The sequence below is a fragment of the Schistocerca gregaria genome, chromosome 2 (assembly GCF_023897955.1).
Source record: "Schistocerca gregaria isolate iqSchGreg1 chromosome 2, iqSchGreg1.2, whole genome shotgun sequence".
In the NCBI taxonomy this organism is placed as follows: domain Eukaryota; kingdom Metazoa; phylum Arthropoda; class Insecta; order Orthoptera; family Acrididae; genus Schistocerca; species Schistocerca gregaria.
Window position 1 is genome coordinate 307,969,959 of NC_064921.1, and position 288,358 is coordinate 308,258,316.

Consider the following 288,358-nt stretch of genomic DNA (forward strand, 5'->3'; position numbering starts at 1 on the left):
CGGTGCTCGATGTCAAAGAAATGAATAAACAGTGGAGCACTATGTCTTTAATTATTTACAACTTTCATGCAAAACTGTCGTAGCAGAATAGCATATCACACTGGAAGTAAACATATTGAGGATGCGCTGTTCTAAACAGGCTGGTTTTGTATTCGGGAGGGTTTTCCCATGCTCCATAATCTTCTTCAGCTAAACTCCGGGAAGGTTCCTACTATAACACCACCTGCCCCTATCTTACACGTCAATTCTTGTATAATTGAACAGCTTTTTTGTTATTAGACACGATTACACATGTCTGATATCCTTGCAAAGCGATTCAACGACAGAAAATGTCACTACTTCAAAAATGGTTCAAATTGCTCTAAGCACTATGGGACTTAACATCTGAGATCATCAGTCCCCTTGACTTAGAACTACCTACTACTACTACTACTACTACTACTACTATTACTACTGTTACTGCTATACTTGAGTCGTGGTAAAAATTGCTGTTTCGAAAAGCGCCCCGGAGCGTCGTGTGAAGCAATTGCCTTCCGTTTTTGGCGGTGGCGCCACTGTGGCAATCGCAGCTTTGGTGTCTCCCTCTGGTGGGAAAAGGGAAAGGTTGCCGGGTTCACGTGCATTTAAGGGGCGCTATGAGCTCGCCAGTCGGTCAGTCTGGGTCAGTCTCTCGTCCCCAGCTTGCTAGTTGTCTTTCGTCCGCATTTGTTAGGCAGTCTCTGTCTGTCGTTCGGAGTGCTAGTATGTTAACGTTTAAAACCGGAAAAATGAGAGCCTTTCCTCTCCGCCAGTAAAATAACTCAGCGAGTGGTCGCCCGGTCGGGGCTTAGTTCCTGCATCTGCCCGTTAGGGCGCCAATCTGCTCGAGTTTGCTCAGGCAATGTTCATTGCCCGTTGAATCGATCTGTTGGTCTGTTGCGCACTGAGACACAAGATGACTTGTCCGTTATGAGCGTCGGCGCATGTGAGGTCGCCACGTGAGTCCAGTGGCCCGCGGTGTATAGCGAGGGGTAGTGACTTCGCGGTCGACACGAGAGCAACAGGAGTCAACCCACGACATCAGTCTGGCCGGTACGAGCTGTGACGCCGTGAGACGGGAGATCGGCGCGCCTTCCTGCGTCCGTTGAAGCGGCTGGCAGCGGACTGTTCGGAAGAGCGATTTGGGGGTGCTGCACCAGGTCTTCATGAGAAATCGCAGTTTATTAGAAGTTAAGCGAATGGTGATATTTTGTTTGATTTATTCTTGTTAAATTCTACTTGTGTTCCTGGTGAGGTCACCAGCCATTTTGCTTTGGGGTCGTCCCACCATTCTTTTCCGTTTGCCCTCCCGCGGGAAGGTGGTTGTTTATAAATTGGGTGGTCCGTTTTAGAGCAACCTGCGGTCCGGGTTATTCGGTAATCTCCCTATCAAATTACCGTACGTTAGTAGCTGCCTCTGTCATGTTTGTTGGATTTGGTGTGTTAACGAATTTATTGCTTGGTGTGTAACGGCCTAATACCTGAAATATGTTTTGATCTTTGGAAGCTTTAATATTATTGCCTATGATCTTGAGAGGCGGTATGTGTGTGCTGCAGAGTATCTTAACTTTTGTTCGGCCAACCTTGTAGAATTTTATATAAAATTGAATTTCTTGGGCTTTTATTTAAATGATAATTTTAGTATATAAAGTTGCCACCCTTTCACCGTAAGACTTTTCTTAGAAATTAAAATCAAGTTGCACCTTCGGTGGCAAGGTTACTATTTTAACTGTTAGTGTTTTGTACCATTTCCATCCCTCCTACGGGGGGTGCATAGTTTGTGTGCTTGTGTAAATTGTTAAAACTCTTAGTTTAAAGTTGTCTGGTGTGTTGCAAATTTACACCAGTGTAGTCTTTCAGAGGCTGTTGTGAGCGGTCGTAACTATGGCCGTGTCAAAAGGGAGTGGCAAGGTTCTCTCCCCAAAAGCTCATACAATCAAAATTTGTTTCTTTCTGCCTCTGTATAAATTGTAACTTAAAAAATGCTTTTAGGCGCTATTTAAGTGAATAAAATTCCCATTTGTTAAAAGGTATTTGGTTATGATTTTATCAGTCACTCCCTGGCAACTACTTCCATGTTTATATAGTGTGATTAAATGTGTTAATGTTCTTGATGAATCGCTAGTAAATAAAATAAATTGGTTCAAATGATTGAGCACTATGGGACTCAACTACTGTGGTCATTAGTCCCCTAGAACTTAGAACTACTTAAACCTAACTAACCTAAGGACATCACACACATCCACGCCCGAAGCAGGATTCGAACCTGCGACCATAGCAGTCGCACGGTTCCGGACTGCGCGCCTAGAACCGCGAGACCACCGCGGCTGGCAATAAAATAAATTCTTAAGAATATTCTTTGAAAACAAATCACGGTTCAATGCTAATGCACTGGAACTACTTCATGAATTACATGGTACACTAACATTAATGCAACCACCGTCTATGTTCAGCGCCGACATGGAATACCAGTGCAGATGAAAGCACTAACAGAGAGGGCATATAAGCTCTCTATGGGGGGAGGGCAGCGAGATCACTGAAATTTCGGGCCAAGGTTGAAAGCATTTCCGAAACGGCTAAGTTTGTAAACTGTTAGAATGCCACCATAGTTAAAGTACACCATACATGAACCAGTTATCTATCAATAATGTCTCCTCAGCGACCGTTGCTGCGTGTGGCTGTCGGCAGAAGGCGCCTATTCATGCACCCACACTGACTGCTGTTCATCGGTGACAAAAGCTGGAATATGCACACCAATACCGCAATTGGACTCCACTGAGTGCGATTGGTGGCCATTCCAGACGACAGATGGGCGCGTTGGCATGTTCGGCGTGAGTCGTTTGAAAGGATACACACTGCAAAAGTATCGGAAGAGTCCTGGTCAGATGAGGGGGCAAGTGGTTTGGGGAATGTTTTCGTGGCATTCCTTGGGCGATCTCGTTATTGAGGAAGTCCCAATGGATCAACACAAGTATGCATCCATTCTTGGAGACCATGTCTGCCACCACATTGTTTCTCCTCGGCACAATGGCAATGGAACGGGTGACAAAGCTCCCAGCGTACATGCGTGGTTCGAAGAGCACCAGGATGAGTTTACCATACTCCCTTGGCCACTAGACGCCCCAAATTTAAACCGAATCGAGAATCAGAGGGACCATCTCGAACGGGCTGTTAGCGCCATGGACCTTCATCCGCGGAATGTAGCGCAGCTATGTGCACTGGAGTTGGCATGACTCCACATCCCTGTTGGTACCTTCCAGTATCTCATTGGATCTCTTTCCGCAACAGTTTGCGCTTCAAAATGTCGTTATTCAGGCTTTTGACAGGTAGTTACATTAATATGACTGGACAATGTACATTGAGGCGACAAAAGTCAACCTAGTATTCTGTCGGACCTGCTTTTCCCCGGTGTAGCGCAGCAACTCCAACATGGCATGGTCCCAACAAGTCGTTTGAAGTCCCCTGCAGACCTCTGCGTCCCGTCCAGCATATGTAGTAGAGATGGCGCATATATCAAAGAACGCTTGTTTTTCTTGGGTTTTGCCGCAAAACAGCAAAATTCAAGGATCAACTTTAATTGTTGATCAGCTGTTCTCGTACCACCAACTTTCGGAATCATAAAGATTTTGAAATCGGCAGAAATACGAGATTCGCCGTTGTAACGTGTATCTACAAGGAAACGATGATAGTAAACCATTCTGTGCGGTAAAGCAAGATACACCCCAATAGAAGTACATTTTATTTTCTTATCCTATTAAGTGTTGCCTGAGTACAAGAGTCCGATAACGAAGAAACTAAATTCATGAAGGATTAGACCTAAAGGGACGTGATGTATCATCACAGTTTATCGAATCGATGCAAAGTTTTCATTACAGTGCCAAAAACAGCATTACATATTTGCAATGATAAGCCTGTACAAACCTGTACCAAACCATTGGATTAGTTTGTTCCTTTTCGAGATAGTAACGAAAAAAATCTGTACTATAACACATTAGAAACGAATGTACAGTGTATGCAATCTAAAAATAACACCAGGACAAGTGATTTACATGATTCTTACAAACGAATGAAGATACCTAATGTATGGTTGAAGAGGACAACAAAATAAGGTAAAACATATCACCATAGGACAAAAATTTGGCTGTAGATGAAGCCTGTGTAAAGAAAAAAGGAGTAAACAGTCTCACGTGAAGTGAGTCGTCATAACAGAGTAAAGAAAACAATTACTGACAATGCTAGACTTGAAACTTCCTGGCAGAGTAAAACAGTGTGCCAGACCGAGACTCGAAATCCGGACCTTTGCCTTTTGCGGACAAGTGCTCTACCGTCTGAGCTATCCAAGCACGACTCACAACCCATCTTCATAGCTTCAATTCCGCCAGTACCTCGTGTCCTACCTTCTAAACTTCACAGAAGCTCTTGTGCGTACCTTACAGAACTAGCACTCCTGGAAGAAAGGATATTGCAGAGACATGGCTTAGCCACAGACTTGGGGATGTTTCCAGTATGAGATTTTCACTCTGCAGCCGAGTGTACGCTGGTGTCGGACTTGCAAACAAACAGTTGCACGCTCTTGTTGATGGCCACCAAAATTACAAGACATGGAATGACAGCAAATAACGATAGTTTAGTTATCGTGAGTATACAGTGTAATATGAAGATACGTGATTAAATTCGTAGATAATTTGAGGGTATAAAAATACAAAATTTAGTACAATGAGCTGCCATCTCTGGTGGCAACAATGGTTCTAATGCAGTTGGTCCTTGGGTCAAAACAGCACTTGGATGAAACATTCTGTAGTGGCGACTTCTACCACCGAATGTATCAGGATGACAAAATGTAACGGGAAGACACCAAATGTAGTGGGTGATGCCAGAATGTGCCGTGTTAAAACTCGCTGATAACTTTCCAAATGATTTATTTGTTTCCACTACAGTGCTCCATTTACCTCAGTCCGCGTCACAGGGTCCCGCAATGCTGAGGCCACTGCCCCAGCGACCCAGTGCAACGTGCTGTGTCAAGCCGGCCTTGTACGCCAGCTTCAGAGTTCCGATTACGTCAGGATGGCTGCACCAGCAGCCGACTCAGCGGCCACCATCCTCGTTGTCTCTGCGCTGCTCTGCTGGGAGCTGTAGGCCAGCCCCGCTGCTGCTTCTTCCTCACTGGTGCAGCTGAGAATGCGGCGGCAACGACCGCCCGCGATCTGGTGTCCGAATCTGCAGCCCTCGCCTCAGGAAGTCTCCGGCTCGTGTTGGTAGCAGAGACAACTGCCCACACCAGCGAGCCGAAGAGTGGCCCACCGCTGGCTGGGTGCGGACCCCGTGTCAGCCTCAGAGGGTCGAGCCAACGACCCGCTGTGGACTGGAACACTGGTGCCCCATCTGTTGCTGCGTGTAGCCCGGTGGTGTGATAGGCCCAACCATCCAGGTGAGTTCTCAAACTTGAACGAATCTCGTTAGAAAATATCACCTATTTATACTCGGCTGTGCGCCTCTGTTTTGCTAACTCGGCGCTCTGAGTCATGTACTCACCACACTCAGTGGGCCCCTTCGGCCTGTAGCTTGTGCCATGTGAACCGCTGCGTTTACTCTTTTCAGCTGTTCAATGGCCCTGTGGCTTCTACTCGCAACCGTCATTATGCATTACTAACTGCAGTCTGACCCACACCTGGCTGTAAATTGTGCTCAGAATAAGGCACAAAACTAACTTTCCCTATCCTAAACAGTAGTGCCTCTACAATTCTATTACGTCATTAGACACTGCCTCAACTGTGGTGAGAGCTGGCCTACTGGCCTCTCAACAAGCCATGAATGGATGTTTTAGAGACATGAGAGATCTAGGAAACGACGTAGCCAGGGCAACAGTAGAAACTATTCTCTGCAATGGTGTGTCTGGACATAACGGATGAAACGTCTCGCATTTTCTTGCTGAAATTTGACATCACAAGCCAAAACATTATGACCACTGCCCACCGCGACGTTGTATGCCGCCAGGTGGCGTTACGGGCACATGACGCGGTAACAAAAGTACGTAAGTGGGCGGTGACGGATGGGGGATCACTCTAGCGAAAATACGGGCTGCAAATTGGGGAATCCATTGAGATAAGCGACTTTGACAAAGGACAGATCATTATTATGCAGAGCCTGTGAATGAGTATCTCGAAAATGGTGAAGATGGCCGAATTTTCATGTGCTACTATCGTGAGCATTTACAGGAAGAGAGAGGAGTACAGTGAAACTACCACAAGGAGGTAAACATTTGGACGTCTACGACTCTTAACGGAACGTGAGGTACGGAGGCTTGTCTGCTTTGTGAAGTAGGATAGATGGCGATCTGTGGCATCTCCAACAAAAGGGCACAATGCCGGTGCGCGCCCAAGTGTTTCTGAGCACTCCGCCCGTCGTACATTGTTGAACATGGAGCTCTACAGCAGACCACTCCTACGTGTTCACATGTTGACCCAACGACATCGTCAATTACAACTGGAGTGAGCATGGAACCATCGGAATTCGACCATCTCTCGACTTAAACGTGTCGGCTCTTTGGGCTAAACGCATTTTTGCTAGACTAGCTCGATGGTCGTCATCGAGGTGAACTGCGTCTCGAAACCTGCAGCGCGCCATGGACTCAGGCTGATAGGAGCAATATTATGCTACGATAGATATTCTCTTGCGCTTTCTTGGGATTATGAAAGTAATCGAAGTTACGCTGACAGCTGCGGACCACCTTTATCCCTTCATACTTGATGTCATTGCCGCACGGGTTTAGCTGAGCGGTCAATGGCGCTGCAGTCATGAACTGTGCGGTTGGTCCCGACGGAGGCACGAGTCCTCCCTCGGGCATGGGTGTGAGTGTTTGTCCTTAGGATAATTTAGATTAAGCAGTGTGTAAGCTTAGGGACTGATCACCTTAGCAGTTAAATCCCATAAGATTTCATACACATTTGAACATTTTTTGAACTTTATGTCATCCCGACGGTGATGTCATCTTTCAGCAGTATGATTGTCCTTGTCGCGGACCCATAACAGTGCTACATTAGTTTGAGGGGCATCGTAGTGAACTCACGTTGATGTCTCGTCGACCGACTTCACCTAATCCTGTGGAACTCATTTGGTTCGCAATCGGGCGCCATCACCGCGTGTGCAAATCAGCTGCCCGCTATTTACATGACTTGTGCGTAGACATATATTGTCACATACCTTCATACACCTACGAAGAAACTGCCGGATTCCTGATGCGGAGAATCAGTGATGTATTTCGTTCTAAAGATAGACAAACAAGCCATTAAGCAGGTGGTCATAGTGTTTTGGCTCATCAGTGTGTTTGTCCTCTCGGGCACTAGTCGCATAGGTCCCCTCAGATCTTACACGTCATGAAACATAGATTCTATACTCGCTTGAAAGTCGCCAGATCCCGACTGTCTTCCCATACACATTGAAACGATTTCTGAATAAGAATTCCGGGCAATTTTTCCATATACAGGAATGGAAATGAGCGTATGGCCTCGTCGGCCGGGAGGCCCCATCCGGGGAAGTTCGGCCGCCAAGTACAACTCTTATCTGAGTCGACTCCACGTTAAGCGACTTGTGCGCCTGGGATGAGGATTAAATGATTACGAGGACAATACAACACCCTGTCCTCGAGCGGGCAAAATCTCCAACCCGGCCGGGAATCGAAACCGGGTCCGCTTGCATGAGAGGCGAGCATATTACCACCCAGCTAAGCAGGCGGAACCTATCACAACTACTTTGTCCGACTGAGCTGAAAAGTTGATGATTTGCACTTCCAAACGTGCTGCACATTTCATGCCAACTGTCATTTGTCATCTTCATGGTGTTGCAGTTTTAATATCCAGCGACGTTTTTACTAAGATTTATACTGACTTTCGCTGGTGCAACTCTCTTCAATCCCCCAGAATCAGTGTATTACTCTGTATCGCAATGTGCGCTGATATGAAACTCTCTGGCAGATTAAAACTCTATGCCGGGCCGAGACTCGAACTCGGGACCTTTGCCTTTCGCGGGCAAGTGCTCTACCATCTGAGCTACACAATCATGACTCACACCCCGTCCTCACAGCTTTACATCTGCCAAAATTTTCCTGCGAAAGGCAAAGGTCCCGAGTTCGAGCCTTGGTCCGGCACAAAGTTTTAATCTGCCAGGAAGTTTCTCTTCAAATCTGTTCTTCGACACACACACACACACACACACATACAAACAAACTAATTCTTTTCAGTGTATTCAACGAAAAAATACCTATCTTCCTGCTTACCTTAACACACCAACTACTTTAAACAACGAATCATGGCATGTGTATTCACATCGCAAATGTTATCATTTTGCTGTCCGTATACTTTTGTATATTTTTACTTACTCCGGATGTTCTGTTGATTAATTCATGTTGTTGTATTTAACAGAACTTCAGTGTGAAATCTTGAGTAAAGGAAGATAGTATGAATGAAGAACAGACTTATTTGGCATTTTTTCAACCTGTTCTACTTCTGTTAGTTTCTCATTTCCCTACTCATTTTTTTTTTTGTCATCAGTCTACTGACTGTTTGATGCTGCCCGCCAGGAATCACGAATTCCTTTCCTGTGCTAACCTCTTCATCTCAGAGTAGCACTTGCAACCTATGTCCTCAATTATTTACTTGACGTATTCCAATCTCTGTCTTCCTCTACAGTTTTTGTCCTCTACAGCTCCCTCTAGTACCATGGAAGTCATTCCCTCATGTCTTACCAGATGTCCTATCATCCTGTCCCTTCTCCTTACCAGTGTTTTCCACACATTCCTTTCCCCTCCGATTCTGCGTAGAACCTCCTCATTCCTTATCTTATCAGTCCACCTAATTTTCAACATTCGTTATAGCACCACATATCAAATGCTTCGATTCTCTTCTGTTCCGGTTTTCCCACAGTCCATGTTTCACTACCGTACAATGCTGTACTCCAGAGGTACATCCTCAGAAATTTCTTCCTCAAATTAAGGCCGGAATTTGATATTAGTAGACTTCTCTTGGCCAGAAATGCCTTTTTTGCCATAGCGAGTCTGCTTTTGATGTCCTCCTTGCTCCGTCCGTCATTGGTTATTTTACTGCCTAGGTAGCAGAATTCCTTAACTTCATCGACTTAGTGACCATCAATCCCGATGTTAAGTTTCTCGCTGTTCTCATTTCTACTACTTCTCATTACCTTCGTCTTTCTCCGATTTACTCTCAAACCATACTGTGTAGTCATTAGACTGTTCATTCCGTTCAGCAGATCATTTAATTCTTCTTCACTTTCACTCAGGATAGCAATGTCATCAGCGAATCGTATCATTGATATCCTTTCACCTTGTATTTTAATTCCACTCCTGAATCTTTTTTTTTATTTCGATCATTGCTTCCTCCATGTACAGATTGAAGAGTAGGGGCGAAAGGTTACAGCCTTGTCTTACTCCCTTCTTAATACGAGCACTTCGTACTTGATTGTCCACTCTTATTATTCCCTCTTGGTTGTTGTACATATTGTATATGACCCGTCTCTCCCTATAGCTTACCCTACTTTTTTCAGAATCTTGAACAGCTTGCACCATTTTAAATTGTCCAACGCTTTTTCCAGGTCGACAAACCCTATGAACGGGTCTTGATTTTTGTTTAGCCTTGCTTCCATTATTAGCCGTAACGTCAGAATTGCCTCTCTCGTGCCTTTACTTTTCCGAAAGCCAAACTGATCGTCACCTAGCGCATTATCAATTTTCTTCACCATTCTTCTGTATATTATTCTTGTAAGCAGCTTCGATGCATGAGCTGTCAAGCTGACTGTGCGATAATGCACGCACTTGTCAGTTCTTGCCGTCTTCGGAATTGTGTGGATGATGCTTTTCCGAAAGTCAGATGGTATGTCGCCAGACTCATAGATTCTACACACCAATGTGAATAGTCGTTTTGTTGCCACTTCCCCTAATGATTTTAGAAATTCTGATGGAATGTTATCTATCCCTTCTGCCTTATTTGACCGCAAGGCCTCCAGAACGCTTTTAAATTCTGATTCTAATACTGGATCCCCTAACTCTTCTAAATCTATTCCTGTTTCTTCTTCTATCACATCAGACAAATCTTCACCCTCATAGAGGCTTTCAATGTATTCTTTCCACCTGTCTGCTCTCTCCTCTGCATTTAACAGTGGAATTCCCGTTGCACTCTTACTGTTACCACAGTTGCTTTTAATGTCACCAAGGGTTGTTTTGACTTTGCTGTATGCTGAGTCTGTCCTTCCGACAATCATATCTTTTTCGATGTCTTCACATTTTTCCTGCAGCCATTTCGTCTTAGCTTCCCTGTACTTCCTATTTATTTCATTCCTCAGCGACTTGTATTTCTGTCTTCCTCATTTTCCCGGAACATGTTTGTACTTTCTCCATTCATCAATCACCTGAAGTATTTCCTCTGTTATCCATAGTTTCTTCGCAGCTACCTTCATTGTACCTATGTTTTCCTTCCCAACTTCTGTGGTGGCGCTTTTTAGAGACGTCCATTCCTCTTCAACTGTGTTGCCTTCTGCGCTATTCCTTATTGCTGTATCTATAGCGATAGAGAACTTGAAACGTATCTCGTCATTCCTTAGAACTTCCGTATCCCACTTCTTAGCGTATTGATTCTTCCTGACTAATGTCTTGAACTTCAGCCTACTCTTCATCACTACTATATTGTGATCTGAGTCTATATCTGGTCCTGGGTACGCCTTACAATCCAGCATCTGATTTCGGAATCTCTGTCTGACCAGGATGTAATCTAATTGAAATCTTCCCGTATCTCCCGGCCTATTCCAAGTATACCTCCTCCTCTTGTGATTCTTGAACAGGGTATTCGCTAGTACTAGCTGAAACTTGTTACAGAATTCAATTAGTCTTTCTCCTCTTTCATTCCTTGTCCCAAGCCCATATTTTCCTGTAACTTTTTCTTCTACTCCTTCCCCTACAACTGCATTCCAGTCGCCCATGACTATTAGAGTTCCGTCCCCCTTTACATACTGCATTACCCTTTCAATATCCTCATACGCTTTCTCTATCTGTTCATCTTCAGCTTGCGACGTCGGCATATATACCTGAACCATCGTTGTCGGTGTTGGTCTGCTGTCGATTCTGATTAGAACAACCCAGTCACTGAACTGTTCACAGTAACAGACCCTCTGCCCTACCTTCCTATTCATAACGAATCCTACACCTGTTATACCATTTTCTGTTGCTGTTGATACTATCCGATACTCATCTGACCAGAAATCCTTGTCTTCCTTCCACTTCACTTCACTGACTCCTACTATATCTAGATTGAGCCTTTGCATTTCCCTTTTCAGATTTTCTAGTTTCCCTACCACGTTCAAGCTTCTGACATTCCACGCCTCGACAGGTAGAACATTATCCTTTCGTTGATTATTCAATCTTTTTCTCATGGTAACCTCCCCCTGGCAGTCCCCTCCCGGAGATCCGAATGGGGGACTATTCCGGAGTATTTTGCCAATGGAGAGATCATCATGACACTTCTTCAACTACAGGCCACATGTCCTGTGGATACACGTTACGTGTCTTTAATGGAGTGGTTTCCATTGCCTCCTGCATCCTCATGTCGTTGATCATTGCTGATTCTTCCGCCTTTAGGGGCAATTTCCCACCCCTAGGACAAGAGAGTGCCCTGAACCTCTATCCGCTCCTCCGCCCTCTTTGACAAGGCCGTTGGCAGCATGAGGCTGACTTCTTATGCCGGAAGTTATTTATCAAAATTTAGGCAGTGGCGGGGATCGAACCCGGGACCGAAGACGTTTTGATTATGAATCAAAGACGCTACCCCCTTTTTTCTAATTTCATTTTGTTCGCTTTTGTTCATTGCATCTGCTCTGGGCGGACGTCATAAGACATCCATTTTATGTTCGTTTTTGATCGATTGAAACAGTTTTTTTTTATTACAGAGGGCGCGTAACGCTCTGACCGAACACGCTGAGCTACCGTGCCGGCAACCCTAGACCACGGGTACACTACTGTTCCCTACTCATCAGTGAATGGAAACAGGCAGAATAAACACTTAAATCAACTATAGCCGAAATCATGTTACCCCAAATTTAGTATAACTAAACTCTTAATTTTAGAGAATGGCTTTTTCAGTTGAGGTAGTGATGTATCTGTTGTCACAAAAACTATTACTTTTATAGACTGCGTGATGCTGTGGGCAATGCAAGATATATTTATTTAAAGAAGGGAAAGAAACAGAAAGAGCTAATGAGCAGAGCATATGACTGTTGGCGTCTTGTAGGCCGTTGTGGCCGAGCGGTTCTAGGCGCTGTAGTCTGGAACCGCGCGACCGCTACGGTCGCAGGTTCGAATCCTGCCTCGGGCATGGATGTGTGTGATGTCCTTAGGTTAGTTAGGTTTAAGTAGTTCTAAGTTCTAGGGGACTGATGACCTCAGAAGTTAAGTCCCATAGTGCTCAGAGCCATTTGAACCATTTGTTAGCGTGTTCCGAACAGCGAAAAGAATAATAATGTAGTACTGATGTGAAACATAACATATTCACACATTTTATTACGTAATTGCATTGCAGTGCGTTGTTGTCTTCTGTGTCAGAGGATAATTTATTTTTAAACTTTCGTGTATGGCACTGCAAATGTGGATAATATGTGGTTAAAGAAGAGGGTAGTATCAAATATCTGAGCACACGTGTGCTTTAGATAACAGCGAAGTTTGGGTAGAGGAGACTTGGTTACCGAGAAGCAGAGCCGTCTGACCTTTAGCGAAGAACGCCGTTTGGCCTTTCTATGAGGAGCCTTACGTGATCCTCACAAGGGTTTTAGGAATCCGTTGCAGCCCCTTGTGGCACTATCACGTGGCTTCTAGTCTGATCGTTGGTTGCGGGATTGCCCTCCCGACGTTCCGTACATGCCACATACTATAGTTTAAAAGTAAATTATACTCTGGCAGAGAAGAGTAGTATGCAGTGTACTTAAAAATTAGATATATATTTAAATACACCATTTATTCCTCTTACTGTATTGTAGGCGAGGTATCGGTAAATTACGATATATGATGTCCTTCCTGGTCTTGTTATATTCGGGGCCATCTACAAGCGCGTGTAATTCCTGTCTGTTGTAAGTCTGTCATTGTTAATATTGTTTTCTTTATGTTATGAAGAAGACTCAGTGTGCAAATATTTCTGATTACAATTTCACGTTAGCCTGTTTACTCTTTTTCCGTTACACAAACTTCATCTACAGTCAAATTTTTCTTCAAATATTTTCCTTTACTTTGTTCTTCTCATCAACAATGCGATGAATATCTTCATCTGTTATAAGTAAACATCTAAATTACATATTCTGCTATTTTTTCTTGAGTGCAATCTCTGTTCTTTCCTTTACCATTTTTCGTTGCTATTTAGTAAAGAAACAAACTAATCCAAAAAGTGACAACTTTTAAAACTACAAATTTGTGCAAGGACAGTCTTGTAAATATGAAATGCTGGAGCCCACCCACGGTCATCCTGCAGACATCTATTTAAGGATCTAGGGATCCTCACAGTAACCTCACAGTATATATATTCCCTTATGAAATTTGTTGATAATAATCCAACCCAATTCAAAAGTAATAGCAGTGTGCATACCTATAACACCAGGAGAAAGGATGATCTTCACTATGCAGGGTTAAATCTGACTTTGGCACAGAAAGGGGTAAATTATGCTGCCACAAAAGTCTTTGGGCACCTACCAAACAGCATCAAAAGCCTGACAGATAGCCAACTAACATTTAAAAATAAATTAAAAGAATTTCTAGATGACAACTCCTTCTACTCATTGGCTGAATTTTTAGATATAAAGTAAGTATATTAAAAAAAAAAACCCTTAATCATTAGTGTCATGCAATATTTTGTGTAATGTAATTTCTTGTACAGACATCATTTATTAACCTGACACGTTCCACATCATTACGAAGTGTCGTATTCATGATCTATGGAACAAGTATTAATCTAATCTAATCTAATCTAATCTAGTCATTGTGATACAAACTCTGTGCAGATGCGATATACTTTAGCAATGTAGCACATCTCTCTAGGTGTCATCATTCTTCATAAATTCAGTTTCTTTGTTACTGCACACTTGTACGCAGCTAACAGTCTACACGATAAGAAAATAAAATATACTTCTACAGAAATGTCCCTTGTGGCACCCTGCAGGAAAATGGTTTATTGTCATTGGTTGCTTGTGGCTACGCGCTCCATTGGAGAGTCTGGTATTTCTGATGAGTGCAAATTGTAAACGGTACAAAATATTAAGTCGTGCGACGACAAGTCGTGCACAAAACGAAGTAAAAAAAATGTTGTGAAACTTTAAATTATTGCAAATATACTCGGGGACTCTGAAAATGTGCGTGTAATTAACTGTCAGAACGGTAATATGTAAAGAAATGCAATAATAACGAAGCAAAAGACTCTATTAAACTGTATAGATTCTATGTAGCAATGTAATTGTCCTGTTACTCGAATGGTGCAAGAAGTCAAAATGACCAGCGTTATTAGACACACTTTCTGTCCTAGCCTTGAAGAAAACGCACGCTACGGCACCCATCTCGCATTGTAAATTGCGAATTTAAAGAATATATTGTAATTTATGCTAAATGCGCATTTTTCTTTCATGTATATAGTGACCTTCATGCCGAAGTAAAAGTAAGGTTTATTATTCAAGGTTTTCAGTACGCTGGATAAATAACAAGAACGGCCGAAGGATAGACCATTCTTGGCAGACAAATGGTTCAAATGGCTCTGAGCACTATGGGACTTAACTTCTGAGGTCATCAGTCCCCTACAACCGTTCGGCCACCCCGGCCGGCCTTGGCAGAAATCTTGCAGAAATAACTTCATTATAATTTAATTGCGTTCCATCATCGACGGACACTGTAAAAAACGCGTAATCATATTTAGCAAAGAAAACAAAGAGCAAAAATTAATTTATTTCAATTAAAGTAAAACCGAAAACTTTCAGTTCAGTATATACATTGGCCGCTTCTCAGCAAAACAAATATTATTTCGTTTAAAAAGGAAATACTTTCTTTAATTTAAAAGGTTTATTTCAATTAATTTCGCTACTGTAAAGTTATCCTGCAAGACTATTTTAATGCTATAACACGAAATATAATCCCTGAGATTACGTCAATGTTTATGTTTGTATGAACGCTTCAAGTAGACATCAATTTTGCAACAGATTATAAAAACGCCTCACACAATTCTATATTAAAAAGACGGTGAACCGCATGCTGTTAAATAATCAAAGTTCAGAGAACTATTTTACGAAAGTATAATTCCGGTCTCCCATATTATCATCATTTTTTCTTCTGTCCGCTCCGCCAAGTAAGTGCTCTATTCACGTTCTTACAGGGCCTAAATATCAATAAAGTTACGCGTTAAGATTTTCTTCACATGCGTTGAGGACACCGTAAGTATACTCGAGACAGTGTCCGGACCTCGGCGGTAGCGGTACGAAATATTTCTAGTTACGAATGTTCGTCGTTTGGGAACCGCTATTCACAAATCAAACTGAGATCTCACTTTTGGTTTTGTATCCCAAATACAGCAAGCTTACGTGGGGGAAAAGTGTGTTTAGAAGGTTAAAAAAAGTACGAGTAGGAATGAATGGGTTCGGCAGTGGAAAGGGGGAGTCACAAAGTAGATGTTTGTTGTGGGCATCAGTTAAGATGCACCATTACCCACAACCCTCCTATCCCTCCTTCCCCCTCCCTCCCACCGACCACTCTCTTAACTCTTAGTGCAATTCTCTGTCACAGACTGTAACTGTACAAACACAAACACACACACACAAACACACACACACACAAATGCGTGTGAAACTTAAATGCTAAAGTCATCAGTCCCTAAGCTTACACACTACTTCAGCTAAATTATCCTAAGGACAAACACACACACCCATGCCCGAGGGAGGACTCGAACCTCCGGCGGAATCAGCCGCACAGTCTACGACTGCAGCGCCATAGACCGCTCGGCTAATCCCGCGCGGCACACACACACACACACACACACACACACACACAATCATTACATACACTGCACCTACAGCACATGCGGTGCAACTTACTAATGTTAGAGTTCACGACCGGTTGCCGAAGATGAAACATTACTCGCCACAGGAATTTCCAAACGGGGATTTAATGTATTGTGCTTTATTACGAAGCGACCAGATAGCCTGACGAATGTGCAGAGAACAGTTTGAGTAAACAACGTAACTTTACTTTCTTCCTCAGCTATTCCAGTAATATCAGTGGTTTATTTGGCTGATCGTTGCCGATATCACTACTGAGATAACGTTGAGTTTGTATATATAGCATTACAACTGTCTACATTACTAAACAGTTTATTTTGTGTCGCCTCTTTACCACGACACCAATCACGCAAGATATGACTAACGCCCTTTACTGTGCAAAAGTAGCTCTAGAAGAGATCTGGAAACAGGCTGAAACGCAGTTCTTCAAGAAGCGCACGATTGGTGCCAATACGTAAAATTACCAGTAGCGACCCAAAAATCTACATATATTTTGTTAAACTACCACCAGCTAAGTGATCCACAAATGCGACTTGGTAACTTGCACATAGAAATAGAAACTGTAACTGGGAATTTAGGTGACTTTCAGGACAAGTGATTCGATTTACCTGCTCATTTAGAAGATGCGGATAAGGGATGCATAGAAGTAATATAATAAATAATAAAGTTGACCAAACGCGATTATAAACTGCCATTGAAAACTGTACAGTTGAATCACTAGGCTATTTTAAACGCTGCTGCCGGCGCAACTATGATCCAATGGTTCAAATGGCTCTGAGCACTATGGGACTCAACTTCTGAGGTCATTAGTCCCCTAGAACTTAGAACTACTGAAACCTAACTAACCTAAGGACATCACACATATCCATGCCCGAGGCAGGAGTCAAACCCGCGACAGTAGCGCTCTCGCGGTTCCAGACTGCAGCGCCTAGAACCGCACGACCACTTCGGCCGGTTAGCTATGGTCCAGCACAACTGGTCTTGTACTAACCGATGGAGTGTGTTCTATCCCGTTCAGATTTCGGTGTTGATCCTTGGTGACCCATCCGCGACGTGGTGTTGTCGGAGGTCATGTGGTCGGTCAGTCTCCTTCCTACCGGTGAGTTTCAGCACCTGGAGGCGCGTAAATGTTGAACAGGAACGTCGACTCCACGAGGCCCTGGTGCCGGTTACCGCGCTGAAGCTCGGTGCTGTCACCACTCCGTGATGTGGCGTTATTGGAAGACAGTAACCTTCTCTATGAGCAGTGGTAGGCAACAGTATGGAGTTCATCAGGCGAAGACCGTCATCTCAGGTACATCTTTGGCAAGTTAGTAGCCTGTTCTGGAGTACCTAAAACTTAAATTCGCTACAGTACTGTAATCATGGAATCGAGTGCTCTTATTGTGAACGCCATAGTTCCCAATTCTCAACTCCTTGAGAGGTAGAGAGCTCGGGCATTTAAAGGGAGCTGACGTGAGGGTATGACGCGATGCTCAGTAAGTAATGACAACATGAGTCCTTCTTACTCCGCTGTATTCGCTAAACAGGCTCTTAACTGATACTATTTGATACTATTTCTTATGGAACAGATACAGTTTCTTTCGACATCTCTTACCAGCTAACAAATATGCGAGTCATGTTTCCATTGGTTTTTCTGTTCTGTGCTGTTTTTCTGCTGTGCTCGTTCTCTCTTGGCTCTGTGTTGTAACGTGCTGAGGCCTGATCCACTTGCGACATACCACTTATTTCCTGGTTCTGTCTCTGCCTTTGGCGTGACTGCACTTTACTTATAGCAAAATGAATGAGTTTTAATAAAATTTTCTAATTTTCAACCTCTTACTATTCTGTGCCGTAACAATATGCAACAACACACTATACAGGGGGTCCCAGAAGTGTTGCGTTAAACTTCTAGGGGACGTCGGCCCATCATAAGGACTGAGCAATGCGTAGCAACCCATGACCACAAACATCAGGGGTAAGTGGTAGCAGAGGTCGATGACCGGAAAGGAAATAAGACTGATTCATTTGAAATAATTATTGGACATAATGAGTACACTTGGTGTGAATACAGCTCTAATGTTACAACAAATGCTAGAAGTTTTCACCATCAGACGTCACGCCTGACAGTCATTGACTCTTAACACACCAGGTTTTTCTTTGATTGTAGCAGCTATACCGGGCGAGGTGGCGCAGTGGTTAGACCCTGGACTCGCATTCGGGAGGACAACGGTTCAATCTCGCGTCCGGCCATCCTGATTTAGGTTTTCCGTGATTTCCCTAAATCGCTCCAGGCAAATGCAGGGATGGTTCCGTTAAAAGGGCACGGCCGACTTCCTTCCCCATCCTTCCCTAATCCGATGAGATCGATGACCTCGCTGTCTGGTCTCCTACCCGAAAACAACACCAACATGTAGCAGCTACGCAGACGAGTTTTACGACGAGACCCATTTCAAACTCTACAGGATTGCGATGCATTAGAGATTTTATGAGTGCTCACAGAAGGAAATCAGGGCTAGAGCGCGGGGGTCAGGGAATCGGTCCACCACGCCCAGCCCATCGATGCGGGAATGACGTCTTCAGACGCCTACGAACAGCCAGCCTATGCAATTCTCAGTCCTCATATTGTGCCCCACCTGCCCTAGAAGTTTGCGTCAACGACCTGGTACGCCCTTTTTGATTGCAGCTCGTACAGTGGCATTTAAACAACCATTCCTCCCGCTCTCCATATGTGAATGGAACGGGAAAAGTACTTATATCTGTTACAAAGGGACGTATCCTATGCCATTCACTCTACAATGGTTTGCAGAGTATGGATGTGGATGTAGACGTAGATACAAATGTAATCTATTTGGACCGCTAGCACCTATTACTGCTACATCCCATGGTTAAAATGTACTTCTTCCACAGGTTCAAAACGACAAAGTACTATGCTTTTTTTTCTTCAAGTGAATGTGAATGTGTCCTATAATATTAAAACATACTTGTTTCAGTAGTAAACAGCTTTTGTTTTATATCTTTACTAATCGCTGAAGTACGTAACTTTACTGTTGGAGGTTTCGAAACGGTCATTAACCAGCTACGAGGACAAATTTCCGCTAAAGGTACATCGAAATGTTCACTGAACGGACGCAGCTGCCAAATTTGTACAAGAAGCGCTTGCACTACAGGACTTGCAGTACAGGGGCGAAGGCGCAACGTCAGCTATCTCTGAAGTCCTAAATTTCTCGCATGAGCATAGTTTTCGAGACCTGTTTGATGTGTGAGAACGAAGCTGCACTAACTGCACCGGGTCAGTCAAACAAGCGGCCGAGTAACGATAGGTAAACGTCCGCCGTATGTACAACTTATCAAAGGAACCGTAAGGTACACAGAGGTGTCGCCCGAGACTGATGTGAAGCAAAAGCCGTAGGAGAGCGATTCATCTCTGTGAGCCTCCACGTGCGCCACAGCAACAAAACTCTGATACGACAACGTCACCCGGAAGAAACAGGTAAATTGTCGGACTTTGCTGGTGTTGAGCAAGCAAAGAGGGAACTACAGACTGCGATAGGCACTGTGCATAGAGATGGCGATTCTCTTACATAATGAACTTCGAAGCCATATCTAGCCAGTGCATTACCTATTACGATATTTCCGACAGAAGGTTCTTGTCACCTAAAATTATGTGCGGTAGGTTCTCAAAGTTATACTTATTACTTCGAAAAGTATAGATACCTGATTATTTTATTGTTTGCTTGCACGCACGTGGCTGCAGTCCAGCTATACACTGAAATCCAAGCGCCACATCACCGTATCACGACACTAGACGACCTGAAACAGTATGGTACATCTCGTCTCCAGTCTATCATTGGGCTGCGCCATATCCATACATATTATGAAAATGGATGTGTGTACGGGTGTATGTTCCACATCTCCTCCTAAACCACTGGACCGATTTCAACCAACCTTGACACACATATACCTGTCTGTGGGGGGTGGGGGGGGGGGGAGGGGGAGGGGGAGGGGGAGGATAAGAACTATCTGTCTACCATGGTTCATGAGATGCGACGTCGCCAACGGTAATATGTGTGAAAAACTGCTGCAACATGCATGATGTTTAAATTTATTTCTTCTTTGCTACTAATTCTACTCGCAACGCATTTCGTGAACAGTATCCACAACGCCGCTGGTTGTACCTACACAAATATATGATTTCGCGACATATAATTCAAGAGATATGATGTCATAAACACTGAGATGTGTGAAAAAACTCCGCATCATACATAAAGTTTTAATACATTTATCCTTTACTGCTACAGTCGAGTCAACTTCAGGAAACCCATGACACCTGGCAGCTCTTTTGACAGCTATGCACAAACGACTAGGCGAAAACAAAAGCCGTCTGTAGAGCTATGAAGAGACCTTACCCAAGATAGACATACAAAATCCTGTGGTAGACACGCGAAGCAGATGCGACAATCACACGGATTGCGTTTCATGAATTCGAAAGTGTTTTCACGAATACATGGAATTGCAATTTTTTTCGATGTTACAATACAAACACAGATTGTTTTTGTTTCTAACATAAAGTTGGCAACATGATATTAACTTTGACAATAAGGCTACAAGTAACAAACCCTTGCCATCATTGCAACTGAAGTGACCTATTTGCAGTCCTCAGGCAGACTCCAAAAGTGAAGAGTTGTTACATGGTCAAACCATGTTTTTCCAATATGCAAATAATGTATGGAGCTATATTGATTGTAGATCTAAGTCATCCAAGAGAATTGCATGCAAGGGAAGGTGTAAGCTAAAATAGGCCCTGATGCAGGTATGCTATAATTATAATAGTTTGATTACAACATTGGTGACAAATAATAAGAAACAATGATAGCCATAAAATACCTAGGAGAAATTGTAAGTAATTTCATTGAGTGACAACTACGCAAAATTAGACAGTGTAGACGTAAAACTGAGATTAAATGTTCTACAGAACACCACCAAAAACGCCATTTAAGCTCCATATACGCATATAAAATATTGTCAAACATTCAAGTATTGCAATTTGATACTAATTACCTCATGACTACATAGATTCAAATATACTTAATGTCTGGACCCAGGAGGAATTTTTTTGTTAACACTGAAGCCACTAATTACCTTAATTCTTTAATGACTGCCAGTTTTCACTAGACTTTATATTTACCTCATATTCACATTCTCTTGTTTGCATAATTTCACCAAAGTTTGCAACATAATAGGTCAGTAATGTAAAATACTTAAAACATAATTTGTAATTAAAAAGAAATTATGTGGTTCCTTATTACAAATGTAAATATATACTGACTTTTAGCCCTAGCAATCATATTGAACTATGTGGTTTCTGTTAAATGAAATAATATTTAATTTTTAATTCCAATTTATATTAGGAAAAGACAACTTATATTTCGTTTATAAATTCGTCGGGTTTGTCATCTAGTGTGTCTATAAACAAACAACACATTTATGACTTCAGTTTTTCGAGGAGGTAATTCAGACATTACGATTACTCCTCGTACTCTGTTCTCTGTTCAGAGAATTCATTCTCAATAACAACCAATAAGCTCTCTCCCTGGGACGCTGACTAAATCACACGACTTATTTCTGTGCTCCGTTGCCCCAGGCTAAACTAAAATGCCTGGATGCCTCGGCTGACGACAACGCCACCAAATTATCAGTGTTGGAAGAAGCGCCCTCTGTTTGATTTTATCCCATTTGATAACATTTTTAAATCGATTTTATAATATTCATCATAAAAATAATCGAAAGATCGAAAAAAATTCCATGTATTCGTGAAAATACAAGGTCGTACAAAGAAATTTATGTAAGAATGTGCAAGTTAACTAAACAACTAATTCTGTCCGAATAGCCTTGGAGGCCCAACGGAATCGACCGGCCGCCGTGTCATCCTCAGACTACAGGCGTCATTGGATGCGAGTATGGAGGGGCATGTGTTCAGCACACCGCTCTCCCGGCCGTTGTCAGTTTTCATGACCGGAGCCGCTACTTCTCAATGAAGTAGGCTCCTTTGTAAAAAAACTTAATGTATGATGCGGGATATTTTCACATACCTCAGTTTTTAAGACGTACCTGCTGAGCCATATGTCGTACCATCATACACTTTTGTAGGTGTATTTAGCGGCAAATGTGGACACTGCCTGTGAAATTTATAGCAAATACAGTTGGTAGCAAAGAAGAAATAACTTTAGAAATTATGTACGATGCAACAGTTTTTCATGTAATTCATTGTTTATGACGTATTTTTTGAGTTATGATGGTAGTTTTTTTCCCACCAGAGCGTTTGTTGCTTGACAGTAAGGGGTAAGTGGAAAAAGTTAGGTTGAAATCGGTCCAGTAGTTTAGGATAAGATGTAACACAGAGAGAGAGAGGGTGAGTCACCTAACGTTACCGCTGGATATATTTCGTAAACCACATCAAATACTAACAAACCGATTCCACAGACCGAACGTGAGGAGAGGGTCTAGTGTTATTCTTTGATACAAACCACAAACCATACAAAAATGCACGGAAGTATGTTTTTTAACACAAACCTACGTTTTTTAAATGGAACCACGTTAGTTTTGTTAGCACATCTGAACATATAAACAAATACGTAATCAGTGCCGTTTGTTGCATTGTAAAATGTTAATTACATCCGGAGATATTGTAACCTAAAGTTGACGTTTGAAACCCCCGACGTTCAGTTGCGTGTTGTAACAAACACGGGCCACGGTCGGCGAGCAGCATCTGCAGGGACATGTTTACGATGACGACCGTGTTTACGAGTGCACTGTTGTGGTTTGGTCTAGCTGTCGCAGTGTCCGCAAGTAGCGCTTGCTGCTATTGTTATTCTGCATTCGTCTCCGCACGCAGACCAAAACTGTGACATGGTGTATTCGAACTCTGAAAAGGCGGAGATGATACTCATCTATGGTGAGTGTTGACGAAATACAGCTGAAGCCTGCAGGGTGTATGCAGAACGGTACCCGGACAAAGAGAAACCAACGTGCCGCACATTGCAAAACATCTACCGCCAACTGTATGCAACAGGTATGGTCGTAGCACGCAAACGGGTCCGTAACAGGCTCGTCACAGGAGAAGCGGTTGCATTTGGTGTGTGAGCTGCTGTTGCCATGAACCCACACTTGAGTACACGGGACACTGTGAGAGCCCGTGGACTGAGTCAAAGTAGTGTCATACGCATACTGCATCGTCACCGCTTTCACCCGTTTCATGTGTCGATACATCAGCAATTACATGGTGATGACTTTAATCATCGAGTGCAGTTCTGGCAATGGACATTAACAGAGAATGCGTTGCAATTCTACCTGTTTACTGATGAAGCGGGTTTCACAAACCACGGGGCAGTGCATCTACGGAACATTCATTACTGGTCCGTGGACAATCCTCGCTGGCTCAGACAGTTAGAGCGACAGCGACCGTGGACTGTAAATGTATGGTGCAGAATCATTGGCGACCACCTCATTGGTCCTCACTTCATTGCAGGGGCCCAAACAGCTGCAACATACATCGCGTTTCTACAGAATGATCTGCCAACGTTGCTCGAAAATGTCCCACTGGAAACGCGTCGACGTGTGTGGTATCAGCATGATGGTGCACCTGCACATTCCGCAATTAACACTAGGCTGACCCTTGACAGGATGTTCGACGGGCGTTTCATAGGACGTGGAGGACGCATAAATTGGCCAGCCGTTTCTTCTGATCTTACACCTCTGGACTTCTTTCTGTGGAGTACGTTAAAGGAGAATGTGTACCGTGATGTGCATTCAACCCCAGAGGATATGGAACAACGTTTTGTGGCAGCCTGCGGCGACATTACACCAGATGTACTGCAGCGTGTACGACATTCATTACGCCAGAGATTGCAATTGTGTGCAGCAAATGATGGCCACCACATTGAACATCTATTGGCCTGACATGTCGGGACACACTATATCCCACTCCGTAATTGAAAACGGAAACCACGTGTGTACGTGTACCTCACCCCTCATGGTAATGTACATGTGCGTCAGTGAAAAAGACCAATAAAAAGGTGTTAGCATGTGGACGTAATGTGCTGCTCCAGTCTCTTCTGTACCTAAGGTCCATCACCGTTCCCTTTGGATCCCTACGTAATTCGGTGCTCTCCGACACACACGATCGAACAGCGGAGGAGTGGTACTCATGCGTCAACTTAAGGTTACAATATCTCCGGATGTAATTAACATTTTACAATGCAACAAACAGCACTGATTACGTATTTGTTTATATGTTCATATGTGCTAACAAAACTAATGGGGTTCCATTTAAAATAACGTAGGTTTGTGTTAAAAAACATACTTCCGTGCATTTTTTTATGGTTTGTATTAACCCATTACTCTAGCCCCTCTCCTCATGTTAGGTCTGTGGGATCGATTCGTCAGTATTTGATGTGGTTTATGAAATATATCCAGCGGTAATGTTAGGTGACTCACCCTGTTTACAAAAAGGTGCGGCCAAACTTTCAGGAAACGATCCTCACACACAAATAAAGAAAATATGTTATGTGGACATGTGTCCGGAACCATTACTTTCCATGTTAGAGCTCATTTTATTACTTCTCTTCAAATCACATTAATCATGGAATGGAAACACACAGCAACAGAACGTACCAGCGTGACTTCAAACACTTTGTTACAGGAAATGTTCAAAATGTCCTCCGTTGGCGAGGATACATGCATCCACCCTCCGTCGTATGGAATCCCTGATGCGCTGATGCAGCCATAGAGAATGGCGTATTGTATCACAGCCGTCCACAATACGAGCACGAAGAGTCTCGACATTTGGTACCGGGGTTGCGTAGACAAGAGCTTTCAAATGCCCCCATAAATGAAAGTCAAGAGGGTTGAGGTCAGGAGAGCGTGGAATTGGTCCGCCTCTACCAATCCATCGTTCACCGAATCTGTTGTTGAGAAGCGTACGAACACTTCGACTGAAATGTGCAGGAGCTCCATCGTGCATGAACCACATTTTGTGTCGTACTTGTAAAGGCACGTGTTCTAGCAGCACAGGTAGAGTATCCCGTATGAAATCATGATAACGTGCTCCACTGAGCGTAGGTGGACGAAACTAAAATGATCTCTAACATGGAAATTAAGCGTTTCCGGACACATGTCCACAAAACATCTTTTCTTTATTTGTGTGTGAGGAATGTTTCATGAAAATTTGGCCGTACCTTTTTGTAACACCATATATATATATATATATATATATATATATATATATATATATATATATATATATATATATATATATATATATATACGTTTTTATAATATGTATATCGCTTCTTTATTTAATCGTATGTCGCTGTAAAAAGTCCGGTAAAGGAAATAAATTTTTCGATTATGTTTCACGACATACATAATGGACATTTTAACATACATTACCTAAGTGCTCTTATTTGCTTCTTTACGTCTACTAAGAAAGGACTCTGGCATATGGTTTTTTCTGATTTCACACTGTCAGCTGTGCTATTTAAAATCAAGCAGAATACGTCAAGTTTTGACACACCACGTATCGATCACACTTTAAATTCAAACGTCTTTCCCTCTGCCCCCAGCCAATCGGTTAACTATGCTTCTAACAAGGAATGCTTGTTCCCCTGGATAAGAGCCCTTCACACAGCCCCTGTGTCAGTTACATTTAAAAGCGTCTTTTTTCGAAAGTAACACGGGAATCAAGAGCTACCCCTCTACTATACGGAAAGTATCAGCCGCAACAGCTGCTGAACTTTGACTTCTCTCAGATAAAACCTGTCACCCGTGACGGGAGGCTTAACAGCAGCAATAATCATAAATCGCCTGTTGCTGATATGCACGTAACAGTCGTGACAAGTCGGCAAGGAAGTTTTACGTTGAACAAGTTCTGCTAAGTCCTCGCTTTACTCCACCACAGTTTCTCAACGATTCACACCCCACTTTGCTCGAAGAAATACCTGGTGTCTTCCTGTTGGCTCACATAAAAAGTCTTGCGCACGTCACATGTATCGAGACTGAAGAGAACCATTAGCAAGAGTTATCGATATTATGTGATATTGTGAGAGAACCCAAGAGCTGTTGCTCCAACCAGCAGGACAGAAATTGATGCGATGATGCCATGCGTGTGTAGAAGACAGAGGGCACTGGGGAACTGCTGCTCATGTTGGCGTTCGTATGACTTGAGCAGATAAATAAACTGTTCCAAAAGCTGCTGTTTGGATTTTTATCGTTTGCATCAGAAAACTAGTAAATTAGTGTTTTAATTTCATTCACAAATTTTGGCCCAATTGCTTCCACACGACAAAGTCATATCTTCAGTTGTTACATATGTAAAACACAAACATGGTCTCTTTAAGTTTCCTTTATGAAATCATGAAGAAACATTTGCGTAAGATCAGGACGGGTACATGAAGAGAGACATATCGAATTTAAAGGACTTAACGATATTGCGTGAATTCATTTACAACAGAATGGTAAATAAGCAGTCAAATCAATGAACTGCTAAAAGTGAAAATGCAGCACAAATGAGCAGAAACAGTTTTTATGCGAAGGGACTGATAGTGAATGTTTTGTAGAACTCACAATCGTCTGCATCTACATACATATTCCGCATGCATATATACCAACGTGCTGCGCATGAGGCGAGTACCTTGTTCAGTGCTTGAACTCTCAACTTTTTCAGTACTTGTTTCGCGAAAAGAAACGTTTTCTTCCCTTCAGGGATTACCACTTGAGTTCACGGGATCGTTACCCTAACAGTCATGTTGATCGAAACCTACCTGTAACAAAGTCAACAGCTTTGCACTATTATTCCTAGATATTTGAGCAACGTGACTGCCTCAAGCTGCTCTCCACTAATATCGTATTCGAAATTTGTGGTATTGCTTTTCCTATTAATCTGCATTAACGTATAATTTTCCACATTTGATGCATCCTAAATGTTATTCAGTTTGGAAAAGAATAAAAGGCCAACAGACTGTTTATTACCAGTTGACTGAACAACAAAGATTGGCGCAAAACACACGTGGATTTTAAGCTTATCGATATATCACTTGTCTATAGCAGTTATTAATTACGGTATATAAAATTCTGTTTCGTAACTGCAAAAAAAGAGGCTGAAATTTTTGTCGACTGAAGATGTTTCCTGTGTTGTAGATGAGTATTACATGGAGATGGAATTAGACTTATCTTCTAAATGAATACGTACACCACGATCTTGATGGAACAAAGACACTGGTCATAACGGAGGCTACAAAAGTAAAATTTCCATTTTTTCCGAAAAAAGATATTAACTGCGATGTTCTTTTTAGTCAAGGTAACCAGTTCCCCTTACATTTGTCTCGAAATCAGACTTTTCGGACTACTAAATGTAAAGAATAGGGTATTTCATATTCATCCGACTTCACGAGAACGTGTCTCCCACAACAACGAAGATAAAAACTTGGAGTGAATTTTAAATTTCACCTCAAAGCTTATCGTGAAAGCAGTTATGAGTTACTAGTTCTTGGTGGCAGGCGTCTCCTAGGTGTGGTTAGCTTCCTTGCTCGCGCGTTCATTAACCAACAAGCGTCGGGTCAAGATTGTGATAACACAGCAACAAAAGATATTTAGCGGCCTACATTTCAGCACGTGCAATTTAGTGACAGCTGTGCGGCGTGATTGTCGTAGTGTGTATAGCAGTGCACTTTTGACGGTAAGGAGCGTACGGATCTTGAGAGGCCTCCAATATCGCCCGGTCTCATGGTATGGCGCTGACGGTAAAATGACTCCTTCTATGTGCCCGTCTTTCCAAAGGACTGGCATGAACGGCAACCCCGCCTACAAATAACAACGTATGCTGAAACTCCAGACATTACTGCAAAAGTATGGGACGAGTTTGACTATCGTCTGGGTGTTTGCCGTGCGTCCACTGGGTATCATATTGAACATTTGTGGAAAGTGAATGAAACGTTATCGTAAAAAAAAAGCACACGGTTGAATGCACGTGTTTGTAAAAGATATACCGTTGTAAGAACTTTACGGTCCAAAGCTTAAGTAAAATTCATCCCAAGTTTCTACAAGGGGCGATCAATAAGTTTTCGTTTGAGGACATTGCTGCAGCGTATATGCAATCCAGTGCGTCGTCGGAGTGAGTATAGAACTGACATTTAATCAAGTGGTTTAGTGACGCTTCCGAAACGAAACTTTTAGATCGCCCCTTATAAAAAATGGTTCAAATGGCTCTGAGCACTATCGGACTCAACTGCTGTGGTCATTAGTCCCCTAGAACTTAGAACTACTTAAACCTAACTAACCTAAGGACATCACAAACATCCATGCCCGAGGCAGGATTCGAACCTGCGACCGTAGCAGTCGCACGGTTCCGGACTGCGCGCCTAGTCGCCCCTTATATCTTCATTCATCTAGAAGATAGCCGACGTTGCTCCTCCCCTGCCCCCCTCCCACAGACTGGATGACAACGTTATCTCCTGTGGAGCCCACCAGCATAAATATGGTAGTTACGACCGTTCAGTGAACATTTGGATTCACCTTCCATTTCGAAATCTCCAAGACTATAGTGATTTACTTCATTGATTAGTGAAAATATAAAGCAAAAACTGTTTACTTAGGAAAGAATTATATCTTTAAGTGTCATAGGAAACAGATTCATATTCACCTGAAGAGAGGTAAAGCACAATACTTCTTCGTTTTGAAGGTATGGGAGAAGTTTACTTTACCCACGGGATATAGCAGTTATAGCTGAAAGCTGTCCAAGTACACTACTACGTGCAGAACATTGCCTATGGTTAGGAATGGCCGAGAGGGATTAGCCGAGTGGTCTGGGCGCTGCAGTCATGGGCTGTGCGGCTGGTTCGAGTCCTGCCTCGGTCACGGGTGTGTGTGTTTGTCCTTAGGATAATTTAGGTTAAGTAGCGTGTAAGCTTAGGGACTGATGACCTTAGCAGTAAAGTTCCATAAGATTTCACACACATTTGAACATTTTTTTTTTTTTTTTGGTTAGGAATGAAGACCAGATGAGACGGACATAACGGGCACTGATAAACGAAATTGGGAAACGCGTGTTAAGTAAACTGAGCAAAATTAAATAAAATTGGTGAAACAAGTAAGCTATAAGAAGCTCAGCACTGGAAATTTTTGATTTAAAAAAATATAAAAAGACTTCAACTTGGCTCAGAGTTAAGAGAACGTGTACTCTAACATGTAACTCGTTGGTGGAGGGTCTAGGTTTTTTTTAAAAAAAAAGATCTCGTAAGAGTAAAAATTCATCCCAAGTTTCTGTCTTGTTTCATGTAGAGGATATAGTCTCGTGAAATAGGATTAATCGCCCTTGTACCCCCTTTTTGTACGTAGAGATGAAGATGGAAGTAAATATATGACTTCGACTCAGTAGGTAAAAACGGCCGACTAAAACACTGCATTTCTAAAAGGTACAGACGACTAACTGCTGATGCTGCTTGCTGCCGCCGCTGGAGCTGCTGCCGATGCCCTGGGATAAAAGAGTCCGTTGCACAGCGTGTAGCAGGTATGAGACGGACTGCGAGCGGAAGTGGACGGTAATTAGATGGTAGAGGCGGACGCCTCGCCCTATTACCGCAGGCAGGATCTCGTCGCTTAAACGCTTCTGTCATTATGCGCCAGCGATAAACATCAAAGGAGATGCGGTGCTCTGTCTCAAGCAGCTGGAACTAGACAGCAGTGCAATTTATCTACGCTTTACCACTCAGAAGTGAAAAAGAACAATTCTGAGATGATACCTGGGCTATTGTGGGAGAGATATTAGATGCTAATGGTTTCGTTTGTGCAGTAGCTGCGACGCTAAGAAAGAGATATTCGGCTGAGAAAGTGCATCAAGTGTGTCATTATACAGATTGGAGTAAGCTCAAGTGTTAAAAGCAAACGTATTTCCTCAGTCATTGACGATATCAGTACAGTGTTATGGACAAGTGACGAAATCTAAAGAGGTGGATATTTTGCTGTGTGACTGATAATCAAATAGAAACAGCTACGTTTATTGATGAAATTATGTATCTTTTAGCAACATTCGAGATCCATTAATAGCAACAGCTTTTCTTTTTCAGTTCACTCATACACTGCCCTGAAAGCAGGCCTCTCACTACGAGCTCAATATTACCCGTTCTGCCCTCGTGTACCATACTTTTAATTTTACAATGTTAAGAAATTACTCAGAGTTCGTCTATTGGCAGGTGGTTTCACTATCTAGCGACTTGCTTCCATTTATAGTCCCTCCTAAAACGTCCTTTATAACACAGAACGTAGTTATCGAGAACCCTAATCAACTTCGTTACCCACATTTTGCTGCCGGTTTCGAGTCTTCTCTCATTCCCTATTTCGTCTTTCCATTTCACTCCACCTACAGAAACAGCGCTGTGTTTATGACACTAGACGCGTATTCAGGAGGAGCAGGCTTCAAATCCGCTTCACACTACAACACACCCCTTCCTCTCCGGATGGTAGACTAAGTATAGAATTACGGTGCTGCTAATCGGTTGATATTAATGTGGGATATGGCATCGAATCTGGAGTGAAAGTACGAGGGCTGTTCAATAAAGAAGACCACAATTTTATTTTGACAACATACCTTTACTCATCCTCATAATTTTGATGGTCCTTCTCAAAGAAGTCTCCCGTGAATGTGATGCACTTGTCCCAGCGTTTCTGCCAGTCTTCAAATACATACTGGAAACCATTTTTTGAGAGGACCTTCAAAATCGCCTCCGCAGCCTTCACCACTGTGTCTGATGATTGATAATGCCTCCTATGAAGGTGTTTCTTGATGTTAGGGAATGAAAAAATCACATGGGGCTAAATCCTGACTATGTGTAGAGTGAGGGATGCACTTCATGTTGATTTTTGCAAGATATTCAGCAATAACACTGGCAATATGCGGCCGTGCATTATCGTGGTGCAGCATCCAGCCTGCTTCACGGAAATGTGGCCTTTTGCGCCTGACATGGACTTGCAATGTTTTCAGGACAACCCTGTAGTATTTTCCAGTTACTGATGTGTGTGCAGGTACAACATGCTGATAAACAATTCCGTGAATATCAAAGAATGAGATGACCAGAAAAACCAATTTTGCTTTTTTGGGGTTGGTGATGAAGGAGATTTCCACGCAGAGCTTTGCTATTTGTTCTCAGGATGAAAATGATGTAGCCAAAATTCATCAGCAGTGATTACATTTGAAAGAAACTCCGGGTCTTCCTCTTACATCAACTTTAACTGCATGCAGACCTGCACGTGAATGTCCCTTCGTTTAAGAATCAACTGTCTTGGAACCCATCGCGCGCAAGAACGTGTCATGTGTAATTTTTCTGTCACCAACGTGTGGGTGGTACCCAATGAAATGTTGAGTATTTCAGAAAGTGTTCTTAAGGTAATTCGTCGATCCTCTCTTACAATGACAGCAGCAGTGTTGATATTTCCTTCCGTAAGGGCAGTAGCAGGAGCACCGGGTCCACCTTCCTTTGAAACTGATTGTCTCCCGTCTTTACACATTTTAAATTACCTTCGAGCTGTGCTATAGGGAATAACAGTCTCTCCATAGGCCTCCTGTAACATTGTATAGGCCTCAGCCGAAGATTTGTTGAAACGAAAGCAGAATTTCAAAGCCGCATATTGTTCCTCACGTGTTATCTCCATTGCAGTGGTAGGCTATACTGAACGTGTCGGACCTTGCCTGCCTCTCACAGGCGGGAACCAGGAGTCCCACCACTGAAACTACTACGGCGTGTTTGTTGCACATTAAACTAACAGAGTATCATAAGATTAAATTGTGGTGTCTCCGCCAGACACTACACTTGCTAGGTGGTAGCCTTTAAATCGGCCGCGGTCAGTTAGTATACGTCGGACCCGCGTGTCGCCACTATCAGTATTGCAGACCGAGCGCCGCCACACGGCAGGTCTAGAGAGACTTCCTAGCACTCGCCCCAGTTGTACAGCCGACTTTGCTAGCGATGGTTCACTGAATAAATGCGCTCTCATTTGCCGAGACGATAGTTAGTATAGCCTTCAGATACGTTATTTGCTACGACCTAGCAAGGCGCCATGATCAGTTTCTATTGATATTGTAAATAATGTACCGTCAAGAGCGACGTTCGTCATTAATGGAATAAAGTTAAGTATTCCACCAGCTACGTCCGTTTTTCTCAATTCTAATTCTCTTGTCATGTTCCAGACCTCACGCCAGCCTGCGTGAGCTAAAACGCGTGCATTTCGGCCTTTTTCAGTAACCCTGTGTTGGCCCTCCTGCCAACCACAACATTGGCGACGAGAGTAAAAGTGTTCGTACCTAAATTGCCCTGATTTACTTGTGTAATGTATTCGCCACAATCTCCAGATATACTGTCCGAATTTTATCGCTTACAAAATCAGCAGACGCAGGCCTTACTGGATGCCCTTGGACAGCTCGTCCAGGGTCAACGTTCGATGGAAAATGATGCTGCAGCAGCCGCTCCACTGCTAACGCAGCCACAACGCGCTGTTGCACCCACTTTTCGACCTTTTGATGCTGCACTGGAAAGCTGGACGGAGTGGTCACGCCAATTTGGATTCCATCTCACCGCCTACAGAATTCAAGGTAACGAGCGGCAGCCTTTTTTGTTATCGTCGGTCGGCGTGACTACGTACCGTGTGATAGTCAAATGATTTCCCCGACGCGACGTAGCAACTCTGTCCTACGAAGAAATTTCGTCTGCCTTAGATGCATATTGCAGAGAATCAGTCAATGTAGTTGCCAAACGGTATACCTTCTTTCGTACAAAACGTATGGCAGGTCAGACTAATCGGGAGTGGGTTGCAACCTTGCAAGGCCTCACTAGGGATTGTGCTTTTGAGTGTCAATGTGGACTCCCTTATTCAGATACTATGGTACGTGATGCAATTGCACAGAACGTTTCTGATGTTCGTATAAGGGAACAGATTTTGAAACTAGTAAATCCCTCCCTTCAACAAGTGATGGACATATTGGATCGGCAGGACACACTTGACTTTGCTCAGGAATCATTTGAAAATTCGCCAGCCGTGTGTCAGGTTAACCGGCCCGCCGGGCGAGCTGCACGGAGCAGTAAACAGCCCTCACGCCCGGCCGCGCCGCTGCTGCCAGGCTCTCAGCCACGTGTGCAGCGCCGGCATGCAAATGCAGTGATCAAATCAGGCCCGCGATGTGCTTCTAAATATTCGCGTGAGAATTGCCCCTCACGCCAAGCTATTTGCTTTTATTGTAATAAAGGACATGTTCAGAGCATTTGCCAGAAAAAGCTCAGATCGGAAGCTCAAAACCGTTCCAGGCCCTTTGCTTCACGCCGGAATCGGAACCGAACCAAGGATACTCAGGCTCGCGAAACTTCGCCCATGGAAATTCATGTAGTTCATTCCACTCCGCGCAGTGCCACTCTCTCTAACAGTGACTGTGTTCGTCCCAAAAATAGTGTGCGTCGACATCGCCGGAACACCCGTCAAGTCGCAAGTGATTATGTACCAGTTCACGTTGCACAAGACAGTCGCTCTTGTTGTCAGCAGGACAATAAACTTTTTGTAGACTTGGACATTAACGACAACGTGGTACCATTCCAGCTCGATACAGGAGCTGCAGTTCCACTGATCAATCAAGACACTTACAAACTGCTGGGCACACCACCTTTGCGTGCCGCAAATGTTAAGTTAACTAGTTATTCCAGTCAAGTTATCCCTGTGTTAGGACAGTGCAACCTTCTTGCAACATACAAAGGACAAACAAAACTTATGTCATTTTACGTCCTTCGTTCTTCTTCTTCAGTGAACTTGTTCGGTTTCGATTTATTTCAGTTGTTTAACTTGTCTATAGTAAATCAGGTCCTATCAGTGACCCAGACTATGCCTTCAGACAGTGTTTCTCGTCTATGTGAAGAATTTGCGGACATTTTTGCACCGGGTCTCGGTTGCGCTAAGAACTATAACGCACATTTGGAACAGAAAGTAAACGCGCAACCGAAATTTTTCAGAGCGCGCAATGTTCCCCACACATTGCGTGATGAGGTCGCAAAAACATTACACGATTTGGAATCACAAGGTGTAATTGAACGTGTGCAGGCTTCTCTCTGGGCATCACCCTTAGTAATTTTGCCAAAACCTTCCGGAAAGTTGAGACTTTGTGTGGACTTAAAGGCAACAGTGAATCCACAACTAGTGATTGCAACTTTTCCTTTACCCCGCCCGGAAGATCTTTTTGACAAACTGTGCCCGGGTAAATATTTTTCGAAGTTGGACCTAGCAGATGCGTACTTGCAAATACCGGTGGACAAAGAATCCCAGCACGTTTTGGTGGTTAACACGCATCTTGGTTTGTATCGATTCAAACGATTGCCATTCGGGTGTGCATCCGCCCCTGCATTGTTTCAGCAGTATCTACGAACTGTTTGTGCGTCGGTCCCTACTGCAGTAAATTATGTGGACGATATTGTGATCTCCGGTAAGACGGAAGAAGAACATTTGGCCAATCTCAGAACATTATTTCAGGTCTTGTGACAAAATGGTCTTCGCTTGCGGAAGGACAAATGTTTCTTGCTCGGGGCGTGCCATACCTGGGACATGTACTCAATGCCCAAGGCATACATCCCAGTCCCGAGCACCTCCGTGCCATACAAGACTTGCCTGCGCCGCAGAATTTGAAGCAGCTACAGAGTGTGCTGGGAAAAATAAATTATCACCGTTATATACCACACGCCTCTTCCATTTCAGCTCCGCTTCATCGCTTACGCCGTAAGGGTGTTCCGTTAGTCTGGACGGCGGAATGCGAACGCGCCTTTCGCCAGTTGAAATCGGCGTTGCTTTCCAAAACTTGCCTTACGCTATTCGATCCCCAGAAGCCTCTTTTGTTGATGGTGGATGCATCGGATTTCGGGATCGGTGCTGTGCTTGCGCACAAAGATCGATCGCACGATCGCCCTATTGCCTTTGCGTCCAAATTGCTCTCGTCTGCGCAAAGAAATTATTCACAGATGGAGAAAGAAGCATTGGCTCTCGTATTTGGTGTTACAAAGTTTCATGATTTCTTCTTTGGTCGTCACTCACTTTACCATAATCACAGACCACAAACCTTTGACATCGCTTTTTCATCCGAGCAAGCCTGTACCTCCACGTACAGCGCAGAAATTCATTCGCAGGTCTATTTTCCTCTCGCAGTACCGCTACGATATCTTGTATCGGTCCACTGCTAAGCACTGAAACGCCGATGCGTTGTCCCGCTTGCCTGTTGCTGAGGATAGGGCATTCGATTCCTCCGAAGTTGCTTGCATGTTCATTGATGGGGAAACCGTTGACGTGGTCGAATCGTTTCCGATTGATTTTCGTCGTGTAGCTACAGCCACAGCTGCCGACCCTGTCCTTGCTCCCGTTCTGCGTTTTGTTGCTACGCAATGGCCCTTGTCAGTCACGGATCGGGGACCCGTTGGTTCGCCGATTTTTCGCTCACAAGGAGAGACTTTTTGGACAACGTGGTGTTTTGCTGTTGCGTTCTGATAATGATCAGTCCAGGGTCGTGGTACCATGTCGTTACAGTCCTCTGTCTTGCAGCTTCTCTACCAAGGACATTGGGGTATAGTGAGAACGAAACAACTTGCTCGTCAGCACTGTACTTGGTTCGGAATCGATGCCGCGATTACGACTATGTGCTCTTCTTGCATGGTGTGTGCCGAACACCAGTCAGCACCACCGCGGAAATTCTTTGCATGGCCAAAAGCCACTTCCCCTTGGCAACGCTTACACATCGATTTTGCTGGTCCATTCTGGAATGCTCGATGGTTGGTTGTGGTAGATTCATTCAGTAATTTTCCTTTCGTTGTCCGGATGTCTTCCACGACGTCATCTGCCACCATCCAAGCGTTATCCGCCATCTTTTGCATTGAAGGTCTTTCACAGACTATTGTTTCCGACAATGGCCCACAATTCATGTCCGCAGAATTCCTGTCTTTCTGTAAGGCCAGTGGTATTCAACATCTGACGTCCGCGCAGGTTTCGCCACAGTCAAACGGTGCCGCTGAACGATTGGTCAGGACTTTGAAGTCACAGATGTTGAAGTTGAAAGAGCGCATTCTCGGGAGGACGCGTTATTGCTCTTTTTGTCCTCGTATCGCTCTCAGCCCCGAGATGGTCGCTCGCCGGCTGCGTTGCTCCACGGTCGTCATCATCGAACCTTGATGTCTTTGCTACATCCACCGCATCAGGTTCCTGTGCAGAGGCAGACACTTGCTTTTGCTCCAGGCGCCGTTGTCTACTATCGCCACTACCGAGGTTCACGGCGTTGGCTCGAAGGGCGCATTCTTCGCTGCCTCGGACGCGCTATGTATCTGGTTTTGGGGGCCTCTGGTGAGGTGCGCCGGCAACTCAACCAGCTGCGCCTTTGTCGTCGCACGGGATCTGCTGCTCGCCGTCTGCTTTCAGCGACGGTGCCGTCCGGTCAGCGCCCCGGGGACGCATCTACTGGCTCGCCTCAGCCCAAGGTGTTACCGACGCTGCCTTCCATTTTGCCCCGTGGCGACCCGCCGTCGCCGCCGCCGCCGCCTGTCCTCTCGCCGCCGACGCCCGCAGTGGACGTGTCGCTGCAACCGCCGGGGCGCCTCCCGGGGTCACGCGCCGCCGATCGCTTCCCGTGACCAGTTGTCGTCCGACATGGAACTCTTGCCCGCTCCGGACCATATGTCGTCTTCGCCCTTCGGGTGCCCCGGCCCGATGGAGGTCGACCCTTCAGAACCTCCTGTCTCTCTACGGGCGCATACACCGCATGTTGGCGTGCACCCTGGAGCAGGTTTTCAGGCGTTTCGTAGCTCCCCGAGGTCCGAATGGCAAGGTGCAGGTGGCACAGCCTCGCCTGTTGTTAGGCTCCCCACCTCGTCGCATACGTCAACATGGCGAAGTCTTATGCCACAACCGTACGCCGATTTGCGGGGGAGGAATGTGGTGTCACCGCTAGACACCACACTTGCTAGGTGGTAGCCTTTGAATCGGCCGCCGTCCGTTAGTATACGTCGGACCCGCGTGTCGCCACTATCAGTGATTGCAGACCGAGCGCCGCCACACGGCAGGTCTAGAGAGACTTCCTAGTACTCGCCCCCAGTTGTACAGCCGACTTTGCTAGCGATGGTTCACTGAATAAATACGCTCTCATTTGCCGAGACGATAGTTAGCATAGGCTTCAGATACGTTATTTGCTACGATCTAGCAAGGCGCCATGATCAGTTTCTATTGATATTGTAAATAATGTACCGTCAAGAGCGACGTTCGTCATTAATGGATTAAAGTTAAGTATTCCACCAGCTACGTCCGTTTTTCTCAATTCTAATTCTCTTGTCATGTTCCAGACTTCACGCCAGCCTGCGTGAGCTAAAACGCGTGCATTTCGGCCTCCTTCAGTAACCCTGTGTTGGCCCTCCTGCCAACCACAACATAAATTTTAGCGCGAGAAATTATGACCATAAAAAATTATGATAATTCTTTATTGAACAGCCCTCGTATAACCCGGAAGAAGTCTGGTGCTGTCGTAACTTGATGGTTATTGTGCCATTTACTTTGCGCAATAACGATTGGTTGAAATAAAAATGTACAAAGTAATACGGAAAGTTTCGCTCACACTTAGTGTGAGCGAAATCGCTTGAAACCCTTGACTTTGAAATTAAATTACGTTAGTATTGTAGCATTTTGGCAGACGTGGACAGTCGCAAAGGCACCGACTCGCGCTCGTTATAAAAACACAATGATCACCCAGAAAAATTTTCAGTCATGGTCAAAAGCAAACTACTTAATTACTAGTTCTTTACACTACCAGTTACCTAACAACTGAACTGCTGTTAAACTGTTTTGAAAAAGGTAAACTTTTCGAAAAGAATAATTTTTGTACCGCATTTAAATTGACTGATCTACAATAACTGGCTTTTAACATGATTACGGAATTCGCTGCGTTGGCTTATTGTTACATAAATTACTTCTCATAACAAAATTGTCTAAATATGAAAGTTTGTTAAATATAATGCTTTGTCAAATTACTTGGGTTGTTTGTGGAAGGGGACCAGACAGCGAGGTCATCGGTCTCATCGGAGTAGAGAAGGACGGGGAAGGAAGTCGGCCGTGCCATACCGGCATTTGCCTGGAGCGATTTAGGGAAATCACGTCAAATTACTTGTCATTAATGGGCACTTAACTAGCAAGCTCAAGAGTACTAATTTTTTTGGTCACTTTCATTTAAACTATGATTGAGTTCGATAAAATTCACACTCCTTATCATTTACTTGCAGTTCATTAATGACTCACTCGGTTAATTCTGGATCCGGAGATGAGTCTGTCAGTTGTTACTGAGGTGAGGATTATCCACCTTAACACAGATAAGTTGCTGAAGTATTTATTGGACGTTGCGCAGCTAACACTGGCAAGCCTTTTACAGGACTGGTTGATAAACTGGTCGGGTCTTACTTGAGAGCGGTGCGCTCGGCGCGGCTAGATCCGCTGTTCCACGACAATGTACGGCCACAGGCTCTTCACACAGTTAACTTTAGGCCCCCAGAGCTCTCCTTAAACACTGGTTAACCTTGATGCTTTGCACGGTGCCAAATTACTTCTCCACATTGTGACGGGCTGTACCGTATGTGGGATCTTGCAGTGAAACAAGCCTTGCGTCCTCTCGTAGCAGATTTCCTCCTTTGAGTCCGACCCACTCACTCGCTACAAACAGACTCTCCGTTATCACCTGAAAGACATTGTCCGACTGCGCCGCTCTCCTGCGCCCAGCAGCAGTACGGCGATGACAATAACCTATTGGAAATGAAATGTGTGTGAAATCCTATGGGACTTAACTGCTAAGTTCATCAGTCCCTAAGCTTACACACTACTTAACCTAAATTATCCTACGGACAAACACACACACCCATGCCCGAAGGAGGACTCGAACCTCCTTCGGGACCATAACCTCTTGGATTTACATAGCGATATTCCCTGACTTGGCTAGTGCGTCTACTAAAATTCTTTACATTCCCTTTTATTGGTTATTTTGCACACAGAAAATTATTAAAACATATATACATCACAATAATACACACAACAAATTTATACACTTCATTTAAATGTACATAGTCAATAAAGCAGGGAAAAACATTATATTCGGGCACTGTGTTGTTGTGTTACAAGACCATCCACATTTATGTTTTTCTGATGCCTCTAAATCGATTATATCGGATGGTTCCATAGTAGACAATATGATAGATTTCGAGACACATTTTCCCCCACTCCGATCATATTTTTAATTTGTAATGACCTTTTCGTCAATAGGACATTACACCCTAATCTTTCTTCCTTCACAATTGTTAAACGGCAATTGTACCAGAAATTCAACATTCTTTTATTTTCTCTAACCAGTTATTTTAAAAAATCGTCTTCCTTATTCTCACCAAACGCGGATACTTAGGTTTTCTTACTTTCTTACTCTATTTACATCTTTATCAGCGAAACTAATGTTTCGCACGTAGATTTGTGTACCTTCGTATCTCTCCAATTTATCTTTCATCCATGTACCACTCTCTCATTATGTAACCTTTCATTCTAGAACCTAAGACTGTTCTCACCAGAACAAAATACCTTATACTTGTCACTTACAAAATACTATTCTTCACCTTGTGCTTCTTGAGAGCCCAATCAGTGGCCAATCTGTGAACTGGCACTTCCTGGCAGATTAAAACTGTGCGCCAGATCGAGACTCGACCCCGAGGCAAGTGTTGCGCGCGAAAGGCAGAAGTCCCGAGGTCCAGTTTATGCCAGTCCAACTAATTTTCACTCTTTTGGTGTCTCGATTCTCAGCATGGAAGTGCATAACAATGGAGACGTAACCAGTCCATTGCCATCTTTTGCGAAGAAAATGTTAAAAATGCATGAGAAATGTGTTAATATGTAGTCCACAGTGCGATTTAACCTGTTTCTCATGTTAACATGAATTAGTGAAATAACAATTAAATGAACACCATTTCGGACATGACCGAAAGAACAGATACCGTCTTAGTATATATATAGTTAAAGCTCACCGGCCACTTGACCATCTTCTTCTTCTTCTGTGCGAATGCACAAACAGTGCCCGAACTCTTACGGGAATGGGCAACGCGCCGCGAGTAATAGTGGGCGGGGGCATTACGAATGTAGTGCGGGACAATAGGTTGAGTGTGTGGGTTTCGCGGTAGGCGTGCCAGAGATAAATCCATGCAGTCACGCTATCCTCTGTGTCATCGGTGGCTCAGACGTCGGCACGGCAGCTCGTCGTGCTCAGTCAGAGGGTTTAGCTACACTCTGTAATAAAAAAACTGAGTGAACGGATCAACGAACAACCTGAACGAGTGTCATCCGACGCCCGCCACGAACAAAGTCAACGAACAATACAGAACAAAATTAGATAAAAAAAAGATGGATGGAGCGTCTGCCATGTAAGCAGGAGATCCTGGGTTCGAGCCCCGGTCGGGGCACACATTTTCATTTGTCCCCGGTGACGTATGTCAACGACTGTAAACAGCTAAGGGTGTTGATTTCATTGTAATTTCATTCTAACGAGCTGCATGGTCACCGATAGTATCTGTTCTTTCGGACATGTCCGAAAGAACAGATACTGTCGTAATATATATAATGAATTAGTGAGATGGAAGCTGAGCTATGTCGATAAAATAGGCTTTCATATTCGCGTATTACACAAGTCGTTTCAGGAACGTTTCGTGCATATTATAAAATTTCGTTGCTATCCACATTTCTAAAGTGCCTTTTTTATTTTATTTTTTTTGAATATGCACGACCTCATGACTGTATCATCAGCCACTGCTACCAACCACTACATAAAGGTCCTTTCAGCTTCTCCATGCACTACCCATCAATGTTTCACATGGTTGTTTTGTGATGTCAACTGCTGAAGTCCATTTCATCTCTGTTGGAATTATAACTACCGCTTACACTCCAATATGGTTCCATTTCCATTTGCCTGTTTTTCTCACAGTAATTCTCAACACGCGTCTCCCCGTTGTGCTTTGAGCAACCTCAGTTTCTGAATCGTTTTCGCAATAAATTTGATCAGGAAAGTTTGCAGTAGCACTGCCCTGTGAAGTGGAAATGGGTCAGAGTTCCTACGTAACACAACCTTATAAATAAGTTCAAAAATGGTTTAAATGGCTCTGAGCACTATGGGACTTAACTTCTGAGGTCATCAGTCCCCTGGAACTTAGAACTACTTAAACCTAACTAACCTAAGGACATCACACACATCCATGCCCGAGGCAGGATTCGAAACTGCGACCGTAGCGGTCGCGTGATTCCAGACTGTAGCGCCTTGAACCGCTCGGCCACCCCGGCCTGCTGTTAATAAGTAAATAGTTAAAAGCCATTCAACAGTAAATATCGCATAAAATATTCCTTTGTTCAAGACACCCGGTTTCGACACGCCATGCTGTGATCATATCTTAAAATCTTTTATTGTAAAACATGTTCTTTTTATGCTGATCTCAAGCACAAGATGTCAAGTGGATAAAAATAGCATTTTATAAGAGGTCTGTCATCGTTAAAACATTTAAAAACATAAAGTACCTTGTGCAAAATGCCATGTGCATGTACGTACTGCTCACAGTTGTATAAATCAGCAGCCACAGGCTGCACGATGTTGGTCGGTCGAAGGCGGAAGTGAAGTGTGCCCGCAAGCTGAGTTTATTGTTTGTCTGAGGTCGCCGGACATTCGGCAGTGATTGAGGGTGTGCTAAACTGTGCAAACGTGAGCCGTTGGAACCTGTTACGGCGTGTCTGTGTTGTTTCTATGCTGTGTATGTGGCTAGCTGTGCTAGTGAGCATCACAGGTACTGTAATATGCTTCTTGTTAAACAGCATTAACCAACAGCGAACAGTCCGTCGTTAGAGTGCGTTTAGATCTGATGACACTAAGTTGGCTGGCTACAGTGTGTTACGTTAGCGGCATATGATGCAGATCGTGTACTGACTGTGAGTGATAAAGTGGATGGTCGGTTGGGTAAATACGTATGTACACTGTCGTTAATGGTGCTGTGAGACTGAGCATCGACACGAGCAGTAACGGTCGTTTGTAACAGAATAGGAAAAGGTTGTTTTCTGTTTCTACTGCTGAACTGTTTCAGGTTAGTCTGTGATAGTTTGTTGTATTTTTATGTGATGAGGTGTACTGATGTTAAATTCCACGATAAATGTGTATGGTAGGATGCAACGGCACACAAAAGAAGCTACGGTTGTCTTGATCTTCCTCCTCCTCCTCCTCCTCCTCTTTCTTCTTCTTTTCTGTTTTCTGTTTATGCAGGTCTTCACAGAGACTCTTCCAAGCTTCTATTTTCTCCCAGTCATTTAGCATCTACTGCCACTGCAGTATTCTTTGGTTCACTTCTTCCTTCACTTGATTTCTCTATCTTGTTCGTGGTCTACCAATTGGTCTTCGTCCAGATTCTGTCCATTGTAGGTCTCATTCTTTTAATGTCTATTACTCTCCATAGTTTCTTTTAGGGTCTTGATCCGCAGTTTCGTATTGTTTAATTCCTTATCCTGTTCCTTCTCGTCTTACCCAGTATCGTAGAAAGGGCATCTCTGTTTCATTTATTTTGCTCAGGTTTTTCTTTGTTCAAATCCAACATTCTGATCCACAGGTCACAATTGGCAGATAGTATGACATGAACATCATGATCTTTCCTTGGCTGTTGTTTCCCCAATTCTGATAATGTCCGATACACAACAACAAAAATTCGAATTTTTTTATTCTTTCCAAAATTTCGTCCTTGATTTTTTTCCTTTCTAGGTTAATTTACTTCCTAGCAACATGATACCATGTATTTTAAAAATTTTTCCATTGTAACTTCTTTTTCTTTGAGTTTTCCTTCTTGCTTTCATAACTTCACTTTTTTATTAAGCTTATTTCCATGTCTGCTCCTCAGCCATGTGTCTACTTGTACTTCCAATTTCTGCTCAAATTCTTTCCATATCATCACATCATCTGCATATGCTACGATTTTCATATCATCTGCTATTGACCCTTGGCGAACTTTGCTTATGATTTTGTGCGTGGCTGTATTAAAAAGTACTGGGGAGAGCACACTTTCTTGCTGAACTCTGTTATAAACCATTCTGATTTTTTGCTGTCTATTGTAACACACTTCAGGTACTTTTTGTACCTATTTCTGATTCTTAGTTGCACTCCTTTTGATAATTGCAGTGTATTCAGACCTTGCCATATCTCGTTCCTTTTAACAGTGTCATAAATCTTATTTATATCTATGAATGCATCTACGAAGTATTTCCCAAATTCTTTTTTTTTTTCCTACAGCCTGTCTGGCTGTAAATATGGCTGTGCTCGTGAGCTTTACGTGTGCTATTATATGCTTCTTGTTAAATCTGAATTATTCGACAACTGTGTGTGAACAGTTAATCTCCAGACTGTGCTTAGACATTAAGTTCGCCTGTAGGGGCGAAGTACAGTGTGGACTGTGTATGCCCCGAGGCTGCTGCAGTAGCTGTGAAGACGCTAATTCGACTGCAGTTACGGTTGTTTTACTTTTGCATATGATACTCTCACAACTGATTTTCTAAACAATATCCATTCCATTCAAACGATCTTCCAAGTCCTTCGGCGTCTAACAGAATTAAAATGCCATACGCAAACCTCAAAGTTATTATTTCTTCCCCATGCATTTTAATTCCCTTTCCAAATTTCTCCTGGTTTGGTTTACTGCTTGCTCAATGTTGCAGAGGGCTAATTAGACGAACTTTGCTCCAAATAACGAACTCGGTGTTGTGATGCACGATGGAAATGACCCGTCTGACATCTTAGAAAGCGAGCGTAAGGCGGCAGGTCGGTGTTCTTCAGATTGCGAAGTCCCCTGGATGTGTCTGCACTGCGTCTAAAAATACAGGCTGACCATCCGCCCAGAGAACGTGCGAGTGTTACCCAACTCCACACCACAGGCGAATAGGTCACGTCTATAGCAAAGCAACATCTGACTTCGCCTCTTCAAGCAGAGCTCGAACTACGAAACGGAGGCAGCTAGTGCAATGGTATTAAGCACACACTACACAACTGAGGCCGGCTATATAGCGCCATTTATATTAAAATGACGGGACTAGAAATTGTTATTGTATGTCAGAACACTTCCAAACTAATACTCCAATATTCCCATCTTTGGCGAAAGATATCATTCCAGCGGGCTGTATTTTAAAAATGTAAGAGGCCCTGTTGAAAAGGAATGCCTGCGATAGTCTTTTATTTCACAGAATGTCAAGTGAAAGCCGACCGCGGTGGTCTCGCGGTTCTAGGCGCGCAGTCCGGAACCGTGCGACTGCTAAGGTCGCAGGTTCGAAATCCTGCCTCGGGCATGGACGTGTGTGATGTCCTTAGGTTAGTTAGGTTTAAGTAGCTCTAAGTTCTAGGGGACTGATGACCACAGCAGTTGAGTCCCATAGTGCTCAGAGCCATTTGAACCATTTTTGTCAAGTGAAAACACCTTACCAAACTTATTTTGTTGAGAAGTTTTGCGATATATTTCGCCATATTCAGATCCCCTGACCGACGTGTAGGAACAATTCCAACTCTGGTCCAGTCACAGAAGTGGCCAGCATTCACCGACAAATATCCGTAAATTTTTAAGACAGCGATCACTTCAGTCATCATCTACCTGAAGATGGCCAAAACTGGTTGCTCAATAAAATAACAATTTGGAAATTTAGATGGCTGAAAGGTGTTTTGATTCGACATTCTGTACTGAACAGCGAGGTCCCGCAACCACCTGTATAAAGATGACATACAGAGACCTATTTTTGTTTTGGTCTCAATATCATTATTGTAGCCAAGATAGACACAAAGCCCACGCCTACTACAGTAGTATAAGTATATATGCCAACTAGCTCTGCAGATGACAAAAAAATGAAGAAATGTATGATGAAATAAAAGAAATTATTCAGATAGTGAAGGGAGACGAAAATTTAATAGTCATGGGTGACTGGAATTCGGTAGTAGGAAAAAGGAGAGAAGGAAACACAGTAGGTGAATATGGATTGGGGGGAAGAAATGAAAGAGGAAGTCGACTGGTAGAATTTTGCACAGAGCACAACTTAATCATAGCTAACACTTGGTTCAAGAATCATAAAAGAAGGTTGTATACATGGAAGAACCCTGGACATACTAAAAGGTATCAGATAGATTATGTAATGGTAAGACAGAGATTTAGGAATCAGGTTTTAAATTGTAAGACATTTCCAGGGGCAGATGTGGACTCTGACCACAATCTGTTGGTTATGAACTATAGATTGAAACTGAAGAAACTGCTAAAAGGTGGGAATTTAAGGAGATGGGACCTGGATAAACTGAAAGAACCAGAGGTTGCACAGAGTTTCAAGGAGAGCATAAGGGAACAATTGACAGGAATGGGGGAAAGAAATACAGTAGAAGAAGAATGGGTAGCTTTGAGGGATGAAGTAGTGAAGGCAGCAGAGGATAAAGTAGGTAAAAAGACGAGGGCTGCTAGAAATCCTTGGGTAACAAAAGAAATATTGAACTTAATTGATGAAAGGAGAAAATATAAAAAAGCAGTAAATGAAGCAGACAAAAAGGAATACAAACGTCTCAAAAATGAGATCGACAGGAAGTGCAAAATGGCTAAGCAGGGATGGCTAGAGGATAAATGTAAGGATGTAGAGGCTTATCTCACTAGGGGCAAGATAGATACTGCCTACAGGAAAATTAAAGAGACCTTTGGAGAAAAGAGAACCACTTGTATGAATATCAAGAGCTCAGATGGAAACCCAGTTCTAAGCAAAGAAGGGAAAGCAGAAAGGTGGAAGGAGTATATAGAGGGTCTATACAAGGGCGATGTACTTGAGGACAATATTATGGAAATGGAAGAGGATGTAGATGAAGATGAAATGGGAGATATGGTACTGCGTGAAGAGCTTGACAGAGCACTGAAAGACCTGAGTCGAAACAAGGCCCCGAGAGTAGACAACATTCCATTAGAACTACTGACAGCCTTGGGAGAGCCAGTCCTGACAAAACTCTACCATCTGGTGAGCAAGATGTACGAGAGAGGCGAAATACCCTCAGACTTCAAGAAGAATATAATAATTCCAATCCCAAAGAAAACAGGTGCTTACAGATGTGGAAAAATTACCGAACTATCAGTTTAATAAGTCACGGCTGCAAAATACTAACTCGAATTCTTTACAGACGAATGGAAAAACTAGTAGAAGCCGACCTTGGGGAAGATCAGTTTGGATTCCGTAGAAATGTTGGAACACGTGAGGCAATACTGACCCTACGACTTATCTTAGAAGCTAGATTAAGGAAAAGCAAACCTACGTTTCTAGCATTTGTAGACTTCAAGCTTTTGACAATGTTGACTGGAATACTCTCTTTCAAATTCTGAAGGTGGCAGGGGTAAAATACAGGGAGCGAAAGGCTATTTACAATTTGTACAGAAACCAGATGGCAGTTACAAGAGTCGAGGGACATGAAAGGGAAGCAGTGGTTGAGAAGGGAGTAAGACAGGGTTGCAGCCTCTCCAGGATTATTCAATCTGTATATTGAGCAAGCAGTGAAGGAAACAAAAGAAAAATTCGGGGTAGGTATTAAAATCCATGGAGAAGAAATAAAAACTTTTTGAGGTTTGCCGATGACGATGGATAGTGTCTTGAAAGGGGGGTATAAGATGAACATCAACAAAAGCAAAACGAGGATAATGGAATGTAGTCGAATTTTGTCGGATGATGCTGAGGGAATTAGATTAGGAAATGAGACACTTAAAGTAGTAAAGGAGTTTTGCTATTTGGGGAGCAAAATAACTGATGATGGTCGAAGTAGAGAGGATATAAAATGTAGACTGGCAATGGCAAGGAAAGCGTTTCTGAAGAAGAGAAATTTGTTAACATCGAATATAGATTTATGTATCAGGAAGTCGTTTCTGAAAGTATTTGTTTGGAGTGTAGCCATGTATGGAAGTGAATCATGGACGATAAATAGTTTGGACAAGAAGAGAATAGAAGCTTTATAAATGTGGTGCTACAGAAGAATGCTGAAGATTAGATGGGTAGATCACATAACTAATGAGGAGGTATTGAATCGGATTGGGGAGAAGAGAAGTTTGTGGCACAACTTGACCAGAAGAGGGGATCGTTTGGTAGGACTTGTTCTGAGGCATCAAGGGATCACCAATTTAGTATTGGAGGGCAGCGCGGAGGGTAAAAATCGTAGAGGGAGACCAAGAGATGAATACACTAAGCAGATTCAGAAGGATGTAGGTTGCAGTAGGTACTGGGAGATGATGAAGCCTGCACAGGATAGAGCAGCATGGAGAGCTGCATCAAACCTGTCTCAGGGCTGAAGACCACAACACACTAGTTTCGGGCATGGCCCATTTTCAACATATATGTGGAATATGTTACTTAAAACTTCACCCTTTTGTGAGCTTATTTTCAGTATTTTCAGTGCATAAAGGCGCCATTTTTGAGTCATAATTACGTGAATACGTTATGTACATTGAGTGTCTCTAATGTTACTAAAACTTTTCCTGTGAACATCGCAACAGAGAATGCCCTGGAAAGGGAGGGGGGGGGGGGGGGGCGGGTGTAGTGGTCGCGTCGGGTATCGCTCTCTCTCTGACAGGTCCATTCGTCCGCAGGGGGGGGGGGGAGGGGGGGAGTGAAGGGGTTGCTGGAAGAGGCTGCGTTTGCCCCTTTTGGTATCCGGATACAAATTCTTATTCATTTTAAAATGAGTTGGGTTTTCTGGCAGTCATTGTCTACGATTCCACTAAACTGCAGATTTAAGGGAAATAATACCGAGTCCTTCGTGCTGCTAACTCTGCATTCAGTTTCAGAGCTACTAGGAAGGACAAAGTGACGTTGTATTATAGGCGTGTACGTCGATACTTAGTCCCAAAAATATCAGTCGAAAAATGAAAACACTATTTTCTAAGCATTTATCTTTTATTCCTGCGAGACCTTCTGGCCGATTTGCTGTATGATATTGCCGTGTGTATACCTCGCCGCATTCGATTTCAGCACGACGGAGCCCCGGCGCGTATCAGCAGACAAGTGAGGGTACATCTGCAGGAAACTATTCCCGGCCTCTGGATTGGGGTCCGCGGTGGGGCAGTCGCATGACCACCCGATCTGTCCCCGATCGATTTTGTTCCTGTGGGGATATCTGAAGGGCATTGTGTGGGAAACACCTTTTATTTCGCCGGAGGACCTAGTGGGGAGGACTGCTCTGGCAGCGCCGGTGGTCTCGCGGTTCTAGGGGCGCAGTCCGGAACCGTGCGACTGCTACGGTCGCAGGTTCGAATCCTGCCTCGGGCATGGATGTGTGTGATGTCCTTAGGTTAGTTAGGTTTAAGTAGTTCTAAGTTCTAGGGGACTAATGACCGCAGCAGTTGAGTCCCATAGTGCTCAGAGCCATTTGAACCATTTTGCTCTGGCAGCAGGAAGTATTTGAGATACACCACGTATCTTTGAAGTGTGCACCGTTCAATGCAATGGCGATGTCAGGCGTGTCTTGATGCATCTGGGCAAAACTTTGAGCATCTCCTGTAGTGGGCATCAATTTGTAGCATGTGACTAAATAACTGCAACGACATTTGGTAGTCCCGGATGGCCTTTGTGACCCTCGGTTGCTACGTGATTACTGATCCTTTTGTATGTCCGAAGCGCCATGTCAGTTTGTAAACTTGTTTTGAATCATACTGTATAGCTCTCTTCTGTCCGTAAGCCGTGCACCAATATCGTTCACATCCTTTTCTTCATATAGTCCCACAACTACATCCAGTATGCTGAACTCAATATGACCATTAAAATCGACTAAAAGGATGATCTCCTTCCTGTTGTTAGTACTGTTCAATTTCTCATCACACATCCTTGCCATTAACTCTATCATCATTTGATGGTGCTCATACTCCAATTACAACCACTTAATACTCTTACTTTAACCTCTACTTTTATGGTATGCCTATCTATTCATACCAATATTTTAACTAATTTTTTCTGTGTAAGTATAGTAACTCCGATCTTTGGTCGCTTGTCCTTATCAACATAACTGTTTACACAGATATAACCGCCCAATAGTTCGCTTTCTTCCCCCTTCTCTTTTGGCTCGGTATGGGCTACTATGCCTTACTTCATCCGTAACCTCCTTTATTTTTGTTTGCTTTTCTTTTATATTTTAAGATCCAAAACCCATGATCCATTTCCTTTTGCAGCCTCGTATTGTATTAAACCCATCCGGCTTCTTTTTACTAGAGCTTTTGTGATTTGTTATTTTTCCGCAGCATGGGTGAATACCTCATTCTCGATGCTACCTACCGGGCGGACTAGCTTAGTTTTATTCAGAATTTTCTACCCCTAGTCTTTGACGAAGCTACATCATGCACCACAAGGAAGCAGCGTTTCTGGAAAAAGTTTCTTCTACCTCTTTGACTATTGGCCGAACAATTTCTCATCCGTTCTCGGAGCCTTTGGACTACTTCGTATGCACGGCCGCCCACACTGAAGAAGAGGCTCCTATTGCAGACTCTTCGTCACTTCCTCTAGTGTCCAATCAACTGGCAAGCTAGTTACCTAACTCTTCCTGTTGGCCTTTCAGCTCAACGGACATTAAACAGCTCCCTCAGGGAGGGAGGGAGGAGAAGACTGTTGTTGTGGACTTTTGCAGTAATCTAACTGAAACAAATGGATATAACAATCTGTTGGGACATTAAATGCAGCGATCATGTATTACCAATCATAGGTAAAGAAGGTGGCAGTCTGCAATGGAGAATTCTCAGAAAATATTTCTGCCTACCGTCCTAGAATATTACTCAAGTCTGTGAGGCCCATAGAGAATAGAATTAACGGAATACTGAATGAGCTATCACAGATTTGAAGCATTTCTGTTACGTGACCGTTAACAGCCATTAAATAATTGATGAAACGTATATTTGACCATAAGGTGTTTTTCGGAAAACCTTAGGCATAACCAGTTGATGCTTAAGGTTTTCATTAAAACTGCTGATCGTCAAATATGTATTTCATCAAGTACTTGGTGGCTGTTAAGTAATCTAACAAAAATGTTTAAAACGATGTCAGACCAGGAAATCAAGGTCAACATTTAATTCCAGTGTCGCATTTTTTTTTTCATTTATTGGAGAGAGCCACCGGAGTCATAATAAGCCTAAACTAGCAGACGCTTGCAGAAAGACCTCTCATTAAAATATCAGCAACCTGTATCAAGTGAAGAAACTAGGAATATAAGCGTACGGGACTGTCACCAAGAACGTTGCAGACAATGTAGGTTACCTGGTTACAGAGACTACAAAATGGACTCGGCGTCTCCTATTTAAACTCCACTTCAGATGTTACTAGTGTTTGTATCATTACATCATGCCATATGGCATAGATGTTTGTAGCCTACACCGAAACATGCATGTTCCTCGAAAATGTGTGTCGGACGTGGATATTTGACAGGTGTCGGTGGGCTGAGAGTGCTCATTATTATAGCTTGATAAATTAATGTTGTGGTTGATTAAAATTGGTTACCGGCTTATCTCAACTGCAGAAAGTCTTTGCCCATGTGACCGGGAACAGTTCCCCGGGGGTGGGCAGGTGTCTGTAGGCTGACGCAAGTGGGATATAATCTACCGATGGTGCGTTTCATGGCCTCTAAATTCCGATCATGTTGCCTGAAGTAGATCGCGGTGCTGAACACATGCGAGTTCCTTAGTCAAAGTACCACCCTAGTAACGCGTTGAGTCACTACTAATATAGAAAAACGCTGGAGAAAACTGGCAAGAGAGTGGCGTGGCCATTGGCAGTACTCCGGATAATTTTATTTCCGCCGAGATATAATAAACTTAAGGAAGTTGTTAAACCATGAAGGTTCTCCAAGCTGTTTGTCAAACTTCAAAAAGTTCAAATGTGTATGAATTCCTAAGGGACCGAACTGCTGAGGTCATCGGTCCCTAGACTTATACTGTACTTAAACTAACTTACGCTATGGACAACACACACACACACACCCATGCCAGAGGGAGGACGCGAACCTCAGGCGGGATGTCAAACTTCATTCAACTGTTGACCACATCACAAATATTAGTTGATTAAAACCGACGTCCATCAATAGAAATATGAGACTTTATCCACAACGAATGAAGTCTTGTATTTGTTTTGGCAGGGGAGGAAACAGTCTCCGAATGTCATCCAGAAGAAGCTGTGTCATTTCTGAAGGTGGCTGACACACCCATATATATATACTGGATGAGTCACCTAACATTACTGCTGGATATATTTCGTAAACCACATCAAATACTGACGAATCGATTCCATAGACCGAACGTGAGGAGAGGGGCTAGTGTAATTGGTTAATACAAAACATAAAAAAATGCACGAAAGTATGTTTTTTTAACACAAACCTACGTTTTTTTAAAAAATGAAACCCCGTTAGTTTTGTTAGCACATTTGAACATATAAACAAATACGTAAGCAGTACCGTTTATTGCATTGTAAAATGTTAATTACATCCAGAGATATTGTAACCTAAAGTTGACGCTTGAGTACCACTCCTCCGCTGTTCGATCGTGTGTATCGGAGAGCACCGAATTACCTAGGGATCCAAAGGGAACGGTGATGGACCTTAGGTACAGAAGAGACTGGAACAGCACATTACGTCCACATGCTAGCACCATTTTATTGGTCTTTTTCACTGACGCACATGTACATTACCATGAGGGGTGAGGTACACGTCCACACGTTGTTTCCAATTACGGAGTGGAATAGAGTGTGTCCCTACATGTCAGGCCAATAGATGTTCAGTGTGGTGGCCATCATTTGCTGCACACAATTGCAATCTCTGGCGTAATGAATGTCGCACACGCCGCAGTACATCTGGTGTGATGTCGCCGCAGGCTACCACAATACGTTGTTTCATATCCTCTGGGGTTGTAGGCACATCACGGTACACATTCTCCTTTAATGTACCCCACAGAAAGAAGTCCAGAGGTGTAAGATCTGGAGAACGGGCTGGCCATTTTATGCGTCCTCCACGTCCTATGAAACGCCCGTCGAACATCCTGTCAACTGTCAGCCTAGTAACAATTGCGGAATGTGCAGGTGCACCATCATGCTGATACCACATACGTCGACGCGATTCCAGTGAGACATTTTCGAGGAACGTTGGCAGATCATTCTGTAGAAACTCGATGTATGTTGCAGCTGTTTGGGCCCCTGCAATGAAGTGAGGACCAACGAGGTGGTCGCCAATGATTCCGCACCATACATTTACAGTCCACGGTCGCTATCGCTCTACCTATCTGAGCCAGCGAGAATTGTCCATGGACCAGTAATGCATGTTCCGTAGATTCACTGCCCGTGGTTAGTGAAACCCGCTTCATCGTTAAACAGGTAGAACTGCAACGCATTCTCTGTTAATGCCCATTGCCAGAACTGCACTCGATGATCAAAGTCATCATCATGTAACTGCTGATGTAGTGACACATGGAACGGGTGAAAGCGGTGACGATGCAGTATGCGCATGACACTATTTTGACTCAGACCACCGGCTCTCGCAATGTCCGGTGTACTCATGTGTGGGTTCATGGCAACAGCAGCTAACACACCAACTGCACCCGCTTCTCCTGTGACGTGCCTGTTACGGACCCGTTTACGTGCTACGACCAAACCAGTTGAATACAGTCGGCGGTAGATGTTTTGCAATGTGCGGCACGTTGGATGCTCTCTGTCCGGGTACCGTTATGCATACACCCTGCAGGCTTCAGCTGCATTACGTCGACTCTCGCCATCGATGAGTATCATCTCCGCCTTTTCAGAGTTCGAATACACCATAGTCACAGTTCCTACAACACTACACCATCACAGACGTCTGGTAACACGGTGTGCTACAGTTGGTCTGCGTGCGGAAACGAACGCAGATAAACAATAGCAGCAAGCGCTACATGCGGACAGTGCGACAGCTAGACCAAACCATAACAGTGTACTGCAGCCACACTCTTAAACACGGTCGTCATCGTAAATATATCCCTGCACATGCTGCTCGCCGACCGTGGTCCGTGTTTATTACAACACGCATCTGAACGTCGGATGTTTCAAGCGTCAAATATAGGTTATAATATCTCCGGATATAATTAATATTTTACAATGCAACAAAGGGCACTGATTGCGTATTTGTTTATATGTTCAGATGTGCTAACAAAACTAACGTGGTTCCATTTAAGAAAAGGTAGGTTTGTGTTAAAAAACACACTTCCGTGCATTTTTGTATGGTTTGTATTAAACAATTACCTAGCCTCTCTCCTCACGTCCGGTCTGTGGAATCAATTCGTCAGTATTTGATGTGGTTTACGAAATACACTCCTGGAAATGGAAAAAAGAACACATTTACACCGGTGTGTCAGACCCACTATACTTGCTCCGGACACTGCGAGAGGGCTGTACAAGCAATGATCACACGCACGGCACAGCGGACACACCAGGAACCGCGGTGTTGGCCGTCGAATGGCGCTAGCTGCGCAGCATTTGTGCACCGCCGCCGTCAGTGTCAGGCAGTTTGCCGTGGCGTACGGAGCTCCATCGCAGTCTTTAACACTGGTAGCATGCCGCGACAGCGTGGACGTGAACCGTATGTGCAGTTGACGGACTTTGAGCGAGGGCGTATAGTGGGCATGCGGGAGGCCGGGTGGACGTACCGCCGAATTGCTCAACACGTGGGGCGTGAGGTCTCCACAGTACATCGATGTTGTCGCCAGTGGTCGGCGGAAGGTGCACGTACCCGTCGACCTGGGACCGGACTGCTGCGACGCACGGATGCACGCCAAGACCGTAGGATCCTACGCAGTGCCGTAGGGGACCGCACCGCCACTTCCCAGCAAATTAGGGACACTGTTGCTCCTGGGGTATCGGCGAGGACCATTCGCAACCGTCTCCATGAAGCTGGGCTACGGTCCCGCATACCGTTAGGCCGTCTTTCGATCACGCCCCAACATCGTGCAGCCCGCCTCCAGTGGTGTCGCGACAGCCGTGAATGGAGGGACGAATGGAGACGTGTCGTCTTCAGCGATGAGAGTCGCTTCTGCCTTGGTGCCAATGATGGTCGTATGCGTGTTTGGCGCCATGCAGGTGAGCGCCACAATCAGGACTGCATACGACCGAGGCACACAGGGCCAACACCCGGCATCATGGTGTGGGGAGCGATCTCCTACACTGGCCGTACACCTCTGGTGATCGTCGAGGGGACACTGAATAGTGCACGGTACATCCAAACCGTCATCGAACCCATCGTTCTACCATTCCTAGACCGACAAGGGAACTTGCTGTTCTACCCGGACAATGCACGTTCGCATGTATCCCGTGCCACCCAACGTGCTCTAGAAGGTGTAAGTCAACTACCCTGGCCAGCAAGGTCTCCGGATCTGTCCCCCATTGAGCATGTTTGGGACTGGATGAAGCGTCGTCTCACGCGGTCTGCAGGTCCAGCACGAACGCTGGTCCAACTGAGGCGCCAGGTGGAAATGGCTTGGCAAGCCGTTCCACAGGACTACATCCAGCATCTCTACGATCGTCTCCATGGGAGAATAGCAGCCTGCATTGCTGCGAAAGGTGGATATACACTGTACTAGTGCCGACATTGTGCATGCTCTGTTGCCTGTGTCTATGTGCCTGTGGTTCTGTCAGTGTGATCATGTGATGTATCTGACCCCAGGAATGTGTCAATAAAGTTTCCCCTTCCTGGGACAATGAATTCACGATGTTCTTATTTCAATTTCCAGGAGTGTATATCGGACGTTAACGTTAGCGTGACTCACCCATATATATATATATATATATATATATATATATATATATATATATATATATATATTGGGAAAAATATATTAAAAACAAAGATTCCAAGACTTACAAAGCGGGAAAGCGCCGGTAGATAGGCACAATGAATAAAACACACACACACAATTTCGAGCTTTCGCAACCGGCGGCTGCTTCATCAGGAAAGAGGGAAGGAAAAGGAAAGATGAAAGGATGTGGGTTTTGGGGGAGAGGGAGCGGAAAGACTTACCTTAGGGGGAAAAAGATAGGTATATAATCGCGCGCGCCCGCGCGCGCGCGCACACACACACACACACACACACAGACACACACACACACACACACACACACACACACACATCCATCCATACATACACAGACACAAGCAGACATATTTAAAGGCAAAGAGTATGGGCACAGATGTAAGTCAAAGCGGAAGTGTGGAGGCAAAGATGATGTTGAATGACAGGTGAGGTATGAGTGGCGGCAACTTGAAATTAGCGGAGATTGAGGCCTGGTGGATAACGAGAAGAGAGGATATATTGAAGGGCAAGTTCCCATCTCCGGAGTTTGGATAGGTTGGTGTTGGTAGGAAGTATCATACCTTTGTAACCTCTTGGTTCCTTCCTATGAAATCCCCAAACCACCTTCCCTACCCTCTGGCTCCTACCCTTGCAACCGCCCCCGGCGTAAAACCTGTCCAATGCACCCTCCCACCACCACCTACTCCAGTCCTATAACCCGGATGGTGTACACGATCAAAGGCAAGCCACGTGTAAAAGCACCCACGTGATTTAACAACTGACCTGCCTACACAATGACGCTTTCTATGTGGGAATGACCAGCAACAAACTGTCCATTCGCATGAATGGACACAGGCAGACAGTGTTTGTTGGTAATGAGGATCACCCTGTTTCTAAACATGCCTTGGTGCACGGCCAGCACATCTTGGCACAGTGTTACACCGTCCGAGTTATCTGGATACTTCCCACCAACACCAACCTATCCGAACTCCGGAGATGGGAACTGGCCCTTCAATATATCCTCTCTTCTCGTTATCCACCAGGCCTCAATCTCCGCTAATTTCAAGTTGCCGCCACTCATACCTCACCTGTCATTCAACATTATCTTTGCCTCCACACTTCCGCTTTGACTTACATCTCTGCCCATACTCTTTGCCTTTAAATATGTCTGCTTGTGTCTGTGTATGTATGTATGTATGGATGTGTGTGTGTGTGTGTGTGTGTGTGTGTGTGTGTGTGTGTGTGTGTGTGTGTGTGTACGCGCGAGTATATACCTATCCTTTTTTCCCCCTAAGGTAAGTCTTTCCGCTCCCGGGATTTCAGAGAGTGGAACTGTTAAACCTGTCAGAGGTTTGTATAGTGGCACAACTAGGAGAATTAAAATATTTATAAAAATAGCTTGTTGTCACGTAACTTCCCACAATGTGCAACAGCTACTCCTCCCTGAGTACCATCGGCCCCTTTGCACTACTTCACACGCACATTGACATAGCCAGCACTACGCTCTGGGGATGTCACGGGGTGTGGGCATATGCATACATTCAAGTCCAATCGTATCCACTTATCCAGGTCAGTTTTATTTGCTCCGTTTTGTATATATAAGGCGAGGAAAGCCAATGATCTCTTCGGTGCAGATGCCCACCAGGTTCAACCTCTTACAAGAAGCGGCGAAAGGTCGCGAGTGGTGATGATAGCGGGCAAGGGGCACTACATTACTAGTGTGGCGGTAAGTTGAGAACCTGGGTCTGACAGGAGGTGTCGTAGGGTAGTCCGTGCAGTTGCGATGGCCACTGTGTCCAGATGGTGCAGTGATCAGCCCATATACCTATTAACCAAGTGACCTGGTTCCTAATCCCAATGCAGGGTGTCCCAAAATAATGTATACACTCTTTGAAACTGAATATCTCTTTAATTAAAGGAGATAGAAATACAGTACAATGTTATGGTGTACCTCAAGGTTCAACTACAGGTGGTAAATATACAAAATGGCGTCCTTCAGCCGCAATACACCATCGACAATGACTTAGAACAGCGCGACATGCCAGCTGTATTGTTCCTAATGGAATGCCTCCTCAATTTGCTCTCTAAGATAACCCAGTGTTTGTGGTCTTGCAGTGTAAACTCTGTTCTTGAGAGTACCCCATAGACAAAAGTCTAGAAGAGTAAAATCAGGGGATGAAGCTGGAAACTTCACACTCCCTCTTTGTCTTATCCATCTTGCTGGGAATGTACAACTGACAAATACCCTCAAACAAATGTGAAAGTGGTGCGCCACACTGCTGAAAGCAATAATCTTTATTTTCATAAAGGTCATTAAGACCAGGAGTTATCATATGCAACATTTCTAAGTGAGAGTCACCTGTGACAGTGTTTTCAAAGTAGTACAGTCCAATTAACCTTCCAGAAGACAGACCACAATAAATTCATACTCCTGGTAGATTAACATGTCTTTCCTCAGTTACGTATGGGTTCTTACTGGCCCAGTACATGCAATTATGACAGTTAATTGTTCCACTAAGTTTAAACGTCACTTCATCCGACCAAAGAACTGGATCATGGAAATGTTGCTCTTCTTAGCATCTGTTAACGAACCACTCACAAAATTCACTTCACCTATTGGGATCGTCCTCATTAAGAGCATGGAAAAGTTTTGAAATGTAAGGCTTCAATTTCTGAGCCCACTGATTTCTATTAACACTGCATTTGCAGGTCACAATCTCACGAGAGCATTGTCTTGCACATTTATTCGGGGTTGTGTGTATGCCTGGATCACTGCATCAACCCTTTCATTGTCTGGTGAACATCTCTTTCTTCTGCAATACCACTTCTTCAAATCTTGTACTGTTTCTTTGATGTCAAACTTCTCTCAGATTCCTGCAATTGTTACCGTTGGTTGTGATGGAGTTCCAAATCCAGCCCTCCAACATATCTAACTCACATTCTCTGTTTTCCCGTAACACTTTAGCACGCATCTCCGTTGAGCCAACAATAACACCATTTTTACAGTCCTGGAACAAAATAAAGTGTTGTTCTGTTTTTCATTGCCTTCAGAATAAATAATCACAAAAACTGAATTTCTACCTCCTTCAATTAAAGAGATATTCAATTTCATAAAGTGTGTGCATTACTTTGGGGCATCCTGTATGTCACAAATTTTCAACTTTCCCCATCGATTTAAATCAATGCCCGCTCGCAACCAATGTCTGTAATTCCTTTGTGTCTTAAACTTTAATATCATACTTTTTATACCTGATAATCGCAAAATACGTATTTCTTTTTTTTAAAAAAAGACAGTATTGGTTGCAAAAACCAAAAACCAAGATTGTATTATTTCAGCAAATTCGTAACAGGTTGCTCTACAGAGTGCCCAGCATGGACTGGAACCATTTACGCGAAATACGTTTTAATTCAGCATTCAATTGACACACTTTAGGGGTTTCAAGAGTAATTGGTCTGAGGTATTCATAACGCTACAAAAATGCTTTTAGGTACTAATTGATCCAATTTTTTTGTGGGAAACTTCCGTTTACCCCCACCCAACTCTGAGTTCCCATTTCCCCTGATGACGCCCATGTGGCGGACGTAACTAATTATAGCCTTGTTGTGTACCTTGGCCTTCAGGTAATAGGACCTTTCACTTTAGTGCTTTTTTCTAATAACGGAGCTGTGATAGCAGTAAATCGAAAACAGTCACATTGCGAATAACATAAAAACTTGCTATTAAGACGTATAAAAATTGTACGAGAGTACTGAAAATGTAATGTAATATGTAAAGGGAGATTAAAATCTAATAATCTTGGGAGAATTCAGTGCTGTAGTAGGGGGAGGACTAGCAGATACAATGAGAAGAAAGACTAATTGAGTTTTACAATAAACTTGAACTAGTAACTGTGAATACATATTCAGAAATACCAAAAGGAAGAGATTTACCTGGAACGGTCTGGAGACGGCGAAGATCCCACCTAGAGTACATCATGGCCGGAAAGAAATACCAAAGTCTGTTATTGGATTGCCGGCCGGTGTGGCTGAGCGGTTCTAGACGCTTCAGTCTGGAACCGCGCGGCCACTATGGTCGCAGGTTTGAATCCCGTCTCGGGCATGGATGTGTGTGATGTCCTTAGGTTAGTTAGGTTTAAGTAGTTCCAAGTCTAGGGGACTGATGATCTCAGATGTTAAGCCCCATAGTGCTCAGAGCCATTTGAACCAATTGTTACTGGACTGGATTGTAAGCAGATATAGAGTCAGATCGCAATTTAGTAACGTTTAAGAGGAGATCTAAATTTAAGAGAATTGCCACAGAGAATTAATGTAGAAATGCTCTGAGTATCAGTAATAGAAATTATTATTTTATTATCATTATTATTATAATTATTATTGTTAATGTTAATCAATTGTGAGCTATGGAAGCTATTTGTTGACGTTAACATAATTAACATTAATAATTTTCATGGTTATGAAACTGCAAACAGAACGACATGAAAAGTGAACTAAAAAGTGTAGCAAAGAATTCGGTACGTAATGTTTTGTAAGCGACGGAACTGAAAGAAACAAATTCTGCGGAATTGGACGCCAAAATTTATTCTGTTACCATGAAACTATAAACCGTTAGCTTCTTGAGATACGTATACCAGCGTAGTCCGACGAGACTTAAGGAAACAGAAGTTTAACTAAGTAAAATGTAAATTTCCGTACGTTTTGTACGGCTTCTCCAGATCTTCGTATCACCATGTTCAGTGAAAATCCGGCAGGCTTGAATACATGAATATTATTTTACTCGTGGCTCCGTTTGGAGCAAGTCTTTACTGATTCGGCCGCTTGATTTATTTTGACGTGCTTTGATTCCCTTTCTGTCGTTATCGATTTATTTTGTCAGATGTACGTTTCACGTCAATGAATATAATTATACGAAATGGTATCTCTGTTTTACATGCATAACGTGTGGCATGGCTAAATTTATGCTGGTTGCTCTTCCAGGCGGCATAATTCATCATCCCCGCTTTCAGACAACCTGTCACCGTTAAGCGGGTAACGTCACTGTCTACACTACTGGTATGATAAATTACACTGCAGACTGCATAAATTGGATCGTAACAGCAGTTTTTTCCACGGCGCCAGAGAGGTCAAAGCGGTGGAGGTATTTTTAATAGTGTCGATCAGTAATTATGAAAAGTAGTTATGCTATTGCTTTCCTGCAATCTGATGAAAACAGATTAAAACTAATCATAACCTGAATAAATTCATTTTCAAACATCTGTTGACTTTTTAGCCAGTAATTTCATGTAGCTAAGCTGAAGCTCAGGGAATCATTTCCAGGAGGAATCAAAACATCATTAGGCGGACATAAAATGAATTTCCCCCCCCCCCCCCCCTCTCTTTCTTTCCGTCCGAATAGGCCTCGGAAGACCCAACGGTATCGATTGACCATCGTGACATCCTTAGCCGATAGGTTTCACTGGATTAGGATATGTAAGGAAGGGCATGTGGTCAGCAAACCGTTCTCCCGGCCAGTGTCAGTTTTCGTGACAGGAGCCGCTACTTCTCAGGCAAGTAGCTCCTCAATTGGACCCACAAGGGCTGAATGCACCTGCTTGCCAACAGTGCTCTGCAGACCCGGACGGTCACAAATCCAAGTGCGAACCAAACCCGACATCGCTTAACCTCGGTTATGTGACAGGAACCGATCGTACCAATGCGGTAAGGCTTATGGCAGGTATTCTCGCCTATGCTGGCGTAATCTCGATTTGTACACGCAAGTCTTTCTCCCAAGCTCTTCCTGAAGGCATAATATCACCTCAAGATAAAGGACGTAATGTCATGTGAACTATCCTCTTGTTGAAGTTAGGTGGATTTGGATGTGCAGCATTAAATTGGTGTGGCAGACCATTTGATGAAAGAGTGAAGACTAACCAGTGTCCCAAACCACAGTACACTTTCGATCCGAGTTTTATTTTCCTTCCTCTAAGCAAAGCACTTCACGCGGATTGAAGTTACTTGTTAACTGACGTCTGTTACTTGCCGCTACGCCGGTCCGGGTGGCCGAGTGGTTCTAGGCGCTACAGTCAGGAACCGCACGACCGCTACGGTCGCAGGTTCGAATCCTGCCTCGGTCATGGACGTGTGTGATTTCCTTAGTTAGGTTTAATTGGTTCTAAGTTCTACGCGACTAATGACCTTAGAAGTTAAGTCCCATAGTGCTCAGAGCCTTGCCGCTACAGTGTTGCCAAATCGACTGCCTCTTGGTTAAAGGCGACACACACACACACACACACACACACACACACACACACAGACACACACTTATGGTGTGACACTTCATAAGTGCTGAAGTGCTTTTACATGAACGTGGAGGAATGTGGGAAGCGGTTGCCGTCAGGTATGCCCCGCGGGATAGCCGTCGGGTCTCAGGCGCCTTGTCACGGCCCGGTTGGAGGTTCGAGTCCTCCCTCGGGCATGGGTGTATGTGTTGTCCTTAGCGTAAGTTAAGTTAGATTAAGCGGTGTGTAAGCTTAGGGGCCGATGGCCTCAGCAGTTTGATCCCATAAGACCTTACCACAAATTTCCAAAGCTTGATGCACTGTACGCAGCCTATTGTAATCGATCAATGACCGAACTGCGACAGATGATGCTTTTGTAGCCTTGAATTTATCTTACAACCGCGTTATGCGTGATGTGTTTGAGAAAATGGTGGTCAGCTTCCTGTGGCAGAACTACTAATCACGCTCGCTCTGTTCACGGTGATTAAAGCTGGCCTCTGCGAGCATGTTCAAGGCACAATAATTTCAGTGTGAGCACTGTAAATTGTCACTTTCGTCGGTTACATGAAACTGTCCTCATACTGACTACACGAGCTTTTGCGATACCAATCGATGAGCAGCACTGCTTGGCACTTGGTTACACATTATAGGGAAAAGAATGATAGGAAGAAAAAAAGAGCAAATAAAAGGTCAGTACAACGAAGATATTGAGGCGACCTAATATTAAAAATAAAAGTAGACATTTAAACCAATTACGTGAATTAAAAAATAAAGTCATTTTGATAATTATTTGAATATAAGAAAGAGTTATATCACCTGATGAGATTCGAACCCACGACATTCTGCACACCAGAACTGTGGTTTAAATACTGTTCTACACCACCAGCGTTACTTTTATTCTTCTACAGAACCAGTTAATTTGCTCCGGTCTAAAAGTTAGGTCAAGTAAAATGCCGTATGAAGCTTTCGTTACCATCGTCGTGTGAGTGTGTTGTTTTTGGTGCTTTATAGTGTCTGATGAGCAAGACCGAGAATTCAGGATACAAACACTTGAAGGAAGAATGCCCGGCAAGGAAATGGAATTGTACTGATCGTTTGTTGTGGTTGTTTGGTAAAGGCGAAGATTCCGGGCGTGACATTGAACGCTCTGATTGGAGGAAACCAGTTCCAACACTTGATGCGTCGACTAACAAGAAATTTTAATTAGACTGGACAAAACAAGACACGTCCATCATTTCTTAAAGTACTTGAATAATGAAATAACAAAGATGATGAGACTAAACGTCTATGACGATCAGTTTTTTACTCATCCCCCATCCTAAATGATGAAATCTGTGCACCCCATCTGTCTGGGTCATGTGCAAGTGTGAAAACGGTTTATAAATGTTTTCGCAACGTGCGTTTGAGGTTAAACGTGGGTACCAGCCTGTTATTCACCTAGTGGGATTGCGGGAATCCACGTAAAAAGACACTTCAACGCTGGCCAATTCACCAGCGAGCATTGTTAATACTCGAGCCGGATTCTATTCTTTTCAGGACCTCGCCTCCCCGTATCCCGGAAGTGCCGCGTTAGCGCTCTTGGTTATCCGGGCGAGCAATAATGAGATCATTCGGTGAGTAGAATTCCAGCTAAAATTATTGGGCTTCCAAAGTTCACGTGACTTCTACAGGGACCTTGCCTAGAATAGTACTGACATACAGTAAGGTGAAAAGTTAGGAGTTAGCGATTTGCACAAATACATACGGCGGTAGTATCGCTTACACATGGTATAAAATGACAGTGAATCAACGGAGCTGTCATTTGTATTCAGGTAATTGAATTTAACTGTTTCTGACGTGATTATGGCAGAATGACGGGAATCAAGAGAGTTTGAATGCGAAATGGTAGCTGCAGCTAGACGCATGAGACATTCCATTCCGAATATCGTTAGGTAATTCAATATTCTGAGATCCACCTTGTCAAGTGAGTGCCGAGAATACCAAATACTAGGCATTATCTCTCACCACAATGCAGTGGCCGATGGCCTTCACTTAACGAAAGAGAGTAGAAGAGTTTGCGTAGAATTGTCAGTGCTAACAGACAAGCAGCACTGCTAGAAATAATCGTAGAAACCAATGTAGGAAGTACGGCGAACTTATCCGTTAAGACAGCGAAGCGAAATATGTGGTTAATGGAGTATGGCAGGAGACAATCAACGTGAGTGCCTCTGCTAACAGCATTACATCGCCTACAGCCACTTGTAGGCTAGTGATCATGTAGGTTGGATCACAGACGAATGGAAAACCGTGGTTTAGTCAGATTAGTCCTGATTGCAGCTGGTGTAGAGCTGATGGTAAGGTTCGAGGGTGGCGCAGATCCCGTGAAGCCATGGGCCCAAGTGGTTAACAAGACACTGTGCAAGCTGGTGTTGGCTCCATAATGGTGTGGGCTGTGTTTACGCGGAATGGACTGGTCCTCTGGTCCAACTAAACCGATCATTGATTCATGGACAACATGTTGCCCTACAACAATACCGATTCTCCGGGCCACAATTGTTCCCGACTGACTGGAAGAACATTCTGGACAATTTGAGTGAATGATTTAGTTACCCAGATCGCTCAACGTGAATCCCATCGAACATTGATGGAACATAATCGAGATGTCAGCTCATGCACAAAATCCTGCACCGTCAAAATTTTCACAGTTATGGGCGGCTGTAGAGGCAGCATGGCTCAATATTTCTGCAGAAGACGTGCAGCGACTTGTTGAGTCCATGCTAACTCGAGTTGGTCACTATGCTGAGGAAAAGGAAGTCCGATACAATGTTATGAGGTACCCCATGGCTTTTGTCACCTCAGTTACTATGCAAATCAACATTTGACTTCTTAACTGCCTTCTCCTTGTGAGATTGTAGTCGTTTCTCGCACCTAAGCTTCTAAAATGTCCTACCTTCCAATCTTCAGCTAGCAAATTCCTCTCTGCGTAGATCCTCTGGCTTCCTCTTTCCCTCTTGTCAGGTGTGTTCTCCTTCTAGCTGGGGTCCATTCCATCATCTTCTTGGGCCATCTGTCCTCACACAGACGACATTTATGCCCTTAGCATCTCACTCGTATTGCTACGATTGTATTCATGACAGTGGTTCCTAGGTAAGTCTTTGTTTTTAATTTTATCTCTTAGTGTCAGCCTGTTGGAAGCTCTCCAAAATCCCGCATCGATTGATAATAAGTTCATCTTTTTGTCATCTTTCTGCTCCACACGTTACTTTATTTCTTACAATAGTTTTAAATACCCTAACTTTCGTTTGTGATTTAATTTGTGCGCTCCATAAAACTCCATTTCATTGTCTTGTTGCTTGTCTGCCTTTGCCACTGTGATTCTTAATTTCCCATTTAAGGCATGCATCATTGTTAATAATGACTCCCAAATACTAATAATGGTTCACAGACGTTCAGTCCTTGACTCAGTCCTTGACCCTCTCCTCCAATAAACACATTCTCGGGTTTCTCTAAATTAATATTTGAACCACTACTGACATTCTCTGTGCAACCTTCTAACGGTTTACTGTAGTTCATATCATTCTTATCCTCTGCAAAAATGGCTTATTCATCATCAAAATGCGAAGTGAATAGCTTGTCATCGTTCATAGACACCTCTGTGCTTCGACAGGGACGTTTCCATACCTTAAGGCTCAATTTAAGTATATTTTAAATAATGTGATCGCGTATCCTTGTCACTACTCTTGGGCCAATAGATCAACCAGAGGGGACGATGGTACTCATAGTGGAGCAGTGCTTGTTCGTTGCGGAAAGTTACGCGACAACAATGTCGTGGAAAAGGTGTGGTCAGTTATTTCTGAGAAGTTTAATAGTGTCATCAGACAGGATCTGTTTTGAACAAGTCATAAAATGTTCAGAAACATGCCTGTACACAAGAAAATGTGGCTGCAGTTCACCAGAAACCAACCAGACGCATGTCACGAGAAACCAGAAGATCCATCAGTTATGCCGACGAATACTTCACATGGACCTACAAGTGCATCTCTACGGAGTGTCTGTTGTTCACACATTAAAACCTGCAGATGCCCCTCGGCGCCTCCAGTTTTGTGGGTGGCTGTTCACTGAGATAACATGGATCTGTACTTCAAGTCCAATGAAGTGTGGTTTCACCGAAATGGTTATGTCCGCTCACAGAATCACATAGTCAGAGCAGCGAAGAATCCGCATAACTTCCACGAAATACCATCACATTATCAGAGGGTTGACGTTTGGTGTGCAGTGTCTGCGCGCCGCATTATTGATCTCATCTTCTTTCATCAAACGCTGACTTTGTCGCGTTACATTGCCAGCATTTTGAAACAATTTATGGCAGCATTAACGGAGGAGGAAAAGACCTACAGTTACTTCCAATAGGATGGAGCAACAGCCCAAACATCCGACCGAAAGAGGAGCTCATTTACACAATCTAGACTGACAGAGCACTGGTCAGTATGGTGGCGACCCTAGCCGGCCACCCAAGTCACCTGTTTTTCCAGTGTGCGATTACTTTTTGTGGGGAGCCCTCAAGTCTCAAGTCTAAAGTGTAACACAACAGAAGATTTCGAATGAGATTGCAGCAATTCTAGCAGTCCAGCTTCGATCCGCCAGCAAGTTGCTGACCAGGGTCCAAAAGTGCAAGAGAGAAACGGTGGTCACTTTCAACATCTGCTGTACTTTATTTCCTTTCCTCTGCTGTGTTTCTTTGTACCCTTGAACACTGTTCCCCAAGCCACTTTTATTTGCCCCGCCCTGTATATTAAATTTATCGACAGTGTTTGTATGATTTTTAAACCACTTTTACGCATTTCATACTGATTTTAAGTAGTGATGTTCTTAGTAAAAATTATTATGTCCTAAACAATGGAAATTATTTCAAATAGAATAGTTTTTCAAACTAAATTCTATTTGATTTTTATTGGAAATTTAAATGAATAGCGTATTACATAAACGACTTCTTTGTTTCATTTTTTAAACGTAAAAAATATATTTAAAAACGAACAGAAAACTATAAAAACTAGGAATAAAATGTACATTGCTAATTAAATACGATGTCAACAGCATAGGGTGAAATAATCTTACAAAGTTTATCGTTCAGTGACTCAAATACATTTCTCCTTTAGGACAAACAGCAGTACTTAAAATCGGTATGAAATGCGCAAATGTGGTAGCAAAAGCCTTTAAATAAGACAAACTAAATGAAATTAATTAATTACATTTTAGTTAAATGCGTCATTGTTTTGTGTTAAATAAAAGGATTAGGAATATGGCTGCTCCATTTCCACAAATTTTATGTCCATTGTTTCCTTGGTTGACCTTTAACTCTCCTTCCCTACAGGTTGTAGTTCAAGATTTTCTTCGATGCTCTATTATCTCATTTTATTCATATGTTGTTTTTCGTCTCTCTCTCTCTGTCTCTCTCTCTCTCTCTCTCTCTCTCTCTCTCTCTCTCTCTCTCTCTCTCCGTGTGTGTGTGTGTGTGTGTGTGTGTGTGTGTGTGTGTGTGTGTGTTTGTGTGTGTAGTTCGTTGTCCTCTCATTAATAGTATGTACATTCCACTCATTTTGAACATCTCCCTACTTTATTAAATCTCTTCTGTCGTAGCCCTCTCAAAAATCTGAGCTCTGCAGCTTATATTTTGCTTTCATTTTTCTTTTTCTTTTTCCAACTCTTACTTCCACAAAAAGTAATGTTATTACACTAGTTTCATAAAATTTAAATTCTGAATCTTTTCGGATTTTGGACTTAAGTCTTCTATTTATAGTGCCACATACTTGTTCAGCTTTTCATCTATATCGTCATCATAATCATAATTTGTGTCGCAGCAGCCCGGTTATTGAAAACCTAACTTTGTTGTTGATAACTATTTTCAGTATTTACTGTGAAATGAAATTTTAGGATTATATTCTGTACATGTCCGATTAGCTGATGTACTGATAACTGGAGGTTTTATTCGCTTTCTTGTATTATGACTATCATCTGCAAATAGTAACGCACGTAGATTAATGTATTTATCTAATTTAATTCCTTGGCTAATATCTCCTTTCCAATTTTGTAATAAACTGCCAACAAGAATGTTAAAAAGTGGGTGAAAATGAACACCTATGTCATTCCTTGCTTTTAATCTCAATTGTTCTTTTTTCTCTTGTATTTAGTACTATTTTTGTCTATATAATTTCTTCAGTTTAATTTAATCCTTCGTTAAAATATGAGAAGTTTGAGGAGAAAGTGTTTTGTTTCCACTTGTAATATGCTCTTGGAATTTTAACAGCAAGTCTATATAAAATGTCTACTGGATTTATCACAATGAATAGTACATACTTGTCACTCTCTCTTGATGTATGCACAACGCTGTATTCTTATGGTGATTTCTCCTTATTAATAATGGTGTACTTAACTCAGCGCGGCTAGTTTTCCTTGTATACACATGCCTCGCCTGACGTTCCGTAATTTGTTTACTACGTGTTGATACGAATCAGTATGGCATATTAAACTACAACTAGGCTATATAGAAAAAACTGATTCCGTTCCTGTACTACTTCGTCTGACTGAATTCACTGTAACAGTGATCACCTACTAATGTTATGGTTGGCTGGTCGGTTTGGGGAAGGAGACCAGACAGCGAGGTCATCGGTCTCATCAGATTAGGGAAGGACGGGGAAGGAAGTCGGCCGTGCCCTTTGAAAGGAACCATCGCGGCATTTGCCTGGAGCGATTTAGGGAAATCACGGAAAACCTAAATCACGATGGCCGGACGCGGGATTGAACCGTCGTCCTCCCGAATGCGAGTCCAGTGTCTAACCACTGCGCCACCTCGCTCGGTACTAATGTTATGAATAGAGTAAGCTTAACGTTACTTGATTGTATCTTTGAATTGTATGTAACGCTGTGGAAGCTGGCATTTCATAATGACTCTTCCATATTTATAAGATCTATCGTTTTTTAACAACGAATCTGGCACAAAGAAATTCTCGAATTCCTTCGTCTCCGATTACCTTTTCTTATTTTCTGAAGAACCTAATATATTAGCTATTGAAATCTGTGCTAAAAAATACATCTGGCACTAACGAACTTCCAAAAGTATTGACGGTGAAACTGTATTGACGGTGAAACTGTCAGAACGGCATGACGTCATAACAAATACACGATTGTACATGAACGTAGAGAAGTGGAAAATGAAAGATAAAAAAAAAGTATTTCTAAATGACAGTTTTAAAAGACCACAAGTACTATACCGTCGAAAGGTATGCGAAAAGAAGAAATGAAAGAAATTTGAAAGAAACGAGTAAATCACAGCTCTAAGGTACGGCAAACGGTTGGTGAACTGAATTTAAAAATGGAACAAAGTAGCATATCGATATGACAAGAGAATTTCCAAGACTTTTAGCTCTTAATCCGGAACTGTCACAATCTGGTTTGTTCGTTTTTCATCGCTGGCACTGTAAATGAACTGAAATTTTCGAATTTTAACCAAGAAGTAGTATGGAACGTAAGATGACTCTGCCTTTCGAAGAGCTGGCGTCGAAGGAAGCAAGCTTCCAAGTGCGGCTTTTGTACGAGTGTTAATTTTTAACTTTAGCGTCCACACTCTAAAATGTGGAGGTATCCTGTCTGACAAAAGCGCAAATGGCTCCATGTTTGCACTGCACACAGTGGAATGTTACTGCCTTGAGAGGTTCCTTTCGTCTGAAACGGTCTTTTCTTAAACCCCCTACTTTCTCACATATTTCTCTGTATTTCTGTTCATTTGAGTTTTCATTTCGTTCTATTTGTATAAAGACCGGTTTGTTATCTCTCTGAACAAAGTGCAGTCCGAATTGATGATAAACCAATATTAAAACTGAGCTTTTCCATATTTATTTGCCATTTTGTGCTGTATGCACAGAAGTAGAATTAAAATTCAGGGTGGAATGATTTCAGTGGTAAGATTCGCTGTCATTACTGTCCTTTTTGAAAATGAGGAACAATTACAGGAACTATCGAATGAAATGAACAATCTTCTGAGACTGAATATAGATTGGAAATAAAGGAAGACGGAGGGATTGTGAAGCAGCATAAACGAAATTTACTATAACCTTAACTTCGAAATCGGAGACCATGTATTTGACGAAGTAGACTAATACTGATACCTTGGGGTGTAGGCGCGAGGTATAAGGCACCTTACCGTTGGAGGTTCGAGTCCTCCCTCGGGCATTGTGTGTGTGTGTGTGTGTGTGTGTGTGTGTGTGTGTGTGTTGTCCTTAGCGTAAGTTAGTTTAAGTTAGATTAAGCAGCGTGTAAGCCTAGGGACCGATGAACTCAGCAGTTTGGCCCCGTAGGAACTTACCACCAATTTCCAATTTGCTAGCATGGAAGCAAAATAACGCATGACGGACGACATTTAGGACGACATAAGAAATAGACTATCAGTAATATCGACAGCATTTCTCACCGAAATAAACTAGAAAAGGGTATGGTGTAGGACATTTCTCGAGATATTACGTAATATTTCCAGAGTGCTAGAATGGGCCGCAGAGGGCAAAAATTGTAGGATACAGACATTCAAATATATGCAGTAAGAACTATGTCGAGAGTAAGTGCTACTTCGAGATGAATTTGGGGCAGGAGAAGTCGCTGCAGGACACATTAAACGGTTAAGGTGACGTAATTAAAAAAGTCTATGACAAATAAATACGTTCGCAGTTTCCGAGTTAATAAGCACTGAAGTTAGCCAACCAGGTCGTTGCGCTAACATACTCAAGCGGTCCGCCAGAGACAGTGTCGTCAAACGTGTTCTCTGTTTGCTTTTCCTAAAACCAAACAATAGAGCGCTACAAAAACGGGATACGGCACGGTAGTAAACATCGAATCCGAACCAAAGGTTAAGCAGTCTCGTGCGCTATCATCTAAGATACAGGAACAACTGACACTAAATATATCGGACGTGCAGCTTGAATTTCCACGAGCAACGACCTGATTGGCGAACTTCAATGCTATTTAACCTGAAAACTGCGCAGCTTATCGAGTTTTTCTCTTAACAATTGTTTCTCAGCACTCTCCAACCTGAAATACTTTTACAAGCTTTTCAGATTGTTCCTCACCGGAATGTCTGGGCTATTTAGATAAATGGTTTGTGTCCTTTTCAGAACTCAGTTGTTTTAGGTGGTAAAATTTAAATGATAAAGTATGCATCGATGATGGTCAAAAGTGTGTACAGATCTTGAGCGATAAAGTCATTGTAATAGATGATGTCAAGTGTTGTGATGAGATATGTAATGTGAACCAGTTTTTGCAGCATCATAGCTCTGAACTTGAGAAATTGTCCTGTAATGATAAGTGGGTTAGATATTTTAGTGGTAGCAAGCATGAGGACTGCCATTCTGAACTGTTGAAATTAATTCAGTAATTTTTTGCTGTTCCTGCACTTAATGCTAATGTCGAAAGAGTGTTTTCACTAATGAGAGCACAGTGGACAGATGAAAGGAACAGATTACCTGTTTATTCGGTCAAAGGTATTGCTTTTGTAAAGTATAATTTTAAAAACTTCTGTTATTTGGAATTTTTTGATTATATTTCAAACAAGCTAAATATTTTGCACAGGATTAGTTCTTCAGAGAAATATAACTCACTGCTGTTGCTTATCATATTTAACATTGCATGTATCAGAATTGAAAATAAATATTAATGTATATGCCTGTGGGTATTATATATATCATTTAAATTTGAAATTGACATAGTTTTTTTCATTGAGTGATAATGTTCTACATTTTTGACAAACATCCTACATTTTTTACTAATGTGCCCTACATTTCCATTAGATAATCTAGTAATCGTATGCATACATTTAGGGAGGGAGCCAAGGAAAGTATATATTGGGGTCTCGGAGGCTATTAGGTGTTGGCATCGCACGGGAAATGCCTTAAGTTATTCTCTCGGAAGGGTCCAGTCACCCCATTAAGTCTAATCTGTTTGTTGTGCCGCTCCTCAGAGTTATGATAGTTTTTGTAGATTTTAGCTATCCTGATGTAAGATAAGTGGTCAGTTTGCGTATTTATTATGGAGAGAGGGTGTGACTGTCTTTTTAATGAAATTGTGTACGTAACCCACTTTACTTATTCAGAGTTCGGACATTCTGCTAGAGGGTATAGAGTTTTTGTGTAATTGCGTCGGTGCGGGCAAAGTGGTTGTTTTGGCGGTGACATGTGGCCACTTTGTGATGGGTTCAAATAGTTCAAATGGCTCTCAGCACTATGGAACTATCAGTCCCCTAGACTTATTACTACTTAAACCTAACTAACCTAAGGACATCACACACATCCATGCCCGATGTAGAACTGGAGCCTGCGACCGTAGCAGCAGCGCGGTTCCGGACTTAAGCTCCTCGAACCGGCCGTCTCTGTGTTGTGTGTTGGGGGGGGGGGGGGGGGGGGGGGAACCTAACAGAAGCGGTCGAAAGGAGGATTCCGCAGCGATACTAAAAGAAAATGCTTATAAGAGTGACCTAAAAGTGGCAAATGAAGAAAAATAAGAAAAAAATGTAAAATTATGGGACAACGGAGAGGAGCGGAGGAGATGACAGGCAGCAAAAAGAAAATTGCGAAGAGCAGGAAACACGTTCCTAGAAAGAGCTTTTACACGATAACGATGAAGACACAGAGTGCATGTACTGCGAAGAAAACTTTTGAAATTCAAGATTTACCAATTGCACTCCCTCTGTGCCCACGAACTCTGTGCAGGTGGAGAGGAGCAAAGCTTGACCTTTATTTAGGGAAATTGTAATTCTAATTCTGTTTCACAATAGAAATACTTAGTTCTTTGTTCAAACAAATTTTTATCCATTATTTTTTAGTCTAAAAGTAAGTAGCCACTTTGCCCGCTAATGTCGAGCAAAGTGAAAATTGAATTGTTTAAAGCACTGAGACGGAATTGGTGGTTCCGCCTCGTTACTGAGTCACGTTGACCTCGTGACAACGATTTTATATGACGCATTAGTCATTCTTGTAAGTGCAATATGGTAAGTCAGCCTCTGGAAAAGACATGGACACCACTGTGTTCATCTAATTATTTCATTATGTACATCCTTTCGTTTATCGTTATTATGTTGCTATAAACTGTAGAACTTGTTTGTTTTGATTTAAGGTTCGTCTCCAGAACAGATGTAGGAGAAAGATGCATGCTTTACTTAGATTTTGGTGCTGGTCTAACTCTTGCGGGGAACTGACAAAGATGCATCTGTAGCAGCAGAGTCTTCTTCTTGATAGGATGCCCCACCCACTCCTCCTCAGGGAAAAGCAGTGTGACCGTCAGGGGTGCTCCGCCATTTTTCAGCATTCGGTTCCAGGCCAGATTAGAGGGTGGACGGAATCTGTGAGTCTCCACCATGCAGTATGCAATAGTTGAAGAGGAAGAGGTATATTGTCGTTAAGATTACTAATTCGTTCTTTTCCAGTAAAATTATAGTTAAGGTGTGGCGACCATCGTTTGTAGGAATTTTGCAGATAAACTCAGTAGTTACAATTCTGGTTTTTTTTGTCGAGAGCATGGAGCGCAATAGAATCCAGTAATGTAAAGTTAATCTTGAGGTGCTTTCAGCACGTTTGATTTTCTTTGAACTCTCGTCAGATATCTTGCCTTTAATAACCAACGTATATTAGTTGCCAAATATTAGACGAATTTTTTTCTTTATAGCATGGGCCTCTTCCAGTGTGCTCGATACATTAGTGTGGTCGCCACTGTACAACAATAGATAGTAGAGATTATATTACGATTTCCTGTTAGGCATTTTCGTGTGGCTTGAGTGAGATACGTAAGTAAACTGGTGTGTGATATTCCTTCCTGTTTTTATTTATTTCTGGTCCACTGGTTACTGTCTCCACATTGACACATGAGCTGTTCTTCAAGGACTGATCATCTGCATCCTAAATTATGTTCAGGTAGGAAATGTTGTGAAGCTTAATTTTGAAATAAAAACGAGAATGATGCAAATAGGTGAGTAAATGTAAGAGACACTGATTTACCCACGTGGAGTTGGGTGCACAAATCAATGAGAGAAGGACGTTCCTGAGGTAATTCAGTCTAGAATTTGCGTGTGTCTCGTGTGAAGCTTTGAATGTGTTCCAAGAACGATCGACTAAGGTATGTTCCAGTGTACGACTTTGACTTCCAATACGGTATTGGCTGCACAATCATTGCAAAATGATAGTTCTTGTTGAAATATATATTTGGATAAATACGCACGTATAAAGAATTTAGAAGGATGTAATAAATTTAAGTATATTTTTTGTCTGCGTAGTCCCCAAGTCCCACATCATGGTATTTCATCCCATGTTCCCATCCAAATCAAATGGTACAAGTAACTAAGTTCAGTTGCTGTTTAACTCAAAGCATTTCCGGTAGAACGAGAATGAATGACAGGCGTGTTGATATGAGAGCAGTAGAGAGAACAGTAGCAACATAATATTCTTTCCCTGTTACCGTGAATATTTTAAATTACTTGACCGTTATGTTAGAGATATGCGCCATCAGCGCGAAAAAAGACAGTAAAAGATGTTCTGTTTTTAAACGAGACATGGCTTGTATGCCACAATAAACTCCATATTCAATTGAGAAACTGTGGTTTCGTAGTCCAATAATTTCAGCCCTAAAATCACTCCTAATAGAAATACTACTTAGTTGGTGAATTGCAATCAATCAATAAATAATTTTTGTAAAGTCTGTGAAAGATCGATCGTTTCTGACTGTAAGGCAAATATCCGCTGACTTCCCTGGCTGCTTGAGCACCTCCATGCGTTATCCGTCGTGAATACTTTAACAGTCCGTGTTTAACTTAACAGCCAAATAATTATTTTTGAGCCAACCCATTATTATTAAATCCCAAATATTAAATCAAGGAAGATAACAAAAGTAAATGTGTTCATTGGGAAGCAGGTGGATATAGGTCTGGCAATGATTTCCATATGAGTACGACCGCAAAGAAATAAAGTGCAGACGGACGTAACTAAATGCAAAGGATCAAATCGGAAGGTAATCGTTCGGCGCCTAATTTTATCCTAAGGTGATTAAACTATTCAGTATTATAATTCAATAGTTGCAGATTAAAATCTCTGATTTATTTGCATTTCTGTCATTTGACACTCAGCTTAAGAAATTGAAATACCTTAGCCTGGCCTGTTTGCCCGGCTCTCCCCTATATCCGCCAAGTTCCAATGACTCCTAGCCTTTTCCCACACTAGTTAGAACCCACATTCTTTTCCCGCTCCTATCCCGTCTAGCAAGAGGTCTATGTTTCTACGCTTTGGCCAGCTGTACTTAATTATTTTAACTGTATGGTCGTATGCCCTTCCATAGGCCACAGTCATCAACGTAACCTGAGACATGGACTTTGTGTGCACTATCCGCCTGTTCCTATTTTTGGGTATAGTACCTTATGACCATTGCCTAAATACCACACTCAGCCTGGCCTGTGTGCAAGCCTACGGAAGTTAACTTGTCGGGAGGATTCGATCCGGTTGTGATTCACCTTCCTGTCTTGCAAGACAGCGCGCGCTACACGTTAGTGTATGTAAGCCCCACACCAGAAAGACAGCGATCAAAAATCGTATCGGACACCACATTATAGATACAGTCTTCAAAATCTGTCTCAGAAAACATTGTTATACTAATAATTCCTATGTACGTGATCATAAAATCGTAGCTGCCCATCTGATGATATTGCACTGTCATTTTGATAAGCGCTATTACCTTCTTCATATATACTGTGTGGCTATGATTAAAGTGCTGCTACTCGCGTGTGTACTGAAATTATTGTAAGGCAGCGAAACATGGTAGACATTCTAACATGTTAATATGGAACCAAATATTAGTTCCAGTTTTGCCCACCAGGTGCAAATCTTGCGCTGTAAATCGAAATGTTTCCATACGCAATTGATTATGAATGGGACGTGTACAGAAAATGTCAAGCAAGAAGGAAAGGCATAATGTTGATTTTATTATTAACTACAGCTTACACAATTTGTTCACCGCAGACATCGATGAGGTGCTGCACAGTGCCAGATTTGCACCTGGTGACCTAAATTTGAACTAATGTTTTCCAGCGTAGCTCACTTCCATATTGACGCATGAGCATATCTACCAAGTTTTTCTGCCTTTTGGACCTGCAGGAGCAGCTGCTATAACCACCGGGTACTTCACAACTCACTTTACGGTGTGTGGTGCGGGGCTGCTTTGGTTCCGCTGTCATTTCAGTTTTTCCTTGTTCTGTTCGCGAATGGTGCATGGAACCAACAGCTGTCATTTAACCTGTGTACCAACTGTAATTTCTAATGATAGTCGTGACGAGGCCTAACAGCATAAAAAAATTTAAGTACTTGAAACTGGCATAATTTCGTCCCGAAACGCGCTATGGCAATAATCACACATTTGACAATTGGGTTGAATATGCTCAATATTGTGTAAGTCCTCCGTTTTTCTCGTCGTGGTCGTTTAATGAGATGTATACTGAAGACCCAAGTCAGTACAACCACTGCCTAGCGCGAGACTGAATGTCACCTGGTGGCGAACTGGTCACGTGACGCAGTAATGAAAGTGAGTAAGCGGAGCAGGGGCAAATGGGAGCCATACTAGTGATATTACGGACTGCAAATGGGGATACCCATTGACATAAACTGCTTCAGCAACAGGCATATTGCTGTAACCTGGCAACTGCGAAAATGGTCCGAAAAGAGTGAAATTTGTCAACTGTTTCTTCCGGGGGCGTCATGAGGGTTTATGAAAGGTGCTTCTAGAACTGTGTGCCGAAGGTGGCACAGTTTTTACTTTGGTACTGAGGCTGGCACTACACTGGTTCGATACGTCGCGACGGTGAACCCTCTCTGGCTTCGTCGAGTGGGGAAAGGGAGTGGGCGATGTGCCTAGTGGTGAGTTTGTTGACTGTGGAGGACGGCCGATGGTAGCGAAGATTGCTGCGAGCTCAGTGCTGGCTAATGCTGGGTAGCTCGTGGCGTAGTGGGCAGAGCACACACATGCAGTGGTGGATCGTATGGCTGGCCGATATTAGGCTGCAGATGAGGCTGCGTTTCGTACATTTTGGACGTGGCTCACTAGGGTGTGGCCAGTATATTTAGGTGTGCTAAGAAAGATAGTGCTTCAGCAGGTACTGGCAGCTGATATTCCGCTATGGTTATGAAAACATTGTGGTTAATTATAGGCACCAGCAGCTGACTGTGTTAATCTGATGAGGAGGGGATGATGATTTTGGTCTGTGGGACTCAACGGTGTGGTTATCAGCGCCCGTACAAATTTCCAATCTTTTCACTGTGCAGTACCACAGTTTTCCCGAATGATGATGAAGTGGTCCGAACAACACAAACACCCAGTCCCCGGATGGAGAAGGTCCCCGACCCGGCCACGAATAGAACCCAGGACCCCATTATCCAGAGACAACGCTAACCACTACACCATGAGCTGTGGAATGTTAATGTGACTGGCCAGAGCGAATGATTGGTACGGATTTTGAGTATAGAAGTTATATCTGGCTGTGTTAATGTGACTGTTCACAGAGAATGTTAAGTATATTCTGAAATGCTGACTGGTAACAGTGAACGTGTTAAAAGCGGCCAGGCATAATACATCATGGTTTATCTTTATGTTACTGTGCCAAACTCTGAACTGTTTCATTAAATCAGTGTGTCGCTGATTTCACGCACACTGTATGTGAGGAAATTAATGTATTGTCTAGTACCTAAGAGGATATTAATGGCTGATAGCTGAAATGGCAAACATCGATAATTTTCCTAGGTGGGAAGATACTATCCATAATTTTTATAAATGTTTACGTTAAATTAGATTTACTGAAGGATTTGTGGTCAGGACGCCTTTGCTCTACAAAACTGTGTGCGCTTGTTTGCTCCACTTGTACGTGGAGCCAGATTTAGTGGTATAATTCGTAGAAAATGACCTGAAAAGATTCTCATATGTTGAAGAGATTGTATTTTTGATCCCACTGAACCACAGATGTTGCCTGAATGGCAGAATCGATTGTAAGTAGGGGCACGCGGAACGCAGCAGCAGTTGCCGTTGCACCCTGTCGTGGGTAGGATGTAAGGCTTACAGCTAGTGGCTAGCTGGGAGAATTTAGTTGTTGGTCTGTGGACGAATGATGTTCTCTATAGTCACACAGAGCCAACAAATGTTAGGTCGTAGTTATTTCTATAATAGTGTAAAGTGCGTTATTAATTTGTAAGGCTGTAAGATTATCAGGAATTGAAGTGATACTGATCGTTAACTATATTGACCATTGTCCATGGGAATTAGAGAAGTGTAATGGATTTATAATGTAACTCAAGGTAAAGCAACTAGAACAGATTTGTAAGGTAATGAAATTTTTGTACATTTAGTTTTAAGCATGCAGCAGTGCAATGTGGATTTCGCTAATTTTTACTGTGCTGACCTTCGAATGTAGAAACCCATAATTTTGCAACAGATTTAATGTATGTTGATTAGGTATACCCAATTTGTAATATTTTGTAATCCTGATACCAAGATTTTAAATTTTGGAATCTATTTTGTCAAAAGATATCTGACTTTCTGTCATGTCCAAGAGTTTTTAATTACGACAGTAAGTGAGAATTGTAGAACAGTTGAGAAGTTCACCGAGTTTGAAATTAATGTAAAATGTTTCATATCAGATTTTGTGAAGGAGAAACTTTATTTAGAATACAATTTTCAAACTGTATCATTTGGTCTCAGGATATCCCCTTATCAGTAGCTTTCCTATTACATGTCGTGTTTATTTGAACCCAATGAACATTTTTTAAAGAAATCATTTTTCAGTCAGAAAAATATTAGCTGTTTGTAACAGCCTCAATGCGGGCAGCATTGCACAGCGCTGAGCCAATATCCAGAATTTTCACTGAGCTTTTGTGAGGTTATTCACTTATCAGGTACTGATATTGTTTGTATGAAGCTATTTTACTACCAGCTTTGCATTTCGCTGTGACAAGACTGAATATTTTTTAACCCTAATATGGAGAGAACAGATTTAAGATTACATCCATTGCGACTCTAGAACTAAGGAAAATTTAATTCATTGTTTACTTGCATGGGGAAACTTATCAGTTTATTCCACCGGGCCATAGAACTCTGTGCTCAAGAGACGTTAAATTTCAGAGGGATCGATTTCATTATGAAAATTGGGTATTGGTTTTGCAGATTGAATCATCCGCTCAACAACATATCACACAGTAAATATGCATAACACAAACATTACGCATTTAATATCCTTTGGCAAACAAAAAAAAAAAACACGAAAAAACTTTTTTAAAGAACGTTACAGCTCGTTTAAGATAAAGTTACAATCTCTGTCTCAAAACTGTTTGTTATCGTTTCTTACATTGCTTATGATAAAAGTAAAAGTTGTGATAACTGAGAATCAGTCAATAGAACCTGTGCTTTAACTCTATTGGCCAGTACCACCACAACAGGAAAGCTACGAGTGGAAGACACGCAACTGGAGAACATCACTCAATTATGGAAAGTTGACGGCTTGCTCACTCTGTAAAGCATGATAGACTGCGATCCGTGGTACATCAGTTAAGAGAGCTCAATTCTAGTGTAATCACAAGTATATCGGAGCACACTGTTCAGCCCGAATTGATGCATATGGGGGTGCGGACCAATCGACTCCTACGTGTTCCCACATAGTCCAACGACATCGTCAGCTGTGATTACAGTTCACATGGATTCATTGAGACTGGACATTGGATCACCGGAATCGAGTCGACAGCTGCTCGAAACATGCATCACCCGCTCGTCCACGTCAGTGGGAGTAGTATTACGCTATGAGTGACATTTACTTGGGTGCCATAGCTCCTGTGGTGGAAATCAAAACCATCATGAAACCTGTGGACGGTGCGAATTTTATTCCGGACCATCTGCATCGATTGATCCTTGATGTTTTCTCCAGCGACTATGGTATGTACCAGAAGGATAACTAAACTAAATGAATTCGCAATTGCGAATGACGTCAACCATCAACTGTAGAATGGAATGATGACAAAGGGTATTTGTTCCGGGTAGGGACACGAACCCGGATTTCCCGCTTATTGCGAGCGGTCGCCTTACCATTTCGCTATCCATGCACGACTCACAGTCAGACCCAAACTTCCATACGTCGTCAACCATCAAAAATAGTTCAAATGGCTCTGAGCACTATGGGACTCAACTTCTGAGGTCATCAGCACCCTAGACTTAGAACTACTTAAACCTAACTAACCTAAGGACGTCACACACATCCATGCCCGGGGCAGGATTCTAACCTGAGACCGTAGCGGTCGCGCGGTTCTAGACTGTAGGAGGTATGATAGTGACCTCACGTTGGCATTCTGGCAACCAAATTCACATGATCTGCAACAAATGTAACAGCTCCACATCCAAAATCCACCAGTCAGTAACTTTCCGGAATTGTATGACCTGTGCGCGTTGACACCCGGTGCCACACATCCCCGAAAATCTACCGCTTTCCATAAGTGAAGTATGACGCCAGTAAGATGTGGTCATAATTTTTTGTATCATCAGTACACGTTCACCAATATTAGTGTTACTCAACGATTCCTCTTTAAAGAGTATCCACATAAATATATTTTCTCTGTTTCAAAGTGCATTTATTTGAGTCTATTGGAACAGCAATAAACGACCTATAACTTTGGCTAATTCGTAACAAAAAATTTATGAACACAGAAAACTTGGTAAACACAGCATAAACACTTATTGACTTTCAGTGTAAAATCTATGATAAAAAGTATGATAAGCAATACCATGGGCGGGGGAGAAATCAGAGGAACAACTTTTACAGAGTTTTACAGCGTTTACCTACATTCCCTAACGTCAGTCGCTGCAACGACAGTGACCCCAGCGGCTCAGTGAATCGGCGACGGAAGTAGAGTCTCGTCCCTCACGGAGACGCCCTCTTATCTCTAAAATTATCCGTCTAGAAGTCAGCTCCTGTTCTATCACAAAAACTGTTGGCCTTTCTTAGGCGGTCGGCTGCAGAGAATCTCTTGTACTGGTTCCTCCCATGTTACTGACTCAGCTTGTCTTTTAGACGAGCTCCTCCGACACCAATGCCAGAACGATTTTCTCCCGCCAAACTTCCTGATCAGGTCGATTCGCCACGACGTCTGTGACTGATTTCGTCTTCTGCGCCGAGTTTGAACTAAATGGCCTCGCTCTTACTGTACATTATGCCTCAAGAGGCGGCCATTGTACAAAGTTCTCTCCATGGCGGCCGAGGACCATGAGTTGCCTAGTGTGTGCTTTCTGTTACTCTTCTGTGTCACTCTTTCACAATGGATGTTTAAAAAATAAAACCATAACAACGTAATAGCACTACAATGTCACACGTCCAGCTGTTTTGTGACGGATGTAAGAGTGCGCCGCTGTCCACACGCCACTGTGCAATTATTCCTAAAACGTTAATGTACGACCGGATATGATGACAGCGTGGTCTGAAAGCTTACTGCTGTTACGGCACTGTCCCCGCTAACGAGTGGAGACCTTGGTTGCTCCAAGGATGCTTCGCTATGAGATGAATTTATGCACGTAACTAGCCGCGGAGGTGACGGTATAATTATGTTAGACTATGTCGCTTTTGATGAATATTGAGTGATGTTGTTGAATTAAAATAAGTGTTTGAGTCCATTAATAACTAAGAGCATTGAAAACGTTAATGGAGAAAAAGATATTTTAATATAAATGATTACGATAAATGCATGATAAAATGACCGAATACGCATCACATTTAAAGTGTTTGAAGTATGTCTTATTTTCGCAAACACCTTAGCACAAACACTGCACTAGTTAAGGTAACTGATGACTCGAAATACGGTACATGCACTTTTATGTCAAGACCTGAAGCTCTGTTTAAATGCCGAGTCTGGAGATATCGATTTAACCATCGGACATAAGAATTACGACCATTTTCTTGCCCCTGGAGCTGGAAAACGCCCCTAAAAAGTGAAAGAATAAACAATGATTAACGGCATAAAGATGCAGAAGGCAGAGCAAACAACAAAAAAGACTCTTAAGGTCTATCCACGGGATATGTGGCCTGTAATTGAAAAAAAAAAAGTCATGATGATGTCTCCATTGTCAAACGAAAGGGTAGCACGCTGCGAGTCGGAGCGTGGAACGTCAGAATTTTGAACATGGTAGAGAAACTAGAAAATCTGGAAAAGGAAATTCAAATGCACCTCAGTCTAATCGTAGTGGCGGTCAGGAAACAGGAATCATAAGAAGATAAGGATTTATTACTAGAGCAATATCGGTAACATCAACAGCAGGAGAAAATGGTATAATGAAAGTAGGATTCATTATGAATAGGAAGACAGGACAGAGTTAGTTGCTGCGTGTAGTTCAGCGATAGGGTTGTTCTCATCAGATTTGACACGAAACCAATGCCGACAACTATATTTCAGGTCGCAAACAGAAGATGGACAAAGAGAATTTAACGGCAAATGATAGTCTAATAGTCATACAGGATTGGAGTGCGGTTGTACAGAAAGAGTAAAAGAAAAAGTGACGGGAGAACACGAGCTTGGTAGCAGGAATGAGAACGAAGAAAGAGTAAGTGAGTTCTCCAACAAACTTCTGCTAGTAGTGGCGAATAATCTGTTAAAGAACCGCAAGAGGAGGAGGTATACTTGAAGGATTCGAAACCAACACCCTACAACATAAATTAAAACAATCCCATAATAACAAGGGCAGGCAAAGGAGGAAACAGCAATAAAGACTGTGACTATGAAGGAAAAGGAATGACACAGGGCGACAGTTATTGAACTATATTGGAAAAAAACGTAAATTAGTTACAAACTACGGCGTGCACACACTTTATTCAACATATTAACGTCACTACAGGTATTCGGATTTAGGTTATGAAATGTTCGGTATGCCCGCCGTCATTGGTGATGATACGGTGCAGACGATTAGCGAAATTCTGCAGGTCCCACTTAAGTGTCGGGTCATCGACGCAGTCGAATTACCCTGAATGACTTTTTTCAGCTGTGCACCTTGTCTTGAACATAGCCCCACAAACAGGAGTCGCATGTGTTCAGATCCGGAGAATATGGCGGCCAATCGAGGCCCATGCCAGTGGCCTCTGGGCCGCACAGCGCTCCTCCAGTACATCACACTCACACTCGTACTTCGATGGCGTCCATCTCCGGCTGGTATGAACCACATCTTGTCGAAATCAGGGTCACTTTGGATAATGGAGATAAAATCATCTTCCAAAATCTTCATGTACCGTTCGGTAGTCACCGTGCCATCAAGGAATGTCGCAGCGATTATTCAGTGATTGGACATTTCACCCACACAGTCACCTGTTGAGGATGCAGAGATTTCTCGATAGGGAAGAGCGGATTCTCAGTCCCCCAATGCGATGTGCTGTGACATTTCCACCGGCAAATTTCCGACAACAACAAGGCTCGTGCGCATGCGCACACTAATTCCCGTCAGCCCCGCGGCCAACCGTGCGGTTTGAACGTCTTAGCCCGCATCTCGTGGTCGTGCGGTAGCGTTATCGCTTCCCTCGCCCGGGTTCCCGGGTTCGATTCCCGGCGGGGTCAGGGATTTTCTCTGCCTCGTGATGGCTGGGTGTTGTGTGCTGTCCTTAGGTTAGTTAGGTTTAAGTAGTTCTCAGTTCTAGGGGACTGATGACCATAGATGTTAAGTCCCATAGTGCTCAGAGCCATTTGAACCATTTTTTTTTTTTTTTTTTTTTGAGCGTCTTAACGCATACCGTTCAGCAGTTATGACGATTTTATCTCGTATAGTTCAGTGATTCTAACACTGTAAATAAAACAGTGTTTCAGAAGGACAACAGCATCACCAAACTCAACAGTGATCCAACAGCGAGATATCAGAGAATACAATAAACACTAAAAGACATCAGAAACACATTCTCAAAAAGCCAGATAAAACGATTGACCAAAAGCACCCACGCTAAAATTCCTACCAAAGGCACACAAAGAACATACCCCTTTAAGGTCGGTCATCGATTTCAGAAATTCTCCATCTTACCACCTAGTCCAGCATTACACGCAAATTACTAAAAAACATATACACTTTGGAAAAAACAAAAACTCAGAAAGCTCTTTGCAAGTGTTAGAGAGAATCAGGAACTTAGTCATAACAGACGCAGCAAGCCTCACATCATTTGATGTCTCATCAGTGTACACTTCTACCTCAATAAATGAAACGATCGAAATCACCATACAAAGACTAAAACGACAAGGAAACACACCAGTCTCACACATTAATCGATTAGTAGACTGTAAGAGCACAATATTACTTTATATTCAATAAAGAATTATATTCTCAACATGAAGGGTTGGCAATAGGATCACCAATCAGTGGCTTCCTACTCAACATATTCATGAAAAATCTAGAGAACAGGATCTTCATATGCATAATAAAACCCAAAAAGTAAAAAGACATATGCTGGTACCCTTACGTCGATGACGTAAGATGCCTGACTGACGAACCACACAACATATAGAGCAGCTACACAAGAAAATAACTTACACCCAAAAATTCACTTCACAATAGAAACACACACTAAATTTCTTGGACCTCACCATACGAAAAACGAACAACATCCGTGATTTCATAATATTAAGGAAAACGAGAACCACGATTATCACCATTCACAAACTGTCGAGCCACCCGATGACACACTAGCAAGCAAGCTTTAGCTTTATGCCCCACAGATTGAACGAAACACCCATAAACAAACAATTACACGCACGAGCTAAACGCAATAAAAATGGCTCTGAGCACTATGGGACTCAACTGCTGTGGTCATTAGTCCCCTAGAACTTAGAACTACTTAAACCTAACTAACCTAAGGACATTACACACATCCATGCCCGAGGCAGGATTCGAACCTGCGACCGTAGCAGTCGCACGGTTCCGGACTGCGCGCCTAGAACCGCGAGACCACCGCGGCCGGCCGCAATAAAAAGAAAGCAGAATAAAATGGTTGCAAGTCGCACATGATAGAGAAATTAAACCAACAAATTTGTAAACAGAAAAAGAACGAAAGCATAACACACACACACACACACACACACAAAACCTTTAAAACACAAAACTTACACAACATACAAACAATGACCTCATGCACAACACAACAGCACAACAACATACACACATAAAACTCACTTACAATAATAAAATTATCCACAGACTAGGCAACATGTCGAAGAAACATCAACCAGGATACAGGACAGACAACACAACACAGAAAAAACTCAGAACACGGGAAACACCCGCAGATAAATTTCGCAAATCAGGAATATATGAACTCACATGCAGCACTCGTCAATAGTCTACATAGGAATAACATGCAGCGACTTCAAAATAAAATACTCAGAACACCTCACAGCCGTCGAACGTAACAGCACCCATAGCACATTTGCTGACTACGTAATAGTCCGTAACAACCGCCCAACTACAACAGATTTAGAAAAAACTGAAATCAGCCTATACCACAAACTGACAATAGAAGAGAACTTCCACATACAGAAGGCAAACATGTTTTATATTAAAACACTCTGTTAAGGTGCATTATTTAACACATTAGAGAAACTTTGCAGAAAAGCAACACAAACAGCTAAAGAAGCTTACACACACACACACACGCACACACACACACACACACACACACACACACACATACATACACACAGCGCGAGAGAAAGAGAGAGAAAAAGTAAACAAAACTCAAGTTCGGCGCCAAATTCTCTCAGGAACAAATGAACGCCGACGACACTAGGAAACTCAGCAACATAGTGCTCACTTTTTTTCGAGAAGTACCAAAGCGTTTATAAAGAAATAAACTACACAAAATACATTAATATGTGTGTGCAGTGTCCTCGGAACGCAAAAAAAGGATTAGTCACAACAAAACATGCAAAAATCACGTTTTTAAAAATCAAGGGATGTGTTAACTCGCCGATGAAATTCACGTTTACATCATTTGGTTTGCAGCGCAGGACACCATATAGTTAGCCCTGCAAAATCATATAATGTAAGCTTACGGTAAGAAGCAAAACGAACAAAAACTTGGTTTAGGCCTCACTTTGTTAAATCACGCGAAAGTGTTACGGAGATGATAGATAAACTGCAGTGGAAGACTCTGCAGGAGAGATGCTCAGTAGCTCGGTACGGGCTTCTGTTCAAGCTTCGAGAACATACCTTCACCGAAGAGTCAAGCAGTATATTGCTCCCTCCTACGTATATCTCGCGAAGAGACCATGAGGATAAAATCAGAGAGATTAGAGTCCACACAGAAGAATGCCGTCAATCCTTTCCACGAACAATACGAGACTGGAATAGAAGGGAGAACCGATAGAGGTACTCAAGGTACCCTCCGCCACACACCGTCAAATGGCTTGTGGAGTATGTAGATATAGATGTAAAATACGTCCACTTTTTACGGTTTTCAATAAACAACAATCCCATTGCTGATGGCCTGTAGGTGCTCAAAACATGTTTCGGTAAAAATAAAGAACATTGTGTTTGCAAAAAGGCGGAACATTATTCAATAATTGGAAGATTCTAGCTAGATTACATCATAGACTGAGATTTTGAAATCAGATATTGGATTGTAAGGCATACCCAGGCGCAGATAAAGACTCAAAGCACAATTTAGTGATGATGAGTAAACTCGAGTAGATATCCATCTGTAAGAACCAGTTTGGAAGCAAGTGGAATTCTGATTTTCTGAGGAATGATGAGACTGGTCTGAAGTTCTCTAAAAATTCCGTGGCAGTCATTTCATTTGAAGAGAAGTGAACATCTCTAAAATGGGGAGTCCCAGTTGTTGGACAGTCAAACTTGGGTACAAGGGAGGTAAAACCTAAGAAACCTACAATAACGAAAGAAATATTTCAGTTGATCGACCGAAAAGGAAGCACATCAGTGTTCAGGGAAAGACAGAAATACAGAAAAATAAATCACTCAGGAATGAAATAAATAAGATGGAAAAGGAAGCCAAAGCAGGAAAAATGTGAAGAAATAGAAAAAAAAAGAAATGATTGTCGGAAGGACTGATTTAGGAAACGGAGAACTCAAAAAACCTTTAAATGAAAAGCAAGGGTGGGAACATTAAGATTGCAAAGGATATATTATTACTAAACGCATAGGAAATATCATATAGATAGAAAAATTACAATGAAGGCTTCTACAAGGAAAAGGAATTGTTTGATGGCGCGATACAAGAATCTGGAGTTGATAAAAAAAGAGATAAGGGGTGTTGTATTTAAACTAACTGTGGAAAAATTGACCAGAAGTAAGGCAGAGGTTATAGATAACATTCTGTGAGACAGATGACACACCATGCGACTTTCGGAAAAGTATCATCCACACAATTCAGAATATAGCAAGACCAGATAAAGGCAAGATCTATCGCACAATCAGCTTAACAGCACATTTAACCAAGTTGCTGGTAATAATAATATACATAAGTACATGAAATGTATTAGCAGTTGCGAATATGGCAAACCATCAGCTGCATAATAGAACGACAATAAAAATTTATGCAGAGCCGGGACTCAAACCCGGATTTCACATTTATCGCGAGCGGTCTTCTTACTGGGGTTGAATTCCGAGGCCTGGTCACACTGTCCCCCACCCCGCCACCGAGTCTCTGGGCATAGGATAGTGGGAGACAGGGGAATTAGCAGAAGTGGCAGGCTTCATTTATTTATTTTTGTTGTCATTGTTTTGTAATTTTTACTATTATGAAATTATGAGGGACAGCCGTCACCTACATAAGAAAAAAAAGCTGTCTTCGGCTCGCTCACTCATCCGCGAAGGCCCTAAATTTCAGACATCGCCGGAGGGATGTAGATGCCCTCAGTCCCCGGCACTCTCCAACGAAGTACAGGTCTAACGAAGACCCCTCGAAGATAACTGGCGAATAAAAGTCGTTAACGTGGCTTGTGTTGAGGGCTGGATGGGCTGTTTCAAATAGGTGCGGAAGTCGAGGCGGAATTTTGGTTCCTCACGGAATAAATAAGAGAGTGCCCACTCTTAGACGCACATAATGCCATGATATTTGGCGGCGGGAAGATACGTGTCCCGTATCAATAGAAACATTCGCGGTTCGATCGCATCTTGTGGCACTCGGATGTAGCAGGCAGTCATTTTTTACGCGAATCACCCGACGTCGAGCGAAGAGGTGCAGGTGAGACGATGGGCATCGGTTTCCAGTTACGAGACGAAGAGGGGAATCCGACCAACTGATGTTGTGCATTCGCCGTTTTATGGCAAATTTCCTATTGAATACACGATATCACATAGCCCAGAAGTCCATAGGAAGGTACACGTCGGTATAGTCGGTTGTAAGATAAATCTAGGACTTCTCGGATCTCGGAGCTGCAGCTGGCGAGGCGGAAGTGGTCATCAACATTTGCTCAGCAGCGAAAGATGAGGTGATAAAGTGTGAGTTCGGAGAACTTGGCTGTCAGGCCCTCAATGAGGGGCTCTAGGGCAATAGCATACATGATGATAGAGAGGGGGTACCATGCCGAATTGAGCAGCGGATGGGTGACGGCCCTGCCAAAAAACCATTGACTTGGATTCGTGAACTGGCAGCATCGTGAAGGCACCAGAGGAAGTCAATATAGGGAGGTGGGATGCCCATGCAGGCTGCCACTGAAAACAGGAAACAGTGGTGCACATTATCGAAGGCACTATTAATATCTACAGCAAAGTACACTTCACGGAGTCTACAGATCGCGGCAATGGCAGTTAAGTCATAGCATTCGCCTGTGGCAGTCTCGTGTCAATCTGCCCCCAGGCGACGTTTGTTCTAGGGAGAGGACAGGAAAAGTATTGTCCTCACACACATCGAGAGGATGCGGGCGTAAATCTTGTAATCTGTGCTGAATAGGGTGAGTGGTCCACAGTTCCTGACCATCAAACGGCGGGCTGTTTTATGGACCGGAATGATGATCCCCGCAACAAAGGGGTGTGGAACTGCTTGGCCAAATGTCATCAGTTCTTGGAACATAGTCCACCACATTGCCATGACCCCCGGGAAGTTCGGAAAAGTCAATCAGAAAGCGAGCAATCTGTAGACTGCACCTTTATCAACTGCGTCGTCGACTTTGTCTCATGTGACTAACAGTGTTAAAGAATCCGCCTCTGCATGGCTGAGGGTGTGCATGACGTAAAGCCGTCCACAGCTGCACCCTGTAAGTGTGTCGGTAGTGTTCGACAAAGGCGTTAATGATGTCACTAATGAGTCATCTGCATGTCATGAGGCGTGACCAGAGGATCGATGGGCTGTCTGTCAGACACGATGTGATCCATGGATGAAATTTCCAATCTCGCCCGATCGCAGCGATGCATCTGTGCCCGCCCTCTCCCGTTCCCTGCAATTTACTGCGTGCCGGCGCAATTATCACCTTAGTTTTGTGCCAATCCATCTGGTTGTCTGGGGTTGGCAGCTGAGTGTCCAGATCCCGGAGGATCACATAGTAGAAATTGATGTTGATGTTGTTGCAATGCAATTTGGCCAAGTCATTGCCACATCTCATCAGCGTCCTCCAGGTCGCCGCTTTGGCATAGTCAATCCACCACATCATGTTGGACGGTAGTTGGGAGATGTTTCTCGCAGGTTGGCCATGCATATGAGAAGTATTCACGTTCCCTGGCGCACGGCTGCCCATACGGATTGAGGCGAAAGGAGGACCATGCAGATGTTAGTTCAATGATCGCAAAAAGTCCAGTGCTCAGCGTTCAGCGTCCTGTATCTCAGTTGTGAGACATATATCCCGTGTAGGCGGCATGCAGAATGACTGGTAAAAAAGGTAAGGGCAGAACAATCGTCATGTTGGACTTCCAATGTGTCGTGGAGCAAGAGGTCCTGCACCACTACACATCGTGTCTGGCACTTGGTGTAATGGAGAACCTGGTCTTTCAAGTGCAGGACACAGATAAAAATCACCTCCTAGCGGGTAGTATTCGTACGCCCTGGAAACACAGATGTGACATCCTCAGAATGAAACTGGACTCATTCACGTCTTTGTTCAGTGCCTGATAGGGTATAAAGGCAAGTCCCCTTTCCAGTGAGTGGAGAGCGAATCTAGTACCAGAAGCAGGTGGATTGGCACCCTTGAACAGATGATGCTGGTGTCGATTGTTGCTATTTGATAGGCCTCGTGGCGGACTTCTGACGTCAGTGGAAGTAGGTGGGTGTCGAGGTGGAACGTCGTCCTGTTCGCCTCTAGGGAGTTGAAGGGAGATCAAGATTAGTGGAGTGGTGATGATGACACAGGGCTCCATAAGAGGTCCTGCTTCTCAACCTCCTCTTCATGCCGTGCCATGCCAGGGGGGCAGGCATTGGTATACGGTCCATTTTGTCTTCAGAAGATGGAATAGTAATTCGTGGCGTAGCTTCGGCTATGCTATGTCTAGTAAAAAGTTCAGCGTCCTCACGGTTCTTTGAGAGACAGGCGGTGGCACGCATCGCCTCCTTAGGCGGTGGCGATTTCATGGGCGCCGTTCTGGTCGACGGCGGCCTCGTCTTCGGCCTGCAACAGCTCCTTGTGGCCGAAGTCTGTTCTGCGCCTTATCTTGAGACGTTTCGGAGAACTTTGTTTCCTTAGCCGACCTTGAGAGTCCGACGACGGCAGGGAATCGCTTCGCTCTGAGAAGAAGGCCCTCTATGGACGACAAGCGAGTGGATCTCCATCTTGTTGATGAGGGTTGGGTCAGAGGCCGGTAGAGTCGGTATTTCTGGAACGGGATCGACGGCCGGCCGAGGCGGCGGGCCGTCCGAGATGCCTTCCGTTGGGATCAGGCTTAGTTGTGGCCTCCAGGCGTAGCTGCGAGGCGGAAGGTGAAGCGAGAGCAGCGGCGTAGTTTGCGACGCGGGTGATCCGTCGGAAGCGTGGAAGTTCCGTAATGCCCCGTTGTAGGTCGCACCCGGAACAAGTACGAGGCTGGCCGTCATACATAATTATTGCACGGCATTAGCAGATCTGTATATAGGACGTGGCTTCGGAGATCAATGGCGACTTGTAGGACGCCAGTTAGGACAGGATAAGCCCGAAATTCCTTCCATTTATCTGCCATATGGTCGTGCACTGTGGCGTATGGTCCGAGTGCCGTGACGACTTCCTTTGCTGTATGTTCGAATGGCAATAAGAAAATGAGTATCGTACGCATGCCTAAGCCCGAGTGGTCAACGCTCAGCACCCCGACATTACCGTCAGAGTGTGGAAAGCGGAGCCCCTGTTTGGTCTCGCGTAGGATGCGTTCGCACGTCGCTTCGTTAATGATTTTAACACGGAACGCCCTGTTCACGATCGACATGTGTATTCCTATGATATTGATCGCCGAGATCTTGACTTTTATCTCGCAGAAACCACCTCATGTGCTTAGCGTCGGGCATAGTCGTTGCAGAAAGTAAATCGGTGTGTAGATTTACGGTAACGGTTCGTCATGTATCACAGACGCTAAACTGGCACGTAAGCAACGCCCGTCAGAATGCAAACATGGCGAGCTCTCGTTGTGTACACGGAAACACTAGCGTGTCGGCAGTGTTTCCCTGCCAAAGGCAGACCTCCGTTTAGCTATCCAAGCACGCCTCACGGCCACACCCGAATTTCCTTAAGTCGTCAACGATGTGTCTACACCCGCACTCTTACATCCATTATGCCCGGTGTCGGCGGATAAATACGATATGGCAATGGATGCATGTACAAAGGAACATTGCTTCGTACTTCTGAACAACACAGACATATCGTAAATATACAGAAGAATGGAAAATAAACCTAAGTATTTGTTACAAGATAATCAGTTTGCCTTTAGGAAAGGTAAAGGCACGACAGAGGCAATCTGGACGTTGTGCTCGATAATGGAAGGAAAATCAAGACATGTTCGTAGCAATTGTCGACCTCGAAAAAGCGTTCGCAGTATAAAAAAGATGTTGGAAATATTAAGAAAAATAGGAGTTTAGGAAACGAAGGGTAGCACACGATATGTTCAAGAACGAAGAGGGGATAATAAGACTGAAAGCGCAAGAATGAAACACCCAGATTAAAAGTGATGTAAGACAGCTATGCAGTCTTTTGCTCCTTCAGTGAAGGTGAAGGAGAATTACGGAAATAGTTGAATGGTACAAACAGTCAAATGGGTACAGAATATGTATTTCGCTGGTTCTCTGTTTTGTTTTATTATTGCTCGCGTAACAACTAATATATGAGATAAAATATGTTGCTACGAACAGAGCCCTGAAATACTTTTTAGGAATGCTGTGCTGTGACTTTCTTTGGATCATTAAATTTCAACAAAACAAATCATATTATGTTCTTATTATTCTGGATCTGGTTTTCTATTAAAGGAACATTTTTTCGTTACTGTAACTCACCATAAAGTTCAACATATCTTGCTTACTTTACAGTTATTGAAAAGGTTACTGAAAATTATTTCGTTATCAATACTGATGTTACAGTACGCAATGTTTGTTCAACATCAAAATTTTGCAGTGTATTTTTGTTAACAGTAAAACACCAATAAGTACCACGACTAACACGAGAACATGAGACTATTATCTTAGAAAAAGATGTTTTTACTAAAATGTTTGCCAGACCCGAACTACGCACAGCAAGATTTCTTTTATGTTATGAAGGTAAATTATCTTTTTGCACTATTAATAATATATCATCCGCAGACCACGTCCACCTGTAAAACACATCCTAATATCTGCTGCTCTGCCCTGCAATTCCGAAGCTGAAAGAAATAATTTTAGTTCACTATTACCTGTCCGCTTCTTTGCGGTATGATTGGTTTCATTTAATGCACTTTGAATGCGCCGCGGCAGCGCCTCGTTCGTTCGTAGCGCAGCTCTGCACCACGAATAATATTTAAATAGCTGAAAATGTCTTAAAAGGATGGGATAAAATACCAGGCAAGCTTATTACAAATCATAATGCAAGTTTTCACTAAGTAACTCCATTGAAAACATTTAAACAGATTAAATTATTACACACCTTTATAAATCAGTACCTAATGGCGTACGTCTCTCAACTTTGACAAAAGAATGCTACATGAGCGTACAATATAGTGCCACAGGCTCTTCCTACTCACGTAACTCCAAGAAGACGACAGAGAAATTAATGTTCGGTCACTACTATTTATACTCGTTGTGACATATTCTCATCTTTGTTTGATATTTAATAATTATCGTCTGTGGCGGTTTCAGTACTCGCCGACACATATTATCTTTTAAAAAATCGGTACAAAATTCTATACAAGTATAAAACATAACACATAATGATTTCCCTTAATTACATAAAGTTCACACAATCGTTGTCCAGGCAATTACAATCATCCAGTTGAATTATTCTTTTCTCCTTTTTTACCGCATATAATGTGTGTTTTGCTAAGAGACGTTACAGTATTGAGAGTCAACTGTAGATAGATGAAAGTACAGAGAAGTAGCAGAAATGAGAATAGCGAGAAGCTTAAGATCAAAACTGGTAAGCACGAAGTAGACGAAGCTAAGTAATTCTTTTACCATCGAATGAAATAACCCATGATGGATCGAGCAAGGACTTAAATAGTACACTAGCACAGACAAAGAGGTCGTACATGGCCAAAAGAAGTCTATTACTGTCACACATAGGCCATAATTTGAGGAAGAAATTTCTGAGAATGTACGTTTGGAGGGGGAGATTAGTGTTTAACTTCCCACGACAACGAAGTCATTAAAGACGAAGGAGTTCACATTTGGGAAGGGTGGGGAAGGGAATAGGCCATGCTCTTTCAAAGAAACCATCCCAGCATTTGCCGGGAGCGATTTAGGGAAATCAGGAAAATATAAATCAGGATGGCTGGACGAGCGTTTGAACCTTCGTCCTCCCAAATGCGAGTCCACTGAGTTAATCACTGCACCACCTCGCTAGGTGTACGATTGGAGCAGAGAATCATGGCCAGTGGGAAGAGCGCGGCTAAAGAGAATCAGTACATTTAAGGTGTGATGTTAGGGAAGGACCTTAGAACTTAAAAGTAGGAACGAGGAAGCTCTTAGAAAAATCGTCAAGGAAATGAACATATAGAAAACACTAACAAGAAGGGAAAGGATAATAGGGCGTCACAGAGTAACTCCCATGGTACTAGAGGGAGCTGTAAAGGGAAAAACTGGAATACATCCAACAGGTAATTGAGGCCACAAGATGCAAGTGCTGGTCTGAGATGAAGAGATTGGTACAGTAGAGGTATCCGTGGTGGCCTGCAGCAAGCCAATCAGCAGACTGATGGCCAGCGCCCAGATTCAAAAGTTTTATGTTTATAGAACCGAAATGGGTTAAATTGTACTTAATATGCTAAAAGAAGCTAAATAGAGCTAAAGAGAACTTTTGCAGAAAAATACGGTTAATTAAATGAAGGATCGATCAAATTCTTTCCGTATGCGGGCGTTACTGCAACGTATATGCAACCAAGCGCGACTGGGATGCGAGTGTATGAGAACCGACATTTTTCCAAGGGGCTAGTGTGGCATTCGAATGGAAACATTTTAATCGCCCCTTTTACTAAAGAAAATCAGTAATGTGAATTTGCACATATTAATAAAAGACAGTGGGTTGGTTGATACGGGGAGGTGACCATAACAGCGAGGTCATCGGTCCCATCACATCAGGGAAGGAAGTCGGCCCTGCCCTTTCAAAGGAACCTTCCCCGCATTTCTCTGAAGCGATTTAGGGAAATCACGGAAAACTTAAATCAGAACGGCCGAATGCGGGTTTGAATCGTCTTCCTCCCGAATGCGAGTCCAGTGTGCTAACCACTGCGTCACCTCGCTAAATAGAAAAGACATAGTAAGTAGAATGAGATTTTCACTCTGCAGCGGAGTGTGCGCTGATATGAAACTTCCTGGCAGATTAAAACTGTGTGCCCGACCGAGACTCGAACTCGGGACCTTTGCCTTTCGCGGGCAAGTGCTCTATCAACTGAGCTTCCTTTCAGGAGTGCTAGTTCTGCAAGGCTCGCAGGAGAGCTTCTGTAAAGTTTGGAAGGTAGGAGACGAGGTACTGCTAGAAGTAAAGCTGTGAGTACGGGGCGTGAGTCGTGCCTCGGTAGCTCAGTTGGTAGAGCATTTGCCCACGAAAGGAGAACGTCCCGAGTTCGAGTCTCGGTCGGGCACACAGTTTTAATCTGCTAGGAAGTTACATAGTAAGTAGTTCGGAAGGTATATAGACTACACTGAAATCAACGCACTGTCGCCGCGTTGTCGATGTGAGGTATGTTCACACCCCGTTGCGTTGAGACAAACCCAGTCAGTCTTTACTAAAATGTCGTATGACACTAGAGAATTTTTGCAACTGCAGAGTAGCATGGCGAGTGCCGGCGCTTCAATCCAGAACCGTACGACTGCTACGGTCGCAGGTTCGAATCCTGCCTCCTGCACGGATTGGAGAAGATGAATCCCAGTACGGTAGCCCGAATTGTTAGAATGCCCTACGCTGCCTATGGTCAGCAGAAGGAGAAATTTTTGCTTATTGTGACAGCTAGATGTTAAAAGTGGGAGAAATGTTGGCAGAATTCAATCCGAGTATGATCACTTGCACCTCTCTCTCTTGTGCCCTACAAAGTCTAGCACAGGAATTCCGACAAATTTCTTTAACCTTACAGTATCATTTCCTCACGTACATAAAGTATTTCTGAAATCTCCTACCCACATTGAGCCCGATACGGAAATAGCTCTAAACATCTCCTTCCACCTGAACCCGTACCTATACGTTGGTTAACTTTGTTCTTAGCAGCTCAATAATATGTCAATGACTATCATAAAGAGTCAGAGATAATATGTACTTTCGGCTGTAGTAAAATCCGTTTTTTTTTTGGGGGGGGGGGGGGGGGGGAAACGAAGTAGGCTCTAGGAAACAACAAAAACGTTGCATCGTTGGCTTGTTCAGAGCTCAATTCCAACATCTACCTGCTGCAATTCAAACCTGGAGAAGGCATTTATAGCACTGAAAAAAATGCTTTAGACGAAATCTCCGAGTCGCAGACGCATCTGGATGAAGTATCTGTTTCAGTGAGTATAGCATACACGACTAAATTAAGGAATGTTCGTCTGAAGGATACCTGATGTAGAATTTTTTGAAAGTTCCCGCGAGTACTCAGGGGAAAAACTTCGAAAGTGGATTGTGTTGAGGGGCTGCGAGCAATAGTGTCGATGAATTTGCATCATTGAGCCCTTGTGCTTTAGCGAGGTATTTCCCAACCTACAAAAATGCACGGAGATACAATGGAACAAGTTTAATTCCACAAAAACTTAGTAACGTATTCTACTGTGTATTGCAATACCAAAAGGTAATATAAAATTTCTTCTGAGTTGTAGAGCTAAGTCACAGATTGTGGTCAGACGTATGTACACAAGTCAAGTTTGTGTTTTTTATGTGAGTGTCACACAACATGCCAAGCACATTTCCTTTGATAATCTTTTTAATCAGAGTCTGGTATCCATCTTTAATGACATACACGCAGACGAGGTGCTATCCGCTAATGTATCTTGTAACTTGCTTTGATCTCGAACACCGATTACTAATAGCCGACAAACCATTTGAGTTAGAAAAAGTTACGTAGGTCTCAGAACTGTCATCTGAAATGATACTCCAATGTATTACTGAAGGATTTATACAAAGCGTTCCGATATTAACTTCGAGGAACTATCCAATATTTCATGATAATTTAGACTCTCACACTCACATCATCAAAAATAATTATGCCCGTTTGTCGCATTGAATTTTCAAGTGACGATTTTGTTTGACAAATCACGTTACAGGAGCATGTGAAATATCACACACCTGATCAAATTACGGAATATCCACGATGGAGTAACGACAATGTTTTGAAAGGGACAAATTGCTAGTCACCATATAGAGACGTTGATTCGCAGACAGGCACAATAAAGACCCCCTATACGTTTGAGTTTTCAGCCAGAAAGCCTTCTTTTAAATCAGAAAACACACACACAAATTGACACACACACACACACACACACACACACACACACACACACACGACTACTCCCTATGGTCCCTGAGGTGACCGAGAGCGACTGCATGTGATTGGGGAAGCAATTTGTGGGTTTTAGTCGTAAGGAGGAGGCTGTAGTCGCCATTGTCATGTGTGTGTGAGTTGTGCTTGCACGTGTGTGTGTGTGTGTGTGTGTTTTTCCAGTGTAGAAGAAGGTCTTTTGGCCAGAAACTCAAACGTATAAACGTATAGCCGTCTGTTTGGTTTACCTGCCTGCGACTCAACATCTCCTTTGTATGGTGAGTAGCAGTCTATAGCACTCTGGCTGCAAGAAAAATGTGATGAAATCGTAATAGAAGTGGTTGTCGGAAGGACTGACTTAGCATATAGAATAGTCAAAACAGCCATCGGTGATACTAAAAGCAAGGTGGTAACGTTAAGAACACAATGGAAATTCCGCCGTTAACTGCTATGGAGAGAGAGAGAGTAGGTGGAACGAGTATATTGAAAGCCTCTATGAGGGGAACGACTTGTCTGAGGTGACAGAAAAAGAAGCAGGAGTCGATTAGGGAAATAGATCCAGTATTAAAATCAGAATTGAAAAGAGCTTTGGGAGACTTCAGATCGAATAGAAGGAATAGATAACTTCCCATCAGAATTTCTAATATCTTTTGAGGGAGTGGCAACAAAACTACGATTTAAGTTGGTGTGCAGAATGTGTGAGTCTGGTGACGTACCATTTGACGTTGGGAAAAACATCTTCCTTACAGTTTGGAAAATTTCAAGAGCCGAAAAGTATAAAATGGGTTAATAAATGAAGTAATGGTGGGTTCTAGTTTTCTCTACATTATAATTCCTTCATCTGTAACCAATTCACCATATTTCATACTACGTAAATTAGGTTGAGATGGTAGGAACTGGATTGGATCGCTGGGAAGACTCAGTTCAAGGTGTAGTACTCGTTTCTGCAATTTTGGATGATTGAGTCGGAGACCTAGATGTGAGAAGTCACCTTATCAGATGTCTTTTTAAGTTATCTGACGGCCGCTGTGGCCGAGCGGCTCAAGGCGCTTCAGTCCGGAACCGCGCTGCTACTCCGGTCGTAGGTTTGAATCCTGCCTCGGCCGTGGATGTGTGTGATGTCCTTAGGTTAGTTAGGTTTAAGTAGTTATAAGTCTACGGGATTGATAAACTCAGATGTTAAGTCCCATAGTGCTTAGAGCCATTTGAACTATTTTTTTTTAAAGTTATCTACAGAACTTCCAGCTACGCTGACGATGAGTTTGCTATATTTGCATTTCCCTCAACCCACTCACACACATTGTTCAATATGTGCCTCAGAGATGCTGAGAGCCTCAGATTTGCACCTAGTAGCAAAAATTGGAACTAATTCCTTTCCAGCGTAAATCGGTTGCGCCTTAACCCATCTACAAGTTTCGTTGCCGTACACTAGATCTCCGTAAGTAGCTGTGCTTTAATATTAACCACCCCGTACTTCCGTTCTCGCCGTTCTGCGCTTTTCCGGCACTCACCAACAACAGCAGTGTGTCTTTCCTTCTCCGTGGTGATTTTGCGTGCCACCGGGCGCACGCCGATGCCACGTTTCACTGTTCATACGAGTACCTTACTTCGCCCGGTTATCATTAAAATGGAAAACCACGATGGGCTAACTTCAGCATCTGGCTGTGCACTGAAATATGTATACGTGTTGAGAGTTATAACGGTTGCAGATTTTGCATTACACTATCGTTGGTCGTCTCCCTCGACTCAATCTACGTACCGGTACCTCATTATCCTTTCTAGTGAGCTATCTTTTTTTCTTGGTCTTTCGTTTATGGAGTTCCTGCATTCTAGTCTTTCCTAGGTCTACCTCTTTCCACTTCCCTGGCGTCTCCACACCCACACGTTTTGAGGTATGGTATCACCAATCCTATGTCTCATGTAGCCATATACTTCATTTCGTTCTATCGGCTGCACCAATGTTGAATCCATTTCCACAGTTTTATTTCACCGTCACTTACCTAATCCATTATTCTGGTTTTGCAACACTTTCTCCAAACATTTAAATTGAGCGAAGCCTTCCACTTGCTTTGTCAGTGTCCATACTTTTGCTCCAAATGAAGTAGCCATTTCCACTAAATTCTAATTTAGTCGAGTCTTTGTAACTTTGGAGATATTAAGTCCCATAGTGCTCAGAGTCATTTGAGCCATTTCCCTGATTATTGGAGGCTTGCTGCCACGGGATGGTAGATCCGCAACCGTTTACTGCTGAGGAAATTGCATGCTACTGAGACGGGCGACCGCAGCTGAGACGGACTAAATAAAAAATTATCCGATTTCCGTTGCTTTCCTTATTCCATCGTATACATCTTCAACTTCCCTTCCGTTCGTTTATTCTTAATGCCTTCCTTGCTCATATTCCGTGTTTTCCTTTTTCCTTCGTACACCACTCTACGCAACCTCCCGTTAGTTTTACAGACGTGGAACCTGTTTCTTCTTCATTCTCGGCTACAATAATTTGGTCGTCACAAACAGCAGACTACGTATTCCCTCATTGCTTAACTGTAGATCCATACTTTGACACAGCTGTAAAATCAAAACATTATGTTGAATTTAACTGTTTTTTCTGTGTTATTTCAAACACGGATCTGTGGAAACCAGAGTAGTTAACGGCGTACAGACACAAGTATCGAACGTCTCTGATTTTGTCTCTACGTGCACAGTGTATGAAATATGAGAAGCAACGACAGCAAGGCACTAGGAGAAATGCCAAGTTTCCACAATGCGACCAGTCCTCGAAAACCGAATACAGGAATAAAAAAAGGTGAGTTTTAATAGGAGACAATTAGTCTATGCAATACTAATTAATGACAATGCGTCCGGACATGCAAGGGAAACAATTCTTTTTCCTATATGAAGATAGTAACTGTTCTGAAGAAACAGATACCAATGACGATCATGCAGCTTCTCTAGAAACAGGTGTTGTTAATATATTTCAATGGGAACAGCTGAATGTGTTCCCCGACCGGGCTCGAACCCGGGATCTCCTGCTTACATGGCAGACGCTCTATCCACCTGAGCCACCAAGGGCACAGAGGATAGCGCAACTGAAGGGACTTACCCCTTGCACGCTTCCCGTGAAACCCACATTCCCAAGAGATTGGGGGGTTCGAATCCCGGTCGGGGCACACATTTTCAGCTGTCTCCGTTGAGATGTATCAGCAACACCTGATGTCAGCTGAGGGTTTCGATTAATTATCAATTCTGTTTCCGCCGTTATTAGGGAACAGCATTCAGTCATGCCAACGGATGATGTAAGAGGCGCAAACTTTATTCAGTGCACAGAGAATATTTCGATCTTTGAAGAAGTTCGGTTCGAGGTAACAAGTGGCCTTGACAGTCGACGCGTGCTGCAGAAGGCGTGAAACACCTTCCACTCGTTAGGGTAACGTAACAGATTAGCGAGCACGCGAGGATTGTTGTTGGAAAGGAACCACCTCATGCCCATCTTACCATATTCTCTGCAGAGCACTCATCTCGCGTTTTGTAAACATGCCCGTCCCTCCGTAGTGGATACTCCTGGTCGGAGCTTCGTTCAGAAATGGCGCAGTAACCGTAAGAATCGTAAACAATCATTAAACACTTTTCAATGAAGAGCACATAGTTATTGTTCGAAACGATACCTATTATTAAGTGCTCTGATGTTTAACGCAGCACGTTCAACATTACACGCAATGTATTGCACAAAATGGCATTTGTGCTAATCCGTACTGTATACTCGTAAGCAATGCTGATATCGAATTCTCTATATTGCAAACAATTGTCCATTTATTTAAGTCTGCAAGCTTTCGTGGCCATTGTCACTTAAGCTAAAGTCTTCTGGGCTGTTAAGCCACTTCATTTTTCTTCAAACTGGGATCTTCTACAGAATCTTGTGGTGTCTATAGTAGATTCATTTCAGTTGTCTATTTACGCAACCGCACTCACACATCCGGCCCACATTTCACTTCTTAATCAGACTATGCCTGCCTTCTCCCGACTCCTTAATAAATTTGCCAACTTTTGAACAATGTCATTATATGCGCGACCGTTCACTGTCACCGCCCCCACTAGACTCCTTCATAAAACAGTACTTCATGACAGTCGACTAGAGCCGTAACTGGCGCAGCCGCCCATCTTGGGTGTCGTCACCTAATTCCTGCTGCCGATGCTAAAGAGCTTCTATCTCGAGCGTTTTAGCCAGCTACTGCATAGAACATTTCGCGCTACCATGTAAGGTTGAGCTTTGCTTAGTGAATAGCAAGTGGAGACGCTGTTACCAGGGTGGAGACGATGCCTGACGCATCAGCAAAACTGTACGGTGGAAACGTAGTGTTGTCCTTCCACGCAGATAGTAGGTCTTGTGACATACGAGTACAGTGGCCGAGCGGTTCTAGGCGCTACAGTCTGGAACTGCGCCACCGCTACGGTCGCGGTTCGAATCCTGCCTCGGGCGTGGTTGTGTGTGATGTCCTTAGGTTAGTTAGGTTTAAGTAGTTTTAAGTCTAGGGAACTGATGGCATCAGATGTTGAGTCCCATAGTACTCAGAGCCATTTGAACCATTTTGTGACCCACAGAGCCGTATTATGATTATTCAGTGCCCATTTTAAGATAAGTGTTACAATGGGGGCTTCACTGGCGGAGAGACAAGAATGGCCTCATTGTGCAGGGAACGCAGCCCAGAGGGCACTGTAAATTACTTATGTCTGCGGCCCATTAGAATTCAGGCAGCTTTTTCAGAATTTTAGTCTGATTTGAACTTCAAGCAGGGAACTGAGTTGCTAGTAGGAGATTTTGCTTCTCTCCATACCAAACAGGAACGCCTACTCCATGCACTTTTGTTGCGTTGTTTCCGTTTATTAGTGTGTGTGTGTGTGTGTGTGTGTGTGTGTGTGTGTGTGTGTGGTGCCACTGCTGACCACTTTGTTACTGCACAGTGCAGCTTGTGAATGCTTAACATTATTATAACTTTATAAAGCGATGTTTCTTATTGTAGTGGCAGCATTCTGAATCCCGTACAGTCTTACTGAATTATCTCTGTCAAGCACTGAATTTTCATGAACGAGAATTTATGTTCGCTGCTATGATGGTTATATGTACCTAGGGTTCGGTAACGCTTCATAGAACGTGAAGGGAATGCGTGTTCTAACTACATTTCTCTGTGGTAGCTCTTTACGAAGCGATACCAAGCACAGACTACTTCTAAACTACAAAACACCTGTGAAGTAAGAGTAATGGAGGCCAACGCGTCTCGATAATAAATTGTCATTACATCATATTTGGTTCTGGACTTGCTTGTAGGCCAAACAAACCCATTTCCCAGCTTTTTTAAAGGGTTCTCGACATAGTACGTTTCAATCACGGAGATATCGGGAATGTTCCTGTTTTCAGGTACGAACGTAGTTTCACAGGAAGACTGACATTATATCGGCGGAAGATAGGTATTCCGCGAGTCACTGCCATTTCTGAGTTCTGTCTTAAGTTTCTTCTTTCACCAGCAGTAAAGATAGGCGAAAATAATTTGTGTTTACACTCTTTGTACAGTTCACTTGTTGTGAAATACCTGCAGTGTTGTAGCGAAAGCGCGTCCATCCCCTTCCAGAGACTAATGGTGCGGGTGCGATCAACCTTTCACTGTTGAAAGAAGTTCAGCCATAGGAAGTATGGACGGCAAAAGCAGCAAATAAAATATCACAGGAATAACTCAATATCCATTTTACATTCATTAAATTTAACGCATAATGATTACCGATGTAGAGGATATAAAACGTAGTGTCAATGGCAAGAAAAGCGCTTCTGAAGCAGAGAAATTTTTTCCACTACAGACTAAAGTATAATGAACTCTTTTATGATGGTATTTGTCTGTAGTGTAGCCATGAGTGAAAGTGAAACTTGGACGATAAACCGTTTAGACAAGATGAGTATAACAGCATTGGAAGATTACACGGGTCGATCACGTAACTAATGAGAAGGTGCTGAATAGAATTGTTGAGAAAAGAAATCTGTGGTACAACCTGAGTAGAAGGGATCGTTTGTTAGAACACATTCTGAGACATCAAGGGATCACGAATTTAGTGTTCTAGGGAAGTGTGGGGTGAAAATCGTAGTGGGAGACCAGAAGGTGAATGCATTAAGCAGATTCAGAAGGATGTAGATTGTAGCAGTTATTTGGAGACGAAGAGGTTTGCACAGAATAGAGTAACATGGAAAGCTGAAGCAATTCAATCTTCGGACTGAAGACCAGAACAACAAACAACAACGACTGCTTTTGTGATAAACGAGCAGGAATAGTTAACATACCAACGAGAAAAATCGTAAAGCTAGACACTGTATCGAGTTTAAACAGTAGAATATCAAGGCAGCAGTAACTGCTCAGATACTGCAGTTTCCGATGTAACTGCTGGAAGGATGCAGGCAAGGTTTAAAAAGAGAAGGAGAAGAAAATGAGAAAGGACCAGAGAGAGAGAGAGACGAGGAAAGCAGAAAGAGCTTCAAAATTTTAAGAAACAAGGCTTTTTTTCCACTTTCTGGTATATCAATACAGGAAAGAAAAACATCCCAACCTTTCGAAGTTTACACTCTCTTGCCCTTGGTGTGGGCAACTACCTCCTAAAGGCGCAAGAATCCGCAATTATCAAAGGCACGAGGATGCAGAAGACAATGGATACCACTTCGTAAAAGACATTATATGTATCCACAGAACATGGGCCAGTAATTGAAAAAGTTTAATGATGATCTCTCCATTGGCAAGAGATTTCCAACTAGTCCCCCATTCGGATCTTTGGGACGAGACTGCCAAGGGGGGGTGACTATGAAAAAAAAATAGTTTTTGGTATAATAAATGAAAAGTACCAGATTGCTTTTGTTCTACAATGTTACATTTATTGTTAACCGGTTTTCGGATTACAAGGCCATCTTTAGACAGTTACTGAGTATTATCGCGAAAGAAGTTATAATGTTTGCAAACAACATTGGGAGAGAAGTAACACGTCTAGACTGAAGTAGAAACACACAGTAAGAAAACATATTGGGCAGTGTGGTGGTAATGCTATGAAAAAGTAAAAACTGAACAGTACATAAATAACAATGGAGTTAATAGGAAAACCTTTAACATAAAATAGGAATAGCATGCCTACATAACAATTTCTATTAATAAACAAAACTAATAAAATTAAATTGAATTAATACTAGACAAAGCTACATCAGGAGGTATGAAACATAGACGGTGATACACAAACCAATTAAAAGAAGAGACAATTATCAATATAACTGTAGAATATATAAGGAACTTAAGCAATATCAATAAGATAAACAGAAATAAATAAATTCTGGAAAATGGAAAGATTTGAGGGAACCTACAGTAAATGCAATCTTTGAGAGTGTGGTGGTACTGCATTTTAACATTGGCATTATAATCAAGACAGTGGCTGTGTAACAGTTTGCACTGAATAAATGAAAAAAGTAAAATATGAACAATATTTTATGAGACAGCTACAAGGGGTATTAAACATGGACAGTAATACAAGTACCAGTTAAAAGAAAGCCTTAACTATTGAAACTACAGTCTGTATGGAATACAACGACAACTTCAACAAAACAAAAGAACTCAATGAATACAGGAAATGGGAATATTTCGTCTCAAAGAATGATGATACTATAGCTCCACATTTAGCAATCATATACAACCGATTATTCGTTAAAAAGATCCCTCCCTAAAAACTGGAAAGTTGAACAAGTCATACTAATACTCAAGAAAGGAAATAGGAGTAAACCGTTTAACTACAGACCCAAATTCACATATGATTTATAATCAGACTGCGTGCTTATGGACTAGAGTCTCTTGTGCCACTGGATTCGTGACTTCCTGTAAGAAAGGTCACAGCTCGTAACAATTGATGGAAAGTCGTCGAGTAAAACAGAAGTAATATCTGGCGTTCCCTAAGGAAGTGTTACAGGCTCTCTGCTGTTCCTGATCTACATAAGCGTTATAGGAGTTTTATTAGCACCCTATTATTTTTTGCAGATGATGCTGTCAATTACCGTCTTATAAAGTTATCAGATGATAACACAAACTGCCAAACGATTTATACAAGGTATTTGTGTGGTACGAAAACTGGCAATTGTTTGTAAAAAATAAAAAGTGTGGAATCATCCACATGAGTGCTAAAGAAATCCGCTAAATTTCGTTTACAAGATGAATCACACAAATCTAAAGACTGTAAACTCGAATACGTACTTAAGGATAACAATAATGAAAGATTTAAGGTGGAACGGTCAAGTATACAATGTTGTGAGTAAAGCAAACCGAAGCTAGGATTTATTGGCAGAACACTGAGAAAATGCAACAGATTTACGCCTGTACATTCTCTTCTGGAGTACTGTTTTGCGGTGTGGGATCCACATCAGATATCGCGAAACAGGGGTAGAGCGCCACGAATATGATACGTGAACTTGGATGGCAATCATTAATTCAAAGGCGTTTTTCATTGTGGCACGAGCTTCTCATTAAATTTCAGTCCTGAGAGTGTGAAAATACACTCCTGGAAATGGAAAAAAGAACACATTGACACCGGTGTGTCAGACCCACCATACTTGCTCCGGACACTGCGAGAGGGCTGTACAAGCAATGATCACACGCACGGCACAGCGGACACACCAGGAACCGCGGTGTTGGCCGTCGAATGGCGCTAGCTGCGCAGCATTTGTGCACCGCCGCCGTCAGTGTCAGCCGTTTGCCGTGGCATACGGAGCTCCATCGCAGTCTTTAACACTGGTAGCATGCCGCGACAGCGTGGACGTGAACCGTATGTGCAGTTGACGGACTTTGAGCGAGGGCGTATAGTGGGCATGCGGGAGGCCGGGTGGACGTACCGCCGAATGCTCAACACGTGGGGCGTGAGGTCTCCACAGTACATCGATGTTGTCGCCAGTGGTCGGCGGAAGGTACACGTGCCCGTCGACCTGGGACCGGACCGCAGCGACGCACGGATGCACGCCAAGACCGTAGGATCCTACGCAGTGCCGTAGAGGACCGCACCGCCACTTCCCAGCAAATTAGGGACACTGTTGCTCCTGGGGTATCGGCGAGGACCATTCGCAACCGTCTCCATGAAGCTGGGCTACGGTCCCGCACACCGTTAGCCCGTCTTCCGCTCACGCCCCAACATCGTGCAGCCCGCCTCCAGTTGTGTCGCGACAGGGACGAATGGAGACGTGTCGTCTTCAGCGATGAGAGTCGCTTCTGCCTTGGTGCCAATGATGGTCGTATGCGTGTTTGGCGCCGTGCAGGTGAGCGCCACAATCAGGACTGCATACGACCGAGGCACACAGGGCCAACACCCGGCATCATGGTGTGGGGAGCGATGTCCTACACTGGCCGTACACCTCTGGTGATCGTCGAGGGGACACTGAATAGTGCACGGTACATCCAAACCGTCATCGAACCCATCGTTCTACCATTCCTAGACCGGCAAGGGAACTTGCTGTTCCAAGAGGACAATGCACATCCGCATGTATCCCGTGCCACCCAGCGTGCTCTAGGAGGTGTAAGTCAACTACCCTGGCCAGCAAGATCTCCGGATCTGTCCCCCATTGAGCATGTTTGGGACTGGATGAAGCGTCGTGTCACGCGGTCTGCACGTCCAGCACGAACGCTGGTCCAACTGAGGCGCCAGGTGGAAATGGCATGGCAAGCCGTTCCACAGGACTACATCCAGCATCTCTACGATCGTCTCCATGGGAGAATAGCAGCCTGCATTGCTGCGAAAGGTGGATATACACTGTACTAGTGCCGACATTGTGCATGCTCTGTTGCCTGTGTCTATGTGCCTGTGGTTCTGTCAGTGTGATCATGTGATGTATCTGACCCCAGGAATGTGTCAGTAAAGTTTCCCCTTCCTGGGACAATGAATTCACGGTGTTCTTATTTCAATTTCCAGGAGTGTATTTTGTTGGCGTCGACCTACATAGATAGAAATGAACAACAGAATAAAATAACAGAAATGTGATCTGTTCGAGAGTGCAACGGCAGAGAAACAGTTTGAAGATAATTCGATGAACCATCTGCCAGGCACTTTGTTGTGAAACGCGGAGTTATCATGTAGATGTAGATGTCGATGTAGCCCCATAAGATGGGAGGAGGGGAATTCAATCTTCTCTAAATAAATTGTTACCGACAACAATCCTTACGGCACGAATCAAACTCTGCAGTTGAAAAAACTGAGATGTTGAAACTGCATATCATATCACAGATTATGTTTCTAACATGTATATTTAACTGGAGAATTTGATTCGTTGCGAGTAACAGAATTGTATCCGGGGAGGTCCCTCTCCTGCCCGTCTTACAGGCTTAATGTTTTTGCGACGTATGTAAACCAGAGGATATGTTCCTATAAATAAAGTTTAATATAAAGCTAGATGTGGTTAATTTGTCGAAATGAGTTACGTCGGCTGTGGTTGCCCAAAACATAAAATAATCAATAACCAGTATCAAGTGGAGCCCATTGGTTTACGAATTAGCACAGTAAGAACCACGAAGTCAGGACTGGAATAACTGCAGCGCACAGATATATTTAGGCTATCATTCATCCTGGACTCCACACGAGGATGAAAGGCAACAAAAACCTAATAAGTGAAGACATGGACGTACACATTGGTATGCACTTCGCCGTGGTTTGCGACTAACAGCCGGTACTCCACGGTGGTAGCAGCCAAGACAACGTGGACGTCTCAACGCCCAAAACAGACAAGCTGACGTGTGCACATTGGAACACTGGGCGGTACTGAAGTGATTTTGCATCCGGTATTAAAAATTGAGATTGAGTTCTTTACTCTTTACCCACAACGGTGGAAAAAATCCCAAAACCTAGAAATAATTAATGTAAAGTGGTGAAATTTCCGGAAAGCATTTGTCTAGGGAATAAGTGATTAACGTTGTAAGTTCGCGGGTTAATGGTTCAAAATAGTTCAAATGGCTCTGCGCACTATGGGACTTTACATCTGAGGTCACCAGTCCCCCCAGAACTTAGAACTACTTAAACCTAACTAAACTAAGGACATCACACACATCCATGCCGGAGGCAGGATTCGAACCTGCGACCGTAGTGGTCGCGCGGTTCCAAACTGAAGCGTCTAGAACCTCTCGGCCACACCGGTCGGCTCGCTGGTTATTGTAAGCGGGAAAAGAGTCACTGCAAATACAAAATGCGAGTATATTTATAACCGATGTAACCACGAGGATGTTGAATGCAAACATGCAAATGTGTGCTGGACTTGTCTTCCGATTGTGTCCCATGCATGCCCTATTGGGGACCGATCTGGTTATGGGTTAGCCAAGACAACAAGTCGACACTCTGCAGAGCATGTTGGATTACAACTGTGGCTTGTGGGCGAGTGATATCTTGTTGGAAAATGCACCCTGCAATACTTTTTATGAATGGAAGCACAGCAGATCGAATCTCCAGACTGACGTAAAATTCGCAGTCAGGTTGCGTGGGATAGGCACGACAGCCCTCCTGCTGTCATCTGAAATCGCACTGCAGACCGTAACTCCAGGTGAAGGTCCAATATGTCTAGCACGCAGACATACACACCACTGGCCATTAAAATTGCTACACCAAGCAGAAATGCAGATGACAAACGGGTATTCATTGGACAAATATATTGTACTAGAACTGACATGTGATTACATTTGCACGCAATCTGGGTGCACAGATCAGGAGAAATCAGTACCCAGAACAATCACCTCTGGCCATAATAACGGCCAAGATACACTTAGGCATTAAGTCGAACAGAGCTTGGATGGCGTGTAGAGGTACAGCTGCCCTTGCAGCTTCAACACCATACCACAGTTCATGAGGAGTAGTGACTGGCGTATTGTGACGAGCCAGTTGCTCGGCCACCATTGACCAGGCGTTTTCAATTGGTGAGAGATCTGGAGAATGTGCTGGCCAGGGTAGCAGTCGAACATTTTCTGGATCCAGAAAGGCCCGTACAGGACCTGCAACATGCGGTCGTGCATTATCCTGCTGAAATTTAGAGTTTTACAGGGATCGAATGAAGGGTAGAGCCACGGGTCGTAACACATCTGAAATGTAACGTCCACTGTTCAAAGTGCGGTCAATGCGAACAAGAGGTGACCGAGACGTGTAACCAACAGCACCCCTTACCATCACGCCGGGTGATACGCCAGTATGGCGATGACGAATACACGCTTCCAATGTGCGTTCACCGTGATGTCGCCAAACACGGATGTGTCCATAATGATGCTGTAATCAGAACCTGGATTCATCCGAAAAAATGACGTTTTGCCATTCGTGCACCCAAGTTTGTCGTTGAGTATACCATCGCAGGCGCTCCTGTCTGTGATGCAGCGTCAAGGGTAACCGCAGCCGTGGTCTCCGAGCTGATAGTACATGTTGCTGGCAACGTCATCGAACTGTTCGTGCAGATGGTTGTCGTCTTGCAAACGTCCCCATCTGTTGACTCAGGGATCGAGACGTCGCTGCACGATGCGTTACAGCCATAAGAAGCCTGTTATCTCGACTGCTAGTGATACGAGGCCGTTGGGATCCACCAGAGCGTTTCGTATTACCCTCCTGAACCCACCGATTCTATATTCTGCTAACAGTCATTGGATCTCGACCAACGCGAGCAGCAATGTCGCGATACGATAAACCGCAATCGCGTTAGGCTACAATCTGACCTTTATCACAGACGGAAACGTAATGGTACGCATTTCTCCCCCTACACGAGGAATCACAACAACGTTTCACCAGGCAACGCCGGTCAACTGCTGTTTGTGTATGAGAAATCGGTTGGAAACTTTCCTAATGTCATCACGTCGTAGGTGTCGCCACCGGCGCCTACATTGTGTGAATGCTCTGAAAAGCAAATCATTTGCATATCACACCATCTTCTTCCTATCGGTTAAATTTCGCTTCTGTAGCACGTCATCTTCGTGGCGTAGCAATTTTAATGGCCAGTAGTGTAGATTGCAGGTCCCTAACTGGAGTCCTTTTAACGAACACAGGGCTATCACTGGCCCCGAGGCAGGGCCGGCTTTCAGCAGAAAACGTTATAGACGTCCTCCGTCCAATGAGCTCTCACTTTACATCCCAAGTCACAAACTGCGGAGGTTTTGGCCAGTGGAATGCATACTACGGGTTGTCTGGCTCCGAGCTATCCTTTAAGCAATCAATCTGAAAGAGTTCGTTGTGCCATTGTGGCCCCAACTGCTGTTCGTATTGCTGCTGCACACGCAGTACGTTGCCCCAGGCCCGTACTCCGAACACGATGGTCTTCCCTCTTCGTAGTACCACGTGGCCGACCGGAACCCAGTCTTTTTGCGACCGTACTTCCCGTGACCGCCTCTGCCGGCAGTCAAGTACAGTGGCTACAGACTGCAGTAATGCCGAAGGAACATTCAGCTTCTCTTAGCCCTATTACACGACGTCGTTCAGACTTCGTGAGGTGTTGATAATGGCGTCTTTGTCGTCTTAAAGCCATTCTTGACTAACGTCAACTCACGCACGTTTAATCTCAAAGGTAACTAAAGCCCACGACCGTGCGGTTGAAAGCGAATATGATTTGTACGTTCATAGTGCTGCTGGCGAGAAATTTGAATAGACGTTCATCTTTCTGATGTAGGAACACGCCTACCAACTTCCGTTTATTTCGCGCAGCTCCTTGTTGCTGATTTTTTTTTTTTAGTTTTTTAATTTGGTGTATATGAAGTATATAAGAACAGTGTCGTTAAACAAAGTATTTACATGCTGAGACGAAATTCTGTTCTGCAGGAGAAGTCGTCGGCTTACTGTTTACAGAATAAAGAACGAAGTCATATTTGATGAGATACACATACCACGAAAATGTGAACATTTTTATCTCCCGTATATGTATGCCGTGAACCATGTTTTCTCTTTGTATCAACAAACGCTGGGACGGTAAGAAACGCGTCTTAGACAAGAGTATGACTAGTCGCATGAAAACTTGTGAGCCACACGTTGCCGCTTACTGACAGTGTATACAGTCAAGTCTGGTGATGTTGGAGACATAATAGGATGCGCGGCCGATATAAACCACAGCATTGCTTTAAACTTTCCGCTCTTCATTGCTGGCGTACGCTGGTAAACAGGAACAGTGGAATGTTGACTTCATGTTCCTCTATTTTATGAAATTCACTTGCATCGTCATTTATTGAATAGAACATGGGAAAACAAACTTGCGTTGGTAGTTCGTTACGTGATAGTAATGAAAGGTCTGTGCGTACTTTCCCAGTGTCTCTGGTACCACGTGATTGCTCTACAGCACAGAACAGCGATTATACTGCTATAAACTTGCACGGATGTTCCGAAAATACCCCAGTGTTATACCTAACTTGTTACATTAAATACGGAAAATTATCCTTCTGTTATAGTTAACACACAACACACTACACTCACAGTTTTCTTGCCTGTGAGCTTTCTAATAACTTTCCTTAAATCTTCAAGCACAATCCGTTAAACACAATTATTTTAGAATACTACGCGTAGAGTCTTAGAAACATAAGTACCTTACGTGACTGATCAGGTTAGTGTTGGGAGGTTAGCGTAGGGGTGTCGCTATCGTTGCTTTCATTTCGAAACAAATTACAAAACTATTTGGTAATAATATTATAACCTTAACCACGATGAACAGAATCTCGAGTTTATTCTTTATAATCACAACCGACTTTAACCTGCTGATATAAAGACGCTGATCAGTTTCTGCCACAACCGTTCAGTTTTTCTCTGACTGCTATGCGACTGTATGACACACATTTTGCCGTAGAACGTATCGAGGAGCTCTGAAAATTAATTTTATTGTCAGCAAATAAAATTACGACAGATGAATGTAACTTAAAATATGCTAACATACACAGGCCAATTTTTACGTTTCATATCCATTTGCATAGACTCTTTCGAAGTTAATGATGCGGTAAGCATGACCGAAATGAATACTGCTAAAATCCTGCATTTAATTTTTTCTCTCCCACTATCCTCCGTTAGCAAAGCAGCGTTCTCACCTTCCGGCCACTAACTACCATTTCTTATGCACCTAGCGAACCGCCTTGCATTTTAACAAGTTAGCTAAACGAGAAGTTAAAACGCTCCGGTGCCTCTCAATCGAGATAATTGGGAAAAAAGTTATTCCGAGTACGAAAACTTCCTTGCAAAACTAAATTACTTGACAAGTGATAGAGTTTTATTAATCTTTTATTGAAACCTGAAATGATTTTATTCATGTAAGGGTCGCGTTGGAAAATGGCATAAGGACAAAAGTAATAGGATTCACAAGTACATTTATCATAGTCTCTTCTTTTGCTTTTTCGGGGAAAAAGGGGGGGGGTGGAGGGGTGGGAGAGTGTTTGAAGACGTAAGGGTAGGGTGAGGGGGACTTTAAGCTTTGTTTGATGCGGCCCGCCACGACTTCACTTCAGAGAAGCACTTATACCCGACGTAACTAGTTATTTGCTGAATGTAATGCAGTCTCCTCTACAGCTTTTGTCTTCTACGGCTCCCTCTAATGCTATGGAAGCAAGTCCGGAGACAAAAGCAACTTAAAAAGTTGAACGATGTACTCGGGAATCGGTGTGCGCTGACCACCTTATTGTTCATCACAAGTCAACTCATTGGTGGCGAGCTACATAGGCCTACGTGAAAAATTCAAGTACTGTATTCTCGACCGTGAGAGGCGGTACAGTGGAGAATACATTGAACTCGCAAGATGGAATAGCGGCGTTCGAATCTCCTTCTAGATTTAAGTTTTCCATGATTATCCTAAATCACTTACAGTGATTGCCAGGACGGTTTCTATCAACGACACCAAAAAAAGAAAAAAGAATCCTTCTACAACTGGAGTTCTTTTCTGTCGTTAATAACGTCGACGGCGGCGGGGTGTCAAGCATAATCCTGGTCATTTTCTTCTTTAAGGGATTTATGGCTGTATGATAGGTTAAAAGTGATAGTCGTCTTGTTCATAGTTTCCATGTACAACCCTTATTATGAAGCAATTGTTCCTACATGATGGATTAAATTTGTCCAATTTTTGACAAATACGACGATGTAGACGATGGATAAACACAAATGTATCAATTTGAGACAATATATCCTCGTTCGGATATGACTGTGTCGATAGTGCTAAGTCATAACTGTCCTGTGCTAACTCAGCCACTGTAACACAAGAACTCAATTTTAGTTTGTACGCTGGAATAAATGGATTGGCTATGTACACGAATTACACGACAGGCAAATAAGATAAACGTCTAGGCCTACACCATGAGGGGTGAAGACTGACAGCTCCAGTAATATTTCAGACAATAATGATTTTTTTCTCTTCATCCTAATATCCACTTCACACAGCTGTGTTTTATATTGCTATTACTCGCTATCGACTTCGAAGCGTTGATGAAGACCAGAGACATTATATACAACCACAACGTTCTTCGTTTGCCTTTTGTTTGCTTTTTCAGCCCTAAATTAACGCCCGCATCTCGTGGTCGTGCGGTAGCGTTCTCGCTTCCCACGCCCGGGTTCCCGGGTTCGATTCCCGGCGGTGTCAGGGATTATCTCTGCCTCGTGATGGCTGGGTGTTGTGTGATGTCCTTAGGTTAGTTAGGTTTAGGTAGTTCTAACTTCCAGGGGACTGATGACCATAGGTGATAAGTCCCATAGTGGACAGAGCCATTTGAACCTAAATTAATAAGCTGCATATTTTACCCTCAGTAGCTGAAGCATTTACGTTGTTTATTTAAACTTTTATGCTATTTATTAGTTCTTTCAATGATATCGCTTTCTGAGGACTTACTAAGTAGATATTCGTATTCTTCTTCTAATCAACCACATTTCCAAGGCAGCTAGTCTGCTCAAGGTGCAAAATTTAGAGCCTACACCTCTGAACCATAAAGTAACCACAACCAGATGCGACATCAACACAGCGAAGCATATTTAAGAGAGAAAACGTACACTCCTGGAAATAGAAAAAAGAACACATTGACACCGGTGCGTCAGACCCACCATACTAGCTCCGGACACTGCGAGAGGGCTGTACAAGCAATGATCACACGCACGGCACAGCGGACACACCAGGAACGGCGGTGTTGGCCGTCGAATGGCGCTAGCTGCGCAGCATTTGTGCACCGCCGCCGTCAGTGTCAGCCAGTTTGCCGTGGCATACGGAGCTCCATCGCAGTCTTTAACACTGGTAGCATGCCGCGACAGCGTGGACGTGAACCGTATGTGCACTTGACGGACTTTGAGCGAGGGCGTATAGTGGGCATGCGGGAGGCCGGGTGGACGTACCGCCGAATTGCTCAACACGTGGGGCGTGAGGTCTCCACAGTACATCGATGTTGTCGCCAGTGGTCGGCGGAAGGTGCACGTGCCCGTCGACCTGGGACCGGACCGCAGCGACACACGGATGCACGCCAAGACCGTAGGATCCTACGCAGTGCCGTAGGGGATCGCACCGCCACTTCCCAGCAAATTAGGGACACTGTTGCTCCTGGGGTATCGGCGAGGACCATTCGCAACCGTCTCCATGAAGCTGGGCTACGGTCCCGCACACCGTTAGGCCGTCTTCCGCTCACGCCCCAACATCGTGCAGCCCGCCTCCAGTTGTGTCGCGACAGGGACGAATGGAGACGTGTCGTCTTCAGCGATGAGAGTCGCTTCTGCCTTGGTGCCAATGATGGTCGTATGCGTGTTTGGCGCCGTGCAGGTGAGCGCCACAATCAGGACTGCATACGACCGAGGCACACAGGGCCAACACCCGGCATCATGGTGTGGGGAGCGATCTCCTACACTGGCCGTACACCTCTGGTGATCGTCGAGGGGACACTGAATAGTGCACGGTACATCCAAACCGTCATCGAACCCATCGTTCTACCATTCCTAGACCGGCAAGGGAACTTGCTGTTCCAAGAGGACAATGCACATCCACATGTATCCCGTGCCACCCAACGTGCTCTAGGAGGTGTAAGTCAACTACCCTGGCCAGCAAGATCTCCGGATCTGTCCCCCATTGAGCATGTTTGGGACTGGATGAAGCGTCGTGTCACGCGGTCTGCACGTCCAGCACGAACGCTGGTCCAACTGAGGCGCCAGGTGGAAATGGCATGGCAAGCCGTTCCACAGGACTACATCCAGCATCTCTACGATCGTCTCCATGGGAGAATAGCAGCCTGCATTGCTGCGAAAGGTGGATATACACTGTACTAGTGCCGACATTGTGCATGCTCTGTTGCCTGTGTCTATATGTCTGTGGTTCTGTCAGTGTGATCATGTGATGTATCTGACCCCAGGAATGTGTCAATAAAGTTTCCCCTTCCTGGGACAATGAATTCACGGTGTTCTTATTTCTATTTCCACGAGTGTATTTGGGATTTTACATCGAAATACTGAGTTAATTGGGTACCGTAGATAAGCTAAAAAAATGAGCTTTTAAAGCACTGGACGTAATGAAGTGTTTCAATGGAAAGAACTGAGGTGCATGTAGTAGATCTTTCTTGCCACAGTTTTATAAAAGGTTCGTGCGCTTTCGTTTATGAGAGCTCGACTAGCATACTTCAAAATGCTGGGCTCCGTATACCATGAGGCCAACTGACTGGCCTCAGGGAGTTTCGGGACAAACCACATAACGAGCTTCTGCGCGGAGGCAGGTGAGCCGCCATTATCAAATCGATGTAGGTTACTTGTGGTTAAACAAGCACTCAAGCTCCACTCGATTGCGACATCACTGGCTTTCCCTACAAGAACATACATCCGTGCTACCTTGGAACGACTTCGCCGTCGTTATACTAACAAAACAGCACTTAAGAACGTAGGAACGAACTAAATGACGTCATATTCGATTTTAGCTGTTACTATTTTCATTCCACTAAGCCAGTTTTGGCATTTATGCCATTTTCAAGTATCTACAATGCGTAATATAGTTTTGAGAAGTATAATAGTACAGAGAAAACATAGTAAGCACAGCCAATTTTGCAGATTGTTAATATTCAAATACTTAAAAGATTTGATGTTACACTAAGGGCTTTCGATAACTAATACATTTTTTTAAAAAGCAGTTTGGTTTTATTCAGGATTCCAATACACCATGTAATTCCCCACTACTTTGCCTACAAAATGTTATATTTGAACATAATCTACACCAATGTAACGGCCTTTCGCCACCTGAGTGAGAGGATCTGTATGCCTGCTTGGTACCACGTCGGATCCAACGACTTGCTGCATCAATACCCCCCCCCCCCAAATCATTCACGTACCACGTACTGTTCCTCGCGGAGTGCGTCCTTGATTGGGCCAAAGAGATGGAAATAGGAAGATGGTAGATGCTTGCTGTAGAGGGAATGAGGAAGAACAGTCCAATGAAGTTTTTCGAGTTCCTCTGAAGCGCTCAAACTTACGTGCCGGCCTTGCGTTGCCATGGAGAAAGAGAAGTTTGTTTGAATTTTTTTGGCGACGAACACGCTGAAGTCGTTACTTCAGTTTCCTAAGGATAGCGCAATACGCTTCAGAGTTGATCGTTGCACCTTAGAAGAGGACGTCGAATGGAATAACAGCTACAGAGTCGCAAAAGACCGTCACCATGACTTTACCGGCTGAGGGTGCGGCGTCCACCATTTCCTTCGGAGGAGAAGTGGTGTGGTGCCACTCGATGGATTGCCGTTTTTTTTTTTTAATACTTGCGGCGATTACCGATAAAAATTGTCACGATCAGCCTCGTTACACGCAAGCAGTTCAGCACAGATGGTCCTACATTCCTCTTTATGGGCTTCTGTTAAGCGCTGATGAACCTAGCGGACTTCCATTGAACTGCCGAGCGAGGTGGCGAAGTGGCTAGCACACTGGACTCGTATTCGGGAGGACGGCTGTTCAATCCCGCGTCCGTCCATTCTGATTTAGGTGTTCCGTGATTTCCCCAAATCACCCCAGGCAAATGCCAGGATGGTTCCTTTGAAAGGGCACGGCCGACTTCCTTCCCAGTCCCAGTGCATTGTCGGTTAGAAAAAAAAATAACGGGCGTAAGGAGTATCGGACCGGATTTTCGATTGGATTAAAGACTTCCTTGCAGTTAGAACTCAACACATCGCTTTTGACGGAACAAAATCAACAGATGTAAATATTATTTCAAGAGTACACCTAGGGAGTGTGATAGGACCGTCACTGTTTACAGTATATATAAATGATCTAGAGGATAACGTTGGTATCTCCATCAGGCAGTTTGCATATGATGCGGTTCTCTATAAAGACCTCATCGTTCCTTACCTTATCAGTCCACCTAATTTTCAATGTTCTTCTTTAGCACCACACCTCATATGCTTCGATTCTCTTCCATTCCGGTTTTTCCACAGTCCATGTTTCACTACCATACAATGCTGTGCTCCAAACGTACATTCTCAGAAATTTCTTCCTCAAATTGAGGCCTATGTTTGATAGTAGTAGACCTCTCCTGGCCATGACTGCCCTTTTCCCAGTGCTAGTCTGCTTTTGATGTTCTCTTTGCTCCATCCGTAATTGGTTATTTTGTTGCCGAGGCAGCAGAATTCCATTCTGATTTAGGTGTTCCGTGATTTCCCCAAATCACCCCAGGCAAATGCCGGGATGGTTCCTTTGAAAGGGCACGGCCGACTTCCTTCCCAGTCCTTCCCTAATCCGGTGAGACCGATGACCTCGCTGTCTGGTCTCCTCCACCAAACAACCCCAATACATTCAACTAGTGTGTTAGCACTGCCAAAAGAGAAGCCTAGCTAAACAGCGAGGTGATTGATTGTGATCCTCCGATCACCTCGAACGAGAGTGTCCGCACGTTCTGATCCTTCGATCACCTCGGGAGTGTTCTAACACTATAGTTGTCATAACTGGGTGCGACCGCTCGGCACCCTAGGGTCATCGGAGAGCTTTGCGCGACCTTGCTGTGATGACAAATACATCGCGCAGCGACTCATTGTGCTTTTGTGACAGCTAGGTCTCCGTAGACATTCGGCAAGCGCCCATGAATATCCATATTGTTCCCGTTTTCCGCCAAAAGAAACTCAATGACAGCTCTCTGCTTGAAACGCACCTTCTTTACAGATGCCATTTTCAAGGGTACTAATACCACCGGCACCTATCAGAACGTCATTAAACTATAGGGAGTGCAGCGGGAATACTCCACGGTATCCCACAACAAATTCCGCATTTTTCAACCGAAACTATCCGAGAAAAAATGTGTTGCATTATTTATTCAGCCCCCACTCGTATTATGTGACAGACATAAGTTAAGAATAACGTTTTTGGAGGAAAGTCCGCTCAAGATTACAGTACCTAAAATGGAGTATCATGGTCGATAATGTACTGCTGCCTAGTTACGCTTCGATGTTCATAACTCTTGCATTGTTATCTCTGCCGCATGTCAATCTTCATGGCAATAACAAATCTACTAATGTCATTAATTATAACCAATGCGTTCCATCAAAAGTAATACAGCCGTACAGGAACGTTATTTTTATTTCCTTCTGTGAAATAACATAACATTAGAGTTTATAAGTACGTATGAATGTTAACAAAGTGCATAAACTGTTCGTACATATAGTTAATTTCATCCTTTGCAGGCCGCAGTGGCCGAGCGGTTCTAGGCGCTTCAGTCCGGAACCGCGCGACTCCTACGGTCGCAGGTTCGAATACTGCCTCGGGCATGGATGTGTGTGATGTCCTTAGGTTAGTTAGGTTTAAGTAGTTTTAAGTTCCAGGGGATTGATGACCTCAGATGTTAAGTCCCATAGTGCTCCGAGCCATTTGAACCAATTTCATACTTTGTTTCCTCAATACTTTGTACACATATTATGCGTTGTAGACGCTTGTAGATAGCACAAATCCCGGACCTGTAACACTGAATTAAAAACAGTAACAGCTAAAGTCAATGGGATGTAATTATAAAAAAAAAGAAAGTGCAGGAGCTGAGGACCCAGATTACAATAAATTAATGGATCCAGGTGTGTCTCAATGACAGGGTTGGTGCAAAGGTAGGAAGGAAGATTAGGGTCAATCGTCCCATCTGCTTCGAGGTAACACTTGCCTGGAGAGATTTAGGGAAATCACAGAAAACATACATCTGGAGGGCCAGAGCAGATTTGAACCGTCGTCCTTCTGAATGCGAATCCATTGCGTTAACCAATGTGCAACCTCACTCGGTTTGGTATAAAACGCCGCCTTGGTTGTTGATGAAGAGCAGGCTTCACAAAAGGCATGCATTTTGCGGACTCTACCGCCACTATTAACTGTGATCCCGATTTATACCGCTATCGCACTGCCATCGAGAGGGGTCACTTGGACTTCCGTTCTATAAATTCTGAACCCTATAACTGCCCCTTCACAGTGTGGGAACGGGATTCTGCGCTGTCTGTGGCTCATGATACTGCGCCTGGTCATGATAAACTCCGGTACAGCATGCTGCGGCACTTGTTGCTGCCATCCAAGGAAGTTCTCCTGAACTGTTTTAATATGATATGGTTATCCGGCACGTACCATGACTCGTGGAGGGAGGCGATTTTGATTCCCCTCCTCAAACCGGGGAAGGACCGAACGCATCCCAGTAGTTATCGGAGTATTGCTTTGACGAGCTGTGTTGGGAAGACGTTGGAACGCATGGTCAACCGCCGCCTGGTTTGGCTGCTCGAGACCAGGCAGCTCCTTAGCCCCTCTCAGTGTGGCTTTCGGAGATGTCGTTCCACTATAGACAACTTGACCCTGCTTGAGGCCGCCATCCAGTAGGCCTTCCTACGTAACCAGCATTGTCTAGGGCTCTTCTTTGACATTAATAAGGCGTATGACACTACTTGGCGCCACCTTATCCTCAATCAACTCCATGAGTGGGGCTTTCGTGGCCGTCTCCCCATCTTCATTCGGTCCTTTCTTTCTCACCGCCTCTTTCGGTATCGGGTTGGTAATGTGCTATCTGATTTGTACGTGGAGGAAAATAGTGTTCCTCAGGGCAGCGTTTTAAGTGTCACCCTCTTTTCCGTCGCTATTAACAGTATCACGTCCACTATCCGGAGTCCTGCCCAATGCTCCTTGTTTGTGGACGATTTTGCTGTTTTCTGTTCTTCCTCCAGTCTTGTCACTGCTAGTCGGCAGTTGCAGCTTACGATAAAGCGCTTAGAAGCATGGACTGCAAAGACGGGTTTTACCTTTTCTGCAGACAAATCTGTGTGTGTTCATTTTAATCGTTCTTGGCGTCCTTTTACCTCCCCTGAACTGCGTCTGAGGGACACCGTTCTTCCTTTTAGAGACACTGTGAGGTTCCTGGGCCTCACTTTTGATTCCAAGTTGTCGTGGTTGCCTCACCTTAAAGACCTCAATGTGCGGGCCCTGAAGGCACTGAATATTTTGAAGTGTCTGAGCCATCGGTCCTGGGGAGCAGATCGGGCGCGTCTGCTGCAGTTTTATAGGGCTTTCCTCCGATCGCGTCTTGACTATGCTTGCACCGTGTATGGGTCAGCAAGGCCTTCGTATCTGAAGATCCTTGACGCAGTACACCATGAGGGTATCAGGCTGGCCACTGGTGCCTTCCGTACCAGTCCCATCCCCAGCCTGTGTGCTGAGGCAGGGGAACCGCCGCTCGCCATCCGGCGGAAACTCCTCATGGTGCGACGGGTGTGTCATTTCCTTGCCTGTCCTACCTCCCCTGCGTACCCTACCGTTGCCCGACCGCCTATGGAACGTCTCTTTTCCAGTCGTCCCAGGGCAACAAGACCATTTGGGATTCGTGCCAAGCATTTGCTTGAGTCCCTTGGTGTGGAGCGTGTGGCCCCCCAACGACAAGGTTTTACTCGCCTGCCTCCCTGGTTGCTCCAGAGGCCCAGCATGCTTCTAGATTTGTCGGAGAACCGGAGGAACTGCACTCCGGCGTTTGTTTTTACCTCCTTATTTTACGATATTTTAAACCAGCATCCGGACCATGTACCTGTATTCACAGATGGCTCTAAACAGGGGGACTCTGTTGGTTGTGCTGTTGTTTTCCCTGATCGAGTCGTCAAGTTACGGCTTCCTGCGGCGTTTACCATCCTCGATGCCGAATTGTTTGCAATCTTGCGGGCATTGGAGCAGATGAGATGTGTTACCAGTCTTAAGTTCCTCATCTTTTCTGACTCCCTGAGTGCCCTTCAGACCATGCAACACTTGTACCCAGCGGATACGGTCGTCCAGAACATCCATGATGCCCTACTCCACCTGCAACGGCAGGGGAAGGAGGTTTCTTTCTGCTGGGTGCCGGGGCACGTGGGTATTAGGGGAAACGAACTGGCGGATGTGGCTGCCAAAGATGCATGTTCCCTCCCTCACGTTGTTGAATGTGCCGTCCCCCTCCATGCTGTAACCTCCCTTTTGCGTTTTCGTGTTATGCATCAATGGGAAGAGGAGTGGTTGGCAGTTTCTGACAATAAGCTGCGTCTGGTAAAGGCCACTACGCGACCATGGCGTACGTCCTACCAGTCATACAGGCGGGATGAGGTTCTCCTCACTCGCCTCCGCATTGGACACAGTCCCTTCACGCATGGTTTTTTACTCCGGCGGGAGGACCCCCCAATCTGCAGTGCTTGTGGCGTCCAGATTACTGTCCGCCACATTTTACTTGACTGTCTTTTATTCTCTGACCAGAGGGCGGTGGTTTCTTTGCTACCGGATTTGCCCTCTATTTTGCAAGACGACGCAGCGACTGTGGTTAAGGTCTTACGGTTTTGTGTCCTGTCCAATCTGTTGCCTCGGATTTTAGGGAGAAGGTTTTAATGTGCTGCTGGGTGACTGGCTCACCCAGGTTTTAGGTAAGAGGTCCGCCAGTCACGATTACCTCCTTGTTTCCCTTCGGTATCTGTTCTCTTTTCCTTGTGTTTCCTTTCCTTTTTTAGTGTGTTTCTTCTCCTCTTGTTTTGCCTCTGTATGTGCGCATTTGGAACTGCGTCAGGCCTGTGTCTTTTAGCCGTTCTCCTTTTTCGGCGTCCGTCTTCGTCCCTTCACCGCTTGTGTTCCTGTTTCTATGCGTTTGGGCGCTGATGACCACGCTGTTTGGCGCCCGTAAACCTCAAACACACACACACACACACACACACTCGATTTGACGCCACTTCGGCGACTTGCGCGTCGATGGGAATGAAATATTGCTAATCAACATGCATCTGAAATAAATAAAATGATACCGGTAAAGGGAGTTAGTCATAGCAAACATATATTAATGCTAATTGATCTTGATTTATTTAGTTTTCTTCCCGAAATCTTGCCACTTCATGGCTCATAAGTTCTTTTTAATTTAGTTTAGGTAACACGCAATCTTGCCTACACATATGCAAAGCTAAGCTTTGCCTTCGTACCGAAGATTTACTTGGAAACATTCAGGGATTAGTTGCTAGGATTCTCAGCTCATGTGATCATTCACTTATACTGATAACTGTGCCTCAACGGGTATTATTTACACTGTTTTGTATCTTTATCATGCCTACAAACCGCGTAAATCAGAATACTGATATTTTCACGTGACCTTGGCCACAGCATACCAACTATCCAAAGTTGGAAACTGCTTACGTTCATTATCTCCTAATGTTCCCTGTTTAGATTTTACAAACATGATTTTTTTTTCAGTGAAAACACAGATCTCTATGTGTACCCCGAGAAGATCGCGGTCTTCTGGTTTGGAGCAGAGTGGAAGGTCTAAACTAGTCGTTTAGGCAATTCTCCGAAAACATCGGATGCGAATTTGTCAAAATCGACTAGTGGATGCAGAATTTGAGGGGCCCCCTCGGCTGGTCAGGCGTGCACTAAACGCAGGAAGTGGCTGCTGGGGAAGCGGAGTATTTTAATAAATGGTGATTTAATAAATTACAGGAACCCTCAGCTGGTGTCAGTGACGAGTTGCTCTGCCAAAGACAAAGTTTCATTAGTATGAGGAACATAAACTTGGCAGAAGGGTAATCTTAAACACAGATTGCAATAAGTAACAAACGGTTCAAATGGGTCTGAGCACTATGGGACTTCACTACTGAGGTCATCAGTCCCCTAGAACTTAGAACTACTTAAACCTAACTAACTTAAGGACATCACACATATCCATAACCGAGGCAGGATTCGAACCTGCGACCGTAGCAGCAACGCGATTCCGGACTGAAGCGCCTAGAACCGCTCGGTCACAGCGGCCGGCTAAGATTACGAGGTCACACCCTTACAAAGAAATAAAAAAACACAGTCTAACTTGATAGTATAAACACCTAATATGACAAGAGATGAAACTGCGCGCTCCAGTAATAGTCCTTGCAGTACGTGACACATGAAATGAACCCACTTAACATACAAATGTGTGCTGCGACAAATCCTTAGCTGGGTTATTTAACACTCATATTTGAGCATTAAATTCAGTTGTTTTAAAGGAGTGCACACATAACTTTCCTGCCTAGAGACAGAAGCGGTAGTCTGATATGGAATCGGATGTGAACCTCGAACAAACAACCAGAAAACTAATGAACTGAACAGTCACAGTACTGTGACATGAAACGGCAATTATAGCTATGGTTACCGTGATGTTCGGCTCACTCGCATCCGATACACCAAATCAGAAACTCATAAGACATATCTATACAACGATCTGGTAATGGCAGCTTGGAGCCGTCACGCATCATTAACACAGCGGCGGTCCGCCGTCCGTTTCCACGTCCGGTCGGTCGCTGAAGCGCACAAGCTCCTTCCCTCGGCGCGGACCCCACACGTCCAAATGTTCACAGCTGGTCTGCAGTAACGGAAACCGTTGTCTCTTCCTTGTATCGCAGTTATGCTCAAAGCCTGTGACAGTAAATTGCCGTCAACTGCCGGCACACCACACGCCTCGCCGCCAGGTCCCAACTCGGCCCCGAGCGAATTGTTTCACCTTCCTCGTCTGTCTGCGCTAGCACCTCCGATCCCCGCGCGAACCACGCCCTCCTAAGGCAAAGATTTTCTACTAGAGGCCGTGGCGCGACCTATCGATCGCGCAGCGGTTAAGTTCAAAACTTCGTTCACTATGCTTCAGACAAGTTTGTGATGAGCAACATTTTAAGGGATAGAAAAGACCCATCGTCGTTTAATAGCCTTGTTAGAAAGTTTGTAGGATGCAAAGATAGCTTCATCACAGATTTAAGCGAAGTCGAAACCTAGCTGTCAAAAGCTGAACCAAGCGAAAATGGGCTTAAGGAAAGCAACGGCAGAAGCTTTCAGTGAATTTGAAAGTAAAATTTTACCAGCCGCCTATATAAAAAAAACTGTAAGATGTTTTGTCCTTACGTAAAATCAGTAAGCGGATCGATTCAAGCTGTTCAGTCACTCAATGACCATACTGACACCAAAATCGAAGATTACAGAGAGAAGCCCGAAATACTGCATTCGGTCGGCGCCAAATGTTTCACCGTGGAATATCGTAATACGCTGCCTCCTTTCAATCATCGTACGAAAGTTGAGATATTGAGATAAGTGATAGAGTAATACAGTCGCACATTGGTGGGAAAGTATCAGAATCAGATGTGTTACTTGTAAGCTTCTAAAGAGATTATGCGATAGCATTTTCTCCCCTTCTAGCAGAAGTTTATCGTAGGTCGCCGGAGCAGTTAAGGGTACCTAGCGACTGGAAATAAGCGCAGACCATTCCCGTTGTCAGAAAGGTTCGTACGAGAGATGCACATTACTATAGATCTATATCTTTGACGTCTATCTGTAGTATGATTATGGAACATGTTTTAAGCACTCGTATTATAACTTTCTTAACTAACGGAAATGTCCTCTATAAAAATCAGCGTGGATTCCTCTAACAGAGATCTTGCGAAACTCAGCTCGCTCTGTTCCTCCAAGAGATCTACAGTGCTGTAGATACAGGTGTTCAAGTTTTTGCCGTGTTCCTTGGCTTCAGAAAGGCATTTGACAATGTCCTTCATTGTCGGTTAGAAAAAAAATAACGAGCGTAAGGAGTATCGGACCGGATTTTCGATTGGGTTAAAGACTTCCTTGCAGATAGAACTCAACACATCGCTTTTGACGGAGCAAAATCAACAGATGTAAAGATTATTTCAAGAGTACACCTAGGGAGTGTGATAGGACCGTTACTGTTTACAGTATGTATAAATGATCCTGAGGATAACGTTGGTATCTCCATCAGGCAGTTTGCATATGATGCGGTTCTCTATAAAGACCTCATCGTTCCTTACCTTATCAGTCCACCTAATTTTCAACGTTCTTCTTTAGCACCACACCTCATATGCTTCAATTCTCTTCCATTCCGGTTTTTCCACAGTCCATGTTTCACTACCATACAATGCTGTGCTCCAAACGTACATTCTCAGAAATTTCTTCCTCAAATTGAGGCCTATGTTTGATAGTAGTAGACCTCTCCTGGCCATGACTGCCCTTTTCCCAGTGCTAGTCTGCTTTTGATGTTCTCTTTGCTCCATCCGTAATTGGTTATTTTGTTGCCGAGGTAGCAGAATTGTTTCAGTTCTTCTACTTAGTGACCACCAATCTTCATGTTACGTTTCTCGTTGCTCTCATTTCTCCGGCGCTATAGTTATCATGGAGGAACAGAGTGAGCCGAGTTTTGCAGAATCTCTGTTTGGGGAAGCAATATTGAATTTAATAGAGGAGATTTTCCTTCTCCAAGAACGTCATAACTCTTGAGCATGAAACACGTTGCATAATTCTAAAACGGATTGACATCAGCGTTATAGGTCTGTAAGTGTATGCATTTGTTCGACGGCCATGTTTGGAAACGGGAATTACCTGCGTTATCTTTCAGGCGCTAGGTACTCTTCGTTGTTCAAGAGATCTACGACAAATTACTGCTAGAAAGGAAGTAAGTTCTTTCGTATAATCTTTGTAGAATCTTGTAGATATCTCATCTGGACCTGACGCCTTTTATTTACTAAAAGACTGTAGTTGTTTCTTCTAGTCTACGGTCGGTTATCTCAATATCTGCCACTTCGCCTTCCTACGACGATTGAAAGAAAGGACCATGCTCTGTTTTGCATTTTGGAATTCCGGTTGCTATGCTTTTATTTATCGACTGTCATTTTTTATTTGTTGTTCACTGTTTGCTATTTGAACTTTTATAGTGTTTTTTTTTTTCATTTGAAGATAGTGGAGCTATGGACGCTAGAAAACGGAGTGCCTAGCGGAGAAATCGGAACATTTCTGACATTTTCTTCTGTTTGAGTTCAATAGAGGCGTGACAGCAGCGGAGGCAGCCAGAAACATTTGCACCTTGTAAGGGAAAATTCCATTGGACCGAGTACGGCAAGAAAATGATTTTCTCGTTTTAAAGAGGAACGTTTCGACAGTGGTGACTTTCCACGTTCAGGAAGACCTTCGGGGTTTGATGAAGATAGTTTAAACGGGTGGCTATATGTGCATCTGTGCTTCCTCATCATCAATTGGCTCGTGAACAACACCGATCACTCCTCTCCTGTGTCGTTACTGATGACGATAAATGGCTCTTTATGCTAAAGGATGAGTGGTTGAGCCAAAAGAAAAAGGCAGCTCCCTATACAAAGGCCTGCGCGCACCCATAAAAGGTAATGTTGAGCATCTGGTGGAACAGCGACATTGTGATGTATTACGGATTACTTCCCTGAGATACAAATATCACTTCTGACATTTATTTTCAACAACTGAAACGTCTTGCAGACGCAGTCCAAGAACACTGCGTGAAGTGATGCTACTTCACTATAACGCCCGCCCACATTCTGCTGCACTGAAAAAACAGAATACTGGAGTTGGATAGTGAAGTCACACGCATCCATCTTATTCACCTGATCTTGCACCCTCATGCTTTGACCTTTACCGCTCTCTATCGAACAGCCCTCAGGCAACTCTCCTTCCGAATGAAATTGCGCTCCGAACATGTCTCGACGAGTTCCTCGCCTCAAAACCATGTGATTTCTACAGTGCGAGGAATCGAAAAGTTTCTCCAGCGTTGGAAGACTGCTGTAAGTAGTGAAGGATAATATATCATTGATGACTAAATTGTCTGTTACGGTATCTGTTGTGTTTATTAAACTTACGGACAAAAGCTATGAATTTTTACACCAACTTAATTAATCTACGACAGAAGTAGTTTTCAAACATTTGTTCGACCAGTTCCGGGACCCTTCCAAGCTGAATTTATAAAAGAAATAGACAAGATCTAACGAAGAGTGGCGATTTACTAACGGGATCGTATAATCGTCACGAGAACGTTACGTAGATGCTCAACAACTCCACTGGGAGACGCTATAAGAGAGGTGAAGTGCGTCAAGAAGAGGCTTACTGCTGAAACTCTGACGGACTGCGTTCCGCGAAGAGTAGGTCAATGTACTGAATTTTATATAAACGCCTCGCGAAACGACCACAGCGGGGATGTCCGAGAAGTTGGAGATAATACGAAGGTTTACAGGCAGTCATTCTTCCCACGCGCCATTATTCAATGTAACTGAGAAATATGGATCAGATAGCGGTAAAAGAAGTAACCTCCGCGAAACATCGTAAGATAGTTTCCAGAGTATAGGTGTAGACATGTTTTCCAGCAAACAGTAAGTAAGTAGCTTTCAGCATGCAGAGGCTATCGTTGCAGAGTGAGGTGCAGTCTAAATGGATGCGCACAATTATGGGGTCTAAATTTATAAACCCAGTAGTTTTTTTGTCTCCGTTCATGTTAATATGGTCCTCAACCGCAGTCTTGATGATGTTCTTCTGGTAATGGAAAAGTTGGGCTCTGAAAGAGAGCAATATTTTAATTTGTGATTTATGGTCTGTAACACTACCCGCCCTTACCAATTTGGCAATTGCCTATAATATTACCCTTCTGTGAAGAGTTTAGCCTGACTGTGACTGTATCTAACGACAAGGAATCTAACTATAATTTCGTAATCACGAAGTAAGTAAAACGGCAACAGCAGCAAGGCAAAGAGGTTTTGACCTGACGTTCTACTAATACGAAAGTAATATATATATGCGGTCGCCAGCCTAATAAGGCAATGCGCTATCAATTTTCATGGCAAAGCGGAAATAAACTTCAGCTAAGAAAACTAATCTCACTTGATACCCTAACCAATCTCTTGTAACACAGTTACTCTCAATATTATATAGTAACTTGCCCTAGCAAGCACAACAGCCAAAATAATTAACATAATTATTACATAGTTCCATAATCAAAGATTTTGACTTACGTAAATACGCTTGTGTACAATGTCAGCAGAGACAGTATACGGAATACACATAACTCTATAGATTATTGGTGTTACAGGTCTACATGATCACTTACTTTCACCAAATCTATTTATAGCTTTCGACTGACAATTTCTACTAGGATCTCGTGCAATCCACGAGTAGTAAAAAAGTAATCTTTAACGTTTGTTCTGTAAATATGCAAGAAATTAGGATTGTATTAAAAATGAGATCAATAAGACGGAGATATAAGGAGAACAACATGACCATGTCGTTCAATTTATTGAAGAGTCAAGGAGATCGCCTCGCCAGCTTAAACGAAAAATACGTGCTCTGGAATGGGTACGCACGCAACAGTAATTTACGGCAGCTGGTGGTTGAGAGGGCGTGCCCCGGACACGGGCGGCGTATTTTTAGCTCTGTTTACTGTCGGCGATAACAAGCGCTAGAGGTTTCTTAGCTTAGCAGGTTGCGTCAAAAGCTCTGATCCACCGCCAGTGGGGAGCATGTCTGGTCATTAATTTCAGCGGGCCACTTAGTCTTGCAGCCTCCTGGAGCTCCTGCTCTACTGATGATATCTACTTCCGTTCTGAGCTTTGACGACTTTTGATGCCTATTGCTTTTATGTTTTACTCTTTCAACGAAAATCATAGACCAGCTGACAGCAAAGTACACAGAGATCGCAGAAAGAAGGGAGAAACCGTGGCCTCGTTTTAAGAACTCTGTGCTTAAAGAGATGAATACACTAATCAGATTCAGAAGGATGTACGTTGCAGTAAGTACTGGGAGATGAAGAAGCTTGCACAGAATAGAGTAGCATGGAGAGCTGCATCAAACCAGTCTCAGGACTGAAGACCACAACAACAACAACAACAACAGCAACATCTGTGCTTACAATAACATAATTTAATAGGGAGAGATCTAGATTCCTGTTTTGTAACTAGGAGCAGAATTTACGTCAGTGCATATCACTACACCGTGAAGCCAATCTAGTTCCAATAAACTACTTTTCTTTGTATCTCCATCCAGACCCGTAAACCTTCTCCGCAGAAATAGCAGTCTTCAAACCTATAATCTTCACACATGATTTCTTTGATGCGCATTTTCAGCTTTTCACGGCGTAGTCAATAATCCAATAAATTTTGGGCATGCAGCCGTGAAAATTACATTTCTTCCGCAGACAATTCGGCACCCTACCTTCAGTCCATCCACCAAGGATGGACAAAAAAGACGCGGTCGACATATCGATGGGAAAGATGCAGTTCACACAGCTGGCCCGAAATATGGTGGATGACTTCTTTGGTGAACTTTGCCATCTGTTAATCCAGCGAATAAGTTACGTTGTAGTGCGGTATTGTAATAATTATAGGCTCACATAAAAATAATGAAAACGTGACGACTTCAGGATTTAATATGAAACAAGCCGAAACGATTAGAAATAGAACCCTCGATCTGAAGGAAGTTTGATGGAGTCTTGTTGAAGAATATGGAAAAAGTCTGTTTCACTGTGTTTCATCATCAATATCCGCATAAAAATTTAAATAAGCTGTTCTCTCTGTATCTCTCTCTTTGAGCCGAATGTGTAAATTTCGATTATGTTTGTGCTAAGATTATTGAACGGATCGAAGTCACTCAGTTGAGGGGAAAATTTTGAGCCGGTCTTGGTTCGAATGGTTGGCTTAAATGAGTGACATTCATTCCTACCTGTTTCTTCGATCACGCTGCATCTGGCAATGATCGCATCATTCTGATGTCCTGATTTGGCAAGTGTAAGTAGGCTGTTTAGGTTTTTATGTTGGTAACGTCACGTAGCCCTCTGTATGAAAATCACTGACTGTGCTGTGTGCAGTTTGTGGCTTATTGGCATTGTTGGAATATTCGTTATTGTAGTGTTGAGCAGTTGGATGTGAACAGCGCGTAGCGTTGCGCAGTTGGAGGTGAGATGCCAGCAGTGGTGGATGTGGGGAGAGAGATGGCGGAGTATTGAGAGTAGATGATCTGGACGTGTGTCCATCAGAAAGAGTAAATTTGTAAGACTGAATGTCATGAACTTATATGTAATGCCTTTTGAACACTATTAAGGTAAATACATTGTTTGTTCTCTATCAAAATCTTTCATTTGCTATGCCTTTCAGTAGTTAGTGCCTTCAGTAGTTAGAATCTTTTATTTAGCCGGCAGTATTGGCGCTCGCTGTATTGCAGTAGTTCGAGTAACGAAGATTTTGTGAGGTGAGTGATTCATGAAAGGTATAGGTTATTGTTAGTCAGGGATTGCTGAAAGTCAGATTGCGTTGCGCTAAAAATATTGCGTGTCAGTTTAGTGTTGATCAGAATAAGTAAAGAGCGAAATGTCTGAGTACGTTCAGTTCTGCTCAACTGTTTGAAAATCAAATAACGTAAGTGGTTTATCAGCACAGTAATTCATTAATTCTTGTAAGGGGATGTTTCACAAGTATCCCGCAGTTTCTTAGTACAGGCTGTGTTATCTGTTTCTGACGCTTCATGTTTCTTCCAAATTTTTTCAATCGCTCGACCACTTATTTATGTTTACATCTACAACTACATGTACACTAATTTTCTGCAAACCACTTCGATGTCAATGGGTACGTCCCATTTACCAGTTATCAGGACTTCTTCCCGTTCCATTCACGTAGGAAGGATGAGTTTAAATGCCTTTGAGCACTCTGTAATTAATATAGTCCTCACGATCCCTACGGGAACGATACATGGAAGGATGTGGCACATTTCTGGTCATAACTTAAAACCAGTTATTAAAAATTTGAAAAGTTGGCTTTCTCTCTATAGATTGCGTTTATCGGTCTGCCGGTTAATTTCTTCAGCATCTCCATGACAATCTCCCGCGGGTCAAACAAACTTGTGATCACTCATGCTGCCCTCCCCTGTGTACTTTCAATATCCACTGTTATTATTATTTAGTAGGAGTAGCGCACACTTAAGCTGTATTCTAGGATAGTTCGCACGACTGATTTGTACGCTTTGTACACTTATCGCATTTTTCTAGTATTCTACAAGTATATCTGTTTCGCCTACGACCGAAACTATCGTTCCACCTTATAACACTACAAAGTGCTACACCCAGGTATTAGAATGAGTTGACAGTTTTCAACTGTGACACTGTAGTCATAGCACATCTTTTTTTCTTTTTGTGAAGGGCACAAATTTATATTACTGAATATTTAAAGCAAGTAGCGAAACTTTACACCACATTGAATTGTTATGAAGATCTGACAATATCTATGTCGTTTTTTTTTCAGACATTACTTCCTTATAGATGAGTGAATCATCTGCGAAATTTCGATATTACTATAAATATTGTCTACATAATCAGTGTGAACGACAAAGTTCGCATCACACCTCTCTGGGGCACACCCGAAGTTATTCCTACAGCAGTTCATTACAGCGTCCAACTATTCCACCTAGGCTGTTCTTCACAAGTACTCAGTTTATTATACCTTGCACGACTGGCCAATTTCGCCTTACAGGCCATTTCCTAGCACAGATAGGTGTTGGTGCTTTGTATGATGATTCTGTTTTCAAACGGTGGATATAGCCGATGGGGAAGCGAACACATGAACACATGAAGACGAACAACAACGAAAGCGAGCACGTATAGTATCCGATAACGTGGCAGCAGTCGTTAAGACGATTATTACTGCACCCAGTAAGCTTTCTATTTTAATTCTGACGCCTGCATTTCATGTGATCGCATTTAGATTGGCTACATCCACCGCTTAGCAACAGAATAATTGTACAACACATCGACACCTACTGCACTTGAAAATGGTCTGTAAGCCCGAAATTTGCCACTACTGCAAGACATAGTAAATTGAATACTTCTAAAAAACAGCCGAGATGGAATACTTCAAAATATCCTTTAACAAACACACGGCTGTGGTACCCCACATGAAGAAACGATCGAAATTGCTGCCAGTTTGTGCTTTCTTGCAATGGTTTTCCCTTTTCATTTACGGAAACGGCTTTGCTAACTCCGTTGGATAACCAGGTGGTTCACTTCGTGTATGTGTATAGGATTGGTTGGTTGGTTGATTAGGGGAAGGGGACCAAACAGCGAGGTTATAGGACCCATCGGAGTAAGGAAGGATGAGGAAGGAAGTCGGCCGTGCCCTTTCAAAGAAGCCACCCGGCATTTGCCTGAAGCGATTAACCTAAATCAGGATGTCCGGACACTAGTTTCAACTGTCGTCCTCCCGAATGCGAGTCCATTGCGCTAACCACTGTGCCACATCACTCGGTCAAAGGAAAGGGCTTAGCTCATTTCTTTTTCTAAGTGGGGACTTCAAAAAGTAAGTTACACGATATTATGGCAAGCCAAGTGACTTTTATTGAATGCTGCGTTACGTCTCGGTGTGACACTCACACATGACAGTATTTTTTAACGTAGCCACATAAACCGAAGCGATCATTCTCCTTCCCTACCACATTTCTCACCGGCTCGATCCATTTCAATCGCTAATGTTGCAAAGCGAAATGAAATGGAACGAACGTATGAGAACTGTGGCAGACAAGGCGAGTGACCGGCTTCGATTTATTGAGAGAATTTTAGGAAAGAGTTGTTCACCTGTAAGGGAGACCGCTTATGGAAATCTGGTGCGACCTATGCTTCAGTAGTGTTCGATTCTAGAATGAAATTTTCACTCTACAGCGGAGTGTGCGCTGATATGAAACTTCCTGGCAGATTAAAACTGTGTGCCGGACCGAGATTCGAACTCGGGATCTTTGCCTTTCGCGGGCAAGTGCTCTACCGACTGAGCTACCCAAGAACGGCTCACGCCCCGTCCTCACAGCTTTAATTCCGCCAGTACCTCGTCTCCTACCTTCCAGACTTCAGAGAAGCTCTCCTGCGAACCTTGTAGAACTAACACTCCTGGAAGAAACGATATTGCGGAGACATGGCTTAGCCACAGCCTTTCTTCCAGGAATGCTAGTTCTGCAAGGTTCGCAGGAGAGCTTCTGTGAAGTCTGGAAGGTAGGAGACGAGGTACTGGCGGAATTAAAGCTGTGAGGACGGGGCGTGAGCCGTTCTTGGGTAGCTCAGTCGGTAGAGCACTGGCCAGCGAAAGGCAGAGGTCCCGAGTTAGAGTCTCGGTCCGGCACACAGTTTTAATCTGCCAGAAAGTTTCAGTGTTCGATTGTTTGGGATCCGTACCAGACGAAGACACTGAAGCAGTTGAGAGGCTGGCTGCTAGATTTGTAACCGGTAGGTTCGAACAACAGGTAAGTGTTACGGAGATGCTCTGGGAACTCAAATGGGAGGGAAGACGACATTCTTTTCGAGAAACACTATTGAGAAAATTTGAAATACCGGCAATTGAAGCTAAGTGATGAGGATTCTACTGCCGCTAACATAAATTGTGAGTAAGGACCACGAAGATAAGATAAATCAGGGGTCATACGGATTCATACAGACAGTCGTTTTCCCCTCGCTCTGTTTGCGAGAGGAACAGGAAAGGAAATGACTAGACTATTAGTGGTACAGGGTACCCTTTGCCAAGCACCGTACGGTGGCTTACGGAGTATTTATGTAGATGTAGATGTCTTTCTAAATATTGTCGGACCGTCCTACCAGTCGTTCACTTCCTCGACGGTAGAAATCCGCTCCTTAGCCAGAGGGCCATTCGATAACCACTGTATGAACATCGTCATCGGAAAAGCTTCGATTACTGCGGATCATTTCCTCGATTGCATGGAAATTTTCGTCGGTGTTTGATGTCGATAGCCTCCTTTCCCAATCAGCTTCAGCCACGTCTGTGCTGCCTTGGTCGTACTGTTGACACTATTTCACTGCAGCCGAACGCAACACTGCTTTTGCTCCATGTACTGCGAGAAGTTCACGGTGAATCTACATGGCCTTTAGACATTTTGTCTCTCGCGTGTTTCAACTTTGAAGTAAGTTTCCAATTGCTGACCCATTTCACTACCAGACTGTGATGCACCTCTTACCCGTACATCAGCAGAACTTTGGATGCTGGAGACTCAAAATGGTTCAAATGGCTATGAGCACTATGGGCTTAACATCTGAGGTCATAAGTCCCTTAGAACTTAGAACTAATTAAACCTAACTAACGTAAGGACATCACACACATCCATGACCGAGACAGGATTCTAACTTGCGGCCGTAGCAGTTTCGCGGTTCCGCACTGAAGCGCCTAGAACCGTTCGGCCACCACGACCAGCCAATTTCCACTTCACTTACTGACCATATTGTAGGGGAGCCAAGTGGAACACCTCTACGTTGTCAGGATGGTGTTCTGGAATCTGCAGAGAGTCTTTCAGTGCTAACAAAGCATGAGCAGCCGTTTAATATTTATTCATTAATATTTACAGTACTGTGTCTTCTTGTCAGCCGAGGCTGGCATCTCTTGCCAGTGCGAGGGTGAAATTAGCCTGTGTAGCGGCACCACCGTCTTTTTGCAATATTGTGAGCACAAGTTACAGCCAGGTGTGGGCTGGATTGCAGCAAGTTACACATACTAGCAGTTGCGACGGTAAATAGAGGCCACAGGGACGTAAAATCGCCAGAGAAGGCGCACACAGCAGTTTGCGTGGATCAAGTCGCAGGCAGAAAGGGGCTACTGGCCAACCTAAGTGTTATGCATATGTGACGCGAAGCGGTGCGTTAGTGAAACAGAGGCACACAGCCGAGTATAAATAGGTGTCGTTTTCTAACGAGAGTCATTCAAATGTGGCAGCTCTCCTGGACGGCGGGGCATATCACACCACGCAGGCTACACGCAGCAACACATGGGGCGCCAGCATCCCAGTCCATGGTGGGTCGTTGGTTCGACCCTCTGAGGCCATGGCGGGGTCTGCAGCCAGCCAGCAGCTGACCACTCTTCGGCTCGCTACTGCGGGCAGACGCCTTGGCTCCCGACACACGCCGGAGACATCCCGAGGCGAGGGCCTCAGATCGGACGCCAGATCGCGGGCGCTTGCCGCCGCTATCACAGCTACGTCAGCAACGAAGAAGCAGCAGCGGGAATGGCCTACGGCTCCCGGCGGAGCAGTGCAGAGACATCGAGGACGGTGGCCGCTGAGTCGGCTGCTGGCGCAGGCTTCTTGACATCATCGGTACTTAGCCGGCTGGCCGAGGCCGGCACGACACAGCATTGCAGTGCACAGGCCGCTGGAGTATTTCCTCAGCATTGCCGGGCCCAGCGACGCAGACGAAGCGGAACGACGGCACTGTAGCTAAAAAGCAATGAAACACTTTTTTTTTTTTTTAATACGGCACCTCCTGGTAACCACCCACTATGTTTGGTGTCTACCAGCTACATTTGGTCATCCTGAAACATTCGGTGCCAGAAGTCGCCACTACACCTGTTTCCTGTTGTTGGCTCAGCTGGTAAGGCTGCTGCTCCAGCAATTCGGTTGAAGTTTTTTGGGCTGACATCTGGAGCCTCAGCGTGAGATTATGCTCCCAGTCTGTCTCAGAGCATCCTCGATCCCACTCCGGAAGATGACAGTGTACCACGGTGACCCATCGGGATGCACCACACTGTTCCAAGTAGTGTAGTCGGATGAATCTGGCCCCACCAGACAGTTAGGCTCTAGTACCCGGAACTGATGATCAGAGACGGAACCATCAGATGGCTGTCTCACACAGCAGTGACGTTAGTGAGACAAGGACCGCTAGATGTACTGGTGTTGGAAGACCCTCAGACTCCCCATCAGCAATGTGGTAGGTGCCCAAAGTGAAGTACCATGAGCAACAGGTCGTGGTTACTTGGATGTTATCTCTGGAATGGCAAGCAGTTTATTCACAAGAAGTGTTTGAACATCAAATACATGGTTGTCACCACACCAAAATAATCACTGAATTGAGTGCTTTGGTATGGATGCCATCGATACTAATGACCAACTACATTTAGGGCTGGAGAATTGCGATATTTAGGGAAACGTGCAGGAGGTAGTGACATGATGTTCTGTTCGTTATGACCGAATTGTGGCCTGTTTCTTTTCGAGTAGTCAGCAGTCTACGTGCTGCTGTGTTTGCTTAATAGTTTTTTACAATTTTTTAGGTTCCTAACTGCACTATCAAGTGTCTGATAGGTGTTGTTGCCTCCGTGGTATAGCTGTATAGCATGTCTGTTCACTTAACAAGAGGTAATGAATATCTCTCTCTTTCTCTCTCCCCCCCCCCCCCCCTCTCTCTCTCTCTCAGTGGATGTTTTGCTGAATTTTTTGTATGTCCATCCTTCTGATTTGAGGTTTGAGGAACTTGTACCGCTCACTTATGCAATAAAATGGAACACTTGTTGCCGTCCTTACGGTGTTATTTGTTATACAGCTATCACTTCCGATGCTTCAGTATACCATCTTCTGGCCGTAACTGACGCTGAGGGGGAGAATTGCAACTCGTAGTTGATGTTTGGAGACACAAAATCATTGTTACTGGTAGTCTTCAAAAACCAGTTCTTAGGAGTTGGCCACTGATGTATGTTGTAGACGATTGGGGTCAACACCCTCAGTGTCAGTTAAGGCCTGAGGATGGTATACTGAAGCACCGAAACTTTGCTGAATGTGTAACTTATGCCAGACGATACGTGCCGATGTATCAATTACGGTATCACTGTCTGGTTTCGCCTGTGGTTGTGCTAACGTGAACTTAAGAATATTTTTAATTTCATTCCCTTTTCTACTCGGTGGCCTACCAGTGTTACACAGGTCAGCGACATAAAAATTGTTTCAAATTTATTATTAAGTGAATTTCATAGTGTTTTCAACGCTGATTTTGGGAAAAATAGTGAAAAAAATTCCATCACGTACAGTTATTTCACAAACTGCTTCTCTAGTTTTAACCTTTTTCGCTATTTCAGCACTCTAGTGAGTTTGAATTTTGATTTTTAGGATCTCCATAAACTGTTATTTAGTCGCTTTTATACTAGATATACGTAAAATAAAGAGTAATTAGGAGAAAGCACCAGTATTTTCATGTCGGTGCCTGTCTATCGCGCTGCTCCTTCGCCCGCCATCACCAAGCAGTGAGCTTCTGGTATTGTCCTTCAGTTCACAGCACCTCTTCACTCTGTGCTGTTCACTCGTTGTTGTTACTAGTGCTTTAAAGTAGAGACTCTTTTCTTGTGTTGTGAAGTTGTTTTATGGACAATGGACAATGGCTACCAGAGGATGCATAAACTCGCCAGATAGCTTCCGCTAAATTTGTGATAACTATACCGTCAAAAAGGAACAAAAACATTTCCGATTTTGTTGAAAAGCATATTTCGCTTATTTCGGTATAAAGTTACGCGATCAAGATAAGCCTTGGGCACCACACCAGGTTTGTTCAGTATGTGTTGAAGAACTGAGGCAATTGTTTCAACGTAAAAAGCAGTCCTTACGTTTTGGAATACCAATGGGTTTGGAGGGAGCCCAAAAATCATAGTGCTGACTGCTATTTTTGTTCTTGCTTCTTACCCTAACGTTCAATGAGGCATTCGCCCCGTCCCTCATGGACCTGAAGTACCAATACCCTCTCCTCCAGATTCTTTGGATGAAATAGATGGCTCAAATGGCTCTGAGCACTATGGGACTTAACTTCTGAAGTCATCAGTCCCCTAGAACTTAGAACTACTTAAACCTAACTAACCTAAGAACATCAAACACATCCATGCCCGAGGCAGGATTCGAACCTGCGACCGTAGCGGTCGCGCGGTTCCAGACTGTAGCGCCTAGAACCGTTCGGTCACGAAGCCGGCGAAATGATACAGGTGACCACGAGCCATTGGCTTAGCAAGGTGATAGTGAAGAAGACAGAGATTGCTACGAACGTGGAACAACCGACCCCATTCTATTCTCACAATCTGAAATGAACGATTTAGCTAGAGACCAAGCCTTGCTAAGGAATCGGAAAAGGTTTAAGCATCTAGATTGAAAGATAAACACATGTTGGCTCCGGGTAAATCCTTTTCTTGGTATTGATCGAGGGAAAAGGAGTCTGTATCTTTCTTCTCTCAGGAAGGTGAACTCGTGTTTTGTAGTGATGTTTCTGGAATTGTGGCACGTTTCAAAATAGAATATGCTAGTAATGAGTGGAGACTTTTTATTGATTCTTCAATAAGAAGCCTTAAAGCAGTACTTCTACACAATGGCAATAAGTATGTTTCTATACCAGTTGTACACACGGTTCACTTAAAACTTGAACTGGTTCTAATCAAACCCTGCTAGTCAGACCACTAATGGACATTATGTGGTGATTTAAAAGTGATTACAATGCTGCTTGGTGAACAAAATGGGTATACATAGTTCCCTTGCTTTCCCTGTGAATGGGTCAGTACAGACACAAAGCAACACTACATAAAAAAAAGCTTGGTCCTTGAGAAAAACCATGCAGAGGGGTTAAAAATGTAGAGAGGAAAAGCCTTGTGGATCCCAGAACGGTGTTACATCCATCATTTCACATTAAGTTGGGGCTGATGAAACAATTTGTTAAGGCATTGCCAAAAGAAGGGGAGTGTTTCAGATATCTTTGTGGACAGTTTCCTGGTTTGTCCGAGGCAAAGCTAAAGGAAGGAATCTATGTCGGACCAGACGTTAGAAAACTAATGACGAATCCCAAGTTTGTGGAGAAAATGAAAACAAAAGAAAAGGCAACATGGACGTCTTTGAAATTAGTTGTTATCGGTTCCTTAGGAAACAAAAGATATCCAAACAACAAGACAATCGTCGTAGATATGCTCGACGAGTTTAAGAAGCTGAGCTGTAAAATGAGCATCAAAGTTCATTTTCTCCACTCACATATTGACTACTTCCCTGCATACCTTGGTGATGTAAGTGAAGAGCAGGGAGAAAGATTCCACCAAGACATCAAAGAAATGGAAAGAAGACATGAAGGAAGATGGAACGTCAACATAATAGTGGACTACTGCTGGATGATAGAAAGAGATGATCCTCGACGACTCCACAGCCGGAAAAGAAAAAAGAAGCTTCGACAGAAAGCGAAAGCGTTATTATAAGGACTCACGAGCTTAAAGAGAAATAAAAGTGTACTGGAAATGTACACTATTGGCCATTCAAATTGCTACACCATGAAGTTGCTACAGACACTAAATTTAACCGAAAGGGCCCGCGTCTCGTGGTCGTGCGGTAGCGATCTCGCTTCCCACGCCCGGGTTCCAGGGTTCGATTCCCGGCGGGATCAGTCATTTTCTCTGCCTCGTGATGACTGGGTGTTGTGTGATGTCGTTAGGTTAGTTAGGTTTAAGTATTTCTATGTTCTAGGGGACTGATGACCTAAGATGTTGGGTCCCATAGTTCTCAGAGCCACTTGAACCATTTTCTTTTAACCGAAAGGAAGAAGATGCTGTAATATGCAAATGATTAGCTTTTCAGAGCAGTCACACAAGGCTGGCGACTGTTGAGACACCTACAACGTGCTAACATGAAGAAAGTTTCCAACCCATTTCACATACAAAAATAGCAGTTGGCCGGCGTTGCCTGGTGAAACGTTGTTGTAATGCCTCGGTAAGGAGGAGAAATGTGTACCATCACGTTTCCGACTTTCATAAAGGTCGGATTGTAGCCTATCGCGATTGCGGCTTTTTGTATCGTGACATTGCTTGTCGCGTTGGTCGAGATCCCATGACTGTTAGCACAATATGGAATCGGTGGGTTCAGGAGGGTAATACGGAACGCCGTGCTGGATCCCAATGGCCTGTATCACTAGCAGTTGAGATGACAGCCATCTTATCCACATGGCTGTAACGGATCGTGCAGCCACGTCTCGATCCCTGAGTCAACAGATGAGGACGTTTGTAAGACGACAACCATCTGCACGAACAGTTGGACGACGTTTGCGGCAGCATGGACTATCAGCTCGGGGACCATGGCTGTGGTTACCCTTGACGCTGCATCACAGATAGGAGCGCCTGCGATGGTGTAGTCAACGACGAACCTGAGTGCACGAATGGCAAAACGTCAATTTTCGGATGAATCCAGGTTCTGTTTATAGCATTATGATGGTCACCTCGTGTTTGGCGACATCGCCGTGAACGCACATTGGAAGCATGTATTCGTCACCGCCATACTGGCGTATCACCCCCTGCGTGATGGTATGGGGTGCCATTGGTTACACGTTTCGGTCACCTCTTGTTCGCATTGACGGCACTTTGCACAGTGGACGTTACATTTCAGATGTGTTACGACCTGTGGCTCTACCCTTATTTCGATCCCTGCGAAACTCTACATTTCAGCAGGATAATGCACAACCGTATGTTGCAGGTCCTGTACGGGCCTTTCTGGATACAGAAAATGTTCGAATACTGCCCTGACCAGCACATTCTGATCTCTCAGCAATGGAAAACGACTGGTCAATGGTGGCCGAGCAACTTGCTCGTCACAATACGCCAGTCACTACTCTTGATGAACTGTAGTACCGTGTTGAAGCTGCATGTGCAGCTGTACCTGTACACGCAATCAAAGCTCGGTTTGACTCAATACCCAGGCGTATCAAGGCCGTTATTACGGCCAGAGGTGGTTGTTCTGGGTACTGATTTCTCGGGATCTATGAACCCAAATTGCGTGAAAATGTAATCACACGTCAGTTCTAGTATAATATATTTGTCCAATGAATACTCGTTTATCATCTGCATTTCTTCTTGGTGTAGCAATTTTAATGGCCAATAGTGTAGTTTAGAACATGATTTATAGGTATAATAAAATTTTATAATGTTGGAAAAAATGTGATAAATTGCTTAAATTTTGTTATTATACTCAAAAATACTTTCTTTTTTGTGAAAAAGCACGACGTGATAGAAAAAAATGGATTGCAGTTTTAAAATCAGAGCTGAAAAGTACATAAAAGTCAGTTATCAAATTTCAAACAACCTTCAAAACATATTTTTTGCAGTCCTTTATCAGGGAGAGGAGCAAAGGAAAGCAAGCAGTAGCCATGATACAAACAACAGAATTAATCCATTCGAAACAGGGTCTCACTACATGCGGACAATGTAGTGCAGTTTGAGAGATGATTAGATAATATGGCACATTGTCAAGGACATAAAACGATTTTGAAATAGCCATTTAACTGACCTAGACATAATTAGTGCTCCTTAAATCTGGTTTGCTTACCAGAAACAAGATCAGATGTATGAAAAACGCAAAACAAGTGCCAGCAAAACATTGTACTTTACGCTAAAAGGTGTAACATTTAAAGCACTAATCCTCAAACAGCCCTCTGAGTAGATTAAGGAAAGATTTGTTGAAATACAGGATGAATCTCAACTCTACAGACCATTTCGAAGAATGTTAGAAATATATATATATATATATATATATATATATATATATATATATACTCCTGGAAATTGAAATAAGAACACCGTGAATTCATTGTCCCAGGAAGGGGAAACTTTATTGACACATTCCTGGGGTCAGATACATCACATGATCACACCGACAGAACCACAGGCACATAGACACAGGCAACAGAGCATGCACAATGTCGGTACTAGTACAGTGTATATCCACCTTTCGCAGCAATGCAGGCTGCTATTCTCCCATGGAGACGATCGTAGAGATGCTGGATGTAGTCCTGTGGAACGGCTTGCCATGCCATTTCCACCTGGCGCCTCAGTTGGACCAGCGTTCGTGCTGGACGTGAAGACCGCGTGAGATGACGCTTCATCCAGTCCCAAACATGCTCAATGGGGGACAGATCCGGAGATCTTGCTGGCCAGGGTAGTTGACTTACACCTTCTAGAGCATGTTGGGTGGCACGGGATACATGCGGACGAGCATTGTCCTGTTGGAACAGCAAGTTCCCTTGCCGGTCTAGGAATGGTAGAACGATGGCTTCGATGACGGTTTGGATGTACCGTGCACTATTCAGTGTCCCCTCGACGATCACCAGAGGTGTACGGCCAGTGTAGGAGATCGCTCCCCACACCATGATGCCGGGTGTTGGCCCTGTGTGCAGTCCTGATTGTGGCGCTCACCTGAACGGCGCCAAACACGCATACGACCATCATTGGCACCAAGGCAGAAGCGACTCTCATCGCTGAAGACGACACGTCTCCATTCGTCCCTCCATTCACGCCTGTCGCGACACCACTGGAGGCGGGCTGCACGACGTTGGGGCGTGAGCGGAAGACGACCTAACGGTGTGCGGGACCGTAGCCCAGCTTCATGGAGACGGTTGCGAATGGTCCTCGCCGATACCCCAGGAGCAACAGTGTCCTTAATTTGCTGGGAAGTGGCGGTGCGGTCCCCTACGGCACTGCGTAGGATCCTACGGTCTTGGCGTGCATCCGTGCGTCGCTGCGGTCCGGTCCCAGGTCGACGGGCACGTGCACCTTCCGCCGACCACTGGCGACAACATCGATGTACTGTGGAGACCTCACGACCCACGTGTTGAGCAATTCGGCGGTACGTCCACCCGGCCTCCCGCATGCCCACTATACGCCCTCGCTCAAAGTCCGTCAACTGCACATACGGTTCACGTCCACGCTGTCGCGGCATGCTACCAGTGTTAAAGACTGCGATGGAGCTCCGTATGCCACGGCAAACTGGCTGACACTGACGACGGCGGTGCACAAATGCTGCGCAGCTAGCGCCATTCGACGGCCAACACCGCGGTTCCTGGTGTGTCCGCTGTGCCGTGCGTGGGTCCAGGAGTATATATATATATATATATATATATATATATATATATATATATATATATATATATATCCTTCTCAGAAGATCTTTTGCAGAACAGCTTCTGTGCAGTTTGGAAGGTAGGAGACGAGGTACGGCGGGAATTGAAGGTGCGAGGAGGGATCCTGAGTCAAGCTTGGATAGTTCAGACGGGCGCCGGCACGGTAGCTCACCGTCGTCGATCAGAGGGTTAGCTGCCCTCTGCAATAAAATACTAGTCAACGATTGAACACTGAACTTGAACGGATGTCACGGGACATCCGCACCGGACTAATGCAACGAACAAAATAAAAATAAAAAGGCGCCAGAGTACTTGACCGCGGAAGGCAAAGGCCCCTAGTTCGAGTAGTGTCCGGCGCACATTTTTAACCTGCCATGAAGTTTCACAGTTTATTCAGTTCGTTATTCCAGCTACCTTTGTTTCTGTGAAAATACTTTCACAATATTGCTATCAAAACTGACACCAAACACAGAGTGATGCAACAATGCACAAATGAAGCAAACCCAAAAAAGTACTGAATGCAAACTCCGAAATTTTGCCTCAGGAGTTCAGGCTGCCCTTTTTGAGATTGAGAGGTACAGTGGGCCACTGCTGTTTTTGTAGTTAGCATCCTGTTTCCTGAGAATTCTTGCTGTGGTGAAGGTCAATCTCACGCTGAGGGATTGCATTGTCTGCCCTCACATATTACGTTTATTAACGCAAAAACGACACGTTACTCAAAGAAAATTATGCAGAAAGAAATTTAGCTTCTTTTGATTGTATACTTACGACTGCGAATACCGATAACAGTCGGGTAGCAACCTGGCTCTTATCGAAGCTCTACATTCGTTATGAAATGACTGTATCACAGCGCCAGTGGCATGATACGAAGAAATGGAATGTGGGAGAGGAAACAGTGGCTTGATGGAAAACAACAGACAATCGAAAAAAACGTAAAACTTTGTGTGGCCAACTTGACGGAGGTGGTTTACAATGGTATAGCTCCTACCAGGACCAGAGATTTTTAAAACGGAAATATGTAGAAATTTGCCGCCCACTGCTCTTCCTTGCCATCAAGAAACTCGTGCTGAGGTGTATCCCTGCGCCTGCAGAAAGTGTAAACTTAATTTTAACAGCTGGCAGCCATCGTAACTAATATAATGAAGACATAAACCGAAATACCACTAAATCTAATACATGGAACTACAGCCTAGTAAGTGAGGCCTAATTTAATATATCTCTTGGCTCCTCGTCTTTCTTTTTGAGCGAAAAAAAGGAACTAAATCTTGTAGGATAATTATGTTAGTAAAGTGTAATATACGCACATAAATACTGCATTTTCCATTGGACTTGCCAGGATAGTAGCAGATAATGAGATTCCGTATCACCAAGATTATCTTCAGCGGTTCAGTAGAAAGTTATCTGATCTGTAAGTGAAAAAAAAAAAATGAGAAGGAATATTCGTTAATTGAATATCTTAGTTTAGTTGATGACAATGAATCATTCGCATCTAGTCTGCATAAACTTAAATGATGGAAGTAAACTATGACATGAACTCGCTAAAGGTCAAAGCCTTATGTCCGACAGCGCAGCAAGCTTCTGCCAAAAATTATAATGTCAGCTGTCATAGTCTGGGAAAACGGTACGCTGCGTATGTCCGGAACACGTATTGATGTTACCAAATACATCAGCTGTCATGGATTTCTTTTCATTTATTTTATCAGATATATTTTCAATGTTGACGCGGTTCCACGTACCGGCTGATTGCACTGGATCCGCTCTTACAAAATACATTTTTTTGACCAAGTAAATGCAGCAAGTAGCAATATTTTTTTGAAATCTACTAGCAGACCACTTTTAAAGCCTAGAGCTGAAGTATCAGTGCTGTGAACAATAAGCTATAGCTGTATGCAAAATATACACAAAATATACATAAAGCAACTTACATAATATCTCCAGAACGTGAAAGAAATTTGGTCCATGTTATACCGAATGTTCGAGTAAACGTACGATTATTTTGCAGAATTTCAGGAACCCAAATCATCAAGAAAAATCAGTCAAGCAAACCCATTGGTTCCAATACGTGCTAGAAGGCAATTAACTGACTTCTTCGAAAATTGGTCACAAGATGGAGCAAATTTCTTTCACGCATTTAGGATTTTAGGTCAAACATTTTCTATATACTGTGAAGGTTATTTTAATAACTTGTACTGAGCATTAATAATGGTATATAAGGTTTGGTCCGCTCCAGTGCTTGATTTGTGAAAAAACAGGGTCAGGTACTGTGATCTACTGGTTCTTTTTTCTAATATAAACGTCTCAAAACGTTATTTTAACGCTATTTTTGTCAGAGGTACCGGTATGGTGTCCCGTCACAAATCGGGCACTGTTCCATTCTATCAACAAATGGATGGATTTCCTTTTTCTACGTACACTATCTGATCAAAAGTATCCGGACACCTGTTAGTGGACATTAATAAGAGGTGTGTCTTCCTGCCAGCCGAGGTGGCCGAGCGGTTCTAGGCGCTACAGTCTGGAACCGCGCGACTGCTACGGTCGCAGGTTCGAATCCTGCCTCGGGCATGGATGTGTGTAATGTCCTTAGGTTAGTTAGGTTTAAGTAGTTCTAAGTTCTAGAGAATTGATGACCTCAGAAGTTAAGTCCCATAGCGCTCAGAGCCATTTGAACCATTTTTTTGTGTCTTCCTCTTCATGAGAAAATGTGACAGATCTACTAAGGAGACTGCCTGGACTACGCTTGACCGTCTTCTTTTAGAATACTGCTGCGCGGTGTGGGATCCTTACCAGATAGGACTGACGGAGTACATCGAAAATGTTCAAAGAAGGGCAGCACGTTTTGTATTATCGCGAAATACGGGAGAGAGTGTCACAGAAATAATACATCATTTGGGCTGGACATCATTAAAAGAAAGGCGTTTTTCGTTGCGACGGAATCTTCTCACGAAATTTCAATCACCAACATTCTCATACGAATGAGAAAATATTTTGTTGACACCGATAAAATAAGCGAAATCAGAGCTCGTACGGGAAGATGTAGGTGTCCGTTCTTTCCGCGCGCTTTATGAGATTGGAATAATAGAGAAATGTGAAGGTTCTGCCAGGCACTTAAAAGTGATTTTCAGAGTATCCATGTCGATGTAGATGTAGATGTAGATGATGGTTTGAACATTGCTGGGGCACATTCAGTGAGGTGTCTCAATGTCTGTCCAATGTTGGCAACCCAGTTTTCCTCCAAGACACGAAACACTAAAAGATACTGATGTTGGATACTGGACCCTGTAGCGTTCTGGATTTTGGTTAGGACCCTGAGTAGGCAAGTCCATTTTAGGATCGTTACTGTCTACAAACCAATGTCTGACAGGTGCTGTCTTATGACAGGGCGCATTGTTTTGCTCCTAACTGTTGAAATACATGCAATACACAACGCTGTAAAATGTATTCATATCCTTAAGCAGTACAAGGGCCTACACAGTAATACGAAAAACAGCCCCATACCGTAATACCACCTCCTCCATACTTCACTGTTGGCACTGGGCATGATGGCAGTTAGCAAACCCAAACACTTCCATCGGATTGTCACAGAGTGCAGCGTGGTTCATCGCTCCAAATCACTTTTTTCTGGTCATGAAGTGTGCAGTGTCGCCGGTCAACATTGATTGCAGGACTGTGTGGCTTATCATGAACTGCTCGACCACTGTACTGCTTCACAATTCCCTACGCGCAATCCTTGAGCTACCTGGACGTCCGACAGCACTTTGGAACACCCGTATGATTCCTTCTACTGATTTCATGCGATTTTTCCAACCATCCTGCGCAATGGTCGGCTGTTCGTGTCCACCAGTACATGAAGTTTGACTGGTTTTGGTTTAACTGTGCTTGTTACTTTTAGTTTCCACTTAATTGACACACCACAAAAGTCGACTTGGGTAGCCTTAGAAGGGATGAAATGTCCCTGATGGATTTGTTACTCATGTGACATCAACTGACTAGTTCACGTTCTAAGTATTTTTGAGATGTTGCAGCCCTGTCAGCAACTGTGATAAATTAATATGTCAAAAATCCGCCTCAGTTGCGTCCGCGGCTAACCGACCGCTTTCCATGAAGTGGGGCCGGGGCTGTTCCTCTGCTAAGTAACGCGGCTTGATATGGTAACACAGTACTTTAGCTTTTTATGTTTGAGCGTGCCTTATTCTGGCATGTATTCGTTTATTTTATGCTTCTGAAGATGGCTGGGTAGAGACCAGTAACGTTTCGCAACTGAGGCGGATTTTTGCCATATTATTTCACGTTCTGCTGTTTCTTCTTCTGTATTGACGACACAACACTCGTCGCCTTCTTTTATGCAGTGCTTGTGTAATAGTTTAGAACGTCATGGCCACACAGATACACAGTTAGTATTCAGTGCATTAAATGAAACGTGAAAGGAAAGAAGAAACAATATAATTTTACGTCCTTGTCATTTGATAATTAGAGATGAAGCAGAAGACAGAATGAGGCAGACAAAGAGCAAAATATCGATATATTTCTTCAACGGAATCATTATTTCTCATTAAATGATGATAAATAACATACATATGACTGACCAGACGCGGGTTTAAATCCCGTTTACGCCGAATGCGTGTATATTGACTTCACCAACGCGATATCTCTCTCAGCAAATGAGATACGGTCTCTCTTGCGCCTCGCTTGCATACAACGTGTTGATGAGTAAAATTCCATTTTTCGCCTGTCTGGTTTCGTTAAAATAACTCCGAAATACACATTGTTAAACACTTTTCAAATTACGTTGTGTGGGGAAAACTTGGACAGGTGTCACGTGTCTCTGATGTGACGGCCTGCAAAGCGTCATATTTTCAGTGCCGTCTCTTTGGCGAAACTACTCAAAAATTTCGTTGCGTGGAAATAGTTTTGTCTGCCACGATTGTAATAGAGAAAGCAGCTGCGGGCTGTCGCTTCTCCTTTCTGCTGTCACCAACAAGTAAGAAATGGAAGACCCAACTGAAATGTAGATCTTCTTTTCGAGGCGATGCACGTAAACAACGTCTCACAACCTTTTTTTTTTGGGGGGGGGGGGGGGGGGGCTCATCAGTCTGCTGATTGGTTTGATGGGGCCCTCCACGATTTCCTCTCCAGTGGCAACCTCTTCATCTGAGAGTAGCACTTGTAAGATACAGCCAAAAATTAAAACATCGAAGCAGTGCATAATATGATATTTACAAACGGCAAGTTGCAAGTGAATGCTGGAAAAATCTAAACAGAAAATGAATTTTTCAGAAATGGGCTAAGAAGAACTCAAATAACTTTGTGTACGCTCGATAAGACGTAGTTTTCAACATCTTACGTCAGAAACGAATGACAATCAAAGCAGTGGTAGCATCAGACACTTGTCCAGCAAAGAAAGAGAAATATTTCTTCTGCTTGAAGGATTATGCCCAAGCACAGTTTTACATGTTTCTTCTAATTGATTACCTGGTAAAGTGTCAGACAATAACTAGCGAATACTACCCAAATTTCCACGATCACGTTAAATACTAAAATACGTGGATAGAGCCCAAGGTCGCAAAACAAAAATAAATTATCAGAAAATACTTTGGTAAAAGCTACAATAAAGTGAATTTAGATACGAATAGTGGAAGCGTCCACCTTGTGTTCACATTTAATATCATACGAGTAAGACCTGCTTCATCAAATAGAGAAACACACAGCTAAAAAAGATTTTTATCTCAACGGAATGCTTATAGCAGATTTATATGTTACTAACATACAAAACGGCACTTTAGGACCGAAATAATTTCATCGTTAAAACTTTGGATAAATAGGATTTATAAGGGGTTGTCAAATGAAAACCAAACATCCGTCACAACGGAAACACTCACACGTAATCACACCACGCCTTAAGACCTCTATCCCACTGTTTCGTAGAAAGGGGTCGGCCGTTGATGGATACACAACCGTACCCACTCCTGCGCTTCCTCGTTCGACTCCAACCGACGTCAAACCATGTTTTTCTTCAGGTCGACAAAGATGTAAACATCACACGGTGAAAGATCCGGGCTATACGGAGGATAGTACAGCGTTTCTCAACCAAATCGCTACAGCGTATCCTTCATCCGATTGACAGTGCAACAGCATTCCTGGGCGATTTGACCTTATGGAACGTTGCATATTCTGCAAAGTGCTGTCATAGCGCTGCCCACCGTTTACGGTTCCATAGTCGAAGAAACTTGGTTCAAATGGCTCTGAGGACTAGGGGACTTAACTGCTGAGGTCATCAGTCTCCTAGAACGTAGAACTACTTAAACCTAACTAACCTAAGGACATGACACACATCCATGCCCGAGGCGGGATTCGAACTTGCGACCGTAGATAGTCGAAGAACTCGAAGAGAAGTAGGTTCCTGCAGTTGAAGAAGCAGCTCATCATAACCTTACCGGAACTTGTGTGTACAACTCTGGATTTCTTTGACAGGGGATGTATGGGATGTTTCCAAACCATAGACAGCTAATCGGACGAAGGCAACACTTCAGAGATTTGGTTGTGAAACACTGCAGCATCCTACGCAGAGCCCAGATCTTTCACGGGATGATTTTCACAACTTCGGCGACTCAAAGAAGGACGTGCACCGGTTTCATTCGGACGAGCAAGAGTGGAGTGCTGTTGTGGAGCCGTCGTGGCTGACCGCCTTCTACGAAATATCGTCTCGTCTCTCAACGGAATAAATGTCTTAACGTTCCATAATCCCGCTGTGGCTGATATTCGGGTTTCATTTGACTATTCCTCATATATAAGACATTGTCGAAATACTAACGCAGTTTTCACTTGAAAGAAAATGTTTCACTGCCAAGCCAACGTTTTTCAGCTTGCTCTCATACTAACCAAAAGATATAACTTTTCTGTTAAACTATCACTGTTAATTCCCCTTGACCTTGGACGTTGCCTCTGTTGGATGGATTACGTGCCCTATGATACAGAAAGCCGTGCCGTTGGTGCAACCATATCAGATGGGTATCTATGAAGAGACTAAACTAACGTATGATTTCTGGAGGTGGGTAGGAGGCTGACCAACGGTTACAGAGCAATAATCTAGGTGCGAGACTGAACTGGCCTTGTATCATTACGTATCATGAATATGGCAGATTGTTATGAAGCTAGGGAAAACAACGACCGTCATATTTCCCGAGGGCATGTAACTCTCCTGTATGCTTAATCGTAATGGTGTGCTTCTGGGCTAAATTTTCGTGAGGGAAATTGTCCCCCCATTCGGATCTCCAGGTTGTCAGCAGGATGCTGACATCAGGGAAAAAAACTGGCGTTCTAGTGGCCGTAGTATGGAATCCTAGATCCTTTAATCGGGTAGATAGGACACAGAATTTGAAAGGATAAATAGACGATTAAAGTTGGGTGTAATGGACACTTGAGAAGTACTGCCGCAAGATTAACAGAATTTTTAATCAGCTGAGTACTGGGTCATAAAACAGCTTTAAAAAATCAAATAGGACTGATGCAAGAATGTGTCTAACAATGTAGAAGAAAATAGGAATGCAGGTAAACTACTACTGACGGTATAAAAAACGGATCATCACAATTAAGGTCAACACAAACCCGAGTTCTGCATGATAGTACAACTATAATGCCCACTAGCTAGAAGTTGAAAGAAAATGTATCATGACGTAAAAAATTATTCATTAGGTCAAACTAAATGAAAATTTAGTCCTACCAGACGGTAATTCGGTAGCAGGAAAAGAAGAGAAAGGAAAATAGAAATAGGTACATACATTGGCAGAAGGAATGAAAGAGGAAGACGCTCTGAAGTATTTTGCACAGAGCAAAATTTAATCATTGCTAACACTTGGCTTAAGAATAATAAAAGAAACCGGCCGGAGTGGCCGTGCGGTTCTAGGCGCTACAACCTGGAGCAGAGCGACCTCTACGGTCTCAGGTTCGAATCCTGCCTCGGGCATGGATGTGTGTGATGTCCTTAGGTTAGTTAAGTTTAAGTAGATCTAAGTTCTTTGAACCATTTAATAAAAGAACTTTGACACATTGAAGGGACATGAGGACAGCGAAAGCATTCCGTTAGATAATTATATATCAGAGACGTAGAAACAAGATTTTAAACTTTCAAACAATTTCAGGAGGGTATTTGGCCTTTGACCATAATTTATTAATCATGAAACGAAGATTAAAGCTAAAAAAAAATAGGAAAACGGTAGGAGCTACGTTGTTGTTAATCTACTTTATACATAATTTGAAAGTAAATATCTACTACTGAATACGGTAGCAATCTTATGTTTGAAATAAATCACGTATAATTGTCAGCTCCTTCTGCATACAATACGGTTTTGGAATCAGTGGACCACCTAAATTGTGTCTAGGGTACAGGAGGCATTTTTTTTGGTGTCGTATGTGCGGCTTGCCTATTAAATTAATATGAGAGATCATCTTCTGTATTTATTAACTAGATAAAACATAACATTAAATTTTGTACTGGTGCTATTTAACCTACAACGACAGCTTCTTTCCACCATATCTCTGCAGGCTGCGACCCCTTAATTTTAGTTAAATGTTAGTTACATGTTCCGACTGTTTGTTGGACTACGAAGATAACGTGCGGTGGTACCCTTATATACGTATACATAGGTCGACACATCCATATTCAACATTTTTCGGACATTGATTTTCTTCTGTACCAACAAATTATGAGAGGAATTGAATGCAATGAAGATAAATACAGTCCACAGGAAGATATCCGCGTAGTAAGCGAGCATTTTGTGGGGCTGTCGTATGTCTTAAACGTGAACTTAATTTGTTCTCTGACTAGTTTTTTTAGATTTTTTTAATGTCAGTTTAACGTGTTGTTAATTCTCTGACTCTAACCTACCCATTAATATCATCGTGGTGAATCTATATTTTTTATGCAGTAGGCCGCTGGAACACAATGTTGTAATAGACCGTGACTTTGGTAATGGCAGTCACATCTCTGGCCTTTGTTACTGGGTGAATTGTGTTATCCACTATCAGTATAATGCTTTGATTATTCACATACTTGGTAATTACTTAGGTTGTCATCAGCAGCGTATGTTGCTGTCCACATGACACAGCAAAAGTCCCCCTTGTAATTTTAAGTCTGCAGATTTTCATAATTTTTTATAATTTTAATAATTTTACATTTATGTCTGCTGATTTTTATAATTAAAATATTGCAATATAGTAATTTATTGTATATCAATTTGTGGATATTGCAGCACGTTATACAGCAGCTTCTACATAGGCACAGTTGTGCAAGCAAATGTAATAAGAATAATTTTTGGCTTCTGTTTTAATAACTAGTTTACAAAGTTTTTAAAAAATTAATTAGGAATCCTTTATCCACACTTAACAGGAATCGCGTTGTAATTACAATACATAAATGATTTTAAGAAAGAAATGCATGAATTCACTAGCGGCGGCAATTGTCTATTTTCCGGTCAGTGCCGGCCACCACCTGCCAGTCCAGCGGTGCTCTGTCTGCATTAAAGTAGACAGTAGTGGGTGGCATGGGACATGAGCATCTGGTGAATTCCTCCCCATGTTGTGGTTTTATCTTTGATTTGCAGATGCCTCGTTCACCTCGTCCCTCACATACCTGGCAATGGTTTAGGCAGAGTGCTCGTTCACCTGACAGAGGAGACATGTGGAAACATTTTATCGAGGTACGTTGTAACACGGTTTTGCTATTACTATGCACCTGCTATTGTATACAAAATTTTATCTCTGCATTATTTCACATTGCATGAATGCATTCACAGATCTATGGATGGTAATCGTTCTTACCGACATCGGTAATCAACAATAAAGATTGTTTACAAGCGACCTTGGCTAAGTTTACCTTCATTGCAGGAAATTAAGGAGACGGGACATAAAATGAAACAGCCAGGTACTGATGAGAGTATCAAAGAGACTGAAATAAATGAAAGAAACCAAATAGCAGATGACATGGCCCAGTAGGAACTGAAATCTTGCAAGCGGTTAAATTTAAATGGTGAAAGGAGAAAATTGTAAATGCAGTAAGCAAAGCGGTCAAAAGGAAACACAGACGTCTAAAAAATTAGACAGACAAACTGAAAAATTGCAAATCAGAAATGGCTATAGCAGACATGCAAAGATGTACATGTATGCGGGAGATACAGAGACCGACTTAGCAGTGTTAAAGGAATCACTGGAGAAAATAGAAATAACTGTATGAACAGCAACAGCTCAGCTGGCAGTCTACTGCTCAGCAAAGAAGGGAAAGTTGAAAAGTGAAATACACGCATATAGGCCTGTACAAGGAAAAACGCTTCAAGACAATGTAATGGATGATAAAGTAAATGAAGATTTTGTGCAGAATTTGTGAGAGAGAAAAGATCTAATCAAAACAAGACCTATGGAGTAGGTAACATTCTCTTAGGTTTAGTAAGATCCTTGATAGAAACAACCATGATAAGAACTGTTCAGTGTGATACGTGGGATATGTAAGATAGGCGAAATACACTTAGACCACCAAAACAATGTAATAAAGACACTAACAAATACTGTAAGTACTGAAAGTAGTGACTATTGGCTAAGCATGATTTTAATACGTTTTGATTACCGAGTGTTAACGAATTATCTACGTCATGATGGAAAACTTGAGGTAAGATCTGTTTTGATTCCCGAGACGTGTAAGGACACGACCGATCCTACGTCATATCTTAGAACGTAGATTAAATAGATTACAGGAAGTCAAACCCACATCCATAGTAACTGTGAATTTAGAAATAAAAATTGACAATATGCGATCTGAAATTCAGCGATAAAATACTAGGAGCGAAATGAAAGCTACTAGTTGTACAGAAACCAGACTGCAGTTACAAGAGTCGAAAGACACGAAGAGAAGTTAATAACTGAGAAGGGAGTGAGTCATGGTTGCACCCCATTGCCCTAGTTATTCAGTCTGTGCTTAGTGCAAACAGTAAAGGAAATTAAGGATAATTTGGAAAATGAAATAAAGTTCAGGGAAAGGCATTAAACTTATAGAGTTTGCTGATGACATAGAAAATCTGTCACAGATGATCAAAGACTTGAAAAATCAGTGGAATTGAATTGAATTAACAGCGTATTGAGAAAAACTTACAAGACCAACATCAACAAGAGTAAAACGAGGGTAATTGACTGTAGTCGAATTAAGTCGGTCTTTGATGAAGGAATTGGTTAGGAAATGTCACACATCACGACTAAAAGAAGGGTTCGGTTGAATAAGGACTTTGAGTACAGTAAGTTATTTTAAACGGAGACTTGCCCAAAATACACTAGCGTCGGCAGCTGCATTACACCTGTCTTCAGATTGAAGATCACAAGAACAACAACAACAAAGTCGCTGTTATACTTGCTTGTTGAGAGAAAATGTCCCCAGACAGAATGTTTGTGTCGTTGTTTGCCGAATCTAATAATAACTTTCTGCGTTTCTAAGAGCTAAAGGAACCAACTGCTTGGTGAGTGGACCAAGGAGGAAGATTATTGCACTATCTGTAACAAGCAGATTGTGACGCGACGTTGTACAGTTGAAGTGAAAGAAGGAGAACGTGGAAAATTAGCTTCACGTGTGTCAAAGAGCATTTAGTGCAGGAAGATGGAGGTCTCAATTGTGAATCGCTGTTTACTCCTGACGACTCGATGTTAAAAGGTCCCTTCTCTGCCAATTAGAAAATTTGCCACGACCGAAGTAACGTTTCTTGTCTACTAGGTTCGACCCAGCTCTCGGGTTGAAACTGCAACGCTTGCACACATGGAGCAGCCATGAGCGATAGAGACTTGTTCACTCGAGGCCAGAAAATTGATAGGTAAATTCGGTGAACAGACATAATGGATCATAGAAAACCGTAAATGTGTTATCTGATCAGACCTATCACGTTTCTCCCTTTGTGAGATTGATCCAAATCGGTTTCATGTCCGTCACAGCTCACCTGATACCTCGTTCAAGGTCTGCACGTTACGGCAAGAAAAAAGGAATAAAAGTGAGAAAGTGTTAATACTTTCATCCTCCTCTGCATTACTGCACATGACGTGTCACTGAGCACATTTGTACTGTGCATGCAGTACACGTGAGGTGCCTAGTTGTTTCCACTGCCCTGTGTGGAATACGTAAGTTCTTGTACACTTCACTAACCTGCTGTCTTCATGACGATGATGTCCCCAGCGCAGAAAACAGCACGCAGGTCGTGGATTCTTTTTATTGAGGCTGAAATTAACTTCGCAAGGTAGTGCTGCTACGAATAAACTATAACTCATTTGGGATGCCACTCGCGTTTTTATTGATATAGACACGAGAAACTATTCTTGATCACAACGTATTGAACATATCTTTCCACAGTCATTATATCTGGCTAAAATAACATGAAATACATCCTGCCACAGACAACATGTCTGTCTACTGGAACCGTCAGAACTGGAGAATGAAATTATATGAATCAAATACTACTATTACAGTCAACATGTCTGTACCCAGCGACGGTCGGAAATGTAGTAAATAAAATTGCATGAAACAAATACTGCTATAACAGACAATATGTCTGTATACTGGAACGGCCAGAACTGGAGAGCCGGACTGCCCGAGACACTTCGCGCGCCACGCCAGCAAGGCGTGACCCGAACGCCACCGAAGTGCATTAGTAATACTTTGACTTTAATAATTGGGAATGGTACCGAATCTAACATGTGTCACCGGTATCTCATCCCGCATTGCATCATCTCTATGCTTCTTGCATCTCCACTGCCCTGGGAATAGCTACCTGGAGCCCAATATGATGGCTGAATAAACCAGAAATATTACAACGTAACAGGTGGTGCAAACTGGATACGGTCTGTGGTCTTGTGAGAATCTTTTACTTGCTTCGGTTGAAATGAAAAGTTGCTTAACTTGAAACACCTAAGTAATTACTGCGACAATAAGCCGTTTGCCCATTACCTTCTAGATAACCATAGCATCCAATGAAATTTTATGTAGTCAAACTGGATCACCCGATCTCTTTGAAAATTACTTCGTGCAGAAACTAGCGGAGTAACTGGCCTTGACTTGGTAAATATTTATTATGTTACTCCATCTCTTCCTGCTCTTCCTCCTCCTCCTCCTCCTTCTCCCCCCTTTCTCTGTCCATATCCACTCCCCTTTTCTTTCTCCGCCCTCTTCCTGCCTGCCTCTTCCATCCCTTACTCTCTGTCCATCTCCTACTGCCCCTCTGTCCATCTAATACTCCCCCATTTCTCTGTTTATCTGCTCCTCCACAATCTGTCTATGTGCATCTACCCCTCTGTCCATATGCTCCTTCCCCCTCTGCCCCCCCTTCTGCTCCCTCTATCTTCTCCTCACACCATCTCCTCCTCCCCCTGTCTCTCCTCCCCCTCTCTCTGTCTAGCTCCCCTCGCACTCTCCCAGTAAATTTTCTGTTCCTCTCTCTCTCGGTCCATCTCGTCTTCTCTTTCTCATGCCATTCCCTCTTCCCCATCTCTCTGTTCATCTCCTTCTCCTCCCTCTCTCTGTCGTTTTTCTCTTCTTCCCTTTCTCTGTGCATTTCTCCCTCCCCCCTTTTTCTGTTCATCTCCTGCTCTCCTACATCTGTGTTTTCCCCCTCCTTCCCTCTGTCTATCTGTTCATCTCGTCCTCTCGCTTTCTCTTTCCACGTTATCACCTCAGCCCCAAAAAAGGAGGTTGCTCGTTCTTGCCTCCACACTATTTCTTTCTAGATATTGACTAATATATGTACCATGTTTGATTGAAATCGATCCAGGCATTTAGGAGATCGTTATGCAGGAACGTCCCTGCTTGTGCACATATCACGTATGTTTCAGTATGTTTAACATATTTCACAAATATTTGTACACATATCTCACCTGAAACTCTAGCGAATTTCACCCAGCAGTTTCATTTTCACGCAGCTCAATATTTATGAGGTCATATCTCCTGAATTGTGTATCGTATAATGATATAATATTCTAGTTACATTCAGCGGCGTATGTGTGTAGTCTGAAAAATGTGTTGTGAATGGAGTTAGCACCAAAGAAGTAATAAATTAAAAAGTCATGCAATGATACGGCAGATTTCCACGCAACTCAGTGTTTACAACGTCATATCTCTTGCACTGTGTGTCGTACAACGATGAAACAGTGCAGGTACATTCAGAGTTATTTGTTAATTCTGTTTGCAAAGTGCCTCACAAATATAGTTAATAGCAAAGAAATATTATATTAAAACGTTACGCCTGATGTGGCTGTTTTACTTCATGAACAGAGAAAATATAGTAAACTTCTTGGCGTAGCAAAAGTTCGAAATTATGTGTAAAACAGGTTACAAGTTACTAAATTCTCACATTCAAATACTGGCTGAATAATGTTTGGGTATTTGCGCTTCGTGGGTTACACGACTTCCTCACCTCCACCCCTTTCATAGGTAGGTGGTTGTAACCCCCATATTTCCAGACAGTAGGTGATCCAGTGGTTTATGAGGAGAGGAGGAACATACATACATAGAACATACATAAATAAAGACACACAGGAATTAACGACAATATCTGCCAGGGTTCATTGATTTCAATCAATGGGGACAATTGAAAATTTGTGCGAGATCGCGATTCGAACCTGGATCTCCCGCTTAGAAGGCAAATGCACTGCCAATTGCACAAGACTTTTACAGTGTTCACTGCAACTGAACCGACTACCCTAGCATGCCGCACATCACACTCAAATTTTCAACTTATCCACACACTACTGATGTCGTGCCTCCTGCTCAATATCCTCATTACTCTTCATTTATATCGCTGATGCCCGTAAGAATTCGGGAGTGGTGTGCATCCTCACTGAAATGATCGTTGGCCATCCTTGTGGTATCACATACATATACCGCCCTACCGGCGTCTTTAAGTCGTCAAATGAGTTGCAAGTTTCCCTCAGACACCGATAGTGGTCCTGCAGAACCCGCGGAACCAATGGAGCACGCTTGCTGAGCCATCCCTCCAGCATCTCAGTACCACAGTATAGGACTACTGGTGGCAGATGGACGCCTACTTGTAGTTGGCGCCTCTTTGCTACGTGACGCTACACAACCACCGCTTAGCCCTGACTCTTGACATCATCATTTGTGCTTTATTTCCGAGAGCCTCATCCTTGTTGCTGTTGTATGGTCTGGACTTTGTTTCTTTCTGTATTATTTGTAATGACTGTGCGTACGCTCCGATAAATACAAGAATAGTAAATCTTTTGTTTACTATGGTAACTTCTTCGCTGATCATTTCTGCTCCTGCTTGCCTGCGATGGCAATTGCCACACCACTCTGTACCCTACCTCTCATTACTGCTGCGTACAAAGTCATACACAACAGTCCTCGCCTTATTTATATATCTGGTGTCTGTTCGTTTGGATATCACATACACCCCACAAATAAAAATTTGTATAATATGGATGTCCGTATCACTTAAGTGACGCCGATCAGTGCTGGATGAAGATTTGAGGTGCTGCTTTCGTATCAAGATACTGGTTCTGCTGGAGGCTTATTAGTATCGAAAACGCTGAAACTTCATAAAGCTACCAAAAGCATTCCAGACATTTGTGAATACAGAAGTATTTCTTTCAGAACGACAACTATATTAACTAACATATTGAAATAATTTCTTGTTTTATTTTTTCGAGAAGGGAGTGTCAGTTTTTTGCTTTGATACCGAATGCCATTACTTTGTCTCTTGTGCCAACTTCTTCATCTCAGAGTAAACCCATTGTTATCAATTATTCGTTGTATGTATTCCAACCTATGTCTTCCCCTACAGTTTTCAAAATTTTCACCCTCTACATCTCCTCCCAACTCCTTCATGTCTCAACACATGAGCGATTATTCTGTCACTTCTTTTGGCCGTTTTTTCCACATATCCGTTTCCACGCCGGTGTATGGAGAAACTCTTCATTTCTTATTAGTCCACAAGACTGTAAAAGTTCTTCTACAGCATCTCCTATTGCTACGTACTGGCACTTCCACGACCAGGGAAAGTGTAATGTCCTTTTTCTATGCCCAGTCAGTATTCTTCACCTTGTCCAGACACATATAAGCGAGGCGCAAAACACTATCATTGCAGTCAATATTTGTTGATCAGTAAGTTTACATACAAATTGTTACTAACGTCTGTGTTATTTAGCAGATGCTCATTAACAGTTACTAGGCGGCCGATTCGCGTTTGAAATTGAATAGCTATCTTTGATGTACTCCGAATTAATTCCTTCAAAAATCACAGGGTTCATTTAACACAGCACGATGTTTTGTCGGTTAGAAATTATTCCTTTAATATTAATATGGAATAAAATATTATAATTATAATTATTATTATTGTCCAGAGAAAATCCAATACACGCTTGGCTTCTCGTGATATCCTGTTCGAAATCGTAGGACACTATAGTTTTTCCTTAACTCGGCTTTTATTAACAAAGTTTCGTTGATACGATTCACTACTATGAATGGTCACACTTAAGCCCGATAATAAACAGGCTCTATAGTCGCAAGTCAAGTTGCGACGAAATGTTTGAGTAGTAACTTCGGCAACAACTGAAGTTCTGAAATTGCAATTTAAAAAAAGGCTCTGAGCACTATGGGACTCAACTTCTTAGGTCATCAGTTCCCTAGAACTTAGAACTACTTAATCCTAACTAACCTAAGAACATCACACATGTCCATGCCCGAGGCAGGATTCGAACCTGCTACCGTAGCGGTCACAAGGTTCCAGACAGTAGCGCCTAGAACCGCTCGGCCACTCCGGCCGGCTCTGAAATTGCACTTAATTATATTAATCTTTTATCGATTGAGATGTTAGCTGGATATTAGCGTGATCTCCGTTATGTCAGTTTTCGTATTTTTGACAGTATATCAAACGAAACAAAATTTACTTTTAATTAGCACGGCTCTCAGTGTAGTGTACTATTTCACGAAGTGGTGTATGAACTTAAGAGACGCGAATATTCAGGACACAAACGCTAAAAGCTCGGACATTAAAATCTCAAACGCTAAAGACTCTCAGCCCTAAAGACACACAGACGCTAAAGACCTTAACAGTATGTGCGTTGGGTTTGTATAGCAGTTGTGAAACAAAAGGGGCGTTCATTAGAAACTCTTTGAATAAAGCCCCTTGCTACTCTGCATTTAAAACTCTATTCCACTGGCTCGTATTCTTCTTTTATTTAATTTTTCTGCTTTGAAAGGGAAATTCGTAATTTTGTGTGAAATATGGGAATCGTCCATGGCCAGTTGGAATCAATTTTAGTTTCAAGAAAGACCTGAAATGTCACAAGAGGTTACACACCATCACTCAAACTCTTCGATTCTCATCCTTTTTATTTTCCCCATAGTCCATGTTTCATTTCCATGCAATTCTGTGCTCTAGACGTACACTCATAGAAATTTCCTCCTCAAATTTTTTGGATTGAGGAGGATTTAAGAGCTGTCACGCATCTGGACTGGTTCGCAAAGATTCCAGAATTCGTACACTTGGGACGGCCGATGGCATGGCCCCATGTGAGAGGCGGCTTAGAAAAATCTGGCCAACATTTTAAAGTAACTGTGACAGTTTCGGACGGACGATGAACTTTCCCAAAACCGTAACATTCATCATTCAATATCAAAGCAACGGAAAACCGTTTCCAAAACTCGTGGAGGTTATGCTCGCTATTGGGATGGTCGATTTATCTGTGAAGGAAATGATTAATCCTAACCCCTCCTTGCTTATATTTTGATTAGATATAGTACTGACGACGTAATTAAGCTTGTAAGACCACCAATAAATATTTCTTTCTGTATGTGTTTGAAGTGTGTGGACCAGGGAGGCCACAAATGTTATTATTAATAAGACTTTCTGTGATACTAAAGAAAGGCGCAGACTTCAGATTTTTCCTGCTGCCAGCAAGGAAATGCTTCACTATTTCAAGTAGCCTTTCATCCTTTAGCTTTCCTAAAAAATGTGTTTAATTATATCGTAACTAATCTCTCTTAGATTTACTTATTTAAGCATTAGTTTGTCGTAATTATCAGCATCGTTTACGGCTATTCGTGAAAGAAACGCAAAAGTGCTGACATGGAGCCCGTCCGCAATGAGTGTGATCCAAATACTGATTAGCAAATTATCAGTTCTTTTATTGGTCACCAGTGGACTAGCATTGTCTCAGAAACGAAGTCCGGTACTCAATTATCCATACAGCATAACGTGACTGACCGTTGGCGTTATGCACTCAACTTTTCAAAACTACTTTGGGCAACGTCTGTAACTTTGCGTTTCTCTCCCACATCAGGCTGGATTAATAGAAATTAACATTACTGAGTTGATTTCCTCCTGGGAAGTAGTATGTGATTACGACTATATTCTTTAAATTCTCTATCTTCCATCCATCTCCTCAAGAAGACAAGGTGCGGTTACAACTCACAAGCTGACACTCCAGTCGTAATACACTGCCTGCTTAGGAAGTCTGTCACTTTCGCAAAGCGAGTGTTCGTTTCTTTTCTAGTAGTACTGCACTGAATGATTACAACAGCAATCCGAATGGCTGTATACAGCTGTTAGTGTTATCATCGACTAGAAAAAAATGTTTATAGTATTCTACAACGTTGTTTTAGTAATGACACAAATTCACTCATACTTCTATGAAAGACCTTCATGTTGAGGATCAATGCTACAATTCTGCAGCACCCAGCACAATTACGGGACATTTGTTTCCTCAACTATGGCCTCTAATGAAAGGTCCGAGTTCAATGAGTGTTTGGTTCGTGACATCTGTTGAATCTAGGAATACATTGTTTCGCAGTTGTTTTGTTTAGCTCGTGTTCTATTTCATGCAATGTTGTTCACGTCCGCGTGACAGCTGATGTATTGCGGATAGCAAAGCAACGGTGTTCGGTTGGAAAACAGTGTATGTGATAGGCAACTGACATACGATCACTTAACATTTAACTACTCGGTGTCCGACACTGGTAACTGAATGGTCAGCGCGACGGAGTGTCATACCTAACGGCCCGGGTTCGATTCCCGACTGGGTCGGAGATTTTCTCTGCTTAGGGGCTGGGTGTTGTGTTGTCCTTATCATCATTTCATCCCAATCGACACGCAAGTCACCGAAGTGGCGTCAACTCGAAAGAATTGCACCAGGCGAACGGTTTACTAGACGGGAGGCCCTACCCACACTGATTTTACAGTGACTACTCGGTGACAGGGAAATTAAGGAATCGTATTAATTACAGAAGAATGCTAAAGATTAGATGGGTAGAACACATAACTAATGAGGAGGTATTGAATAGAATTGGGGAGGTGTTTGTGGCACAACTTGACAAGAAGAAGGGACCGGTTGGTAGGACATGTCCCGAGGCACCAAGGGCTCACAAATTTAGCACTGGAGCGCAGCGTGGAGGGTAAAAATCGTAGAGGGAGACCAAGAGATGAATACACTAAGCAGATTCAGAAGGATGTAGGTTGCCGTAAGTACTGGGAGATGAAGAAGCTTGCACAGGATAGAGTAGAACGGAGAGTTGCATCAAACCAGTCTCAGGACTGAAGACCACAACAACAACATTAATTTCCAGACGCTCAAACGTACCTGAATCATTGTGAAAATGTGTTCCGAATGTTAGGTCGCTTCACTTTGTTAATCGACATTTCAAAGGAGGTACATGAGAACGGCTGGAGATGGAGGAGCAGAAAGGTCTCGCGGAGTGTAATCTGGTACACACGAATGTGTCAGCAAAAAGGTAGAATTAATTTCCACCTTGATTATTGGCACCAGACGTGTTTTGATGCGTTTATAGGGAGTCTTCTGGCATAGATCGCAACTCTACGGTCAAAAATCACATACCCAAGGAGACAGGCTTTTGCCGCAGTTGGCGAAGCTAACAGACCTGGGGTTTTCGTACCACATGATTCTTGCCAGAATCTTTCGATTCAGCGTTTCTGACTCTTTGCTAACGATTTATTCCTCGATATGTGGTGCAAAAATGTTTAAATGTGTGTAAATTTCTAAGGGACCAAACTGCTGAGGGCATCGGTCCCTAGACGTACACACTATTTAAACTAACTTATACTAAGAACAACACATACACCTACGCCCGAGGGAGGACTCGAACCTTCGGCGGGAGGCATAGTGGTGCAGTGGCAAACGTTTCGTAATTTAATTATTCATGCAATGGTGACGTGGCATCAAAAACCAGGAACTTCTACACGTAGCTTCACCACAGGTCACAGGTCATGTAATATTAAGCAAGAAACGCCTGTAACATGCAGGGCTGCAATTAGAGTCCCAGTTTAATATGTATGAAAAATTTTGTGTAAGAATCGTAAATTTCAGGTAGTGTACATGTGTCGAACTGGAGGCGTTTCCCAAACTGTGTTATTATAAGGGGACACTGAAACGAAGACGAATCAGAGGAAGAAAAATTGGCTACGTGGGAGTAGGACTCGCGCACTTAATTATGTATATGGACAATTCATCCATTCTGGGAATAATGATCTCTACCATTTTGCCTGTTATCGACATTGATTATGGCAAGATATCTGTACCCGGGATTCCAAGATTTTCGAAAATGTTTTAATTTCCGTAACATAAATATGACAGGAGGAGGGCAACCATTATTGGCTCTGAGCAGTACGGGACTTAACATCTTACGTCATCAGTCCCCCAGAACTCACAACTACATGAACCCAACTAACCTGCCCGAGGCAGGAGTCGAACCTGCGACTGTAGCAGTCGCGCGGTTCCAAACTGAAGCGCATGAAGCGACCATTATTACAATAGTTAGTAGTTTTCCTTTCAAGCTGGCTAAGTCGCAATGCTAAAGGACAAACATCAGACAAGGAATGACTTTATTGCTCATACGACGCCCTTCGGAATTCGCTTCGGGATTTATCCATCGTCAGATATCCAGGAGTGATTACTGCACCTAAATCAGGCGTTTCAAGTTGTATGTGAAACCAACTTTCGCACACATAGCAAACGTCAAAAGAAATTTTTTCATGTGATATAATTACAAATGAACAATTTTCGGGCCGGCCGCGGTTGTCTCGCGGTTCTAGGCGCTCAGTCGGGAACTGCGCGACTGCTACGGTCGCATGTTCGAATCCTGCCTCGGGCATGGATGTGTGTGATGTCATTAGGTTAGTTAAATTTAAGTAGTTCTAAGTTCTAGGGGACTGATGACCACAGATGTTAAGTCCCATAGTGCTCAGAGCCATTTGAACCATTTGAACAATTTTCGGATCTTCTAGTTTAATTGTACTGTAAAACCTTACTTCTTACAAATTTCAACATCGTAGATCAACGGGAAGTACCATATAGGTTTCGATGCGTGAATTTCCGAGTGTCAAAGTATGTAACTTAAATGGCCGTATATTTTGGCTGCATTGACTTAGAAGCATACGTTTATTACACCGTCAAGGGCCTAGAGGCTTTAGTGTGTGACATAAATTTCAACTAGATATGTCTATCCGTTCCTAACAAAGTCAGATAAGAACAAAAATTCGTCTGCTTTACTAAAAATTTACAGTTTTCGGATTTTTCCTTTGGCTGTACTGCGAAATCTTCCTTTTTGCTAAATTTCATGATTTTAGGACCTCATCATCATCATCATCATCGTCATCATCATCATCAGTATTCTGCGGTTTTCACATGGTAGTTCTCCAGGCTGTCCTGTGTTCTGCCATCCTCTTCAGGTCTGCATAATTTCCTCTTTCCTTTATGTCTTCTATCATCTTGTATCTCTTTCTTCCTCTCAGTCTTCTCCAACAAACCAATGATTCTAGGACAACGCGAAGTATCCTATAGGTTCTGAGGAGGGAGTTAGCGAGACTCAAAATACGTGATGTGAGTGTGCGTCTTTTGATTGTATTGACTATGAAGCTGAAGTTTTTTAGACCAAGGAATCAACATAGAATCTAGTGCGCGAGATAAATTTCAGCTTGATACGTCAACCTTTTCCTGAGGAAAAGTGGTCTCAAGAGGCGGACAGTAACCAGTTAGTGAACGTAGAATCTAGTATTTGACGTACATTTCAACATGATACGACTACCCTTTCCTGAGAAAATGGTACCTTAATAGACGGACAGACAGACAACGAAATGTTGCTATAACAGTTCTGTTTTTAACAACTGTTGTACGGAACCTCGGAAAGTAACTTAACTGTTTATTATTTCTAAATTAATCGCCATAGGTGTTAATACATTTATCCCATGGCGAGACAAGACGGTCAATGTCTTAATGGAAAAATGTTTGCGGTTGCCTACGGAATCCTGTTTGTACCCAGCCGTTCATCTCTTCGCCTGAAGCAAATCGAGGGCAACAAATAACTTTCTTCTGGGCCCCAAAAAATATGGAAATCGCGTGGGGACAGATAGGGAGTGTATAGAGGATGTGTAAGGGTTTCCCAGCGAAACTCCTGCAGCGTAATAGACCCTCACGCATGTTGTCAAGATTTCTTTGAGTACACGAAATGTATTCGCAGTTGAGAATACGAACCACCATCAGATGTATAGGGGAATGACGACAATGAAAATTTGTGCAGACTGGAACTCGAGCCCAGATGTCTCACTTTACGCTAACGGTCGTCTCAACTGATTTGGCTACCCGTGCACGACTCACGTTCATGTGTCGTAGTTCCTGTGTCACAACCTGTACTCTTACACACATTATGTATTTCCCGAAAAGGGGAGGACATTTTTAATTGGAAGTCGCTAGCCGGTATCGGCCGATAAACACGATACTGCATTGCCTGTGTAGTTAAGAGGAATGATGCAATGTTCCTTCGACGTACATTTGTGTCCGAACGGACATTGCATCGCTCGTCTTAACAACTCAGGCAATGCAGTATCGTGTGTCGAGACGCCATAGAAGTTTCGCTGGGTGTTATTAAATTGGTTATCTTAGTACGCTGTCCCTCTGCACACTGTGATATCACTGATGACGAGCTGTGTCACACACCTGTGCGAGACTGAGTCACTGACGGGGACCGCACCTAGCTGAAATTTATGAAGTAAACAACATGGCGTTATGTGACTCTCTCCATGCGAAGAGACGCAATGAAACCGTTTTTCTGGCCATCCAAAGGGAACTTCTCACTGATATATGAGTTTCTTATTTAGACAGACGCACAATCAAAATATTTATAACCCTACACCCTAAACAGCAAAACATGCTGAGAGACGACTATTCATGAAAAAAAAAATTGTTCGCGTCAGATTCTGAATATATATACATGATTAGGCTGAGTTTTAAATATAATTACGATCTTTAAAAACGGAGCTCACATGCTATCCCGGAGCAATGACAGAGTTACAACTCAGTACAGTATGAAGACAGCCAGAACATATACCTGAAGTGCCCTATTAATATCTTTTTGGAATTCTGATATTAAAAAATCCGTGAAAATACGCGTGACGGAGAATCTGATAAACCGTGATTACGGATACCACTTGCGTAATGTAGACTGGTAATGGCAAGAAAGAGTTTCTGAAGAAGAGAAGTTTGTTAACATTGGATATAGATTTAAGTGCCAGGAAGTCGTTTCTGAAAGTATTTGTATGGAGTGTAGCCATGTATGGAAGTGAAACGTGGACGATAAGCAGGTTAGACAAGAAGAGAATAGAAGCTTTCGAAATGTGGAGCTACAGAAGAATGCTGAAGATTAGATGGGTAGATCACATAACTAATGAGGAGGTATTGAATGGCATTGGGGAGAAGAGGAGTTTGTGGCACAACTTGACAAGAGGAAGAGATCGCATGGTAGGACACATTCTGAGACATCAAGTGTTCACCAATTTAGTACTGGAGGGCAGCGTGGAGGGTAAAAATCGTAGAGGGAGACCAAAAGATGATTGCACTAAACAAATTCAGAAGGATGTAGGTTGCAGTGGGTACTGGGAGACGAAGAAGCTTGCACAGGATAGTCTAGCATGGAGAGCTGCATCAAACCAGTGTCTGGACTGAAGACCACAACAACACCAACAATGCTTGGAACACCATACTTCTACAGTTTGCCTCAAACGAAGACGACAGAGCAGGCCACAGAGAACGGCAACCCTAAGAACAGCTGAGTTCCTCTGTTCTTCCAGCAGTGGCGCCACCCACCGAGTAGTTTGGTCAGTCTATATTAGCGCACGGGCGGAATATACACTGTGCGCTAATACGAGTAAATTCACAGTTCGGGGGAAGTCTACATCAGTTTTCGTTGACTCACCTGAAGATGACTGGCTGGTACCCAGTCGAAATATCGTTCAGTATACTAAACAACAGTTTGCTAATATGAAACTTCTTTGAATGCAAAAGGTGCGTCTGAAAAGTTCTGTGAATGGTCTCAGAAAATAAAGACAACAACAGTTAACAGATGAAATATCTTTACTAGCCTTCAAAGCAATCACCGTTACCTACAGCACACTTCTGACATCGGTGGTGGGGACTGATGACCATAGATGTTAAGTCCCATAGTGCTCAGAGCCATTTGAACATTGGTGGTAAAGCCGTTGGGAAATGTCAGCAATCGCTTCTTGCGGAACCGCCCGAAGTACCGTGGTCACTCGTTGTTGGATATTCGTATTGTTAAAGGAGATGAGACCTGATACTACCAATACAATCCGGGGACTAAACGATTATCAGTGGCATTGTGCCCATCGTCTTCCCCATCTCCCACGTGCAGAAATCCATGACGGATCAAGCCCTTGCTGTGGAAGTAGGCGATCAACATAGTTTTGTCAGCCGACTTTTTTGGGAGGTGGAGAAGACGATGAATAGTATGTCATTGCCTGTCGCTTGGTCTCCGGTTGTTATTGGCAACACTGGGTCTCATCTTCTGTAAGGATGCGGATATACAACAAAGCGTGACTATGGTGTTTCGAGCGGTCCCGCAAGAAACGTTTACTGACAGGTTTCAACAGTCTTGCACCCGATGTCAGAAGTGTGTTCTAGCTAACGGCGATTAGTTTGAAGAGCAGTAAAGGCATTTTGTTTGAAACGCTTGTTTGCTTTATTTTTTTAGACTTCACACCGAACTTTTCAGATGCACCTTGTATGAGGTGCGACAATAAAGTAATGACACTGATTTTCTTTGCAAGATGTGGCAACCCTGCAGGCTTGCGTAGGCACAATATCTTCGACCTTGATTTATAAGCTGCTTCTAGTCTAAGTGGCACATCGATGCAACTGCTCAGTCATGAGTTGTGCTGTAATAAGTTAACACGTGTTTGTGTCTCTCGTCACCGAAATGGAACCGCATAATATTGGACAACGGTATGCCATTTCTTTTTGCGTTATATTAGGTGAAAACGCGACGACAACTTACGGTAAGCTTCAGAAGGCTTTTGGAGAGAAGATTGTGTCAAGAGCTCAAGTTTTTCGTTGGCATAAAACGAAAGTTGAAGATGAAGACCGCAGTGGGCGACCATCAACCTCACAGACGGATGTCAACTTGGCCATGGTGCGTGAACTCGTACGGTCTAATCGAAGATTATCAATGAAAATGATTGCAGAATAACTGAAGATCAATCGACTAACGGTTCGTCTAATAATAACTGAATATCTTGGTATGAGAAAGATTTGTGTAAAAGTAGCCCCCAAAAATCTCACAGCACAACAGCGACAAACACGGAAAAATGTGGCAGCCGATCTGTTAGAGCAAACGCAAATCAATCCAGAATTGTTGAGCCGTGTTATCACTGGTGATGAAAGTTGGTTTTTTCAGTACGATCCAGAGACAAAACGCCAAAGTTCGCAAAGGTGCTCAAAGGAATCACCCAGCGCAAAAAAAGCTCGCATGTCAAAGTCAAAAGTAGAATGCTTGTTTGTGTGCTTCTTTGATTCCAAGGGAATTGTTCATAAAGAGTGGGTGCCTCCTGGACAAACAGTTAACCAATATCACTAAAAAGAAATTTTAGAAAGACTTCGTAAAAGAGTACTTCGTGACCGTGCCAACATAGCTGATAACTGGATTCTCCATCACGATAATGCGCCTTCACATACTGCTTTGGCAGTACAGCAATTTTTAACCTGAAAACAAATTTCAGTACTACCACAGCCATCTTATTCACCAGATATCGCACCGTGTGACTTTTTGCTATTCCCAAGAGTCAGAACGGCGGTCAAGGGACACCATTTTCAAACAACACAAGATGTCCAAAAAGCTGTGACGAGAGTCTTGGAGGATATTACAGAAGATGAGTTCCAGAAATGTTATCAAAAGTGGGAAAAGCGCTGGAAAAATTTTTGTGCAATCAGAAGGTAACTACTTTGAAATAGAAAACACTAAACTTGACTAAAACGGTAAGCAATATTTTTTTTCACATCAGTCTCATTGCTTTATTGTCGCACCTCGTATGATATACGACAGTGAGTAGCTGCAAGCATTCCCACTGCTGAGTAGCCAACAGGCAACGGAATACAATTACAGCAGAAACCCAAGGACAAAGAGACGATAGGAAAAGAAATTAAAGAGGAAAAAGGGTTTAGAGGTATAACGCTCGAATCTGAAATCCATCGACAGATAGGGAGCGATTTACCTCGTTCAGTCGATGTGAATAAATAAGGAAGAATAAAACTTTTGATTAAATAAAATACATTTAAACAGAAATAATTAATCACTTTACAAAACCACAAATTTTTTAAGAAAACCAAGAAAAAATAATTAAAGAAAAATCAGAGAAATTGGAGCATAGACGTGAACTGCCAGACGGCTCTCGGCTGTAAATACTACCGTTAGTCTCTTATGCTCAGTCTGTATTTCTTTCTCGTCTTACCACACAATGTTAAAAATTATGAGTACTCACATGCGTTATAGACTGCCCAGTCATATTAATGAGATCACCTCTCCAAAGCCTGAACAATCACATCTTGGTGCGCGGACTGCTGCGAGGGGTGCAGGAAGCGAGTGGGGTTGTGGAAGGTATCGACGGGGATGTGAAGCCATATCGACCATCTGTGCTAGGCTTCTCGGTTCAGGACCTATGGCGAAAACAGCTCGATCGAAGCGGCCTTCAGATTCTCGATTTTTTTTTTAACTCCGTGTAGTTTGGCGACCGGGGGCCCACGCTAAAGTCATGCTGCTGCTCTTCAAACCACAGATGTACACTGCGAGCTGTGTGACGCGTTGCGTTGTCCTGCTGGTTGATACCGTCGTGCCGAGGAAAAGGAAACAACATGTAGGAATGTGAAATGTTCACCGGGAATCAATGCCCATTTGTGTTGATGCACTGTGCCTTCCATAATGACGTGACAACCCAGGGAACGCCACGAAAACGTCCCTCAGATCATAATGTACCGTCCTCCAGCCTGGACCCATCCGACGACAGCTGAATGACCGTACAAGACTGCGGTCGTCTGTCCGATGGAGCACAAAATGTGATTCATCTGAAAATGCCACCTGTCGCCGCTCCGTGGACGTCCAGTTGCAGTATTGACGATCAAATTTCAGTCTTCATCGCCGATGAACGGCAGTGTGCATGGAAGCATGAACCAGGCGCCTGCTGCGGAGGCCCATATGCGACAACTTTCGTTGGGCGGTCATTGAGGAGACACTGTTGGTAGCCCCTTGTTTCATATGGGCTGCTGTTTGCTCAGCAGTTCCACGTCTACTCGACCGTACACATCTCGCAGCCGTCTTTGACCCCTACCGCCTGATGAAATTAAATGAAGACCCTAAACTGCCGACGGGCGTTGATATACATCAACGGGGACAATTGAAAATGTGTGCCTCGACCGAGACTCTAACCCGGAATCTCCTGCTTACATGACAGACGCTTTATCAAACTGAACCACCGAGGGCACAGAGGATAGTGCGACTGCAGGGATTTATCCCTTGTACGCTCCCTGTGAGACATTCCCAACTGAATGTCCACAAACTACCTTCGTAGTGCCTCTGCCCATTACTATCATTGCTCGGGGCAGATAATCTTACCGAGTTCGGGCATGTCCGAAAGCACAGACACCATCTTTATATATAGTTAAGGCTAGGCGGCCATTGACCTTATTCTTCTGTGCTCGATGCACACGCATTGCCCGAACTCTTACAGGACTTGCTAAGATTGTCTGCGCGAGTAATGAGTGTAATGGGCAGGGGCACTACGAATGTAGTGTGTGGACGTTAAGTTAAGAATGTGGGTCTCACGGGGAGCGTGCAAGGGATAAATCGCTGCAGTCGCACCTTAGTGTTGTGTACATAGTTCCACATAGTCAGCACGTACACAACTTCCCCACTAGAGCGCGCCCCGCTAAGCACAACAGACCACGCGCAGCGCTCGTCCGTCTCCGCACTACGAGATGGCGCTGCCATAGAGACGGACCAAATTCTGCTTCCGCCAATCCGTGTATTAATATGTAACGCAGCCAATGAGATTGCTGCTGACGTAGAACCTTTTATCCTCACGGATCACACTCGCGCAGTGATACATGAATGCGCTAAGTATTATAATGAGTGTACAGACCTCTGATTAGTCAGTCTGCATTTGTCTGCACCTGTCTGTACCAGTCTGTAAGAGTTCTACATTTGTCTGTACCAGTCTATAGTTAAGTTTCAGTCTGCACCTAATAAGATTACCATATTCCTGTACATAGATAGATAAATGTATAGACACTGTTGTCAGGTATCAGAGATATATGTGAGAATAACATTAACGTACCAATACCAAAGGAACTTCAGATGGTCAATTGTAAATAGCATCCAGAACGAAGTTAAGTAACTTTTATGCTTGTTATTCTTTTAATAAATGTGTGTGAAAATTAATCAAGTTCTGTTGAAAGTTGGTCACCGTCAATCTGGTACTATAAGCATGCTACTGGCATTTCTATCGTCTGACCTAAAGGCAGAAGAGAAAAACGCCACGATAAGACCACGCGACATATTGCTGACATGCGCCTACTTCGTTACAGCAACTAGTCAAATAATCTGATGTTATGTGTACTGAAGGTCTTACAGTGCACACACCACACTTAGTTTCATCTCACGACACTAGAACTGACGATATACTGTATATCTAAATATGTTTTACAGATTGATTTTGCTATTTGTCAGTCTGTAGCGTAAAGAGCTGTTGAAAATGGCACAAAACGAGAACGTGTAAAACAATAAACATGTAAAGTCAATAAAATCTGTGGATGAAATCTGTGGTCAAGCCAAAGTGTTGTAATAGTGCAACTAAATGGTCACAACATCTCACAAAGCATTTATGCAACATATCTCTACTAGCTTACATCTGAACATTATGCACTTGACAGCAAAATTATATTTATAAATCTTATACAAACGCTACTCTCACAAATGAGTACATTTTATGTGGTAGGCAAAGACTATAATGTGGTAGCATTCCTGTGTTTGGTTGTTGATAAACACAGTCTCTTAGTAATTTAGAGCCATATTTTGTAAGAAACTTGGCATGTTCTCGATCCTTTCCCCTTTGACGAAATTAATATGTGATGCCCAAATCTGCAGTTCCTTAGCTTTTACAATGCAATTTTGTCGCCTGCCCACTTAAACAAACAACCATCGTTTCTCAGATGAGATTAGTTTCTTTATATTAATTCTTTTTGCAAGTATATAACTTTAAAAGGAATCATTCGTGGGAACTATTTTTTTATTTTTTTATTTTTTTTTCTATGTAGTGCAGATCAGAGGTATGAACACATAATCTCCAGAATTTCTTGGTGGCCATCAAAATCCTTACAGCATTCCTCATATATAAAAATTTGTAGCTAGACCTATGATGTGTTTGATAATACAATAGGGCTATCTTCTAGAATATCTACATCTACGTGATTACTCTGCTATTCACAAGGTGCCTGGCAGAGGGTTCAATGAACCACCTTCAAGCTGTCTCTCTAACGTTCCACTCTCGAATGGCACTCGGGAAAAACGAGCACTTAAATTTTTCTGTACGAGCCCTGATTTCTCTTATTTTATCGTGATGATCATTTCTCCCTATGTAGGTGGGTGGAAACAGAATGTTTTCGCAATCGGTGGAGAAAACTGCTGATTGAAATTTCATAAGAAGCTCCCGTCGTAACGAAAAACACCTTTGTTTTAATGATTGTCACTGCAATTCACGTATCATGTCTGTGGCACTATCTCCCCTACTTCGCGATAATACAAAACGAGCTGCCCTTCTTTGTACTTTTTAGATGTCATCCGTCAATCCCATCTGATGCGAATCCCACACCGCACAGCAATACTCCAGAATCGGGCGGACAAGCGTGATGTAAGCAGTCTCTTTAGTAGATCTTTCACACCTTCTAAGAGTCTTTGGGTGGCTCTACCCATGACATTATCTATGTGATCGTTCCAATTTATGGATTTGTAATTGTAATCCCTAAGTAGTTAGTTGAATTTACAGCCTTCAGATTTATGTCACTTACCGTGTAATCGAATTTTAGCGGATTTCTTTTGGTACTCATGTGAATAACTTCACACTTTTCTTCTTCTCAATTGCCACTTTTCGCACCATACAGATATATTATCTAAGATGGTCGAATGTTTGTGTGCTATTGTGGCGAGCATTTACAGAAAGAAATAGAAGAACAGTCAAACTACCACTAGGTGCTAAATGCTTGGATGTCCACGAGTCTTCGCACAGCGTAGGGTTCGGCGGCTTGTCTACTCTGTAAAGGAGGGTAGATGGCGATCCGTGGCAACCAAATGAGCACAATGCTGGTGACGCACAAGTTGCGATGTGTTTACTTAGGGAAAAGGCAGATTTCGGCGTGGATGGGGCCTTACTCAGTTACCATTGGTTGCTCAGTTTATTTTTTAAATCATTTACTCTTTATTTCGAACCAACTGCATATAAGGTTGACAATAAGGAACAATTATCAAATTTGACTGTTAAGACAATATCTAATTAAAATTCTTTAGACAAATTGCATTCACAACTGAAGAGCCCTATTGACCAGAAATTCATATTACTTGTCGGTTGAAGGGCAGAATACTAATAACTCAAAGCCCATTTGATGGCTGAAGGCCTAGATAGCAAATTCTTACTAAAATATTATAAAAAGGAGAATCATATTAAAAGACAACCTCACAAGTGAACGAAGGACTATCTAATTAAAAAGTCTTAAGATAAACTGCATTCACGGCTGAAGGCCTTATTGACAATCATCACAATCTGATCAAATGAAGAGAGAAGTGGGTCTCAGACAATGATCCAAGGATCGACCTGGGAAAGCTGCTCAACTTCGTAAATGATTAGACAGGCAGCCAAGAGTTGTATTCACTTAACCAAATGTCAACTCAAACTAGTGACAGTTTAAACGCAGGCAAACACTCTTGCAACATCTACTTAACATCTGATAACCAATAGAACGACGGAATAATCCAGGCAAGGCGGAACCAGAGGACAGTACTGCATCTTCAGAGTTCGGTGTTTAGAGCACTCTGAAACAGAAGGACCCACTACCAAAGTATTCCAGAAACAAACATCTGAACCACAATCAAGTAGGCTTGTGAACAACACCCTTACGGGACAGCAGTGGCAAGGCGAGGAAAGGTACACTCCTCGAAAATATGCTAACCTCCAGAGCAGGTAACTGGGGCGTTAGCAGCCACTAGACAGAAAAATACCGCTGGTTGAACTTCATCAATAAACACGAGGGATTTAATGATTAATACTAAAAGGTGGTGGATGGCTAATTAATTTCGCCAACTCCAAGCACTACACTCATTGTTCTTCATCTCAGCAACCCTGCGAGCAGCAACACGTGAACAAACAGCGTGATCTCAGAATAGTTGAGGTTTCACTACTGGATTAATGTTCACTCAACTCAAACATCCTGGGTCTGGTGTAGAACGAGGTTGTCGCCCTCGCAACTGCAGCCCCTCGATCAGGCAGTGCCTGCGTGCCGCCAGCACTCCCGGTATGTCCCCACGCTGTTGGACCTCACTACTGCTCCGTCCCAACCGAACTTCCCGACACGCTCCAGCCCGGAAGACACTTGACGTCCTTCCAAAGATAGTAGCATGGTACTAGGTATCGATAAACGCTGCTGGTGCCATCAGTGGACAGACAATGCTAGCAAACATAGTGGCGTCAGTAAACACAAGAAGAAAACGAGACGCCACTATCCCTATTACAAGATGCCAACCCACCAACGGAACCAACGTGAGCCGCAACATGGCTCACAAGTGTTTCGGAGCACATCGTTCACCGTACATTGCTGAACATGGAGCTCTGCAGCTGACCACCGCTACGTGTTCACATGTTGACTCAACGACATCTTCAGTTACGACTGCAGTGGGCATGGGCCCATTGGGATTTGACCGTCGATCAATGGAAAGATGTCGGCTCTTCTGGTGAATCATTTTTGCTATAATAGGTCGATGGTCGTCTTCAGATACGCCGTCATCGAAGTGAACTGCGGCTCGAAACGTGCAGCACGCCACGGACGCAAGCTGGTGGAGAGCAGTATTACACTATGAGAGACATTCTCCTGTGATTGATGGGACTTGTGGTAGTAATCGGAGACGCGCTGACAGCTTCGAACCACCTGCATTCCTTCAGGCTTGATGCCTTCCCGACGGCGATATTATCTTTCAACTATATAATTGTCGGTGATTCGGAGCCGGAACCGTACTACAGTGGTTTGAGGATCAGTCTAGTGAACTCACGTTGATGTCTCGGCGACCAAATTCGCCTGATGTTAATCCTATGGAAACCATCTGGGTCGCTATCGGGCACCATTACCGCATACGCAAATCAGCGGCCCGTTATTTACGCGAATTACATGATCTGTTCGTAATGCCACATACCTTCATCAACCTACTAACAAACTGTCGGATCCCTGATACGGATAATCAGTGACGTATTTCATTCCAAGCTATTAAGCAGGTGGTCATAATGTTTCAGCTTATCAGTGTGTCCCACTGAAAACATCTGGCCAAGATACAGCGAGACAGTGACACGCGACGACGTGCCTGCTGCCATAGTTGTTGAACACGTACTGTCGCATGAGTTATTCTTACTCGATGCTCAGCGGAGTTGGAGTCGATTCAGCGGCCAATGGTAGCAGCTGTGTGAACGAAATTTACCACCTTGTAGATCCTATATGACCCAAAATTTAATTACGTGTTCTACGTACTATACTGTATACACCGAATAAGAGAATGTTCCACAAGCTGTGACATGGTCATGAATTGAACAGTGACCGGAATATGGAACAAATTTCCTTTACTTCATCTCAATGGTCACAAATGTTTTGTCTTCAGACTACCGGTTTCGGTCTATAATGACCATCTTCGGATCCGTTTTATAAATACGTGTCCTAATATACTGGAGCCAAAGTGGCAGAAAATGTTCTCTGTTCTTCCTGGTGGTGCCGAATTAATGGCTATCAGAGTACTTTAAATTTACAAAGGCGTCAAGTAGTAATAATTTTACAGTATCAGAAACCCTGATAGTTTCATATTTGCAGCCACGCTCTATTACTCAAGCCGAAGAAAATTGTTCTTACTGAATCTCGCGAAGAAGTTGGGTACAGAAAAAAAGTGAAGGGTAAAAGTGACAAAATAGTACGGCTTGTTGATCAATCACAAAATAAATAGGTAAGCCACCTTTACAGATAGTGCATTAAAATATGCTGCGTAACAGAATCGTACACAAAAATTTGAAAAATCTCTCAATCTCTGAAAGAAAAGTACCCAGATCAACAATAAATTAGTCTGCACCGTCTTTTTTGACTATACGTGATGATTCCATGACGATGTTATAAACTCTTAGGGATGGCGGAGAAGGGTAAATATATCAACTTCAGGTAACGGATCGTGGTCTGGAAACGAGCGAATCGAAAGTTATAAACGAAAATCTTTCTCATACCTTTAGCAGAGGACCTCTTTTACTGCAACCTCTTTGCTTCCCATATTTTGGCAGGAGGTAGTGTAGACCAAAATAAGAAAAGAAAATGGTATGTTAGACCTCAATGCGTACCTTGAGAGCTATGAGCATTTGTTCAGTAGAAAACGTCTGTTTCATAGTAGCAAAGATGAACAAGTGCCCATAGTTCTTAAGCTGAGAGCTAGAACCAGTTTTTATGTCCACAGTGTGCTGTCAGAAATTTATAATACAGATGAAAGATGAAATTAATTTATCATGTATTAATTTACAGGTCAGTTTGGGCCTGCGCTCATTTTTAAATGCCTGCAGTATCAAATATGAACGAGATTACACATAAGAAAAACGTAAAGAAAAACCAGTTTTAATTTATTTCACTTTGCAAAGTGCAAGTTATCTTACAGCTGCGTCTATTAAATATGTCTTACCATATTTGACGTGAACACAGATACCTATTCCAACACACACTTCTTTTCCGAGTGTGTGTAAGATCCCACCAACTTCAGGCGACCTTGACTTCTTCATTATGTGTAAGAGCTGAGGGTCTTGTTCACTTTATTTCACTTCGAAGAAATGTTTTAAGAGGCACAGGGATCCATAAACCTGCTTTCCATAATTTTGTTCTAAATTTATCTTATGCCATGTGGATTACGTCTTAGGAACTCTGAATAAGTGACTTGGACGTGGATTTGTTGTGCATATATGTTCCAGGTGTCTGATGGTCCTACGGATCTGGTCTATCCTGTCTCTGACATTAGCATATGGGATTCTTGATGGAGGTGTGTGATTCTCGAGTATCAAGTCCCTCTCAATATTTATTCTGGACCACTTTTTGAGATGTGCTTAACACATTGAGCCCGAGACAGTAGTGTCATACAGTTCTTTAGTAGTGCCATACTCTTGCATAGTCTGTTTAGTAGATACTCTTTGTTCACTACTCAGAAAACTAAGGATGAGTTTCATGGGTTTCCTTGCTATCCATATCATTTCTGTTCGTCTCCATTACCGTGAGCTACCACACAACAGGGCTCAACGAGATATTCTTGCTTTCTAATCATAGCGAGTCACGTAATAAAGGCTATTTCTACCTAAGGTAAACCGCTTTCGTGTTCTCTGAGTTCAATTTGATTTTGTCCTTTCGGCATCATTTGCAAGTAAGATCCAACTGGCCTTAGCGACGACGAATGTATGTCTCGCGTCACCAAGCCGTATTATCGCGAATTAGGTGATTTGCTCACGTGGAGCGTTGAGAATGTCGTTGATATGTACCGTGACAAAATAGAGGACAACACTGATCCCTGGGGAAGGCCGGCAATTAGAGTTTTAATTTCCGACCGTTTTCATTCAACGAACAACGAAAAATAACTCGAGGAATTTGGCATACTCCGACATACTGGTGCCTCCCTAATTTTCTTAAGCAGATTCGCCTTCCAAACTTGATGTTAGCCACATTCACTGTGCAGCAAGATGGTGGCTACGGCTTTGTGTAGTTAAAGTTCTTTGTGATATGGTTAGTTGCAGCAGTTAGATCTCTGCACTTTCTTTTGGTAGGAATCCGAATTGTTCCGGGAGAATCGTTCCATGTGATGTGGTTTGTGTGTGTGTGTATGTGTGTGTGTGTGTGTGTGTGTGTGTGTGTGAGGGAGAGAGAGAGAGAAGATCGAGGATGGCCTCAATGCGTTTTTTGATCACCCGTTCGAATATTTTACTGAAACTTACTAAGAAGATTTATGAAAGGCCGTTTGTTGCTGTGATTGTGAGATCTCTAGCTCTCTTTGGTTTCGGGTTGCCACACAGATGTCTAAAATCTGAAAACATCGTTTTGAATCTCACAGAGTGCTTAGTGGAATACATTGTGTATTACGAAGTGGAATGCTGTTCACACATGAATTTCAAATCCTTGCTTAAGATATTTAACTCCACAACATGTACTCTCTACAGCAAAGGTATATTGAAGTAAAGCAAAGGGAGAAGAAAACAAAATAAAATTTATTGAACATCGTCATCGAACAAGACACTATCATCATTAATATTCGTAAAGGAAGTGTACTGGGAAGGAAAGGATGAGAACGGCCTTGGATGAAGTATTCGGAAAACATCGAGAAGAGGATAGAGTGTGACAATTATGTGGAACTGAAATGAACAACCAGTGACAGAAGAGTGTGGCTGCATCGACAAAGCAAGCCTTTATAATGTGCAGATCGTGTTAAGTAATGTCAACTGTTAAGAATTTACCGTAATCTGCATTTCTGAAAACAAGTGAAGATGGCACGATGCCCATTTCTACTGTCGGCGCCGGAGCAAGGACTTTTGAAACTTTGACAGGACGTGGATAAGTCGATTTGTTACCTTCTGGGCCTGGGTTTTTGGAAAGCTCGTTTCCTAGGTACCTGTAAGTAACTAATTCCCATGGGAGTATAAAGTAAGGCGTAGTCCTTAACTCACTTGTCAGGTTGTTGGACTGTGGACTCGTATCTACACTACTGGCCATTAAAATTGCTACACCAAGAAGAAATGCAGACGGTAAACGAGTATTCACTGGACAAATATATTGTAATAGAACTGACATGTGATTACATTTCCACGCAATTTGGGTGCATAGATCCTCAGAAATCAGTACCCAGAACAACCAGCTCTGGCCGTAATAACGGCCTTGACACGCCTGGGCATAGAGTCAAACAGAGTAGTGACTGGCATATTGTGACGAGCCAGTTGCTCGGCCACCATTGACCAGACGTCTTTAGTTGGTGAGAGATCTGGAGAATGTGCTGGATAGGGCAGCAGTCGAACCTTTTATGTATCCAGAAAGGCCCGTACAGGACCTGCAACATGCGGTTGTGCATTATCCTGCTTAAATGTAGGGTTTCGCAGGGATCGAATGAAGGGTAGAGCCGCGGGTTGTGACACATCTGAAATGTAACGTCCACTGTTCAAAGTGTCGTCAATGCGAAGAAGAGGTGACCGAGACGTGTAACCAATGACACCCCATACCACCACGCCGGGTGAAACGCCAGTATGGTGATGACGAATACACGCGTCCAATGTGCGTTCACCGCGATGTCGCCAAATACGGATGTGACCATCATGATACTGTAAACAGAACTTGGATTCATACGAAAAAATGACGTTTGGCCATTCGTGCACCCAGGTCGTTGGGTACACCATCGCAGGCGCTCCTGTCTGTGATGCACCGTCAAGGGTAATCGCAGCCATGGTCTCTGAGCTGATGGTCCATACTGCTGTAAATGTCGTCGAACTGTTCGTGCAGATGGTTGTTGTCTTGCAAACGTCCCCATCTGTTGACTCAGTAATGGAGATGTGCCTGCACGATCCGTTACAGCCATGTGGATAAGATGCCTGTCATCTCGACTGCAAGTGATAAGAGGCCGTTGGAATCCAGTACGGCGTTCCGTATTACCCTCCTGAATAAATCGATTCCATATCAGTCATTGGATCTCGACCAACGCGAGCAGCAATACCACGATACGATAAATCGCAGTCGCGACAGGCCACAATCCGACCTTTATCAAAGTCGGAAACGTGATGGTACGGATCTCTCTTCCTTACACGAGGCATCACAACAACGTTTCACCAGGTAACGCCGGTCAACTGCTGTTTCTGTATGATAAATCGTTTGGAGACTTTCCTCATGTCAGCACGTTGAGGGTGTTGTCATCGGCTCCAACCATGTGCGAATGCTCTGAAAAGCTAATCATTTGCATATCACAGCATCTTCTTTCTGTCGGTTAAATTTCGCGTCTGTAGCACGTCATCTTCGTTGTGTAGCAATTTTAATGGCCAGCAGTGTATCAGTGAGCAAGTGCCTACTACAACGACCGGGACAGGAGTCGGCGGGGCCGACTCGCTCCGTGGGTACAGTGGTCGCCGCGATGGGTCAGCTTCGTGTGTCTCGCCGGCGGCGTCTTACGGTCGATAGCGGCGCCGGGGCGACCAGACTGCCGTGGGGCGGGTGGGGGCGGGCGTGGGAGGGGGCGGGGCTACGACCGCCGTATCGAGCACGCCGGCCGCTGCCCGCGAGGACAACGAACGCTGGACGGACCCCGTCAGTGCCCGGCAGCACGTCAGCGCTACGACCGCCGAGCCGGTCCTGCCTCAGGGTATCCACGAACCCTCGGGGACACCCAGACTCAATTCCCCCGTCCACTACCGTAGCATAGTTCGCTCGAGCGCCCTGCGTCCGCAGATCTGTCCAAGTGGTGTGAAACCACACGCACAAGGGCAGGCGATACCTTATTTTTTACCTGAGAATAAAACAAAGCCTCACTACAAAAATTATGAGGCATTAAATAGATAAATTTTAATATTAATTTTGCTATTCTGAGGCAACTGAGTGATGACGTAATGGTTTTCTTCACTGTGTACGCTGTGAGCTTCTCCACGTCCTTCTCGAAAGACCACAGTTCATTTAATTTCAGCAGGCCGGGGTGGCCGGGCTCTTCTAAGCGCTACAGTCTGGAACCGCGCGACCGCTACGGTCGCAGTTTCGAATTCTGCGTCGGGCATGGGTGTGTATGTGATGTCCTTAGGTTAGTTAGGTTTAAGTAGTTCTAAGTTCTAGGGAACTGATGACCTCAGAAGTTAAGTTCCAAAGTGTTCAGAGCCACTTGAACCATTTAATTTCAAAGCAACAGGACCTCTCGAAAGGAGTCAACTTACTGACATATCACACCAGCTACAGGATAAAAACGATGGCTGCTGCCCGCTATGTGACTCTAAGTAACTGCCAAACAAAATCAATAGGTAACAATGACAGGGAAAGTTTCGTGGAATACGGCCGTACAACCTGGAAGACTCACCAGCAGCTAAGACAACTTGTCGTGAAAGCTTTCACTGTGTAAGGACAAGATTCATCTGCAATAAACGAAAATGTCCATTAACTTCGCTTTTCAGTCATCAATAAATTCTGTTTTCCTCTTTTTCTTGGAGGTGTGGTTCGTCTACGCCATTATATCAAAAGCTGTTTGCTTTGTGCCATACGAGTTTCACTTTCTTTAAAAATGTGTGAACATGTTCGGCTTCAAAGATTATGCTGCCCCGTAAAAAAAATTCAGTGACGGCCTATTTTCACTTATCACACTTCACTTACTCATACGTCATCGTGACGAGGATATGTCTTCAAGACCAGAACCAAGAACAGGGCACCAGTCAGTGAAACAGAAGTGAAACGTTTACTGTGCGTATTTTACTTATTCTGTGTTTATTTATTTCAAAGTGTTTTTGTCAGTAATACTTCTACATATGTTTAACGTTGCTTTAAAGGAGCTTTTAGGCCATCATATGCTGACATTTGTCTTTATTTATTTATTATAAAGTTTTCTGCTTCTGTAGAAGCTTTCAAACTGACACAGGTAGATTTCAAGTCTTGTGTAGGCGCATAGCAGAAACTGAGTTGACAACATTGCCACTAATAAGCTTTCGTATTTTGAAAGACACACCCCAAATGACCAAATTCAGCGCCTCATTTGTTATCTGTTTCAGAATTCCTTAGATAATTCCTGGTAATACATTAGATTCTATGAATTATTTGAATTTGGAACTTATTCCCACACTTCTTCATTAGGGTAAAGAGATTTAGTGACTTGTTGAATTTAATTCAGCCTCTTGGAAACATATTAAATTTTAAGATTTTTCTGCCCAACCGTTCTGGTTGGTGCTACGCTTTTCCTGCCACCCTCCCCCTCCTCCCTCAGGAGAGCATCTTCACTGAAATGTACTACAGGTTTGTTTTAAGTTATAATAACCATGTTTGTTTTAAGTTATAATACTGTGTTGTATAATTATTCTAGATGAACAGTAAAGTAATTAATGACCGAGTCTATATAAATAACACCTCACTAATCATGTTAATTACAGAACAATAGCGAACAAAGATATAAAACATAATGACACTAAACAAACGAATATCGAACTCAATACAGACAGTACAACAGAAACAAAAAAATAATCAAAAATACACAGCCACAGTTGGCAACACTGCACACAGTGAATACACACAACCAACCCAAAGTGAAAATTAAGTCTGTACGCAGGCCAACTAAGTACAACACGGCGCCATCTTCTAGCAGGTTTCGAGACCTCGGACCCGCCACTTCTCATTGAAGTAGTTCCTAGATTGGCCTTACGAGATGGACGGTATCCCATTCGAGTCTCCGCACCAAAGAAATATCCCTAGCAATAAGCCTCCAGTAAGACAGCAAACATGAGTTAAGTACAGATGACTTATTTGTTTAGACAGTGGATTTTAATTATTCCAAACGGTTCTTTGAAGAACTTTTAGTAGGATTTTAAAATGTTCAGGCGATAAACTATGCTGCCTACAACCAGTGGGTATACCCACCAGTTTTAATGTTGTTTTTGATATCATAATCTCGCAAAACGTTTTCTTCACAGAACCACGTATCGAAACTTGCGTGCAGGTAACCTAGCCAGTGTAGGAGATGGTATAAATTTTTATTTTTATTTCTAATTTTTCACTTAAATTTTCGACTGCGTTGTTCAAAGGCAGTTCATTGCAACCTACATGCAGAATTTCAGTAAAGGTTGTTTGTTCCTGTGCAACGTGCTGACAAACAAACCACTACGTACCGAAGTGAGCAGCCAATGGCGAGTGTGACAAAGAAGTGTCCTGTTGGCTGCTGGATTTTGCTGGAATATCGGATCCGGAGTGGATGCTCTCTCTTGCTCCGGCTTTCTACTAGCTATGACGTGAATAGTTTCCTCTTTCTCCTTAATGTTCGGACTTTGTTCGGACACCAAAACTAAGCTCTTTTCATGAAGGTCTCACTGGCCGGCCTGGGGGAGTCCCTTATGCGCGCGTCTTATGCACGCCCCTTATTTATTTCCAGTAAAATTATGTAGAGAACTGAAGATTAATTGAGTTTTTCAGTACGAAAAGTCCATTCAGATGCCTACATACCTGACTATCATGGCCCTGCACATCCGATATCGTATTCAGCGACCATCCTTATCTGTTGTGTCAACTCAATTTTTCTTGGCGAGAGCACTTCATGAAATTTCTTTTCCTTTTTCCTATTGTTTCACGTCTGTTTTATGAACATAAATCTAATTAAGTACACTGCAAATGCACAAAATAAATGCAAATGTATGAACTGGAATTTAAAACATCACCTTCCTCATTACCTGCCGCGCGAGGTAGCCGCGCGGTCTCGGCACCTTGTTACGGTACGCGCCGCATCCCCGTCGGAGGTTCAAGTCGTCCTCGCGGGTGTGTGTGTTGTCCTTGGCGTAAGTTAAGTTAAGGTAAGCCTAGGGACCGATGCTGTCACCAGTTTTGTCCCATGGAAATTTACCACAAATTTCCAAATTTCCTTCATTACCTGCGACATATTGTCAGTCATACGCAGTGACCGTCAATCTACAACACTGTTCCCCCCACAGAACATCTAGTCTTGTCAGGGGAAAAGCCCCATATAACAGTACCTGGTACTATTAAATTAGTAATGTACCGATAATATTGTTCCTGTAAAAGGATACTTATTTTGTGATCATGACGGTGGGTGATGTCAAGGTATGCGACTAATTTTGTTTCGCTAAACATTCTACTGAAAGGGAGCAGTAGCAATATAAACGTGAATCGAACCACGACTCCATTAATAATCAAGTAAACTGTAGTTACGTAAAAGGAAAAGCCTAATTAGTCAAAGTTGTACCCAGTACTAGCATGGTTCATAAAGAAAGTTAACTATTGGGGTTGACTTTTCTTGATACTGAACTTCTGTTTTGCTGATAAGATAATAGACAGGAGCGCGATTTAACAAGTAATGTACCAATGATTTGACTTGAACTACACAGGAGTATTATAGCGTTCAGGCAACAACTGGCTCTCAATAATACTTACTATCTGTACATTACAGTAAGAAGATAATGGTAATTATAGGTAAATGATTACTAATAGTGGAACACAACTGACTTGGACCAGAGGTTCTTTTGTCAATTTAATTATGGGAAATTACTGCTACTGAAACACATATGAAGTAATTATGTCTTTTGTACTGATCATTATTTGCATTGTCAAGGAACATTCACTGCCGTATATTTAGGTCAAGTGAAACATGTAACATTTGGTTCTAGTATAGTTTAAATATTTGTAGACAACTGCTTATTCTAGATTGCTGTTATGTAATATGACATTTAAATGTAGCTCAAATTTTAGCATGGGGACCCAGAAACTAATCTATCGAAATACTCAGTTCTAGGCTGAACATTACAGTCACAATGCAATATGGTAAATACGGTTAACTGCATAACACATAAAATTGTAAACACTATTATTTCAATAAGTAGAATCTTTGAACTGAATACTTTAAATCTTTTCTTATTAATTGCACTTTGATGAAACCTTAACTGTCCATTTGTGAAAACTACATGGAGTGTTTCAATACTTAAGCTCACTAAATAGTAATGTACTTTACAACTCCACAAAGCTTGATAACTTTTGTTAAGGAAAATAACTGCTTTTCATTTCAGTGAAATAGGATACTCGGATTCTTTGTAGGACTTGGGATAGGACCCTGTCTAGGTAAATGATTAAGTATGAAATATGGTGGCTCAACAGCTAACAGAACATATAATTATTATTGAAATCGATACCACAAAACTGGTTCATGCAATTATACAGTACTCGGCTGACAGTTTGAGATGGAAGTGGTGGCAGTGTCGATCTCCTCTGCTGGCTCTTTCTCTGTAACAACCACTGAAAAATCTCTTCTTAGCGTCAGATTTTCCTAGTACAGAGCTAACCGAATTGTGTCATGAATAGTAAGTCGAATTACTTCTTGCCTCTTTCAGTTCACAAGATATAGATACACAGTTACGAATGTACGGCTCGCTACGTCACGCCGCACACTTCGATGTCTCCTGAATGCGCGCTCAAGCTGGTATGAAGCCAGCTGGCCAAAAGCACTCCCTCGTTATTCCTGGAATACGTTCACACTGTGGAACAACTGACGCTCTGGGCTGAGTCGCAGCGCTATAGAACTGCAGCGCTGAATCAGCGGACTTCGTATTTCGGAGAATTATTTGGCTCTGACTCGAAAAGACCTTTCTCGTGAAGAGAGGCCGGGGAGCATTTTGCGTAATGCGCACGGAACTCGACGCTCGGTTACGGTTACCGCGAATTCACCCTGTGCTCGATGGAAGCTGTAGAGCCTTTGAAGTGGTGGAGAAAAGATAGGAGGACATTTCTGGAAGCTCAGGCGCTGCAGGTGAAATACACTCCTTTCATTAAGCTGATCCTACGAATTCGAAATAAAGCGAAAGAAAATACTACACGTAACGCTGGACATTAATTTGTTCTTGACAACCTGCACCGGAAATATTTCTGACTGTTGCATAACGTGGAAGAGCTATTGTGTGAGTGGTTTCCTTTCGGTATTGTGTTGACCTTTAACAAGGAGGAGGTTATCAGCGTTATCAGCGTTGACCTTAAGGAATTGAGCATGTTGATACACACTCAGTGGGGATGAAGCAGTCTCACACGATCAGTTTACGACCAATGAATGAAGTACAGTTTTACCCGACAAAACTGTCCGTAGGCACAGCGATTGCGGGAACTAACAACAGCACGTGGCTGTCGCAGCCTCGATCCAGTTCCAATTGCAGCGCACAGTTACACCTCAGTGCTGCAGAGGGATATGGTCGTGGAAAATATATTTGAGGAGGGGCGACGGCTTGCTGGTAATGTTATTAAATCTAGTGATTATGAGAAGGGAGAATGGAGTAACAGTGGCGACGGAACGTTCAAGCGGAATTTAAACCTGAATAAGCAAATTGTGCCCAAAGCAGGAACATGATACTAGGTGGAATAGGTGTTAGATATCTACAAAAAAATGCACACAATGGAGAACAATGACTATATAGATAAGTTTGTTTATTAGTCAGAGTTTTATGAAGAATACAGTGAACTACCAACTTCGCAAAAACTTTACAACAGAAGAATAAGTACAACAACGTAACGGCTAGTGATTTATTTACAGAAGGTGCGATTTATTATCTGACTTTGAATGCATATTGCCAAAGTATCGATGTAAGAGGAGTATTGTCAAACGAAGTAGTCGGTGACTTCCGTTCAATTTCCACTTCTGATATATGACTCAAAAAGCAACACTTGAGACTACCATTCAGAAATGTTCAGCAAAAATTTTGTAAAATGCTTAGAGGCCCACATTTTTTAGGATTGTCTCCTACAGTTAAAATTGTTCTTGATTTATTCCATAAGAACACAAGCGTGAGAATAAACTATTTTTCACTAGCGCGTTGAAAACAGAAGAATGGTTGTGACTAGCCAGTGACCGTACATATTGTGAGCCAGATATAAGGCAAGTCGAAGTTTTGACATTAGTAAAACAGCGCTAACATTTCCCTATTCATTTCATTGACACAATTTTGCAAGAAAATCGATTTGCTCTCCTGAAATTATGGTCGCTCTGTCCCATGAATATCCTTTGATATCTAGCAAATAATAGAATATGTAATATACACAGTCGATCTATCAAGTATCTCGAAGTTTTTTTTTTTTTTTTTTAAGGATGCTTTTGATTCAATGATATAACAAGGATGGAGATGAGCATAGGAAATATACTTTTATGGATAAAGAAACTAAAAATGTAATTATTCTGCATGTATTGGGACGTAGAATCATCCTTTATGTACGTAACTGAAACGATAAACCATGAACCGGCGATCACACCTTGGGATGTAGTTGCATAGACACTACCTGTGAAGCAAACGTAAGATAAATATACACATCAGTGTACTCTGTTCCTTCTCTGGGGAGAAATTTGTTACAACAACGGTCGCATATTCTGTGAAATGAAATGGGTTTGAATGCTCCTAGAAATCTTGTACAGCAAACTAGGCGCGTCAAATGTTTCTGCAGTCTAATTTATTTTTTACTTTTAGACAAACAATTTCACAGAGCATTTGACCGTTTTTGTACCAAATTTATTTTTATTTTCCAGCTTTGTTCAGAAAGGATGTAATGTATAATCTATTTAAATACCGATCGGTATTCTATTGTATAGAACAAAATAAAACAGATACGTTTCAATGTATGCTGTTATTAGATATAAGGGGCGATCAAAAAGTTTGCTTTCAAAGTCCGCACAGTCCAGAATCTGTATGCCAATCAGGCACAATCGGCCTGAGCATTAAGGCAATCCTCCCAACGACGCACCATATCCTTCTGCGTGAATAAGTGCGTAACTTCTTGCTGCACATCCTCTTCCGATAGGAATCGTCGACCCTTCAAGGAATTTATTAAAGGACCGTAGGTGTGATAACCGCATGGGAAGAGATCAGGACTATAGGGCGGCAGCTTAAGTGTCTTCCACTTGAGTTAGCGAAATTTCTGTGTTACGCCGTTTGCAATATGGGGGTGTGCGTTATCATCAACTCGGCGCATCATACCACAACGGTGGTTTTCGACACACCTGCTACCCCATACACCTTCTGCCTTCTCTGATGGGTGTCTGCCGGTGTTTGTCCTTCGGCAGCCAAGAAAAGAATAACAGCACATTGATTCCGTTTTGTAGCATTCGGTAACAATGTCACCATAGTTCATGTTTCCGCACTTACCGCACGCAAGTCGGAAAGACACGAATGCCACACTAACGCCTTGTCTGGATGTCGGTGCTTGTATATTCGCATCGGAGTAGCGCTACTTCGCATATATACTGCAGCAACGCCCTCAAACAAACATTTTGATTGCGCAAAATGGTTCAAATGGCTCTGAGCACTTTGAAACTTAACATCTGAGGTCATCAGTCCCCTAGAACTTAGACCTACTTAAACTTAACTAACCTAAGGACATCACACACATCCATGCCCGAGGCAGGATTCGAACCTGTGACCGTAGCAGTCGCGCGGTTCTGGACTGTAGCGCCTAGAACCGCTCGGCCACTGCGGCCGGCATTTTGATTGCACCATTTATTTATTTTTTCAGCATGACAAATATAATTCTACAATTTCTGTAGTAACATCAGTTTTTATGCCCAAAATAGCTATGCCGTGTAGAGATGTAGTTTCCCACACTTCACGTAGAAAGCTAGCAACAGAAGATCCTTAATATTTCAATTTGCCCTCCAATTACTAGTTAACTGTTTTAATCGCCTTTATTTCTTTCAAGCTCTTATCTTTTTGCGAAACTAGTCCTCATGCTAGTCTGTTTGATACCTCATTTGCCCGTTTCCCATTCTTCGTTTGCCTATGACAATTCGGACAAGTTCTCTCTAAGTAATTAATTCAGACGAATGCTCTCAAATTACTAATTATATTTTCTTAAGTGATTGCCTTGATTGCTTTAAGGAATTAAGTTTTTTATTATTATTTTCCGCAAAACTAGACTTCACCTGATCTATTTTATACCACATTCGTCCACTTCCAACTCATTCATTTCGCTATGAAGATTCGGACAATAGCCCGTTGTGTAGTTTCCAATGAAGGAAATTGGGCATGGTATGTCACACATTTTTCTCAGTCGCTACAACTACCTTGCAGCGCTAAACTGCTGGCACCTTGCTGCTCGTCGGGAGTGTGTAGACTGTCACGTAATTGTCTGTTGAGTATATTAGATAAGTGTTCAGTGCCCAAACTGTCATAAATTTTATGACGGAGCCAACAACAAATGTATTTCATTAAGTAACCAGGCCTTGGAAACACATATTGCGTAAGCACTAAGCATGCGTAAATACTTGCAATGAAATGAACACACTTAGCTGCTTATAGGCGTGACATACGTCAACGGGGACAGATGAAAATGTGTGCCCCAACCGCGACTCGAACCCGGGACTTCCTGCTTACATGGAAGACGCTCTACGCATCTGAGCCACCGAGGCCACAGAGGACAGTGCGACTGCAGGGAACTCGTACGGGAATCGGCAACGCGTTGCAGGTAATGAATATAAGGTGCGAGGGCACTACGAATGTAGTGCGGGACAATACGTTGAGAATGTGGGTTTCGCGGGAGGCGTGCCAGAGATAAATCCCTGCAGTCGCGCTATCCTCTGTGTCCTCGGTGGCTCAGATGGACAGAGCGTCTGCCATGTAAGCAGGAGATCCCGGGTTCGAGTCCCGGTCGGAGCACACATTTTCATCTGTCCCCGTTGACGTATGTCAACGCCTGTAAGCAGCTAAGGGATTTCATTGTAATTTCATTCCAATGAGCTGCGTGGTCAAGGACATGTCCGAAAGAACAGATACCATCTTAGTATATGCGTAAATACGCCCGTGGCAAAGGAAAGAAACAAAAAGTACTTTCTTCAGACATCATTTCATCCAAGTTTATCTAAGCCTCTAGTGTTGTGACGCTCTGACGTCCACATTGTGCTGCAAACGGGATGTAGCGCTATAGTGTCCACGTCTAGGTACTTGCGAGACATGCATTTTATTTAAGATGTAGCTGAAGGCAGTAGTCAAAGTAGTTTATCTGTGGGAGGATGGATTAAAAATTGTTAAGCACTAAACTGCGTCATTTCTCAAGATCGTAGACCTCGTGTGGGAGCAGTCACACTTGTTAAAATGGAGAGCAACGGCAATGTAACTATAGCAACAGCTGCAAAAAATAAATAAATAAATAAAATAAAAATTCACACATAATCTCCAGTATAAATGCTCATACCGTTGATGTATGTTAACACATACAAATCATACATATGGACGTACGTGTACATTTCTTTATATAGACTATTTGATCAAAAGTATCCCGCCACTCCTGAAAACATACGTTTTTCATATTAGGTGCACAGCGCCAGGTACTTCATGTCAGCGACCTGAGTAGTCAATAGACATCGTGAGAGAGCAGAATGGGGCGGTCCGCGGAACTCACGGACTTCGAACGTGGGCAGGTGTCACCTGTGTCATGCGTTTGTACACGAGATTTCCACAGTCCTAAATATCCTTAGGTCCACTGTTTACGATGTGATGGTGAAATGGAAACGTGAAGGGACACGTGCAGCACAAAAGGGTACAGGCCGACCTCCTCTGTTGACGGACAGAGACCGCTGACAGTTGAAGAGGGTATTAATGTGTAATAGGAACATATATATCCAGACCATCACACCGGAATTCCAAACTGCATCGGGATCCACTACAGGTACTAGGACAGTTAGGCGGGCATTGAGAAAACGGATTTCATGGTCGAGCGGCTGCTCATAAGCTACACATCAAGCCGGAAAATGCCATACCACCCTTCGCGTGGTGTAAGGAGCGAAAACATTGGACGATTGAACAGTGGAAAACTGTTGTATGGGGTAACGAATCATGATACACAGTGTGGCGATCCGATGGCAGGGTGTGGGTATGGCGGACGCCCGGTGAACGTTATCTGTCAGCGTGTGTAGTGCCAACAGTAACATTCGGGGGCAGTGGTGTTAGGTGAGGACGTGTTTATCATGGAGGAGGCTGCACCCCTCGTTGTTTTGCATGGCACTATCACAGCACAGGCCTACCAACATTGCTGTTTTAAGCACCTTCTTGCTTCCCATTGTTGACGAGCAGTTCGGGGATGACGACAGCATCTTTCAACACGATCGAGCACCTGTTCATATTGCACGGCCTGTGGCGGACTGGTTACTCGACAAAAATATTCCTGTAATGGACTGGCATGCACAGTGTGCTGACCTTAATTCTATATAAACATGTTTGGGATGTTTTGGAACGCCGACTTCGTGGCAGGCCTCACCGACCGACATCAATACCTCTCCTCAGTACAGCACTCCGTGTAGAATGAGCTGCCATTTCCCAAAAAACCTTCCAGCACCTGATTGAACGTATACCTGCGAGAGTGGAAGCTATCATCAAGGTTAAGAGTGTGCCAGCACTATATTGAACTCCAACATTACCGATGGGGCCGCCAAGAACTTGTAAGTAATTTTCAGCCAGGTGTCCGAATTCTTTTGTTCACATAGTGTATGTATGTTCCACAACTCCTAAACTAATGGACCGACTTCAGCTGAACAAGGTACACAAAAGTCTCACTGGCTGCGAAGAATCGATGTAGGGGTAAGAACCAGCCACCAATCAAAAGAGAGGGGCTGGGTGTGAAAAAGCAGATCAGCGCATGTCGCGTGAATACCAATACACTGGTTTTCAGTATTTGAGAATAAGAGCACTCAGAGACTTGCAACTAACTATTCATATAACTTCAAACCTTTACGAAGTTTTCCTCGATTACGGCCCCCATAAAATGGGAAAAGGAAAAAACAAATTATCTCTTGTTTCGCTGTTCATGCAGTAAGACTGCCACATGAAACATGACGTATGAATTAATTACTACTGTATTACTAATTGCATTAGTGACACATTTTGAAGACAGTATTCACATATACCGCTAAATGTACCAGAAAAATTACATCATTGCATGACACTTAGTTCAGGAGATATCAAACACCGAATGTACGAAAAGTTACCGCATCAATAAGAGCTTTCAAATTTATTACTTTGTTGGTACTGCCCCTGTTAACAAAACTTTTTGCGGACAGTATCCACACATGTTGCTGAATGGACCTACAAAGTCATATCGTTGTACGACAGATAGTTCAGAATATATGACATCAAATAATGAGATGAGTGAAACACTGCTGCATCATGTACGATGTTTTCATTTATTACTTGTTTACTAATAACTCTATTCGCAACACATTTAACAGACACTACCCACACACACCGCTGAAAGTACGTAGAGAAATATTTCACTGTTCGACATATAGTTCAGGAGATGTGACATCACAAAACTGAGACTGACGTTTCAGTTTATTGCTTCTTTAGTACTAACTCTACTCGCAACACTCTCTCCAGACAGTAGCCACATGTAAGACGGGATGTACGTGCAAAATTATATAACTGTGTGGCACGTAGCTCAGGATATGCGACGTTATAAATATTGACCTGGTTGAAAATGAAACTGCATGGCGGAATTCGCTAGACGTACGGGTGAAATGTATGTACAAATACGTGCGAAATTTGTTAAAGGTATTGAGATACTATATGTTTGATCTGTGTGTATGTCACCACCAGTGGCCTAGGGATGGTGCCTTTGAGTAGTGATGAATACATCTTCGTTCCCGAGTTCGAAACCCGCCACCGCTTAAATTTCGATTAATAATCAGTATTGGCGGCCGAAGTCTTTCCGGCATAAAAAGTCACCCTGATTCTACCAACGGCCTTGTCAAAGAGGGTGGAGGAGCTATCAGAGCTTCAGGGCACTCCATTACCCTTGGAGTAGGAAACTGCCCCTAAAGGCAGACGAATCAGCAATGATCAACGGCATGAGGATACATAAGGCAATGGAAACTACTGCGTTAAAGACGTATAATGTGTATCCACAGGACATGTGGCCTGTAAATGAAGAAGTCTCATAATGATCTCTCCATTGATAAAAGATTCCAGAATAGTCCCCCATTCGGATCTGTGGGAAGGGACTGCCACAGGGGAGGTGACCATGAGAAAAAGATTGAATAACCCACGAAATAGTAACATTCTACAGGTCGGGGCATGGAATGTCAGAAGGGACTGCCACAGGGGAGGTGACCATGAGAAAAATATTGAATAACCCACGAAATAGTAACATTCTACAAGTCGGGGCATGGAATCTCAGAAGTTTGAAAGCTGTCATATCTCATGCCAAACAGAAAGACAACACAAGAAAAACAAGGCCATTGTTTATATTGTTTTTCCTGTGATGTGTACCTATTTGACATGAGATAGAAAGGGTACAGTACCGCCCGACATTGAAAATAGGTACAACATTCTTCATTATTCTTGTCAGAACAACATATTTTTGTAACAATAACTCAATTTCACTTAATACGCCGAAGCCGGATACCAGCGTAGGAAAGAAGGACTTTATTTATTTAATTGATCACATGTGCACTCCCACAAAATAAATCCCTATATCCAATTTGGTGAGATCTGCGAAATGAATGAATGTATGGTCGCCTGCTAACCGCAGATAGTGAATGTGAATATATGATCATCTTTGGGGCGGTCCTTTGGTCACCTTTCGTGGAACCAAAGAGATGAAATTTACCTGAGCTTTGAGCTCCTGAAATGTGGCTGACCAATACGGTAGCAAGGTGGTCCCCCACCTCGACGGAGGTGCGAGCTGACCTGAAGAACGGCCATGTTTCAGCACTCTGGCGCTGGATCTTATGTTGGTAAGACCTGTCTTAGGGGCGCTCCGTAAAGACAAAACAGTGGAGAGAATGGTATGCATGTGGAATACTTAAGAGTAGTTTGGAATAACAGTTTCTCTACTTCAGGATCTTTTAAAAGGTGTAAGTAGGCTGTTTAGGTTCTTATATTGATAACGCCGCCGCCACGTAGCACTCTGTATGAAAATCACTGGCTGTGCTGTATGCAGTCTGTGGCTGGTTGGCATTGTTGTAATACTCGCCATTGTAGCGTTGTTCAGTTGGCTGTTAACAGCGCGTAGCGTTGCGCAGTTGGAGGTGAGCCGCCAGCAGTGGTGGATGTGGGGAGAGAAATGGCGGAGTTTTGAAATTTGTAAGACTGGATGTCATGAACCGCTATATCTATTATGACTTTTGATGATATTAAAGTAAATACATTGTTTGTTCTCTATTAAAATCTTTCATTTGCTAACTATCCATATCAGTAGTTAGTGCCTTCCGTAGTTTGAATCTTTTATTTAGCTGGCAGTAGTGGCGCTCGCTGTATTGCAGTAGTTCGAGTAACCAAGATTTTTGTGAGGTAAGCGACTTGTGGAACATATAGGTTAATGTTAGTCAGGGCCATTATTTGTAAGGATTTTTGAAAGTCAGATTGCTTTGCGCTAAAAATATTGTGTGTCAGTTTAAGCACAGTCATGTATAATTTTTCTAAGGGGACGTTTCAAAGGGTAATATTAAGGGGATCCAGGATAGAGTAGCATGGAGAGCTGCATCAAATCAGTCTCAGGACTGAAGACCACAACAACAACAACATTAAGGAGAACGTAGTAATGAAACCAGGTGTAGCAGTAAGTTGAAATACTTCCGAGTGCTTAAGTTAAGCTCAATTACTGGCGTGTGTACTATAAGTTGGAAATATTTAAGAAATGGCATGTGCAGGACTTGAAATTAGAGACGAGTATTTCCACGTGGTGAGTATTGTGTAAGTCTCAATCTGTGTATGAGACAAAGGATAAAGAGAAGTACTCGTCCATGGTATCAGTTGAGGACTCGCGTGTGTGACGAATATGTTCTTAATATTACTTTGAGTGTTATGTTTCCGTGTGACGCTGGATTCAAACTCTAATACTCTGAGGGAGAATCAAGGTGAGTCAGCCGTCTATCCAGCAACGCCACTTGGCTTGCATTGCACAGAAAGACGTGCATATATCCTCCAGAGTTCGTAGTAGGAAAAAAAAGTTACGAAGTGGGGCAGTGTCGTGTGAAACTAGGATGAATACTAATTGAAATGGGAAAGGCGAAAGTGAAGTGATTCTAACGTTGTGACTATTCTTTGTGATCTATGTCGCCAGAGTGATGTATTTCATGTAATTTAATTATGTGTGGTTTGCATGGGAGAGTAGCAAGATAGGTCCAGAGGCAGTGGGTTATGCATGTTCCTTTTTGTACCGCTCGGTCTGGAGGAAGTTTTCGTGATGTTGGGTGTGAGAGTCGAAGTGTGAGATATAGCGAAAGATCCACCATCCTATCCAGAAAGTGCACTGTAGCGTTAAATAGTTAATGAGACCATAAGATAGAGAATAACCAATGTAAAGCCATGCCCACTGGGCAGAGTTTCTCATGTGTAATTGTTGTATAAATGTAATGGTGTGTTTAATCTTTGAATCATAATATAATTTATCGGAATAAAAAGGATATTGAAAAGAATAAGATTGGTGGCCTTGTTCTTCGAGTAGTGTGTAGTCATGATACCCAGAATTTATAATGTGTGCGCCATTCATATTCAGGGCAATGGCCACGTGATGGTCAAAGCCGTTAGGTAAGAAAGAAAATGTGGTATTGCCAGAGCGTAGTGAACAATCAGAATTGTGTAAATTACTAATAGTCAGATGTGCGTTACCCGTTTCTGTTGCGTAATATTCAAACAGGAGAATAATTTGTAGCTTAATTGTGGGTACTAGAGCTCATAATCAGTCATTGAGAAATATGAATAAATCCACTTTCTTGGCAGACCATTCATCTTGCAAGCCTGACTGCTTGATGCCACAGTATGAGCAAGGCATGGGGGTGCCTCTCAAGTATTCTAAGAGAAATTATGTCAGGTGTTAGCACAATTTCACTGGATAATTTCAGTATCGTTCAGCTTCAAAGGAATATGGGATTGATTAATGTGACAAATAAACAGCTAATGGTTAAAATGCATTTTATAAAAAAAGTTAAGCATTCTGTCGATTCTGTAATATTCCAAATCGTCTTTATTTTCAGCCACCGGGACAATGTCTATGAAGTGCAACACTGCCTTCTCTTCACCTTCGATTTGTTCCTGATCGGTATTCATTCGCCGGCATCCAAGTCGAAAACAGAGTTTGCCACATATACGCCTGCCTTTCATTTGTTCTACATTAACGTCGTCTATTACAGGTACATAAATTTCTTCATATCTTTTTATGCTTTATTCACTTTGTCTTCAGAATAGCTACATCTTATTCTATTTTCCCTGCTCAACTGGTTTTCTGTATACGCACCCATTTCACGAAGCTACCCTACCTTTTGTTCGTTCAACCTTTCATTACTTATGCAACACTGGAACTGTTTCTTTGTTACCTTTTATTTTATGAATCATAATTTATAGAACAGGAATTGGAAACATTTAATGCTGAAGAGGCTATAGATGTTTCTAGGATATCGATGTGGGAGATGAAACGTAGCTCAGAGCTCAGATTCCAGTGAGAGGCTCTCCCTCCACATGAGTATCTGAAAAAACTGAAAAAGGCTGTGGGGGAAAAAAGTAGCCTCAGTTATATCTAATCCGCGGAAAGAAAATACGCGTGGTTTCCTTGGTGGGACTGAATGCTTCAATACTAAAAGGCTTTGTTGGGTGATCAATGAGGGCCGGAATGCTTCTGAAGGTCTCCTGGAGCAAATGGCACTCCCTATACATTCACACCAAACAATGAACCTTAGCAGTAGTCTAATAGCTGTTTCAATGTCTGACAGAGTGAAAGACGAAATTTTGCCAGGAATGGAATCTAAATTAAAATGATTAGTATTAATTAGTATTTCCTTGTCAGTAAGTCTGTTCTCCACTCTGGATTTTCAATAACGGCAACTGTGTGATGCCCATCAGTATCGGATTTCTTCTTGTATTTTATTCCTCCGATTGGTGCAACTTCGCTTTTCAACGTTTCATTAGCAAGATTATTCTTTAAACTTGCTGATGTAGTATGTTTTGCTTCTGACTTAACTAAATAAAATGATCCTAACATTTCTGAATATAGTTGAGCTTTTATTGCATATTTGTAAGTACATACATTCGGTATGAACAGTAGGTACCTTTGTAGTAAACAAAAAGATATACATCAATTATTCTTTTTTCTTCTTCATTAATATTGTTAAATGACTCGCCCACAGTGTTACATAGGAGCTCAGTAGTCTGAGATACTTCTTGGTACTTTTTAAGGCGTTGGTAACTTCATGCAGCACCTGTTGTGACGTAGCGATTTCTGCTGTCGACGTGTTGCTGCACGCCGTCCAAGGAATAACCCAAACACATAATATTAAAAAAGAAATTAATATCTGATCAGGTATCATCTACAAATAAGTAACATTCTTTTTGGATTACTCTTGCTCTACTTAACAATTATTGAAATTCTAGTAAAATTAGTTGTATGCATGGTTGCACATTTACAGACAACGAGGGTACAGAAAATTTCGCATCCGTACACTCTGTTGCCTCTGTACTCACACAAAACGTACTTCGAATCAGCTCTTTCTTCATACCAGTTAAGGTAGTACACACTGTCAAAATACGACCCACAGTGAAAGTCCGTCTCGAGTTAGGCAGCAGTCGCCGGCCGAGCAACAAAAGCAAGAGGGAAATAACCAGTTTGTGAAATATTACGAATTGCTTACCAGGAGCGAATTATACAGTTTCATCTGTCTGCTTTGGTAGTTAAGTTTTTGAATTTCTGTATGATATTTTAGTATTTATTCTACAGAAGTCTCAGGTTTTCATTTGTGTCAGAAAGCAACATACTATATGACATTTTACAACTTCCTAGCCAGAAACGAATTATTCAGTCTCACCTGTGTGCTTTGGTAGTTTAGTTTTTGAATTTCTGGATGTTAGTGTAATTGATTAGTTTCTCCATTAGAGTTCCAAAGTGCATGTCGATAGTCGTTTGTTTTTCCGCATAGTGTAGCTTTCCATCATCTTTAGTGTGGATAGGGACTGTGACTGGATGTGCAGATGCGAGCTGAGTAGCTGACACTCAGCTCCAGGCTGTGTTGGCTTCGGTTACACAGCTTGAGCCTGCAGCTTTTTTATTTTTTGAGCATTCTTCTTCACCACGAATTCCTCTCCTTACCAACCTCTACATCACGGAGAAGCACTTGCAACCTACGTCCTCAGTTACATGCTCGATGTGTTCCAGTCTCTATCTTCCCCCACAGAAATTATTTCCTGATATCGTAACTGATGTCTTTCCATTCTGTCTGTTCTTCTTGTCAGTGTTTTCCACATATTCCTTTCTTCTCTGATTCCGTTCAGAACCTCCTCATTCCTTTCCTTATCAGTCTACATAATTTCCAACATCCATCTCTAACAACAAATCTCTAAAGCTTCGATTCTCCTCTGTTCAGTTTACCCGTCGTCAATAATTCACCGCCATATAATGTTGTGCTCCAAACATACATTCGCAGAAATTTCTTCTTCAAATTAAGGCCTATGTTTGATACTAGTGAACTTCTCTTGGCCAGGAAATTCCCTGTTTTCCAGTGCTAGTCTGCTTTTGATGTCATGCTTGCTCCATCCGTCATGGATTATTGTACTGCCTAGACAGAAGAACTCCTCAACTTCAACTACTTTGTGAGCATAAATATTAATGTTAAGTTACTCGCTGTTCTTATTTCTGCTACTTCTCATCACTTTTGTCTTTGTTCGATTTATTCTCAATCCATATTCTGTAGCCATCAGACCGTTAATTCCATTCAGCTGATGTAATTTTTCTTCACTTTTATTGAGGATAGCAATGTCACAAGCGAATCCCGCGCTGGTAACATTCTTATCACTGATATCCTTTCATCTTGAATTTTTAATTCCACTCTTGAACAATTCTTTTATTCCTATCGTTGCTTCTTCAGTGTACAGAGTCAACAGTCCTTCTTGATCTTGTTATTCCTGTCTTACACCGTTTTTAATGCGATCACTTTGTTCTTGGTCGTTCACTCTTATTATTCCGTCTTGACTCTTGTACAAGTTGTATATTGCCCACGTCTCTCATTAGTTTACCCATATTTTCCTCAGTATTTCAAACATCTTGCACCATTTGACACTGTCTAACGCTTTCTCCTTGTCGACAAATCCTATAAACGTGTCTTGATTTTTCTTTGAAGTTGCTCCCATTTTCAGCTGTAACCTACCTCTGTGGTGCCTTTACCTTTCCTAAAGCCAAACTGATCGTTATTTAACAGATCCTCCATTTTCTTTACCATTCTGCTGTATATTATTCTTGTCAGCAGTTTGGATACTTAAGATCTTGAGCTGATTGCGTCATAATTCTCGCACTTGTCAGCTGTTTCAGTTTTCGGAATTGTTTGGATGATATTTTTGCGGAAGTCGGATGGTATATCGCCAGATTCATACATTATACAAACCAAATGAGTATTCATTTTGTTGGCACTTTCCCCAGTGATTTTAGAAGTTTTGGTGGAATCTTATCTATCCCTTCTGAATTACTTGATAAGTCTTCCAAGGCTTTTTTTAAATTCTGATTCTGATACATGATCTGATATCGCTTCCCTACAAACTCCTATTTCATCTTCAATCACATCAGACAAGTCTCTTCCTCATAGTGGCCTTCAGTGTACTATTTTCAACTATCCGCTGTCTTCTGTGCGTATAAAAATGGAATTCCAACAGCACTCTTAATCTTTCACACTTTCTTTTAATGTCACCGAAAGTTCGTTTGACATTTCCGTTGCTGAGTCAGTCCTTCCAATAATCATTTCTTTTCCAATTTCTTAACTTATTTCATACAGCCATTTAAACTTAGCTTCCCTGCACTTCGTACTTATTTCATTCCTAAGTGACTTATTTCTTGATTCCTGTATTTCCCTGAACATTTTTGTACTATCATCGATCAATTGAAGTGTTTCTTCTGCTACCCTTCCTTCGAAATTTCCTTCTTTGTACGGGCGCTTTTCTTTCCATCGTCTTTGGTTGCTCTTTTAAGGGATATCCAAACCTCTTCAATGGTACTGCCTACTGAGCTAGTCCTTAATAATGTATCTATAGCCCTAGAGGACTGCAAGGCTAACTCTTCGTTCCTTAGTACTTCCATAGCTTTGCGTAATGATTCTTAGATTCTTACTGACTAATGTCTTAAACTTCAGCCTACTCTTCATCGCTAGTAAGCTGTGATCTGAGTCTATACCTGGTCCTGGGCACGCCTTCCAATCCCGTATCTGATTTCGGAATTTCCGTTTAACCATGACGTAATCTAAATGAAGTCTTCCCGTATCTCCCGGCCTTTTCCAAGTACACCTCCTCTTGTGATTCTTGAGCAGAGTATTTACTATCTAAAAATTTTTCACAGAACTCAATTAGTCGTTCTCCTATGTCATTCCTTGTCCCAAGCCCATATTCTCCAGCTACCTTTTCTTCTAGTCCTTCTCCAAAAACTGCACTCCAGACCCCCATCCTATTAGATTTTCATCTCTCATTACGCACTGTATTACCCTTGCAATATCCTCGCATACTTTCTCTATCTCTTCATCTTCAGCTTGCGTCGTCGTCGTGTATACCTGGACTATCGTTGTCGGTGTTGGTTTACTGCCGGTTTTGATAAGAACAACGCTATCACTGGACTGAAGAAGTGTCATGATGATCTCTCCATTGGCAAAAGATTCCGGAATAGTCCCCCATTCGGATCTCCGGGAGGGGACTGCCAAGGGGGAGGTTACCATGAGAAAAAGATTGAATAATCAACGAAAGGGTAACGTTCTACGAGTCGGGACGTGGAATGTCAGAAGCTTGAACGTGGAACGAAGTGCTCGTATTAAGAAGGGAGTAAGACAAGGCTGTAGCCTTTCGCCCCTACTATTCAATCTGTACATCGAGGAAGCAATGATGGAAATAAAAGAAAGGTTCAGGAGTGGAATTAAAATACAAGGTGAAAGGATATCAATGATACGATTCGCTGATGACATTGCTATCCTGAGTGAAAGTGAAGAAGGATTAAATGTTCTGCTGAACGGAATGAACAGTCTAATGGGTACACAGTATGGTTTGAGAGTAAATCGGAGAAAGACAAAGGTAATGAGAAGTAGTAGAAATGAGAACAGCGAGAAACTTAACATCAGGATTGATGGTCACGAAGTCAATGAAGTTAAGGAATTCTGCTACCTAGGTAGTAAAATAACCAATGACGGACGGAGCAAGGAGGACATCAAAAGCAGACTCGCTATGGCAAAAAAGGCATTTCTGGCCAAGAGAATTCTACTAATATCAAATACCGGCCTTAATGTGAGGAAGAAATTTCTGAGGATGTACATCTGGAGTACAGCATTGTATGGTAGTGAAACATGGAGTGTGGGAAAACCGGAACAGAAGAGAATACAAGCATTTGAGATGTGGTGCTATAGACGAATGTTGAAAAGTAGGTGGACTGATAAGATAAGGAATGAGGAGGTTCTACGCAGAATCGGAGAGGAAAGGAATATGTGGAAAACACTGATAAGGAGAAGGGATAGGATGATACGACATCTGCTAAGACATGAGGGAATGACTTTCATGGTACTAGAGGGAGCTGTAGAGGGCAAAAACTGTAGAGGAAGACAGAGATTGCAATACGTCCAGCAAATAATTGAGGACGTAGGTTGCAAGTGCTACTCTGAGATGAAGAGGTTAGCACAGGAAAGGAATTCGTGGCGGGCCGCATCAAACCAGTCAGTAGACTGATGACAAAAAAAAAAAAGAAATCACTGGACTGTTTACAGTGCCATACTTTTCGCCCTACCTTCTTATTCATAACGAATCCTACTATCGTTATATCATGTGGTGCTGATGTTGATATTACCCTACACTCATATGACGATAGATGCTTGTGCTCTTTCCATTTTCCTTCACTGAGACCTGCTATATCTACACTCCTGGAAATGGAAAAAAGAACACATTGACACCGGTGTGTCAGACACACCATACTTGCTCCGGACACTGCGACAGGGCTGCACAAGCAATGATCACACGCACGGCACAGCGGACACACCAGGAACCGCGGTGTTGGCCGTCGAACGGCGCTGGCTGCGCAGCATTTGTGCACCGCCGCCGTCAGTGTCAGCCAGTTTGCCGTGGCATACGGAGCTCCATCGCAGTCTTTAACACTGGTAGCATGCCGCGACAGCGTGGACGTGAACCGTATGTGCAGTTGACGGACTTTGAGCGAGGGCGTATAGTGGGCATGCGGGAGGCCGGGTGGACGTACCGAAGAATTGCTCAACACGTGGGGCGTAAGGTCTCCACAGTACATCGATGTTGTCGCCAGTGGTCGGCGGAAGGTGCACGTGCCCGTCGACCTGGGACCGGACCGCAGCGACGCACGGATTCACGCCAAGACCGTAGGATCCTACGCAGTGCCGTAGGGGACCGCACCGCCACTTCCCGGCAAATTAGGGACACTGTTGCTCCTGGGGTATAAGCGAGGACCATTCGCAACCGTCTCCATGAAGCTGGGCTACGGTCCCGCACACCGTTAGGCCGTCTTCCGCTCACGCCCCAACATCGTGCAGCCCGCCTCCAGTGGTGTCGCGACAGGCGTGAATGGAGGGACGAATGGAGACGTGTCGTCTTCAGCGATGAGAGTCGCTTCTGCCTCGGTGCCAATGATGGTCGTATGCGTGTTTGGCGCCGTGCAGGTGAGCGCCACAATCAGGACTGCATACGACCGAGGCACACAGGGCCAACACCCGGGATCATGGTGTGGGGAGCGATCTCCTACACTGGCCATACACCTCTGGTGATCGTCGAGGGGACACTGAATAGTGCACGGTACATCCAAACCGTCATCGAACCCATCGTTCTACCATTCCTAGACCGGCAAGGGAACTTGCTGTTCCAACAGGACAATGCACGTCCGCATGTATCCCGTGCCACCCAAACGTGCTCTAGAAGGTGTAAGTCAACTACCCTGGCCAGCAAGATCTCCGGATCTGTCCCCCATTGAGCATGTTTGGGACTGGATGAAGCGTCGTCTCACGCGGTCTGCACGTCCAGCACGAACGCTGGTCCAACTGAGGCGCCAGGTGGAAATGGCATGGCAAGCCGTTCCACAGGACTACATCCAGCATCTCTACGATCGTCTCCATGGGAGAATAGCAGCCTGCATTGCTGCGAAAGGTGGATATACACTGTACTAGTGCCGACATTGTGCATGCTCTGTTGCCTGTGTCTATGTGCCTGTGGTTCTGTCAGTGTGATCATGTGATGTATCTGACCCCAGGAATGTGTCAATAAAGTTTCCCCTTCCTGGGACAATGAATTCACGGTGTTCTTATTTCAATTTCCAGGAGTGTAGATTGAGCCTTTGAATTTCTCTTTTAAGGTTTTCTAGCTTCCGTACCACATTCAAGCTTCCTAGATTCCATGCTCCGACTCGTAGAACGTTAACTTTTCGTTGGTTATTCTATCTTTTTCTCATGGTCACTTCCCCGTTGACAGTCGCCTCCTCGAGGTCCGACTGGCGGACTATGCCTGACTCTTTTGCTAAAGGAGAGGTCATCATGAAACTTTTTCAATTACTGGCTACATGTCCTCTAGATACATATTATGTTTCTGTAAAGCAGTTCTTTCCATTGCCTTCTGCATTGTCGTGCCGTTGATCATAGCTGATTTTTCCGGCTATATGGGCAGTTTCCCTCCCCAAAGGCAAGAGAGTGCTCTAAACCCTCATCCGCTTCCCCGCCTCTTTGATAAGGCCCTTGGCAGAATGAGGGTGACTTATTTTTCCAGGAAGTCTTCGGACGCCAAAACTAATGATTTTTATCAAAAATATTCGAACCCAAGGCAGAGGACGTTTTGATTACTAATCGAAGGTGCTAGCACTGAGACTGACCCCTCACCATTGGTCGAATGGGAGGGCGCCTCGGGGCGTGGCAGGCTGTAAAAGACTTCCCGGGGGCCAAACGTTAAGGCCTCCCCTGTTAGTCCGACAAGTTCCAGGCGGTATCTGTAGCTGATAACGTCCCTCATCAGGATTCAATCTCTTGTCCTGTTTCAGATCAAACCTCTCAGCCAACAAGATCCGGGCAGCCGTGGAGTTGGATTGGAAGATATTCTCTCAGGTTTCGAGCGGTTATCTGAAGTAAAGACTGTCAGTCGTGCTTGCAGGGCGAAAGCAGAGCTCACCATTTGCAGCATAGTCGACAGGACCGATTTCTGACCTCTGGTACAGAGCTGAGTGTGTGTGTGTGTGTGTGTGTGGCGGGGGGGGGGGGGGGGGCTGAATCGGTGTAAGCTGCAGGTTACTCGACTTGCGCCACAGGGTGGTGGAGTTCCGGGTTCCACTAACAGGAGGCCGTTACACGCAGTAGGCGGCTACACGGATAGCGAGGACTGTGTGGCGTGGACTGGGCGGTTGTTTTAGGTTAAAGGGTCTCAGGTTAATGGGTCTCGGGGAAACACAAGAAGGGCTTCAGTCTCAAAGTTGCATGTCGAACACAGGAAGAACGTAGATCCAGGAACCATTGGTATAGCTTGTAAATAGTCCTAGCTGTGTTGCGAAAGTACCAGAGCTCCAGGCGCTAAAAGAAAGCACTGATGATCAAATCGTTACAAGCTCTGAAAGATGGCTAAAGCCGGGGATAATTTCAGCCGAAACTTTTTCGAAGAACCTAACGGTTTTCAGAAAGGATAGGCTAAATACTGTCTGCGGTGGCGTGCTTGTTGCTATTAGAAGTAATTTATCTTGTTGCGAAACTGAAACAGATAGTTCCTGTGAGCTAGTATGGGTAGAGGTCGTTCTTGCCAGTCCGAGTAAAATAGTAGTGGGATCCTTTTACCGACCTGCCTCTCAGATGGTAAAATTACTGAAAGTTTCAAACAAAACTTGAGTCTACTTTCAAACACCTTCGACACTCATATATTTATAGTTGGCGGTGATTTCAGTCTATTCTCGATATCTTGGCGAAAATGCGTATTCACATACGAAAGTACGCATAAGAAAATCATCCGAAATTGTGTTGAACGCATTATCTGAAAATTACCATTATCTCGAAAAGAATGGTCTATTGACACTTACTCACCAATAATTTAGAAACATCATTCTTTTGAAACACAACTATCTCTTTAGTCATACTATGTGTTGAGCGCTATTGACAAGGGATTTCAAGCTGATTCCGTATTTCCCGATCCCCAAAAGGTTTCTGACACCGTACCTCACAAGTGCTCTGTAATCGAATTATGTGCTTAAGGAATATCGTCTCTTATGTGACTGGACGAGTGATTTCCTGTCAGACGACACAGTTCGTGGTAACTGATGGGAAGTCATCAAGTAAAACGGCATTCCATAGGTCGTGTTATAGGCCCTCTATTGTTCCTTATCTACAAAAACCACTCAGGAGACAATCTCAGTAGCAATCTTAGATTGTTTTCAGACGATGCTGTCGTTTATCGTATAGTAAAGCTAAGATCAAAACCACCTGAAAACGATTTAGATAAGATACCAGTAAGGTGCGAACATTAGCAAAGTGTACCTAAATAATGAAAAGTATGACGTCATTCACATGAGTGCTAAAAGGTATTCGTTAAACTTCGATTACACCATACACTAATCAAATCTAAAGTCCGAAATTTAACTATAAAGCTATGAACAACAATTATGAGCTACTTAAACTGGAAACAACACATAAATATGTTGTGGATAAGACTGAACACTTAGATCTACAGATCTATAAAGAGTAAGCTTTTGCAGTATTGCTAAGCGGGTAGGATTATCGGACTACATCGAGAAGGTTCAATGAAGGGCAGGACGTATTGTATTTTTGAGAAATAGGGGTGAGAGTGTCATAGACATGATACTAGATTAGGGGTGGAAATCATTAAAACAAATGCGTTTTTCTTTGCGACTGGACCTTCTCACGAAAATTGAGTAGCTGGCTTTTTCTTCCAAATACGAAAATATTTAATTTATTTTTATTTGCGTATTTCTTAATCCATTTGTAGACATTTTTTGTTGTATAGGTGTGGTCACGCTATACATCACATGAAACAGACTTACATAATTTAGCAAAATGTAAATTATATCTCTATTATAAGTACCAAGTCACTAGAAAAAAAGGTGGCTTTAACATAATCTGAAAGAGACGGAGAAAATGGATATCAACACTTTCATGACAACACAATAATCACATGCTTATCTTCACAATATTACACTTATACCATCACACTTCAGGAATGTACGCCATACACTGAGTAATCCCTACCATCTTATACTCTGACACTGTCACATTATAACAGCATGTTTTTCACAGCACCTGAAACAAACAAAAAACGGACAACCACCAGCAGAATCATTCTTATATAACAAAACAGTCCATGTATTTCATGATTGTGCTTACTGGCTTACGGATACACGTTTTATGACGGTGTCACTTTTGAAAAAGTTCTTCTCTACAATTTAGCTTCTGGGTATTCATTTGAACAGTATAGGGCTAAAGAGACTAAATAATTTTTTAGTTCGTTTCTGAAAACAAAGGTCTTTTCAATGCTTTTTTACACTGGGTGCTAATTTATTGTGTAAATGCGCTCAGCAGTTATAGGATCCCTTTAGGATTCTTGTGTAGATAATAAGCATCCCTACTTTTCGTCTTGTAATCTTGTCTTATATCTCCATTCAGTTTGATAGTTCTGTTTGCTTGCACGTGCATAAGTGTTTCAAATATACACTATTGGACATTACAATTACTACACCACGAATATGACGTGCTACGGACGCGAAATTTAACCGACAGGAAGAAGATGCTGTGATAAGCAAATGACTAGCTTTTCAGAGCTTTCACACAAGGTTGGCGCCGGTGGCGACACCTACAACGTGCTGACATGAGGAAAGTTTCCAACCGGTTTCTCATACACAAACAGCAGTTGACCGGCGTTGCCTGGTGAAAAGTTGTTGTGATGCCTCGTGTAAGGAGGAGACATGCGCATCACGTGTCCGACTTTGATAAAGGTCGGATTGTAGCTTATCGCGATTGCGGTTTATCATATCGCGTTATTGTTGCGCGCATTGATCAAGATACAATGACAGTTAAAAGAATATGGAATCGCTGGGTTCAGGAGGGTAATACGCATCGCCGTGCTGGATCCCAATGGCCTCGTATCACTAGCAGTCGATATGACAGGCATCTTATCCGCATGGCTGTAACGGATCGTGCAGCCACATCTCGATCCCTGAGTCAACAGATGGGGACGTTTGCAAGACAACAACCATCTGCACGAACAGTTTGACAACCTTTGCAGCAGCATTGACCACCAGCTCGGTGACCGTGGCTGCAGTTACCCTTGACGCTGAATCACAGACAAGAGCGCCTGCGATGGTGTACTCAACGACGAACCTGGGTGAAAGAGTCGCAAAACGTCATTTTTTCGGGTGAATCCAGGTTCTGTTTACAGCATCATGATGGTCGCATCCGTGTTTGGCCACATCGCGGTGAACGCACATTGGAAGCGTGTATTCTTCATCGCCATACTGGAGTATCACCCGGCATGATGGTATGGGGTGCCATTGGTTACACGTCTCGATCACCTCTTGTTCGCATTGACGGCACTTTGAACAGTGGACGTTATATTTCAGATGTGTTACTACTCGTGGCTCTACCGTTTATTCGATCCCTTCGAAACCCTACGTTTCAGCAGGATAATGCACGACCACATGTTGCGGGTCCTGTACGGGCCTTTCTGGATATAGAAAATGTTCGACTGGTGCCCTGGGCAGCTGTACGTGTACACGCCATCCAAGCTCTGTTCAGGGTATATACGTAGACAAGGAAAACAAATTTCCCGGATTTCCCGGTTAAAAATACACTTTCTCCCGAGTGAAAACACAGTTTTTCCCTGTTAACTGAGAGAATATTTTCTCTCAGAACGGTATCACTTATCAATCCTTGGAATGGTTATTGTTTTATACACGGGCGTAGAATTTTCCGGTGCTTTAGAAAACGATACTCAGGGGAAAAAAATATGTTTTGGAAAGATCTTTGATGTGCAGCAACTTGTACGCTGCATAGTTTTGTATTACGAAAATATAAATTCGAATTCCACCAAAACGCACATGTTAGTTTCCGAAGCACTGAAATCGAGATTTAGATGTGTTTGTAAGCCAGTCATAGGTTACGCAACGTGATGTCACCAGCCGATGACAGCGGATATTCAGAGCTTAGGACATGTGATGTAGTCAGCCAATAGCAACATCACTGTTAAGTAGCGAGAACACACTAACAGGAAAAGTTTGTGGTTTAAATTAGTATACACAACGTTGCTACAAGAAAAGAAAAGCTTTCACATCCAATATTGGTCCATAAGGTTAATACGCTGCAAGATAAGTTAAGCTTACACATATAATGTTGGTCTTTTATGCGCGTATTACACTTTAAGATGTATCACACAAATGCGCCAGTAAAATTTTTAGTAATGACATAAATGTCTGATCTTCTGGGCTCAAAATTCTTCTAAATGGCTCGTCATCAAAGAGTTGATTTTTAAGTGAGAGTAAAACGCTCTATGAGTTAAGAAATTCATCGTACATTATCGCACATAGTTCAACTTGCTTAAAAGGAAATTTACCTTGAAAGTAACGCTTTTCAAACCACCCTTCGCAGTATTTTCCCGCGACCTGTTAGAAATAGGTTCATTTTAGAAGTTTCCAGAGAGTGCCAGATAACAGGCGCCACCGCGCTTGCGCAGCTACGCAGGAAACCCGTATATTCGTACGTGTAAAACATTAAAAGACTTACATTATGTCGTAAAAGAAACAAGACATCAGAGGATACTCCAAGAATATTGGAATTTCGTGACTAGTACTAAAATGTGCCCATTTGAAGTGGGGAAATAGGTAGCCTCCACGTGACCCGTGTTTACATTTAGTGATTTTGCTGTTTCCTCACCGTTTACTGCTCTCTCGTCAAATGAAAACAAAACATATTTCTGTGGCCGGGAGCTATCAAGAGAATTAAAATACATTGACATAATTACAGAAGGCAAAATTTCCTAAGAAGGAGGCCTCGACCTGATATTAAGCTTTTCACTGTGGTCTTCAGGACGTAAATTTTCTTGGAGCACCAGTACTATGTTATCTCTCATGAAGAGTCTGATGCATAACACATACGTGTTCGGGAAAATGTAAGACATGTTATTTGGTTCAAAAATGGTTCAAATGGCTCTGAAGACTATGGGACTTAACTTCTAAGGTCATCAGTCGCCTATAACTTGGAACTACTTAAACCTAACTAACCTAAGGACATCACACACATCCATGCCCGAGGCAGGATTCGAATCTGCGACCGTAGTGGTTACGCGGTTCCAGACTCTAGCGCCTAGAACCACTCGGCCAACCAGGATGCCAGTGTTATTTGGTCTTAAGTGTGCGAAAGTGCAGCGCCACGCCTCTTCACACAGCATTCTACGATCACACTTCTTCAATCCTTAGCTCCTATTTTTTTCTCTCTAATCTTGCTACAGCTTTACATGGCGTGCTTTCCTTCCTGCGAAAGAATCTATTATCTTATCAAAGTTCGTCAAACGTTTCACTAATTGAAAAATGAAAATGTCGTTGTCTAATACAGAAAAAGCTGTTAATACAAATAGGACCCAAGACTGGTGTGGTTTCTCGATCTGATTACGTTTATTTTGTCAATGTCTCCTAGATAAAACAAAATAGTTCCTAATACTGCAGCAATTGTAACACACACCAAGTTAACGAGACTGTTTTGGCACAAATGGTTATTTTCATAACACGACAGAATATAATTCAAGAAGTTCCAATATCAAATGCGTATTAGGGATACTACAAGCAAAAAGATTTATGTTTGGAAATAGTTTCACACTTCATTCATACGCTCCAGTTTCTCAAGTATGAGATCGAAAAGTAGTAGTACGACATTTTTATACAAATTTCAAATCGTCATAGTCTTTTATTATTTGTGTGGTGTCCTAGTTTCTTCTGCTTCCTCGTTCTTATAAACATTCTTGTCATCACTAATTCTGTAACTACTACTGCCAATGTCAAAAGCTTATTCGCCGGTTAACTTTGCCAGAATCATCAGTTTAGTTATCCTGCGATTATTCTCCGGTTAGGCGTTGTTACATGTTCGTACAACGCGTTTTCCGCGCTACTTCCAGAATAGAACTTAGAGCGGGTGCTAGCCGGGGACTGTACAACGGGCCATTACTAGTATAGCGATCTGGCCAAAAATTTTCTGCCAAAATTTCATTTCCTTGTTTACACCGAGAAGATAACACGTAATATTTCTTACCTGTTTTTCCTGTGAGTCGTTTATTTGCACTCCGGAAGTCTGAATCTGTGGATTGCGCTTGTAATTATAACAACGCTCATCATTCGCAAACACAATCAACCACATAATCAATCAGCGGTTGGCATTCATCTGTTCGGCATTACTACACTCAGCTCGTATAGTCCCTTTTGTTTGCAGTAAAGTTTAATTCTACACTCTTGGAAATTGAAATAAGAACACCATGAATTCATTGTCCCAGGAAGGGGAAACTTTATTGACACATTCCTGGGGTCAGATACATCACATGATCACACTGACAGAACCACAGGCACATAGACACAGGCAACAGAGAATGCACAATATCGGCACTAGTACAGCGTATATCCACCTTTCGCAGCAATGCAGGCTGCTTTTCTCCCATGGAGACGATCGTAGAGATGCTGGATGTAGTCCTGTGGAACAGCTTGCCATGCCATTTCCACCTGGCGCCTCAGTTGGACCAGCGTTCGTGCTGGACGTGCAGACCGCGTGAGACGACGCTTCATCCAGTCCCAAACATGCTCAATGGGGGACACATCCGGAGATCTTGCTGGCCAGGGTAGTTGACTTACACCTTCTAGAGCACGTTGGGTGGCACGGGATACACGTGGACGTGCATTGTCCTGTTGGAACAGCAAGTTCCCGTGCCGGTCTAGGAATGGTAGAACGATGGGTTCGATGACGGTTTGGATGTACCGTGCACTATTCAATGTCCCCTCGACGATCACCAGAGGTGTACGGCCAGTGTAGGAGATCGCTCCCCACACCATGATGCCGGGTGTTGGCCCTGTGTGCCTCGGTCGTATGCAGTCCTGATTGTGGCGCTCACCTGCACGGCGCCAAACACGCATACGACCATCATTGGCACCAAGGCAGAAGCGACTCTCATCGCTGAAGACGACACGTCTCCATTCGTCCCTCCATTCACGCCTGTCGCGACACCACTGGAGGCGGGCTGCACGATGTTGGGGCGTGAGCGGAAGACGGCCTAACGGTGTGCGAGACCGTAGCCCAGCTTCATGGAGACGGTTGCGAATGGTCCTCGCCGATACCCCAGGAGCAACAGTGTCCCTAATTTGCTGGGAAGTGGCGGTGCGGTCCCCTACGGCACTGCGTAGGATCCTACGGTCTTGGCGTGCATCCGTGCGTCGCTGCGGTCCGGTCCCAGGTGGACGGGCACGTGCACCATCCGCCGACCACTGGCGACAACATCGATGTACTGTGGAGACCTCACGCCCCACGTGTTGAGCAATTCGGCGGTACGTCCACCCGGCCTCCCGCATGCCCACTATACGCCCTCGCTCAAAGTCCGTCAACTGCACATACGGTTCACGTCCACGCTGTCGCGGTATGCTACCAGTGTTAAAGACTGCGATGGAGCTCCGTATGCCACGACAAACTGGCTGACACTGACGGCGGCGGTGCACAAATGCTGCGCAGCTAGCGCCATTCGACGGCCAACACCGCGGTTCCTGGTGTGTCTGGTGTGCCGTGCGTGTGATCATTGCTTGTACAGCCCTCTCGCAGTGTCCGGAGCAAGTATAGTGGGTCTGACACACCGGTGTCAATGTGTTCTTTTGTCCATTTCCAGGAGTGTAATTGCGACTAGGATTCCTCTGACAGACATCACGTACACTATGCACATGTATCATCGATAGACCAACGTGCGCTGCATGCTTGGCGCTTTGTGTAACAAGGTTTTTTTCATTTTTTCATCAAGAATATGAATTTGCTCCCCTCCCCCCGCCCTCCAAAAAAAACTCGATCCGAGCCTGCTGCGCATGCATGAATCTGGCGCTTGGGTGAGCCAGTAAAGTTTTTCCTAGCAGCGTCTAGCTGCTTGCTGCGACTGGTTACACAGCCAACAGCCACATTTCTGTAGCCAGAAGCGGGAGAAGGCACGACTCAACAGCACATGCGCATGAGCCCGCTCGTAACTGCTAAAACGAATCTAATGCAAACAGTTATGACGTCACACTCATCGGAGGCAATTTGTTGTTACGAAGCATTACATCGTCTTCCGAAGACCTTTGACACATTTTCCTGTTGGCAAGCGCTTGTATGAGCACTGCGTTTTGTTGTTGTATATGGCACATTTCCTTTGCAATTTAAGTTCTATTTTCGTTTGTTCTATCGTTCGTATTTTATTTCTGCAGTATTATTCTTCAGTAGCGGGATACAGTAATATCTTTCGTTAGAGTATCGGTTCCTACCAGTCAAAATCAGAAAAATTTAACTGAAAACGAAAACAATGAAAAATTCCCGGAATTCTAAAAAATTCTTGGGTATTTGCCGGTTTCTTCCCGGATGAAAAAATTCCCGAGTTTCTCCCAGATCTCCCGATTGTCCCGGGTCGTATACACCCTGTCTATTTGACTCAATGCCCAGGCGTTTCAAGGCCGTTATTACGGCCAGAGGTGGTTGTTCTGGGTACTAATTTCTCAGGATCGATGCACCCAAATTGCGCGAAAATGTAATCACATATCAGTTCTAGTATAATATATTTGTCCAATGAATACCCATTTATCGTCTGCATTTCTTCTTGGTGTAGCAGTTTTAATGGCCAGTAGTGTACATAATGATGATATTAAGTTCTCTTAATTTATTTCTGCGGGATTGTGTTGGGGTCAGATATGCGGTGCATGTAACAGCCTTCTTTTAAAGCTTCACTAAACCTTGTATAAGCATATGTGCATATTTCTTCAGACTAAAATGCAGTATCATAAGTGGGCATAGAACAGACCATAGTATATTGTTTAATAGCGTGTCTGTGTGTACTGTCCTAGACACCTTCCTCATTAAGAATATCTTGGTGCTTACTTTGGAGCATACTTTGCTGATGTGATCCTCCAATGTCAAACGATTATAAGTAATAACACCCAAAAATTTCTAATTCTGTACTTCTTTGAGAAGGAAAGGTTAATAATGTCAGTCTCTGAAGTTTTACTCACTTTTAGTTGTTTGTATATTGACTTATTCGCATTTACAAGCATGTTGTTTTCACTGAAACATTCGTGAGCCTCACTCATATTTGCAGAAGCACATGATTCCAACACTTTTACCGAGTCACTTTTTACTATAAGTGAAGCCTCATCTGCAAACATTATTACATTGTTACGTACTGCTGATGTCATTATCATTTACATTCAGAATGAAAAATGGGGGGAGGGTCAAATACTGATCCCTTACTAAACTGCCTGAAAACTGGAGAGTATTTTCATAGTAGTGTCACTCGTCTTACGTTTTACTTCTACACACTGCTCTTTGTTTCCCAAATGATTTTATGATATCAACTGCCTTATCCCTGATACCACAAATTTCAGGTTGGTAATTATTTTGCATTGACACACAATCAAATACCTCTGAGAGGGGAAGAAAAATACCACAGACTTATTTGCTGATATTTTGCTCCAATAATATCGGCTACGAAGTTAGCTGAGGCTGTGGTGGTGCATCTGCATTTTCTAAAACCACGCTGTGCCGCATTTAGTATGCCATTCTTCTCTATAAAATTCGATATTCTATCTTTCAAGGCTGTTTCCACAATTCTGGATTAGACGGGCGTGATAGTAATTGGCCTATAGTTTGCAGACCTTTTCTTATCACCAACCCTACATGCGGGCACAGCTTTACTCTTTTTCAGACGTTTAGGAAATAGCCCATTTTCCAGGGCTGGGTTTATTAAATCAGTCAGAGGTCTCACTAACCACTGAGCACAGTACTATACTACACAGGTAAGTATCCCACCAAGACCTTGTGTTTTTGGGCTTTAGAGTGTGTGTTATTTCTGCTACCTCTGGTTCACTTCTTGACATCAGAAAAATACATTCTGTATTGTTGGATATGTTATACATATTACCTGGTTTTGGGACCTGTTGTTATCCTTTACAAGTTTTCCCCTACTTCAGCATAATGTAGATTTAAAATATTGCTGGCGTCATTTGGATCCCTAAATTTCTTAGCATCTTTCACTAAAATTATATTACCGATATTTAGCAGACCCTTTCCTACACCCATTTGTGCTTGACCATACAGTGTTGTAGCGTTTTTATAGGTTGGAATATCACTCTGGTAAACTTTCGATTTAGTTTCTCTTATAATTCTACCTTAGGCTGTTTTGTTGACGCCGACCTATTTAGCGAGAAACAATCATCGAATGTAATAATAGAGAATTAGCATGAGTGTGGTTCGATCAATGCTCTGTGAGACATTCAAGTGTAATTTGCATATTAGTCATGTAGATGTATGTGACGAAAGTTCTTTCAGTGAATGTAACGTAGTAAGATTTCGGATGCACAATCACTTGTTTACGCCGGCCTCCATCACAGAGTGGTTCTAGGCGCTACAGTCCGGAATCATGCTCCTGCTACGGTCGCAGGTTCGAATCCCGCCTCGGACATGGCTGTGTGTGATATCCTAAGGTTAGTTAGATTTAAGTAGATCTAAGTCTAGGGGACTGATGACCTCAGATGTTAAATCCCATAGTGCTTAGAGCCAATTTTTGAACTTGTTTACGTTGACGGCTGAAAGCAAGGAGAAACTACAGCCGTAATTTTTCCCGAAGGCATGCAGGAGGACGTCGTAATCCGGAGAAAGAAAACTGGCGTTCTACGGAATGTCAGATCCCTTAATCGGGCAGGTAGATTAGAAAATTTAAAAAGGGAAATGGATAGGTTAAAGTTAGATATAGTGGGAATTTGTGAAGTTCGGTGGCAGGGGGAACAAGACTTTTGATCAGGTGAATACAGGGTTATAAATACAAAATCAAATAGGGGTAATGCAGGAGCAGGTTTAATAATGAATAAAAAAATAGGAGTGCGGGTAAGGTACTACAAACAGCATAGTGAACGCATTATTGTGGCCAAGATAGACACAAAGCCGGCGCCTAATACAGTAGTACAAGTTTATATGACAACTGGCTCTGCAGATAATGAAGAAATTGATGAAATGTGTGATTACATAAAAGAAATTATTCAGGTAGCGAATGGAGACGAAAATTTAATAGTCAAGGGGGACTGGAATTCGAGAGTAGGAAAAGGGAGAGAAGGAAACATAGTAGGTGAATACCGGTTGGGGGTAAGGAATGATAGAGGAAGCGGTCTGGTAGAATTTTGCACAGAGCATAACTTAATCATAGCTAACACTTGGTTCAAGAATCATGAAAGAAGGTTGTATACATGGAAGAGGCCTGGAGATACTAAAACGTATCAGATATATTATATAATGGTAAGAAAGAGATTTAGGAACCAGGTTTTAAATTGTAAGACGTTTCCAGGGGCAGATGTGGACTCTGACCACAATCTATTGGTTATGAACTATAGATTAAAACTGAAGGAACTGCAAAAAGGTGGGAATTTAAAGAGATGGGACCTGGATAAACTGACTAAACCAGAGGTGTACAGAGTTTCAAGGAGAGCATAAGGGAACAATTGACAGGAATGGGAGAAAGAAATACAGTAGAAGAAGAATGGGTAGCTTTGAGGGATGAAGCAGTGAAGGTAGCAGACGATCAAGTAGGTAAAAAGACGAGGGCTAGTAGAAATCCTTGGGTAACAGAAGAAATATTGAATTTAATTGCTGAAAGGAGAAAACATAAAAATGCAGTAAATCAAGCAGGCAAAAAGGAATACAAACGTCTCAAAAATGAGATCGACAGGAAGTGCAAAATGGCTAAGCATTGATTGCTGGAGTACAAAATAATGTAAGGATGTAGAGGCACATATCACTAGGGGTAAGATAGATACTGCCTACAAGAGAATTTAAAGAGACCTTTGGAGAAAAGAGAACCACTTGTATGAATATCAAGAGCTCAGCTGGAAACCCAGTTCTAAGCAAAGAAGGGAAAGCAGAAAGGGGGAAGGAATATGTAGAGTGTCTATATAAGGGCGATGTACTTGAGGGCAATGTTATGGAAATGGAAGAGGATGTAGATGAAGATGAAAAGGGAGATATGATACTGCTTGAAGAGTTTGACATACCGAAAGATATAAGTCGAAACAAGGCCCGGGAGTAGACAACATTCCATTACAACTACTGATAGCCTTGGGAGAGTCAAAACTCTGCCACCGGGAGCAAGATGTACGAGACAGGCGAAATACCCTCACACTTCAAGAAGAATATAATAATTCCAATCCCAAAGGAAGCAGTTGTTGACAGATGTGAAAATTACCGAACTATCAGCTTAATAAGTCACGGCTGCAAAATACTAAAACGAATTCTTTACAGACGAAGGGAAAAAGTGGTAGAAGCAGACCTCGAGGAAGACCAGTTTGGATTCCGTAGAAATACTGGAACAGGTGAGGCAATACTGACGCTACGACTTATCTTATAAGATAGATTAAGTAAAGGCAAACCTACGTTTGTAGCATTTGTAGACTTAGAGAAAGCTATTGACAATGTTGACTGGAACACTCTCTTTCAAATTCTGAAGGTGGCAGGGGTAAAATACAGGGAGCGAAAGGCTATTTACAATTAGTACAGAAACCAGATGGCAGTTATAAGAGTCGAGGGGCACGAAAGGGAAGCAGTGGTTGGGAAGGGAGTGAGACAGGGTTGTAGCCTCTCCCCCGATGTTATTCAATCTCTATATTAAGCAAGTAGTAAAGGATACAAAAGAAAAATTCAGAGTAGGTATTAAAACCCATGGAGAAGAAATAAAAACTTTGAGGTTCGCCGATGACATCGTATTTGTGTCAGAGACAGCAACGGATTTGGAAGAGCAGTTGAACGGAATGGACAGTGTCTTGGAAGGAGGTTATAAAATGAACATTAAGAAAAGCAAAACGAGGGTAATGGAATGTAATCGAAATAACCTGGGTGATGCTGCGGGAATTAGATTAGGAAATGAGACACTTAAAGTAGTAAAGGAGCAAAATAACTGATGATGGTCGATGTAGAGAGGATATAAAATGTAGACTGGCAATGGCATGGAAAGTGTTTCTGAAGAAGAGAAATTTGTTAACATCGCGTATAGATTTAAGTGTCAGGAAATCGTTTCTGAAAATATTTGTACGAAGTGTAGCCATGTATGGAAGTGAAACATGGACGATAAATAGTTTGGACAAGAAAGTGCTACAGAAGAATGTTGAAGATTAGATGGGTAGATCACGCAACTAATGAGGAGGTATTGAATAGAATAATGGAGAAGAGGAATTTGTGGCAGAACTTGATAGGAAGAAGGGACCGGTTGGTAGGGCATGTTCTAAGGCATCAAGGGAGCATAAATTTAGTATTGGAGGGCAGCGTGAGGGTAAAAATCGTAGAGGGAGACCAAGAGATAAATACACTAAGCAGATTCAGAAGGATGTAGGTTGCAGTAGGTACTGGGAGATGAAGAAGATTGCACAGGATAGAGTAGCATGGAGAGCTGGATCAAACCAGTCACAGGACTGAAGACCACAACAACAACAACATAGTTGACATCCGTGATCTGAGTCTACATTCGTACACTCATTATGTCTGTTTTCTAGAATGAGATTAACATATATTACAAATGTAGTTCTTCATCTTCTGCTGCCTTCTGCTGCTGTCCTCCGTTTCAGAAAAAGCTGAGCATTCCCTGCTCCGCACTGTGTGATCACAGCTCACACAAAATGCGGGATCAGTGCATCTTATTTCCGCAAATTGCTTGGCTGTAAGGAGTTCTGCCAAATAAATATAACCTGTAAATGGTATTTGTATGGCACCCATTTTCGACTTCCCGCAAATACGGAACTACACTCGCAGTCTGCTAGCTAATTCGATGCTTTGTGGAACTGGCTGTCCACATTCATGCGATGAAAATTTCTTCCAACTGTAAGGTGTCAGGCAAATCCAACACCTTCCATGAAAACGCTGACATGATAAGCAAATCCAGTAGTATGTCACATAGCTCCGAATAAATCGTGACATTAAATTAACCAAAGTAATACGAGTAACGAGTGAGCAAATGGAATACGACAGACTAACACAAGAATGCCTAAATGCATGTCGTATCTTCCCACCTGTGAGACCGACGCAGTTCCAAGGGGAGAAACGAGAACAGAAGCCGAGAGCAGAACCGTGTTAAGGTAGAAGGCCCTACGATAAGGGACGGACTGGACAACCACGTCGGCAGCCTACCTCTAAGACTACCACCCGCAAGTTTTAGCGTGAGACTTTTTCGCGTCTCAGGTACGTCAAGGACCACCCCCCAGCCCATGTTAAAAGATAGAGCCCTCCAGAAGAACAGTATAGATCTTACGATAACGCTAAAAGGACCACACCAGCTGCAGGTTTTAGTGTGAGACTTTTTAGCGTCTCTGTTACGTTGCAAACTTTAAAAACATTGCCCCACCACGAAAAGTATAACGTTTCTCATTGGATAGACAGAATCTTTGTAGGCGGAGCTTAAGGTTAATATTGAGACCCTGATTGGTCAGATGAAAACACAGCAAGATAGTTTTTTTTTTAAACCAACTTCGGTAAATTGTAGTAAGGAGAAGTCAGGAGAGTTGCTTCCGAGACGGCGAGCTGGATGGCTGCTGCGCCGGCCGCCGCCCCCCTGACGAACACCGACAAGTTAATGAACGCACGCGATGCCTCGTTTTTGAGCGCATCAGGCTTCACTCAGAACTGCAGAAGTCTCATCTGTTACACCCCCTTTTTTGCGTAATACTAGTGTCGATCGTTAATTAAAACTCATGGTGTTCACATTTGCCACTTGAAGTAAAGATCTGAAACGCGATGATTTTTCTATTTTATAGTTATTGAGAAGCCACATCAGCCACTGTAATTTACGACAGGTTAGATAAGTAATTAAAGATAATTGAGGGTCACTGTAGACCACTTTGATAGTTTTCTCTTTTGTGAAACTTAATTTAAACCTAGATTATAGATGTGATATGGCATAGGTCATCCTTCGATCCATTGTAGAACTTGGAAAACCCATTCAGGGAATATTCGTTCACATTTTTGTTGAACGCAGTTGGTTTTTACCATCCTGTATTAAAACATTTCCTTTTATAAATAGTGCAATTTATAAACGATGTATTGTGGGTAGAATAAAATTTTCAATGGTAAACTTAACTACTTTTTCGACGTTATTTTACCAGCTAACTAAAAATAGGAAAGCCTTGAACCCTTTCCAATAAATTTAGTTAGTATTATGATTCTTTTACAGGGAGTGCAGTGGAGCTGACGCTGAGATCATTTAGTATTTGGTTATATCATCGCTAGTCTCACTGAACTCTTCTGAATTCTACATGTCATGTGTGGTCTGGCGTCTCCTTACCAGCAACAGGTCCCAGGTTCAAACTAGTCAATTCCCTAAAAAAACACGCTCAGAGCGTCGTTGCGCGAAAGTGGTAGGGAGACACGATATAAGAACAAACAGACACCATCATGAATGTTTAGACAACGTCTGGATTCGAACCTACTACCATTGAGTCAGGAGGCATGGAAATACTGCAATCAAGCCATTTCCGCTAAAACGTGATAATTATTTCATCTGATGGAACACTGCTTCTACGTTTTAAGTGTTGTTTCGTAAGACAACATAGCTCACTCCTAAATAAAATCGCTTTATGAGTCTCGCATTCACCTATGCCACAGGGAATTGATTTAAGCGTAAGGCTGGAATAGCGTACCTTTTTATCCGGCTGCTGTCGACAAGACAACTGGGGTAAAATATGCAGTGTACTGATCCCCGGGAGGGCTCGGAACTTATCTTCCTCTCTCAATTTAGCGTGGCTGGAAGGGGGAAAAAGCTTATTCAAGTGTTATCTACCTCACCCTTCTCCCAAACCCCGAACGTTCCGCCACGGGACTGATCGATATAGTGCGCTTCCCCTCGTGGTAAACAAATAAATCTCACGAGACCTGGGCTGTAAACAGCGAGGAGCAGAACTCGAAACGGAAGCTGTGTCGGGAAGTGAACTGCGACGACTACTGTTTTACTTTGCGACATGTAAAAATTTTTCAGCGTTCTTATTTTACACGATTTATTGGCTGCACAGTGTTCCAGCACATCCACTTGACACAAACACTCACATTACAATTATTTCCAAAGCTACCTAAACAAAAACTTTTCTTCAGATCACGTTTACACCTGACTTACGCCATCACACCTTTCAACGAAACAAGATTTTGTCGGCCTTATTCACGTGATCTCTGTGTTGAGTAGAGATCTTTCCACCTAAAGTGGATTCATAAAACATTGTGGCACATTCACTGGTATTATGCAAGGGATGAAGAAGCGGTGAACCAAACTAGATCATTAACAGGTGAAACTCCTCCGAAAACCCCAAGTAAGTCACTGACTGCGGTCTACGCACAGCAGTCGTAGTTGCGTGTGGCTAGAGCTGAACCAGTCGCTGGTGGAGACAGGGAATCAGGAATGCGGTCGGATACCTTGCTGTCCTTGAGTGTCTGGCAGCAGTCTAGGCCCATTGACTCACTCCAGCAGCGTGTTGTCTGGACGGGTCGAGTATCCAGCATCCCACAGCATACTGAGGGCTACAACAGCCCAGACCACACAACTGTTGCTGACAGTCCATTCATAAGCGTCGCCTCTCACTCTTTCCTGTATTGCAGATCCGTAAGGAAGAAAGGAAGACTGCTGTTTATTTCTCTGTGTCCAAAGCGGTAATTAAAGACGATGCCGAACTCGGATTCTGGGCCAGGGAGGGGGAGTGCGCGTTTTAACAGACCATTACCAGTGGAAATCGATTTGATGAAGCGTATATCGGATTTCAAATGAGGTATTCCACGAAGCCAAATTTTCAAACTACGTAAATTTAATTTTTTGTTTTTTCGAAAACCGAACATGAAGTCACAAGATAATAACCATCATATTGATTGCACGCTAAAACAGTGCGGGACGAAGTAATACGAAGTGTTGCATTTCTTGGTACACACGCTGTTGGAATTTGAATAGTGATTCTCTCTGTGATATACAACGCCTCTATTGCAACGTCGGTTACTGGTGTTCAGTGAGGGTCTCCCGTGATGTCTCTCCCCTACTAAACGAAATAACGTCGTTAGTGTTCGCCTCTGCAAGTCCTTTCTCATAATGATACCAGACGGTCAATGGAGTAGTAACAGATTCCGTTAACAGCTGATTATGATCCCACCGAAACGGGAATTGATACGTTGGAGGCTGAAATATTAAAATCTGCAGCGCATTTGCGGAGCTGTCATTTATAATAAGGTGAGTGACGTGAAAAGGTTTCGGGCGGAAATTACCTTTCATCATCGACAGCATAGCCTTTACTGAGAGCAACGGCGTTTGCGTAGAATTGTCAGTGCTAACACACAAGCAACACTACGGAAATAACCACAGAAATCGACGATGGTATCAGTTAGGACTGTGTGACCAAATCTGGCGTTAATGGGCTATGGCAGAAAACGACTGGCGGGAGTGCCTTTACTAACAGCGCAACATTGCTTGCAGCTCCTCTCCTGGACTCATGACCATATCGGTTGGAGCCTAGACGCTGGAAAACCGTCGCCTGGTCGGATGAGTCCCGATTTCAGTTAATAAGAGCCGATGGTAGGACTTGAGTGTGGCGCAGAGCCCACGAAGAATGGACCCAAGTTGTCAACAAGGCACTGTGCGAACTGGTGGTAGCTCCATAACAATGTGGGCTGTGTTTACATGGAATAGACTGGGTCCTCTGGCCCAACTGAACTAATGATTGTAAACGCTTATGTTCGGCTACTTGGAGACCAGTTACAGCCATTCATAGATTTCATGTTCCCAAACGAGTATGCAGTGTCGTCCGGCCACAATTATTCGCGTTTGATGAACAATCTGGACAAATCTGGTGAATGGTTTAGCCGCGCAGATCACCCGACAAGAATCCCACCTAATATTTATGGAACATAATCGAGAGGTCAGTTGGTGCAGAAGATTCTGCACTGGCAACACTTTCGCAGCTATGGGTGGCAACAGAGGCAGCCTGACTGAATATTTCTTCAGGGAACTTCCAACAACTTTTCTAGTGCATGCTATGTCAAGTTACTGCATTTCGCTGGGCAGAAGGATCTTTCCCGTGGCTTTTGCCACCTCAGTGTACACAACGTGCCTGAGCACAAATCGCGGAACTAAGACCTATTTCTTTGACAACAATATGTTGGATATCTATGGAATATATTTTTTGTTCGCGTATTGTGAGTTCTCTGAAGCCGAAAACTACTACTCTGTAGGGATAAATATGATTTCCGCAAGCACCGACATGGATTCCTACACCCAATATACTCTTGAGTTAGGTTGCAAAAAAACAGATCGTGGGCTGATACGGCCATTACGAAATCTCCAAAGATCACTTGATACAAACACAACCATCAATGTGAATTTATACGAGATCGCAGCTAAGCCACACTTGGGTCCAAAACTTGTTACTACAGGATGGAGTAGATATAGTACGTATGTCATGATTTTTAATATGAAACACATATTTTTAGTATGAAACACTCCGGTGTTCAGGAATTACAGCTACTTTGGTACCACAGAAGAGTGTTCACAACTCCTATGAACGCTATCCAGCGTTCCAGTTCCATTTTAACAGAACATAGGTCCATTAGCTCTAGACTCCCATATGTATTACCATCATTAGCTACGCACATCGTTTTCCACCTACACGTCTTGTAATGTCGTCTATCAATCAACCACAAAAATGGCTTCTTGGTCTGCACTTATCTCTTAGAATCTAGGACAGAATTTTATTGCTCTGTCCACCATTTTCGTTACATTCGTAATTACGTCTTTCACTCCCTAGTCATTTTACCACTGTCTCTTTCGTAATAATTCCCAAAGTACAACTCTCCACTGCTCTCCGAACAGTCCTCGAGTTTAGAAGTGTCTGTGGTTACAGAAGTCTATGTCTCACTGTAATTCACTACACATGGACTGTAAACTTTCTGTATCAGACATACCTTTTTTGACATTCTATTTACTTTGGAAAAGGAAATAATGAAATGCATCTACTGTCTTTCCATAGCGTTCTTACGTTCTCAATGTACGTTTCGAAGACACAGCTTCAGCATCAGGACTTCAGATGTTACGTAAAGATCTTAACTGCCATGTCAACAGGCCAGAAACGTGTGTCTGTTGGAGTCATAGTGTGCTCTTAGTTACAGTTTGGTAAACTGTCGTGGTATGTATACAAAAAGACAGACTATATGTAGATTTTTGTTAATACAGAATTTTGCTGATTGCTTTTGTATGTGGCCTCACAATGAAATAACTCCCACTTATTTACACTGTTATATCAACATACACAATTTTCAAATATGGCACTACGAGTTTCAAAGAGCATCACAGATTTCACAGGCGCAGAAATAATAAGTACCTGTCATGTTTTACAATACATCATTGCTGGTAGGGATTATGTACATGGGAGGAAGGAGCGCGCTGGTGCTTTTATTGGACAAATGTCAGTTCATTATTTATTAATAAAAACTGAACGTGAACATATCAGTGTTTAATCTCCAGATATATTCCATCACATTTGTCATAAGAAAAAAAAATCTTCCACATTACAACTCACAGTAAAAATATTTGGCTGTAATCTTTCAGGAATATTATAAAAAACAACAAGCAGATGTAAACAGCAGTGAGAAAAGTTGTGGGGTACCTCCTAATATCTCGTCGGACCACCGTCTGGCCAGCGTACTGCAGTTCACCTCCGGCAATGGAGGGTGAAGCTTTGACAATGCCAGCCACTCGTGCTGGCGAAACGTCAGCAAAATCATCACACGAACGTCGGCCGAAGAACCCGAGACAGAAGCAAATAAGCAGTTTGTCAACTTAACATGGCATGGACTCAACAAGTCATTGGAAGTCCCTGCAGAAATACTGAGCCATGCTGACTCTATAGCCGACCGTAACTGCGAAAGTGTTGCCGGTTCAGGATTTTGTGCAAAAATTAACCTCATTATTATATTCAATAAATGTTCCATGGGATTGATCTCGGCCGATCTGGATGGGCAAATCGTTCGCTCGAATTGTACAGAATGCTCTTCAAACTAATCGCGAAGAGTCTGTCTGTGGCATGGCGCACTGTCATTCATAAAAATTCCAGCGTTGGTTGCCAACATCACGCCCATGAATAGCTGCAAATGTTCTCTAACAAGGGGAGGCCGCCAATTGTGAAATTAGGATTCGATTCATACAGCGCATAATAAAAGCTCATGGTCAGAGGTGTAATGTGGCAAAGCATCAAGATGCACTTCTCAGCCGTTGTCGAGAAAATCGACAGTTAAAAGAAACGGTTGCGATGAAATACTCTCTCTCTGCGGTAAGCGCTCGGGTTCGTAATCCGAAGGTCCCCAGATCGAATCTCGCGCCATGTAAGTTTTTTTTATTATTTGTCTTTTGTAATTCAAATGTACACACACACACACACACACACACACACACACACACACACACAGATATATATATATATATATATATATATATATATATATATATATATCCCGACAATCAGTTGTAACAATTATGCATATAATAAGTTGTTGAAAGTCGTTTGTCGTGGAAAACTGGTGACTTCGAACATCATTATGTTTTCCGCAAACAAAGTTGTATTTCATGTTTATCACGTATAGTTAACGGAAGACGTAGAAACGATATTCCGAAAAAAATACGTAAAGTGTAAGTCAAACGTTCGAATTAGAATAGAGAGCCCACGAACACAAATTTGCTGTGGCAGGTATGAAATATAAACTTCATTACTCGCTCGTTACACTTGAAGGACAGATGTTATGGGCCGAAACGAGCCGCCGCATAACAGCGTAGTTGCCTGCTAACTTCGAAAGAAGGTAGATGCGGTCCGTAGCGCAACTTATTATTAGTGCGAACGTTAGATATTTGTTACACCCTGTTAAACAAACGGAAACATGGAGGCGGTACAATTGGAGAGCGATCCGGGCCCTTCGCATGAAAGTGATGTGATCGAAGAAGATTCTATACACAGTGAAGTGACAAAACAACAATTGAAAGATACGTTGGTGTATTTTGAAAGCCTACTTCGTAACAGTAAACTCATAGCAGCATAACCGACATGAATTACAAAAAACAAATAATAAAAAAGTTGTATGGCTCGAGATTCGATCCGGCGACCTTCGGATTACGAACCCGAGCGCTTACCGCTGCGCGACGACGCTGTAGAAAACTACTAATCGTAGAATTTCAAGGCAACCGTTTCTTTTAACTGTCTATTTTCTCGACAACGGTTGAGAAATACATCTTCGTGCTTTGCCACATTACACCTCTGGCCATGAGCTTTTATTATGCGCTGTATGAATCGAATCTGAATTTCACAATTGGCGCCCTCCCTTTGTAAGTAGCCGAACACAGCCATTTCCCATCAATGATCGGTTTGGTCGCCACACATGTCTCTGCCACACTTTAACCCTACTATCAGCTCTTATCAACTAAAGCGGGTGTCATCTGAGCAGTTAACTGATCTAGGGTCAAACCGATATGGTCACGACACTAGGAGAGGTGCTGTAGGTGATGTGTTTTTAACGAAGGTACTTGCAACGGTCGTTTGGTGCTATAGCCCATTAATTCCAGATTTCGCAGCACTGTCCTAAAGAATTTCTGCGGCTATTTCACGTAGCGTTGTTTTTCTTGTTAGCACTGACAACTCTAAAATGCCCCTGCTTTCGACTGTTAAGTGAAGGCATCGGGCCAAATGGTTCAAATGGCCCCGAGCATCATGGGACTTAACATGTGAGGTCATCAGTCCCCTAGACTTAGAACTACTTAAACCTAACTAGTCTAAGGACTTCACACACATCCATGCCCGGGGCACGATACGAACCTGCGACCGTAGCGGTCGCGTGGTTCCAGACTGAAGCGTCTAGAACCGCTCTGCCACTGGGGCTGGCAGCTATCGGCCACTGTGTTGTTTGTGGTGAGAGATAGTGCCTGAAATTTGTTAGTCGCGGGAATCTCTTGACTCTGTGGGTCTCACAATGTTGAATTCACAAACGATTTCCGAAATGGCGTTCCCACGGTCCTAGCTTCAACTACCACTCCGCATTCAGCGTCTTAACTTCCGTCGTGAAGCAATAATCAGGTTGGAAAACCTTTTTGCATGAACCATCTGAGTACAAATGACAGCTCCGTCAATGAGCAGCCCTTTTATACTTTGTGTACGCGATGCTACTGGCACCTGTAAATGTGCATTTCGTTGGCATTTGCCGCCTTAATGTATATACACTACTAAAGCAAAATCGTACACCAAAAGTGATAATAAAACAATGCTGAAGGTCAGTTTCAAAACAATGTTATGACAATATTTAAAGAGATTTAAAAATAATTAGCAATTTGCCAGCCCGGTTAGCCGTTCGGTCTAACGCACTGGTTTCCGGGGGCAGGGAGGCGCGCCGGTTCCCGGCACGAGTCAGCCCGGCGGATTAGTGTCGAGGTCCGGTGTGCCCGCCAGTCTGTGGATGGTTGTTAAGGCGGTTTTCAAATCAAATGGCTCTGAGCACTATGGGACTTAACATCTATGGTCATCAGCCCCTAGAACTTAGAACTATTTAAACCTAACCAACCTAAGGACATCACACAACGCCCAGCCATCACGAGGCAGAGAAAATCCCTGACCCCGCCGGGAATCAAACCCGGGAACCCGAGCGTGGGAAGCGAGAACGCTACCGCTCGACCACGAGATGCGGGCAAGGCGGTTTTCGATCTGCCTCGGCGAATGCGGGCTTGTTCCTCTCATTCTGCCCCAGTTACACTACGTCGACGATTGCTGCGCAAACACTGTCTACACTTCCGCGTACACCATAATTACTCTACCACGCAAACATTGGAGTTACTCGTCTGGTGTGAGACGTACCCGGCTGGGGGGGGGGGGGGAGGCGGAGGGGGGGTCCACTGGGGGCCGAACCGCAAAATAACCCTGGGTTTGGTGTGGGGCGGCAGTGGGGTGAGCGAACTGCTGTAGCCTGCTGTAGGTTTCTGTACCACTCAGGGCTACGGAGGGGACGAAGCCTCTCCGTCGTTTCTAGGTCCCCAAAGTGTGCAAATGGCTCTGAGCACTATGGGACTTAACTGCTGACGTCATCAGTCCCGTAGAACTTAGAAGTACTTAAACCTAACTAACCTAAGGACATCACACACATCCATGCCCGAGGCAGGATTCGAACCTGCGACCGTATCGGTCGCGCGGTTCCAGACTGAAGCGCCTAGTAACGCTCGGCCACACGGGCCGGCTTTAAGTCAGTTTAACACAATACAACAATTACAAATTTCCTCAAAAACAAATCTTCGGCACAAATCTCTCTAAAAATACGCATCGCAAATGTAGATCAAATACTTTGGCACAACTGGTGCACTAATCTTCACTTATTTAAAGGGTGGCAACTAAGATGAACACCTTTCACATACATCGAACCATCTGTTACAGAACCTATCGCTGTCAGTGCAGTAAATATTTAACAACAATTAAATGGTGGTAAACTTTGTAACTTAACCTCCCAATAAAACATCACAGTCCGTTCCATGACTTAAAAGACAAACAGTTACAGGGATATGTAAGCAGAAGGCAAGTCAACTTAACACTAGCATATGGCGAACGAGAAAGAATCTCTGCTCTCCAACACAAACCCCTAACAGTCTACAAACCAATGGACTAACATACACAATTTAACAAGGGCACAAGATCATTTGAGGAGGCAACATTAACTCAACTCAAGGAATGCAAGGAGCATGACGGAAGAGACGCAGCTAAATTGACAATGGCTTAAAGAAGTATAATAACAGCCAAATCATCGTCACTCATACACTGCTCAACCACAATGTCTGCCAACCGACGTCACCAAAATACTTATCAACGATAATGGCTGCCAAACAACGTCGGCCAAATACTGAGGAATCACACTTCACGTACCCGTCACACTCCTGTACCGTCCCACAGAAGTAAAGGGGAAACAGAGAAAAGAGCCTCTATCAAAACAGAACGCACAGTGAACCACAGCAAACAGATAAAGACTTCATTCCGGCGATTACTGGCTATGTACACTCTTGCAGTCACAGATGAGCGCCATACTAACATGATCCTGTCACTTCCATATCCACACCAATTGGATCGTGACAGGCATAGTATCAACCATGTAATCTGAATTAGTATATCAAAAGTAATTCATATCATTTGTACTCTTCTAGTTGCTTCTTTTGTCATCCGCCCAGTCGTATTTCAGCTGTCTGAACATTAAAAAAATTGTTAATTGACCTATGAGTATAATGCTTTTTACAACTAGTTAAGATTTTATGTTAATACAATATTTTAGTTTCACTGTAACTGACTTTCAGGCTTACTTTCAAACTTGTTCTTTTACGTTCGTCCATACGGCATTGAAGTTAATTTACACTAGAAGTAAATAATACGGCGAATCCAGCAAAAGTAGCAGGCTCAAGTTGTTCCGTTAAGATATATTCCTTCTCATCTTCTCAGTTTACTTACGTAGGTAATACAGAATGTCCTTGCTTAACTCCTCTTTTGCCTGATTTCCCACTGCCCTGATCAGGTTCAACGGAAGTTGCCGCTTTATCCACAACACGTTAACATAGGTCGAATGAACGCCCTTTTTATCAAGGAGTACTTACACAGCTTTAGTTGAACTTGAGTCAAATATTTTCTTAAAATCTGTGATAGTTCATACTGACTGCTCCGTGCTATACCTCCGTTCCAGAGTTAGCTTGTTTGTCAGCCCAGCCAACACACAAATAGAGCTTTTCGTAGGTGATTGTCTACAGCTGTTAAATAATTTGTAAAAACCATATCTGTGCCATTACATGTGCAGTTTTATATTTATTCTCTACCGGTTTTGATTGTTGCAATCATCTTCAAAGAGAAACACATTTACATCAACGGATCAACTACACATCTCCGTCCTACATGAGGCATACAAATATGGAACATATATAATTGTAAAAATTGCCTTAACAAGATCCATGTACAATGAGGTGACAAAGGTCACGGAATAGCGGCGTGCACGTATACGGTGGCGTTAGTATTGCCTACACAAGGTATAAAACGGCAGTTCATTGGCGGAGCTGTCATTTGTACTAGGGTGATTCACGTAAAAAGGTTTCCGAAGTGATTTTGGCCGCACCTCGGGAATTAACAGGCTTTGAATGCGGTATGTAGTTGGAGCTACACGCATGGGACATTCCATTCCGGAAATCCTTAGAGAATTCGACATAAGAGAATTCAATTTTTGTGATCCCTTGTGTCAACAGTATGCCAAGAATACCAAACTTCAGGTATTACTTCACACCACGGACAACGCAGTGGCCGACGGCCTACATTTAACGACCAAGTGCAGCGGCGTTTGCGTAGAATTGTTAGAACTAACATGCAAGCAACACTGTCTGAACTTGCCACAGAACTCAATGTGGCACTGTAAGTAGGCTGTTTAGGTTATCTTATTGGTAACGCCACGTAGCGCTCTGTATGAAAAATCACTGGCTGTGCTGTGTGCTGTCTGTGGCTAGTTTGCATTGTTGTCTGCCATTGTAGTGTTGGGCAGCTGGATGTTAACAGCGCGGAGCGTTGCGCAGTTGGAGGTGATCCTCCAGCAGTGGTGGATGTGGGGAGAGAGATGGCGGAGTTTTTGAAATTTGCAAGACTGGAAGTCATGAACTGCTACATACATTATGACTTGTGGACACTATTGAGGTAAATACATTGTTTGTTCTCTATCAAAATCTTTCATTTGCTAACTATGCCTATCAGTAGTTAGTGCTTTCAGTAGTTTGAATCTTTTATTTAGCTGGCAGTAATGGCGCTCGCTGTATTGCAGTAGTTCGAGTAACGAAGATTTTTGTGAGATAAGTGATTTGTGAAAGGTATAGGTTAATGTTAGTCAGGGCCATTCTTTTGTAGGGATTATTAAAAGTTGTTGTTGTTGTTGTTGTCTTCAGTCCTGAGACTGGTTTGATGCAGCTCTCCATGCTACTCTATCCTGTGCAAGCTGCTTCATCTCCCAGTACCTACTGCAACCTACATCCTTCTGAATCTGCTTAGTGTACTCATCTCTCGGTCTCCCTCTACGATTTTTACCCTCCACGCTGTCCTCCAATGCTAAATTTGTGATCCCTTGATGCCTCAAAACATGTCCTACCAACCGAACCCTTCTTCTAGTAAAGTTGTGCCACAAACTTCTCTTCTCCCCAATCCTATTCAATACCTCCTCATTAGTTACGTGATCTATCCACCTTATCTTCAGTATTCTTCTGTAGCACCACATTTCGAAAGCTTCTATTCTCTTCTTGTCCAAACTAGTTATCGTCCATGTTTCACTTCCATACATGGCTACACTCCAAACAAATACTTTCAGAAACGACTTCCTGATACATAAATCTATATTTGATGTTAACAAATTTCTCTTCTTCAGAAACGCTTTCCTTGCCATTGCCAGTCTACATTTTATATCCTCTCTACTTCGACCATCATCAGTTATTTTGCTCCCCAAATAGCAAAACTCCTTTACTACTTTAAGTGTCTCATTTCCTAATCTAATTCCCTCAGCATCACCCAATTTAATTTGACTACATTCCATTATCATCGTTTTGCTTTTGTTAATGTTCATCTTATATCCTCCTTTCAAGACACTGTCCATTCCGTTCAACTGCTCTTCCAAGTCCTTTGCCGTCTCTGATAGAATTACAATGTCATCGGCGAACCTCAAAGTTTTTACTTCGTCTCCATGAATTTTAATACCTACTCCAAATTTTTCTTTTGTTTCCTTTACTGCTTGCTCAATATACAGATTGAATAACATCGGGGAGAGGCTACAACCCTGTCTCACTCCTTTCCCAACCACTGCTTCCCTTTCATGCCCCTCGACTCTTATAACTGCCATCTGGTTTCTGTATAAATTGTAAATAGCCTTTCGCTCCCTGTATTTTACCCCTGCCACCTTTAGAATTTGAAAAAGAGTATTCCAGTCAACATTGTCAAAAGCTTTCTCTAAGTCTACAAATGCTAGAAACGTAGGTTTGCCTTTTCTTAATCTTTCTTCTAAGATAAGTCGTAAGGTCAGTATTGCCTCACGTGTTCCAACATTTCGACGGAATCCAAACTGATCCTCCCCGAGGTCTGCATCTACCAGTTTTTCCATTCGTCTGTAAAGAATTCGCGTTAGTATTTTGCAGCCGTGGCTTATTAAACTGATAGTTCGGTAATTTTCACATCTGTCAGCACCTGCTTTCTTTGGGATTGGAATTATTATATTCTTCTTGAAGTCTGAGGTTGCGCCAAAAAATTTGTGTGTCAGTTTGAACACAGTCTTGTATAATATTTCTAAGGGGACGTTTCTGCACCTACTCCGAACATATCCGCTGGACCCTAGACGACTGGAAAATCGTGACCTGGCCAGAGGAGTCTTGACTTCGATTGGTAAGAGCTGATGGTAGTCTTCGAGAGTGGCACAGAGCCTTCGAAGCCATGGATCCAAGTTGTCAACAAGGCACTGTGCAAGCTCAAGGTGCCTCCATAATCGTATGGGCAGGTGAGCTATGTTTGCATGGAACGGACTGGGTCCTTTGGTCCAGCTGAATCGATCATTGACTGGAAATGGCTATTTTCTGCTGCTTGGAGACTGTTTGGAGCCGTTCATGGACTTCATGTTCCCGAACAACAACGCACCATGTCACCGGGCCACAGTCGTTCACGATTGTTTTGAAGAACATTTAGGACGTTCGAGCAAAGGATTTGGCCACACAGATCGCCAGACATGAGTCTCATCGAACATCTATGGGATGTAATTGAGAGGTCATTTCGAGCAGAAAATCCTGCATCGGCAACACTTTCGCAATTTTGGACGACAACATAATCAGAGTTTCTCAGTATTTCTGCAGAGGACTTCCAACGACTTGTTGAGGCCATTCCATATCGAGCTGCTGCACTATCTCGGGCAAAAGTAGGTCCGACACGACATTAGGAGGTATCCGCCGACACTGGTCACCTCAATGTAAACACGCTGTGCCTTAATACAATTACAGTAGCGCACACAGTCGAAAGCGGTGGAGAACAACAAAGTTTTAAAGCTGATGGCAAAAATAAGCTTTTTCCAAATAAACTACAACTTTGTTCTCTACATTATCTAAAAATTTTGGTGAATATTTCGCTCATTATGGTGAGGAAACTAGGAAGTCCACATTTTATTGCTCTTGTCTCTCTCCTTCCTTGTATATAGTGGAACAATTATAACAGTGTTCCAGTTCTCGGATACTGTCTTCTTTCGCAAACATTTTGTATATTATTTTGCAAGTTCCTTTCCCATTACTTTCCCTGGTGCATAAAAAAATCATTTCTAAAGTAAAATATGCTGTTTACTGGTGGGGCAGCGCTGCTGAAAACCGTGAAAATTTGGCTCAGTGCAGGGCGGCGAGCAGGCACGGTTCCAATTCACTAATCGGATTAACGGCCGGGGTTCTGGCGTGGCACCCAGTCTGCGTACATTTTTTGGCCACTTTGTCACACCTGAGTAGATGAATGTAGCACCACCCTACAATGGTAATTCAAATGAGATATTTTTCACCAAATAAAATGGCACTTTCGTAGGGAAATTTCGGTACCATCATCACCACGATCAGAAAATTTGATAAATCTCACAAAACTGTTGAAACCTTTCGCTTTTTCATGCAAGTATTATAACCATGTCTCCATTGCAGAAAGAAATGTGAGAGTCACAGCATAAAAATTGATGAGTTGCTGTATAGAGTTCCATCTGACTTCAAACAAAATAAACCTATCAGGTAAACAACTGTGAAGTATTTAATAATTATGAGAGCCCATCACAAATGTACCCAGAACGACTAAATATACAGAAGAGCTTTTTTCGTTGAGTTATAGGGGACAAGGTGGAAAACTTTCTAACGTACGCTAATAATTGTAAAGAAATTGGCCACTATGACACAAACCTTTTAATGGTACGATGCGCAGAAAAATGGGTTTATATCTAGGGTTCGTGATAGAAAGGAAGGGTCAAGTGTTTTGGACAGCCCTTGGACTAGGGACCATTCCTACAAGCAACAGAAGAATCATATGAGTAAAAGACTGAATACTACACACTACACCAGCTAAGACAAATGGAGCAAATCGTTTGGTTCTTCTTGCATTAGAGGTAGTCTACGATTCTCCTTAAGGAGCTGATGGACACATTTATTTCATGGGCAGCCTCTGAGAAAACTTTAAAAAAGCGTCAAAAGCGCTTTCCACCGTATTTTCGCCGTCAGCAGCGCATATATAAATAACTAACCACAGCAAACACCTCAAATATTAACAGTGTACGCTTTAGATATTTGTCTGGAAGCGCCATCTTTCTGCTTTCAAATATCTTTATCCGTTGTCTAGAAACACCCCAATACGTGGTTTTTGGGTGTGAAAGCCGAGCCGTGGATTCCAAGACGGCTATGCAAATCATATGGCTATAATTTTTATGATATGTTCTTAAGCTCCCGTCTTGAACAACCTTGAAAAATTCATTCATATCTTTATCCGTTTCCGAGATGCAGAGGTTCAAAGTTAAACTACTCGTACTCGTAAAATACGCACATAAAATCTGGTGGGAGGCGAAGACGTAGTTAATTAAGCGACGTAGAACGAAGATATTTGCTGTAAAGTGTCTCCGTAATCACCAGTTGTAGTAGTGCATAAGAAATTCCACTGTTTAAAAGAATCGGAAAAGTGGGATACCAACAGCCTCATTTCTTTCTCAGCATTTTCAAAATTTTTCCCAAAAATTTGGGCATGCAAACATAACCGTTTTTTTAAGCTGAGAGAGAAAGAGACTTTAGGAGTGGAAACAGACGGAAAAGTAATAAATACTAGAAGATGGTAGACAGTGATTGTGGTATAGGAGCAAAGGAGAGAATGGCAGTGTGAGAAAAAGACAGGGAAAAAGTGGCAGTGTAACATAGTTGACATTGATAGAATAGTGCTACTAAATGGGTGAAAGAGACAGTGACAAGGGTGGGGAAGTGGCTGAGAGCCAATGATGATGGCTGGGTCCATGACAATGTCAACGAGGAAGGGAGAGAAGGGATAGCAGCAGTTTGAAGGAATGATTGAGGTAATAACAGTAAGAGAGCAAGAGTGAGACAGTGACAGTTAGAGAAAACACTAGTAGTAGGACAGAACGAAGGAGACAGGGGCTGTAAGACACGAGGCAGTGACAGTCAAGCACAATGAGTGAGTGAGGATGGATAAGTAGCAGTGGATGGGTAAGAGCGACTTACAGTGACGGTGTGACCGATTTACAGTTAGGGTAGTTTGTGGAAATGTGAAATAAATTGATTGTTAAGAAGGGGCACGTGTATTTTCACATGCATTTTTTGGATAACTTTTAAATATGCTGAAGAAGGTAAAATGAGGCAGTTGGAAACACACTTTTCAGTCAGCGTCTTTTAAACAGCATCATATTCGCCTTTTGTGTTCGGTTAGAAGCATTTTATACCTTTTCCTTTAAATTTCAATTATCCCTTTCAGAGCATAGCATTTTGACGAAACAGTAACAGCTACACAGTCCCTCCGTACGGGAAAAGGTTCCACCAGTGTCTCCTGTGCAGCACCAAATGTAAACAAACACGTAAGACCGACATAATTAAACCATTACCAGTGGTTTTGAAGGTCATCAGCCAGTGATCTGCAGTGGTAGCAATCAGAAACATGCTCTACTCACAGAATTGTTTGAATCATCTTCTAACTGCTTTGATGAAACCCGCCAAAAATTTCTCTCTTGTGCTAATCTCTTCATCTCTGAGTAGCACTTGTAACCAGTGTCCTTAATTATTTGCTGGATGTATTCCAATCTCGGTCTTCCTATACAGTTTTAGACCTCTACAGCTCCTTCTAGTGCCATGGAAATCATCCCCTGATGTCTTAACAGATGTCCTATTGTCCTGTCCCTTCATTCTGTCAGTGTTTTCCACGTATTCCCTTTCCACTCCGATTCTGCGCAGAACCACCTTATTCCTTACCTCATCAGTCCACCAAATTTTCAACATTCGCTGTCGCACCGTATCTCAAATGCTTCGATTCTCTTCTGTTCCGGCTTTCTCACTTTCCATGTATCACCACCATACAATACTGTGCTCCAAACTTCCCTTACACTACAAATCACCAGTTGTTTGTTGGATATAAACCAGACTGTTTTCCCCTATAGATTTTATCTGCCACGTGTCCCTCTAGTTTCGCGTAATTTATTCCCCGATGTCTTAACACATGTCCTATTACCACAACACTTCTTCTTGTCATTGTTTATCACATGTTCCTTCTTCGCTGATTCTGTGTAGAGTCTCTTCATTCGTTACGTTATCAGTCCAAATAATTTTCAATATGTTTTATACACTCCTGGAAATGGAAAAAAGAACACATTGACACCGGTGTGTCAGACCCACCATACTTGCTCCGGACACTGCGAGAGGGCTCTACAAGCAATGATCACACGCACGGCACAGCGGACACACCAGGAACCGAGGTGTTGGCCGTCGAATGGCGCTAGCTGCGCAGCATTTGTGCACCGCCGCCGTCAGTGTCAGCCAGTTTACCGTGGCATACGGAGCTCCATCGCAGTCTTTAACACTGGTAGCATGCCGCGACAGCGTGGACGTGAACCGTATGTGCAGTTGACGGACTTTGAGCGAGGGCGTATAGTGGGCATGCGGGAGGCCGGGTTGACGTACCGCCGAATTGCTCAACACGTGGGGCGTGAGGTCTCCACAGTACATCGATGTTGTCGCCAGTGGTCGGCGGAAGGTGCACGTGCCGGTCGACCTTGGACCGGACCGCAGCAACGCACGGATGCACGCCAAGACCGTAGGATCCTACGCAGTGCCGTAGGGGACCGCACCGCCACTTCGCAGCAAATTAGGGACACTGTTGCTCCTGGGGTATCGGCGAGGACCATTCGCAACCGTCTCCACGAAGCTGGGCTACGGTCCCGCACACCGTTAGGCCGTCTTCCGCTCACGCCCCAACATCGTGCAGCCCGCCTCCAGTGGTGTCGCGACAGGCGTGAATGGAGGGACGAATGGAGACGTGTCGTCTTCAGCGATGAGAGTCGCTTCTGCCTTGGTGCCAATGATGGTCGTATGCGTGTTTGGCGCCGTGCAGGTGAGCGCCACAATCAGGACTGCATACGACCGAGGCACACAGGGCCAACACCCGGCATCATGGTGTGGGGAGCGATCTCCTACACTGGCCGTACACCTCTGGTGATCGTCGAGGGGACACTGAATAGTGCACGATACATCCAAACCGTCATCGAACCCATCGTTCTACCATTCCTAGACCGGCAAGGGAACTTGCTGTTCCAACAGGATAATGCACGTCCGCATGTATCCCGTGCCATCCAACGTGCTCTAGAAGGTGTAAGTCAACTACCCTGGCCAGCAAGATCTCCGGATCTGTCCCCCATTGAGCATGTTTGGGACTGGATGAAGTGTCGTCTCATGCGGTCTGCACGTCCAGCACGAACGCTGGTCCAACTGAGGCGCCAGGTGGAAATGGCATGGCAAACCGTTCCACAGGACTACATCCAGCATCTCTACGATCGTCTCCATGGGAGAATAGCAGCCTGCATTGCTGCGAAAGGTGGATATACACTGTACTAGTGCCGACATTGTGCATGCTCTGTTGCCTGTGTCTATGTACCTGTGGTTCTGTCAGTGTGATCATGTGATGTATCTGACCCCAGGAATGTGTCAATAAAGTTTCCCCTTCCTGGGACAATGAATTCACGGTGTTCTTATTTCAATTTCCAGGAGTGTAGGACCAACTGTGTTTAAAACGTACAATATCAGAACTTTTGTCCTCCAATAAAAGTAAATATTTGATGGATAGTGCATAAAATAATCCGAGTAAAAATTATATATCTAAGTAACTTATGTTACACTTTCTTCTTTTCTAACATTTTTATAGAAGTTTTGTTCTCAGTATAGGTTAATTTTTCCAGGCCAATTTTAGTACCGACATTTATGGCAACCCAAGTCTTGAGTATATGTTTCACTGAATATGACAACATGCTCCGTTACAGTGAGTAACGTAATTCAATATACACTCACGCTCATAAATTAAGGATAATGCTGACACATGGTGGAACAACGCTCTGGTGAGCTGTATGCGGGTTTAAATCACTTCGGGGTATGACCATGCGGTGCATTTGACCTGCGGTCGTCGCACGGTGGCGCTGGCAGCAGTCCACATACGTAGAGGTGTGTTAGTGGACGTCAGAGTACGGTACAGCGAGTAGGTGTGCAGACATTTTCAGACGTGCTAATGCTGACTGTGTGTTGAAAATGGCTCAAAGAACACATACTGATGACGTTATGAGGGGTAGAATACTAGGACGACTGGAGGCTGGTCAAACACAGCAGGTCGTAGCACGGGCCCTCCGTCTACCACAGAGTGTGATCTCAAGATTATGGCAACAATCTCAGCAAACAGGAAACATGTCCAGTCGCTACATTACGGGACGTCCACAGTGTACAATACCACAAGAAGACCGATATCTCACCATCAGTGTCCGCAGACGGCTACGGAGTACTGCAGGTAGCCTTGCTCAAGACTTTACTGCAGCCATTGAAACAGTTGTCTCCAGACACACCGTCTACAGACGACTGAACAGACAAGATTTATTCGCCCGAAGACCTGCAAGGTGCATTCTACCGACCCCTGGTCACAGGAGAACCCGTAAAGCCTGGTGTCAAGAACACAGTACATGGTCATTGGAACAGTGGTCCCAGGTTATGTTCGCGGACGAGTCCAGGAATAGTCTGAACAGTGATTCTCGACGGGTTTTCATCTGGCATGAACCAAGAACCAAATACCAACCCCTTAATGTCCTTGAAGAGGGCCTGTATGGAGGTCGAGGTTTGATGGTGTGGGGTGGAATTACGATAGGTGCACGCTACCCCTGCATGTCTTTGACAGAGGAACTGGAACAGGTCAGATGTATGGGGATGTCATGTTGCAACAGTATGTCCGCCTTTTCAGGGGTGCAGTGGGTCCCATCTTCCTCCTGATGGATGATAACGCACGGCCCCACCGAGCTGCCATCGTGGAGGAGTACCTTGAAACAGAATATATCAGGCGAATGGAGTGGCCTGTCTGTTCTCCAGACCTAAACCCCATCGAGCACGTCTGGGATGTTCTCGGCCGACGTATCGCTGCACATCTTCAAACGCCTACGACACTTCAGGAGCTCCGACAGGCTCTGGTGCAAGAATGGGAGACTATACTCCAGCAGCTGCTCGACCACCTGGTCCAGAGTATGCCAACCCTTTGTGCGGCCTGTGTACGTGTGCATGGTGATCATATCCAATTTTGATGTCGGGGTACGTGCGCAGGAAACAGTGGCGTTTTGTAAGCATGTGTTTTGGGACGGTTTTCTCTACTTATCACCAATACCGTGGACTTACAGATCTGTGTCGTGTGTGTTCCCTATGTGCCGACGCCATTAGCGCCAGTTTTGTGTAGTGCCACGTTGTGTGGCACTACATTCTGCAATTATCCTTAATTTATGAGCATAAGTGTATTTAGCGTGACATTAATAGTGTTATTGGTTTTCATTATTTCACTTACGAGTATTACGCAGTTTCATTGTCAGTTCGGTCATTAACAACCAAATTCACCTTTTGCTCGTTTTTGAGCTGACGTAATTAATTATCTGCAAACTAAATTTCATACTGTCCCACTCACCTATTCAAAATTATTGCTAGCTCCAGTAATTTATTTAATGTATTACAAAATTTCTTTTTCTATCGTCGTTGTACTCGATAAATATCCGTGCGATAGCAATCAGATCATAACTACACGCATTCTTCAGGCTAACATTGTTCTTCAGAGTCGATACATTTTCCTATTAAAGAAGGAACATTAGGTACATGCGTAATTTAAATCATGAGTATACAAGAGTCTGGTACCGTTATACGTTGCGACTGTTTGTCGATAGGACGTCATATGTAATACATATTGGTGTCCTGAGACTACGTAAATTAAAATTAATTGAAATACAATTATAAGTAGCGAGTCTCATATGTTGAACAATAAGTTGAAGGAACGTTGAACCCGACAATGGAGGCCGAGCGCCCACTACAAACTCATGAGTCGAGCGCAGGAATGTGTTATACAAAGCCAGCTAGCAACTGCGAAAAAAATAATCCAACAGACGTGCGAGATCCAAGTTAGATAATGGTAAAACAGGAGATCATAGAATACTATCAGGAAATTTTGGAAGAGACAGTCACGGAACATAAGGGGTATACAGAAGAGGCTGAAACGAAAACAGAATTAGACATGCGACTGGATACGCTCATGCAAATACTTAAAATTTTGGTAGACAAATAAGCAATAAAATAGATTCTTCGTATTAGCTGACGCACAATGAAAAGTCCTTACAACTAGTAAATACGCAATGACTTAAGAACGAAGTTGGTTTCTCGTACACTAAACAAAATGAATTGAACAACAGATAGAGACTTTTACCGATGAGATGGACAGTAAGCACAGCGAACTGAGTAATAAGATAGATGCAGTGAGAATAAAATCAGTAGATTCTTTAAGTAAATCAATAAGCAAACATTTAAAAAGGAGTCTAGAGCATTTCAACGATACATGAGCGTAGAATTAACTGAGACATTAGATTCTGTGCGCAATGACATGGATTCTGTGGAAAGTAGATTGAACGAATGAATAGCAATACTGAAACATTCAATTTCTCCAGGCGTATTTTATGACGAAATAAATCTCGGGTGAACATCCTGGTATGAGTGTGCATAGGACACAATATTTAGGCAATCGACCACGTTGCCATTATCAGGTGCGCTGATGATGGCAACGTCGCCGATTGCCGAAATATTGTCCTATGCACACTCATACCAGGCTGTTCACCCGAGATTTATTTCGTCAAGATTGGAACAGTTATTAAAAGCCAAGAAGATGTTTTTAGTAAGATTGGTGTGAAAACAAATCGCTAAATTAAAATAGTCAGTGAAAGGGAAGACAGAGTAAGTGAAGGTACCATACTGAACCGCATCGATCTGTAGACAGTTTGAAAGGACAAACTGTACAAGTTCAACACGATCGTAGACAGAAACATAGTTACAAGGTTTCGAAGTAACGATTAACAACAAATAGTTCGAAACTTTAACTGAAATTAGTGCAAACGTTCAGGTTAAGATGCAAAGCTTGGAGACTAGTGTAAACCAAAAAGTTTCATAGTTAAAAAACAAAGGGGTAGAGAGTTTTTAGATCTGAAACCGAACAAAATTAATAATCGGGTTGAAGGTCTGGCAGATATCAAAAGGTAGGTTACCTACTTCACGGTAGAAGGGACATGTCAATAGCCAAGTAAGTGCAGAAATGTAGTCATATGATCCAGAGGGAAAAGGTCCATCTTGTAACTTTTATGAACAGTTGTAGGAATTCGGTCACTATAGAGCTCCTTGAAAAAGACCGCGTGTTAATTAAGGTAACAGAACTCAGTGGTGCCGTGCGTAATTTGGCAGCTCATGCAACAGAGGTTTTTTAAATCCAATTTTTAAGTAAATTTGAGACCGAATTCTGTCACGTAATAAAAAGAAGCAAATATGTCAAGAATTCCTGAATGCTCATCCGTATTGACTGGGCGGAGAGGAGGATATGTGGTCCTACTGCGAAGAACTACACGACGGGAAAAAAAATCGCTACACCTAGGAATTGTGGCACGTAAACGAAAGTTGGCAGCGATTTCTCTATATCTGAAAGATAATGTCTATTCAAATTTCGTGCTAGTCATATAAGAGTGGTGCTAATAGCGCGACTATGAGGATGCAAATAATAATTAAATACACGCTATAACGGTCGTGGGCATTAGTTACCTTTCAGATTGGACTTTGTGAGTTGACTTTAGTCAATAGTGCCTCTAAGGCAACAAAGATGTAATTATCAGCACCCCACTGAGTTTACACGAGGTCGTGTAATAGTGATATAAGAAGCTGGATATTCCTTCTGCAGTACTGCAGAAAGACTTGGCAGAAATGTAACCACTGTACATGATACTTTTTTATGTCAATCCTTTTAGCAGGAGACGACGGCCGTTTACCATCGCGACAAAAAATTAAAAAAAACCTACAGCCGTCCTTATGATTTTAATTTATTTTGTCGCTGCCAGTTTCAACGCTTCATTGCGTCATCTTCAGGCCTGTATGATTAAAACATTAAAGATAGCATTATCCGCTTATCAATAAAGTTACATAGAAAAAGATTAGAACAGGATGAGAACAATAACAAGTCTTTACAAGATAGTATAATTGTACACTGTATTGAGTGGAAATTCGTGATGGTACATTTTACATATGTGACAATGGATGTATCTGTTCTTTCTGTCAAGCGTCCGCTGTAAATTCATTTGTAGAGTCTTGCTATTGTTCTCATTCTGTTTTAATCTGTTTCTATGTAACTTGATTGATAAACTGATAATGCTATCTTTAATGTCTTATTCATACAGGCCTGAAAATGACGCAATGAAGCGCTGAAATTGGTAGCGACAAAATAAAAAAAATGGTTCAAATGGATCTGAGCACTATGGGACTTAACTGCTGAGGTCATCAGTCCCCTAGAACTTAGAACTACTTAAACCTAACTAACCCAAGGACATCGATGCCCGAGGCGACCGTAGCGGTCACGCGGTTCCAGACTGTAGCGCCTAGAACAGAGCGACAAAATAAAATCGTAAGGACAGCTGTAGGTGTTTTTATTTTTTTGTAACGACCGTACATGATTGCTAGCAGCGATGGTCGCGATAATGTACGGTCGCAAGAAGATTGCTTTCAGGACGACGATGTGACTGACGGCAGGAGGAGGGGAAGACCAGTGTTAAGACATATGGCTCTGGCGCGTCGCACTGTATCTGCAACACCAATCTAAGCAGCGGTTGACACCACAGTGACGCAACGGCTATAAATCGGTTATTTGAAGGACATTTAAGAGCCCTTCAGTGTTTGTTCTACTGACCCCAGACCACTCCCATTTGCGTCTTCAGTGGTGTCAAGCAACGCCCCATCGGGGGGCAGGGTGGAGGTTTGTTGTGGTTTCTGATGAAAATTGGGTCTGCCTCGGTACCTATGATGGTCATGCGTTACTTAGGAGGGGGCCTGTTGATAGCCTTCCACCAGCCTGTCTGCGTCCTAGACACACTTTACCTACAACTGGAGTTAAAGTCTGGGTCGCGATTTCATATGGCAGCAGGAGTACTGTCGTGGTTATCTCACGGACCGTGCCTGCTAATTTGAACATCAGTCTGGTGATTCGACCCGTTCTGCTGCCACCCATGAACAGGCTTCCAGGGCGTTTCCAACTTGATATAGCTCACCCACATACCGTTGTTGTAACCCAAAATACTCTAAAGGGTGTCTACGTGTTGCCTTGGCCTCCTCGGTCACGAGATCTCTCTCTGTACAACACAATACATGCACGTTTGTGTGCTTGCATTCAACACTCTGGCGGTTACAGCGGTTATTAACATATCAGAGTTTCAGTTGCGCAATGGCTCCTCTCCAGCTTACATTAACCTGTGATCTTGCAATATAAATACGTTACTCAGACGAAAGTAATCAAGACATTTCGTTACTCTACAATAATTATTTTTCGGCGTTATGATTCTTTTCATCGCTACATACAGTAATATTGAGCATTTTACAGGTTTTGAGCACCCAAAATTACCTCCGAATGCCCAAGTGTGTATTAACGTAGGGGAATACAATAAAGACGTATTCTTAAGACGAGTAAGCGAACTCTACGTATGATATCGGAACACTGAACCGAATCCATAATTATAATAGTAATCAGAAAGGGCCATATTACAGTAATAACAAATATAAAATAAACGAAATAAAGAATATAGTGAGGACGGACACGCCCAGTCCTAGAAGGGGAATCCATAATGGGGATTTTCGCGAAAATAACTGGGCACACCAGCTGAGGGGTGGACTTCAGCGGGTAGCAATGAAAGGCCTCATCAACAAAGATAATGTTATCACTTCAAAAACAGCAGACTAAATAGCGGCCGGCATGGTGATTTATGTAAGTACCAGCATGAAAATCAGTCTAAGGATGACGAACTTCGTATCCGAAGTGGAATTAACACAATATCAGAAGAAAATGTAGATGATGTTAAAGAAATAACGAGTCAGGCGCGCGATTGTAGCGCTGGTATGTCAATAGTAGCACAGCATCTGGTTTCAACAAAGCTAAGTGTATCAAGCAGTGATGAAACTATAGTAAACGACAGGGAATGGCTGAAACAGCTCGGTCAAATGAATGACGGGTTAGAACAGTGCAAAAGGAAGAGTGATCAGAATGTAACGCATGTTAAAAATTACCAAGTGTGTGAAACGAAAGCGGCGAACAGTCAAAGAGAACTAAACTAAACTCCGTCCGAACAGGCCTTGGAAGGCCCAACGGTACCGACCGGCCGCCGTGTCATCCTCAGAAAACAGGCGTCACTGGATGTGGATACGGAGGGGCTTGTGATCAACACACCGCTCTCCCCGCCGTATGTCAGTTTACTGGACCGGAGCTTCTACTTCTCAATCAAGTAGCTCCTCAGTTTGCCTCACAAAGGCTTAGTGCACCCAGCTTGCCAATAGCGAAAGGCAGATCGGATGGTCACCCATCCAAGTGCTAGCCCAACCCGACAGTGCTTCACTTAGGTGATCTGACAGAAACTGGTGTTACCACCGCGTCAAGTCCGTTGACTCGATCAGTCGAAGAGACGTGCTGTAAAATAAAGATGAAACCTGTGAATATAGAGGGAAGATGGGTCATATAGGGAGCAAACGAATCAAACTGTAATTAATGCCAGTCCCGAGTGTAATGAAGTTGATGGAATTGTACGATCAGTTGGAAATAGATAGTAAGATTTCTAGATGTTCATAAATCACGATACCTAAAGAAGTACATGGGACAGAAACTCAGGTTTTAGTAGATAGTGGTAGTCAGATCAGTGTGCTGTCTCAGCCGCTTGAGAGTTGACAATACTCTCTTAGGATTTAAAGGTTGGTTACATCGCGCATACTCAAGTTCTAGAATGTAATATATTGTTGTCGCGCTTTGCAGCGCACGGATTAATTAGTGGAAGTTTGGAAGCCAATGTAGGAGCCCGCCTGCTGTGTTGCGCACGTGTGTTGGGCGAAGGATCGTCGCCGAGCTGCCGTACTGCCGTGTCCGCCATCAGCGACATAGGATTTGGTATTGAGTTGATATTTTTTATAATTTGCAGCGAGCTTAGTAATTTAAAGAAAAGGGTTTGTGTATGTGCGTAGCAGCAGATGGTAATTTTGATAATGATAGGAGTTGAATTTTTAAGAGAAACCATTGTTAGGCGAACAGATTAAGTATTGATTTTTGTCATTGACTTCTTTTGTTATTGTCAGGGAATTGTTTCACTATGTATTTAATTGAGAAGTATTTCAGTGTGTCTCAAGAGTTTGATTAATTCGTAATATTGCTTTAATGCCACTGGAGGCAGGTTTAGAGACGAAGCGATTGTTCAGAGAGCTTCTAGCGTTTTGTTAATTGAATGAGAAGGAATCGCTTTCAGAGTATAGTTTTTGAAATAAGGAATTACTTGTTTGGGTTATCATTTATCGAGTTTAGATTTGACCATACCCTTTCTCTTGAATGATGTGTAGTTGTAGTAAGCAGCAGCAGCAGCAACAGCAGGAGCCGCCATACAGAACATGCATTGCACTCAGCATGAATAATAGTTTTTTTATGTTTTTGTTAAATAATGGAATGCAGCAGATCAAGCAGAGGCAGCAGAAAGACCAAGTAAGTTATTTGTTGCCCACAGGACCAAATAAAAAAAAAGTTTACCCGATCTCTGTGATAGTAAAGTTAACAAGAACACAAGCACAAGATTTTTAGTAGAAAACACGAGATAAGAAGATACAGCTCGCGACTTTCACGCTTTACGAACGCATTGAAACAGAATCTGATGTAGATGAGGTGTCTTTTATGGCTGTGAAGTTAATAGGAGCTACTGGCGTTTGTAGTGAACCTATTAAACACAACATTTACTACAGTTTTTAATTAAAGATGTCATATTTGAACATAACTTGTTAGAGGTACCTTAACTGGGTTCCGAAGTAATTGTGGATATGGATTGGTTATTAAGACACATACCAATCATTGACCGCCCGACGGAAGGTAAAGTATTTAGTAGAAAAAGAGAAGATTGAAATAAGTTTTGACGAAACTACTGGGATGGTCAAGGATCATGAGACTCAGTTGCGATCAATTATGTTATCTATATGTAATGGATTAAGTGAGGAGTCAGAGTACTATCATCGAAATTTGTACGGAATTCACCATTTGGAAGGTGAAGTACCAGCCGTAGTAGAATAAGTGTCAAATATATCAGACAGAGAAAGGAGATATATCATTTTTAGTCATTAATAATAAAGTATTTTCAGATAAACCTGGCTTGGCCGATAATTTCGAATACAAAAATGAAACAGTGCCACGCGAATCGTTTTGTAGACCAGTTCCTCAATTAGCGATAGAAAGGAAGAGGCGGTTCAAAAACAAATCAATGTGGAATTGTAGAACGGTGTACGAGTCATTACAATAATCCACTGATTTTGGTTAGCAAAAAGACGCAGGTATCAGCACTGTAATCAGATCGTCTAGAATGTTTTGATGACATGTTGATGAAATTTCATGACGTGCGATACATAACAAGGCTACATTTGATGTACTGGCAAATCCCTCTGTAGAAGGAATAAAGAAAACTGATAGGCTTCCTCTTTACAGGAAAATGCCATCAATATAAGGTTATTCCTTTCAACTAAACATGTCAGTACCAGTGTTTATGCGAGCTCTTGATTTTATATTACGGAAACTTGGTGTCAGAATTACAGTTTATCTTGATGATTTGCTCGCAGCATTCCCTTCATGAGAAGACCATTACAAATTAATGATGAAATTTTCTAGCCATTGTGCAATGACGTTAAAGATAATGAAATGTGGACTTGTAAAAAAAAGTTGAGCTTTTACGTCATATTACAATGACATCATAGATAACCAATGACCTGCAAAAGATGGAAGCAATAAAAGACTGCCCATCACCAGAAGCTAATAAACAATTTAAACCGTTTATTGCTATTTACAATTTTTATCGCAAATATGTGGTGGGGAAAACTTTTAATGGTCCAGATTAGTGTAATTTACTAAATAAAAACATTGCTTTTATCTGGAAAATTAAAAGGCGACCTTGTGAAAGATCAAATGTTGCATCACGCGAGTGTATCAGACCCATCGACTGTGGGTAGCGTCTTTGACTATCAATCAAAACGGCCTTGGTCCCGAGATTCTCCGGTTACTTTTTTGTAGAACGACTTTGATCGTCGTAAGAACTGCCTCAGCATAAAGGAAAGTCAAACAACCTTCGATGAATCTACCATCTGGCGTGCTAACATAAAGAGTGCAATAGTAATTCCACTGAAGAGGAGAGAGCTGATAGCTGAAAAGAGTACACTGAACTCCTCTACGAGGGAGACGATTTGCCTGATGATGTGATAGAGGAATGACAGCAGTCGATAAGGAAGAGATAGGGGATCCTGTGTTAGTCAGAACTTAAACAAGCTTTGGAGGACTTAAGATCATATAACGCAGAAGGGATAGAGAACTTTTCAATGGAATTTCTGAAATCATTGGAGAAAGTGGCAACAAAACTACTATTCACGTCAGTATTTAGAATGTATCAGGCTGACGGTGTACTATCAGACTTTCGGGAAAACATCATCCAAACAGTTCCTAAGATTGCAAGAGCCCACAATTGCGATAATTATCGCACAACCAACTTAACAACTCATGTAGCCAAACTGCTGACAACAATAATATACAGAAGAATGGAAAAGGACATTGAAGATCTGTTAGGTGATGATCAGTTTGGCTTTAGTAAAGGTAAAAGCACCGGAGAGGCAGTACCGACATTGAAGCTGATAATGGAAGCAAGACTGAAGGAAAGTCAAGCTTTTTATAGGAGTTACCGACTTCGAAAAAGCGTTAGACAATGTAAAATGGTGTAATATGTTTGAAATTCCGAGAAAAAGTCGGGTAAGCTGTAGGGAAAGTCGGGTAATATATAATATGTACGCGAACCAAGAGGGAACAATAAAGCTGGAAGATCAAGAACGAAGTGTTCGGATTAAAAATGGGTGTTATACCGGAATGTAGTGCTTCGCTCCTACTGTTCTGTCTATACAGCGAAGAACTAATGACTGAAAATAAAAGAAAGATTCATGTGCGGGATTAAAAGTCAGGGCGAAAAGGTAACAATGATACGATTCGCTGATGACATTGTTCTGATTAGTGAAAGTGAAGGATTATAGGATATGTTGAATGGAATGAGCAGACTAATAAGCACAGAATGTGGATTGAGAATAAAACGAAGAATGATTAACGTAATGATAAGTAGCAGAAACGAGAACAGCGAGTAACTTAAAATCAGAAGTTGTGATCACGAAGTAGACAAAGTCAAGGAGTTTTGCTGCCCAAGCAGAAAATAGCCCTTGATGGAAGGAGCAAGGAGGACATAAGATACAGACTAGCACTGATCGGAAGGACATTCCTCGTCAAGAGAAGTATATTAGTATCAAAATAGATCTTTGAGAATGTGTGTTTGCAGTACAGCATCCTATGATAGTGAAAGTGGAATTGTGGGAAGACCAGAAAAGAAGAAAATCGAATCATTTGATACAGGGTGCTATAGAAGAATAGAAAGACTGAAAAAGGTAAGGAATGTGGACGTTCTCCACAGAATCGGTAGAAAAGAAACATCTGTAATAAGCTGAAAAGAGTGAGGGACAGGATGACAGGACACCTGTCATGACACCAGGGAATAACCTTCATGGTACTAGAGGGAGCTTCTAGAGGGGAGGGTAACTAAAGGCGAAGATAACTGCAGGGGAAGACAGAGATTTAAATACATCCAGCAAATAACTGAGGACTTACGTTGCAAATGCTGCTGTGAAGTGAAAATGTGACACGCGAGAAGAATTCATGGCGGGCAGAAGATTGATTATTCAAAAAACGGAAACTCATGTTGTGATAATGCAGTTCCGATTTTCCAGGAAGCAGGAGAAAAGAAAACATATCACTCAATAGCTTTCAGAAGTAGAACTCTATCGAAGTATGAGAGAAAAATATATTATTTCCGAAACAAAAGCTGTAGCTACTGTCTGGGGTTTATGTGGGGACACAAAGCTGTGGTTGATACTGGCCATACAGTGCTGACATTTATACAGAAGTATCGTTTGTGCCAAATAGATTAACTACACAGGTTTTATTTATACAACAATTTGACAATGAAATGTAGCGTATAAGAGGTGTAGACAACTGCCTAGATGATACATTGTCAGGGGTACTATATGACTGACAGTTTAATTAATAAAACGGATGTGGCAGAAACATTTGAAGTATTGTATTTCAAAGATATTCAGGGGAAAAAAACAGAGAATTTGTGCGAAAATGTGTGTCCTGTCAGAATGAAGACGAAGATGGGAAATTAGTAGAAACTAAATTTTATGCTAAGAATGAAGTAGGTGAGAAATTACGAAAGTATTATAAAATTTGCCGTGGTATATCGTACTTAAAAAAGAATGAGAACAGGGAATAAAAGCGTGTATGCTGGCCAAGTAAATGTGTGGATAAGCTGATTTTCATTGGCTTTTGGTCACTATTACTAAAATAGCGTGTAGGTAAGATTGCTGAATCTATTATGTTTATCAGCATCAGCAGAAAAGTAACTTAGAGGTTATGAATGTTTGATAGATGTCAGAAAGTAAAATTACCGCTTATAACTAGCCCTGGTCCTTTGCAAAACACCCAGGTGAAAATAATTTAGACATTTTGGTAATGGATCTTCACAGTCCATTGCCCGAGCCGTCTGGAAATTTTGCATATACATATATATGGCTTGTGTTAGTTACATTTTGCAAGCTGTATATTTCACGTACATCAACGGCCAAAGACTGTTCACTAAATTGTAAAAATCAGGAAAATAAATGCTGTATTATCAGACAATGGACCTCAATTTATTTAAAAAATTTGGACTGGTGGTATCAAAGACAAAGGACTAGAATTTATTCACATATCTGCACACCACTCATCGAGTAACCTTTCTGGATGTTACAAGCATGAATGGGGTAGATGTTTCAATATGCATTTTCCCAACAACCACAGGGTGTGGGGCAAATATGTGACAGATTGAAGAGATTATGAACTCACTATCACATGGAAGTATCAGGTTTATTGTGAATGAGATTATGTTGGATTTTAAACTGAAAAGCATAGTGATGGATTAATTTTCCACCACAACAAAACTTACATGTTACAGAAAAGAAAGAATTGCTGTGATAAAACATGCACAAACATGCTGAGACAAGAATCAAATGACATGATAAGGACCTGAAACCAGTGAAGTTCAAGATCAGGGACGTTGTCTTCGTGAAAAACCATGAAAAATTAATTGATACAGATAAAGAAACTTCGAAATAGAAATTTATTTATAATGGGCCTTTTAAAATTGAGAACTTTCCTCATCCTAACGCTTTCTACGTGTTTCACTCTGTGTCAGTAGAAGATTTTTTGTGTATAACATCGTTGATCTGATGCATTAGCAGATTAGAAACCATGATTGTTTGTGTAGTAAAGAAATAAGCGTAAATGTCTAAGAGAGTTGGACTTACCTTTACGACTATATAGTAATGATGTCATGTAAGATATTTGCGACCTAAGTGGTCCATTAACAGACTTTAAATTCTCATTATGATATTAATTGCAATAAATATAGAGATCAAAATATTTTCTATTTCCTTTGTTCCTTGTAAAAGGAAATTAATTGCATAGTAATTAGTGGTAAGGATGGCCAATTTTAAAATAATTGTGCAATTGAAAAAGTAAATATCAAGATACTAACATTTTTTAAGTTGCAGGCTAAATGAACTTAATGGACGTTTAATGAAGCACAAAAACCTTTATTACCTAGTAAAGAGAGTAAAAGCTGGATGAAACGAAATGTAAATAAACTGTGTAAAACGACATGGATAACATGCATCCACAACGATAGAAGCTTTGGAGGTATTACATCAGATGGTATCAAAATAATCACATTCCCTCACAGGAAAAACGGAGTATAAGTGAAAAGGTCTATGTTACGATTTTTTGTAAAAGGAAATGTGGTCTAAAGACTGACCAGTCTAAGTCAGAAATGAAAATAACATTTTTACTGTTTTATGTGAAAACAACGAATTTTGTTATTATTTAATTAAATAGTATGATATTGCAAGGACAAATCGTAATAATCAGTGATGTTTAAATTGGCTAAAGAACCCTTAGAGGACTAACTGAAAGGACAATGGTTTTGTTCTCTGTACTTACATAAGAATAAACTCACTACAAACCAGAATCCTACACTAAGAAGCAGTTTCTGTAACCGTTATACTCACTATGTTAGAATATTGATGATCAATATTTTTGCTTCATATATGTATGTATGTGACCAAATAGTACACGTTATGCACTATTCGAGATACAACAATTTTCATGTTATTATTTCTTTTTTTTCAAAAATGTTCAATGGTGATTACTAAAATCTTTTGCCCAATACATCTGAAACAGTAAACATGCTAGCCACTGTGTTTCTTGTTTGAATGTTCCACTGAATCTGTATTTCCCAATAGAAAAACAATGAAAAATGGGCCACATGTAACACAGAAACACAGTGTCTCCTGATTGTTCCGTTAATTAACTCTATAGTCTTAAAGCAAATATCTGTGTATGTACTTTATGAATTTTGACAGTATCCACTATTTCAAAATTGCGATATGGTTACGAAAATAATATTGTAAAAACTTTGTAGTACAAACGCTGGCAAAGTCAGAGAATTTCGCATTATATAGAATTCCAAGAATCTGTTTTTATGTGAACAAGAATATCGTCGATCATGAGTACACAAGAAGGCAGAGTGAGAGTGGAAGCAGAGGAGTTTCTGTTCCTGTGTGGTGAGGTAAGGACGTGAAATGGTGGCGCTCTTATACATAATGGAGACTATTCTCCAAATTATGTTGTAAGCATGGCAAGGAATTGTGGATTTGTGAGCGAGCATATTTCTAGACAGAGTACATGGCGTAGAAGAAGATTTGTTATTTGGGGCAGAGTACTGGGTCGCCCCCAATTATTAAAAATGGCTGGCTGTTAACGAAGTGCCCATTGCCAATTATGGCCATTACAGAAATCATTACGTAGCACAAGCAGCAATTCGCCACGAAATTAAATCAGGTTAGTTATGTTTTGAGTAAGGTATAAAGCCTGCCAGCGCAGTAGTTTCAGTACTTGAACACTACGATGTTCCTTTAATCGAATCATAAACCTAGTGAGTGCTGCTGACTATCTAGATCCATTATTCTTCAGCAGGGTCCTAACACGTCACCATAAACATTAAGAAAGTCACCAGTGGAAGAGATAATTCAATGAAGATATAAGTAATTACATTAGTATGTAAATTAAATCAAGGAATTCATGAAAAAGGTGCAGTAGTAACTAAAGTTTTTTTGAAATTTTAGCGCATCTACTTCATCCAACCAGCAAAGTAAAAATTATTTCACAGCGAAGTGCAGATGCTGTTTCAAATAAATAAGTTTTAATTTTACTACCACAGTGTCCATTGCTTCGCTCACGTTAACTGTATGGTCTGCACAATTTATTTCCTTTAATCAAAATTTTTATGTTGCTCACAAATTGCAACATCATCAAAATTTTGCACGCTAGCTAAAGTCATAGCAGCATAGTCTTTTACGAATGGACTTCTGACCAAAAATCGATTCTGGTAGCTGGAGTCAGAGATGATTGTTAATCCAGCCTTTTGAATTCTTGTCGTAATATTTCTACAGAAACTTTCCTACCTGTAACACATATTCCTTTAGAAGTCAAATAGCAATTTTCATAGATGTACTTTTAAAATTGCTTTATTAGTACTTTAACAGTGACTTATTTTCAAAAATACTTTGGGCAGTAACATCCTCAGGTTACCCTCCAATAGTGATGGAATTTCAAAAAATGCCGAAGCGCGAATTTTTATTTTCTGACCGGGAAACCAAATGATAGTTATCGTACTTCTAGCTTCAAAATTGCCTTAAAAGGAACATATTTTCAAAAAACCTTTCCTCTTCTCCTTACGGATGGTATTTCGGAGAATCCCTTACTAAACGATACCTACAATATAAAATAAACACCCTCTCCTAAGTCTATGTTTCTGTCCTTAGGAGTTTGGGCTGGATAGTGAGTCAATGAGAGTCTGGCCCTATTTCCCCCGCCCCCCCCCCCCCCTTACAGGCTGAATTTCCTAAAACACTGAAACAAGAATTTCTTAATTTCTAACTGAGAAGTGAAATACAATTTTCAGGGATGTATATTTAAAAAGCTTTGGTAGTTCTTTAATAATGATTTGTTTCCAAAAAGCTTTCATCAACAGTTTCATCGCATAGGGGTCAAATATTCAGAAATGCTGAAGCAGGTATTTCTTTATTTCTCACTGAGAAATCAGACATTAATGTCGTAGTTCTCGATTCACAATTGCATTAATAGAGGTACATTTTCAAAAAACGTTTCATTTCCTATTTTACCCTCTGGAGATGGAATGTCGGGAAATCTTTCCTTAAACGATGTGTATAGCATAAGGTCCACATCCCCTCCAAATTTCAAGTTTCTTTCCTCGACAGTTCAAGCTGGGTGATAATGAATCAGTCATTATATTTCCTTTTATATACCAGAGTATGTATTTTGCAAATATTTAATATGCTACTGGTTTTCTTAAATTAACATCGCCACAGTGCTTCATGTTAATGAAGTCATCACGAACTTTTCTGAGATATATTTATTATGAGACTGTGATATGTCTTGGGTATTTCTTTCACTGAACCTGACAACGTATACCATTACGGCCAGTAACGTATATTTAATATATTCCGCGTTGTGTATTGATGGTTAGTGACTATCACTGGTTTTTATGAATTCCAAGCAATTGTAATACATTAGCAATCAATTTAATACTGCCTACGTTAATTTTGACTTTACAATTAAAGTCGTGCATATGCTGTTTTGTCCCACTACTGCCGTCCTTTGCACTTACCGTTATTACGTAACTTCATTGACATTATACAGTTTTATTTTTTACTCGTTTCTGGGCTGCCGGCGATAATTAATTGCCTGCAATCTAAAGTTCGTACTGTTTCACTTACCTATTCAAAATGATTGCCAACTACTGTAATTCATTTAATCTCTTACACAATCTTTTTTTTATCGTTGTTGTACTCGATATATATCCTTTCGATAGCGACCAGGAGATAACTGTCTGCATTCTTTCGCTTAGCCCTGTTCTTCAGAATCGATGCCCATATTAAATAAGGAATATTAGAAACACGTGTACTTCCAATTGATAATATGCCAGACAATTATAAACCGCAACGTAAATGTGTATCAAGCAATAAAGATTCTTTTAACAGCGTAATAAAGTTATAATTACTTAAAATTACCTAAATTTTTAAATGTTGTAGGAGACGATGTTTAAATACAGAGTGATAAAGATTTTACACTATTTATTCCCAACAGTGTAAATGCCAGAATGAGCAACAGTGTCCACATGACTATAAGTACCTTTGTTAACATAATACAGGTGAAGGGTGGGAGTAAGCAGTTTGCTTGACTAGTGGTGGAGACCATTTATTGGGTAGTGAAACGTTATAACTGGGTGTTAACTAATAGAAATACAAGGGACAGGTGACAATTAACTAGATAATTGAGTAATAAATTATAATTATGACAGACCATTAATAAAAGTTATAGGCCAAGTGGCTGACGTCTAGAGAACAAACCTTCACGACTAACCTTTGAGGGACCTGGCAATAATGCAGACTACTCTCGTACTGACAATGATCCACTACCTGCTATTATGATATCCTGAAGGTTCGCTCCCAAGAATGGCCTCTGCTCTGCTCACATAAAAATTTAACACACTCTTGTCTCACTCGTCTTGCAAAGGAAGAAATCTGTTTTATGTGAATAAAATCAGACTGAATTACAATGTTACATACTGAATAATGAATCATGTCATCTTATGGGAGGCGTTGAACACTTCAGGAATATTACTGTTATCATGGAGTTGAACGAAACTGCTGAAGCATGTCAAGGAAGGGGAAACCTTTATTTAATACACTACAATCGCATGAATTGGAGTTGCTAAATATTCCGTTCACGAAGTACACTTAAACTTAAAACTATGATCTTAAAGCAACCTTTAACAAACGTAAAACACTGGCAGCGACGAAAATTGAGTGCCAGAATGGCATACAAATTCAAAACGGGCTCAAACCTAGAACTATTTGATTGTTAGTGTACTAAGATTCCAGATCGTTAACGGTTAATAGAGAGCAAAACCCAGCTGCACCGACAAAATTTCAGAGATTTGTCCGGGAAAATAATTTGAGTATTTGGTACTCGTTACAGGAGTAATGATTCTATTATTACTCCGTAAACGAGTGTTTTTCGATTTGTTTCCAGTTAGCTATGTTTCCGTGAATATCGCTTCACAACAGTGAAAAAGTTTCTAACAGCACTACCGTAATATCAAAAGTTCCCATTTGTCGTAAGCGGCAATGTAGAGCTGCTAAAGTACTGTGGTGTAATTTCTGTCGCTCCGGCAACAACTGAGTGTCATGCCGCTCATCCAAGGCATGCAGAAAACCGACACAGGAGATGCAGAACGGCCAAATCTTCAGCAGTGTATCACTGATGGCGCACACCTAACATTGCCATAAAACCAAACTCGAGACAGAATCAAGCAATACTGAAAGCAAGAATGAGGGTTAAAGGTGAAGTGGGCATTAATGTTGTCAACACCGAGACTTGGGAATGGATGGAACGATATTTTTGCGAGCAGTACACACTGAGTGTACTGTCGACATTCGCACTGTTGTGCATACATAACGGGTTTCCTTTCGAAGGCCACTCTAGCGCCTTGCCTACATGTCTGCTCTTATACACTCCTGGACATTGAAATAAGAACACCGTGAATTCACTGTCCCAGGAAGGGGAAACTTTATTGACACATTCCTGGGGTCAGATACATCACATGATCACACTGACAGAACCACAGGCACATAGACACAGGCAACAGAGCATGCACAATGTCGGCACTAGTACAGTGTATATCCACCTTTCGCAGCAATGCAGGCTGCTATTCTCCCATGGAGACGATCGTAGAGATGCTGGATGTAGTCCTGTGGAACGGCTTGCCATGCCATTTCCACCTGGCGCCTCAGTTGGACCAGCGTTCGTGCTGGACGTGCAGACCGCGTGAGACGACGCTTCATCCAGTCCCAAACATGCTCAATGGGGGACAGATCCGGAGATCTTGCTGGCCAGGGTAGTTGACTTACACCTTCTAGAGCACGTTGGGTGGCACGGGATACATGCGGACGTGCATTGTCCTGTTGGAACAGCAAGTTCCCTTGCCGGTCTAGGAATGGTAGAACGATGGGTTCGATGACGGTTTGGATGTACCGTGCACTATTCAGTGTCCCCTCGACGATCACGCATACGACCATCATTGGCACCAAGGCAGAAGCGACTCTCATCGCTGAAGACGACACGTCTCCATTCGTCCCTCCACTCACGCCTGTCGCGACACCACTGGAGGCGGGCTGCACGATGTTGGGGCGTGAGCGGAAGACGGCCTAACGGTGTGCGGGACCGTAGCCCAGCTTCATGGAGACGGTTGCGAATGGTCCTCGCCGATACCCCAAGAGCAACAGTGTCCCTAATTTGCTGGGAAGTGGCGGTGCGGTCCCCTACGGCACTGCGTAGGATCCTACGGTCTTGGCGTGCATCCGTGCGTCGCTGCGGTCCGGTCCCAGGTCGACGGGCATTTGCACCTTCCGCCGACCACTGGCGACAACATCGATATACTGTGGAGACCTCACGCCCCACGTGTTGAGCAATTCGGCGGTACGTCCACACGGCCTCTCGCATGCCCACTATACGCCCTCGCTCAAAGTCCGTCAACTGCACATACGGTTCACGTCCACGCTGTCGCGGCATGCTACCAGTGTTAAAGACTGCGATGGAGCTCCGTATGCCACGGCAAACTGGCTGACACTGACGGCGGCGGTGCACAAATGCTGCGCAGCTAGCGCCATTCGACGGCCAACACCGCGGTTCCTGGTGTGTCCGCTGTGCCGTGCGTGTGGTCATTGCTTGTACAGCCCTCTCGCAGTGTCCGGAGCAAGTATGGTGGGTCTGACACACCGGTGTCAATCTGTTCTTTATTCCATTTCCAGGAGTGTATGTCCGCTATGGCAGCCGCACTGGGTTGCATGTAAGCTGCAGAAGCTCCATCAAATGGAAACTTCTTGATCGACCCTTGTGCAGGGTGTATCAAAAAGAATCATACAATTTAAAAATTAATAACTATTAGATTATTTAAGACATATGCGTGATCAACGTACCGTTGGAAAGAACAAACTCTGGAGTTTTACGTGGTTCCCGCTAGGTAGCAGCAGCGTGCTCCCACTTCAGTTCTAGTAAAAATGGTTTCGGGACAACAGAAAGCGTTTTGTGTTCTACGTTTTGTGCAGTGCGGATCAGTAATAACTGTTCAGCATGACTTTCGTACTAGGTATGGTGTGGATCCTCCTACAACACAGAGCATCATGGCATGAACAACTCCGAGAAACGGGTTGTTTGTGTAAAGGCAAATCGCCAGGCCATCCCCAAGTGTCTGACACAGACGTCGAACGCATCTGCCATAGTTTCACGAGAAGTCCGCAGAAATCCGTTCGCCGTGCAGCTCGACAGCTCAGCGTGCCCCCGATGTCCGTCTGGCTTGTTATGCGTCGACGTTTAAACATAAAACCGTACAAAATTCAGCTACTGCGAGTTCTTCGTGAAGGTGACAAACAACAACGTGTGGAGGTCTGTAATTTCATTTTTGGCAATATAACAGTTTTCTTTCAAGCTTGGTACTTGGTAACGAGGCAACATTCATTTACATGGGAAGGTAAACCGTCACAATGTGAGAATTTGGGGTACGGAACAACCATATGAATTTGTACAACATGAGAGGGAATCTCCGAAATTTAATGTTTTGTGCAGTTTCACAGGAAAATATGTATGGGCCATTTTACTTTGCTAAACACTGCTGCAGGAAGCACGTGTCTCGATATGCTTGAGAACTTTCTTTCCCCACAGTTGGAATCTGATTCGAATGACTTCATTTACCGACAGCGTGCATCTGGAAGTGCGGGAATTTTTAAATCAAAGGATTACTGAGCGATGGATCGGTCGCAAGGGATCAAATATTTCAGCATTACATTACAGGCCTCCAAGGTCACCGGAACGGACTGTATGTGATTATTTCTTGTTGGAGTTTATAGAAGATTCTGTTTATATGCTTCCGTTAACAGCAACAATGAATGAACTGAGAAATCGCATAAGAGCAACTGTGAAAGCTGTAATTCAAGACACGCTCGCTGCAACGAGGGAACAATCTGAATACCGCATTGACATATGCCGTGCATCTCAAAGGTGGCATATTGAACGCCTGTGAAAAGGTATGAAAAAATTTGTTGAGTTCCTGTTCATCAAAAAACAAAATTCATTGCATGTGTTTATTATTTTCAGAAATATAGAAGTGCCAAATTGGATTATTCTTTTTGATACACTCTGTATTTTAAATGAAAAGCAAGTACAAACTTAAATCGAGGTAGCAAATGAAATGAAGTCAAATGCAATTAACCTGTAACGAGCGGCGGGAGACCATGATTTCCATGCAGCAAAATAATCAGTAAATGTCCCTGAGCAACCTTCACAATTCTGTCGGTGATGTTCGTTTTCAACTTGTATCCATAAATATAATAAAAATGTGTGTGTGTGTGTGTGTGTGTGTGTGTGTGTGTGTGTGTGAGTGAGTGAGAGAGAGAGAGAGAGAGAGAGAGAGAGAGAGAGAGCGATAGATGCACTTTCTCCTAAATCGCTGGCCCAGTTTCAACCAAACTTGGCACACATACCCCTTACTGCCTGGCAACAATTACTTTAGGAGTAAGGACTGCCTACCTGTCATTATTAAGTATGCATGACGTCATCAACAATGAGACGCGCGAAAAATTTCATCATTATAGACGACGTTTAAATTTGTTACTTATTTGCTACTACTTCTACTCACAAAACAATTTTTCAGACCGTATCCACATATACCGCTGGATGCACCTACAAAATTATATTATTGTATAACATATGGATCATGAAATATGATGTCATAAATGCAGAAATGCATGATAAACTGCCGCATGATACATAAGACTTAAGTTTGTTACTGTATTCACAAACATATTTCGCAAACAGTATCCACATATGTCGCTAAATGTATCTACGTAGATACATCAGCATATTGAGACGTACCTGAAGATATATGATATGACAAACACTGAAATGCCTGGACCCCCCAGGGTATCCAAGAGCGCTAATGCGCTGCTTCCTGGACTCGGGTAGGCGCGCCGGCCCCGGATCGGATCCGCCCGGCGGCTTAACGACGAGGGCCAGTGTGCCAGCCAGCCTGGATGTGGTTTTCGGCGGTTTTCCACATCCCGCTAGGTGAATACTGCCTGGTCCACACGTTCTGTCACAGTTACACGCTTCGCACACATTTTAAACACGTTCGCACTATTTCACGATTTACACCAGATGCAGACAGCGGGGGTACACTGATTCCATGTCTGTGAGTACAGCGTGGCGGCAGGAATGGCATCTGACCACCCCTAAAACTAACCTTTCCAAATTCGTTCTAACCACGCCGACCCTGCGATCGCTGCAGGACTAAGGCGTAAGCGAAAGAAAGCAAAGAAAGGAAGAAACACTGAGATGCATGGGACAAATGCCTCACAACGCACGAAGTTTTAATACAGTCGAATCAATGTAAGGAAATCCCTAACTCGTGGCAGCGCTTTTGACAGCTTTCAACTGCGAAACGCTAATGACTATGAGCAGAAACAACAACGGCCTATAGGAGGACGACGGTTCAATCCCGCGTCCGGCCATCCTGATTTAGGTTTTCAGTGATTTCCCTAAATCAAATGCCGGGATGTTTCATCTCAAAGGGCACGGCCGACTTCCTTCCCCATCCTTCCTTAATCCGATGAGACCGATGACCACACTGTCTGGTCTCCTTCCCCAAACAACCAACCAATCAACAACAGCCTATAGAGCTATGAAGACGCATTGCCATAATGACGTTTGCAAAATACCGTTGCAGACACGCACAGCAGATGTACTTATATATTTGTACATTATGCATATTTCTTTGTACGACTATTGCATAATTTCAGACGTGTTTTCGGGAATATATGGAAAAGAAATTTTTTCGATGTTACACTACAAACACAGTTCATTTGCTGTTTCCGTTTCTAGTAGAAAATTGGCAAAATGAATAATGAATACCCGAGCAATACCGGGGTAGTCAGGCTATAAGAGATTCTATGCAGTATTTTTACGTTCATGGAAAACCTTTGTTACAGGACTGAGGCTTTCTCAAAAGCGTGCAAAACCACCAGAGAACCGCTCTGAGCGTACGCGTCCTTGGTTCATAGTGTATCATAGACCGTTCACGGTGTATCATAGACGCACAGCAACAGTATCGGGCTCTCCGGCCTTCGCTAGCAACCGAGCGAACTCCGTTCTCATCTTGTGGGCACCGTTGTCTCGCCGGCGGTCCAATTTCCAGAGCTGAATGGAGCGTAATGAAGTCGCGCCCGGTGCGGACAAACTGCCATCCATTATGCAGCGCTGTTACCACCCGGAGGGCAGGCTGCAGGGGTTGATGACCGCGCCATGGCGGTGCGCTGAGTCAAAGCCTCCCGCAGCCAGTAGCTCTTCCGCTTTTTTAATTTTTTTTTTGTTACAATTCGCCACCGTCCGAACAAGCTGGTGACCGCTGCTGGGATATAAAACTAGCCAGTCCGAAATGAACCCACCCACGACTGCACACGTGTGTACTAAGTTTGGTGTGTTTTATTGCGACCCTTTAATTTGCGAAATAACAAGGGCTTCCGAAAGGAACATTACTGTTCCAGTACCTGGCATGTAAATTAGAATATCTACATACGCTTATGTGTCCATACTCCGCAAGAAACCTTGCGACCTAGAGCGTATAATGCATCACCACCACTTCCTCCCTTCCATGTTACATTCGAAAAACGTGATCATAAAACTCTATGTGTGATCTAACTTCTCTGGTTTTGTCATCACAGTCATTTCGTATGATATACAACGCCTGAAAAAAAAAGTTAAGCAGCCAAAAGACATGATTGTATGTACCCATCATGATAAAATATAAGAGTTGCAATTTTCTGTGACAGATGGGACGGTTACCGAAAAGAATTAGTGTTGTTCGTGTTTAGTCACCAGAACTGTTACTGTACATAAAAGTCATGATCACAGTGCAGGACACGGAAATGCAGCGTACTTGCGTGGGAGAGCGTTATCATCACGTGACAAGAATTTGAGCGAATGTTTAGGTAATTAAGATAATTTTCATTTATTGCTCCTTGACAGTAGCAAATGTTTATTAGATTACATGTTTCGATCACTCTGGCTCATCTTCAGATTTAAGTAGTCGCGTTAGCAATATGTCTCGTCTATTCAGATCACAACTGACACGACTACCTATATCTGAAGATGATCCAGAGTGATCGAAACATGTAATCTAATTCAAAATGTTCAACTGGGACGGAGAATAAACGAAAATCTTCTTAGCAGGTATACACATTGTGAAGGATCCGGTCGACCAAGTTTGACCATCACAAGGGAAGATTCCTGTATAGTGCACGAAGCACATCATAATATCTTCACATGTGCACCTGCCTTCCGAGATCAAATAATGGGCTCCCTGCAACGTCTTGTGTCATCTTGCATCACTGGTCGGAGGCTAGAAGCAGCCAGACTAGAAATTTACCATCCCATGAGTAGGTTGGCGTTAACGTCAAAACGGAGACTGCTGAGTCTGGAATGGTACTCTAATCGGGAAGCTTGGACTGCCGATGAATGGTATTACATTGTTTTCAGGGATTAATCGCGGTTCTGTACTATTCTGGATGATCATCGTTGACGAGTTTGTCGGCGACCAGGGCAGAGGTTCCATTCTCCCAATATTTTGGAGAGGCACAGCGGTCTTACTTCTGGCGTCATAGAGTGGCAACAGATTTCAGCTAATAAGAATTGAGTAGGATTACGACATGGTCAGGCAGAGATTCCGAAATCAGATACTGCGTACCCACGAGAAAATAAAGACTAAAATCGCGATTTGGTAATGACCAAGAGTGGCCTGAAGTTTGAGATTGGTCAGGTAAAGAAAATGTACAAAGACGTGACACATGCAAGTACTTAGGAATGACGAGAACGCTTCAAGTTCTCTGAGGCTATAGATATTGCGATAATGAATAGCTCAGCAGACAGTTTAGTTGAAGAGGAATGGACATCTCTAAAAAGGGCCGTCACAGAAGCTGGAAAGAAAAACTTAGGTACAAGGACGGTTACTACGAAGAAATCATGCGTAACAGAAGAAATTCTTCAACTAATCGACGAAAGAAGGGAGTACAAAAATGTTCAAGAAAATTCAGGAATACAGAAATACATGTCATTTAGGAGTGAAATAAATAGCAAGTGCAGGGAAGTTAAGGCGAAACGGCTACATGAAAATGGATCAAATGGCTCTGAGCACTATGGGACTTAACATCTATGGTCATCAGTCCCCTAGAACTTAAAACTACTTAAACCTAACTAACCTAAGGACATCACACAACACCAAGTCATCACGAGACAGAGAAAATCCCTGACTCCGCCGGGAATCGAACCCGGGAACCTGGGCTCGGGAAGCGAGAACGCTATCGCACGACCACGAGCTGCGGACAGATACATGAAAAAATGTGAATAAATCGCAAAAGAAATGACTGTCGGAAGGACTAATACGGTACATAGGAAGGAAAAAACCAACTTAGCTGAAATTAAAAGGACTGACGCAACGGGAATTCCACTGTTAAATGTAGACGAGGAAGCGGATCGATGGGATGAGTACACTGAAGGCCTGAGGACCTGTCTGATGGAAATGAGCCTTTGGCGTCATTGGCCGGGAGGCCCCCTACGGGGCAGGTCCGGCCACCTTTGTGCAGGTCTCATTTCATTCGACGACACACAGGGCGACCTGCGCGCCGGATCGGGAGGAAATGTTGAAGACAACACAATCCCCAGTCCATGAGCGGAGAAAATCCCCGACACAGCCGGGAATCGAACCCTTGGCTGATGACTTGATAGAAGACGAAACTGAATTCAATTTAGAAGAGGTGGGGGATCCAGTATTAGAATCAAAATTTAAGGGCGCTTTGCAGGACTTAAAATCAAATGGGCATATGGGATAGCTAAAGTTCCATTACAATTTCTAAAATTATTGGGCGAAGTTGCAACAAAACGATTATTCACGTTGGGGTGTAGAATGTACGAAAATGGCTAAATACAATCAGACTGTTGGGAATACATCAGCCATACAATTCCCTAGAGAAATCTCTCACTATCAGCTTAGCTACTCATGCATCCAAGTTGTTAACAAGAAAAGCAAAGAGAAGAATGTAAATGAAAACTGAGGATGCGTTAGACGTCGATCAGTTTGGCTTTAGGAAAGGTAAAGGCCCCTGGGAGGCAGTTATGACGTTACAGTTGATAATGGCAGCAAGACCGAAGAAAATCCAAGAGATGTTCATTGGCTTTATCGACCTGGAAAAAGCATTCGACGGTGTAAAGTGGTGCAAGATGTTTGCAATTTCTGAGAAAAGAGCTCGCGTTAAAATGGATGGTAAGACAGGAATGTAGTCTTCCGCTCCTGCTATTCAATCTATACGGCGAAGACGCAATAAGTAAAAGAAATATTCAAGTTAAGTATTAAAATTCAGGGTGGGGGAACATCAATGATAATATTTTCTGATCATATTACTATCCTGAGCGTGAAGGTGAATTACAATTACAGGATCTGTTAAATGGAAGGACCAATCTAATGGGTACAGAATATGGACTGAGAGTAAATACAGAGCATGGACTGAGAGTAAATGGAAGAAAAACGAAAGTAATGATGTAAGAGGTCCATGATTAAGGAATTGGTTGCTAGCGCAGTCGAGCTGATGTAATTTCGATGGATTACTCACGCGCTGCCTGCGATATGTAAGCTATAAGAGAATCTCAGACCACAGTGTAGCAGTAGAGTAAGTAGTTGCTAGCAGTCTGGTGTATGGAGTAGGCTGAGGCAGTCGTGGCGAGCGATGACGGTGCCTGAGCGATATAATATAAGGTAAAAGCAGCCCGTGCATATGTACTACTGTAATATCAAGTTCCATGTAAATGTTTTCAAAAAAATCTCTTAATAATAATCTATGTTTTAAAAATTATCTTTTGACAATCATTCATCTCAATTTAAAGAATTTACTAATTTCTCCAATCCATGGTAATCCCGATTATTGCAAAGAAAGGCAATTGTTTCTTTTTATACATGACAAATCTATCTGCCAGCATTGCACTGGGCTGTGCCAGAAAAAATTCTTATAGGAGCACATATATATGCGTTATCCGGCGACCTTATTGAGGTAAGAATTTCAATTTATTCAGAAGGATCTTTCAGGGCCATGACGCAGCACTGCTGACGTCCAAAATTACCAGTTTAAATACACAGTCAATTATTGAAAGGTTATAAGTGAAGCACAATTTTATTGAGAGATTAGTCACATTGTATTACTGACAGGTTACGGAATTTATCTGTTGGTTGATTACGCTGAATGTGTATGCTATACTTATATTTTTTTATCTTTTGGGAGGTTACAATGAGAAGTAGAAGAAATTAGAAGTATACGAAGTCATGGAACTCTGCTATCTAGGCAGCAAAGTAACCCAAGACGTCGGAGTAAGTAGGACATAAAAAGTAGAGTAGCACTCGCAAAAAGAGCATTCCTGGCCAAGAGACGTCTACTAGTATCAAACACAGGCCTTAATTTGAGGAGGAAATTTCTTAGAATGGACGTTTGGAGCACAGTATTGTTTGGTAGTGAAACATGGACTGAACAGAAGGGAATCTAAGCATTTGAGGTGCTGTGCTACAGGAAAAAACTGTGTTCTGCCTTACGGCAGGTCCTTTCATGGGGGAAGGCTCGTCAGAGAGGTCCACCACATGAGCGTCTAGGGAAATGATTCCAGTGGTGGTTTCCCGTTGCCTTCCACTGATGATAATGATGATGATGATGAAATGATAATGAGGACAACACAACATCCAGCCCCTGAACGACAAAATCTCCGACCCAGCCGGGAATCGAACCGAGGTGCCTCAGCGTGGCAGACCACCACGCTGGCCACTCAGCTATTGGGGCGGACGGTGCTACAGAAGAATGTTGAAACTTAGGTGGACTGATAAGGTAAGTAATGAGGAGGTTCTGTGCAGAATTGGAGAGGAAAGGAAAGGAATATACGGAAAACCCTGACAAGAAGAAGAGACAGGATGACAGGACTCCTGTTAAATCAGCTTGTAACTTCCATGGTAGAAGTCGATGCTGAAGATCGTAAAAACAGTAGGCGAAGACACAGACTGGGAAACATCCAGCAGATAATTGAGGACATAGGTTGCAAGTGCTACTCTGGGATGGAGAGGTTGGCACAACAGAGGAATTCGTGGCGTTCCACGTCAAACCAGTCAGAGCATTGACGACTCAAAAAAAAAAAACTTTATTGTTTACGTGCCAACATAGTTTTTAGTATTTTCTAGTAGCTCAACCTCTCATGTGCTTCGGGTGTGAAATTTTCGAAACCTTCCTCAGATTCATGTCAACACCAGTAGAGTGCTTCTGCCGGAGACTGCATTTATGTGTGTGCCAAACCGCTTCTGATTATTGTCTTACTCCGAAAACGGTCAGTAATCTATCTTCGTTGATACATGAAGTCTTTTATATTTTCTATCGTTGGCATCCCTGAAGTAATCATTTTTTGTACATCATTATTTCCTTTCCTGTTACTCGTCATCACTTCTCTAATACCCATTTTTTTTTGTCGCCATTTGAGAGTTCACCAAAACCCTCGATACCCTTGGCCAGCACCACTTCTTCATCTGTGATAAAATTTTCCCCATCGTTAGCTCATATCTTCTCTATCATTAATTGTTTATTCAACATATAACTTAGCATCAGTGCCTGGAAGCTCCAATCCTGTCACACTTATACAGACACTTCATTTTGCTGGTATTGCTAATTACTAGTATCTCGCACAATCAATATGTAATCTTTAGTGTGTAATCTTTCTAGTGAGATTGAAAACTCCTTACTTCATCTCACATTGTCGAAATCATTATCCATTTTCCCAAAAAGCCTTCTCTGATACGCTGATCTTTTATGTAATCAGAATTTTCTTCATCCTAAACTATGTTTTTTTTTTAATTTTCTCTCAGTGCTCTGCGTATTATAATCAGTAACTTAAATGTGAGAGCTGTAACATTGATTAATATATGTGACTTTCATCCACTGGTTCTTTCCTGAAAATAGTGCTTTTGTCGATATCGGTCGAGGAATACTTCGTATCACAAATTTATGACACAAGAGGAAATAACTATTACGCGTCTGCAGTTTCTAAAGGTTTTTTAGTATCTCATCTACTGTAGAAATGCTATGCTGCATGTCAGAACATTTCCTGCGACGTTATTTCTTCGTAGCTCACTTTCAGAGAATTGCTGTTTTCTGCTCTCATGAAGTTTGTGCCACAGACAGCAGACCCACTGACTGCCTATTTATCGGCTTATCTCCCCGCTGCAGTCGATTCACTGGCAGTTTCTGAAACAAGTGTACTTCGTGGAAGCAGATGTACTTTGTAGCATATCCCATTCTACGTGGAAATACAACAGAGAACGTTTTTCCTGGAATGAATGCCGCCTATCTCGTCCCACGTGGAGATACAGCACAGAACGTTTCTCCTGAGATGATTACTACCCTCGGGTAACTTATCAATGCGCTTGTGAGCCAACGTTTTTATTAGAAGAAATGATGTTTAATGGGTCTTGACTTGCTTCCATCGCTATTCTCATGTAACAGCCAATGTGTGTGTGTGTGTGTGTGTGTATGTGTGTGTGTGTGTGTGTGTGAGAGAGAGAGTGATGCGATAAGTCAAAGAAACAAACAGAGCTAGGCTATGAATTCCATACAGTGTGGTAGCATTGCTAAATAACATACTATACAAAAGACGTAGGCACCTTAGTATGACAGAAAAATAAAGCCACGTTGCATGTTCATAAGTAGTACATTTTAAGTCATAAATGAAATGAAGCGAGTGTGCGGGTATAAAATGTTTAACAATCATTTACAGTCCTAATGCGCTTGTCAACCACTTGTTTGTTTGGTTTGGTCGAAAAGTGACCCAGAATGATTTTCTTCTGATGTTAAATTTATAGTAACCATTAGTAATTCAGATTTGCACATCCATCTAGATAAAACAGCACAGTGATGTACGTTAAACTCACGATGTTCTTCAGTCCATTATGCAGAAATATTATCCGACATAATCATCTGACAAAATTGAATAAAATACGAGAAAGAAGTCTTTCTTCTCATCGAAGCTGGGTAATTCGAAAAGACTCTTAGTGCTGTAGACCGTCACTTGAGATACACTTCGTTATGTAACGAAACGCTCCTAATTATCTTCGAACTCGTACATTGGGTTGATTACCGGTAGTCGTGCATCCGAATGTGCTCAAATAACCTCACCTGTTCAATCAACTTCAAAATTTGACACATCATCAGAAAGCGAAAGAAAAATTGCATTTAGAGAAAGTGTCTGACTCTCCACGGTGGAGCATATTTAGACACCAGATTGAGTTGATATCACTTTAGTCGCTAGCTTCTTTAAGTGAGACAACCACAGCTTGGATAATGTCCGCACAGTGAGTTCAAGCCACAACATGAGAGGCTGTGAGCCGCAGTTTATCAAACCTACCCACTGTCGGGTCGCCAATCCAGACCTGGAACGAAAGCAGAGCTTCCCTCATTCCTAACCCGTAGGAGACTGAGCACGAACAATCATCTCCTGAAATCTACGTTTAAGAAGGTGGATAAGGTTACCCTTTCCCAGCAGTTCGCCCCATGTGTACTTAGTGAGCTGACAAATCAAAGAACTAGTGACACACAACTGTCTCCTCCATTTCAGTCCAAAACATAAGAGGGGCAGTCCAAATGGTTCAAATGGCTCTGAGCACTGTGGGACTTAACATCGGATGTCATCACTCCCCTAGAACTTAGAACTACTTGAACCTAATTAACCTAAGGACACCATATACATCCATGCCAGAGGTACGATTCGAACCTGCGACCGTAGCAGTCGCGCGGCTCCGGACTGAAGCGCCTTGAACTGCTCGGCCACCGCAGCCGGCAGGGACAGTTCCAAAGTATCGGAGGGACCTGGAGAGACTGGAAAGTAAATTGAGTATCAAGCCTCCATTAGCTCTCAGGCCTCCATCCCCTAGAACAGTTTATTCGAGAACTTGAGACAGTCTAATTCACACCACTCGTTGACGTGATAGCACTTCAAGACCACGGGTAAGTGAGGTTGGGGAGGGGATAGGGGAGGGGGGATGACACCTGTGGCCTGCTTGGTTGCCTTAGGAAACGCACCCCACCAAGTCATCGCATGTCAAGACCACAGGCACATCAGAAGGTCACCTACAGCGTGCACTCTCACTCTTGGGCCCTACTGGTCTCTGATGAGCGTCGCTGGATTTTGTTTCATGTCATAAAACGCCTTGTGTATTTTGTCCGTGACGTCAATTGGAATAATATTCATACGACGAACTTGCAGCATGATGCATGTGAGAAATTGATGCGCAACTTGTTTTATAATTGAAATAAATGGTTCCATCTTCGTCATCAGCTTCATCGAGAAGTATCTTTTTATTTCTTGATAGCGACTAGTTTCGCACACCTGTGAACATTTTCAAAATATCCCTATCGTAAGTGACAACACAGGCGGTAGCATAGGAACAAAATATGCTTCTGCAGTGATGATCAAAGTGGCACTATGGCTGACTCAATAACCCCAATCTTGGCGAGTCTGCCAGTGCTGTTTCGATCATCACTGCAGAGGCAGATTTTGTACGTAGGCTATCGCCTGTGTTGTCACACTTACGGTAGGATGGTTTGAAGATGGAAACAGCTGTCCAAAACTAGTATCCATCAAGAAATAAAAAAAGAAACTTCTCAGTGCAATTTATGACTGAGCTACAACCATCTATTCAGGAATAACATATACCAAAATCATTGCAGGCCTCAAACAAAATAGTCAATGGGCGTTGAATCAAAGGAACATGTAGGCTTCGCAACAGCTCCTTCTCTACAGAGTTGGAAAGGTAGTAATCCAGGGGTATTAAGCATTTAATGAGACTTACTGTACAGTGAACAAACACCTAATGTAAATTTAATTGAACAACCTTTATAATACACTGAGGTGGAAAAGTCGTGGGATACCTCCTAATATCGAGTCGGACCTTTTTTGCCAGTCGTAGTGCTGTAACTCGACTTGGCATGGACTCAACAAGTTGTAGGACGTCCCCTACAGAAACACTGAACCATGCTGCCTCTATAGTCGCCCTTAATTGCGGAAGTGTTCGAGGTACAGGATTTTGTGCACGAACTGATCTCCCAATTACACTAGAAAAATGTTCGACGGGATTCATGTCGAGCGATCTGGGCGGCCGAACCATTTGGTCCAAATGTCCAGATTGTTTTCCAAACCAATTGCAAACAGCAGTGGCATGGTGACATGGTGCATTGTCATCCATAAAAATTCCATCGTTTTTTGGCAACATGAAGTCCACGAATGGCTGAAAATGGTCTACAGGTAGCCAATCATATCCATTTCCGGCCAATGGACCGATCAGTTGGACCAAACGGTCCAGTTCATTACCTGTATATTTAGCCAGTAGTATTCCGGATCCACCATCAGCTTGCACAGAGACTTGTTGACATCTTGGGCCCATGTCTTCGTGGAATATGCGCCACACACGAATCCCACAGTCAGCTCTCACCACCTGGAACTGGAAGTCAGTCGTCTAGGGATCCAGTCGATGTCGTGCAATCGGCAAGGGCACTCGCCTCGGTCGTCTGCTGCATAGCCCAATAACGTCAAATTTCGCAACACAGTCCTAATGGATATCTTCGTCGTAATTCCCACTTTGATTTCTGCGGTATTTCAAGCAGTGTTGCTTGTCTGTTAGCACTGACAACTCTACGCTGCTTTCAGTCGTTAAGTGGAGGCTGTCGGCCACTGCGTTGTCTGTGGTGAGATTTAATGCCTGAAATGAGAAACGATGTCCGAAATGGAATGTCCCACATGCCTAGCTCCAAGTAGCATTCCGAGTTCAGAGCTGTGAGGCCATAATCATGTTGGAAACCTTTTCGCATGAGTTATGTGAGTACAAACGACAGCTCTGCCAATGCACTACCATTTTATACCTTGTGCACGGGATACTGGCTCAAAATGGCTCTGCGGACTATGAGACTTAACTAATGAGGTAATCAGTCCCCTACAACTTAGAACTACTTCAACCTAACTAACCTAAGAACATCACACACATCCATGCCCGAGGCAAGGCTCGAACCTACGACCTTAATGGTCGCGCGGTTCCAGACTGTAGCGCCTAGAACCGCTCGGCCAGTCAGATCGACGTGTACGGGATACTATCGCCATCTGTATACGTGCATATCGCTATCACACGAACTGTCACCTCAATATTTGTGTGCCACGGTTATTATACATATCCAGTCTCAGCTCATAAATGACGACTTGAAAGGAACGTATCTCTTAGCAGAGAAAAATGATGTTCCCTGAGAACTTGACCCTCAAAGTTTCATAGCGAGGTTACGTATCGTTTTGGAGGATACAAAATTATTTCCCGCTATCCGTAATAATAGTGTACATCTTGTATTTAATGTGACGTCTTGGGGCTGATTTCCAAATATGTTAAATATTGCTTTTCTTCGTTATGAAGGTGGACGAAAGGCTACAGGGGAAAAAAGCACGGTACCATTCTGTACGTACCCGTCCATAGCGCTATTCTTCAGCTCACTGTCACCAGTCACTACCGTGTTATTTTTTTCAGTAGGACACTCACAGCGCATAGCGGTCACCTTCACGGGAACAATTGTGGGAAGTATGGGTAATATTCGTACATCCTGTAGCTGCTGTCAGCGTGACTTGCTGCAGCTGATTTGCATTCTGCCTGCCATGATTTCTTCGTTACACAGAGACGTCACGAAATCTCATAAACGTAACTTCCTACAGCACATCCTCCTCTTATCCATGGCTTCAGCCTCAGCTAGAAAAGTATTAATTTGTGGAAATTATGACGTATGCATTTCATTCTAACTGTTTGTGTTTTATATTCTGATGAAAGTACAGTACTTAATTTACGTAGGGGCATCGGATCTCGACTGATGGTCGGACGAATGGAATACATGTCTCAAAACTGCCCGGACGCCAGCCTATATTCTTGCAATTTGTATTGTGCGGCAGAGAAGCTAGCTCGCACATTTTTAGTTCCGTGAGCACCCAAACAAATGGATCTATGACAGTGTTTTAGTACCTTCTTTATTTTAATCCATAGTTGTAAGAAACTGTTTAAGAAATTGTTTTAAACCACACTCGTTCCAATATATTTCAGTACCTAAATCTCTACAAGAACACAACTATAGCAATTTAGTTAATGGACTTTGAAGAGGATCACTTCAATTAAGAAACTAATCCACTACAATAGCCAATAATTTGATATCTGATACATCTAAATATACATTTATACACCGCAAGCCACCCAACGGTGTGTGGCGGAGGGCACTTTACGTGCCATTGTCATTACCTCCCTTTCCTGTTCCAGTCGCGTATGGTTCGCGGGAAGAACGACTGCCGGAAAGCTTCCATGCGCGCTCGTATCTCTCTAATTTTAGATTCGTGATCCCCTCGGGAGGTATAAGTAGGGGGAAGCAATATATTCGATACCTCATCCAGAAACGCACCCTCTCGAAACCTGGACAACAAGCTACACCGCGATGCAGAGCGCCTTTCTTGCAGAGACTGCTACTTGAGTTTGCTAAACATCTCCGTAACGCTATCACGCTTACAAAATAACCCTGTGACGAATTACCCTGTGGGAATTATCCTCAAATTACCAATAACATTTTCCTGGAGGGAAATAAATTTTTTGAAACTCATGAAGATATACTTCAAAACGTTAGTGAGCGATTTAGAAAACCGGAACTGCTAACTGTAGAGAGATAACGATATGAAAGTTTGGAAGTGCCGGAAGTAACTGACAAACTGGAAAATAAGAAAACGAGAATGGAAAACTTTTAATCGTGGACAAGTTATAAATTTACCGTATTTTTGCATGGCAAATTAAAAGACGTGTGATAATCATACTTTTCAGTAGGTTGTTTTTTAATATCATCACCTTGCGCTGCTACATTCGACAATATCAAAAACCCCTCTTTATCATCGGCTACGTTATAGCACGTAGAACGATTTGAAGGGGTGACGAAACAATCACGACATGAAGGCAGTAATGTTGTGGTGTTTAGTGGTAAGGTGCTGAAGCCAAATAACTTTACTCAAAATGAAACATACCACTTTATTTAAATAATGAAAATTTTTACGAGTGTAATCACTGTAAAAGAAAAAAACTCATGTCTCAACTGCTCATCCAATTTACAGTTACATTTATTCAAAGAAGGTCGCAGCAGAATTTGAAGGAATAATAAGATACCGGTGGCAGAATGTAATGCATTAAACAAAGCAACAACTACCCATCAGGTTACTATAACAAATTAAAGAAAGCAACTGGTGGCAGAATTCAAAAGACTTCTTCATGCTGTAAACAAATCAGGAAACTGGCTATCTGCATTTACAGAACGCCTGGCAACAGCCTTGCCGCAGTGGATACACCGGTTCCCGTCAGATCAACGAAGTAAAGCGCTGTTGGGCCTGGCCGGAAACTGGATGGATGACCATCTTGGCCGACATGCACTGTTGCCATTTTTCGGGGTGCACTCAGCCTCGTAATGCCCATTGAGTAGCGACTCCAATCAAAGAAAACCATCACAACGACCGAGAGAGCGGTGTGCTAACCACACTCCCCTCCTATCCGCATCCTCAGCTGAAGATGACACGGCGGTCGGACGGTCCTGATGGGCCACTTGTGGCCTGGAGACGGAGTGCGTTTTTCATAGACTGCCACTGGGGCACGGTTTAAGAGAGCTATAGCCAAGTGGTGGCAGAATTTAAATAATAATTTAATAGAAAAACGGCAACTGCTCACCAGTTTTACACTTGTGCTTACAGAAAGCCATTGGGGGTGGAATTTAAAGGAATGATAAGCAACTGGTGGCAGAATTTAAATAACCAATTTATGCAATAGAAAAACAGCATTTGCTCACCAGGATTATAGTTACGCTTATGGAAAGCTCCTGACGCAAAATTTAAAAAAATAATAAGCAACTGGTGGCTTAATTTGACCCTCGTGAGATGTCTGTATCTATTTTGACCTTAAAGGATTATTGAGGGTCTATAATTTCAAAATATTTAATTGATTGACTTTGTTTGTCCCTTAGTGAAGTATATTCTGAGAGGGAAAAAAAACACTGTTTTGGAACTGTAGTGTGGCTTCCACAGCACTAATATTTCTCAAGCTTTTCTGGGCTTTTTAGACCAAGCATACAGTTTATCAACCATCTTGTTACAGCAAATTCTTATGATATTCAATTTTCCAACAATGTAACGTGTATGGGTTAGTATAAAAATGTGATGTTATCGTTCTTTCGAATTGAATGTCTATTCCGGTGGAAATGAGAAAAGGGGGGAGTGCAAGCCACTGTTTTTTCCTGAAACAAAATCAATTTGTAAAGTTATTTATTTCTTATCAGGACACTAGGTTTCTACCGTTACAATTCAAATATTTTGTAAGTTTTTTCTCAAGATAATGGCTTATTTGCAGGATTATGAAATAGCAGACTTACTGATGAACATATCTAATAGTGATAAAGTTGTTTCACAACATAAAGATCATGTTTCGGAATGCAGCTCTTCATCTTCACTAGAATCCACAGGTGATACACCAGAACAGCAAATGGTAACAGTGTAGTTATGAAATCAAAGGATAAACCAATTGAATGGAAGACGGAACCCCTACCTCAACTGCGACGGTATGCAGCATGTAATATAGTCAGCCTGACTGCAGGACCAACAAGGTATGCCACATCTCTCATTAAAAATGAATATTCAGTTTTTAAATTGTTCCTTCCTACGTCAAAAACATTTTACGTACTCATTCTAATGCTGAAGGAATGTGTTTGTATGCAGGTAAGTGGAAAAAATTAGATGTTCTTGATCTAGATGCTCACATAGGTCTGCTGTTATTAGCAGAAGTTTATAAGTCACAAAATGAGTTCATTGAAAGTCTATAGAGTGAATACAATGGTCACCCAGTTTTCAGAACTACAGTGTCGCTAGAAACGTTCAAAAAGATATCAAGTGATTTTCAATTTGATGACAGTGAGACAATATTACAAAAAACGTGGACAAAATAAGTTTGCAGTTTTAAGGATTTTGAGGTAGATATGGGTCCAGACATTACATCAATTATACAATCCCTCTATGTTTGTTACAGTAGATAAACAATTTTTTGCATTCAGGGGAAACTGCCATTTCCGCCAATATATGCCTAGTAAATCGGAAAAGTGTGGCATCGAGTTTTGGATACTTTGCGACAATGAAACACGTTATCTACAGAATATTCAGCCATATGATGAAAAATGACCAGGTAGTGCCACTGAAAAGAACCAAGGTCTAAGACTGTGACTGACTTATCTTATACCTTGAAAGAGCATAACATTACCTGAGACTACTTTTTCATCTCCTACGAGTTCGGACAAATGTTGATGAGGAGCAATATAACAATGACTGGAACTGAGAAAAAAACAAGCCTTCCATTCCATCGAAACTACTGCGGTCTCGAGGATTCGTAATTACAAATCAACATTTACACTCCTGGAAATGGAAAAAAGAACACATTGACACCGGTGTGTCAGACCCACCATACTAGCTCCGGACACTGCGAGAGGGCTGTACAAGCAATGATCACACGCACGGCACAGCCGACACACCAGGAACCGCGGTGTTGGCCGTCGAATGGCGTTAGCTGCGCAGCATGTGTGCACCGCCGCCGTCAGTGTCAGCCAGTTTGCCGTGGCATACGGAGCTCCATCGCAGTCTTTAACACTGGTAGCATGCCGCGACAGCGTGGACGTGAACTGTATGTGCAGTTGACGGACTTTGAGCGAGGGCGTATGGTGGGCATGCGGGAGGCCGGGTGGACGTACCGCCGAATTGCTCAACACGTGGGGCGTGAGGTCTCCACAGTACATCGATGTTGTCGCCAGTGGTCGGCGGAAGGTGCACGTGCCCGTCGACCTGGGACCGAACCGCAGCGACGCACGGATGCACGCCAAGACCGTAGGATCCTACGCAGTGCCGTAGGGGACCGCAGCGCCACTTACCAGCAAATTAGGGACACTGTTGCACCTGGGGTATCGGCGAGGACCATTCGCAACCGTCTCCATGAAGCTGGGCTACGGTCCCGCACACCGTTAGGCCGTCTTCCGCTCACGCCCCAACATCGTGCAGCCCGCCTCCAGTGGTGTCGCGACAGGCGTGAATGGAGGGACGAATGGAGACGTGTCGTCTTCAGCGATGAGAGTCGCTTCTGCCTTGGTGCCAATGATGGTCGTATGCGTGTTTGGCGCCGTGCAGGTGAGCGCCACAATCAGGACTGCATACGACCGAGGCACACAGGGCCAACACCCGGCATCATGGTGTGGGGAGCGATCTCCTACACTGGCCGTACACCTCTGGTGATCGTCGAGGGGACACTGAATAGTGCACGGTACATCCAAACTGTCTTCGAACCCATCGTTCTACCATTCCTAGACCGGCAAGGGAACTTGCTGTTCCAACAGGACAATGCACGTCCGCATGTATCCCGTGCCACCCAACGTGCTCTAGAAGGTGTAAGTCAATTACCCTGGCCAGCAAGATCTCCGGATCTGTCCCCCATTGAGCATGTTTAGGAGTGGATGAAGCGTCGTCTCACGCGGTCTGCACGTCCAGCACGAACGCTGGTCCAACTGAGGCGCCAGGTGGAAATGGCATGGCAAGCCGTTCCACAGGACTACATCCAGCATCTCTACGATCGTCTCCATGGGAGAATAACAGCCTGCATTGCTGCGAAAGGTGGATATACACTGTACTAGTGCCGACATTGTGCATGCTCTGTTGCCTGTGTCTATGTGCCTGTGGTTCTGTCAGTGTGATCATGTGATGTATCTGACCCCAGGAATGTGTCAATAAAGTTTCCCCTTCCTGGGACAATGAATTCACGGTGTTCTTATTTCAATTTCCAGGAGTGTATTTCACAAATGACACGACACATCATACATCACAAACAAAAACAAATGTTTTATTGTGCAGAACACTCTCAGAATACTCTGCACCATGATTCGGAAGTCATTGATAGCAACAAGAGGAAATCTCAAATTACTTTAGATTACAACGCTAGGAAAGAGCTGTGGACACTCTAGGGAAGCTGGTGGTGAATTATACAGCAAAGAGGAAGACAAATAGATGGCTTACTATTGTGTTCTCCAATATCATCGACATATTTGTATATAAATATTATGTGCTATACAAGGCAACTTACTCCTGATACGAAGCAAACACCGTGCAGCGAAGAAGACTATCCTAGAAAACTCTTGGCGAGCAGCTAATTGATGAGGACCTCTTCCAAGAGGAAATGCAGCAAGAGAAGCTGAAGATAGAACAACAATGTTTGAATCTGCACCCTTCATATCATATCTCTGTCATCTCTGTCGAAAAATTGATAACAAAACTTCAGTGAAATGTGTTAAGTGTAAAAATTCACTTGCCAGAAACATCTTACTCACAAATTGAGTACTGTTGGTAAAAATTAGTCGTAATGTAGTAAAATCGACAAACACATATTTATATTATTTGATTATTGTATTGTTGTACTGTTCTAATTTACTGTTTGAATGATTGGTGCATTAAATTATCTAAAGTATAATACGACTTCAGTACATAAATGTGTAAAAATATACCCACAGGGAACAGAAAAAGCACTTTTTCATCCTTACATCTTAAGTATAAGTGGAAAATAAACACCGTAGTAGGGTTAAAAGAAATGACCCACTGAATTAATAAAAAAAACAGGTGCCAACCAGAGAACCGTTTAAAAAACAGGAGCACTGCATAAATATATCTTATTACAACACAGACCATTAAAATGTTGGTTAAATCTTATTCAGAGAGGACCAATCCAAAAAAAATCGGAATACAGACACTTATTAGTAACGGACCAACAATGCCCACTTTCCTTTTTACAGCGAAATGCGCCTTTAGGCGGACAATACCAGATTCTGTCCACAAGATGTAGCTATGATGTGGTGACACAACCAAATCCAAAGCAAAAATCTGACTAGACTACACAGCTTAATCTTAAGACTTAACAAAATACAAAACATGCAACATTACCCCAATTAATAGACAACCAAGCAATCTGTGAAAGGGGGTTTAGGTTCAATTTTCAGCAACAAGAGATTCTTTAATAACTCAAAATTTGTTAAACTTAATTTTACAAATTTCTATAATAATTTATAACCAAGTCGAACAATAATCAGATTTTAAGAGTCAATGGAGTGGGCATCCAGGTTAGATTTTCATCACAGTGTTCTTTAGACAACACCAGATTTTTTAAGTTCCGTTTCACCGAAAATTCTAAAATGATGGATAATCAGCCTGATTAACATTAAATAGTAAGAACTCAGAGGGCGGGCATTTTAAATTTCAGGAACAACAGCTCCATAACCCATATAAAATGTAGCGTTATCAAAAGCTTACAACATTTTCAGCCCTGAATAATCAGTCACAGGGATCTTCAACCCTGAACTGAGGAAACTCTCTATATAAATTGGGGCCCCACAGAAATATTTCTAAGCAGGTTGAACTAAATGCAGATCCTTGAAATGGGTGAATTCTGAAACATAAACAACGTTTAATTATGGCACCAAAATGCCGAGCATTATCTGAACAATGAAAAGACTAAGTAGGCTCCAAAGGAAAAGACAACATAATTAACAGTAATAAATATTGCTCAGTGAAAGACCAGATAACCTAGTATAAATGCAGCGAGCAGGAAACAGAAGTGTCACCACAGGCATAAGCTATCAAGCCGCGCACTGTGCCCACACGGCTGGACTGCCAAGAAGAAACTGCACAGCCGAAATGTGGGCCAACGGGGAACTCCTGGCGATCACCAGAGTTCAAACGTACTCACCACACAGAAAACACAGACCAGCGGTCCTAGCGTAGACGTCCTTTCTTCTGCTGAAGTAACCATTAAATACAATTTAGCACAGGAGTATGAGACACCAAAAATTCTGGTGATTACAACAGTATCTTAAGCTCAATAAGTACACTGGTATGCCTACAATTGATTACATCTAAGGTGGCCAAGACACCTTTGAAAATTACGCTCGAGTACAACAGAATGAAGATGAAATAAGGTTCCGCTAAGCCCTAGGACGCAGGTCACCAAAAATTTTAATAGCTGCTTGAAATTTGTCATGCGTAATCAGACCGCCACTCCAAACCGATGTGTTCAAAATGTTCAGATGCGTGTAAAATCTTATGGGACTTAACTGCTAAGGTCATCAGTCCCTAAGCTTACACACTACTTAGCCTAAATTATCTTAAGGACAAACACACACACCCATGCCCGAGGGAGGGCTCGAACCTCCGCCGGGACCAGCTGACGTGTACCACGTCCATCATACAGGCGCTCTACAACCCGCATATCATTTCACAGTATTCCATTGTGGCGCCAAAGCTTGAAAATACTTAAATCACAAGGCACACTGCACATCCAAAATTGTTCCTAATTACATTAAGCGTTTGATTAAAATATTAAACACAAGGTTTAAACTCTCATTTGCCAGTCAAAGAATGATGTCTTGCCCACATTTGTGTGAACACACCACACAGCAACATTAGAGTCAATTTTGCCTTCTCTGTTGGCTACAGACCATTCAGAAGGAGGTCATTGCAACTTTCCAGGCAGCAAACTCTTACGGCCATTAAAAGGTACCAAAGGAAAACGCCACCTTTAAGCCTCACCCGTACAGCAAACGCAACGAGAAGATGAATTTTCCGCCATCAGGGAGACCCTGTACCACCGATTCTTAACAATGGTCAGGATCCAGAGAGACGGCAACAAAGAGGTTACCACACCTCCCAAGCGATCAGTCACTTGCGAGCAATTCTAGACACAAGAGCTAGCCGTCTACTCACTCCAACGCAGCTCTGCACACGCCACAACAGGACACTCTTGCAACAGACGCGGTCTGCCAGCCAGTCACGGAAAGCGGGTAAAGATCAAGTTCTGCAGTCGGAGATCGACCAGATCGAGCTGCCACGGCTGACAAGGTGCAACAGTAGATAAGGCTTTAACTGCCAAGTCGCAGGAGTGACCTATATTACATGCAGCTTTGCATTTTGAAATGGCTCCCACCCAACTCGGCCTAGCCACTTCACTGAAGCCGTAAGGTTAATAACAAGCAAGCGGCTAGGAAGCTCTTGATAACTAGTTCACTGTCTTTACTGTGCTTCTGCTGAGTTTAAGGGCAACGAAGACGGCGGGCACGCAGACGAGCAAGCCACATAACGATGTAACAGTCGTAAAACAAAACGCTCACCATAATTTCTGAGGGCCAATACGGAAATCAACAGCGGCCTCAGACTGCTAACAAGAGGATACTTTGGCCGAAGAGTTGTCTTTCAGAAAGTTCAAGAACTAATGGGCCATTGAGGCGTGGTAAAATTTGGTGTTTTGAAGAGCGCGCCGCAGCGCGCAGTGTGAATCAGTCGCCCTCCGATTCTGGCGGTGGCGCCGCTGTGGCAATCGCAGCTTTGGTGTCTCCCTCTGGTGTGAAAGGGGAAAGGTTGCCTGTTCACGTGCATTTAAGGGGCGCTATCAGCTCGGCAGTCGGTTAGTCGGGTGAAGGTCAGTCTGTCAGTGTGAGTCTAGTCAGTTGGTCCGCCGTCTCGGTGTCGGGAAGCCAGTGTCTGTCAGTCTGTCAGCCTTGGTGAGTCTGGTTAGTTGGTCAGCCAAGTTAGTCTAGATCTGTCTCTCGTCCGCACTGATGAGGCGGTTAGTGTGTCTGTCGTCCGGAGTGCTAGTATGTGTTAGGCCGCCAGTCTGCTCGAGTTTGCTCAGGCAATGGGCATTGGCGGTTGGATCGATCGATCGGTTGGCTGGTCGGTCGGTCACGCACTGGGACACAAGGTGACTTGTCCGCCTGGACCGTCGGCGCATGTGAGGTCGCCACGTCAGTCCAGTGGTCGCGCCGTATAGCGGGGCGTAGTGGCTTCGCGGTCGACACGAGAGCAACAGGAGTCAACCCACGACATCGGTCTGGCCGGGGCGAGCTGCGACGCCGTGAGACGGGATATCGGGGCGCCTTCCTGCGTCCGTTGAAGCAGCTGGCAGCGGACGGTTCGGGAGACCGTTTTGGGGGTGTTGCGCCAGGTCTTCGCCAGAAATCGCAGTTTATAAAAAGTTAAGTGACTCGAGATATGTTGTTTCATTACTTGTTAAATTATAATTGTTTTCTTGTTCAGTCGAAATGACAGTAGGTCAGTCTCGTGTCACCAGTTGCTCGTCTGTCTCTAGTTTGCATTTGTGCTGCAGTTAGTGTGTCTCTCTGTCGGTCTGTCGTACGTTAATAGCTGTCTCTATATGTGTGTCGGATTCGGTGTTGACGAATTTATTGTTTAAAGGCTGAATTCTTGAAATATGTTTCTATCCTGCTTATCATCTTTCGAGGTAGTATATGTGTAATGTAGAGCCTGTTGTACATTTTAGTAAGTCTTCATTTTATGGGTTTTATTTAGTTATTTTAGGTTATAAGCTTGCCACTCTTCCACCCTAAGAGTCCTTAAAAAAATGCTCTTTTGGTGGCAAATAATTTTAGGGTGTACCATTTTCATTCGTCTTACAGGGTGCATAGTTGACTTGTTTGTGTGAGTTGTTAAACATTTTTTGTTTAAAGTAATCTGGTGTGTTGCAGATTTGCACCAGTGTACTCTTTCAGAGGTTTTTGTGAGCGGTCATGACTACGGCCGTGTTGAAAGGGAGCAGGCAAGCTTCTCAGCCCAAAGGCTCCTACTGTTAAGAGTGTTCTTTGCCTCTAAGTAAAACTGTAACTTGATATTTCAAGTGTGCTTTTCTGCTTATAATTTTAAATCTGTTTTGAAAAAGCTTTTAGGAATAAAATTCACATTTGTGGAAAGTAATTTTCCATCAGTTACTTCCTGGCAACTACTTCCATGTTCACCTAGTGTGAGTGACAGATTTAATGTTCTTGATGAATCGCCAGTAAATAAAGTAAATTCTTTAAAAAAAAAATTTAAAGTAAATTTACGGTTCAGCCATAACCACGAGGTAACTCTTAGGACCTAAGACCGGAGCTGACTCACAGGTAGCAAACCCGTCACCACAACTGAAACAGGGTTCTTTCATAGATCCAAACTCGAAGCACAACCGCCACCTCAAAACAAATTTTCCAGTTGGTGACATACACTGGCCAGACATCAAAAGCCAGCACATCAGGACACCAAAGACTTGCCTTTTGATGCGTAGCTGTTGCCCGAACCTCGCGCAGCTCCGGTCACAGTCACACTGCTTTCGCTCTCGTCTCGCTGCCTGCCCGGAACTTTACTGAGAACGCTCACCACCGCTGCAGTCCTTAAATCCCACGTCACAACACGCGACTTTCTGTCTGGTTCGTTTCACTGCCACAACTAGCAGTGCTGTCAGCCCGAAGCACCAATCGATATCCTCCGAAAATAAAAGGTACCCTTAAACGCCACAATATACTAGGGACTAAATACTTCAGATCTGGCACTGCCTTCATGACATTTCCGACGTACCTTGATGGAATCTCTTATGTTCTATTTGTGCAATGAGGAAGAAGACGTGAGTCTTCAAATTTTTCATGCACTAGACACCAAACGTTTCTTTTTGTTAAGTCTCCGTGTTACCATGCCTGAATCTGTAAAAAGGGAACCCTAATAGATTTGATTTGATCTTTCTCGTCTGTCTGTCCGACTGTTAGGAAAACATTTTTCATGAACAAGTAGACGTATCAAGCTCACATTTGTCACGTTTTGAAGTCTGTCTCTTGGCAGAGTAAAAAGTTTAAGTTTCAGTCAAAATATACGTCCATTTAAGTCACATATTTTTACACAAATTCATTCATCAAAAATCTACAAAGTACTCCCAGTTGACCTACAATCATGAAATTTGGCAAGAAGCCAGGTTTCACAGTAAAAGCAAAGGGGAAAAAAATATAAATTTGTAAATCTGTAATTATGTCACATGAAAAATAACTTTTAGGCGTCAGAACATACATTGCATTCTGAATGGTGGGCTCCATGTGGGTTCCAAGTTGTGCAGCGCCCGTCATGTTTATGTTTGACCTCTGCTTAAGATAGTGTTACTACTCAGGGCACATATTCGTTGAAAGCACCGATGATGACTGTTAATCAGTTGAAATCGATTTGCAAAAGTAAATAAAGAAAACATGATTTTGCGACTGGTTTCTGCTTATTTGGTAATAATACATTGCATCCCTCGCTTCTTTTTGTGTATCCGGGCTAGTCACAAGAACTACTGTAGAAATTTTGATACGCTCTAGGAATCCCGTGACCGATATCTTCCTACTAACTATATCCAAAACGAGCGAACATCGTTGAGATTCACAGACACAGTCCCTTTGACTGTTCAGAGTTGTCACTAAACCCGCCCAAAGATGTAAACAATCATGCATGAGCAGCTCCTATTAGACGGAGGGGGTCCGACAGCCCATCACTTTGAGTCTTTCCATCAGGAAGGAGGTACACGTTCTAACAACACTACCACAACAAAGGACAAAATTTAATAATGATTGTGGTATTGCTCACGCTGCTAAATACTGCATTTTCGGGCAACAACGAAGTTATTTTGTGGTAGGTGTCATTAGAGCACAGTTAATAAATTCATTTCATGTAATAATGAGTAAACTAAGCACTCATCTTTTCGTGTTTCCCACGCTGGTCTCGTTGTAAAATCATGGCTCAACCGTCGAAAATCTAGGTGGTGATGATTCCAAGCTCGGATGCAAAGAGGCCTATGTTTTATTCTGCTATATACAAAAGTTTTGCAGATGCGCTTCACAAGCAATTCTTGAAGATTAAACCTTTCAAAGTTAGCACAATACTGATGTAAAGAAAATAATCAGCACTCCGTATGTAAGTTACACTTCTTTTTTATTGCTTTTGTTGCAATGGAACGTAACACACAAAACATCACAATACAAAACATACTTGAAAACATCTTCCTCACTGTTAAAGTTCACATTTTATAAGCTGACTACAATATGCGTCTTTCCAACATGACGTCCAAGACTTTTTCAAGGTCCGACTCCCTAACTCACTAATAATCGCTTACGCACCCAAAAATCAGAGTCACAAGTGCGTCAAAGATCATAGTGACAAAAGAAAGAATACACATAATAATAATATCATTGAAACATAAACATAGCGATGCATCAAAGTATCTTTACATTAATGAAATCAAATCTGAATGTTGTCTCAGAAATTGTCAACAACTTTACAGAAACACATTACAATATTACTGGTATCGAGAGGTTCAGGTCAGGTGCCGTAATGGTTACGTAATTCAAGTACCATTACAACGTTTAGTGTTGTCTGTAGTTCAACCACGCCTAGACGGTCAGTACCGCGGTTCGATCGCGTCCGCATTGTTACTTTGTGCCAGGAAGGACTTTCAACAAGGGAAGTGTGCAGGCGTCTTGGAGTGAACCAAAGCGATGTTGTTCGGTCACGGAGGAGATACGGAGAGACAGGAACTGTCTATGACATGCCCCGCTCAGGTCGCCCAAGGGCTACTACTGCAGTGGATGACCGCTACCTACGGATTATGGCTCGGAGGAACCCTGACAGCAACGCCACCATGTTGAATAATGCTTTTCATGCAGCCCCAGGACGTCGTGTTACGACTCAAACTGTGCGCAATAGGCTGCATGATGCGCAACTTCACTCCAGACGTCCATGGCGAGGTCCATATTTGCAACCACGACACCATGCAGCGCGGTACAGATGGGCCCAACAACATGCCGATTGGACTGCCTAGGATTGGCATCACGTTCTCTTCACCAATGAGTGTCGCATATGCCTTCAACCAGACAATAGACGGAGACTTGTTTGGAGGCAACCAGGTCAGGCTGAACGCCTTGGACACACTGTCCAGCGAATGCGGCAAGGTCGAGGTTCCCTGATGGTTTGGGGTGGCTTTATGTGGGGCCGACGTACGCCGCTGGTGGTCATGGAAGGCGCCGTAACGGCTGTACGATAAGTGAATGCCATACTCCGACCGATAGTGCAACCATATCGGCAGCATACTGGCGACGCATTCGTCTTCATGGACAACAATTCGCGCCTCCATCGAGCAGATCTTGTGAATGACTTCCTTCAGGATAACGACATCGTTCGACTAGAGTGGCCAGCATGTTCTCCAGACATGAATTCTATCGAACATGCATGAGATAGACTGAAAAGGGCTGTTTATGGACGACGTAACCCACCAACCACCCTGAGAGATCTACGCCGAATCGCTGTTGAAAAGTGGGACACTTTGGACAAACAGTGCCTTGATGAACTTGTGGATGGTATGCTACGATGAATACAAGCATTCACAATTCAAGAGGTCCTGCTACTGGGCATTAGAGCAATCTGGACCATCACCGCTGAAGGTTTCCCATACGGTGGGACAACATGCAATGTATGGTTTTCACGAGCAATAAAAAGGGCGGAAATTATGGTTATGTTGTTCTCTATTGCAATTTTCTATACAGGTTTCGGAACTCTCTTAACCGATTTGATGCAAAACTTTTTTTGATGTGTGTATATATAATTTTTTCATGCAATACTTACCAAATATTTCTTTTTTTAAGTCGTCAAACTTTTTGCGATACTAACCTCAAATATTTTCTGCTTTGTGCTAATCTTGTCGTACCTACGTAGCTACTACACACAACATTCTCTAGGACTTGTTTTGGTTTCTTCACGCTTTTTCCTGTCTGTACTATATTTGCCATCTACCGTTCCATCTAGCGCTGGATACAGTTCAAATGTTCCACTAACTCATCCCTTCCGTAGACTCCTTTTCTCACATATTCTTTTTATTTTATCTTCATATCGCAAATAAAAAAAATTCTATTGCATCACACTTCAAATGCTTCTCCTTTAGCCGTTACTTGACGATGCATATTACGCTTCCATATGATTTCGTTCTCCAGACATTCACTTTCAAGGTCTTACTCCTCATTTCCTTACTCACAACTGGTACCAGTAGAGTTTATTTACTGAAGAAAGTTTCTTCACTTCAGCCACTTTAATATCTTCCTTGAATCACTCATACTGTATAATAAAACTCGTACCACTATGGTATCGTTCCCAGTTTTGATATTAGGTAAGTTGCTGTTCTATCTATAATTCATCACCATCTTAGATTTAGTTTTCTTTAAGTCTTTCACCACTATGGGGACACATGTATTCCACAATAGGGCATCAGAGAACCGATGTCCTTTAAACTGCATTCATTGAAATCTGAACCCAGTGAAATTTGCACCGAGAAAAGGTCCACTTATCCGTCCGTCCCAATTCCATGACTTACCCGGCATGTGGAAAGCACTGATCGTAGAAGTAGAGGTGCCTTTCCTTTGCCGAAGGACCGGAGGGCTTATGCCCGGTCCCCCCATCCCTTGGGTACCTACCGCGCCTAGCATTTCTATCGGGTTTGCTTTGATTAGTTGGTTTTCAAGTTATTGCCGACGACAGAATGCGGAAGTAAACTTTGTTTCCGTGTAGATGGATTCTACGCAGAATCGGAGACGAAAGGAATATGTGGAAAACACTGAGAAGGAGAAAGAACAGGATGATAGGACATGAGGGAATGACTTCCATGGTACTAGAGGGAGCTGTAGAGGGCAAAAACTGTAGAGGAAGACAGAGATTGGAATACGTCAAGTAAATAATTGAGGACGTAGGTTGCAAGGGCTACTTTGAGATGAAGAGGTTAGCATAGGAAAGGAATTCGTGGCGGGCCGCATCAAACCAGTCAGCAGACTGATGACCAAAAAAAAAAAAAAAACAGATGGGACCAAAACCGTCCGATAATACTCGACAATACTCGATTAACATTGGTTCAAATGGCTCTGAGCACTATGGGACTTAACTGCTGAGGTCATCAGTCCCCTAGAACTTAGAACTACTTAAACCTAATTAACCTAAGGACATGATACACATCCATGCCCGAGGCAGGATTCGAATCTGCGACCGTAGCGCTCGCGCGGTTCCAGACTGTAGCGCTTAGAACCGCTCGGCCACTTCGGCCGGCGATTAACATAGGACCCTCGGCATTGTACAATCACTTTAGTCATAGTGCGTTACTACTTCTGCGAATTCTTAGCGTTTTCTGAAATGGACAGTCACCATGGGAATACACATTATCGTAGAGTATGATCGTATGGAAAAGCGTTGATAAATAACGTAGTTCATTTCTGCCAGAAGAAGAACAGGGAGGTTTGCTTCTCTGGCTGAGAAGAAGTACATTGTAGCATGGCGTGCAAAATTTCTTAGGACAATGAGAGAAAAAGAGAAAAAGAGAAAAATGTGAAGAAACCTACAGCTTTGATCTGCACTTCCACTCTAGTCATTAGATCTTAAAATAACAATTGTACTTCAGTTTCGTACACTCATTTCTAGAATATTACACGTTCGCTTCAGTTATTAGACAGTAACACAAGCTTCATTTTATTTTTGTCATGTCCTATGCTTTTCTCTAGAATACAAGTATTAAAACCAAAAGTACCGCACAGCTACTTTGTGTAATGGTAAAACACGTTTTCTACTTGTTCACTTCGATCGTTTTTTCGTAGATTTGAGTTCAGGGAATATATGTTTGTTTTATTTGCTACACTTATAGAAAGTGCAGTTCAAGATCAGTGTTAACATTTTGACTGAGCACAGTTTATCGCTCGAGAGTCATTCGCAACAACCAATAGCAGAACATGTCAACAGCTCGCAGCACCTTCAGCTAAAACGGAAGTTGTAAAGTGAACAGGATATAATAAATGACCGAATAAATTCAAAAATATAGGTAACTCTGTTTCCTGAAAACAGGCAATACAGATAACATACAGCCAGCGTGATGAGCTGGTAGCTGCCGTTGTCTTTCCATGCCATTAAATTTATCTTTCACTTCTAGCTTCACTTTGCGTTGACACAGTACGAAGAAGAGAAAAACGAGGCAGTTTTGCACTCCGCACAATAGGTCATAGCAGGCATGATATTGCCGCGAATGTGGCGTATAGCTGTCAAGTATGTCGCGGAGAATTTCCAATATATCTCACGTATTTTCTCGAGAATGGGAACAGATATGACCATTCTTCTACCATTGTTCGCTACATTTCGTTTGCAGCAATCTATGTCCTAAAACCCACCAAACCAAACTGACCAGCGACCACATTTTTCACTGCAAACATTTGAAAATAAGCACGATGTTGTACGTTACGTCGAAGTATCACAATAACTACGAAACATAACGAAAATAAAACAACTTAAGTATCAAGCTGCAGTGTGTGGGAATATGATGTGCAAAAAGAATTTATTTATTTACTTATTTATTTTTACCGTATAGTTTCTTACTGCTGAAGATTAGATCATGCAAAAGAAGGGATCGGTTGGTAAGACATCTTCTGAGGCATCAGGGGACCACCAATTAAATACTGCGGGGAAGCGAGGAGGGGGGGGGGGGGGGTAAAAATCGTAGAGGGAGACTATGAGGTGAATACGTTACCAGATTCAGAAGGATGTAGGTTGCAGTAGTATCTCAGAGATGAAGAGGCTTGCACAAGATAGAGTAGCGTGGATAGCTGTATCAAACCAGTCTTCGAACTGAAGACCACAAAAACAACAGTTTTCTCAAAACTGAGTGAGAAAGACTGCCTAGCGGAGAACACGCGCGAATCCCAAAACAGTGGTTTTTATTATTTTTTTCTCGAAGACTAAAAGTTTTACTGAGATACTGACTACAGAAACGGATGTAGCTTTGCTTTAAATAAGCAAAACAAGTTTTTAAAGGCAAATCGGTTGACATGAAATGTCATTCACCGTGTACCGTGCGACACGTTTTGCGTGAAACGACTAGCACATCAGTCAGTGGTTATGGCTAGCCAGTTGTAGCGGGAAGCCTGACACACATGGTGCGGCCCGAAGGTCGCTCTGTTTACTTCTGTGTTCTGCGGTAGAAAGACCGAGGGTCTGCCCCTACCTGGTGTGCTGATGAAGACGGCTAAAGGTTCTCGAATGAGCATTAGAACGCCTAAATTTCACAATCGGAAAGGATTAACTTCTGTCGGTCACAATAATATATTTTTTATTTATCAAAAAAAAAATGGTTCAAATGGCTCTGAGCACTATGGGACTTAACATCTGTGGTCATCAGTCCCCTAAAACTTAGAACTAATTAAACCAAACTAACCTAAGAACATCACATACATCCATGTCCGACGCAGGATTTGAACCTGCCACCGTAGCGGTCCCGCGGTTCCAAACGGAAGCGCCTAGAACCGCACGGCCACACCCGCCGGCTTTTATTTATCAGATCTTCGGAACATACAGTGGAAAACATTAAAACCGAATTACGAACATGGATTTTAAAAATCGTATGTCTTCTAATCGACAAAGCGCACTTAAAAATAAATTATAGTCTATACTCGTGGATCAGCATATGGTACAGTAACATACATAAGAGACGTTGTTACTCTAAGAAGAAAGGCAATTATGCATGTATACTGGGTGAAGCGTAAATTCACCGACAAAGCTTCGGTGGTTGTCTGAGGATATTTTCCTAGTATTTTGGTGCAATGGACCCGTGGTCTCTGGTAACTCGTTACAGATCAATTACATTTCGTTTGGTATCTTACCCTTTATATTGGTATTGCATTGAAAATATCTGCACAATAGTGAAAATGTTGACGATACCAACTGTGTGTCTTGTTCGTCAAGAAACTTATTCCGTTCACTCACGGTACTTGCTGTTGTGGCAGTAATGCCCACTTAACTTTTCACCCTCATTCTTGCATTCAGTGCTGCTGCTCGGTTCAGTCACCAGTTTCCAGCAGTGTCACTTGTACCTTAAGAGTAGTATGTATAGCGCGATATGCATGTCGTCTGTCTGTTCACTGCATGCAATGCAAAAGGGCACGGCAACGATGTGCTCA